The sequence below is a fragment of the Cygnus olor genome, chromosome 1, assembly GCF_009769625.2.
Source record: "Cygnus olor isolate bCygOlo1 chromosome 1, bCygOlo1.pri.v2, whole genome shotgun sequence".
Taxonomy (NCBI): Eukaryota; Metazoa; Chordata; class Aves; order Anseriformes; family Anatidae; genus Cygnus; species Cygnus olor.
The window spans coordinates 73,013,962-73,302,319 of NC_049169.1; the positions used below are offsets into that span (position 1 = coordinate 73,013,962).

The 288,358-nt window shown below is 40.0% G+C and overlaps 6 protein-coding genes and 2 long non-coding RNA genes across 35 annotated transcripts; 3 read left to right on the plus strand and 5 right to left on the minus strand.

Annotated features, from left to right (window-relative positions):
• Positions 1 to 367: 367 nt before the first annotated feature.
• On the minus strand, positions 368 to 14,752 carry RIBC2 (RIB43A domain with coiled-coils 2). 2 transcript variants are annotated; one of them, XM_040564805.1, is made up of 7 exons: positions 14,532 to 14,752; positions 11,300 to 11,381; positions 10,414 to 10,614; positions 9,521 to 9,639; positions 3,253 to 3,480; positions 1,467 to 1,633; positions 368 to 519 (listed from the first exon to the last, which is right to left on the minus strand). In XM_040564805.1, exons 1-6 carry the CDS (start codon positions 14,658 to 14,660, stop codon positions 1,514 to 1,516), a joined length of 879 nt encoding a protein of 292 aa, XP_040420739.1. In that variant the 5' UTR covers positions 14,661 to 14,752; the 3' UTR covers positions 368 to 519; positions 1,467 to 1,513. The 2 variants fall into 2 exon arrangements, with proteins under 2 accessions (XP_040420739.1, XP_040420730.1); XM_040564796.1 differs by having other exon boundaries at positions 10,270 to 10,614.
• An 8-nt stretch (positions 14,753 to 14,760) lies between these two features.
• On the plus strand, positions 14,761 to 56,655 carry SMC1B (structural maintenance of chromosomes 1B). Of its 4 annotated transcripts, none has more exons than XM_040564752.1 (25): positions 14,764 to 15,021; positions 16,641 to 16,829; positions 17,404 to 17,516; positions 18,664 to 18,867; positions 19,211 to 19,449; positions 19,830 to 20,088; positions 21,494 to 21,634; positions 23,064 to 23,146; positions 24,085 to 24,292; positions 27,330 to 27,515; positions 32,583 to 32,762; positions 33,780 to 33,926; positions 34,544 to 34,681; positions 35,181 to 35,297; positions 39,111 to 39,217; positions 40,866 to 41,007; positions 42,471 to 42,616; positions 43,462 to 43,615; positions 44,931 to 45,026; positions 45,918 to 46,074; positions 46,840 to 46,994; positions 48,328 to 48,479; positions 48,715 to 48,784; positions 51,803 to 51,913; positions 52,178 to 56,655. In XM_040564752.1, exons 1-25 carry the CDS (start codon positions 14,910 to 14,912, stop codon positions 52,274 to 52,276), a joined length of 3,705 nt encoding a protein of 1,234 aa, XP_040420686.1. In that variant the 5' UTR covers positions 14,764 to 14,909; the 3' UTR covers positions 52,277 to 56,655. The 4 variants fall into 4 exon arrangements, with proteins under 4 accessions (XP_040420715.1, XP_040420686.1, XP_040420704.1 ...); XM_040564761.1 differs by having other exon boundaries at positions 14,779 to 15,018; XM_040564770.1 differs by lacking the exons at positions 19,211 to 19,449; positions 19,830 to 20,088 and having other exon boundaries at positions 14,765 to 15,021.
• Positions 56,656 to 56,815: 160 nt separating this feature from the next.
• On the minus strand, positions 56,816 to 75,206 carry FAM118A (family with sequence similarity 118 member A). Of its 10 annotated transcripts, none has more exons than XM_040564834.1 (9): positions 74,419 to 74,646; positions 73,439 to 73,658; positions 72,219 to 72,274; positions 70,628 to 70,880; positions 69,130 to 69,351; positions 68,447 to 68,575; positions 67,397 to 67,682; positions 58,798 to 58,830; positions 56,816 to 57,186 (listed from the first exon to the last, which is right to left on the minus strand). In XM_040564834.1, exons 3-8 carry the CDS (start codon positions 72,263 to 72,265, stop codon positions 58,820 to 58,822), a joined length of 948 nt encoding a protein of 315 aa, XP_040420768.1. In that variant the 5' UTR covers positions 72,266 to 72,274; positions 73,439 to 73,658; positions 74,419 to 74,646; the 3' UTR covers positions 56,816 to 57,186; positions 58,798 to 58,819. The 10 variants fall into 10 exon arrangements, with proteins under 10 accessions (XP_040420768.1, XP_040420778.1, XP_040420786.1 ...); XM_040564844.1 differs by having other exon boundaries at positions 74,387 to 74,600; XM_040564852.1 differs by lacking the exons at positions 73,439 to 73,658; positions 74,419 to 74,646 and adding an exon at positions 75,175 to 75,206.
• A 17,308-nt stretch (positions 75,207 to 92,514) lies between these two features.
• UPK3A (uroplakin 3A) lies at positions 92,515 to 162,095 on the minus strand. Of its 5 annotated transcripts, none has more exons than XM_040565273.1 (13): positions 161,978 to 162,095; positions 148,862 to 149,001; positions 141,669 to 141,770; positions 141,515 to 141,575; positions 102,109 to 102,285; positions 101,109 to 101,163; positions 100,898 to 100,991; positions 99,532 to 99,595; positions 99,210 to 99,365; positions 96,250 to 96,529; positions 94,970 to 95,052; positions 94,377 to 94,509; positions 92,515 to 93,540 (listed from the first exon to the last, which is right to left on the minus strand). In XM_040565273.1, exons 8-13 carry the CDS (start codon positions 99,584 to 99,586, stop codon positions 93,453 to 93,455), a joined length of 795 nt encoding a protein of 264 aa, XP_040421207.1. In that variant the 5' UTR covers positions 99,587 to 99,595; positions 100,898 to 100,991; positions 101,109 to 101,163; positions 102,109 to 102,285; positions 141,515 to 141,575; positions 141,669 to 141,770; positions 148,862 to 149,001; positions 161,978 to 162,095; the 3' UTR covers positions 92,515 to 93,452. The 5 variants fall into 5 exon arrangements, with proteins under 5 accessions (XP_040421207.1, XP_040421221.1, XP_040421216.1 ...); XM_040565287.1 differs by having other exon boundaries at positions 101,962 to 102,285; XM_040565282.1 differs by lacking the exon at positions 141,515 to 141,575.
• Positions 162,096 to 162,139: 44 nt separating this feature from the next.
• Positions 162,140 to 226,048, plus strand: KIAA0930 (KIAA0930 ortholog). 11 transcript variants are annotated; one of them, XM_040565167.1, is made up of 11 exons: positions 162,196 to 162,328; positions 171,732 to 171,845; positions 191,065 to 191,213; positions 211,237 to 211,344; positions 212,659 to 212,736; positions 215,236 to 215,337; positions 215,785 to 215,925; positions 217,634 to 217,828; positions 220,023 to 220,185; positions 222,247 to 222,402; positions 225,594 to 226,048. In XM_040565167.1, the coding sequence occupies exons 1-11, from the start codon at positions 162,196 to 162,198 to the stop codon at positions 225,632 to 225,634; spliced, it is 1,380 nt and encodes a 459-aa protein (XP_040421101.1). In that variant the 3' UTR covers positions 225,635 to 226,048. The 11 variants fall into 11 exon arrangements, with proteins under 11 accessions (XP_040421133.1, XP_040421141.1, XP_040421177.1 ...); XM_040565177.1 differs by having other exon boundaries at positions 211,240 to 211,344; XM_040565237.1 differs by lacking the exons at positions 162,196 to 162,328; positions 171,732 to 171,845 and adding exons at positions 183,376 to 183,419; positions 184,327 to 184,471.
• Positions 202,080 to 206,905, plus strand: LOC121073952. The gene is made up of 2 exons (XR_005822026.1): positions 202,080 to 205,121; positions 206,215 to 206,905. It is a non-coding gene; the product is annotated as an uncharacterized LOC121073952 (long non-coding RNA).
• Positions 226,049 to 238,998: 12,950 nt separating the features above from the next.
• Positions 238,999 to 251,655, minus strand: NUP50 (nucleoporin 50). The gene is made up of 8 exons (XM_040565147.1): positions 251,391 to 251,655; positions 248,607 to 248,685; positions 247,371 to 247,454; positions 245,073 to 245,268; positions 243,955 to 244,614; positions 242,921 to 242,999; positions 241,164 to 241,282; positions 238,999 to 239,381 (listed from the first exon to the last, which is right to left on the minus strand). Exons 2-8 carry the CDS (start codon positions 248,673 to 248,675, stop codon positions 239,179 to 239,181), a joined length of 1,410 nt encoding a protein of 469 aa, XP_040421081.1. The 5' UTR covers positions 248,676 to 248,685; positions 251,391 to 251,655; the 3' UTR covers positions 238,999 to 239,178.
• A 5,935-nt stretch (positions 251,656 to 257,590) lies between these two features.
• LOC121073944 lies at positions 257,591 to 261,579 on the minus strand. Its single transcript, XR_005822024.1, has 3 exons — positions 261,219 to 261,579; positions 258,153 to 258,156; positions 257,591 to 257,603 (listed from the first exon to the last, which is right to left on the minus strand). It is a non-coding gene; the product is annotated as an uncharacterized LOC121073944 (long non-coding RNA).
• Positions 261,580 to 288,358: the final 26,779 nt, after the last annotated feature.

Here is a 288,358-nt window from a genome sequence, read left to right on the forward strand (position 1 = left end):
CCTCCCACAGAATGTGGCTAAGTTTCTGTCACCTGTGATCTATATGATCTATGTCAGGCACCATTCTTTCTGACCAAGCTGCCTCAAGTAACATTACATTTTAAATTGTGATTTCTTTCCAGAAATTGATTTCTAAACACATAGATATAGCAAGTATTACAGTTAAGCCTCAGACACGATGGTCAAAAAACCTAACTACAGAATCAACTAGAACTTTTTAGAAAAACAATAATGTTTAAAAATTATTAGTGTTTTCCTCTTCCTAGCACAAATGTAGCCTAACAGGCTGTCCTTTAGTTCAAGTGCACTGTTTAAGCAGCATAGGGAATACATAAAAATAATGAAGAGCAGCAGCAACATGAAGAAGGACTGCTCAGTTAAAAAAATTTAATAAGCCTACATACTTCTACGTATTTCAGATTGATGCATCTAGGATGTCATCGACTGGTTGTATTAAACTGTGCAAAGTACTGGCTTGTTGGGACATTTGAATATTCTTCTTCTTTAAGATAAATGTTCCTAGCAATAAACAAAAACAAAATATGCAGTTAGTATATGTTTTCTCATTATGTGGAAGAGAAACATAAAGATGTAAAGTACAAACTCAGAAATGCTCATAAAATCCAGAATTATTAGAAATGGAATTAAACATAAGTCTATCTCTATCTTCAAAATGTATATCATATCTCGATAGAGCAGATTTTATTTCTCATCCTAAAATAACCTTCCAAAAGTCTCATAGTGAAAAACTAAATTAACACAATTCAGAATGTTTTGCTTGTATAACAAGAAAGCTCCAGGTACTGGATATTCTTTTGCAAGATGCATGCATGCATTCATGGAAAAGGAGAAGAAAAAAAATCAGACTGGAAGATTAGAACACTGAATTATTTGGCTTGATTGTTGGTTTTCCTTCACATATTATCTTCCCACTTTCTCAGCACAGCAGAAACACCTACACACCATGTCCCCTGGTTAGCTAAAGAATTACTTAGTTTTGTCATACATAATGGAAAAGCTTCATATGCGCTGTTAGCCCTGACGTATCAGAAACTAACAGTTCTTACTGAAGGCAGTTGATACCTACCCTTGTTGTTTCAGAAAACTAAGGTAAATTACAGAAACGGATATTGTTTCAGAAGCAATAATATAATTTACTGTCCAACTGTATTTATTTGCTACTTTGTTATTGATATGAACTTAATCTGTTGTCAGTGGAACGCTTAAGAATTCCAGCTATTATTCCATATATGCAAGTCAGTAACCATCATAACCTACACTTTGAAGGTTTTTTTCAACAGTTCTGAAAAACTTTCTTAAGCTGAACTGTTGACTTTTTAAAAAGTATAAATTTGCAGTACGTTTATTAGAAAAACAACAAACTTAATTAAAGCAGAAATGCTCTTTGAAGCAATTGTGTTAATAACAGTTTTATTCGAAAAGAAGAAAACACTTTTGGCACTTACTTTGATTTTTGCTCCTGGGATAGCTCTGCATTTATGCTATCCAGAGCTCAGCAGCGTTCCCAACTCTGTCGTTGCTGATGCCGCTCTAAAATCAACTGCGCTCTTGCAGCCTGTATACTTTGCCTATCCCATTCAGCATATCTTCTGCATTCTTCCTCTTTTAGTCTCTACAGGAGGGAAAAGAAGAATTTTGTTTTGTCTTTACTCAAAGACGAAAAAGTCTATATAATGTTTTATTGGTAAATTCACTCCAACAACAAACTTGCTTGTCTTTACTGAATGTTAGGGGTAGCGCACGAAATAGGGAAGAAAAAAAATACACACTTCCAAATGAGGTAGGAGCCCATGCACTAGGCAGAAGTAAAATACTTCAGATTAGGAAGCCGTTTTTTTCCAGGAAGCAAGACAGACAGACTCCTACCTCTGCACAAGGTAAGAAATTTAGGCCTGCTGCCTGGCAAAAATACAATAGTGTCAGTAAGTTCATCAGTAGACTACTATTTCTCTCCAACACATTAGCTCTGCCCAAACCAAGATCAGCACAATGGACTTTTCTTTCTTTAAAGAAGTTGTTGGCAGGAGTTAACAGAACTTCCTGACTTCAGAAGTTAGCAATCATCAGTATGGCTTACAATATTGCTGACTCAGTGCAATAACTGAGCTATCAACACCAGATGATAGATGCAAACCATTTTCTTCTCTGCCATCTCTCTGTTATACCGTCACTTCCACACTTTGTGTCTGACATCACAGCAAACTGATTCAAGAAACCAGGCCTGCGAAAACCTTCTCACCGTTCTTGGAAGGGCTAATGTTCTGCCACCTTAGCTATTTTAATGGGTTTATTGTAGGATCAGAGGAGAGCCAGTGCAAGTATTTTTATCATGACTCTCATAAATACACCCTTAGAGAAATGGCAACTCTATTTTCAGCTTTAATAATAGAGTAGACAAGACATAACATAACATAGGACATTGCAGGGATTCAAAAATAAAAAATTGAACACCTATTCAATTCATTAAGCTTATTAAACCCCTGCACTAAATGAGTTTAGCAGCTTCTTACATTACAGTAACTACACCAATACACTCATCACTGCAAAGGAAATACAGATTTCTTCATTTTGAATGCCTGCTTCCATCCACCTGTAAAGCAGCAGTTATCATCAATATTTAGTTTTTCTGTTGTAACCCCATCCCAAACTGTGACTCATAGTTGTGCAGGATGGTAGAAAGGAAGGTCTACTGCATTCAGAAACATCTAAGACTATGAAATATGCACAAGTAGCTTCACTGGACCTACTCTCTTTGCCTTGCTCAAGTAAACTTGTCCATGAGGCTCTGTTACAGCCTGTTCTGCTGTCATCCTCAGCTCCTGGCTCCTTTTCCCCTATGGAGCAGACCATACCTGCTCATCCCTTGCAGGCAGCTCATACTGTCTCAAGTCCTAAACCAAGCACCGTGAAGCCTGGCCTTCAGGCTGTGCAGAACCTTGCTCCCCTGCTGGGCCACCATGGACGATGCCCCAAGATTCCCCAGGCCCCTTAGCCCTAGGCTCCACAGCAACCTACTTCCCAGTCCACTCTTGCTGCTCCCTGCCATTTCCCAACTGCTTTAGAGACATTGTGTTAAGTTTGAATCATTAAAGTATCTCTGATTTTTCCATTGTTCTGAATTTCAGTCTCAAAATGGGATGTGCATAGTAAACAAATGTATTTTCTTCTACACATATCGCTTATAACGCTATCATAACCAAGAATACAGAATATGCACATAAGCTTAAATACCAGCTTCTCCAGAACTTGTTGCTGTTGAGATGAACGGATTGCCATCAGCTGATCCTGATTCATTCCCTTCCACTGATCTGTAATCACACGATGCCTACCAAAGGAACTGATGGCTTGCTCAGGGTTTTCAGAAAGTAAGTCTCCCTGAAGGAGGCTGGAAATCTCATCTATGTCATCTTCCATTTTTTGATGTTTTTCCAGCTTCTTTCTCTCAGCTAGTTCAGCAGCCTGAAGGCAACAGAAGGAGAGGACTAATAGTTTTTCCAAGAAAAAATATTAACTAAAGGGATACAATAAAGTTAGCAGATCATAACAGTTTTCTTTTCAACTTGCATACAGTTGTCAACAGCATCACATGTGAATATTATGATCACGGCCCTACTGGCTAAAAAACTGAAAATCTAAATGGTATACATTTCTTTAATGTTAACGTATCTTCTTCTGGCAAGGGAACAGAGCACAGGCTGTCAGACCTGTCTCTTGCATATGCAGCTTTGCACATGTATCTCGACTGCAACAGACTAATACTCATCTCTCTATTTTGTCCAAGATTGTTTCATACTCTTGTTTAAAATCACTGGCTTGAGAATATTCACTTTGAAAGTGAAAAGGTGAAAAATGGGAGACAAAATAGCTAGAAGTTATCAACAACAGAGAATGACAGGCCTATCTATACCTAAATGTGGGAATCTGTTCCTTTGCAAACGTTACGGAAAAGAATCCTAACTCAGCAACCACAGAGACTCATCCCACTAGAGGCGACTGCTAACCTGGCTGGGTTTATCCCTACGTTTGTATTTATGGACTTTAAGTTTGTATGACAGCAGTTCTCCCAAGTATCAGGCCTGTAGAGTATCAAATGGTGGCTTTTATTTGATACAGGCAAACATAGACAATGACCCATCAGAGACTGGACAGAAGAAGAAATAGCAAACAATACTAAGAATTTATCGATCTAGGATATGGTACTATGGCTGAAAACAGCCTTATGGTTTCTATTAAAATAACAAAAGTATTTCATGTGCAAACAAACTAACAGAAGATGAATTCTCTTTTTCTTGAATGATAAATTAGTTAAGCTTCAATTTAACTTAGACTATGAAGAAAATTTTTATTTATTAGATGGCTGATAAGTAATTTTAAGACTGAACACTAGAATAAGGAAAGTCTACATTTAAACAAATGAAAAAAAAATAATAAAATGAAGCAAACTAAACTTCAAGTGCCAAAATGTAACTTGAGATCTAGCTGTTACCAGCTCTGCCATCTCAACATGGAATAATAAATTAGAAACTAAATGTCACTTATTAATCTCACAGAAGTTAGTATAATTTTTACCAGAAGCTTAAGCAATTTTTTAATCCAAACATATTTCACTGAAGTTTTCTTTTTCTCCAGAAGAGTCAATAACAATTTGAGGGGAAGATTGTAATTACCAAGAAAAAAAAAAAGAAAACAAGAACACCAAAGATTTTTAATGTTATGACATTTTTCAGTATCATGATATATACCAGAATATCATGGTATGTAATTTTAGATTATTGATACTACAAATTGAGCAATTATTGTTAGTTCTGAAAACGCTCCAAAGTAAATTACATTTAACCAAAATCGTTTTGGATGGACCTCACATAAATAAATACTAGACTATGATGAAGACTTATTGAAGCTTTAAATGTCTAATTTTTATTTAGAGCACTTTATTAATGTAATTCTACTGTGATCTAGCAACAGATCCAAAACCCTTGTAATCCTAACCTTCTCAGTAAGGGGTAGAGCCTACATTTTCTAAGCTGCCTGGAATCTTAGTGGAAGAAACTCCTAGCTCTGTGCATAGGCATGCATGTAGCACTACAAAAAATAAATAAATCAATAAAATAATGACATTGCAAAAGAAATACTTTAAACTGGGTAAAATCTGATACATTTTCCATCAAGTCAAATCCCCAACAAAATGTAATTCATTGGTGTAGCATGAAAAAAAAAAAAAAAAAAAAAAAAGACAGATGCACATATACATGCTCTTTCATCTATTTTAATTTGTGGTCCAACATTCATAGGGTATCTTCTCTACTACTATAATGCTTCCACTCTGTTGATTCAAGTCATAAACCAAAAGAAATTTCCATAGAAGCACTGCAAGGCCAAGAGTTCACGTGCTTAGAATAATGCCAAGTTCTGAGTGCACAAGCAACTAACTGCTGCCAACACAGCGCTAAAAGAATGCACCACAGCTTCTGAAGTGCTTATCACAAGTCACAAAGCTCACAAATGACCAGAGCGACCTATCCAGGGTCTTAGGAACCTGCGAAAGAAGTATAGATGAATAATGCAATTCCTTTGGCTATATTACGCAGATACTTATGTCATAGTAGAGAACCGCACACCCAGTACATTCAAGCTGGGAGCTTCTGCTTAGCAAGTACATGCAATATGTTTCCTCACGCATGAAGATATGGTAAAAATGTAGAAACACTGATTGTTCTAGACACTGAATACCAAGAATAGGATGTGAGTGATAAAAGACACTTCAAAGAATGCTTAAAAACAGATCTACCATTCTTCTGTGTTCAGGCACACAAATACTTAATTTCAGGTAAATAAATAAGTAAATAAAGGTTCCATGGTAAACATAAATACATTATTTACTCAGAGCCTGAATAGGTATTTCTCTGAAGTGGCTACTGGCTCTGGATGTGTTAGTAATGTCAAGTGAATAAGGAACCAGAATAACTCCATCCTACCCTTCAAATGTGCATAACAACAACATTGTCAGGAAAACTGTTGAGCTATTGAGCTATTGTGATGTTCCCAGGAATAAATTCTATCTATATGAAGTCTGCAAGACTGTTTAGAAGTCTATAAATATGAGGTAATTAAAGATCCTCTGTTATCATGTCCTCTTATTTTCTTAGCATAATCTCCAAAATATCTTGGAAAAGATTCAAGTCCTGTGTCAAAGTAAGAGGACTGTCTGATTTCAGGAGCACAATCAGTATATCTATCACTGCAATGCTAAACTGGGCATTCCCAAGTCTTCTTGTTCTTAGAGAGAAATCTCTTTGTGATTCCACAGCATAATTTTATTCTTGCACAATCACATGTCAAAAGAATTGTAAATATATACTCTAGTCAGAACTCAAAGTAGTTTTAATTCCTGCTACCTTGCTTTCCAAATTGAAGTGTTTACTACTTATGTATGAATGATGTCAGCAGGAATAACTGACAGTTTAAGCTTGTAGTAATAGTTATATCAAGGACAAAAGCACCATTGGCGTTTCTGGTAAACACATGCTTATTGTGAGAGAAAATCTGACAGGAAAGGTAGCATTAATCTTATAGCCATAACACACAATTAAATTGTTTACAGTACAGGATCCTTCAGCGCGAGAAAAATGGTACCAGATACACTATCAATTCATTGTTCTGCTAATTAATTCCAGAATAAAATGAATCATGAGCAATTAGCTTGTCAGCAATAAAGTCACTGTTAATAGTAGTACTGTAAGCATAGGAAGCTGAACCACTGTCACAGGGGCAGCACATCAAATTCACTCACGAAGACAGGCTTTACTAAACTGAGATACCCTATTTTCAGTCAGATGCTAAGATTCTTTACTTATTGACTAGAAAAATAACAAAGGAAAAAAAATCCTGGAGTACATGACTTGTGGGTTTTTTTGCCCCATTCCTTCCCCTGTCCCTTTTTAAAATTTCCCTACAGATACCAGCAACCTTAAAGACTACAGATGATGCGCATGGAGATAATGATTGATCAAAAGCCAAATTCTAGGGCATTTCATCCTCTCTCAGGATGCATTGTCATATTACACTTGATCTAAATTACAGTAATCAAAAATTGCCTTACAGAGTGGCTTTGTACCACCTCAGACTGTGCACTCACTCCTAAGTCAGATCTAGCAGTCACATATTCTAGAACCGAGTTTGTTTTCTGTGAGTTTTGAGAAATGATCTAACACATCCTGAAGCTTCATGACCATTAGATCCACTGCAAGAGACAGCCGAAACAAGTGCATGCAGCTTTGGTAACAGGAAAAGGGGTTCTTGTTTTGGAAGTCACCCACAGGCAGAGCAAATTATATGCAGTATGAGACCACACCCTCAAGTGGTGAAGGTCTTCAAACTGGCTACTCAAAACACTAGAACTGATGGAGGCTGCTGATCAATATATTTGAGGTCAGATATAGTTATTCCTTCTGTAAAATTCATTCTCAGGCTGCATGCCCTAGTTTTCTCTCTCAGGAAAAAGATGTATAGAAAATCCCTCTGTAACACAGCTTTCTTTAATAAACAAAGAAATAGAAAAACAGAGGCCTGGCAACCTGAAACTTCTGGCTTGCATGTTTAAAAAAGAAAAGCAGCAATTGTGTCAGCACACCATTTTAGGGAAAATGAACAGCTGTTCTCAACTATTCTGAGAAGAAAAAAAAAAAAGAAACCAAAAGGCTGAAAAGTGTGCCATGGTACTAAAAAAAAAAAAGTAAACATAATTACCTACCTCAGAAGGAAAGAAAAAGAGATATCAAGACAACTCTGATCTGTACAACATAGCAAGGGACAGTAAAAACCAACTAAATAGAGATTGTTGCCCCTATCTCCATTATTATACCTTTATTTGGAAAAACAAAACAACAAATGAACAAAAAAAAGAATCAAAGAACATGTCTTCATCTACATTTAATATGAACAAAAGCAAAGTAGAATGTATAAATCTAAACTTTAAAAAAAAAATAAATAAAAATCACACCACACGCGAACTTCTGCCCACTCCACTCCATTTCCCTAGCCCTGTCACAAATTCAGAAACTATTAAATGAAACAAATGGATATGACAACAATTATTTTGGATACTACTGTAAACCTAAGTGCACCACCCACTTCAGGTACTTTTGTGGCTACTGATGTAAAATACTATTCAGTAATCCTGATTTAAAGCAGTAAAACCTTTTTTAATTACCTTGGTCTAGCTATATATACATACACACATATATATATATACACACACACACACATATATATGTGTGTGTGTGTATATATATACACACACACACACATATATATATATATATATATATATATATATAAAATCATGATATGCCATGAAGGGCTCAAGCAACACTTACACAAAGGCATGTATACTTATATTCTTTAATCCCCAAATGCCATACTTTACGTAGGTAATGTAAATGTGCCTTATTTTGATGTGACTAAATAAAGTTAATTCAGACCAAATATAGTCTAACCAAAGTAATAGTTTCCAACTAGCCCTTTGAGCTGTACGTAGAAGCTGAATGCAGTAAGAGAACCTCTATGGTAAGATGAAGAACTGGACCATGACAGATAATGGTACTAAGATAGACTAGAATAGAATAGTTCAGTTGGAAGAGACCTTCAAAGATCATCCAGTCCACTGACCACTGACCATGTAGTCCTGACCACTTCAGGGCTAAGAAAAAGTTAAAGACTATTATTAAAAAGGGTATTACCTAAATGCCTCTTGAGTACTGACAGGCCTGGGGCATCAAACAACTGTCTATGAAGCCTGTTCCGGGGTCTGACCATTTTCATGATAAAGAAATTTTTCCTAATGTCCAGTCTGAACCTCCCCTGCTGCAGCTTTTTGCCATTCCCTCATACTCTATGATTCTATCATCAATTGCCTTGACAGAGAAAGGTTTTTGTTATGTTTCAGTAAGTTCCAAAGCATGCTTCGAAAACAACCAAGAGACACAGGTACACAGATATCAAGGAAGTACTAAAAACAACACTCTCAGGGCACTAATGTAAGCAATAAAGACTAAAAGCTACTGGTAGTAACATTTCCATTCAAGCAAAAAGAAAAGCAGGCAGAGAGCTAAAATTATCAGATGACTGAGATAAAACCAGAAGGAAAGCATGAAAGGCTTTTGTTGTAGCCCACTTTACAGACTAGAAGTCCCAGAAAGACTGGGGAGTTGTGGCTGCCTGCTAGTCAGCAAGCTGAGAACCAGAAGGTAGAATTTTGATAGCAGATAACTAGACAGAGGATAGCTAGATCCTTGCAGAGGACAAAGAAGTGAATAAGTCATGCCTTCTGAATCAACATTGAAAGTCAGCTTCTAGGAAACCTCTGTGAAAACATCACTACTCACTGTACTTGTACACTGGTCGTCTGACTTTCCCTTTGTCTCTCCCCCTCACCCACCCTTAAAAAAAAAAAAGAAAAAGAAACAAACAGCAATAACAGAGACCACCAACACAAATTTACTTGGCTTCTGTTGAATTCTTTAGTAGCTGCACAAACAGCACGATGGGTTTCTTCTTCTGTTCGCTGTTGCTCCATAGTCTTTCGGTCAAGTTCAATCGTATTCTTGTCATGAAGATCATCTAAATTACATTAAAATGAAATTTAGTCAGTTTTTATGGAAATGATGTGCCATATGACTAAGCCACTGGGAAGGGTGGGACTACAGCTATAGTAAACTGAATTACACAGCTATTTCCAAATCCTACCACTGAAGCTTTCCATTTTGGAATTTCAGTGACTGATGAAATCAGTTTATTTTGAGATCAATCTTGTCTTAATAGCTAGACAAAAAGTTAAACTGAAAAAAAAAAGTATGTTAAGCACTGCAAAAAAATGTTTCATGACAGGCTAAGGAAAAGAAAAATAACAATTATTTTGTATGCTGTAGAAAAGCAAAGATTTGTCCTAGTATCATCTAGCATGTAAACTACAGATGTTTTTTCAGAATGCCCTGATAATTCATTTGAGGTGTAAACAGAAACGAAGTCTAGGTAATAATAAAATCACCATGTTATTAAATACAAATTTCTGAATTGATATATTGAATACATTAGAAGTTGAAACATAATAACTGCTGTATTTTTAAAACCTAAATATTGAATACACTAAAATACTGCTATGTCAGAATCTGATGTAATATGCACAGTTATGTCATATATACCTGAATTTCAGAAAAAGCAGATAAAAACCCTGTTATTTTCTGTTGTTACCTAAAAATTTTTTATCAGCTAGTGCATTCTTCCAGTCTCTCTGTTGCTGAAGAGACCACTCTCTTAACTGCTCCTTTTGAAATTTCATCCTAAGAGAATAGTTTAAGTCTTCACCCATAAACTTCTGCAAGCCAGATACCGTACATCGAGGATCACTGTCTGAAAGTCGAGCAGGTCTATCCTTCTTTAGGGCTTGGGGATCAGACAAGTCAAATTCACGTCTTGTTTCTGGCTTCTGAAAATTCTTCTGAAAGTCACTGACAGCCTTATTTATGTTTCTGATACCGTATTTCTGTCTTTCTTCTAACATACACATGATCTTGTCATTTTGCTTAATTTCATTAGCTAGAGAAAAAAAAGCACAATGAAAATACAATTCTTAGAAGTGTACATGTATCACTTAAGATGGAAAATCAAGCTTTGAAAAGGAATAAATAGAATACATATATTCCACAGTTAATACGTTATGAAAATGTATTTTATCTACAAAGAACTATACTAGCAAAAACTAGAAATTCTAGAAATCTTTGCTTATAAAATACTTTCAGCTTTTTAGGAATAAATTTTCTTATTAATGTTACAAACGAAATACATGTTTGTGAAAGGAGACAATAGTAAGTACTTCTGTAACTATGACATTAAATCCACCCATATCTTCAGGTGTCTAAACAATGCTATTTGTCTACATTTATTAAAAGAAAACATTGTAGATTACAACCTATTCAGAAATATATACCCGTTTAATCATGTCAATATGAAAGCGAGCTCCTACCTCAGATACGGAGGGAAACACATACTGCATCAATGTAAATGTATAAACATGAATAGAAATACACAGAGGATTCAGTTTGTATGCCTGAATTTAAACAAAAGCCTACAATTGCACACGCACCTATAAACACATAGATAAATTCAAGATTCAAAGAGAAATACTCTATTTGGAAATTAATACTAGTACTCGAAAGACATGGACGGCAAATCTGTTTACATTTAACTCTTCATAGAAATATCAGACTATCTACAAGCATACCAAGTTCTTCATTTCGTGCTTTTTTAGCTGCTTCTTGAATTTTCCTATCCTTGACTTGGGCATCCAATGCATCTTTATCAACCTATTAAAATGAAGAAAAACAAAACAAAACAAAACAGCTCTGTAGGAGATACTGTTTGAAGGATTAAAGGCAGGTATTGTTGAGCTATGTTGCTTTACAGTTGTTTTAGATAAAATTTGCTACCAGCAGAATAAATATACATCACTATTTAATACATATAAAGGAAAATCCAGGAACAGCAACATTCTTACTTGCTTTGTTTTAATACTGACAGGTCTATCTAATCAGAGCAAAACAGTACATTTATTTAATATAAGTACATATATACTTTAGCTGCATAACACAGACTATAAATCCCCATTATAGTAATTATTTTGACAGTCAAGATGACAAGAAGTTGAAATAGTTCAGATTTGAAAAAAATACAGTTGGTTGCCTAAAAGTACATTGAAGAATTAAGGGGGAATGGGAAGCAATATTCCAGTCGTATCAGAGAGAGAAGGGATGTCGGGGGCTTGATGTAGTCCCCAAAATGCAATATTGGGTGCCACTTGAGAAACACCCAGACAACTACAATGAGCTGACATGGTAAAGGATATTCAGGATAGCCCTGGAGAGTACTTGCTGAGCAAGGCAGTGTACCCTATTTAGCCAAAAGAATTGTCACGTTTGTTGACAGAAGTGACAAATTCATATGCAGAAATCAGGATTTTATTTTATTTTTTTACTGGCCAAGTCACTTGATGTATTTTAAGACCTTATAAAAAAACAATGATACAATTATTTAAGAGCCTGGTATTCTGATAGTCCTTGCCTAAAAACTATTCAGATCAAGACAGAGTGACTTAACAGGTAACAGGTGAAAATACACATTTTTAATGCTGTAAAAGCCTTACTGCCTACACCAATCAGGCAGAGAGGCAAATTTATTAACTAATAAGGGTGAAACCATGAAGAATTCTACAGTATATCATTGTCAAATAATAATAATAATGCAATTTTTAAAAATGTAATTTTATGTAGTGTAGTAGACTTCAAACATCAACTCATTTAGAGGTCTCATTTTATAAATCAAGCTTTCAATATAACTATGGGAAACACTGTTAGCAGAAATTCAATTCAACTCCATTAGCAGTTACTGGGAATAATACAGGTAAGTCAATGTTTTCAGCAGTGTGTCTGAATTCAGATTTACATTATCAGCTGTCTCCCATTTGAACACATTTCACTTGATGAGAATACATCCCTAAAAGGACCATTCCTAGTCACGTAAAGCTACAGATTGAACTTGTGCATTCCGGAACAGTAACCTGTCTAGCTGAAAAATTAGCAACTTTAAGACTGAGAGCTGCAAATGGGATTAAAATTATAAATTCCGTACTATGAACAGTTGAAAGCAGTTGATTTCTCATATACTTGGATTTATGCATAACAGTTCATATACAAATGGAAGGTAATGTGCTATTTTTCATTAGAACTATTCATTTGAACTCTTTTAGAAAATTACTCATTTACTGAGGATAAATTCTTAAACCTGTAAATGAAGAGAGATGTATCTTACTTTTCCATTTCTCAGATGAGGAAACATACAGAAGTGAAAGTCACTTGTAATAATCAAGGAAAAAATATCTCAGTTCCCATTCTGCTTTCCAGTCAGTATTATTTCCACACTTTTAAGTTACTCATACACCACTTAAATATTTTCGCATCTATGCCAAACATTGCCTTGATTTTTAATTGAGTCATAGACAGCCACTCAGCTAAATTAGCAAGGGAATGAGAAAACAAAGGATTGAAACCCACACTGGAAATACTGATAATACAGTATCTCTGGACTGCTTTGTTGACTCCTTGTGTTTTGAACTTGGCTTAATTTCAAACCACAGGAACAGCCCCTTCTGTCAGCAGTCATTGCTCAGCCAGCGAATACTGAATGAAATTCATTATAATATGTACAGAATTCCTCCAATTCCTCTTTCACTTTAGATGTTTGTCTCATGTAAATGGATCTATCAAAACCTGTATGAGAAGTTAGTTCTACAACAGAATTTTTGGGAAAGACCTTCAGATGGTATAAAGAAGTATTGCTCAACAAACTACACTGTGATACAAATTCTCAGCTAGTGAAGGTGAGCATATTTCACATTTAATTTTTAAGGCTCTAGAAAAGCCTTACAGAGGAAAAAAAAAAAAGTTATTAGCCCCTGTCATTTACTTGTAGTGCTGGCTACCAGGCATGGCAGGATGCTGTGTCAAAGGGACAACCTGTCCAGTCTGTTAAGTGGTAACTGCTACTTTACCATGCAGGTGACTGTTGCATAAAAGTCACAAGAATAAATCGAAGGTGCTGACAGAAATAAGGTAAATTTATCCTTCCACTGACATAGGAAACATGTTTCAGTACTAGAGAGAATTTAGATCAAATCATTGCAACTCTACCAGCGCAATGAAGTTAGCAGATTGGATTTATTTCCACCAGTTCTAAATTTGGTTCTGCGCTCATTAACGCTACAGCATTTACTCATGATGTATGTATGCATCAGCAAAGAGTACTCTAGAATAACTTACAAGCAAAACTTAAATTTATTTTCCCTTTTGGCATTCTTCTTTCCTGCACACACACACACAGAATCTTAATGTGAGCCTTTGGCCACATCGTGGGAAAAATAATTTAAGTGTTGTAAACCCTTACATGGACTCTTAAAATATCCTGAGTTGGAAGGGACCCACAAGGATCATGGAGGCCAACTCCCAGGTCCCCAAATAACACCTAAAAACTCAGACCATGTGTCTGAGTGCATTGTCCAAATGCTTTTTGAGCTCTACCAGGCTCAGTGCTGTGACCACTACCCTAGGGAGCCTGTCCCAGTGCCTGACCACCCTCTGGGTGCAGACCCTTTCCCTAACACCCAGCCAGACCCTCCCCTGTCCCAGCTCCATGCTGTTCCATCGACTCCTGTCGCTGTCCCCAGAACAGAGCTCAGCGCCTGCCCCTCCGCTCCCCTCGTGAGGGAGCTGCTCTTGCATCCAGAATTTAAACAGCTATAATATACAACTTAACCTCCTGACACTCAGATTGCAAGCAGCATAGCCGACCGAAGACAAAACCCACTAGGGCAAAGCTCTCGCCACCACAGACTCAAGGGCGTTCGTCTCCTGGCGCGGTCAGACACGGATTCCCCTCACCCCGTGCTTCGGCCTCACCCTCACCCCTATGGTCCGGAGCCGCGCGTTGAAGACGCGGCTCTGCCGCTGCAGCTCCCGCTGCCGTCGCCGCTCCAAGGCGGCCGCCACCGCCCCCGCCTCCTGCGCCTCCCAACCCAGCCCCAGGCCGCTCATGGCGCCAGGCACAGGCAACGGCAGCAACACAGCGGGTCGCTAGGGGAACCGAAGCCCCACCCGTTAATGGCGGCCGCTGATAGGGCCCTTTACCGGCGGCGCTGCTCGACGCCTGCTGAGGGGCGAGGCTGGGCCAGGGGGCGTGGGCTTTTCTCCCCCTCTTGGCCCCGGGACATAACCTAATTTAAAAAGCCCCGATTATTTAAATCTTGTGTGGGCAGTTTGCAGGCTGTGTGTGTCCCTGCAGGGATGGGATACCTGAAGCTGCTGGTGATGAAGGACTTCAAGTCCTGGCGGGGGGAGCAGGTCATCGGCCCCTTCATGAGGTTCAACTGCATCATTGGGCCCAACGGAGCAGGTAGTGGTGGGTTGCAGGGATTGGGGGCAGCCAGGCTTCTTCACTGTAGATAATAGAGGTTTTGGTTGCTCTGCTTGCCCACGTTTAGCTCTGGGGGCCTAATGGGGAGAAAGTGGTAGGTGCGCTGGTGGAGTAATAGGGGCTGAGTGGATAAGGATGGCAACAGCAGGTTGTTGGAGGAGTTGAGTTGCAAGGTTTGGCACAGGGCAAGTAAACCTCATGGGCCTGCTTCAAATCTCTTTATGTACACCTTCTTCTGGAAGCTCCTGAGCTGCCATTTCTTCTTTAATTGGAGGGGTGGATTTCTAGTTTTCTCTATTTTTTTCCTGAAGTAAAGGTGTCTTTTAATGCTTAGGGTTGTAAAGGGTAGTAATGCAAAGCCGCTTCTTGGTTTGAATGTGTAGTCTTTGCCTTATGAGTAAACACTTGTGGAGGGGAGAGAGCAGCCCTTTGGGATGGCAGCTACTTTGGTTATGGTATTTTAGTCCACAGGAGCCTTTTCTTGTAGATGTGACTCAGCGTTGTTATGCACTGGGTGGTGGAACTTTTTAAAATTTGATTCGCTTCTGCTGAAAGTTCCATTTGAAAAATGGGATTTAATCTTTTATTTGACTGAGAGCAATGCGATGCGCAGGGCAAGATGTCCTAATATAGAATCACAAAGATGGGAATAGGTTTTGATCTTAGTTCCCCAGGCTATTAGTGATTTAGTTTATGATTTAACTTTTAGATCCTGATGCTCCTTTTCTTTTAATTGGAGTGTGTTCCATGAATGTAAATAGCTAGCTATTGTCAGTTAAATTTTATTATCATATCCTGAATCATCCTATCCCACCCCCACTCTTAAATATTTGCAAGTCTCAAAACTGTGCGTATTTTTTTCCAGGCATTGTTTGAGGTAAATTTAAGTAAATTTTATAGATGAGTCAGGAAAAAATAATGGGAAAGTTGTGTGATATATGAATTACATTTTATTCCTTCTATTTTCACTCTAATATTCTTCCCTTTCTGATACTCTGGTAAATGAGTCAAATTATTGCTAAAGTAGCAAGGTTGAGGACAGAAACTAATTAAACTGTCCATAAAAATGATCAATACTAAAGGAAGAGGATTCAATTAAGAGATTTCTTTTTTAGTCTAAGGAGTATTTTCAGAAAAATTTATTGTTGCTGTGAATGGATCTGGGAAAGTACTTGTGTTCTCCAGAACACCACTGTCCTAGGGCAAAGGCTGTAATTATGTGAAAGAGTCCTTACGCAGCAAAACTCTATGACAGCATTATATAAAGGAAACCGTGAGGATTATGATGCTGCTAGTTCAGTTTAATGACCTCTAGAAATGCCTGTGTAAAATTGGTTCTACTGGTTCTAGCAGGCTGGACATAACAAATGAGTTTAGTTGTGATATTTATTACAGATAGGCTTATCTGCTGCCAGTATGTTGCATCTTAGGAATGTATTTCTTTATTCTGTATATTTTTTCCTCAATGGAATGCAGAATTAGAATTAATAAAGACTTGTGTATCTACATTTATTTTTTAAGTTACTTGTTAATCAAATCTCTAACTTCTGCCATGTTAAACTCATTTATATATATATATATATATATTTTTTTTTCTTTAGGAAAATCTAACATAATGGATGCTGTTAGTTTTGTGATGTGTGAAAAGATATCTAACTTGCGAGTTAAAAGTGTTCGAGAACTTATTCATGGAGCACATGTTGGAAAACCAGTTTCTTCTACAGCAAGCGTAAAGATAGTATATTGTGAAGAAGATGGGGAAGAAAAAACATTTTCAAGAGTTATCCGTGGTACGTATTAGATTCTTTTGGAGTTACATTCTGTACCTGACTGATAAATAAAAAAATGGAGACCAAGAATTTTAACTTTGAATTTCAAATGCCTAATACTCTTTCATGTTTGGTTAAATTGAGCCCATGAGTCTTGAAATACTTCTTACAGTCCATCAGCAGCATCTTGATAGCATTGAAAAGTGCATTGAAAAAGTGCATGGAAAAAATGTAGTAAGGGCAAAGTTAAAAATTAACCAAACCACGAATACATGTGCTTTGCTCTGTACTTTTGATCTGTAGATTTTCATTAGGAATATGTACATGGTGTAGAAACTCCATGGTCTAGAAACTGGAGTGTGATGCCTTGCTGGAAGTACAAGTCCTTAAGCATCTGTTACCCTTTTGTAAGCATGCAGCTAGAATTTTAATACAAAAGAGTGAAGTTACTGAAATGACTAAGGAAATAGTTGAAATCCACTTTCTTCTTTGAGGAAGTTGCTCAGTTAGGGGGGAAATATAAGCGGAATAATTTTACCTGTGTGTTTTGTGTTATAGCCATTTTATAGTGATTATTTCTTCTTTCCTCCTTTAGATAGTTGTTCTGAATTTATTTTCAATGATAAAACAGTCACCCGATCTACTTACATATCTGAGCTTGAAAAAATAGGCATACTTGTCAAAGCTAGGAATTGTCTTATTTTTCAGGTGAGCATTTAAGGTATTTTGTAAAGCAAAGAAGTTTCTGAGATTATTTTATATCTGTAACAGTTACCTATTCACTAGTCAAGCTAGTTTTCGAATTTGATAGACTTAGTTTAAATCCAATAAACTTTATCCTGATCTCATTTAAGAATTGTAAGACTGTGAAATTATGGATTTTTGTGTACATGAGTGTATTACTAAGAAAGTATTTTGGAAGAAATTCAGGACTTGGATTCTTCCACATATTCTTAGATTTTTGGTCTTTAGTTTTAAATGCTTATTTTATTAATTTAGAATTTAGTGCTAGAAAAAGATTATTGCATCACATAACTTCCTTATTAGTCAAGATAAATGAAAATTTATAAGTCTATGTTAAGATTTAGGGATTGAAAATGCTATTGATTTATTGTTTCAGAAGTATTTAGTGATACAGGTCAGAAGTGTCATGTGCTTATGATGAATATATTTCATGGGATTGTCTTCCTTATATTTACTGAACTATGAATGTAAAATTCCAAAGGAAGAACTAATTTTTTCCCTTTTATAGAAACAGTAGGTATAGATTCTTCTTGTGATAATACCCTCTATGGTGAGGGCATTTGCCCACCAATAAAAAAAAAAAAAGTAAATCATACAGTTTACTGAAATTCCTTCAGGTCAGCGAAGATTTGAGTAGCTAATGTATGGATAAAAATTGTGCACCCATTAACTTTGGGAGTTACAGAATTTTCTAGTGCACTGACTTCAGCTGTTAAGCTTTTGAAACTGTTTTTATTTAAAATCTTTCTTGTTACCTTATTTTTCATTAAAAATTACTTTCAGTTCCTTTAAAGAGACTGATGAGATTTAATTTTGTCTTTCTGATACTGCTCACTGATTTGTTTAGGTAGATTTTGTTAGAAGGTGTTTTTCCTCTGTCAATTTCTGGTATTATAAAATTATGTAATCGGATGAGGTGGCTAGGTCATAGTCCTTTTGTTTCTATACTTTTCTTTGGGTTTGAATCTAAAAGTACATACTTATAATTATGCTAACCAGTAAAGTATCAGGAGATAAATCATTATATACTTACAGAGAAGAAATTCATATTATACAGCATAATAATCTACAGGTTGTTTGGTTATTTGTTTGTTTTGCAATTTTGTTGTAGGGAACAGTAGAATTGATTGCAATGAAGAAGCCAAAGGAAAGAACTCAACTTTTTGAACAAATCAGTAATTCATGGCAATATGCTGAGGAATATGAAAGAAAAAAGAAAAAAATGGAGCAAGCAGAAGAGGATGCACACTTTAATTATAACAAGAAAAAAAGTGTTGCAGCAGAACGCAAACAAGCAAAGATGGAAAAAGAGGAGGTAACTCAAATTTCCTACTTTTTTGTGCGTAATTTTGCATCATTTAGGAATTTAGATATGTTTTTTAAAATGCACTTATTCATAAAGTATTTTTTCAGTATGCTATAATATGTATTTTTCTGTACTTGCAAGTATATTCTTATAAAAATTTGATAATTTAAAGGGTAGATTTGCCAGGATAATTAACTTAAGGGTTGACTTAGGTATCTGAGTTTTGATTAGTGCACATTACTGGAGTTATAGCTGTTGGTATGTCAGCCGATACCACTTTGGACTTGAAATCAGACTCCTAGTTACTTTAAAATCTTGTTTTAAACTAAAAATAAAATTTTTATGTTGGTAGGCAGATCATTACCAGATGCTCATCAAGGAAATACATGAAAACAGGATACAGCTACAGCTTTTCCAGCTTTATCACAATGAAAAAAACATCGACTTTCTGAAAAAAAGTTTGGATGAAAAGAATATGGAGGCTAGTATCAAGAAAGATTCCCTTGCTACAGGAGAAGACGAATTTAGAGCCAAGAAAAAAGTGCTTGGTGTACTAAATAGAGATCAACAACACATGGAAGGAGAAATTAAGTAAGTTTTCCAATCAAGTTCTCTGATAGTTAAAGCATAGTCTTTAAGGGAATTGCTTGGAAGGCAGACATTTCCTGCTGAAGCAGGTAGTGTGATATCCCCATGCTATTATGGAAGTCAGTTTGTAGCAGTTAAAGCAATAACTAGCTATTGGGCTCATACCATCCTTCCCAATGTTTTCAGTAATTTCATTATAGAAATAGTTTAATGTGTTTGCCATGATATTTTAGACTGTTATACTTCTTCTTACACTTTTATTTTCCATGGATATTAAAATAAATTAAAAAAAAAAAATCTGTGGGTATGTAGCCTTGCAGCTGGCAACCGTTGTTGATTTGTATGTTTGTTTGAGGGGGTGGTTTTGTTTTTTGTTCCTTTAGGACTCTTCAAGTGTCACTGGTTCAGCATAGAGCCCTCTATATAAAAGCAAAAGAAAACACTTCCTACCAAATCAAGAAAGTAGAAATGTCTAAAAAATCTCTGAGGGACAAGGAGAAATACTGTGATAAGGAAAAGCAGAATATGAAAGACCTGGAGATAGAACTGTATGAAACTGAGAAGGCATGGAGAGAATTTGAGAAGAAAACTAAAGAGGAGATACTGCAGAGAGCAGCAGATATTGAGCTGAGAGAAAGTCAGGTGAATTGGGAGAACAAAAGCCAAAGTATTGTTTACTAGTGAAGTCTGAAATCCACACTGAATCTGTGATTTCTAATGCTCTTGCTGTTGAGTTCAAGCAAAAAACAAGATTTTAGCTTTTATTCAGGGACTCTTTAATCAGATAAATAGAAGTGATGCTGCAGCCTTTTGGGATAATGGGCTGTCCCCTTTCTGGGAGAAGGGGAAAAAACAGGCAGATTTCCCAGAAGTTCCAAGCAGGGAACAGTTCTAGGAAATAAATCTAAATTTTAGAAATGTACTGTTCTGAGATTAGACGTGGTACACATCTCAGGGTGTGTAGTCCATCTTCTAAGAAATACGAGAAGGTATTTTATTGGAAGAAGCAATGAATTTCAAGTGAACAAGAAGTTGAGAAGAGTGTGATGGAAACTTTCAGAAGGGTTGTAGGCAGGGACTTGCCTCTGTGGGTTAGGGTTATAGCTGCATGTAATTATCCATAGTTAGGTTATTTTATCTGTTTGGGGTTGGTTGGTTGGCGTTGGTGTTCATCCTTCTTCATGGAAGTCCAGAAAGTACAGTATGGGAGGGTAGAAGAGAAAATATTTTGTAGGGTCTTGGGCTGAGGGGATCCATTTTGAGAAATTAAGTATTGCTGAAATCTGTTTTCATTTCCCAAATTGAAAACAGAAATACAAACAAGATCATAATGTAATCCCATTTACTGTGGGTCAGAATCTAAAACTGAGATACTCACAAGTGAGCTTATTTCAAGTTTTAGAAGCAAAGTACTGTATCATTTTACAGTAAATTCACATTTTAAAAAACTATCCTTGCAACCATTTGTTGACAAAACCCTTCTAAAACCAAGTACTAGCTTCTCTTCTCCACTGTCTCTTCCTTAAAATGTTTTCTGATCAATTAATGGAGAACCTGAGGGATTGCTTATTTAGCATGTGAATCTTCTTATTCTGCACTTTAGACACACTTGTCAAATTAGTTGTAACTTTGCAGCACTGCTTAAAGTGTTGTTTCATATGTTAACCTTTAAAAGTATATATTTGATAATGTAGAAATCTTGTAATAAGAATGGTGTTATAATAAATCTGCACAAATTTTGGACCATGCAAAGACTTTTGTCTTAACATTTACTGTAAAGTACTGTCAACTTTATAAACTTTCCTGGAAGACAAGAATTGTTTTAAGTTTAAATATTTCTTGTCTGTGGTCTTATTTAAGTGTAAGCTTTGTATTGAATCTTCCTTTAATATAATATAATTGGCTGATGGAATTAATAGCTGGAATGACTAAAAATTGTGTGGCTTTTGTAATTCTTTTTATAAGGTAGGTAATTACTAACTGAGGATATAAAACCATGAGCCATCCTATTTTCAGTGGTGTGATTTTTTTTTTTTTATTTGCCCAGTTGGAGCACTATAAAGAGCTAAAGGAAATAGCAAGAAGGAAAGTGGCTACACTAACCCAGCAGCTAGAAAAACTTCGGTGGGAGCAAAAAGCGGATCAAGAAAGGATGAAACTTAATAGGAGAAAGAAAAAAGAAGTTGAGGTACTTGTATCAAGCTAAAATTATGTTTAAAGAGAAAAATGTTCTGGCTTCTGTACCTGTGCCTCTGGTTTAAATGTCTATATAAATGTGTAAAGTGCTTTAATGCAAATCCTTAGCAAAAGTGATCGATTGTGAGTGTTCGTCTAGTTTTCATATTGCAGCAAGTTTAGCAAAATGACTTGTATATATGTTCAGAGAATAGTTGCATAGACCCATGCTGAGGATTTGTTTTTGTGAACACTGGCTTTAGCATTTTACAGTTACTCAGAATTTAGAAAACTCAAAAATCGATCAGATGGGATGTTAGCATTTCTAGAGGTCCTTATATCTAATTGTTCTAAACGTAAATTTGCTTGTATAGAAAAGTCTACATTTTACATGATAACTGTGAGTGTGTAAAGTCATTCTTGCCATCATAGTTAATGCTTGTACATCTATCTGCTGTTGATAGGATGCTTTTTTCATTGAAGCACTAGGTACCAGAAGAAACTATTTACTAACTAAAAGTGAAACAAATTCCATTCCTTGTGCTTTTGAAACACCACAAATTCCATTTTAGTGTTGAGAAGGAGATAAGGGATGCTGAGAGGTCATAAAATGTATGTCTTATCATTCAGAGTTGGTATTACTCATCTGTATGTATATGAAATTCCAATTAAAATAAATTGGAACTTTGTGCTTTTCTATTTTTGCATAACAATCCTCTTACCTCCTTTAAATATAGATATTAAAATATCATTAGTGTGCATTGCTAGAAAATGTTACATGTCCTTAAAAGATAAAAAGGAGCAGAAGGAAACCAATAGATTTAAAATTAGAGATGATAGAGATACATAATGTGCTTTGAAACAAAACAATAGGTCGCAAGGATTTTGGAAGTTAAGACTTAATAAAATGTGTAAGTATTTTTTTTTTTTTCTTTCACTTCATGCAGTTTGTGTTTTTATTCAGTTTGAGAAGTTGAAAAGGCTTGTTTCATTGTTGGTTTGGCTTTGCTAGTACAATGTTTTTGTTTTGGCTTGGAATCTCCATGTCAACTTTATTTGTCCTTCTTAGGAAAAAGCATCTATTAATCTTTTGCAAAGCACCTTTTTTGCTTTAACACCTGTAATTTAGTAACACTCAGTGTAAAATTATTTCACTGATGGTGTCGTGATTCTTTGTGCTGAAGAGGCTTTCTCTGAACTATTGCCAAACATGAAAAATACAGTAATGTCCTCCGCAAGGTAAAAGTATTTTTGCTATTCATGGTGCAGCTTAATCTGCTATTGAAAAGAGATGCTGTTGCGTCAGCATGAAATACTTACAAGGACGAAAAGATGCTTCTCAGTACTTCCTTGGAATTAAGAGCTTTATATATTGCTGTAGGAAAAAAAAATAATAAAAAAAATCATTTGGTTCTTAACACATCCTATTTGTGATTTCTTAGGAAAACATTAAACAGACTGTGGAACGGATAGGAGAGCATAAAAGACGAATAGAGAAGTTGGAAGAGTATACCAAGATATGCACGTATGTTTAAAAAAGTAAAAGCTAATTAGATTACTTGTACGTTATGTATTTTCAAATTCTTCTGCTGTGGTATTGATATTTCTGTAACTTTAGCTGTCAAATTAAGTAGGAAATAGGATGACACCCATATGTTGTTTGAAACGTTATTATAATCACTTCTAATTTCTTGTATGTGTGCAAATTACATCACTACATCTATGGTTGGGGCTATTAGTGTACAAATTCTGAGAGAAGAGAATAGGGCAGTGTTGTAGTTGTGCTGCTCTAGAAACAAGTTAATATTGACACTGTGTATTAGGAGCACAGCTCAGTTCTTGTTCTCTTTGTTTTCCACCTGATTTTCACTCTTTGTGAAATAAAGTACATAAGCCCTACATTGAGCAACCTGATCTAGCTTTGATGTTAGCCCTGTTTTCTGCAGGAGGTCAGAATAGATACCTTCAGAGACTTCTTCTAACCTGTCTTCTTCTTATGCATCTGTATTGTGTACTTTGGCTTAGCAGTGCTGTGTGTGCACTGAACAAAGTTCTGCTACGGACAGAGAGCAGCAAACCCATTGTGAGTGTGATGCAAAATTATTCTAGTGTAGTGGAGTTTAGCAAAGCCTTAATGATCTTGCAAGGGCATGAAGTGAGTCACAGTTTTGAATGAGAATTTTCAGTCCTTCATAGTTTTACAATATCAGACCTTTTATTAATGGTGGATACAATAATGGGGTTTCATATTACAGTCATAAATTCACACTGGAACTCAATTTGGAAACCTTAGCAATAGCTTGTGCTATAGAATGCAACTCTGTAAGTGACTTCTTACAGATTCTAAAAGACTTTAATGATTGTTTTATAGTCTGTGGCCGTAGAATGATTTTAATTTTATAAGCCAAAAGCTTGTATAAACGAAACAGTAAATTGCTTTCCTCTCTTTGCTTTGGTTCAAAGTGAGTCATTGGCAGAGAAAAAACACCAGAAAGAAATGCTTACTAAGGAAATAGAAAATTCAACAATACGAATGGCTGAAGTGAATGAAGAATTGAACAAAATAGTTGGTGAACTGCAAAATGCCAAGATTGATTACCACGAAGGAAAGCGTCAGCAAATGAGAGCAGAGATCCTGGAAAGTCTCAGAAGACTGTATCCAGATTCTGTGGTAATTGAATGACCTCACTTAAATGCCTTATTTCATAATTCGGAACTGAGAGTTCTGCTGTAGACTGTGTAAGCAGCAAGAGTAAAGTGGACTCTGTTGTATGTTATGTTAAGCTTCAGGCCTGCTTAAGTGCATGTGGCAAAATAGTACTACTGAAAGAATAGTAGTGTTTGCTGTCATTATTTTTCACAGATTCCAGTAACAGACTACTACTTGCATCAAAAAAAAAGTTTTGATTGCTTGTGTGCTTTTTATGGAGTGCGATTTATTCTTTTTTTTTCCTATTCTAAACTGTAACTGTCTATACTAAAACATTTTTGACTTGCTTACTTTGAACAAATGAATGGGAAGATCAGCTGTAAGCGCATTTATCCCAGGAAGAATACTCCAGGTGCTTACTCCATTTTTCCCCAGATTGTTCCCAATACTCCAGACTTCTGTTCCCAAATGGTTTGTCTTTGCTTATCAAATACCATGCTTTACTTAAATCACCCACCAATAATGTCAGTGTTTTGTGTATTAATTCTGAGTTATTGCAAGATCTCAAGATATTTACCAAAATTGATTGAATGTTTTATGAGGTATGTCTACACCACTTTTATAGGTACTTTTAAAGATAATTATTCTGACACTGTAAACAACTCCAAGTAAGAACTCTTTAATAAATCTAATCAACTGAAGTTGCTCCCTGAGTATACCTTAGTATAGTCAGTCCTTTTTGGTATGCATACTCATTTGAGATTAACAAGCTGGGAATTCCATTTTGAAAAAAAAAAAATAAAAAATGTTTAGAAGTTGACGTCTCTGCTTCCTAGTGCAGCCATAAGAAGATAAGTATTTTATTTTTTTCTCAGTTATGCTCTGCTTCTTTGTCTTTGACAGAACCTCAGCATGTGGCAAGTATCTGATGCTTCAGATTTTTATAATACATGCTCACAAGATGTTCAAAAAGAATCAGAATGATTGCATATCTCCTTTTGCTTTCTCTTTGCACTGTATCCCTATATGACAAGAATTGGACCATACTGGTGATACCTTGCTGGCCTAGGGGAGAGCTGGTGTCCTGGGTGTTCTGTCATTCTCCTTCAGGAGCTGCAGACTTAAAGAGTACTCACCAATGCGATGGCTTTGGAAATAAAAAAAGTAGATAACTTAAAACAGCAGCATGTGAGGCAGCAGAGTTGTTTTGAGCTGCTTCTTCTGATGTATTAATTCTAGATTACTGAACGCAGTCCAAATTAAAGTCTCAGGATGAAAGGTCGTGACAGGTTTCATCTGATAGTCCACTAAGTCCTCAGTCAGAACTAGAGGAAATTTTGTTGTTGGTCTTTTGGATTTCATAGGAAAAAAATTGGAAATGCCTTACTGCTTCAAAACATTTAGTTCTTAAATCCATGTTAAAGTTTCTGTTCTGGAAATAGTTTTTTAATGGTCTGTGAACCTTCCAGGTACTGGAATAGCCACCCAGCAATCTGAGTCCTGCTGTGTAAATGCCACGTGGCACTTCTCATAGTTTTGTCTGATTAACATAGAGAATTTTGCAGCTTACTACAGTTTTTACAATTTAATGTTCAGAATGTCATTCCTACACTGGTAGTTCTAATTGGCAAGGTTACTGTTTTTACAGATTGTTAGGCTACCGTTACTTATTCCCATAGAAATCTGGCATTACACCTGGACTCAAATGCCTCTGTATAGTTTTGAGTGTCTGAAACTCACAGGTCTGAGTTGCAGACAGAAACATCCAAGTTGATGAAACCGCGAGGAAAATGAGGAAACTAAACAAATACGTTTATGGTGTTGGGTGTTATCCTTGCAATTATTCTTTTTGTTTCAGAAAATTGAAAGGATTTACCAGGAGAAGGGTAAAAGAGCAGATCATAGTAGGCTACAATTTGATCTGCTGTAATTTGTTATTTATACTATGGCATCAGATAATGCTGTGGATGACCTATCACATACAGCTCCTTACCAGTCTTCCTGTTCTCATTTGCTGATAGGCATAAAATCATGGAAATGCAGAAGACCAGTAGCTGTATGTGAACAAGCAGGAAAATTGTTCTTCAATAAAACTAGAGATTATAATGTTCAGAATGTGCATTAGTGAGTGGCTTTAATTTTTCAGGGAAAGTTCAACTGTAACTAAAATTACAGGAACAGAACTAAAGATATTTAGGGAACATACACAGCAGAGAACTGAAGTTCTTGTAGTTGAGAGTTCTCATGGGTGGGAACAGCTGTTGAAAGAGAGCAAAAGTGAGTGTATTGCAGAACTTGAAAGAATAGTTAGAATTTGTAACTGCTTTTTGGTGGTAGGTGGTTGTTTATTGCATCACAGTGATAATCTGATAATACCTGTATCTGATCATACTTTTTTTAATATGTTTTGATCTGTGGCAAATAATCTGGTTATTGTCATTCAGATTTACTGTCATTCTGCGGAGTTAGTATGCACTTGGAATTAATTTTGTCTCTGGAGGTGATACCTCAATATAAGGCAAAATAGGCTTAATTATTTGGACGACACAGTACAAGAAAAGCAGTTTTGACTCTTTTTCATGCTACTAATATAAGCAGTTACTTCTTTTTTCAGTTGAAACTGCAGTAGGCAGTTTAGTCTTTCTTGCTGTCATTTTCCAGTTAGCCGTTCTATTTATTTAGGATCTTATCAGTCAAAGATCTTACTGTATTAGGCACTTTCATTCCAGCCACAAAAGATGCTTAGCCAATTTTACTATTGTCACTCTGTTGTACTTCTAAAAGTACATGCTAAAGATTGCAAGTAATGCAATAGGACGTATGTAACTGTCACCTTAGGGGAAGAAATTAAACGTCTTCAGATTTTGAAGTCATACTTTGCCATTTGGACTGATGACTAATACAATTATTATTTTTCTGACATACAGCAGTTGTAAAAGAATGCAGCTGTTAAACATGTAACACTTTGCTCTTGCTACTTCTGCATACTTCTTGTATGCAGAAATGTTACTAGATATCTAAAGTTACATTTTTATTTCTCCATATTTTTTATCTTCAGTTTGGAAGACTGCTTGACTTGTGCCACCCTATTCATAAAAAATACCAGCTTGCTGTTACCAAAGTGTTCAGCAAATACATGACTGCTATTGTTGTTGCCACGGAAAAAACAGCAAGAGATTGCATTCGGTTCCTAAAACAAGAACGAGCTGAACCCGAAACTTTTCTTGCTTTGGATTACCTTGATGTAAGTACAGTTTTCTTTCCTGTCACCAGTAACTTAATACACTTGTAAATCTTGATACTGTCTCCTTTAAGCTAACTAAAACAGGCTTAAGTGCTACAGCAAAGCAAACATGGTTTCAGAACGACTGTAAAGCTCAGAACATTACATGCTCTTGTTGAGATTCAGACCCTTTTTCTGTCTGTATATTTAGCTGTTTTATGCCTTTAGAAATAGTATCACCGACCAGTTGAGGTTGGAACAGACCTCTGGAGGTGTTCTTGTCACAGAATCACAGAATCGTCTAGGTTGGAAGAGACCTCCAAGATCACCTAGTCCAACCTCTGACCTAACACTAACAAGTCCTCCACTAACCCATATCACTAAGTGCTACATCTAAATGTCTTTTAAAGACCTCCAGGGATGGTGACTCAACCACTTCCCTGGGCAGCCCATTCCAATGCCTAACAACCCTTTCAGTAAAGAAGTTCTTCCTAATATCCAACCTAAACCTCCCCTGGCACACCTTTAGCCCATTCCCCCTCGTCCTGTCACCAGGCATGTGGGAGAATAGACCAACGCCTACCTCTCTACAGCCTCCTTTAAGGTACCTGTAGAGAGCGATGAGGTCGCCCCTGAGCCTCCTCTTCTCCAGGCTGAACAATCCTAGCTCCCTCAGCCGCTCCTCATAAGACTTGTTCTCCAGACCCCTCACCAGCTTCGTTGCCCTTCTCTGGACATGATCGAGCACCTTGATGTCCTTCCTGTAGAGAGAGGCCCAAAACTGAACACAGTACTCGAGGTGCGGCCTCACCAGAGCCAAGTAGAGGGGGACAATCACTTCCCTAGACCTGCTGGCCACACTGCTTCTTATACAAGCCAGGATGCTGTTGGCCTTCTTGGCCACCTGAGCACACTGCTGGCTCATATTGAACCGACTATCAACCAATACTCCCAGGTCCTTCTCTGCCAGGCAGCTTTCCAGCCACTCATCTCCCAGGCTGTAGCCCTGCTTGGGGTTGTTGTGCCCCAGGTGCAGGACTTGGCACTTGGCCTTGTTGAACTTCATACAGTTGACCTCAGCCCATCGGTCCAGCCTATCCAGATCCTCCTGCAGAGCCTTCCTACCCTCGAGCAGATCGACACACGCACCTAACTTGGTGTCATCTGCAAAATTACTGAGGGTGCACTCGATCCCCTCATCCAGATCATTGATAAAGATATTGAAGAGGACTGGCCCTAGTACTGAGCCCTGGGGGACTCCACTAGTGACCGGCCTCCAACTGGATTTGACTCCATTCACCATAACTCTTTGGGCCCGGCTATCCAGCCAGTTTTTAACCTAACGAAGCGTATGCCACTCCAAGCCATGAGCAGCCAGTTTCTTGAGGAGAATGTTGTGGGAAATGGTATCAAAAGCCTTACTGAAGTCAAGGTAGACCACATCCACAGCCTTTCCCTCATCCACTAAGCGTGTCACTTTGCCATAGAAGGAGATCAGGTTCGTCAAGCAGGACCTGCCTTTCATAAACCCATGCTGACTGGTCCTGATTGCCTGGTTGCCCTGTAAGTGCCGCGTGATGACACTCAAGATAATCTGCTCCATGAGCTTCCCTGGCACTGAGGTCAAACTAACAGGCCTATAGTTCCCCGGGGTCTACACTCCAGCCCTTCTTGTAGATGGGCGTCACATTTGCTAGCTGCCAGTCGACTGGGACCTCCTCTGATAGCCAGGACTGCTGATAAATGATGGAAAGTGGCTTGGCCAGCTCTTCCACCAGTTCTCTCAGTACCCTCAGGTGGATCCCATCCGGCCCCATCGACTTGCGCACATCCAAGTGCTGTAGCAGGTCTCCAACCATTTCCTCGTGGATAGCGAGGGCCACATCCTGCTCCCCATCCCCTTCCACCAGCTTAGGGTACTGGGTATCCAGAGAACAACTGGTCTTGCTGCTAAAGACTGAGGCAAAGAAGGCATTGAGCACCTCAGCCTTTTCCTCATCTTTTGTAACTATGTTTCCCCCCGCATCCAGTAAAGCATGGAGATTCTCCTTAGTCGTCCTTTTTGTGTTGATGTATTTGTAAAAATGTTTTTTATCATCTTTAACGGCAGTAGCCAGATTGAGCTCCAGATGAGCTTTGGCCTTTCTAATTTTATCCCTGCACAGCCTCGCAACATCCTTATAGTCCTCCTGAGTGGCCCGCCCTTTTCTCCAAAGATTATAAACCCTCCTTTTTCTCCTAAGCTCGAGCCACAACTCTCTGTTCAGCCAGGCCGGTCTTCTTCCGTGCCGGCTTGTCTTTGGGCACGTGGGGACAGACCGCTCCTGAGCCATTAAGATTTCCTTCTTGAGGAGCGCCCAGCCTTCCTGGACTCCTCTGCCCTTCAGAACCACCTCCCAAGGGACTCTGCCAACCAGTGTCCTGAACAGCTCAAAGTCTGCCCTCCAGAAGTCCGATACAGTGGTTTTACTGGTCCCCTTCCTGACTTTGCCAAGAATAGAGGACTCTACCATTTCGTGGTCACTCTGCCCAAGACAGCTCCTGACCACCACATCTCCCACCAGTCCGTCACTGTTTGTGAACAGACACTGTGAACAACAGGTTGTTGTCCAACCGCTCTGCCAAAGCAGGGCAATGTAGGGCACGTTGCCCAGGACTATGTGCAGACAGCTCTTGAATGCCTCCAAGGAGGGAGACTCCACAACCTCTCTGGGCAGCTTAGTCCATTGCTCTGTGACCCATAGCACAGAAAGGCTTCCTAATGTTCAGGTGAAACCTTCTGTGTTCCAGTTTGTGCTTGTTGTTTCTTGTCCTGGCACTGGGCACCTTAGTGCAGAAACCTGTCTCTGTGTTTTTTGTACTGTCTCTTCAGGTATTCGTACATGCTGTTGAGATTCCCTTGAGCCTTCTCTTTTCCAGGCTAAACAGATCCACGTATCTCAGCCTTTCCTCACAGGAGAAATGTTCCAGTCCCTTTAATCATCTTAGCAGTCCTTTGCTGCACTCCAGTAGCTCCATGTCTTTCTTGTCCTGGGGAGACCAGGCCTGGACACAGTACTTCCCACAGCGCTGCTGAGGGGAGGAGAAGGATCATCTCCCTTGACCTGCTGGCCACAGTGCTGTCAGTTGAGTCTGGGATACCATTAGCCTTCTTTGTTGCAAAGGCACTTTGCTGGCTCATATTAAACTTGGTGTCTACAAGGACCCCATGGTCCTTTTCTGCTGGGCTGCTTTCCGGTTTGTCAGCCTTCAGTGTGTCATGGAGCATGGGATTATTCCTTCCCAGGGGCAGGACTTAGCATTTCCCTTAGCTGAATGTCATGAAGATCTTCACTGCCTAGTTCTCCAGCCTGTCCAGCTCTGGGTGGCAGCGTGACGCTCTGGTCTATCAGCCACTCCTCCCAGTTCTGTGCCATTTGCAGACGTGCTGAGGGTGCACCCTGCCCCATCGTCCAGGTCACTAATGAAGATGTTCAGCGGGACTGGACCCAGTACTGACTCCTGGGATACATACCTTGTTACTGGCCTCTAGCTGGACTCCTGCCACGTTGAGCCTGGCAGTTCAGCCAGTTTTCAGGGCACCTCACTGAATGCTCATCCAGCTCATACGTCAACAGCTCCTCTGTGAGGATCGTGTCGAGGACAGGGTCAAAAGCCTTTATTGAAGTCCCAGGAGACAGTATCCACTGCTCTTCCCTCATCCACCAGACTGGTCGTTTCATTGTGGAGGGCTATTTGGTGAGTCTGTGCTGACTGCTCCTGGTTACTTTCTTGTTCATATGCCTGGAAATGGATGCCAGAATTAGTTGCTCCATCACCTTCGCAGGGCTGTAGATGAAGCTGTTTGGCCTGTAGTTTTGTGGGTCCTCCTTCTTGGCCCCTTTTGAAGATGAGAAAGATGTTTGTTCTCCTGCAGTCCTCAGGCATCTCTCCCAGTTATCATGATTGTTCAAACGTTATTGAAAGTGGCCTTGCAATTACATTAGCCAGTTCCCTCAGCTCTTGTGTATTCATCCCATCAGAGCCCATGGACTTCTGTATTTCTGGTTTGCTTTAGCATTCACTGACCTGATCTTTCACCAAGGGCACGTCTTCCTTGTTTTAGCCTTCCCCTGGTGTCTGGGACCTGGTGTTCCTGAAGGTTGGTCTTGCTAGTATAGACTGAGGTGAAGGAGATCTTTTATCATACCTTTTGTCACCAGGTCCTCTGCCTCATTCAGCAGAAAGCATGTGTTTTCCCTCATCTTTCTTTTGTCATCTATGCACTTACAGAAGCTCCTCCTTTGGCATCCCTGGCCATATTCAATTCTGTTTGGAATTTGGCTTCCTTAACTGTAATCTGCGTGCTTGCACAGTGCCTCTGTTTTCCTACCAGGTCTTGTGTCCATGCTTCCATCTTCTGTATACTTCTTTTGTTTGTTTGTTTTTTGTTTTTCTTCCTTGTAGCCTTCCTGCCATTTTTACTTCCTGCATGTTGGTATAGACCTCTCCTGGAGGAAGGGGATCCTTGAAATTAACCAGCATTTGTGGGCCACTCTTCCATTCAAGGCCTTGTCCCATGGGACTCTTCCAAGCAGATCCTTAAAGAGACCAAAGTCTGCTCTCTTGACATCCAGTGTCATCATCTTGCTTTTTGCCCTACTCTCTCCTCTTAGGAGAACTCTCCTATCGCAGGGTCACTGCAGTCGACGTTGCCTTCATCCTTCACATCTCCAGCGAGCCTCTCCTTATTGGTGAGTATGAGGTCCAGCAGAGCACCTCTCCTCACAGACTCCTCCGTCACTTGGGTGAGGAAGTTGTCAGTGATTTGCAGGAGCCTCCTACATTGCTTATGTCCTGCTGTGTTGTCTCTTGAGAAGACAGCTGCCTGGTTGAATTCCCCCATGAGGACCAGGGCCTGTTGAAAGTGAGGCTTTACAGGTTTCAGGACTGTTTTGTACACAGAACATGAAAAACAGATGTTTCTACTTTTGTAGCGACTGAGTGACCCATTCTTTTGATTTATACATCCTGTCCCCAGACCACTGAGATTCGGATATGGTTTGCTATTACAACGTGAATTTTAAACACTGCATATTTGCTTTACAGGTTAAGCCAATTAATGAGAAGTTAAGAGAGATAAAAGGAGCTAAAATGCTGGTGGATGTTGTACAAACTCCCTTTGCTCCACTGAAAAAAGTAATTCAGTTTGTGAGTGGGAATGGCTTGGTCTGTGAAACAGTTAAAGAAGCAAGACAAATAGCATTTGATGGACCAGTGAGGTTGAAAGTAAGAAGTCGAATTTTGTTCTATATGTTGGGTATTTAATGCCATTTAAATATTTATTCTGTAAACATCCTACAAAATACTGCAGATAAACATAAAATGATGCTGTGCTCTCTAGTCTATTCCCACATAAACAAATAGCCAGGTATTTTACATGCTTGTATTTTTCTCTCTACAGTAGTACATTTAAATGATTTCCTAGGTAAAGGAGACAAATTAGAAAAGATTGTTAGCGTTCAGACTTATTTCTTGACATAGTCTTCTGTTGATGAAAGGAAAGATGAGGAAAAATGGATAATCCTGTTCTTAAAATAGTTGATTTTAAAAATACAAATATCTTGATAGCTTTTCCGTGAATAAATGCTTTCAAAAATTATTTTAAAAATCTGATAGTTGCAGATGTAGACTGTAGACAGATGAAACAGCTTCTCTGTCTCTTGCAGTTTTTTTTCTTTTTAGCCATATCTCTATTTCTGTCACTGTCTGTGGAGCACTTTTATACACTTACTAAAGCTTTTAAAAATCTTGGTTAGAACAGCTTTAAGTTGAAGGTGAGCGTGGCATCTGGGTTGCTTGAAATTGAGATGACTTACAAAAAAAAAAAAAAACACGTTCTTTACTAAGACTGAAATTTTCTGTTTGTAAATGAGGTGTTCACTCTTCCAGCTGTAGAGTTTTCCTTCCATTATCACCTTGCTTGTTTTGCTCTACTGACCTGGCCACAACCTAAATTACTAACATACAGGAATGTCTCCTATAAACTTCTAAATACAAGGAAATCACAGGATTTCATTTCCTTTTCTGATCTGTTGTAATAATAACAAAATGTGACCCGTGCCATAAACAGTAGGCTTTTTTTGTGGCTTAGTAATTTCATAATAGCGGGTTTGGAATACAGAGTCCAACAAGAATATGTTTATCACTTGTTTAACTACGATATTTTGATGCACTAGTTCACAGTGTATTTTGGCTGCTTTGTGTTAAGAATTTATTTAGTTACTTACTAATTTTTACTTGCAGACAGTGGCACTTGATGGAACTTTATTTTTGAAATCTGGAGTGATTTCTGGAGGATCAAGTGATTTAAGATTTAAAGCCAGATGTTGGGATGATAAAGAAATAAATAAAATGAAAGAAAGAAGAGATAGCTTGATTAATGAACTAAAGGTAGGCCTCTTAAAGAGCACTCAACTGCAAAAGGTATAAAGTCTAATTTAATTTAATTTAAGAGTGGGAGAGATGAAGGTGATTCTCTAAACTTCCATAAGCAGTAAACAGGACATAATAGTTGTTTATACTCTTCTAGTTTTTAGTAATGTACTGTGGGTCCCTGTCTTCAGCTGATGGGCTGGTTCATGTACCACAGAGGTGGAGAACAAGGACAGTGTTGTTAATATATATTCCTTCAAGGAAAAAAAAATGCGGTTTAAAGTACCCTACAACTTGTAGCAAAAAAGTCAATACATTCTGCTAACATGAAAATATTTGCGCAGACCAAAACATGTCAATATAAAATGATTCTCCAAACCTCTAGTTATTGGAGGGGGAATGAGGGGTCAGGGCGGAGAGTAGCAATTTGCAAGTCTGTGCTTTCTTTTAAGAAATAAATCTATGTAAAATGATGCTTGAGTATGACCAATGCTATCAGCATTTACTTTGAACATGGCCATTGTCAGCGAGGCTAGCCTTAAATAGTTAACAAACCTGAAAAACAAATAATTTCCAAATACATCGAATTTCATTTTAAATGTTTTTTCTCTTCTCCTATTGTAATATTTTTCTAGGACTTAATGAAGATCAAACGTAAGGAGACTGATTTGAAGCAGTTGCATGCTCAGTCTCATGGAACTCAGACACGGCTTAAATATTCACAGACTGAATTAGACCTTATTAAAAAGAAACATCTTGCTAATCTCTACATGGTGTAGTACTAAGCCTTTATAATTTTCATGCTTTTAATCATTGTATTTTCGTACATATCTTTATAAATTATAATTACCAGCAGTGAAGTATTACTTCCTAATATAGGTTTTTTACCTTAATTTGTTTTACATACAGCAGTTATGACTAAAGAATTACTAAAATATATATTTTTTAAATGACAAAATAATCTAAACGAGGCTTTTTCTAAATTAGTTTTTAAATTAATATGAATTTCTGCTAAGTTTGGCCTATCATTTAGTAACTTTCCAATGTCTGGTTTAAGTCAACAGACGCTTAAATGATACTTATGTAATTTGCTTCTCTACTGTAACTATTGCATGTAAATCAGCAACAAGTGTGAGTAAGTAGCATTTGAGAAGAAAATACTTAGTATTTTTAATCAGTAAAGTACAGTTCATCTGGATCAGAAAGGTGTTAGTTTCTAGGAAGTTGACCATCCTGTTAAGAAAAATTAGCATCTTTTTCCCTTCTATGTAGGAGAAATCAAAGCTGGAAAGTGAACTAGTAAATACTGAGTCTCAGCATGATATGATAAATGAAGGAGTGCTACAGAGAGAATTAAAAATAGAAGAATTTCAGAAGAAAATCAATGAGGTAGGTCCTTCTGTCATAGTCAGCACAGTTTATGTTGTTATTCTACAGAAACTTCTTTCTGTACCAGGTGGTATTAGAGCTTGGAAAACTTCTAACTTTATAACCTACTTTGTAGACTAGGTTTATAAATTACTCCAGTAATCATCTCACCTTTTCTACCTTTCTTACCAAGGTCACTGTGAACTGAAATGTACTTACTTTACATTTGGGCATTAGTATGTATGAAGCATAGCTTTGCAAATCAGTTTCATTAAAATCAAAATTCTGTGACTGATATGTGCCAAACACAAACCCAACCAAGGGAATGCATATACTTTGAATACTAGATGATGCTTTGCCTAATATATATGCTATAATTTCAGTTGATACAGGAGAAAATTAATTTTGAGTTTGAAGAATAGGGGTTTTCTTATCTTTCCTCTTCCTCCTCTGCTATTAAATATGATTTGCTCTTTGTAGTATTGAGCATGGACAGTCCGTCAAATTTCACAGCTTTAAAGAGGTACAGTACAAACTTCCAGTGTGGATCAAATCACAGAAAAATACTCCAGCTTTTCCATGTCTGAGGGTATAATCTCAAAAGTCTTATCTTACTTGTTCTGAGACTCCAATGTCTAAGTTTTTGGTAAGAAAATATTTACAGGATTTTTTCTTTTTAATGTGGAAAGATAATTACGGAGTGTGACTGCATGACTAAACCATAACCACCTTTTGCCGTGAAGTCTTCCTGGCTCATATGGGTCTGTGACAACATATACATACATGAAGCCCAATTTTAAACTCTCTGTATACCTATACACCCACAAGATTTACAGATCTCTTGGTAATCAGCACTAAGCAGATGTCTGTACAGGTGACTGCCCTTCTGAAAATCATTCTTTTTGCAGTCATGGCTGAACCCATTCAGTGTCTACATGAAAACACACTATTGGTATCTCTTCTTCTGGAAAAGACGATCCACACTTCTGGAACCCGGAGACAGATTAGGCATGCACATGCCATCAGGAATAGAGCTCTATCAGTTCTCTAGAGCTGAGAACAGATCTCAATGCTGCTAGAATACTTTATTTTGGACTCTGCAGGTCTTGTGTCTAGGTGATGACATTACACCACTATATACTTGAAAAGCAAATAAAGAGCAACAGTGTAAAGATTCCTTTTTTTTTTTTTTTGTTGGAAAGTGACAAATATCTGTGTTTTCTGTTTGCTTTGATTGTGCTGGGGGAATGAATAGAGTAGTTCAGTTGGAAGGGACCTACAGCGATGTAGTCTAATTGCCTGACCTCTTCAGGGCTAGCCAGAAGTTAAAGCCTAGTAATGGGGGCATTGTCCACCCTCTTGAGTGCTGACAGGCATGGGGCATCAACCACTCCTCTAAGAAGCCCATTCCAGTGTTGGGCCACCCTCAGAGTAAAGAATTTTTTCCTAATGCCCAGTCTGACCCTCCCCTGGCACAGCTTTGTGTTGTTCCCTCACATCCTGTCATCGGTGACCAGGAGCAGAGACCAGCACCTCCCTGTGCACTCCCCTCCTCAGGGAGCTGCAGGGAGCAGGGAGGTCGCCTCTTGGCTCCTTTTCTCCAGACTGGGCAACCCAAGTGTCATCAGCCTCTCCTCACAGAACAAGCCTGCTAGCCCTCTTACCAGCTTTGTTGCCCTCGTCTGGATGCTTTCAAGGGCCTTAATGTCCTTTTCATATTGTGGAGCCCAGACTGCACGCAATATTAAAGATAAGGCTGCGCCAACATTAATATAGCAGGAGAATCACCTCTTTTGATTGTCTAGCTGTGCTGTGTTTAATGCACCCCAAAATGCAGTTTGCCCCATGGCTGCCAGGGCACGCTGCTGCCTTATGCTGAGCCTGCTGCCAACCAGCGCCCCCAGGTCCCTGTCTGCTGAGCTGCTCCCCGGCCACTTGCCTCCCAGTCTGTGCTTGTGTCCAGGTGCAGCACCCAGCATTTACCCTTGGTGAACTTCATGCCAGTGATGATTGCCCAGTGTTTCTGTCTATCTAGAGTCCTCTGCAGTGCCTGTTGTTCCTCCAGGGATTTAACAGCATTGCATCTCCCAGTTTAGTATCATCAAACTTGCTGAGGATGCACTTAGCTTCTGCATCCAGATCATCAATAAAAGTGTTGATCGGGACTGGCCCTAGATCTGAGCCTCTGGAAATGCTGCTTTTGACCAGCTGCCAGCCAGATGCAGCCCCAGTCACTACGATGCTTTGGGCTCTGCTGTTCAGCCTGTTCATCACCCAGCATAGTGGCTGAGTCAGCAAATTCCTCGTTGCAATTATTTTTTTTTTGTTTGTTTCATTTTGTGGTTTTGTTTGTTTTTTAAGATTGTTGTATGCCTAATGACTATTGTCATTGAAGCCTAGTCCTCCTCCCTTTTTATCAGCAACAGAAGTTCTCGAAGATGTTATGTGATCTAACAGGTTAGATTTCCAGGCTGTCTTTTCTGTAGACAGTTCTGCCACCTCATAGCCTCAGCTCCCTCTCATTCCCTTCAGATGGTCTCCAAAATAGTTCATGCTGATAGCTGCCAAATTCAAAAGGTTGGTTATTGTGAAGAGATAGAAGGCATTCAGTGAAGTGAATAGAATTAAAGCCCAATATAGTACCAAAAGGGGTTTCATACTGTGTTCTGCTAGAATTCAGATAACAGCTCTGGTCTCTCTGAGAAATAAATACGTTATTCTCTACTGCTCTCTGAAAGCCACCTTTGTCATAGGTCTTGCCAAACAGTAAGGAATCTGGTACGTCCTGTGGAAGAGTGGTGTTGCAGTTTAATCTGGAAAATTCACAGCCCTGCACCCCAATGCTTATGTTCCTCACACATATTCCTCACCACTATTAGGAGTTACGTGAGGTGCATAGTACATTATATAGCTTAGACTGATAAGAATGGGTCAGAGGCTAGAAACTTTCTTGAATTAATCTATGACTGAAATTCTGCATGTGGAGAAACCAGAACTACAGCATATTGTCTTGGCTGTGGTATGGGCATGGGGGAGTGCAGATGTGTGTCATCAGCAGACACTGAGGAAGTCATTAGTGTTTGCACCATAAGAATCACAAATCCGGGTAAATTTTCTTTTGCTTGTATTGGGGGAAAACAAACCAAAAAAAAACAATCTCCCCTCCCCCCCCCCCAGAAAAAACAAAACCAGACTGCCTGTCAGTTTCCTGTGAATAATATTATTTGGTTAGGTACAGCATTTGATATCTGGTTAAACAGGCCTACAGACCAAAACAATGTAAACAGTCGTTTTTTGGTCTGTAAAGTTGTCTTAAAATGTTGTTCAGTCCATTGCTTTTGTTAGTATGTACTGTATAATTAGGAAACGGGAGATTCTGTAGCAACTCTTTTGCTGTGGCTCTGCTTTAAGTGGGATGTAGCAATTAATATTTATGGATCGCTTGAAAGGGTTAAAGTGAAGAAACGAACTACATTGAGAAGCCTGTAGCTCATTAGTATCTTGTATACCATTTAGTTTTCTTTCCTTCAGGTGAGTGGGAACCACAGACAAAACTAAGGAAGTTGGTTATACTGTAATGACCTTTATAATGACCAGGTGCTGTCAAGAAGAGCTTAGATGGGAGTTACATTTTGCAGATAATACACCTTCTATTGGGCATTTGTACTGAAGGTGTTATTTGAAAATGTCACGTACAGATTCTTAGTTCCATTTGTTGTTTCCTTGAAGTGCCTTGAAAATCTAGTCTGTAGCATGAGATGATTATTTAAGTGTTGTCCTTTCTTGAGCTGCAAAACAGCATAAACATTGTGCTCCTTCTCTACTTATCCAAAGGCTGAAGATGCTGTTTTCAGGGAATTCTGTGAAGAAATTGGCATAGAAAATATACGTGTGTATGAACAAGAACACGTGAGACAGCAAGAGGAGATCGATAGAAGAAGGTTGTATTTGTAATTGAAATGTTAAAAAAAAAAATATATCAGATTGTGCACATCAGTAAACAAGTAACTCCATCACAGGAAATACCCCAAAAGCCTATAAGACTGAAGGAGGTGTATTACCATGGCAAGAATTAGCAGTGCCACTGCCATGGTTTGGGTTTATTAGACAGTTACAGCCAGAGGTGTTTTGCAACAAACTTGAAGGTAAAATGTAGCATAGTTGCTAAGGCATAGTTATCTAAAATCCACATTGAGAAATGACAATTGAGGATGATGTGAAGGCTTCGTCATGGTCATAAATCTTAAAGAAGAACTGGATGTAAAATGCAGTGATTCAGTATAGGAACGTACTATTGAAGGAAAATGGCATCTTAATTTTCTTAAAGGCAGCTTTCAACTGGTATTCCACTCAAAAAGGTTGAATGTCGCAGGATCACAAATTTGTATCTTAAGGAATGAGTGTTAAAATGAAATGTCTGCTTGTGGAGCAGGCATTTTCTGGCAGATAACAATGCATTTCCTGACATACTTTATAGAAAGTATGCTTTTTTTTTTTTTTAACATGACTACTGTGATGTCTAGTGCTGAACTCCGTTTTCTTTTCAGCAGCATTTACAAAGAGACCCTCTGGCTGGCTTCCAGAAATTTGGCTAAATGTGCATCTTTGGCTAGAGTTGCAGTGAGATAGTGCAGTACGTTCTGTTGAAATTAAAAGCACCTGACAGAAGTGATTCGATCATTTATTTATGTTGGTGAGAACAGAAGTATGGTGATGTGTAGAAAGCTGTTAATATAATAATGGAAAGAGCAGCTTTTTGCATGGCTGTATGCTACCCTGCACATATGGCTTTGGTCTTGCTTGTGCCCTAACTTGCTATCATTAGTCCTGTAAGCCTGTGCTAGAGTGCATTCTTACCTTGGTCTAAAGAGCCTGAAGCTGATGTTGTCAGCCCTTTCGCCTGAACAACAGATGCAGTGCTGGCGGTATGTTATCCAGGAGCTTAAAGCTGAGAGACAGATAGTAACAGCTGAGAGGGAACCTTTCTGTGAGCAGCCACTTGGTTTTATTTTGTTCCTTTCTCACAGCAGAAAGTGAGGAAGCTTCTGCTGTTGTACCCCTATAAACAAATACAGGTCTCAATTAAGAGAGGATGAGCATGGCTGAAGATGGCCTAAAAAGCTCTGGTCTCATGTTACTTAATTACTACCTCCCAGCTGAGCTTTTTATAATCAGATATACGTATATGTCTGCTGATGAGGAGGCTTACTCCTAAGGCTGAGCAGGGAGTGCAGGCACTGGACACAGCACTAGGGTAGCTTTTGCCCAGCTCATCTCTCTATCACTTATCTTCATCCCTTACACTGAGATACAGGAACCTTTAGCGTTAAATTTGATGTTGAATGTGACCCTATTAGATCCTTATATTCTATTTGTGCAAAGATTACCACTGTCTTTTTATAAATTCCAGTATATCTGCATGATTTGGTGTAGTGAAATCTATGTATGCAAATTTCTGTGATCCAGTAGAAGATTCAAAAAAATATATATCTAAATAGTAGAAGTTGAAAATGTATCTTTTAATAATGTAAAATGACAGTTACTATCCTGGTTTGTAAGTGTTGGCTTGAAATACTGTACTTTCACTAGACTGGAGTTTGAAAGTCAGAAGACACGACTAAATGTTCAGCTGGAATATAATCGTGATCATCTACAGAAATTAATAGACACAGTCAGCAAGTTGAGGGAAACAATTCAAAAAGATGAATTGGAGATTACTGGGCTACTTAAGGTAATGCACATATATAATATATCTGGGGCTGAGAGGACAGAATGTGCTGAATTACGATTTTAAACATCACAAAATCTGTTGAGTAATTCTTCTAGTGCCTAATTTGGTCCTGACTTTGTAAGTTAAGAAGCAAAAAAAAAATGCAGCTGCACGTTATTCTTTTAACCTTGGAATAGCCTGTCATATTAGAATATTTATTAATTATTTAAAATAAATTCACTAAAAATAAAATTGGGACTACTGTTTGTACAGGGTTGTGTTCAGTTTATATGAAATGGCAGCATATGACTACAGATAAAACTAATAGTATGTAGCTGAGACTCCAGCATATTTTATGATTAATAGTAAATAATGCTGGTGCTTTGCATCTTTCATCTTTATGGTGCTTCACAAATACAAATAGGCATAAAATAATTTAGTATGAAAGCCAATTTAGATTTTTAATGGAAATAATATGCATGAACTCTTCTTTCATAGCATTTTTTGTTTTTTTTTAATTACTTCAGCAAGATCATGTTGGTAATACGGAAAAAAAAAATCATAATTTTCATAGTATTTTGCTTGTTAAATAAACTGTGCTTATGGTGCACTAGAACAGTGCTTTGAATAAAGTAAAAACTGCTCCAAAGTGGGGGGGGGGGAATGCATCATTTGACATATGCATTCTAGGAACTTTTAAAGAAACAAATAATACGTAAGAAGATACGTACTTCTGATACTGAGAAAAACAATAGACCGTGACTCAGTCATGCACAAAACCCTCTGACTTGATGGCCCATGTGTGTAATTCTGTTGAAATACATTAAGTTAAATTCTGAAGATACTTTGTTCTGATACTGTAATGGCAGCAGGTCTTGATCAAGTTGCCATAGTGCCGGATTCTTAAGCAGTATGTCTTCATGTATGTAACATTAGGTTTGCTATATTCTGGCACCTCATTTCTAGCAATTTAGCAGTTGTATGGGTTATATAGGGGTAGACTTATCTAAAGTACTTCAACTGTGTTTTGCTCTTTGCAGATACTTTTCAGAGATTCTTTATTTTATGCAGATTGCCTCAGGATTTATCTTTTAATGAACAATACTTTTAAAATGATTTCAGGTACCTAAGGTGTTGCTAAATATGTCATACAAGTGCAGCAGATGGGATCCTTTTAGTAGGGCTATGGGAATAACCGAGGAAAAGAGTAGTCCGTGGATTGTAGGAAACCTAGGATCCATGCTGTGTTTGGTGGCATTATCATCTAGTCTGGTACAGTCACAAATCTGGAGCTGGCCATGCCTAAGTATACAAAACAGCTGGATCTTCTAATGTGTAAGATGGGCTTTTTTCACCGTGCCCTTCAGACTTTGTGCTGCAACACGTTTTGAAGTATTGTAATGGGTTTAAACATCAACTTTATGTATAGCTGTATACTAAAGGTTTTTTGGTAAAAGGTTAAAAATGAAAATATTTCGATGCAGGATGGGGAAAAGCATCTAAAAAGGGTGAACGAAATTGTGGAGGAGGAGCAATGTCTTAAGGATACATTAAGTGCTCATAAATCTGAGATTATGAAAACCCAAAGTGAAGTTGAAGAGTTCAGAAAGAAGTTGTTAACTCTTAATAGGTAATTACTAATTATACTCCTGAGAAAAATGATACATGTTATAATCTTTAGAGGAGTTCTTGTGATGTCTGAATTTCTCATGTTCTGTTTTCATGTGAAAGATCATTAGAGACACGGTAACTGGCATTTACAGTATGCATGAGGTAAAAACGGCTTCCACTTCCATATGTGGTTCCCCAAAGTAATGTGGATGAGATTACCTCATGAGAGCATCCCATAATGAGAAATGTTATTCTATATAGCTTATATACCTAGTGATAGTTCTTATTGTAATTTCTGATAAATATATATTGATTTCTACTAGCTACATACTAGCTTACAACTTGATTTGAGGGGAGCATGTTAAAAGATGTTAAACAGTTCTTGAAGTGTTTTACTGCACGTTTGCTGGTAGTTTCATATATTCACTTGGGTTGTACAGCTAGTTTACTTAATGAGATTTTTTTTTCTGATTTTAGCGTTCCAATTTTCTCCAGTCCTTTCAAGTGTTGGATACCTTAAACTAATGTTAATTTTGGGTCACTGTTTTGTCCTTATCCTTCTTTTAAGTCAACTGCTTTAGAGACAGTCTACATTTCAGTTTTCTCATGCTTGTTTATTACTAATGTGTTTAATGTACTGTCTCTTAATCATTAGGTTTATGATGTTTAAAAAATATATGTTGACACAGACTTGTAGGATCTTGGTGCTTTCAGGTCACAAAGGGGATGGAGAAATTTAAGTACCCATTTTCTTTATTTTTGATGGCGATTGCAAAGGTAACTGGTTTTCGTGCTGTTTGACTGTAGATGTTATTGGCAGTGATGCTGCTGCTCTTAATGGTTTTGTGCCATTTGTTTATGTAGGGAAGCTGCAAAATTACAAAAGGAAGCTGCAGCTATAGAAACCTCATTGGAAGATAAAAGATTAAGGAGACATAATATGCTTCTTGAGTGCAAGGTGCAGGACTTGAAAATAAATCTCCTATTTGGATCACTGGATGATATCAGTGAAGTAGAGGTACTTAAAATGTTTATGTAAGATAGATACCATGCAGGTGTCTATTATTAGGTGTCTATTATTTTTGTCTACCAAAATGTTGTTTGCAAGTGTTTTTGCCTGTGCTTGAAAAGTATTCCTGCATGATACCTAAAATCAGTGGTACAAATTGGCCTGAAGGAGTATTCTAGATAGACATAAGAGGACATACGAGGTTCAAGTCAAACATAAGTAAATGTGGCATGTACATGGGTCGAGATAATACTTGGTTAATCATATATTCATAACATAAATACGGTCTAAAATCTTCCTTTTGTCTTCAGTAGATACAGGTACTTACAGAAATCAGGGATAGGCTAAAATAGAAATATTTCTGCTAGCAGGGGATTGAACCTTACTATTTTTCTCAGTCTTCTCTCTTTCTCCAGCCAATCCCTTGTGAGGAGAAATTATACTTTCTCCACTATTGAAAAAAAAAAAAAAAAGGCACTATTGCTTTTGAGGGAGTTGTGTCTGCAAATTTGGAAGGAATCTTGTTGAGCTCATTCCTTAGAAAGGTGCTTTTGTTGGAGGATAGGTATAAATGGGTGGGTCAGAAGCAAAAAATGAAGACAGTGAAATAGGCACTCATCTGAAGGGGATAGAGATGAATTGATAATCATCAGAGTATGTAGGTAGCTCAGTTATCAGTTCATGAATATGGAAGACAGAAAATAAGGAGGTAGGCAGTAGGAGTAACAAATTTGATTGCTGGGTAATAACATTGAGAGGACATTATTATTGTATTAGTTCTGAGAAAGAAGCATGGTGGGAAAGGAACTGATAATGATACATGTTTCATTCAAGGGCAGGTAGCTGTTTGAAATTGAGACTTACAGAGTACAGAAGATGCTCTGCCTGTGTTAAACAGAATTGATTTTTTTCTGAGGCCAACTGAATAGAAGAAATGCCTTGACTTACACACTGCAGAGCCTTTTCTTGAAAGGGGAATGAATTATTATAGAAAAGTAAATTATTTCCCATCAGGAGAGAATGGTAGATTTTCATTGCGCAAATTGTTCTAAATAGATTTCAAATCTATTACTGCTGCTTTCATCTTAGCTTTAAACTGAAATTGGCAGATATTTTCATCGTTATATAAAAGGTGCATTGATTTCCTTAGATCTGTAGGATCTTAAGTTACTTAAGTTTTGGATGAGGGAGGAGCAGTGAAAAGTTTAGCTCATACCCTGTTACAACTGTCTCATCTTTTCCTGTCCTTTCAATGTATTGTTTAAAGAGTTTAAAACTTTACTGTTTTCATATTTCTGAACTGGAATGTCCACTGTATTTATAGCTAGGAACTGAAACAGAAGGCACTCAGACTACAACTATCTATGACAGGGAAGAGGCAATTAAGATAGACTACAGTGGCCTAGCAAATGACCTGAAGGTAATCTCTTGTTTAAAATAAACACAGTTTTATTTTTATTTGAAATATTTTGTTGACATTTATTTAGTCCTCACCTTAGCCTTCAATTGAAAGTTTTTTAAAACACTGGTAAGCCAAAGTGTGTGCATATGCGTTTGTTTTGGTTTTGCAATCGTACATAGCAATATGTGGGATTTTTAGATAGCTCAGTTAACTATGTTACTAAATTTAATTTAAAGCTTACTTAAACCATAAGAATAGAATAGAGAAGTAGTAAATATAACTGATTTTTTTTCCTTCCTCTTTACCTTCTGCCTTTAATTTCCACCACAATAGATTACAACACAAAACTCTAGAAACTAGGGATTGGCTGCAAGAGGTGATGTGAGGGAGCTGCACCGTCTTTCTGTAGTATTTTCGGAAACTGAGACTTAGAATATTTCCCTCTGTAACAGTCACATATTCTTAGCAGGATTTTGTGTATATATTTCTTTTTAATCAGGAAAATAATTAAATACCAGAGGTTAGGTGCAGAACAAGGAGGAATCTGTCATTTTAACTTACCTCAAAAAAAATCTTCAGGAACGTGTCTTGAAAGCTTTTCTCAGAAATCAGGTAATGATTTCTGCTAGTCTCCATCCTGTGTTGTATTTAAACATGGACTTCTATGCTGAAGGGAATTTGTCTGTTTTTACAGGTCTTGTAGAACAATACTTAGGACCTGGTAAATTGATTTGGAGAGCTAAGATCCTGGGTTGAGTTTTTTGTTTAGTTGTGTTTCCGGATAAAACTATTAGATGAGTGGGTGCTTCTCCAGAAACCATGACTGTTTGTTGTATATGTTGAAATGTCTTGGCCTAAAAGCAAATTTTATGTCTCTGTTTTTTTTGTTGGTGTTGTTTATTTCTTTAGGACCTGGAGTCTGATGAAGAGATAGAGGCTCATCTGAACCAGATGCAGCAGGAAATAAAATCTAAAGAGAGTACTTTAATGAAGACAGCTGCTCCAAACCTGAGAGCATTGGAGAAATTACAGATAGCTCGGGACAAGTTCCAAGAATCAATGGATGGTAACACTGAGTCTTATTCATCTCTTCAGTGGCTGTGAGAGTTCTCACCCTAATTAAAATTATCTTTTTTTCTGGGGTCGATCTTGCTGGTTTTGCTTCTTTTGGGTATTGAGGTATTTCTTGTGCTTAAGTGTTTATCCTCAGTTGTCTTTCTAATTATATGTAAGTAGTGTTTAAAATATACTTTGCAGTATTTTATTAAAATACAGTTTGTATGGGTAGCAAAGAATCACTTTGCACAAGCAATCACAAGCGATTTCTTGGCCAAATGGCATTATAAAGTATTTTTACTGATTTTCTAAAAATGACTGACTTTAACAGTAAAATTCTTTTATTTTTTCATAATTAAAAGTTTGCCCAGAATCACAGACACGAGCATCACTACAAAATTATTGGTGTCCTCAAAGAACATTGCAGACATTAAAATGCTACCAAAACCAAGGAGTTCTGAAGCTGTAATCAGTAAACACTGGTGCTGCTTAGACCACCCAGTGTAAAGAAACAATTAGGAGGCAAAATTTTGTTGCTTAGTCCAGAGCAATGTGGCATAGAGCAGACTGAATACATCCCAGCTTTCTAGTTTTGGGGGCCTCCAGTTGAAGTCTGGAACGAAACTCATAGTGTTGATATGCTGCTTGCATGTGCATTGGAACCTTTTTCTGTAGTACGTATTTTCTTTGATGCTTGTTATGGGGTACAATACATATTTGTTCTGTGTATTTTCTTAGAGGCTTATTATGGAATAATTTTAGTGTTTTTTCGTAGCTTTTGAGACCAGCAGAAAGGAGGCCAGAATATCCAAGCAAGAATTTGAACAGGTGAAAAAAAGGAGATACGAGCTTTTTAGCCAGTGCTTTGAGCATGCCTCCATAGCTATTGATCAGATCTACAAAAAACTTTGCAGAAACAGTAGTGCTCAGGTGTGTCACGTTCTCTGGTACTTGGCTTAAAATGGTACTTGAAACTTTGTTATGCAGAATAAGAAAACTTATTAATGTTTTTAGTATCCTTAAGACAGTTTCAGTTCTGAAGGAGAAACTTACACAAATAATGACTTGAGAATTTTAAGATCGGAGGAGAATAATACACCAGACCGTGTTTGACATCAGACAGATATGTGAGCTTGAAGTGTTACCAGTAACAAATAATTCAAAATACTTAATCATTAGTATTGATAATTATAAAAATAATCAATTAGCTGTTTTTTTTGTATGATGTTCTGAAACTTCTTATGCCCCTCTTAAGTATCTTTTTAAAATGATAGACTTAATATGTTGGTAACTTTTAAGGGATCTGTGGAAAAATTATGTCACAATTAATCTTTGCTACAGTTTCAGTATTAATGCTGAAAGTAAAGAGGAAACACCCAAACACTTCGGTCACATCAGATTCAGTAGGTGGTTGAATGTTTAGAGTGCAGGCTTGAAGTTTTGTCATCTTAAACGACAGATTTTGTGTTTTCCTTCAGAGTCAGATACTCAGTAAATGCTTTATTTAAATTTATTTAATTTAAATTCAGTAAATGCTAAAATATCTTTAAACATATCCTTTCTGCTTCTAGGTTGGACTGTATAGTCAAGTATTTCTTTCTTTATGATTACTGGTCCCATACCTTTTACCCTAGACTAAATAATAGACAGGTCTTGACTTTGTGTCATAAACCATGTACCATTTAGTTTATCTGTCATACTTTCTAATGTTTTAGTAAAATAGCCATTACTTTAAAATAATAGTTGTAATTTTTAAATGTGGGAACTGACATACAAAGTATAGGGGAAGGCCTACCTTTATTAAAATCTTTCTTCAGATAGCATGAACTGTAGTAGCAACTCAAAGCTAGATTTTATAAACTAATGTTTCACAAAAAGAAAATGTAGTTTTTGAACTATCTTTACTTTCAAGCCATAAAGAAAACTGTTTTCATAGTCTAGTTTCCATTAGAAAAAAAAAATTACATAAAAGGTCGAAAAAAAAAAAACAAATTTATTTAGTAGTTAAAAGTTTGTAAATAACAAATATGCGGAACCTTTTCAAAATAGTTTTGTTAATTAGCCTCCTTGCTTGTTCTTAATTAAGAGGAATGTTCACTGGGAAGTTTTATAGCGCTGCTCTTCAGTATGGATGAACAAGTGTTTTCAACAAATGAAGCTGATTTATCAGCTTCAAACCTAGCTCACTCAGTATTTAATCTAAAAAATACCCATCGTAATAATTTTATAAATGTCATTAATATTAAAATGTATGCATTTCCAGGCATTCCTTAGTCCTGAAAATCCTGAGGAGCCTTATCTGGAAGGCATTGGCTTTAACTGCGTGGCTCCAGGAAAGCGCTTTATGCCAATGGACAGTTTGTCAGGAGGAGAAAAAACTGTGGCAGCTCTGGCTCTTATATTTGCTATACACAGGTAGAAAAATTCTGGTATTATCCAAGTATTTGTTGCTTAAGTGGCAAGAAGAAAGCATACTTATATGCTTATATACTTATATACAAACCTGCTAATACAGTATGCAGTCACTTACTAAAATCCTTTACCTGTCATTACTTTTTATGAGAATTTTATGATAGTGACTTGCAAAGTAATAGGAATGTTTATTAATATTTTTGCACCTAAATGCAAAATAGTGTATTTTCTTTTACAGTTTTCGGCCAGCACCTTTTTTTATTTTAGATGAGATAGATGCTGCCCTGGATAACACAAACATTGATAAAGTAAGTTGTTCCCTTTTACCTTATCCTTTTATTTGCAATATAATGGTATGTTTTGCAGAAGGATGACTACTTATTGTTAGAGGTTATAGGGATAAAGAGATTGATTATGCTGCGTTAACCCATTTCAAAATATGTTTAGAACAGAAATAATGGTTGTATATGAGGTGTTTGACTAAGGCTAGGTTTAAATTCATAAATCTAATAGTATTTTAATCGTTCTCAAAACTGAATTTGAAAAAATAGATCAGGACTGTGAAAGTATGCAGCGTGAACGGGTGTGATACAATCGAACATAAAGGTCATCTGTGACTGGGTTTGTTTAGTTGGAATTTTTAAGCACTTTGTGTTCCCTTAATACTAAGAAGCAGAAGGGAGTCTATCTGGGTGTTCAAAATCAAGTCATTCTATTAGTGAAGTATTAATTTTATATATTTAATTTGATTGTCTTACTAAATATTTTCATCCTCATTAGCACCAATTAAGAGCTATCACTCCAGTCTTTTTAGAATTCTTGCTTGATTGAAGAAAAGCTTCCAGTTGGTCTTGCTTCATTTTTTTCCTTTTGGTAGCAGTTAGTCACTAGAAAGAAAATTATGACAGAATACAAAGAAAGATTGCCAACTGTAGATGTCAGTCTCTGGGAAGAGAAGACTTGGTACAAGAAGACCTTGTTTAGGAGAGGAATAAAAAGATCTCCACATGTACATGGATTTTTTTAATTATGGAAATATTCCTTTCTACTAAAAGTAAGAGATATATTTCTACCAGTATTAACAGTGATGTCAGTCTTGGTAGAACCTAATAAATGAGAGCAATTTTATGAACACCAAACAGTTTTGGTTTGTTTTCGTACTGGATCTAACTGTGTTGTGTCAAGTACACTGCAGAGGTTGCTTGGAGGGTACCTCTGTAGTAAACAGCTTAGGAAGATCCATTAGTTGTGCCTGCTGGATAGAAGAATTCCTTCTCAGAGGTTACTCACCCCTCAAGCTTTGGGAGATGCCTTTTCCAGAACCTAAGTTCCTTAAACGTTTCGCAGGATCCATGTCCATGAGGGGTACCCATCATCCACTACTTTTGAGGAGATGATGTACACTGCATGTGTTTTAACAGTCTACCATGTTTCAGCAATACTATATTAGATGTAATAGAACTGTAATGAAAATAACTAAGCAAGCATTAGAGTTAGCCTGTCAATTACATGATTGTTAATGAGATTACAAATGAAGTGATCACAAAACACCTTCATAATCCAAGCTTTTTAACAGGATACTTTTCTAGTTATTAGCCTTTCACTCAGGACCACTATGGCTTATCACAGCAGTTGAAGATGATCTGTTTTAGTTAAATACTAGTAATGTGTTTTCTGGATGTTATTCTTAATTCTGGAGTCAGATGTATCCTGGCTGATGAAGATTGCTACAGAGTTAACCAGACTGCCTCCAAGTTCTCCTGTCTTACCTTTCTCGTCAATTATGTATGCATTCATTGAAGTTCGTGGCTTCATTGGTAACGTTCTGACTTTGCATAGAGACTACAAATTGTGCCTTAACACAACTGATGATACACACAGCAGTGAGTTTTCTGCAATTCGCCTCTCCAAGTAGGCTTATTCTGATACCTCTGACAGAAGAAATGTCCACTTTATATCTTAGAATATGCTAAGCAATATTCCTTCTCAGAATGCTGTAAGCAATGACTAGCCTGGTTTCTTAATTAAAACATATTTCTGATCTGATTGATTTACTTCTCTTTAGATTAAAAAACACATTCATAGCTCACTAAGTATTTCCAAAAGAGTCACATTAACAGTTGCTAACCAAACAGTTCCTGTCTGCTGCTCCTGCCACTAGATGTGGCATGGAAGGGGCTGGGGGAGTTTACCAAAATGGCTGCTCTTTTCACATACGCAACATAAAGCAGGCAGCCTGTGATGGAGGCTGTAACCGATAGCTACTTGCAGAGTAGCTGCGCATGTGATGCAGAACAAGGGTAACAAAATAGTGGTTTCCTAAATAAATAATTGTTTCATTAGCTTGAATATATATCTAGGTCTGCCTGTAGGGAGAGTTAGACTACGCTCTAAGAATGTATGAAGTGTCTTAAACTGCAGAATGAGCAAAATCAAAATGGCAGTGATCTGAACGTATAACTTAAATGCTTCCGGCTCCCAGGGTCTTCCTTACCTCTTTCCTTATCAGTAAGATGCAGTTTTTATCAGCCTGATACTAGAAAGCACCAAAATCTTCATAGGCATTTAATACAGCAAGTGAGCAAAAATGATACGTGGAAATGTTATGTTGCTGGTACTCTGTGGTATCTAGTTTTTATGCTTTGAATGAAGAAATCTTTGTTTTTCTGGTTTAAAGATTTGCTAAAGCAGATGTTCAATAATCTTCTTGTAATTATATCATAAATTGAATGTTAATGATGTAATTCACTACAGGCTGTTCCTCAAATAGTATCTTCCACCACACATGGATAAAACTGTACGGATTGACTAAAAAAGTACTTGTTTTCCTTTACTATGTAATTTATATTGCGGGGTGCTGCCTTATTCAGTCTCCAGTTTATAGCTTAATATTTGTACCTTTCATTTTGCAGATCATTGGAAAAAAAAATTGTCACCTACAATGTGGACTAACATTAAATGCATACTAGTAAACAACCAGTAACAGCTTTTTCACTTGTTTTTTTTCAGATTTGGGAATTTCAACCTCCCTTCTAAATTGTAATACATAAAATAATTTTCATTGGCACTGATGTTCTTCTGTAGCTTTATTCATTGGAGTGAATGATTGTTATCATAAAGCAGCAAATCAGAGGGAGGGTCTTAAGAATATGCAGTGTATGTCTTAAGACAGTTTTCTATTTTTTATCTTGCTTATTTCACAACTGAATCATTTAATTCTGTTGCTAATGTAGTTCAGTTCTTTCCTCACCATTCCCTGATTATAGTAATTACAGTGTGGTTTCAGTTGGCCAGAACTAACTATATCATTTGGCTTCTTTCCAAAGGTATCAAGTTTCATTAGGGAGCAGGCACGTGAACAGTTTCAAATGATAGTTATTTCTCTGAAGGAAGAGTTTTATTCCAAAGCAGATGCATTGATTGGAGTGTGTCCAGAGGTAAAAATTATTACTTAAGTTTTGTTAACTAACACAAGCTGGTTCTGTTGAAGTACCGATTTACACCTGAAGAATTACTAGTGAATTATGTATGAAGTTGTTGTTGGGTTTGAACTATTTTGTTTTCAGAAGTAACTGCATGTACTGACTTGATGAAAAGATCACTTTGGTAACTCAAGCTCATTATTGTATTGCAGTCATTTATGAAGTGTTTACTTCAAGTAACAGAAATGTTTTAAATTCTGTGATCCTTCCTCTTTTCAGCATGATAACGGTATGTTCAGTCAGGTACTGACTTTGGATCTTACCGAGTATCCAGATGACCAAGAAGAAATGGAGAAATACATACAAAGTTCTTTATAAAAATAAAACATGGATAACTTCAGGGCCAGGCGACAAGGAGAAGCATGTTTACAGCTGACTGTTAAAATCTGAAAGTGGGTATTAGAGGTCAATAGATAAACGTTTATATTTAAAAAAAAAAAGTATTCTAAAATTTGGAGGGAGTTACTCATTGATACAGTTTGTTAACAAGAGAGAGACAGTTTTTTTATTAAGTGTGTATTATTCTGGTAAGCAAAGTCTTTTCCTCAAAGGTATTTTTTATGTTTTTTCTGTCTTAAGATGAAGGATTATGGGTTCACATAACCACACTGCATTACAGAGAAGTAAGACTTTTTTTTTTATAAGAAATGTGTTTAGATTTATTTCCAGTGCATGTTAACACTGGTCTTGTCAGGACCTTTACAGGTCTTTGTGTTGCAGGTGCATATTTGCTTTGAGATAGGATTATTTCCAGTATCTTGATACTTTAAAAAACAGGAATATAGCCATTGTCTTGTATGACTTGTGTGATGCCTTTGATACTTCAGCTGTCCACTGATACCTTACGAAAACAGTGAGCTTTACAAAAGCTTACCTTACATCTCTAGGGATTTAATGTGACCCGGAAAAAAATTCCAATGTATTGTACCCTATACACAACAGGGAAGAATAAAACAGGTGTGAGGCAGCAGCCATACAGGTAGCAGCCTTAGAAAAAAGTATCTGCTATTATTTTGCAATTGAGTTGACAGCTACCTGTTATATAGCTGTCCCACTCCCATCAATCTTGCTGGCTGTGCTTCATCTAAGAAACACCAATAATAAAGTTGGTTACAGAACACTATTTGAGAGCTAGAATCAATTAATCTGGCCTGTGTTTTACCTTGGTGCATACGGAAGACCTTTATTTGGCTTATGCTGCTCCTAATTACATCTTGTGTTCATATATTAACTTCCTGTAGTCCACCATGCTTATTACACACTTACACCTTGTAATGTCTTGCTTCTACAGTGCTTGTTGCACACAGTTGAACACTGGAAAGTTGAGGTTACTGCATAAGGAAGGAATGACCTATGTGAACGTTAGATAGTGTGTTCCTATGGAAAGCATTTCAGTCACCTAAGTGAACACATTTAACTGTAGAGAAATGTTTATCGAATAGTTAATGTTGCTGCTACACTCCATTAAATGATTTACTCTGAACATAATCCATAAATTTGTAATCCTTATTTAAATGTCTAATAACAAGCATGACAGTGCTTTTATTGGTGTGAAGGATGAATAGAAGAGCAACTGCTGATGTTTTTCAAAGATCTTTGATCCACATCCATCCGTATATTGCAAATACATAAGCTTGGGGTTTTAACCATTTATGCAGAACACATGGTTGAAATAAAAAAATACAGTAAAGAACTAAACAACGTGTAAAGAAAGGTAAAAACTACATATATTAGCTACTATACAAGACTGGCCTGGTTGATTTTAAATATTAAAGCATGTATTAAATGTCCTATCAACTTTATTATACAACATAAACAAAACAGGATAATAAATGGTCAACAAGACTGTTTCAGTCAGTAAATATCTTAGACCCATTTTAAAAAAGTACAAAAAGAACCATCTAGAGTAGACTCAGCAAACATTTAACATGTCCAGTTGTAGGGTTAGTTTCTTCACTGTACTCAGGTAGTGATTTCAATGAGGCTTTAAACAAGTTACTCTTTCACGTAACTCATAAATCAAATGCAACAGACCGCACGTTCTGTCCTTTTTGACTGTTTTAAATCCTGAGGTAGCTTTAAGGCAACCCTGTCCATACAGTGGCTAAAATGTAAATGGATGACAGTAGTTACATGATAGGGGTATAACCCACAAAATAACCCATTAATTACTTATCTGCTTTTCCAGATTCAAATGCAAAGCACTTGAGTAAGGAAAGGCTGTTGTACAAGTCACCAGTGTCTACAAAACCGAAGAATCACTAACGTTTAGTTGCAAGTTGATCCTCACAAGAGGGAGGGAATGTGGTTTTTTAATGTGGATCTGCTTTGAGGCACAGGATAAAGTGCTACGTGACTTTAGGGTACAGCTTAAACTGACCTCTTAAGGACTATTTATCTGTAAATTATGCTGCGGTTTGAAGCATCAGTTTAAGTGTTCTAATCTGATACATCATAGTCCAAACCAGCATACCTAACCACTGAAACTACCCAGTCATGCTGACTGGAGAGGCAAGTTCCATAGGTTAGTCTTACCAGTAATGGTACACGATGCTAAAAGACAATTTTCAAAAGTGATGTGTGCAGAAATGCAATGTCTCAAAGGGAAGAGATGCATTTGGCCACCTTTCAGGCTGGTTTTACTTTAACTTTGAAAACATGGTTGGGTTCTTTGGGTTTTAGTGGATGATAGAATTCCTAAGTATGGTTTCTAAATATGGAGTATTTTCATCTGAGATTGGAGGATGAATGCACATGTATTGTTTAGATTGCTTTTCTATGCAAAGTGGCTTCAGAAATTTCATTTGCCTACTTCAGAACAGGGACAAGGACATCCCCCACCAAAAGAACTCTAACCATCTCAGCAGTGATTAGTCTAAAAAGAAGCATGTGTCTTAGTTTCAAGCTTTTCATTTTGTGAACATGCAGAAGTTGTTTTCCATATAATCATTTAGGTTGGAAAAGACCTTTAAGATCATCAAGGCCAACCATTAACGTAGCAATGCCAAGTCTACCACTAACCCATAGTCCTAAGCACCACATCTACACATCTTTTAAATACCTCCAGTGATGGTGACTCAACCACTTCCTTGGGCAGCCTTTTCCAATGCTTCACAATGCTTCCAGTGAAGAAGTTTTTCCTAATACCAACCCTAGGCCTCCACTGGCACAACTTGAGGCCTATTGCTTCTCAGTCAGAGAAGAGGCCAATCACCGTCTCTCTACAGCCTCCTTTCAGGTAGCAGTAGAGAGCAATAAGGTCTCCCCTGAGCCTTCTCTTCTCCAAACTAAACCACCCCAGTTCCCTCAGCCGCTCCTCATAGAACTTGTGTTCCCAGCCCTTCACCAGCTTCATAGCCCTTCTCTGGGCATGCTCCAGGACCTTGATGTCCTTCTTGTAGTGAGGGGCCCAAAACTGAACACAGTATTTGAGGTGCAGCTTCATGAGAGCAGAGTACAAGGGGATGATCACCTCCCTGGTCCTGCTGGCTACACTATTCCTGGTAGAAGCCAGAATGCCGTTGGCCTTGACCACCTGAGCACGCTGCTAGCTCATGTTCAGCCAGCTATCGACCAATACCCCCAGGTCCCTTTCTGCCAGGCAGCTTTCCAGCCAACCACTCTTCCCCCAGCCTGTAGCACTGCATGAGGTTGTGCCCCAGGTGCAGGACCCAGCACTTAGCCTTGTTGAACCTCATGCAGTTGGCCTTGGCCCATCGGTCCAGCCTATCCAGATCTCTCTGCAAAGCCCTCCTACCCTCAAGCAGATCAACACTACAAGCTTACTGACAGTGCACTCAATCCCCTTGTCCAGATCATTGATAAAGATACTGAAGAGAACTGACCCCATTACTGAGCGCTGGGGGACACCGCTGGTGACTGGGCTCCAGCTGGATTTAACTCCATTTACCACAAACTCTGTGGACCCAGCCCTATCACTTTCACTTCCCCATACAACCTCATTTGCGCTATGTGCTCTCACAAGGCATTACAGATCAGCTCCACAAGGAACCTCAGAGAAACCTGCCTGAAGCAACCTCCAGGACCCCCAAATACAAGTGGGCTCGTATCAGCACAAGAATGACCCTGAATATGCTCTCCTGCAGACACTGAGGTGAGAGGCAGCTGACTAGAAAATTCCAGAAGATCAGCAGTGTTAACAACTGAAGCAGTGATTCTGTCAGTCTAGTGCTGGAACAATTCAGTGCAAGGTGAAGTGACAGTACCTCAGGAAAGAAGTGAATGTACTGCCTAACTTTAGTCATTTGAGTAGTTCAACTGACAAAGTTACACATTAGAAAATGTCAGATACATAATTAGATACTACCCTGTTTTATTTCCACTACATTAAGACTGTCCATTGTCTGCTGAGATAACTGGCAGCATACTCTGTTTAAACAACCACTAGAATATTTCCATGGAAATATACTGCAAAAGGGTCAGTAAGCCCCCACATATGCCGCTGTATTTTTCATGCTTTATTTTCCCCCCCTGTAAACTCATGCCTTAGTAGGCTGACAAATGAAAATGAATGCTTGTGCTAAAAGCGTAAAATAGGGAAGTTATTGTGATGTAGGTTCCATAAATGCAAAATATTTCCGGCTCAAAGCAGCTTAGAGGTCTGAATCTTGCAAACATGTACTGACAGACCCCCTGAAGAGATCAACCTCCTGCAGCCTAATTGCAGATCAGTTGATGAGAAAAAGAATTTTAAGAAATCCTTCATTTTAAAGGCAACTAACAGGTAGTTTCATGGTATGCCAACAGTTATTGACAAATATGAACAGCACCTCCATTGTGGTTCAGATCACCATACTCAGGCCAAAATGTTAAGAACTTAGTCCATCTGACTTCAAGAACAGGCAGGTAAAACTTGTATCTATATGCTTCTAAATGACCTTACAGATACAGTTTCAGTAGTACAGAAGTGCCTGCAGAGTGACTAATATTACTCTCAAAATTTCACATGCATTACACATTTACATCCCTAGAAAAGAAAATGCTAAGATAGATACACAATTTTTATTCCACTTGAAACCATGGAAATACTTAGCTCAAAACCTTCAATGCAGAAATAAGACATCTGCTGTTAAAAACCTTTGGGTTTTGTGTTTTTCTCCCCTCTCATTCAATAGTGGGTATACCGTTATCTGATTGCTTGATTCTCTTGGGAGAGTCAGTACCATTTTCTCCTAATTTCCTTTTAGCACTGTCCACACATGAAGTTCCTGTGGAAAGAGAGGGAAAGAAAAACAGTAAAAAATATTTTAATCGTGCTACATACATGTTTTGTATATGTGCATAAATATATATATATTTTTTTTTTTTACAAGCACTAAATATTAAAACACAATACTGGTCCACTAAGGGTCTTGTATTTGGATTCTAACACCTAGTAAACATCTGCAGCAATTCAGTGACCCCAAGGTTTCTCCCAACACTGAACTGTGGTACTAAGATATAAAACAGTAACTAGCTAACTATACAGCTGCCTTTTGAAGAAAATGAGTTTTCTGGTTGTGTGTGATAATGCCTGTGGAGTTCACAGGCAAGAAGCTTCTGTAAAAAGTCTGGATCTCTTATTCAAAAAGAACAGTTTTTGATATGAGCTACTGCTGAAGCAGAAACAGGAAAGGTGAACAGTAAAAATGAATGGAAGGGAAAGGCCCCCAAAATTATGACATCTATCACCTAAAACTAGTTTTGAATTTTTACTATGCAAAGCTGTATTAGGAAATTTTAACGTGGTACACATTCCAAAATGCAAGTATAACAGGTGCTAAATTTACTTGTAAGGAAGGTGGTAACTAAAAGCTCCTTACTAACTTACTAAGTTGAACTGCATTAAATTGATCTGGTTTCTTCTCCATTGGTGCCTGGTTGTGCTTTCCTGAAAAAGGGGATTTATGATCTCATCTCAAAGACAGATATGCTTAAAATCAAATTCCAAAATTAATCTGTTATTACACCTACCCATAAGTATCTTGGACCTTGCATACTTTTTGATTGTGGAAGAGTGGGGTTTTTAATCTCCTGTAATGCAGAAGACCCTTAACATACAATAAAGAAGTGATACTTCTATACAATTCTGATCCATTGTAATCCTGACATTTGCTGCAGCAGCACAAAAATCTTAGAAGTGCTATGTTTTTAAGTTGAAGTGTTGCTTCAAAGGGATACTTTGCTATTTTATACAAAAAAGTGTATTATTGCTCTGCTTCAGAAGGATCACAGAACCACAGAATTGTAGGGGTTGGAAAGGACCTCAAGAGATCATCAAGTCCTACTCCCCTGCCAAAGTAGGCTCCCTAGAGCAGGCTGCCCAGGTAGGCATCCAGATGGGCCTTGAATATCTCCAGAGAAGGAGACTCCACAACCTCCCTGGGCAGCCTGTTCCAGTGCTCCATCACCCTTACCATGAAGTTCTTTCGCATGTTGGTGCAGAACTTCCTGTGATCCATTTTCACAAAGGATCACAAAGATAATTGTACAACACTTCAAAAATTCACCTTTAGTATTACATACCTTACATAAATGTCTTTAAAAAGAGAGAATCTATGTTTGGAAATTTAAGCCAGAACTCATGGATGTTAATATCTTAATTTAATCAGCACTAATATTTTTGATATATGTTTGCTGGAGTTTGTCATTTTACTGACTGATGACACCCAGCAGTTACATGCTACTATATGGAAAGAAGAGAAAGAATCTGTTAAGTAGACTTTTGCAGCTAAATCAGAGAATTGCACAATTGTCATTTGATTACTTTGTAAGTTACAGACTTATTTTTGTATCTCTGGTAGATAATGAAACTTTGTGAAAATAAGAACATTGTTTACCCAACAGCGTTGTGCTGTCCACTCAGTCAGCATCTAGAGAAGGGTGAGACACAGCAACACCACAAGTTAGCATCCAGTTATTGCACCTTTAAGGTAATGCCCCAAAATACCAAAGTTATATTTCTTTCATATAGCCTGACAGGCTTCTTGTGCTATTTTTAAAGATAGATTTTGCATATGAGCACCAGTTTAAAACAAAAAAAACGGAAGAAGTACTTTTATGGGCAGTAAGAAATCACTGAAAGTTCATGAGTAGGGGTAAGAAAAGAGTTCCCTGCAGGATAAGCCCAGAAACAAACACAAAATAATATAATGTCAATGTCTGTTATAAAGCAAACGTGAAAATAATGAAACCTGGCAGTTGGGTACCACAGAGAGCAGTTACCCACATCTGAAATCAGTTTTCTTTGGGATCCTGACTTGTAAATAAGAACAACAAGAGTTAGAAGTCAGAGGTCCCTCTTCTTGGAAGTAGTATGCCAATCAGTAATCCCTTTGAATGAAAAGGGCAGCATTATGGTCTGATCTTGCAGTCATTTCCAACAAGAATCACCCTTTTTATTTCATATTTAAAGTTCAGTTAAATGTATTTCCCACCCTGTTTTGAGCTCAATGGCTGCTGTGCAATATATTGGATAGTCTGGATTCAACATGCTCTAGATGCTTCTCAGACTATGAAAGTATATGCATAACAATCAACATTAGTATGGCAAAGACTAAAAAAACTAGTAGGCTGAGGCTATTTCAGTGTCTGACATTCCACCCCAATGTATTTTTCAGTGTCTGCACTGCAGACAGACCTTCCAAAATCTAGATGCTATAATACTTTTTTTCTAGCTTTCATGGTCAGAAAAATCTAAGCCAGTCTAAATGGACTATTAACCCACTTACAGAAACAATTACATAATTTGGGCATTTACCTGTGATCATCTTTTGTAGAGAGCAAGGGCAAGATACCTGCTATGCACCACTTTGCAATAACTGTAGACAAAGCAGTTTCACTGACATGATAAATAAGATTTTTGAAATGAGAATCTTCCCAAGGTTATTTTCCCCAGCTCTCTGAATAAGCCATAGTAGAACTGTCCTTGTTTGGAAAATGTTAAAGAAATCTCCCTCCTTTCCTTCAAACTGTTCTTTTTCTACTGTTTTATATTAAAGGCTTTCTATTGTTATGGCTAAGAGATTTTAAGAGTTGAGAGACCACAGATGCAAGGGGGAAAAAAAAAGTGGGTAAAAGGATCTACTTGGTAAAACTTATCTTGTCCATGCACAACTGTTACCTTCTGCAAAGGTATTGAATTATTTCCCATTCTAGCATAAAATGCACTCTACAGAACGTCATTTACTGTCAAAAAGTGGAGTTTTATTCCACAGCTCCTACTTTTCTTTCACAAAAGACTATCCTTACACTCAGGTACTCTAACACAGTCCTAACTTAATTAGTTAAGCTAAATGCTACTGGGTGTACCGTATACATCCTTTTCTGATTTAGTTTCCCACTTTAAGCCTAATCATGAATTTTGGCTCAGTTTATCCCACCAATTATTATATTTTTTTTTAATTCTCTTTTACTATCATGACACATTTTATATAATACTCAATATACCAGAATAGTCCAGACCAATAAACAAACATAAGAGTGAGTATCTTAACCAAATACTACAAAAAGACAAATTCAGAATTAAATTTTAAAGAATCCAAGGAACTTACAGAAATAAATGTGGTTACAATTTTGGCATGTGTTTCAGTTCTACAAGTCAATAATAACTGGAGATGTTCCACAGGCCTAGTGCTAGCGACACACAGTCATCATTTCAGCCCAACTACTAACTGTTCAGATGCAGCATCCTGCTATGTACCTACTCTAAGTTTTCTGAATTAAGAGAATACGTTACTGTTGTGGTTTAGCCCGGCTGGCAGTCAAACACCACACAGCCGTTCGCTCACCCTCCCCCCTCCCTCTCTGGGATGGGGGAGAGAAACGGGAAAGTGAAGTCTGTGAGTTGAGATAAAGACAGTTTATTAAGACAGGGAAAAGAATAACAACAACAACAACAATAATAATAGTATTAATAGTAATAATGTGTACGAAATAAGTGATGCACAATGCAATTGCTCACCACCCGTTGACCGATGCCCAGCCTATCCCCGAGCAGCCGGCCCCCCCTCCACCCCGGCTAGCCACCCCTATATATTGTTCAGCATGACGTCAGATGGTATGGAATACCCCTTTGGCCAGTGTGGGTCAGCTGTCCTGGGTCTGTCCCCTCCCAGCTCCTGCTGCATCCCTAGCCTGCTCGCTAGCAGGACAGAGCGAAAAGCTGAAACGTCCTTGGCTTGGTGTAAGCACTGCTCTACAACAATTAAAACATCAGCATGTTATCAGCGCTCTTCTCATTCTAATCCAAAACATAGCACCCTGCCAGCTACTAGGAGGAAAATTAACTCTGTCCTAACTGAAACCAGGACAGATATCCACCCCTTATTCCATACCATTTATGTCATGCTCAGGTTACACTCTTTCCAATACCTTCTAATTAATCACCATTTTCATCTATGATATATAGCAACCATGGTAGCGATGACATACAGTGTTATATGATAATTAACATACTACAATTCAACTCATAGGCTATTCTCACCCAGTATTAGGTCCCCTTGAGGTACACACCGGACCTCCCCATTCTCTTGCATTACCCACCAAGTGCATCCAGGTCCCTGAGCAAAAGCAATCCCACGAATGGGCTTGCCTTTTCCTGAGGCAGGAGTAGCCCAGACTGTCTTACCCAGCATGTTTCTTACGTGCACTACAGGAACTTTATCCCCTTCTACAGTGCGTAACAGGTTTGATTGGGCAGGTCCAGCTCGGTTGGCAGATCCTCTAGTATTGACTAACCAGGTGGCCTTTGCCAAATGTGTTTCCCAATTTTTGAATGTCCCAGCACCCATTGCTTTCAGTGTAGTCTTTAACAGTCCATTGTATCGTTCAACTTTCCCGGAGGCTGGTGCATGATAAGGGATGTGATACACCCACTCAATACCATGTTCTTTGGCCCAAGTGTCTATAAGGTTGTTTCGGAAATGAGTCCCATTGTCTGACTCAATTCTTTCTGGGGTGCCATGTCGCCATAGGACTTGCTTTTCAAGGCCCAGGATAGTGTTCCGGGCGGTGGCATGGGGCACAGGATATGTTTCCAGCCATCCGGTGGTTGCTTCCACCATTGTAAATACGTGGCGCTTGCCGTTGCGGGTTTGGGGGAGTGTGATGTAATCAATCTGCCAGGCCTCTCCATATTTGTATTTCAGCCATCGTCCTCCACACCAGAGAGGCTTTGACCATTTGGCTTGTTTAATTGCAGCACCTGTTTCACAATCATGAATAACCTGTGCTATAGTGTCCATGGTCAGGTCCACCCCTCGGTCACGAGCCCATCTGTATGTTGCATCTCTACCTTGATGGCCTGAGGTGTCATGGGCCCATCGGGCTATAAATAATTCACCTTTATGTTGCCAGTCCAGGTCCACCTGAGCCACTTCAATCTTAGCAGCCTGATCCACCTGCTGGTTGTTTTGATGTTCTTCAGTAGCCTGATTCTTGGGCACATGAGCATCTACATGGCGTACCTTTACAACCAGGTTCTCTACCCGGGCAGCAATATCTTGCCACAATGCAGCAGCCCAGATGGGTTTGCCCCGGCGCTCCCAGTTGTTCTGCTTCCATTGCTGTAACCACCCCCACAGGGCATTTGCTACCATCCATGAATCAGTATAGAGATAGAGAACTGGCCACTTTTCTCGTTCAGCAATATCTAAGGCCAGCTGAACGGCTTTCACTTCTGCAAACTGACTCGATTCACCTTCTCCCTCAGCAGCTTCTGCAACTCGTCGTGTAGGACTCCATACAGCAGCTTTCCATCTCTGATGCTTTCCCACAATACGACAGGACCCATCGGTGAACAGGGCATATTTCTTCTCATTTTCTGGTAGCTTGTTGTACAGTGGGGCTTCTTCAGCACGGACCACCTCCTCCTCTGACGATATCCCAAAGTACTTGCCTTCTGGCCAGTCCATAATCACTTCCAGGATTCCTGGGCGACTGGGGTTTCCTATTCGAGCCCGCTGAGTAATCAGTGCAACCCACTTGCTCCATGTAGCATCAGTTGCATGATGTGTAGAGGGGACCCTTCCTTTGAACATCCAACCTAGTACCGGCAGTCGGGGTGCCAGGAGGAGCTGCGCTTCAGTACCGACCACTTCCGAAGCAGATCGAACTCCCTCATATGCTGCCAATATCTCCTTTTCGGTTGGAGTATAGCGGGCCTCAGATCCTCTGTATCCCCGACTCCAAAACCCCAGGGGTCGACCTCGAGTTTCCCCAGGTTCTTTCTGCCAGAGGCTCCAGGTGGGACCATTCTCCCCGGCTGCGGTGTAGAGCACATTCTTTACATCTGGTCCTGTTCGGACTGGCCCAAGGGCTACTGCATGAACTATTTCCTGTTTAATTTGTTCAAAGGCTTGTCGTTGCTCAGGGCCCCATTCAAAAGCATTCTTCTTACGGGTTACTTGGTAGAGCGGGTTTAGAATCAGACTGTAATTTGGAATATGCATTCTCCAAAACCCCACGACACCTAGGAAAGTTTGTGTTTCCTTCTTGCTAGTTGGTGGAGACATAGCTGTTATTTTGTTGATCACATCCATTGGGATTTGACGACGTCCATCTTGCCACTTTATTCCTAAAAACTGGATCTCTCGTGCAGGTCCTTTAACTTTATTTTGTTTTATGGCAAAACCGGCCTTCAGAAGGATTTGGACTATTTTCTTCCCTTTCTCGAAAACTTCCTCTGCAGTGTCACCCCACACAATGATGTCATCGATGTACTGCAGGTGTTCAGGAGCCTCCCCCTGCTCCAGCGCAGACTGGATCAGACCATGGCAAATGGTAGGGCTATGTTTCCACCCCTGGGGCAGCCGATTCCAAGTATATTGGACTCCCCTCCAAGTGAAAGCAAACTGTGGCCTGCACTCTGCTGCTAGAGGGATGGAGAAAAATGCATTAGCAATATCAATTGTGGCATACCACTTGGCTGCCTTTGATTCCAGTTCGTACTGGAGTTCTAGCATGTCCGGCACTGCAGCACTCAGTGGTGGCGTGACTTCGTTCAGGCCACGATAGTCCACTGTTAGTCTCCACTCACCATTAGACTTTCGCACTGGCCATATGGGACTATTAAAAGGTGAATGGGTCTTGCTGATCACTCCTTGGCTCTCCAGTTGACGAATTAGCTCGTGGATGGGAATCAGGGAGTCTCGGTTGGTGCGATATTGCCGCCGGTGCACAGTTGTGGTAGCGATTGGCACTTGCTGTTCTTCAACCCTCAGCAACCCCACAACAGAAGGGTCCTCTGAGAGACCGGGCAAGGTAGACAACTGTTTAATGTCCTCTGTCTCTAAGGCAGCTATGCCAAAAGCCCAGCGGAACCCTTTTGGGTCCTTGAAATATCCTCTTCTAAGATAGTCTATGCCAAGGATGCACGGAGCATCCGGGCCAGTCACAATACGGTGCTTTTGCCACTCATTTCCGGTTAGACTCACTTCAGCCTCCAATACAGTTAACTCCTGGGATCCCCCTGTCACGCCATAAATACAGATGGGCTCTGGCTCTTTACAGCTTGATGGCATTAGAGTACATTGTGCACCGGTGTCTACTAGAGCCTTATACTTCTGTGCGTCAGACGTGCCAGGCCATCGAATCCACACAGTCCAATAAACTCGGTTGTCCCTTTCCTCCCCCTGGCTGGAGGCAGGGCCCCTCTAGTCCTGGTCAGAATCTTCGTTTCTGTGTTTAAAGGACTGCCTGCTAGAAGTTGGAGCAGCAAACTTTTCAGAGAACCCCTTTCTCCCGATTGTTTTCTTTTGCAACTCACGTACCCGTGCCTCTAGGGTCTCAGTAGATTTTCCATCCCATTTTCTCATGTCCTCTCCATGGTCACGTAGGTAAAACCACAGGGTGGTGCGGGGTGTGTACCCACCATATTGTCTTCTTTGCACGGATGCATGTTTACCCCTAATAGCCGAGACGCTGGTTTGTACAGGTGGGGAAGAAAATACACTCTCTTTAAGTTGCTGGACCTCTTCAAAAAGTTTCTCCAAAGTATTCTCTTTTAGTTGGTGGCCACTGGTTTGTTCAGGTGGGGGGGAGGATAAATCCTCTTTAAGTTGGTGGAACTCTTCAGAGAGTTTCTCCACAGCCGAGACGCAGGCCTGTAGGGAAGAGGAGAGATTTCCTTCGTACTCCCGGAGTTGTTTAGCCATGTCACCCACTGTGGGATCTTCACCGTTTTTCCAGGTTATTATTGCCAATGTGCTGGCCCATGTTGATGGTGCATTCCGTACAAACTTCCGCCATATGGGTCGAGTACACTGGACTTCATCTGGATCTGTGGATGTTTGTGCATCGTCTAAGTCCTTATAAATTACTTCCCGTAAGGCTAATTCCCTCAGGTACTGAATTCCCTTCTCCATGGTGGTCCACTTGACTGGTACACATACAAGTTCTTCCCTGTAGGGATACCTTCCCTTCACAGCTAACAGGAGACGCCTCCAGAGGCTGTGAGATCATGCTCCATCTCCAATTGCTTTGTCAATGCTTGCATCTCTAGCAAGGGATCCCAACCGCTTGGCTTCCCTGCCCTCTAATTTCACACCATTGGCTCCAGTGTCCCAGCACCGGAGCAGCCAGGTAACAAGCTGTTCACCTATACAGCGACCAAAATCTTTTCGCACATCTCGTAGCTCACGCTGGTATAGGGTTCGGGTAGTTACTGTTGACTTACTGACATCCTCATTCTCATCTTCATCCTCCTGCACACTTGATGGCCCAGCCTCGTCTTCTCCACACCCAGACTTAGCAGAAGACTTTCTGCGTTCTAAACGACCTGAGTCTCTATACCATTTTTTCACCTTTTCTACAGGGGCAACTTGCACTGCTACAGCTCGCCTCTCCGACCCAGCCACAGGGTCTGCCACAGGGGTTGGAGTACCCTCTGCAGGGGCAACTTGCACTGCTACAGTTCGTTTCTCTGACCCAGCCACAGGAGTGGGAACGGCTGCGGGAGCTGGAGCCGGGATGGCTGCGGGAGCTGTCACTAGGTTGATAGTAGCATCAATTGCAGCTCGATAGGCACAAGCCAGACCCCAGCACGCCACAGTGATTTGTGTCACTTTGGAACTGCCAGAGTCATGACACCTTTTTTTCAAGCATTCTACCAGTTTTTTAGGATTTTGCAGTTGTTCAGGGGTGAATGTCCAAAACACTGGAGGTGCCCACTGCCCTAGAAACCTGCCCATATCCTCCCACACTCCCTGCCACTCGCAAATATCCCGCCTCAAGACAGATCTCCGGATGAGATTCCTAAGTAGTTGTTTAACCTTAAACAAAACCTGAAGCGCATTCAGGAGACATAACAACAAGAACATGCTGGTCTGAGTATCCCAAGGATATTCAACATCTTGGAGAGCTACCGTAACTAGCTCGGGGGATAAGAGGGTGGTGAAGGAGGAAGGGAGAGTGAGCAGGTAGGAAAAAATATCTTCCCCTGTCCCCTCCACAGATTGACTCCCTGATGAAAAAAGGCAATAGATGTAATTGCTAATAGTTTCTGAGATATGGTTTCCGAAGTATAGAGTCGACGACAGTGCTGAGAACAAATACCAGGTTAGAGTCATGACCAGATACCTCATCATTTCATAAGCCATCGTTACACCACACAGTACCATAACAATCTTAAACCAGGGCCCAGAAAGGATAAACAGCATGACAGGGAGCACATACAGGAAGTAACTTGCTATAAAACTCAATTTGGGAAACAGGCACAGCAGACTTGAGATTAAGGCAATCAACATTGTGACTAGCAACTATTAAGCAGGTCGAATACTTATACCAATTTTAGTTTAACACACTCTGGTCAAATCTGTCGATATCTCAACCCTTCGTGCCCCACGTTGGGTGCCAAATGGACTGTTGTGGTTTAGCCCGGCTGGCAGTCAAACACCACACAGCCGTTCGCTCACCCTCCCCCCTCCCTCTCCGGGATGGGGGAGAGAAACGGGAAAGTGAAGTCTGTGAGTTGAGATAAAGACAGTTTATTAAGACAGGGAAAAGAATAACAACAACAACAACAATAATAATAGTATTAATAGTAATAATGTGTACGAAATAAGTGATGCACAATGCAATTGCTCACCACCCGTTGACCGATGCCCAGCCTATCCCCGAGCAGCCGGCCCCCCCTCCACCCCGGCTAGCCACCCCTATATATTGTTCAACATGACGTCAGATGGTATGGAATACCCCTTTGGCCAGTTTGGGTCAGCTGTCCTGGGTCTGTCCCCTCCCAGCTCCTGCTGCATCCCTAGCCTGCTCGCTAGCAGGACAGAGAGAGGCTGAAAAGTCCTTGGCTTGGTGTAAGCACTGCTCTACAACAATTAAAACATCAGCATGTTATCAGCGCTCTTCTCATTCTAATCCAAAACATAGCACCCTGCCAGCTACTAGGAGGAAAATTAACTCTGTCCTAACTGAAACCAGGACAATTACCTGGACTTCTGTGCTTGCAGATTTGAGCAGTCAGATCTTGTACATACTCTGGGAATTGTTTAAAGCAGTCCCCATAAGATACTACTTTTATCCCATGCAGAAGCATATCTGCCTGGAGCTTTAAAAAGTGGTCTTCGTTTTCTTTAAGCACCAACATATAATGTTCTAAATCCACCTTATTCTTTACAGTATAAAGAAAAAGAGCTTGGAATATCTGATCACGTAGAGTCTCTCCACAGCCCAAAACAAAAAAAGACTTTGTTTGATACAAATTTTGAAGAACTTCCTGTTCAGAAATATAAAAACAGAAGAGCTACATTTACTTTGACAGTCAAAAGATCAAAGTAAGAGCTTTTAAAATGCATCAGGCATAAAAGGAGAAGCAGAGCATCCATCACTACTGAACTGAATTAAGCATATATTTTAGGATTGCGGCAAACTGACATTTCATAAGCACTGTTTCTACAAAAAAAATATATCTTCAAAATCAAAAGTTACCATAGAAAATTAAGTACATGTAAATATTTCCAGTAAGGACATTTTAAACAGAAAGAATAATGATTATAGAATGTTAGACTCCTGATAGGTCAATCACTAAGTAAGGAAAATTAATATTCTTTACCAAATGTTTGACTTCTCCATACATGTAACACAACATTAAGGATCCAAGATCTGGAGCTAGTTATAGCTTATGCCCCTAAAAAATGAACCCAAGCAATCAGATAGTAAAGAATCACTGCAATGGTGTTTAACATTTGCAATGGTGTCTAACATTCTAGGTCTGGTGTTCTTCCTTAAGATAAATTCAAAGAGCTTTAGAACTATGACATACAACTGGGGTTTTTAATTGTGACTTGCAAAGAAGCAGTATACAGGGGCATACACTGCCCTAGGAACATAACTTGCTTTCTGAATAATGTCATTTTTCTGTGTCCCAATTATTTAAGCTAGGGTTTTGTTGGATCATATAGGCTAAGGTAATGTGTATAAAGTGACAAAAAAACAAAATAGTTTGGAAACACGCAGTAAGAATTTTAAAGATCACAAAACCATGACTTCAGGATCTTGAGTAACATCTTTATATCCTGAAGGATCTAGCACCATTCCACAAGGATCTGTATACAAGCCATGAATATGAAGAACTCCATATTTTATATGACCTCTTGCCCACTGAAGAACCTAAAGAAAATTAAACATTACATCTACTATAGTGAAATATTGCAAAAATATACAGCTGTCCTAACATATAAAACCACTTAAAGCAGAAGTAACTTCTGCATTTTTCTGCAGCAAGAGTTTAATTTAATTACTAAGCTTATTTTAAATTACAAGGAGGTGATTGCTGATACTGAAGATGATTGCAGCTTTTCAGTCCAAATAAGCATTCAACCAACAAGCAAATTCCAGCAATGCTGACAGAAAATACATGAAAAGCAAATTACCAGCTAGGTGAAGTCTTATTTGTGATTGTTACAATTATTTCATGAAAGTTTTATCAGTTTTTATTTTTCCAGGGAATGTAGGGAGTGGTTAATAAATGTGCCGCTGAAATGTCATTTGGTGAACTGTTATCAGATTACTCAGAATAAACACACTGAAAATAAACGTTAGTGCATCAGCTGTTAACTTATAAGTATGCTTTAACAATTAAAAAGTTTTAGCCTTAACAGACTTTACACAGGAAAACAATCAGTCAATGAAGACTAAGAGCTGCCTTCTCTTTTAAGTCATACCTTATCCTTATCTTTCAAGTCCAAAGACTCCATAGGTTTACCCTGTTGATGACCAAATATTTCAAGTAAATTGTCATAATTTGTAGTCAGAACCATTGTGCCTCTCTCCATTAGTCTCAGGATTGATTGCAGAACAACAGGGTTCTGAATGGGTTGTTCTAAGTTATCAAACACCTCCATTAAGCAATCCTGGAAGAAGTTGGGCTTAGTATCCCCAGTACGCTGAAGAACGAAAAAAAAATATGAACACTTCATAAGTATGAAGCGCGACATTATGAATACCTCTAACAGAAAACCCATATTTACTTAATGCTAAAGCATTTCTTTAAAAGAGAAATAGGTGTAATAACCTAGGAACTCACACAGTATATAAAGCATAAATGTCTGAATGTACAAAAAAATCAGAAATAATCTCCACTTTATATCACTTAAAGTAATACTGTAGTTTGCTCAAGGAAGCTTGTGAGGTAGGTACAGTAAAACCAAATTGTTTTGCTACAGTTAAATCCTCACTGTAAAAAAAAATAAAATGAAGGTCTGCTGTCCTAAAAGCACAGGTGACATTTGCCCAGAGTACCTGCTGGGACAGACACAACCACATATCAATTCTGTAAAACATACAGACTTCTTATTCAATAAACACAGAACAAATGTCTAAGCCTCAAGCAGTTACTGCCCTACCTACATGGAAACCTCACCTTTCTCAATATACTTTTACTGCTTTGAAGATCAGTTAGTGTACTAAAATTATCATTCCCTAGATTTGAAGTTTGTTATATACTACTAGAGAGTGTGGATTGTTTTGTGATTTTGTTTATATTTTCGCTTCCTAATTGTGAAAGAATTTCTTAATCATTAAATCTGCTGCAAAGCCTAACAGACTCCTCCCAAAAGGGAGAGGTTACTATTATACTTCACCTGTAGAGAAGCTTGTAACCCTCACCACCTGCTGCAGAACATTGAGCATATCCTACAACTTAGCAGTATTTACATCACTCTGATTGTATGTGTATGTCACTAATTGGCGAAGACTTGGCAAACCTATTAATGCACAATTTGAAAATCTCTGGGGCCTAGAATCAAAAGGCTAAGAAACTGGGCATGTATGGACTGACTTCAGTGAAGCGTAAGCTACAGCAGTTCAGTTTGTGTGATCTAAAGCTATCAGTGGGGTCAAAGTCCACCTGTATTTTCAGTCTCACTACCTTTAGCGAGCAGAGCTATAAGTTCCTCTTTCAGTGGCATGCAACATTATGTAGAATATTTAATAGTCAAGACTCTTGCTTGCATTAATTATGATGAAAGCTTACTTGCACTAAAATAGTTTGTGTTTTTTTTAAGCCTCTCCACATGTTCAGTGTACTATATGAGTATGAGCAAAATTTCAATTTTAAACAGTAAAATTTGAGTTTTGGCAAACAGGCAAAAATTTTAGTTGGTAACAAAGTAAAAATGTATAATAATTCCAGAAGTCAGCATATGTTATAAACACACTCACTGGTGACATTTTCCTGATGAGATCATGTGCAACCACAAGCAGGTCTCTATCTTTGATCACTTTTTTACGAAATTCAGCAACATCTCCTGGATGCAGCACCTCCAACTGTTCAGCTGCTTCAATTACAGCCTCAATGCAGCTTCTCCAGGAGCACAGCGCTGGGATTCCTGGTGCAACAGCAGCACTTACTCCAGTTCCAATTACAAGAAAAAGGACCCGAGGCTGCTTTCTTATCAGGCTTTTTAAGAATTTTCTCAAAAGAAGAAAACAAAGAACACAGATCATTTTCTGCAGTTTAGTACATTTTCTACTTCTAATTTGTCTGAAGATTTCATGTCACTCAAGAAGCCTGTATGAGATATTAACACTTGTGCAAAATACCGAACACCCAGAAGGAAATGAGTCCTCCTTTTCTGTGCAGAAGGATGGCAGCAGTTAACAATCCTCCCCAAAGCTAAAATGGACTTTTCCCCCCATGTTAACATGCATAATAAAAGCCATAAGATGACAGCAACTTTAAATCACTAACACTTTTGAGATCCAAAATGGTTGACTACCAATTTTCAGTTCACTGGGCTAGCCAAACACCATTTCAAAAGAAATTTTGAAAAAGCAGTCAAAGGACTGCCCAATCATTTATTTAATGCACAAGACAGAAAGTAATTAGAACTATTACAAATGGGAAGGTTCTGCTATTTCAAACGAAACTTGGTTTTATCTGGAAAAAAAAGCAGTGTATTTATTCCCACTTATTCTCACTTTAGGACACACAAACATAAGAACAGTCATGCTTGTACAGACCAAGGGTTTATCTAGCCCCCTGTTCTGATGCTACTTATCCACAGGTTACAGCCAAATGCACTTTTGAGAGTATCCCAGTATTCATTGAACAAGACAGCACAAGAAACTACCATGAGAGTCTGGCTGTGTTTCAGTAATAATCCTGATGCTTATACAAAATAATTCCATTTAACCCCTTATTCCAAATACGTATTTTAGCACCAAGCCAGTGTAAAAGAACTGATGTTTCCTCACCAATTATTCTTTCCACCATTACTTTGCAAAGATGCGTAAAGACACATCACACAGAGAAGTCACTGTAGATAAACAAGGATTTCAGTAATAAAAAACCTCAACATTCCCTTGACTTTCAAACCTACCTTTACAGTTAATTACTGTTAATCCAGCATCACAGTTCTTCAATACCTCTTATTTCACAATAACCTGAAACTATCTAGCTAAAACTGAAACATTTAACTTGAAATGGCCTCAGACAAAGAAATTAATAAACCTGTTGATAATGGTAATGCTTGTAGCTAAAGCCTACAAAGAAAATGTTGTTGATAATCCCCTTGTCTTCCTACTACATTCAGCACAAATTACTTCTACTCAGCAAGCATGTTATTCATGCCCCAAGAACAAATTAAGCAAATATGAAGCACATGGTTAGAGGAGAAACTAGTTTTTGAAGATCACTTCAAGTTGTCAAGTATGATGTTGTTCTCATATCTGACTTTCAATAATGTATTTCCATTATGTTTTCAGATTTTCATCAACAGTTTTGCAGAATAGCCTCTGCAACACTAGTTACCTGGATTTTTGCTCACTTCTAATTGTTGACCTTTCCAACAAATCCATCTCTGGGCCCTAAGTAAAAGAAAAAGTAAAATAATTCTTAATGCATCTACCTTAGAAAAGCATTAGTCAGCATTTCTGTTTATTTTTTATCAAGTATTTAAAATTAAAAAAAAAAAAAAAAAAAATCAATCTCTGTATCATGTCCCAGTTAAACAAGAGACTGATAGAAAGCAAGCTGACAAAGTATGAGCGTGAACTGCCACAGTTCCACGTCAGCTCAGCCAGTCAGTATTTTGAAGCTAATGGAGGTGGGGCTATTCACACATAGTGAATTTAGACACAGGTGTATTTCAGTTAAAGTTTATCATAACCACAAAAATGTTAATTCATTTCAAGTAAATGAATGCTTTTCTTAAAAATAAAGAAACGCACATACGGATTCTTGACCATAGAAGACTTACCTGCTAAAAAAAAAAAGAAAAAGCAATGATTGAATAATCAAGACTTAATTTGAAATTAAGTTATTATTAATTACCCTACCACACCATATTATAAAGAATATTTTTCCCCCCCTCAGAAGGATTTTAAATAGAAACTTCTTTCTGTATCTTCTACATCATCACTTGAACTGGCATCCAGTCAAGATCCTTGTCCCAGAATTGTCAGATAATTGTTCCAGATTTTTTTTTTTTTAGCCTAACTTCTATGAAACTTAGGCATCATTTCTGTTTGCAAACAACCCTTTAAGTTTCCAAAAATCGAAACAAACAACAGGAATTCATTCACCTTTCTTACAGGTTCAGCAGATTATGGAATTCAGAGCAGAAAACTGCACTTTTTAGACAATATAAGCCAAAGAAAGAACAAAATGTAAAGAGGATTATACTTTCAAAATCATTAACACAAATCTTATACCAAAAAGCATACTACTACTAAATCACTAATTCTACCTTCTAGTTCATTGAAGCTCTATGATACGCTTCAAAGGTGGAACCAGTTTGAGCTCTTTATTCAAAATGCATGGTTAAAATGAAGAGAAACTCTGCTACCAACTGTAAATCTAGAATTAAGACACCCTGGAGTTATTCTAGGCTTTTACTGTTATCATCAACATTGCAATTGTGTCTCATACTCTGAAGTCCATAAAACCACAGAAACATTTGCTCAGGGCTTCACGTTATAAACATGATACATCAAATAGAGAGAGAAAAAAAAAAAAAAGAAAAACAGTACCTAAATAATCAGGAATCTGATCTCATTTGTTTCACAAGTTAATAGCATTTATGCAGATAACCCTGCATCTCTCCCCATCCTGACATTCATAGTCGACAGATCCTTATTTGTCTCTGTTGTTTCCAACACATGATTAGTGAGCTGCTATAAAACTCCTCCTCCTCGCAAGAAGCTCATTCATCGGGGTAAGGTCCAAGATGTCATCTTTCTATAACAATCTCTAAGTATAGAAAACTTTCTTTTAGTCTGTCTCTCTCCAACAATCTTCTCAAGCCAATTTAAATCTAAAGCATAAGAATAATGTTGACAAGAGACTTTGGCTACAGTATCAACACTTAGAAATCACCAAGTTTTATTATATTAATTCTTCGGTTTGTTTTTATAAGGACATATTTTTGTTTGGCTTTGAAACCCATCTTAGTTTGTGGCTGTGGAGACTGCAGACCCTAATTCCTCAGAAAAGCATCCTGCCAGACCCTCTGCTTCCAAAGGCTACTTGCCAACTCCAAAGCTCACCTGATGAAAGCTAATTTGGAAGCAGAAGGCCTAAGCCTGGAGATCATCTGACACACAGTCATCAGCATTTCTGAGGAAAACACCCAAGAATTCTTTTCAAGTAGAAAAATCTTTTCTTGGGGCAGTATTTTCTCCACACTCCATTTGCAAACAGCATCCTATAAAAGCACTATACTGTCAGCTAAAGAACACTAGCATGCTTAGTATGTAGAATAAGCAATTTTGAGCAAAACACTCAAAAATCTGGATAACAAAATACCTTTTTGTACAGAAAAACTATGAGTTCCCAATGTAAGAACCCCTCATGAAGGAAACAGGACTCATTTGCTTAGAAAAGAGACTGTTTCATTAAAGCATTTGGGGGACAAAAAAAGAAAACACTTTAACAACTACGCAATTAACTTGCTCAAACGAACAAAACGATGTCACCACCTGGTGCTTTAGACCTTAGTAGTTGCTTTTACCCGCCTACGGCTTCCTGAAGCAGCTCGGGCGTGAGCTAGCGGCCGCAGTCCCCCCCCGCCGTGTAAGCAACCGCAGCTGAAGGGACGCGGCTCCGGCTCCTGCCGCCACCGCCCCTCAGCCAGCCCCACGGCCAGAGGCGGAGCCAAATACGGAGCTGAGCGCGGAGCGACGGTTTTAACGGCCGGGCCGTTAGGAGTTGTTACCAGCACCCTGCCGCCATAATGGCCGTGGCGCCGCCCCGCCCGGCGCCGTGCTCTCAAGGCCGGGCTCTGCCGAAGCTTTCCCCGCCGGTCGGGAAACAGCCGCCGCGGCAGCGAGGGGCCGCCCCTGCGCGGTTCCTGCCCTGAGGGAGCTGCGCTCCCATGAAATCAGGCACCCAGATCTGACAGGTCTGCATCCCCGCCTTCAGCCAGGGGATGCTGGCAAGGTGTCGCACAGCCGCGCGCCTCTCCTCATTCATAAAGTGGGGCTGGGTAATGCTTACACGCCTCTAAAAATCCTTCCAACTCTTCACAGGCAAAAAAGTATGGGTTAGCTGTCGGTATGAAAAAGAAGAATCGATGATCATTTACAGAAGAAAGGGAACTGATTGTTGGTTGCAGAAGAAAGGAAATGGGTAACCATGAAGATTAACAGAGTTAGTACTACCGAAACTTATAGAGGACACCCCTACTAACAATGAAATGTATTAGGGTGATGAGAAAGCAAAACAGAATAAATAAAAAAAAAAAAGCACAAAGACACTTTAGAATTACCTTCAGCGGATCTAATCAGGGATAAGCTTGATTCTGTTGATTGTGTTTTGCTGTAATGTATCATCTCATTCCAATAAAGATTAAGGTCTTTATCTGTTAAAAGACAGATACAGGCCTATGATTCAGGGATATTTGGATGCTCATCTCGATTCTTTCATTTGAGAATCTGGGCCTTCACACAGAAACCTGTAGATACTATAACACAGAAACAGGACATTCAGGCAGGATTATCACAGCAAAGTCTTCAGGCCTTAGTTTTATCCATATGAATTCTATGTAACTAATAAATTCTTGGAAAGGTATAATATGAAAGTCCTGCTTCGTACAGAACTAAAACAGCTATTAAGTTACTTCTGAGTTTTAAAATTTTACTTGAGTTTACTTACTACTGTAAGAAATTTCCGTAATCAATTTTCAGTCTTTTATTTTGCTAACTGTCTCCAAGCCTCCAATGAGGCATCAAATAATATTTATTAATTTTGGTGCCTAGTTTTAGGTGACTAGAATTTGTTTTCTTCTACTTCCTTGCATTTTATAGTGCCTTAAATATTCAAAGTACAGTTTCCACTGACTTCAGTGGTAGCTGGGAACATTAAGTATTTCTCCAAATCAGATTTGGATCCTCAAACTTTGTACCCTGATAACAAACAACAAAATACTACTCATTATACCAAACTTTTTTGTTGAAGTGGTTTGTTGAGATTAGCACAGGAAGACTAAGATAGCTGAAAAGACTAAACCTACCTCCTGAGTAGGGGTGACTGCCTTAACTTTGATATCATAATTTTTCTTTCCCTGTTTGATGCAAAGCAGTGTTGTCATCTGGCATACAGACCTGACTCATCTGCAGGGGCTGCAAGCATGTGGAAGAAATAATAACTGATTGTGTAATTCAGGACGGTACCATAATATCTATAAAAAAGAGGCTAAATTAATTTTGGAGAAATGTCCATAATACTGATTTCCACTCTTTTAACTAACCTGACTTTGCAGCCTTAGCATTCTTTTAACACTGTTTTGAGTGTAACTTTAGTGAAAGACAAACAAAATTCCATTATGTGACTTCAGGACTGGCAACTTTAGAAGCAATTCAAGGACCTTTGTCACTTAAGTGAACAAAGCAACTGATAAAGGAAAATTTAACGTGCTCTGAATACACAGACAGTTGTAATGGGTGGAGCTCTTTCCCCATGGGTTTCACAGATACCAGGGGACAGCAGAGGAATGCTGAGATTCAGGAAACCTGGGCTCTCTTTGAGCTTTTTAGCAAAACTGTATTTCCAGTTTCAGCCACACCATACAACTTCTGTCTCAACCCATCTGTTGGAGTCCTGTCTCTATGCACGTTGATCTTTCATGCTTAGTTCCTTCCATGTTCCTCATTCTTCCTAGTCCAGTCTGTTTCTTTACCCAGCCAGCCTGCCTTTCATTTTGACGGAGAGCCATTGATTGCTAATACATTCAATACAGTTTCTTTGCCAGATCACATTTAATTTCCTCTTTCCTTATTCCTCAGCACCTGGCCTGCTCTTTTCTCACCCTTGCACAGTAAGATGCTGTCCTACTTTGTCCCTTTTCTGGCTCCTTGTGCCCTACAAACCCCTTTTCCTTGAGCGTCTTGGCTCCCTGTCAGACTTGTCATTGCTAAACCAGGCTCACTGCCCAACCACTCAGTCACAGAGTCCCTGTCCGGGCTGTCCCAGGGACAGTTCTTCACCTTCCCTGCAGCAGGACAGCTACCTTCTCAGCCCAGCTGCTGGCACTGTTGCTAATTAAGGTGAATAGTAGTTTTCTTGGTGCCACCAGGGCCTGGCTGCAGAGTCTGGACCTGCAAGGTCTCACTGTCCCGGGATTGCCTGTTGTTGCTGAGGAAAACTCAGTCTTCAATCAGGAGGAAAGCCAGAGATTGTTAAGTAGCTGGGAGCGGGGTTTTTTTGCTTTTTTTTTTTTTTTTTTTTTTTTTTTTTTTTTTTCCCTCAGTGGAGATGTTTTAGGAGATTAATCCCCTCTCCATTTCTGTGTCAGTCTGCCTGAGAACCAGTACCCATTCCCCAGCTCAGTGCCCAGGCAGCCATGGTCCCAGGAGCCACCCTTCTCCCCTGCACTATCATGGCTCTGCCGCCCCTTCCTCCCTGGGAGCCAGGGGCCCTGCTGCTCACCTGCCTCCCCTGTGGCCCCCAAGCGCTACTTCACCCCCAGTTCTCCAAGAGATACCTGTAGATTTGGTCCTGTTTTGTCTCAAACACCAGAAAAAGAGAACCTACGCCCCACCCCCCTCGCCATTTTGTCAAGTGGAAGCTGGCTACATGGCAGCCAGGCCACCTCCACACAGGGCCCATAGAGGAGGGCAGGGCCACACATCTTCGCCATCCTCCATATCCTCCCTTTGGCCTTCTGTGTGGCCAAATTTGTTGGGCCTGGTGCTGTAGGTGACAGCCATACTACCCCTGTCCCTCTGGTGTCCCCAGCTGGTACATCCAGTTTTGGAGAGGCGGCACTTGAGAGGTGAGAGCAAGGTCGAAAGGCAGGAGGGGAGATTGCTAGGGCTCACCGGGGCCTTGCTTAGTCTTCCCCACATAGAAATATGTATTAAATATGCTTTAGCTTGTTAAGGTTGGCCTTTATGAGGAGAAGATGGTAAGGCAGTTTCTATTCTGAACACATGCTATGTCTTTCCTCTCCCATTCATGAAACCGCACACTCTTGCCAGAAGACACCAAACTGCTACAGGCACTCTTTTTCTCTCCTTCTCCTTCTCTCTTGCCTATTTAACAGGGATGAAATGAATGATTTTCCTTAGCCTTGCTCTTAGAAAGTGCTGAATTGTTTAAGTCCATTTTCTGGAGTATTTCCTGCCTTCTTGCAAAATGTCAGACAGATTGGTTAGACATTGGGTAGATCATAAAATAGCTAAAGATTAGGCCCCTTAATGGATAGGAAAACTTCACTATTGGTGCTATTATAAAAAGATATCCCATAGAATAGAGACATGATAGAAATGCGAGATTATTTGTGAAGAAACTTCTGCCAGAAAACGCAATGAAATATTTTACCTGATGCCTATTTTCAGGTGGTCATTAATAATATATAGATAATATGCAGTACATACTGAAAATGCATGAGCTTCTGGTGTAGGTGAGCATGCTTGGTACAGGTAATGCATGAAGCTGATGTGGAATATAACTTACCAAATCAAACTAGTACACTACCAGTAAAGAAATGCAAATGTTTCCTGGATATTTTCTTCTTAACTAAATGTAGTTAAAAACTTTATTTTGTTGTCTGTCATCCAACAGTTCAAAAGTGGTTTTAAAATTCTCCCAGAACCCACTGCTTCTGGGCATGGATCCAGGACCTGTGGGATGAGTGCCCAGGGCGCATTGTATCTGAAACAATATACACTGGTTCAGCTACAGATGATTCAATTCTGAGTATAGATAAGGCTTTGGAAGTAATGATGCAAATATTCCATCTCTTAGAAAACGATGCATAACATTGGGAGCATGCCAGGCGAATGCACTGCCCCAGGTTTCAAATACAGTGGGGGAATAAAAAAAGGAATATATGGGCTTGAAGTATCAAATGTATGATACAAATGTTTACCTTCAAGCAATTATACTTTTCATCCTCAGTGGAAGTATCTTGAATAAGGGTAACCCTGCATTCCATTTATGATTTTTTTTTTCTGATGGATTAGTTCTGTACTAATAACCTGGTTATATAAGTACATCTGTTTGCAAAAATCAGTCTTTTTCAGGTATGGAATCTGGGGCTTGCCTCAGTTGCGTGGAAGTTTCTCTGGTACCAAAGGAAGCAGTGTTGGGCTGCTTCACCCAGCTACGCTCTGGGCCAGGTTTGCTCTCTGTTTCTAGATCAGATAGCACAGTGAGGTCGTGTTTTTACGAGAGGAGCTCTTAAATGTTGCACAACGCAAATAAGGGCACAAGTGTTTACACAAGTAGTTCAACTCTCAGTGCCCTGTGTATCTTAATGGTTCCTATGAACCAGAACTGCACAGTCAGGCAGAAATAACTCTCTTTAGAGATGAACTCTGCATAGTGCTTTATGACTTGTAGGACATTTTAAACATTGTTTGGCATAATGCCCTGCAGCTGATGCATCTGTCAAAAGGAATTTAGAGAAGAGTAACCTAACATGTATTATGATAATAATTCTTTGAAGGATACCCTCTTTATTACAGTTCATATGTGTGGCAACTCTACTGTATAGTTTATGTACTCTATTCATATCATACTTATTTTTAACTGTATAATTGTGCATTTGTGGATAGTTTATTTCTGTGTTACAAGACAGATACACACTTGGTTCCTGATGCATACAAATGAGTATGTAAACTGTGTAATATCATAAAATTATACAATAATTTATGTTGGAAGGGACCTCTGGGGATCATCTAGTTCACCTTTTAAAGCAGAACCAACGTCTGCTTGCTCATGGTCTTGTCCAATCAAGTTTTGAATATCTCCAGGGATGGAGAATCCACAAATTCTCTGAGCACCTGTCCCACTGTTTGACCTCACGGAGAAGTTTTTCTTTATGTTGAGCCAGAATTTCCTGTGTTCTAGCTTTTCTCCATTTCTTCTCCTAACACTTTTACTTACAGTAAAAGTCTGCCTGTCTTTGCTACACTTTTCCATTAGGTGACTAAAGACCTTCCCCTCAGCCTATTTGTCTCAAGGCTGAAAAAAAAAACAATTCTCTCAACCTCTCCTTTTATACAATGCATACAACCTCTCCCCGGCCCTTCTGATTTGCTGTTCCTTCTCCCAGTGGGGGATCCAGAACTGAATGCAGTGGTCCAGATGTGGTCTCACAGGTGCCAAATGCTGCTCCTCTCAACCAGCAGGCTGCATCACTGCCCAGGACGTGGTTGGCAAAATGCTGGCTCATGCTCAACTTGTCCATTGACAGTATATATATTTTTTATTTTATTTTTGCAAAGCTGCCTAATTATAGTTCATATCAGGCTGGATTGTTGTGTTGGGTTATTCCATCTCAGGCTCAAGACCTGGTATTTGTCTTTGCTGAACTTCATGAGGTTCGTGCCAGCCACTTTTTCCAGCCTGTTGAGGTCCTGCTGAATAGCAGTCCTGCACCTCAGTGTATCAATTGCTCACTCCAATTTGGTGTGGTCCACAAGTTTGCTGAGAGCATACTGCATCCTATCATCCAGGTTATTGATAAATATTTGGGGTTTGATGCTCTTGTGTAATTCATTCGCAGCATACTCTCCTAAAGCTATTGAAATAAGCCCTGGATTGAGGTAACTCAGTGATAAGAAGGACTGGTGCTTTTCTCTCACCTTGCATAGTAGTAAAACATTCCAAACATTAACAACAAAAATTTCCCGTGACTTTTCACAAACAGGAAAGAAAATCTGGAAGTAAGACAGAGTGAAAACTTTAATCCATGGAAGCTGATGGACATTGTACCAGTAATTAGAGATGTTATGTTTTATATCTTTAAAAGTACCAAGTAGTTAAAAGTACTTTGTCCCAGGTGAAGAGAAAGGGACACCATAGTGCATCTAAGGGACACCCACAGTTTGTCTATGGGTGTCTCTTTTGTCTTTGGCTGGGACTCCCTGCCTTTCGCCACCGAGGAAGTGAGTTATCTGGGTCCTGCAGGGTTCATCCTCTGCTTTTGTTTATCGAGTAGAAGACAATACCAGGACTGCCTGGGGCTTAGCTGCTTTGTGGGAGAGTTTGGGCACCTCTGTGCTGTGTTAAGACTGTCTCTCTCTCTAAGATTTGTAACGATAGCCAACTTCTGCTTCACCCACCCTTTTGCTGAGCTTTTTGCTGTGCCAGATGCTACCAGACAGGATACAGGACTTGTCAAAGTTTCTTTTAAATCACTGGTTCACTAAATATACGTAACAAGTATGATTCATAAGTGACCAGAGTCACCAACAGTGTGAATATGCAGTTATGCCTATACAAGGGATTTTGCTTGCAAGTATACTTTCATAGGATTTTAAAAATTCACAGTCCAGTTTCAAGTAGATGGACAGGTGCAATTCCCAAGTATTGAGCAGGTTTAGTTGAATTTGGAAAGCACATAGAAAATGCTAAGAAAAATCTTATTAATTCTTATTAAATCTTATTAAATCTTATTAAATCTTAAATCTTATTAAATATTTTATGATGTGGTTTTGGCATCTTTAATAATTCACCTTTACAAGGAAATTATTTGAATCTCTTTCTCTTTTAACTAAAGAATACCTTTCCTTTAAACCAAAGTTCAGAGGTATTTCAGTTTGAATCAGGGCATATTTGTGGTTATCTTTAACTTATGAACATCACTCATTTTTATTTAACTCTATAAATAATGGCCAGAATAGGGGGAAAAAAGAAAAACAAGTGAGAGAGGTAGGGGAAGAATTCTTGTTTGTTGAAAGTCCAAATATAATTTATCAAGGCCAAAAAATATAGACTACTGTGTATTTTTTCAGCTAAAAGATGCAAATGCCTAATCAGAAAGTAAGAGCAGTGAAATTACAACTAATGGTAACGGTAGACACAAGACAACTTTGCAAACATCATATCATTGTTAACTTTGTTGGCAGTAACTTTGTTAATATCATATTTCAGGTATATAGCTTGTGTGTTTGTTTTTAATTTCAGCAACAGTACAAGGTAAATTTGGATTATATTTATTGTTTTTGTAACAGTCAGTAAATTCCATGGAGTGTCACAGAGCTTTTTTCCCTGGCATGGGCTGGACAAGCATCCTTTTCCTCAGTATGGGTTATCTGAGTACTGCAGCTACATTTCCATTATTATCGTTCCCTTCAGTTTCTTGTTGTGGGTTGCCAAGAACTTTGATATGCCATTGCCATTTTATGCAAGTAATCACCAGTCACTGTCTTTAGCAAATTCTTAGGTATTAAAAACATTCATTTCCTGAAAGATAAACAACCAAGAGAGGTTAATTTTAAGTCCACTGCATGTGTATGGAATGTTCTCTGTATGAATTTAATGGTCTTTGGATCAAGCCCAAAGAAATAGTCTGTTTGTGCTTAAACATGCAAGTTCCCATTGAACTCAATGGACCTTCCATGGGTTGGATTGAAAATAGAATTCAATTGAGAATGGTCAATTGAAGTTGATATTTATACTTAATTAAGGACCATGCGTTATGTGAAAGTTACTACAGAATTCTGCATTCTTGCTGTATTGCTATTTTAGTCACTCTGGCATCACAGTAACATTTTTCAACATTATTTTGCAAAAATGACTTGGCATCTTTCTTCCTTGAGATCACAGCAGCAGCTTTTTAGATGCAAGTGTGACTGTTACAAGATCAAAATAAGTTCTGGTCACTGAAATCAGATATACAACCAGTAAAAACTATTCCAGGTGAAAACTATCAGTTATTCAAGAAGCCTAAGTAATGTCAGCCAAAATATTTCAAGTGATAATGGATGCCTGAAACATTTAGGAGATTAAATGATACAGTAATTTGGCACATGAAGCAGGCAATTTCTCAAGTCATCCACAGCACAGCTTTAAGACTGGATTTGAAGATGCACTGAGACCTTCAGCTTTCAAATATTTGTAAGGAGCCTGTAGAACTGAATCAACAGAATAACATGTTCAGCTACTCTGAAGATCAGGTACCTGAGACAACTACACCAGACTGTAAATTTTCCTACTGATTTGAAATATCAGACTTGAATCTTAGGCAGAAGATGATGATTTCTGACTGAAGGCTATAAGCAGAATATCAACGAATACATATGTTCCCAGGTTCATATGTCCATAGTCATTCTCTTCGATGAATTGGGGTGAACACTGTCACTGCACACACTTGATAAATTACACATCATCACTACCCAGTTTGCACTGTTTCATGTTCTTCATAGTAGCTCAGAAGAACACTACTCTTCATATAATACTGTTTTCAAAGCCAGTTCCTTTCTATTAGTGGTGCTTAGGGTCACAGTTTAGAGATAGACTTGGCAGTGCCAGGTTAACGGTTGGACTTGTTGATCGTAGAGGTCTCTGTATTGAAAAGTCATTTTCCTTATTCATGCTTAAAAACTAGGTTCAGGCTTAAACTTCTAATTGAATTGGGTTTAAAAGGCATACAAGAATACACAGAATCATTCCCATCATATCCTCTTGTAATTGCCTTGTATGCTATCAGCGATGCACGAATCTTTACTGACATTTAAGCTGAGAATTCCTTCCCTTAAGCCAAATTTGAGATAACCCCTAGGATTCTCCTGTGCCTGCCAAGAGCAGATCCACCATTTCAGCGAGCCTGCAGACTGATGTTCTTCAACGGGTCTGGTCCTGTGTGGTCTAGCTGGGCTCTTGCCAGCTGTGCTAATGCCAGGAGGTGGAAGGAGACATGGGAGAAACCGTGTATTGATAAACTGATTCCAACTGTGCAGAATCTTTCAAACCTTCAGCAAATCTCAGCGGGATGTTGCCTGAGAACAGGCTGCAGTCCTAGAGTGCATTCTGCTGCTAAGCTCTGCTTGTATAAATGCAGAGAAAATGGACAGGCTGCAGTGGATTTGGCTTGTATTACACTGGCAAGTGTGGAACAGTCTATCCCAAAGTTACTCATACCATTAAGGAAATGATAACAATCCATTGTGTTTAAATAACTCCTATCATCCAGAAGGAATTTACAGTGTTTTGAAGAATATATATATATATATCATTCCCCAAAGTCATGATACAAGAGCTATTTTAAACAAAATCAGTGGTAAGACTAACTGAATTCAGCTGGTGCTTCATTTTTGGCCATAGAGCACCAAATGACTAAGTGCAATAATGAAATGTCACAACAGTTGAAGATTCTGGACACCTACAGATCGTGTCTATAAATACTAGCTTACAGATAAACCAGGAAATTAGGCATTGCCCTCAGAAACATCAGTCTCATAGCAATCCCTCATGTTGCACCTGTATACTTCTGTATCCACTTTTAGTCCTGAACCTGTTGATGTAGAACTAGATATTGTAAACAACTATCCTTTTTGCCTTCTTTTGTCAGGGAAATATAGGGAAAATTATTCCAAGTGCTTTTAAGCCTTCATATATATGCTGCTGAAATCTGCCTGAACTGGGCAAAATGGTTATACCGCAGCACAAGCTTCTCCCATACTCTTGCAAGCTACTTTGGAAGAAAGAAATTCCTGTACTGAGGCTAAATTCAAGCACCGTTATTAGTAAAGAACCAGATTTTAAAGGATATCTTTTCAGTTGCATACAATAGCATTTCTGTCCTTTCTCATTCTTTGGTAGGTGTGCTATTGTTATGCAGTTTGAAAGATCAATATACCTTATAGATGGATGTATCCAGAGTAGTATTATTAATATGTTTTTCATATGTATAATCAGAAGCAACAGACACACAGAACTATGTATTTAAGAATTGCTACATAAAATTAGCAGCCCCCAAACAGCAATTTGGTATATATTGTGGTATAAAACCCAAATACTGAAATGACCAAAGGGCTCTTGTAGACACTGTCTGAACTGAACAGCCCTTCCAATTCCAAGGCACAGTACAGAAAGTAGCCCAGCTTGTCGACCTGGTGAGAGGCTGTTCTGGGGCTGTTGAGTTTGCATCATTGGAAAGAGGGACAGATTTACTTTCATTAAATAGAAGCAAAGGAGAAACATATGGAAAAAGGAAAAGAGAAGATGCTGATGCACGTAATCTTTAAAACAACACTTTTTATCATGTGGCCTTTAATAAAAAACTTTGATTTGATATTATATACTAAAGATGGTTGATGCTCTCAGAAATTAATAGGCATTTGTTTGATAATTCACAGCAAATTATATTCAGCTAAAAGATCCATATCCTAGCAGAAGCCAAAACCCCTTTTCTTTTTAAAATGAAACAGGTTCTGTTCAACAGAAAGCATTTCCCTTACAATGCTACAGGCAGTTTCAAGAGTAAGACGATCCAAAAATCTCAAGTCAAGAATCTCTTCAGAAAATGTGTTCACAGAAAAGAAAAGACAAATAGAACTAGAAGATTCTGAAATTCTCTGGTTACTGCTTTTTGAATGGAGAAAGCTTGAGCTGAGTTTGTACAATTTGTACAACTGTAGAACTGTAACATTCTGCTAGAAGTGTTGCATCCATTTTCTCTTTTCCAAATATTGCGCACTATTTAAATAAAGAATGGATTGAGAAAATTATCTGGAATGAACCAAGGCATGAAGGCTAATATAATGATGTCCTTAACGATTAGATATGAGAAAACAATACATTACCCTCTGATCAGATTTGTATCCTTTCAGTTTTCTTTAGCACATGTGGAAGATTGTTAACATTCAGTGGATCAGCCAAAGATGTGGCAAAATGCATCCAGTATTCAAAAAGTTTTTTCTAGGTATGAGACATTAAAGTTTCTAGGGAGGCTTACTATGTTTTTTAATGTACAGTTTTAGATTATAGTGATAATGCAGAAAATGTAACCAACTTTGTTTAGAGAATATAAGTAATCTTTCCTGGAATCTTTGGCTGCTGTTCTATTAGAAGGCTTGAGGAAGAATAGACAGCAAATAAGCAGTCAGCAAATAGTCAGTCTTCTATTACTGTCTGAGGCATAGACTTCTCCAGTAGAGCTCTGGGTAGGCAAAATGGAAAAAGAGGTCTGAAATGTCTGATTTTTATCAACATTACTGAAACTTGGCTAGGACTAGAAGTGTGCAGACAAAGCATTATATGAATATATTGATGTTGGATGTTGAGGAGGTGAATGATGGTAGATGACGTGCTATCAATTGCAGTCAATTGAAACACTGAAAGCGTTCAGGGCCAGGTATGATGGGGGCTTTGAGCAACCTGATCTCATGAAAGATGTCCCTGCCCACAGCAGAGGGGGTGGTGTAGATCTTTAAGGTCCCTTGCAACTAAAACCATTCCATGACGGGAATGTCGCGGGATAAAAGTAGTACCCTCACCAAGTAACTCCTAGATACATATATTCTGCAAAGGCAAATGCATCCTGCAGCATTGATACCTTTTGACAATATTAACAACATTATAGCTGTACATCAAAATATGTCCAGTTGTGAAACAGCAATGCAGTCTTAATCTGGAGGAATTTACAGGCTGTTATAGGATGAAACAACAAACCCACAAAGAAATGAACACAAAGTAATGCCTGGATTCTTTTGATATTTGATAAACATCACAACATCTAATTTAAGTTTGATGGTCTTTAGTTGCAAAGTGTTTTGTAGTCTCCCAGTATAGGCTTTTCATGCCTGCAAAACTGTTGTACAATGCATTATAATGATACCAATGACATATGTCATATGTCTACCTCACTGCACCCCAGTTCTGGCTGCACTTCACTCTACAGTAGCCTTTAAAGTGCCTCTGTAAAGAAATAACTTTTTTTTTTTTTCTTCCCTCCTGTTTTGCAACACAAAGTCTCCCACTCAGCACATTTGGGTGTATAAACACAGAAAGCCTCCCACTCAGTACATTTGGGTGCATAAACACAGTTAGCCAGCAACTAACCCAAGTCACAGATCCAGATGTCCAGAGTTTATTCTGATTGTTCTCCTTTACAGGTAGGTAGACTATCATCCTCCCAGATACACATAAGTTTTAATTGCACAGTTCACATAATGTCTCACAGGAAAGCAAAAAACATTTGTGCAAACACAACAGCTAAAATATCTGTGATATTGGCAAAGTTTTTGTATTTTAACTTCATGCCACTAAACTCTACCTAGCATTCAGCACACACAAAACTGTTGTATTTTAATCCAAACAATTTCAATTCTTTACACTTGGCCTTCCCTACTGTGAAACCTGAATCCCTCAGCCAGCCATATGCATGCATGAGGCAATCAGTACTCAGTTATTTTGCGTAGGTTAGCACGTAGCCCCTGCAAGCAAAGATGCAAAAGGTCGGAGCATTTCTTCAAGCAGCACTGTCAATGCTCAGATTGAAAGTTGGCGTACTTTATTGCATCAGGGTCAGAACTTGCAATAAACCATATACAGAGGATGGTGTAGTTTACCAAGTGTAGCCAAAGGAGGATTAAATGCCATTTAAAAGCCATTTGCAACTAGTTCATTCTGCTGTGACTTTGCCAGTGAAAGATGGCACTAATTACAGTAGAGGATTTGCAATATACACACACTTGTTCAAATGAGAATGGCTCAAAACTCACAAACTAGTCTCCCATAAAAGCAGACAACTTATTGTAATAATTTTTGGCCACAATAAGCTTCAGCTATACATGAAAGAATTGCCAGCCTGTTACTATTTTTCACAGTCAGATAATGTTTAGCTGTTCTGTATAGAAAAGCATACTAAACATTAAGCTTAACCAGGCAGATGTTATAAGATGGGACAAGATGCAGGAAGGAGTGAGAACAAAGCCGCCTACTTAAGGCCAAGAGCTCATTACTAGTTCCTTAGGATTTAGATTTGAGAGGTGTTCAGTGCCATGTTATTACAGCTTCTCTGAATTGCTAAATGTCTTGATTGCTCATTGGATTGTGACCTCCCAAAACCAGGGTAAGAACTGTACTTTAACCAAGTAGAATAGCAGCTGCCAGCAGTTGTAATGCAGTAGCACTCAGATTTTTCCCCCCAAGTAGGCACATGCTTCTAAGTAAAGCAGAAATACGCTAGGGCCTCTCTGAAACAACAGTCAATGTACATAATTACAGCCAGCATTCCAAAACCATTTCCAAATTTGAAAACTAGTAAAAACACTTTCAGTAAATTCAAAGAACAGAAACATAGTAATAAGGCTGTATATATTGTTGAGACCAATGTCTTCCATCTTAGTCCTGTTTCCAAGCGTTAGGGGTAGGCTCAAAATGGGAGGGAGTTCACTGCTGACTGATGGACCGTCGCATTGTGTATGCATTACTGCATTGGCTGTTGCAGTGACATAAGCCAAGACATAAACAATGTCTATTACTAATGTACAATCAATTAAATAATTTGCAGAATTGCTTACAATAAGAAAAAGTAGGTTTGGAGACAATGACCTCTTCCCTCACCCTGGCCACATATTTTTCTTGATTAATTATGCATTTGTTTTGTGAAAGTAAAGCAGAGAAGACTTGTTGTTTGAAGCAGCAGAAGGCCTTGTCTTCTGAACACACCTCGTTCAAGAAACACAACGTACTGTCTCTCCTTTTTCATGTCTTTGCCATATTTATGCTCATTTATGTCCCATTAAAAATTTATTTTTATTTGATATGCTACTATTTAGCAATCTGCTTCTGTATGCCTCACAAAAATCATTACAGTTGGCACAGAAAAGAGTCTCTTAGTTAACCCAAGACTCACATGATTCACTGTTATTAAAGCCATGTTTTAGCAACTGACAGCCCCAGGATCAGCAAAACCACACAATCAAGGGAGTGCTTGAAACCAGACATATTGTCTAGCTCTTACCCTGTCCCACTTTTCTTCCACATCCAAATTCCACAAACAAGTTGGGTCACGTAGCTGCTAGGGGCAAACTTCAGCTTTCAGCTGTACTGAATCTCAGTGCAGTCAGTCCTTCTGCTAATGAACCTGAGGCAACTTTCTGCTGGGGCCTCAGCTGAGAGCATGCTGGGGTGAGGGATGTGGACACATTTTAATGTAGTTTTCCAATCAGTCCTGAAGACCGGCATTAGAATCTCAACCTAGTGTATAGGTGAAAATACGTATCACAGCTGCATCCTAGCACTAGTTTTTCCACAGCACAGTTTGCTTTATTCATTACAGCATCCAGAGAAATACCAGATCCAAATAAAAAATACCAGAAGCGGAGTTCACAACTACAGGCAAGTTAATGCCATTAGGATTACATTTCCCTCTGTGCAGAACAGCAGGCATGGGTCAAAGTCTCAGAGCTGCTCTTGAAAAGGGATCTCAAGTTCAGCTTGTTCATCATCACTGTGTGTAACATTGAAAAACCTGAGCACAACATAAAAGTGTTAAGTGCAAGCAGAACTGCAGTTCCTGGACTCTCTCCATAGATGACATTTTTCTTTTCCACCACATAACAGCACTTGCAATCAGCATTTTCAATACATTTTGTGGGGTCATCTACAATACCTAGAAAACATCTAGCAAGTATCATAGTTCAGTTTGTCTCGTTTCTGTTGGTGTTGTAATGGAAACCCATGTAAGGGTCAGAAAATATCCTTTTGTTTTATCTATATCATATTTGAACAAAAATGCAGATAGACTTGGCAACAACTCATGAAAAAATTTGATGTAGTCTTTTAGCATCCGCACTCTTTCAAAAATTAGGCAGTGCCCTCCAAACTTTCCATATCTTAAACCTGTGTACTGAAGAAATGTTATTAATCACTGATACCTTATGTTTCTTCTGTGTGACTAGGATGAAAGTCAGGAGCCTCTGAGAGGCTCCAAACAGGAATTTCCATACCATTTCTTCAGAGAGGAGTCAGAAGCAGAGGAGAAAAGTCAGTATTTAAGTCAATGAAAATACCATATGGAGAGGCAAAAGTAGTTGTGAACATGTTCTGGTATTTATCATGGCTGCTGTTTTATCCGTATAGAGTCCTGTTGGTTCACAGCATAACAAACAGGCACTGACATGCAAGATCTTGCAAAAATCCAAAGCTGCTCCATCCACAGCTCCCCCTGCTTAAGAACAGGACTGCCTAGAAAGAGTATTTTTAGAATTGTCATCTTCAGCAAAATATTTCAACAGGAAGTTTTGATAAAATTGTACCATGTTAGTTTCTCTTCCTTCCTGTTTTCTTTGAGGAGGAAGCAGTATCCTAAGGTCTGAAGCTAAAGAAAGGCAGAATTCTTTTGCCACACACTTTCTGAACATGGGGGAAGTTTTGAAATGCTGAAGTGAAAATAACCCAAAGCTTGTATGCGTGCCAATATATGAGTGACTGAGACAGAGTTAATTCTACTGAAGTTTGGGGGGAACTAAAAATAATCCATTTTGAAAATTTCCATAGAGAAATAAGGTAAAGTGAAAATCTTTCAAGTGAAAGGTGCAAGAGAAGCGCAAGAACAAAAGCAAGCTATTCCACTACACCCATTGACAGGATTAAACTGACCAAAATGAGTGAAGTGTTGGGTGAGAGAAACTGCTTGATTTGAATGTCTGAGTAGATACTGGCAGAAAACAAAGACTAGGTTATGCCAGCGCTACGTTTTCTGTGTGATAGCTGTAGGTGCTGACATACAATCTCTTAAGCAACTCTTCTAAACAAAATGAAGTTATTTCTTAAATAAAGGTAACTGACATAGAATCCAATATAATGTATTTACTGTCTGCAACTGAAAGGAAACTTATTTGTCGTTGTTAATTTTAATGACCCTACTGTTATCCCGTTCTTCCATGGGGTCCAGAGCAAGGAGTTGGAGCCCTCTAACAAAGAAGTACTTGTTTGGTTTTATAAGGGAGCCAAAAAGGACAAGGATCTCTTATGTACTCTGATGCTCAGCATTGCACGCCTACAACTCGTGCTGCCTTTTCCTCCAGATATCCCTTGCTTCCAGGTTACCCAATAGATGGATGGGAAAGCACCTCAGAACAGTGTTTGAAGCAGCCTCTAGGCAGAAAAGAGCAGGGAAGGTGCGGTGGTTTTACTCGGGTGGGCGGCCGAGCTCCACCACAACCGCTTTCTCACTCCCGCTCCTCAAAGAGGAACAGGGAGAAAATACAATGAAAAGGGCTCAAGGGTTGAGATAAGGACAGGGAGATTGCTCAACAATTATCGTGACGGGCAAAACAGACTCAGCATAGGGAGATGGTAAGATTTATTGCCTATTACTAACAAGCTAGAGAAGCGAGAAACAAAGGAAAGAAACCAAAAGCACCTTCCCCTCCATCCACCCTCTTCCACCTCCTCCCCTCGAGCAGCGCAGGGGAACGGGGGAACGGGGGTTATGGTCAGTCTATAGCGCTTCTTCTCTGCCACTCCTTCTCGGTCACTCTCGTCCCCTGTGCTGTGGGGTCCCTCCCACGGGATGCAGTCCTTGCTGAACTGATCTGGCGTGGGCTGCCCACAGGCAGCAGCTCTTCAAGAACTGCTCCAGATATGGGTCCGTACCACAGGGTCCATCCCTCAGAAGCAAACAGCTCCAACCTGGGTCCCCCACAGGCAGCAGCTCCTGCCAGGTCACCTGCTCCTGCGTGGGCTCCTCTCCATGGGCTACAGGTCCGGCCCGGAATCTGCTCTGGCAGGGGTCTTCCACAGGCTGCAGCCTCTGTCGGTGCAGGTCCACCTGCTCCACCGTGGTCTCCTCCACAGGCTGCAGGGTGGAACCCTGCTCCACCGTGGTACTCCATGGGCTGCAGGGGGACAGCCTGCTTCACCATGGTCCTCACCACAGGCCGCAGGGGACTTCTGCTCCAGTGCCTGGAGCACCTCTCCCCCTCCTTCTTCACTGACCTTGGTGCCTGCAAGGCTGTTCCTCACTCCTCTCACTCTCCCAGCTGCTGTGTGTGTCGCAATGTGTTTTGTTTTTTTTTCCCTGTCTTAAATATTCTCTCACAGAGGCGCAAAACAACATCACTTATTGGCTCAGCTCTGGTCAGCAGTGGGGCCCTTACCAAACATGGGGCAACTTCTAGATCCTTCTCACAGAAGCCATCCCTATGGCCCCCTGCTACCAAAACCTTGCCACGTAAATCCACTACAGAAGGCAAGGCACCAATTCAAAAACAAACACACACGTGCAAAACAAACATCAACAGAAAACCACCCACAGCATTCCTGGTACTTTGTCATCCATTATTTCCCATCAGCAGGCACAGCAACCATCTCTCCCTTAAAGTGCTTTCTCCCACCTCCCCGTCAGCCCAGCCTGAAACCCAGGCAGCAAGCAGGCAAGCCTTAACACGCTGCACTTCAGGACAACTGAACTGAGGGACCTCACATACAAATCTCTTGGGCCTTTGGGCCTAAGTTTTGCAGTCACCAGAAGCTGCAGTCTCAGCACTCCATCCTGACAGTATTTCACTTTACACAAAAATTGTTAATTTTCATGCTCTGAGGAGAATAAGTCCCACTTCCTGAAATAAGTTGCGCTACAAGAATTGTCTAGTTGTATTAGCGACAGTGAACTACCTGTGTTGAAAGAGTTGTTACTCACTTATAAACTGAGACAACTAATTTAAGGATAATCTAGAAGAACATCAATAATAACCAGTTATAGCTCTCTGCTTATCACCAGGAAACACTTGCTACAGTGGGACAGTTGCTTATACCTACTGAAGAGGGCTTTGAAGGTGAATCCTCATAAGTCATTTATAGAGACAAAACAGTGTATAAAGAAACTGGCATCAATGGAAAAAAAGAGCAGCACATAACTTAAATCTGATGCAAAACTTTATTTCTACTCTCCAACTGATCATAAAATGAAGAAACAAAGAATTAGCTCAAAAGACCCTCCAACCCCCCCCAGCCCAGATACAGATACTAAGATGCGAGGAGTGCTGGCTTGCTGCTGCCTAAGGTAAAGGTCAGGAATGAGGCCAACCCTGAGTGCAGTGGATATACTCATGTTTTTTCCACTGAAGCAGTATCTCCCCGTTACTAGCCCATCAGCAGATTATACTGAGCTCTGAAAGAACACACCTTCATTGAAGTAATTTTGTTTGCTATTATCCCTGTAAAGCTGTTTGAGGGTATTTAAGTATTGGAGATTAAAATTACTCTGCTACATACAGGGCAATTGGAACTTGGTTGCTTCTTTTTAAGGAAAGAGAGGAAAGAATGGAAGACTTATGACAAATGGTCACCAAAATCCTGAGGAAGCAGCAGCTCCCTGTTGTCTACCTTTTAATCCTTAGTTTTCTCTAAGAACATCTTTTAATAAAGCAGCCCGTATTTCTTTAATTCCTCAGCAGTCACTACAGAGAAAGGTTGAGACACAAATGGCTACATCATGTTCTTCTGATCATGAGAAGCGCATCAGAAGTCTGCAGGCTCAACATGAGAACATGTACAAGACAACCTGTCATTGCACCACTGAAGTTGAAGGATCTCATTAATCTTCTTACTTCAGACCAGGTACCTGATGGGTGCTATAAAAGCCAGTTAGCTAAATGAAATCTCATTAGGGCAAGACAGGATATCACATACTGCATTATTATTTTTTAAAGTTGTCCTTATTTTATCTGTGTTATTCATGTGCATTTGCCTGTTTGCATACTGTAGCAGTGGACCAGTGTTGAGTCCAGTAGGAGACAGTCCTGTAGGTCTAGCACCTGTAACAATTCAGTTGTGTTTCCAGCTTGACATGAACCAGGTTTTTCACTCAGAGCTCAGCTGTGGTCTCAGTTCACTTTGCTGAACAGTTGGAGACATGCCCTTTGTCTCTGCAGAAGCATCTTCTGATCCCCTAACGTGGAAGTGAATGGCTTTGTTAAGTTCCAGCAGAGACCGAGTGGAGCCTACTGTCAGAACATTTTGCAAAGGCCAATTGCTACTTAAATCACTTAGTATCAGGGAAGCCTATGGATTTTATTATTATTTTTAAGATGATCATTTGCAGTATTTGCTTTCCACATCTGAATACAGAGTACTTGCATCATTTTCAAGTGAAAGAATTAGATGTCATTATCCCTGAAACCCACTGTTTCTGAAATTCAGGTAATTCTCCCAGCTTAGGGATCAACCAGGCTGCCTTAATTTCCTGAGGCAGGGGACATAGAAGTTGGGAACATGCATAGACTAATTCAGTTATATGGCATCAGGAAGACCTCAGTTATTAATTCAAAGTGGTAACTTCTTTCTTGTGTGGAAGAGGCAAAACAGTTAAGCAGGCACTAATTAGCACAGTATGTGATCTCTATGAAGACCTGAACTCCTTAAGACTGTTTCCAAACTCATTAATAAATGGAAAGCTGTCGTATGTAAAAGAATACATAAACTTTAAGTATGTACAGCTCTACTTTCCCCCCACCCCACCCCCCAGCTGTCCTTACTGAAGTCTGACAGCCAGTGAGTTTTAGTCTATGTAATAAATATGAGAGGCATCGATCTTAGCCTTGGTAGGGAAGACTATGACAGAAGTAGCCTTTTTCCTCTGTTACCAGGTCCAAAATTAAAAGGACATCCTCTGGTACATCATCTTAAACATCGCTAGCAACAGCAGCTTGGAACTAGGGGCAACAAGTCTGATTACCAATTGGTTAGGTACTCTGACTAGAAGTTGCAAGGTGTAGCAGTACTTACATAACAACAGAAAACACAGAAGCAAGAAAGCCAGTAAGCAAAAGGAACACCAAAACACTTAGGATTGATGTGATGACAGTCATGCCTCCACTCCTTCGACCAGGCCAGGTATCAATTTTCATGGGAAGTTTGGCTAGAAAAGCATGGAAAGAATGCTGCTATGATCTGTTTTTCCACCATGTGCGCCCTTACCAAATGAGGGAAAGCTAGTTGTTTTGGAAAGGAAAACTGATGACTAAGTGACTTATAGGAAAAAGGTTTAAGACAATGTCAGCATTTAGAGGTTATTAGCTTGGCTCAGCAGGTTAGCCAGGGTGGCAAGTACCTGCATTACCTAGAAATTTCATCAGCGCAAGACACCATGACAAACACCAAATCATGAACTGTGCATACAGCCTTTATCAGAGAACTGCTCTGAAGTACACAAAAGAAGCAGATCAGTATTCCATATTGAAGTCTGCTACTCCAGTGCTGGACAGCTAACAAAATTGCTAAAACTGTAGGAAAGGACTAGACATTGCTTACTAGCAGAGCAACATTGTCCTAAGGCAAGCACAGCTACGCAGAAGACCTGAGAAAAGCCACAGACTTACATCTTCTGGTTTTGATTGGATCAGACCAAAGAGTTTGGTCTTTCACGATACCTTCAGAGTTATCTACCAACACGTATTTAAACCTGTGGGGGGAAAAAAGCATTAAATTAGGTATTTCAAAGTTTGAGTTGCCTTACTATCATTTTGTAAGCTACCAGATTAGCAGCCAGTTAGACTCCAGTTTTTGGAGAAGCATTCCACAGAAACAATCAAAGGTAACCAGCTTTTTCCAGAGACCTTATAGGGAAAAAAAACAGAATTAATAATAGAAAAAGTATTCTGTGCTATGTCATGCAGAGCTTGCGCTCCATTCTTGTAAGCCTTGACAGATGATAGCTTTCCAACAACAGTTTTTCCCAGCTTGCTATTCCCTGTTGTGAAGGGCCTTGTTATTTAGAACAGCAAGTGGTTTTGATTTCCATATGGAAGTCAAAGATTTTGTCCAACAATAGAGATCTTTGGCACTTTCCCTGTTAGAGAAAGCATTGAAAAGACAGGCTAACAACAGATTTGGCAAAGGAATTAAGTTTCCATCCCACGATAGTTTGAGTTTGCAGAATTGTCCCAAGGAGGTAGAGGAGGCAAGACAGTTTTGAAAACCTGCCCATAGTATTTTGTTTCAGAAGCATGCTCAGTCTCCACAGCTTCATGTGACTGCTGCCTTTAATATGGCTTTTAAATAGCGGGCAGCAGCAAACCAAGTGTCACAGGTGACAGCTGTCAGGGCACCCAGACTCCCCCTGAGGGCCAGCTTCCCCAGACAACAGGGGTCAGATGAGCCTGCAAGTCACCTGGCCCTCACTGTGAAGTCTCCAATCACATCAGGGACTTCCTGGGTGGAGCTGGAGGCCAATGAGAGCTCTGGCTCCCCAGAGCTGCATCAAAACAAAGCAAGCAGGGCCAAGCCCGTGTCTGCGGTTTGGTAGACTCATCTAACACAGTACACAATGATTCATCCTGACATCATTTTCCAGTCCAATCCTTTTCTTCCAGCAGTTTCTGATCAGATGCTCCAGCTTCAGTATAGAGCCAGCAGTTCACACGTGAATTTTATTACTGATCCATGAATTTAACCTGATAGAGCTCACCCCTGCAAGAGCACCACAGAGCACCATCTGCAGGGTGCTGGACCAAAGCTAAGCCAGCCTCACAACTGCCCTTGCAATAGAGAAGTTCTGGCAGAGACAGGTAATTCACATCATACTATTACAAAGGTACACGACAGCGTAAATTTTGCTTCCTATTGAGTATTCTTACCATTTCAGAAACAAGAATTATACCTGTATGTCGTGTCTGGGGCAAGTGGTGGGTTACAGACCCCTAGGAAGTTTGGGTCATACAGACAAGTCCCATCGTCCCCAACTCTGAAGAGGTATTGCTTCAGGACATCAGGAGCTTTGTTCATGTCTCCTACATCAGGAAGCCTGGGGGGCACTGCACAGTCAGGTACATCGAAGAAGGCAGCATTGTAAGGTCCGAGCCGTCCCCCGCTTGTTTGCTGGAACGTGCTGCCCAGGGGTTTGCTGCTTTCGTCAGTCACGAGGGAGCTCATCACACTTGCTGCAGGAGAGGTGGTTTTTAACAACGCTGTTAGAACTAGATCAGCCCTTTCCATTCATCCTGTGTTTGGCTGCTTGCTCTTCTACCCAAAAAAGCTTAAGCAGGAAGCCAGAAATCTGCTGCTAGTCTGTGTAATGATCCTACCCCTTCCTCTTGTTTTTGAAGCTTTCTACACTTGTCCCTCAGAAGCCATAAAGAATGTATGTAGAAGGTCTCTCAGAGCAATACTTTTTGTTAGCCACCCTCCCCAAATTCCTCTTTTCCAAGAAGAATCTGATAGAGCATGGTGGCAAAGCCTGCTCTTCCACCACAGCCTACATGCCTCCAGTAAGTCCTCCCATGTCAGATTTGACACTATAACCAAGTGTGAGTTTCTATAGGACCACAACTCCCCTATCCCCTGGAGCAGAAGCCCTGAGACCTTTGGTCATACAGCAGCTGCACCTCCCAGAACACCACAGTATGCAGACCAGCATGCGGGGCTGCGAGAGCAGATGCAGTATCTACACTTCTGACCAGCCAGGTATGCCCATGCTTCCAGACAGCACAACACCAAGCCTGAAAGTCTTCACAGCATCAAGGAAAACATACATCTGCATCCAGCTCTACAGCATCGTTTGGAAAGCTCAGTTTCAACTCTCAAACTTTTCCTAATACAAAGCCAAGGCACAAGTCTCAAGAGATGCTCCCAAGTTCTGGAACTGTGAGTTAGTTTATTTTGGGAGCTCCCTCCAGCTGTTCAGTGCTGTCAGTAGTGAAAGACGGCCAGTTTTTCCAAAGTTGCAGTATATTGGGAACTTCTTAAGTTTGTAAGCAGTCTGCTGTGCTCCTGGAGCAGCAACTGCTTGGTCACGTGAAGTTTTTAGTTATGATCCAATGCAAAATTAAATCTGTTTTGAAAGAGAATTCTTTCTAGCACAGGTTCAAAATCTAACTTCAGGGTCAGTGCTCAAGCTAGTCAAGCAGAGAGGTGCCAGAGCTCAGAAGCCAATAATGTGAAAGCGAAGACTAGCAAAAACATGCTGTACTGGGGCTAGCTTCCTCTAATTATAAGATTTCTTACAACTAGGCCTCCTCACTCTCCCAATCTCCACATCATCTTAGCCTGGCTGTGGTGAGCAAGCAAGTGCTATTGTCTAAACAAGTTCAGGTTTTTGTTTGTTTTTAAATTCTTTAGGTAGATCAAGTTTGATAGTGACGTTAACAAGAAAAGACCTAAAGATTACATTAGTTGTTCAGAAATTTGCTAGACCCTCAGCTTTTTGAATGCTGATGCATTTCCTTACTAGCAGAGCTGAACTTAAGATTTAATTTTCTTAACACCCTAAGTTTTCCCTCTCCCTGCTCCAAAAGCCATCCAAGGGTGAGCAAATGTGTTTCTCTGCAGACCAGAGACAAATCCAAACAAAATTCCTCCCAATCTGCCAAGTAACAAGTTTGCATCTGCTTGTTTTAAAAGCAGCAGCAGAGATTTCTCTCTGTCTATACCCCCTTTTGCAGAGAGATTCATCCTTCTGTGTAGAAAGCTGTTGCCACAGAACCCATGGAAGACAGGGTAGCTGATATAGTTTCTAACAAAAACATCAGATACAGTTGCATATTTGCAGGTAAGACTGGTATCAGGTCATTGTAGCCTTTTATATCCATACAATTCACTTGTATAATCTGCTTCAGACGTACAAAAATGCACACTTCATTCATGGGAGGCATCTCAGAAGGCAGTGCCCTCACATCCGTATCTTGTTAAGTCTGGCTAAGTCTTCTACTAGTCCGACGCAATAAGGAAGCCTCTTCCATTCTTTTTTTTTTTTTTTTTTTTTTTTTTTCCAAAAGAGCAACACTCAGCAGTGGAGGTTTTAGACTGCTTTGGCTCTTGACCAGTTTTTCCCTCCTGCCCCCCAAGATCTCTTCTCTGTGCCCCTCAGAACAGGAGGTTGCATACAGCCTTTAGGGACAGTGGTATGGTACAAGGAAATCATTTGTCTCTGTCAGCTTACAGAGGAGCTCTACTTGGTGTGCAAAGCAGTCTGCCAGAACAGCAGAGATCAGTGAAGGCAGCTTCTTGGGCACTGCCAGCAGTGTTTCATTGCCAAGCAGTCATGAAATTCATTTTATGAATGAACCCATGGGCCAGGCATCTTTGACCACAAGCCTAGCATGACTTTTTTTTTTTCCCCAAAAAACTAAGACAAGTCCCTATAAGGGCTGGCAACCTTAACTACGAAGCAAACAGCAGCAGAGCAGTTACCTAGCTTTTCTCAGCAGATTTACGTGGGGGAGTTCAGGCTTTTATACAAGACATTCATGTTTAGACAAAGGTATCAGACAATGGACCACTTGGCTTCGTTAGCAAGATCTGTTCAGACCATTTATAGTTGATAATACTGCTCTGCACCTACTGGGAGTCAGCTAACACCAATGCTAACTGTTGTTATCTTTAATCAGTCCCATTGAATCAGTAATTTATTTTTTATACATTTATTTTACACTTATAATACACTTTTTTTAAAAAGGTCTTATTATAAACTTAGACCAGGCATTCAGCCTGCACATAGCTTTCAGCTGTGTATTTTTCTCTTTCCCCTCATTCAGACTCACTCCCACCAGATCCTGAAGAATCACATGCAACGGCTGCATGAAGTAATTATTTTCCAGAGAAAAAGCAATGCTGGATACTTACCTGATTCCTTCATTACATACAAGTAGATGGCATAAGATCTGTTTGGATACAGTGAGCTATCAAACATACAGAAAGGTTTCTCTAGAGCAACTGTGGTAAGAGTGGGATTATTTGTTGCAAGCTGAAAGTCTCCAAGCTGAGGTTTCAGGCTCTGATCTGGAAGAGAAATTTACCAAAAAAGCACTTCAAAACCTTTCTCTACACAGGTCCTAAAACAGAGTTAACACCCAAAAAGAAGCAAAAACAGCCAAGTGAGACAGAAAGATAAGAGATGCAAAGAGGAGCACCAAAAGAGAAGAGACTGCGGAGAGGTGCCACTTACCTGCAGACAGCAGTCCCAAGCAGCAAAGGACTAACACAACACAACAGCTACACATGCTAGAGCCCTGCAGGGACCAGTCACAAAAAGAAAACAAAGGCTTGTGAATCTTTTAGTTCCTGCTAAAGATCTCCCATGTCAACTCCCTCCCTGAAGTCAAGCACACCTGCTCCTTTCTACAAGCTACCTAGGATAAGGAACTCAGCACCTCCCTGTGTGCTTATCGCCCTCCTTCTCAGGTGATGCCAACCACCCCAGCTGTTATCTGCTCCCAGGTGAGGAAGGGCGTTACAAGATTTTTATCTCTCAGCAGCGCTATGGGTGTCAAGAGAGGTTTCTTTTCATGTGCACGGATGATGGGTGTCTTTTTTCTTTACCTTCTTCTCCCTAAAAACTTCTGAAATCTCTCGTGTAGGGAAAGTTTAGGACTGAATATCTGCACCCTGCATTCAATCTGTATCATGGATGATTCTGATTCATAACTCTGCCTTCTCTATTTTGTTTCCTGGGTTGCATCTTGAAAAACATAAGCCTTCCCATTCTGTTTCTGGATAACCTCAGTGGGATTCAGAACATCTACATGAATAATAATCCACTGGGAAAGCTGAATTGCACCTGTTGTGCTGAATTGTTCATCCATTCCTGATGAGTGTTGCTATTATGGATGGTCTATTATATAAGAGCTCAGATTACAAAATTAATAATTACCTGCTAAAAATAGGCCAAGGGGAAAAATACCAGCAAGGTTTTACAGAATAAATGGAGCTACCTTGATGCCACTGAACCAACTCCAGATTTACATTAATATCACTATTGTTACGTTAACAAATCCATCTCCTTTATGAATATGCCATGGGCCCCTGAAATCTGTTTGAAATATGTAATCAAATGATTATAATGTAATTTCCTCTCCATATGTGTCTCATTTTGTTTAAAATTCTGCACATCAACTTTGTTGTGTTTGGTTTGACTTTTTCTTGCATCACTTCTGAGGGAGAATATTGAACACAGGAGTTAGCCCATATTTGCACTGCTATAGGGTAAGGTTGAATATTATTATTATTCATTCTCACTTTGCAATGAACTCTGAGTCTGTGCTGGCATAAATACTCAGGTAAATCAGATTAAAAATACTCATGTAAATCAGAAAAAAAAAATCTTACCCCTTCACCTTTAATTCCTAGGAATTTGATTTTTAACATTTGCACTAGGAGGGTTAGTTGTACAAACTTGGCATTCATCTGCTCAAGAGTGTTTTTGTCTCTTAAAGCACTAACAATGGTGCACAAAACCTGGGAAGCTTCTGACTCTGAAATAAAAGCATGGCTTAAAAACTGTGGAATCTCTTTCTCCATCACAAAATCAATACCTTCTCCAAACAGTGATTCCTGTAAAATCAGATTCTGAATTCCTTAGATGGTAACTTTTCTGGAGCAATCAGCAGTAGTCTTTTCTTTTCCCTTCTTAAGACAGAAAAGACACACATTATTTGTCTAAGTTAAATAAATAAATCGACACCAGGATATATTGAATGTCAGAGAAAAAGAAATATTCTATTTCATGGCATGCAAGCTACTTACATGTGGTACAGAATACTCTTCCATGCTTTATATCAAAGTGCTGCTCCCTCATTCACTTTCAAAAGGGTCAAAACAGATGGACAACAGAAAGAATATCAGTTTTAAAAATCAGCAAGTTAAGGCCAGAATCACAATATAAAATGTGGTTCAAAGGTATTTTTTTTTCTTTTTTTCTTTTTTTTAGATTCACAGCCATCAAGCAATAAATTCATCACTCAGGCAAATCTCTGCATGACCTTCTTGGAGTTTTGCCCAGATGAAGACTGTGGTACACTACTCCTTGGGCTGGTCATACAAATTGTTACTCGTGATTAATTTTACAACTGTCGGAAGTATGTCCACAGAATTACTCATCATAGAAAAGTTAATCAGGGGTAAAAGGGGTTACAAGATGACAATTTTAGCCATTATTTTTCATGAGGCTATTTTCTCAAGCCATCATGGTTTAGCTGAGTGAGTACAAGGCCATCCTGTGCTGTGGTGGAATTCACCAGCCACACGTAAGGGGATGGATAACACTGCCCTTGTCCTGAGATTTTAAAATTGTTGGGTTTGGTCTATGTTCAAAAGAATCTCAAAGGTAGGAAAATAACATGACAATAAGTTCTCTCAGCTCCATCTGTGCCAACAGATGTGGACTAAATTAGGACCAGATTCCATCCTTGCTTACACTCATGCAAATCCATTTTAACTCCACTGTAGTCAGGGGGCCTGGTCTGGATTTACAGGATGTTACCATGAACTTAATCTCAATATAATTATAATGTTCCCTAAAGCAAGCATAAGAGAAGGAAAAAATGTATATTTCTGTGTCTGTTTAAGTAGCAATGCCAATTTCCTTTCTCTTTGTTACCTTTTGGACAATTCTGTAGTAATTCACAGAAGCCTCCAGAGCCAGTTTTGAATTGGTGGAGATATGAGAAAAAAAAAGTGTATAACCCTGGCTTCCTAGGGCTGTGTGATGCCCATGAGGAGCTGGGGAGGATAGCATCCCAAATACCTTGAAGTGTATGGAGTCCACCAGGATCTGAAGTCCAAACCTTCTTTACATGTTCAGCTGTGGACATAGTGGAGATAACCCTCCATACTCTGCTGTGCTCCACCTCTCTGGTCCACTACACAGGCTAAAATTCATGCACAACTTGCAAGCAGAGCTCCATGTAGAGAAATGACAGTGCTTAACAAAGAGATTAAAAAACTTGGTGGTGACATCTACCAGTCAAGAGATAATCTAATCCAAAAGGTGAGAAAGACAAATAAAACCGAATCCATTTCAAAGACATTTGACCGTCATCACTGGTTGTCTGCAAAGCTATTATTAGCTTGCAATTTCCTGCAAATATTCTGGTGGGTGTAAATCTTGAGGAAGGAGCTGAAAGAGGAGAGGAGTATAGCCTTTGTGAATTCGTTTTTAAAAAGCTTTCCATCAATAAGGGAGATCTGAAAGGGAGTGCAGAGATGGTTAAAAAAATGTTGATAAAACAGGTGATCAGGGTTTGGGAGAGTGGTGGAGCGCCAATATATAAAAAATGGGGAAGTACAGAGGTACAACAAAAAAAGTCTTGAAAGTGAGGAAAGGCTGGAATGTGGAACAGTGGAAGAGTTTCTCCTTCTGCCCAACCTCTCCACTTCAGACCATCTGGCAGATCCGTAACCACCTCTGCTGCTCAGTCTTGTGCATCACTGGGCCTGCAGAGGCTAACTGCAAGGAGAGCAGCTGTAGTGCTGCAGGTCTGAGAAGGACATCTGTCCATTTGAGAGTCATGCTGAAACCAAAACATCAGTTCTCTGAGGTTATTAGGCTGCCACCACGGACTTCAGAAGTGGTTGTTCTGGGGGCTAGTATTAACATTGTCACAGGCAGTATCTGGAAATCCTGGCAATGGAAACTTTCATTTATTGCTATATAACTTTCAGTCACTAGCACACTGTATTTATATCATAGGGCTGTAGATAAAAAGGTGAAATTTCCCATCTACCCAAAGCAAAAAACTTCTCACTGAAGCAGGAGGCGAAATAGCTTTTATGACATTTCTCTCTCTCAGTCATCCCAGAATATTTTGAGAATAGGAGATTCATATCTCAAGCTCTGCTGCACAAAGGCCACATGGATGCCTGGTACCCTTGTGCAGTTCTGTAATTTCTCTGATATTTCTTTGGCTTCCTGGAGAAGTATTTCTGTCCTTTGTTGTCGCCACAAGGGACATACACTTCCGATCTTGAAATCTACACACCTAGCAACACAGACTCAGGATTCATTTTCAGGGGCTCTCTTCCTCCTTTCCTAATAAAGTCCCTTAGCATTTATGGATCTCAGGATGAGCCCTGCAATGCTAAAAAGGGACCAAAGTGATGGAGATAAGCCCCATCCTACATTTGCTCTGCACAGGAACAGACTTACGTGCTGAGTGGGGGTCCCCATCTGTGCAAAGATCTGAGCAATATGACTCACTGAGCCATTGATCTCCTTAAATCAAACATCTTTAATGTGTCCATAAGGAAATAGAAAGGTTCAGTTATAAAGATGAGATCGTGGAACTTATTTTATCATCTGGTGACAATTAATTCTGTGCAAACCTGAAAGATGAAGCAGTGGAAACATCAGGACTGGGAAAGCAGCTTTCTACACAGGGAATCAGGGCCACACCATTGTCAAATATAAATTGGCATGGCTCCATTGAGATGAATTTCTTACTAACAGAACTGGTCCCCTCAGAAATCATGTACAAGACCTTATTGCTGCAGCAAACCCCAGCCAATCTCAGACTAGTGGAACATCTGCAGCTCGGAGGAGCCAGGGGTTAAAATGGAAGGCCCCTTTGTTACACAGAAGTTAGTGTTTTCTTTGCTGAGGAAATGTCTTACCATCTACAGATATCTGCTTGAACTTTAATCTCATACTGCTGAGAACCACTAAGTACTTCTGTTTAAGAAATTCCTGGGCTTATGTGATGGTAGAGATGTCCCTAATAAAAAGCAAGCACCCTTTGTTTGCTGCACCCTTCTCAGAACTGCCCCTTGTGAGGGATTGTTCATGCCAGGCAGGTCCATATAGGTCAGTCCCACATTTCTGCACTTACAAATGGTGATAATAATAGTCTCCTGCTCCACTGTTGGTTGAGGAGCTTGTTCTAAGCAGCAGTTACAATGAGGAGTCACTGATGTAGAAGAAAGGGAAGATAAAATGTCATCGGCAATTCAGAGGAACTGGATAATTGTGTTATATCTATGACCAAGTGATATGTTTTTTGATGAAGAACTAAGCAAAGATGACAGAGGACGGAGCTGCAAAAGTAACTTTACTGTGTTGGCACGACATTGGTGAATGCGATGGCCCTTTCCCTGGCTGGTGAAAGGAAGCAGCCCTTTCCAAGTGGTGAGTGTAATCTCTCACCTTTGTCCTCAGAATGGCCCAGAGTATTTGTATGATGGAGTACTTTTAATTTAAATTAAATTAAAAACTTAGCTTTCTGGATTTGCATCCAAGAGTGAATTTTAATGACATGGAACTTAGTTAATAGTTGAGGTTTAGGAGGGATCTCTGTGTCATGGCTGGAGTGTAGGCTCTTTACTCACAGAGATTGTATTAGTGCTTGGAACACCCCTCTAAATCTAGAGTCCTGAAATATCCCTTCATGGAACCATTTGAGTACCTTTGAGACTCGGCTGAACTTCAGCGCAGTGGCTGTGGTTTTAAATGAATGTGAAGTACAACACAACCAGGCTCCTGTGCTGAGCATTGTGCCAAATTCCACGGCACTCACACCCATGTAAAATTTTTCTAACAAAATGATGAATTAGGGCCATAATATCATAATTGTACACTGAAAAAGCCTTACATTAGGACTTCCTTTACTCACTGAATTGTAACCCCACCAGTTTATTAATTGTTCCCAGGAGGAAAAAAATTATACACTGTTCTGACTGCAGTCTACAGGTTGTAGCTGAAATACTTTAAGCTGAATTCTGATAGATGCTGTTTGAAGATTACAGCCAGATAAATGCTAAAACAGAACTACCTGTAAGAAAGAGGTGTATGAATTAGACGTTGCCTAGTCTGGATCTTCATTCTTCAGACAATATCACAGAAATACCCCATTCAGTTGCTTCCCAAGAAGAGTAAAATTGTTTTGTGAAACAATTCTGGTATACAGGTCCCTGGTCTTCGTATCTGTGGTTCCAGTGCAGATTATGCAAGGAGATGGAGTAAGCTACAAGGGGGGCACTGAATGTCCATCTGCTGCTAGTCAGAATTTGTTCTATACAGTGCTCATATGCCTGGTTACTTGTAGTTCTCTGTAAAATTTACATATAGGTTCCTACTGATAAAGTTTGAATGATCCAGTTTCAGCTCTGTTCCTCTTTATATATTATACAAACTGTTCTTCTGAGTAGTGACTTCTTGTTCAGCTCTTGACTTGAATGAAAGCTGTAAGAACTTGTCAAGCAGGAATGCTGCCAGTCCTGTATTGAATAATCTGTAAGCCAATGAACAGCATCAGAAGATCGCTTATTTAAAGAGCTCATTCTCATGTTCTAATAACAGGATATACAGCAACTTCTCAAAGCCATCCTCCTTTAAAGAATTGTCCCAAATGTATCATGATGCACAAATACAGCTGGAATATGACTAGAACAAGAAATTTGTGGAAAATTTGCATTTGGGGAAATCTTGCATTTGGGAAGAAGTGTCGTGATGCAGTCAACTATTGTGAATCACAATTGCCTTTAGAGAAACACTTGACCCAACGGTGTTTTTATGGTTTCTAGTTTAACATGGTGTTTATAGTTTCAATTTAACATAAATTGAGGTGCTTCACTGTTTTTCTACAGTTCCTTTAGGATTATCTGTATGTTGGATGTGCTTGGCTGTAAATAGCTTTGGTCAGTGACTGAAGGCTGAAGAAAAGCCAATCTTATACTACAAAACATTTGCAAAAATCCATCCCAGGATAATTTCTGACATTGAAAAGTGAAGCAGCCACTCAAGAAACAATACTAAAAAAAATGAAGAAACTTCTCCTGATTCATGTGCTTCTGATGATCTGAAGTTTCAGCTGATTTTACTGGCAAATATAAGTTAATAATTGATCACAGGTAGGATTCAGTGTAAATAGTTGCTGGAGGAGCGATGCAATAGATAAAGCAGTATTAGAATTTCAGCTATGCTGGTGTGAGTTCCTTTGCCATCAACAGGGATAAACCCACAGTCCTGTAAAGAGAGGAGAAGTTAAATTCCAATTTTATTTATCAAAAAAAAAAAAAGATTATCTGAAAAAAGCAAGCATTGCTTGCTTTAGACCGATATCTAAATGTGAAAACTGAGGCATGTAAACTACAAGGACTTGACTTGTGTTACAGTAGTAAAGAAAACCCAGGTCTCTACTCTCATGGCTCCTAATCCAATACCTAATAGACTGAGCTAAGTTTTTTTACTTAACTTGGTAGGCAGAAGCTTGTTTTTCTTATATAAAGCTACTTAAACCTTCTCTTTCTCCTTTCAAGGTGCTCTAAGCGGGACTGAGTAAGAGACGTTTTGTTGTAATCTGCTTTCTAAACTTCATTTCTAATTGCCTATCTTGTCCTCATCTCCAGTCTGCCCACCGCTGCAGTCCACTTGTCTCAGCTCTCAGTTGTTAATTACTCCCTCAAAGAAGAGTTGTTTTGTGGCTAGGACCTGGGTTGAGGATCCAAAAGATTATGTGGGGTTAGGGACTCCCTCTGAAAACAACCTACTGAATTTCCGTTTTTCAGCTGCCCACTTATAAAGTAGGAATAAAGTTATTCCTCCCACAGCTTTTGGTGTTCCTGTCTATTCAGACTATATGTGTTTGTGGGGAAAGATTACTCTCTATTATATATATGTATTGGCTATTTTAGCTTTTCAAAGAAGAATTAGGCTTCAGTGTAATACAGTTCACTAGTCAGCTCTGGGTAGGCAGAGAATGCAATCTTCAAGCTCACTTTCAGTTTCCAAGTGTGTATACAGAACCTCTGGAAAAAAAGCCCTCAATGAACAGCTTGTCATACATACAAGCTATGAAAATAATTTAAATACATCTAGCTTGCAAGAATGAACTTTACATGAACACAGCCTAAACAGATATTCCTGCTCAGGAGCTGAGACCCAACTATTTTATTTCTGTGCACACACCATTTTGTAGCGTGACAGGGCTTGGTACTTGAGCAAGCTATTTTCATTATTGCGACATACCATGAGCTCAAATTCTAGAGCTCAATGTTTAATCTATGCATATAACAATATGCACGTCTTCATAGACCAGCTGATGAAGTACAGACTAGATAAGTGGACAGTGAGGTGGACTGAAATCTGGACAAGTGGAGGGTTGTGACTGGCAGCATTAAATCCATTTGGAGGCCAGTCACTAATGGTGAACCCCAGGAGAGGAAACTAGGGCCAATGCTATCTAATATCTTCATTAATGACCCAGGTGATGGGGCAGAGCACACCCTCAGCACATCTGCAGATGGTACAAAACTGGAAGGAGCTGCTAACATGCCAGGGCTGTGCTGCCTTTCACAGGGGGCTGGACGAGAAATGGACCAACAGGAATCTCATGAGGTTGAACAAAGGAAAGTGCAAAGTCCTGCACCTGGGAAGGAATAACCTTACATACCAGTACACAGGATACCAACAGGCTGGGAAGCAGCACTACAGAAGAGGAGCTGTGGCCCTGATGGACAAAAAGCTAACCGAGGCAGGACATGCCCTGGTGGCAAAGGTGGCCAGCAACACCATGGGCTGCATTAAGATCATTGACAGATGATTGACAGCAGGTCAAGGGAGGTGATCCTTCCTCTCTGCTCAGCACTGGTGAGACGTCAGCATCACTGGGCTCAGTTCTGAGCTCCCCAGTACAGGAGAGAGACGGAGCAACAGACATGAGTCCAGGGAAGGGCCACTAAGAGGGATAAAGGACTGGAGCACCTGGCATAGGAGGCTTACTGAGTGCTGCAGTTGTTTAGCCTTGAGAAGGGAAAGCTTGGGGGACCTGGTCAATGTGTATAAATATGTGATGGGAGAGCACCTATAGCAAGAAGGGAGACAAAGAAAGAAGCATGTGGAAAAATAGCACCAAATGAAGATACTGGATGCTGTACTAAGGGGTGTACATCAGCAATATAAACAATAGGCAATGAAAAAATGGCTTGCTCTAAAACTCATTCAAATCTTTAAGAAAAGCTATGTCAGGAAGCCTATAAACCAAGCATGATGTGAGTTCTATTTCTAAGTATATTGCAGTCAGGATAATCAGCAACCACGTCAGATTAGAAGATGACCATGTGGAACTATGTGGACTGAAACTGCTGTAATCTAGACCACAGACCAAGCAGACTGCCTGGATCCCAAAACCATGAACAAAGTGTGTAAAACTTCATTTGCAGACAAAAACATCATTCATCTTTTGACCCCCTGTGTGGTAAAACTAAAGCAGATGATATTGAGAGCATGGATTCACCAAGGGAAAATTGTGTTCAACCAACCTTGTAGCCTTCTATGATGGCATCACCAGCTGTGTAGATGGGGGGAGAGCAGTGGATGTCATCTACCTTGACTTTAGCAAGGCTTTTGACACTGTCTCCCACAACATCCTGCTAGCAAAGCTGAGAAAGTGTGGGATAGATGAATGGACAGTAAAGTGGGTTGAGAACTGGCTGAGTGGCCGAGCTCAGAGGGTGGTGATCGGTGGCGCAGAGTCCGGCTGGAGACCTGTGGCTAGCAGTGTTCCCCAGGGGTCGGTGCTGGGTCTGGTCTTGTTCAATATCTTCGTCGACGACCTTGATGAGGGAATAGTGTCCACCCTCAGCAAGTACGCCGATGATACAAAGCTGGGAGGAGTGGCCGACATGCCAGAAGGCTGTGCTGCCATTCAGCGAGACCTGGACAGGCTGGAGAGCTGGGCAGGAAGAAACCAGATGAGGTTTAACAAGAGCAAGTGTAGAGTCCTACACCTGGGAAGGAACAACTGCATGTATCAGTACAGGCTGTGGGATGACCTGCTGGAGAGGAGCTCTGTGGAGAAGGACCCTGGGGGTCCTGGTAGACGACAGGTTGACCATGAGCCAGCAGTGTGCCCTGGTGGCCAAGAAGGCCAATGGGATCCTGGTGTGCATTAAAAGGAGCGTGGCCAGCAGGTCAAGGGAGGTGATCTACTCTGTTCTGGTCAGGCCTCACCTGGAGTACTGTGTCTAGTTCTGGGCTCCCCAGTACAAAAAAGGCGGGGACCTTCTGGAAAGAGTCCAGCGGAGGTCCATAAAAATGATATAGGGCCTGGAGCACCTCCCCTATGAGGAAAGGCTGAGAGACCTGGGTGTGTTCAGCCTTGAGAAGACAAGACTGAGCGGGGATCTTATCAATGTTTACAAATATCTTAAGTGTGGGAGACAGTGGGATTTGGCCAACCTCTTTTCAGGGGTTTGTGGGGATAGGACAAGGGGCAATGGTCAAAAAATGGAGCACAGGAAGTTCTGCACCAACATGCAAAAAAACTTCTTCACAGTGAGGGTGACAGAGCACTGGAACAGGCTGCCCAGGGAGGTTGTCAGTCTCCTTCTCTGGAGATATTCAAGGCCCGTCTGGACGCCTACCTGGGCAACCTGCTCTAGGGAACCTGCTTTGGCAGGGGGATTGGACCCGATGATCTCTTGAGGTCTCTTCCAACCCCTACAGTTCTGTGATTCTGTGATATCTGCACCTCATTTTCTATGCTGCTTTGGGGATTAATAGCAAACATCCACATACAGTGCCTGCTAGAGTGTATTCTGATACACTAATCTTGAAAATGAGGATGAAAATGTATTAAATAGACTTTGTCAAATGCATATGAGCTTTTCACCTTTTTCAATATAGCTGTAATTCTTGTTCTACTGGACGGACCAGAATTGTTCATTGCTGTCTTTTGCCTTTTACATTTTCAAGACATTTTCCCCTGTCTTTGTTGTTAAATACTCAAGAGCAAATCACAGCTTCAACAGGCCATTCCTGTTTGGTGGAATTATTCTATTTCAGCAGAGGTAATTCTGGAAGTTCAGCATCCCAGGTCATTATAAATATTAAGGAACCATGTGCTCCTCTAGCCTCATACTTTTAAAACTGGGCATGAAATTTAACCCAATTCTTCTTTCACAGTAACTAGCACAACGAATGTATCATTGGTGACTGGATAGAGATAATCACAGGTAATCAGTAAGTTGCTGGGATTTACCAGCTTCCAGCTTGTCAGCTGAGCCATGAGAGATGGATGTTGTGGTCTCCCAGCCATTGTGGAGGAAAATGAGTTAACTTAAACCACTTAAGCTGCCATGTTTCATTACACAGCTGCAACAGTGTAAAAGCACATTACGCTGCCAGTCAACACATCTCATTTGATGAATAATAGAACATTAAAACAGGGGAACTTGAGCATTTATACATATGGATCACACATCAGTCACACTGGTAACTTGAAGAGGAAGGTTTGAGCAAGCTTAATTCATCTAGTCTTCAAGCTTAAAAAAGGATTACGTTTAGTTTAGCACTTATCCAACCCAAAGACTTCCTATCAGTAGCTCTGCTTTTCCAGTATCCTGTCTGGTAGTGGCAAGACTTAGGCAGATACAAAATCAAATTAACCAACCAACCAAACAAAAAGCTCCAAACTCATACTCAGAGATTTCCTTCAGGAGAGCTTAATTTTTATCCTTGCTTAACTTCATATAACAATTCTTCTGTTAACAAAGAATTGCACATCCCAAGGACGATTGCTTATTGTAGATCTTTATTCCACCAAGCTTTCTGCAAGTGGATTTATAACCGTATAGGCCTAAAGTTTCCTCTTTAGAGTCAGTTCTACAAAATACACAGGATGTATGGGATACAACACAGATATTTAATAAGAACCATCCAGCAGCTCAGGCATCTACAGCTGTGTTACACAGACACAATCCTGCTTAGTCAAAGCAATTTTTCTACTAAAAACCTTCTCTAGTGATACTCACACTGACATGCTGGAATTTGTACAGCATGTTTAATACAGGTCTAACATTATCATGCGTGGCTTTCTACATTAAATACTGAAGTACCTCACTAATCAGAGCAGCAAAAATGCATTTTAAAGTATGTTATCTAACTAGTTTTATAAAAAGTCACTGCCACCATTCCAGCTGTGCTACAGAATAGCAACAGATGGCTATCATCTAGAAGGATAGCATCATAAATCCAGTGTCATAAATATGATTATAGAGCTAATATGATAAGCTGAACCCAATGGAGCTACCCAAGTTTATACCAAGTGTTACATTTGTACTATCCTCCAAATAGTAATCCTTCTTAATAGACAGTAGGCTCCTTAAATGTTCTGCAAACAATGAGAGGAAAAGATGCAGGGAAGGGGACGGCAAATCTCTATTTTCTCCAAAGAGAAAGGTTTGATGAAAGACATTGTACAGCACACGTGAAGGAGACAGATTTCTCAGCACGCATAAGGAACTTCCGTGAAAACTAACAACTGCCAGAAAACGAAACTCCTTCCATCCAAGAACACAGCAGATATATATATATATATATATGTAACACGCCATACAGAAAAAAGTGCAAACAAAGCCTTCCTGAGATGAAGTGTTACTCTGCATACACAAACCTTTCCTTGAGAAAGGAGTGAAAAAGCAAATAAACCCCACATGCCAGATGTGCATTGTATTCCTTAGTGCCACTAGTAATTCTTTCAAAAGGACTCTTGAATAGGACAAAAGGGAACAGAGCCAAAGTTGCTGAAGAGACCTGAGGGGAAAAAAATGGTAGTGGAAATGTTTGAAATCATAAGCATTAGACCCAAGCAAAAAGGTCTGTTATGCCAGAAACAGAAACAAAGTGCTCCATGACCAATGTGAAGAGAAAGACAGCACATACCAAGTCAAGCAGGTTTTTCTATATTTTGTCAAAGTACCTTACACATCCCAAACATGGGGACCTGCTCCTTTTAAGCAACAAGAAGAAAACAGAGAAGCAGCAAAAGCCTCCTAAGCTGCACTTCCGTGAGCACTGTCTGGCACTGAGGTTCCCTCTGTGTCCCTTTTTGCTGTCAGGGTGACGCTGAAGCGGTGCTGAGCCTTCAGCCAGGCTCTGGGAATGCCACCCATCCCAGTCAGTGCTGAATACAAGCAGTGCTACTGTTGGTCTCATTTCAAAATTATAAGCAAGTCAGTCTGGTGGTGGGAGAGAAAAAGGAGAAAGGGCTTTTTTTTTTTGAAAAAAAAAAAAAAGAAAGCTGCAACAGTAATTAGAACTAAAACCCCCCACAAAAGCATTGAGTTGCGAATGCATTCATAGCCAAGGACAAGAGTTTGTAATTATATCACGTTCCCCTGAAACCACAATCAGTATCAGAATAGAAACAAAAGAATGCAAAAATTATTTGAAATTTTATTCTCTGTATACTATTCCCAGGTGTTGTACACCATCCAGAGACACTGCCTGCCCCCTCCTGCCACATTTCAGAGGTGGCTCCTCGGTGCCTCATGGCCACCCTTTCCTCTCTGCTCCACCACATCTCAGCACCTCTCTGCCTGCTGGCACTGCAAGCCTGAGGCTCAGCTGTGTCCGAAGAGCTGTGGCAGGAGCTCCTGGGGTAGGATGAACACAATGCTCCTGTTTCTCTCCATGTCCTCAGCTTTGAGACGGGCTTTAGTTCATTTTTCCCCTATAGGCTTATCTGATATATAAGCTATATATCAGAATTTGACCTTTTGCTTTTGTGTCTCAGCCTGCTTAGAAACAGCCCTTTTTTAATACTCTTCTGTCTTAGAGGCATCTGGGAATATCAAACTAACAAAGCATTGCATGTTGGAACTTACACTGCAATGACAGAATAGGTTAATACATCCCAGGAAAATCCCATATTTTTTTTCCAGAATAGTTTTTTTTGATTGAAGCAATGAGGGCTTAATCTGAAGTCTTCTAAAATGAAAAAATCATGCATCTTTAAAAATATTAGAATCTATAATTATTTGAAAAAAATGCACCATAACAGGTAGACTGTAATTCATCTTACCAGCATTGTGAAAGTCCTCAGCTAAATAAAAAACTGTCTCTAAGGAAACATATATACTTGTTTTTATAGGCCATATTATCTGCACTGATTCTTTTAAACATTTTTTTTTTTGTTCACTGAAATATTTATGAGCAAAGTTGGCATTCACATTAGCTTTTCATATTCTCCCCTCCCCACATTGCACCAAAATACCAGATGATGGAGAGGAGAAAACCTGAGCACTGATGACCCAGGTCTTAGTGATAACGGTCTCTCACCTTTATACAGCACTTTCTCATCCAGATGAAACGGGGCACTAGCCAACTTGCTTGACAAGCTAGTTTGGAATTCTTGAAAATGATCAAGGTTACAACAACTCGAAGGGAATTGTTTGTCAGTCCTAATTTAAGAGTGCATTTGTGTGTGACCAGGTGCATGCACTTATTTGATCTTATACTTCAGCCTGACCTGCAAAAACAGTTCTCCTGCCTGTCTTTGCGGCTCCTTTCAATCTTCCAGCTCTTCAGCTGAGATCTAAATTCATTGAAACTTGGGCTTCTAAATCTTTATATACAGAACTTTAATGAAATACAATTCTTGTTTTTGCAGTATGAGTCAAAGGGGTAAAAATAAATCACATATGAGGCTTATTTATCCAAGCCAAAGTATTTTTAATCTGTTTTACTACCAGTTGATTTTGGATATTGAGCTAGACAGGCATTGCATTTTAGGATAAAAAGTCTTCCTGAAGTGAAATAATGTTTATGAATAGGTATATTACACAATACAAATAGTCAAATAACATGGGGAGAAAAAAGCACATTGAATAAAAAAGTGCACGCACTCCATTGTTTATATTTTAAGTTGCTGCTATTTGTATTTATCTTTTTATTATATTTCAGCTGGACATAGAAATTCCATGAGGGATGCTGTCTTCACTGCACCAGAATCTATGTAAACAGAGAATACCAACCTCCACCCTGAAAAGCTTGCAATAAAAATAGGTAAGGAAGAATAGACAAGCAGAGTCTAGGTGTTACCAAACTGAATACCATTTTCTGAAATACCGTTGTCCCCTTGGTGACATTGTCAGAAAAGCCTTGGATGTCAAAGTGAGATTTGCTTTCCAAATGATCCCTGGGAATTAAGCTTTCTTTTATATACTGATTTATGAACAGTTTGACCCAGGCTCCTTCTTCCCCATGATAGTATGGTCTGTGGGTAAACTGTGCAGGCAGCACGCCTCTCCTTTCATGCAGTCTAACTCCATTACACCCTACAAGAAGACAAGGTGGTTTCTTTTCACCCAAAATTCCTTTCCTCCAGCTAAAGCTTATGAGTTACTCAGAATAGCACAGGACGGTTTTATACCATGCATGGAGAGAAACACATAATGCTCATTATCCATTGTCTGTGCACAAGGGAAATATTTTTATTGATACATCCCCTGATTTCAGTCTTGACCTCATTAATCTGCCTTTTCCTGAGGGCCCATTTCTCCTGTCTTTCTGAATAAACCCTGAAGATGGCAGTGATCTAACTTGGAAGGCAGTACTTGCAATTGCTCTTATTGCTGGAATAAAAGCATAACAGAAGGAGATGAATTATGGCACAGGGATTCTGAGAACAAGTGCTCCTAAATTGCCATTTTCCCCTTGGTGGTGTCTTATGCATCTGCAGGTGCATACTTCAAGAAATATACACTGACTATGTGGTCACAGCTGATGAAAGGTCTGCTTGTTATTGTTGCACTTGGAGAAAATTAAGCACTTCAAGCTTCTTAGTGTTCCTTACAGAGTTTCAGACAATTAAGAGATGTGGAATAAAAGCTTAGAAGGGGAATTGTCTTCAGATAACGAATGCCTAGTTGAGAACTAGGAAGCAGGGCAATAAAAAAATATAATCAGAAGATCCTAACAACCAGGACTGTTATTGCATTGCTTAATCACTGCACTTAAGTGACTTAGTTCTGTCTTTCATTAAACATAAGCCCTGACATAGTACTATATTAGTAATACAGCAGAATATCAATTAGTAACTATTATTTTACTTGTACAACATTTTATATGATTTATGTCCACTGAAGTCAATGTGAAATTTTTTCCATGGCTGATGGATTTAGCCTCTCTGGATATCTTTCAAGATATCCTACAGAAAGGAAATGTCATTGTGCTTACTCGTGGTTGAAGTGAGAAATGCAGCACAGTCACCAGGTCAGAGAGAGAGCTGGGAGTGAAACCAATAAAATGTTTATCGACATCATAAGCACCTTGAGTAGGATGTCCATAACATTAATAGCACTGGCAATTTGAGATAGGGAGGACTAAATATTTATCAAGTGAAGATAGAGAAGAAATACAGATAAAGAGCACTGTTACTATCCCATTAAGAATTAAACCATCTTTCTCTGGCTTAGATTTAATCTAGCATGAGACACCAACCTGTACTGAATTTGCACTTTTAAATTGCAGTGCCCTTACCAAGTTTATGGTAAGGGAAGCTGACATTTTACAGTGGGGTTAGGTAATGATTGGCAAAATAAATGTTGTTTGCAGAACTGCATCTGAGAAAAAAAAAAAAAACATTTTGGTATACAGTTTTCATTATCACTCACCATATGAACTTGGTTGCTGATGCACCCAGCTACACAGTCCACAGAGGATATTACCTGAAAGTCCCATAGACAGTGTGGGTTTGTATCACAGCTGTATGAAGCTGAAAAGCGCTGTTCCCATTTTACAGCTGCAGAGTCAATGCACAGAGTAAATTGACAGGCATGCAGGAGGACGGCACAGGAACTGAGGGGATGGCAATGGAACCAAACATGTCTCTTCTTCCATCCCTCATCAGCTGTGAGATGAGTAGGCAAGAGGCTGACAGTGAAGGTGATGTACCAGAGATCTTTCTGCCTTGGATGCGTGGCACTGCACTGCTAGAAGCCCAGGGGACCTCTGAGATGCTCCCAAGCTGTTCAGCTGAGAGGTGACAGCTTGCCTCTGTAGGAGGTAGTAACCAGCCAAGTTGGAAAATAAGGGGGGACCAGGAGCTCACAGTCTCTAACTCACACTGCTGCCTCTTTCAAGATAGCGCAGGCACCTATTCCTGGGCACCAGCGGCCCTGTTGTGACATCCAAATATCAGCCACATGCCAAGCTTGGCACTGAGGCCAGAAGTGCCCCAGCCCTTCCCTGGAAAATTGGCATGCTTTCCCACTTTGAACCCACATAAGGGGGACAGCTGGAGAGAAGGCTGCAAGGTCGCTGTGAGACCCAGTGCTTGGAGTAGATTGCCATCAGCAGCAGGTTTCAGGAAAAGTGGTCCCCATCACCCAAATCTCTGCCTGCATTAGGGGCAGACAGTAGGTTGGATGAGTCACAGCATGAATAGAGGCTGTTGGTACTCATGTACACTGCTGTTTTATTCTTGCTTGCGTTCACAGCAAGATACTTTGCACCATCTCTAACTCCAGGCTACGTATCAGGGCCCAGCTGCTCCCTCAGGGTTGGGGGTACCATGGCCAGCAGGGAAGGTTCTTCACCAGCCAGGTCCCACCCCATGGCCCCAGGAAAGACAAGCAGCACAGGTCTGCAGCCAGGATCCCAGGGTCCAGGTCACTAGACAGGGTCACAGTCAGGGTCACAGGAGGTCCAGTATCCAGCCTGAAAATCAATCCCCATGGTTCAGATTGACAGGGTTGGTCCTCAAAAAAGGCCATAGCTAGGCTGAAGATCAACCACACAGCTCATAAAAAGATCAAAAACCCAGGGCTGAGCTTAAATAGACCAGGGTAAGGGGTGTGGTGGGGGGGTTCCAGGTGAGGCTTGCAAGGGATATTAAGGCCTATCAATGCCCTCAGGGCTTTGATGCTTCAGTAGAGCTGCCTCTGTTTACAGGGACAATGAAAAAGCATTAAGGTTGAAAGATGCTATGCTGGTATTATTATTTTTATTTTTTAATGTTTCTTAAATGTTTCAATTTAGAGGTTTACACAGAGACCAAAAACTGTATATTTTAAGTGAAAGAGAAATACACGCTTTAATCATGTACCACTTTGTTTACTTAAAGCTGCTATTACCCTAGGAGAATAAGGGAGGAGAAAGCCCATGCCTCTCTTGGAAACCCATATTCAGTAAAGTGCGAACATTTCAACACATGTGATTGATTTATACTTCAAGAAAATGAATGATTATTTTTTTTCCTCCCCACTCCTAAGCTGCTTGATTGGAAAGTAATTGCTCTGCTTTCAGGAGGCAAAGAGAGTTACAGATCCAAGGCTTACGTCAAAGCTGGTAGCCTCAATGCCACATCAAAGTCTCACAAAGGTGGCTGTGAGTGAAACCAGATAAATGCGATGATTGTCAGCATGAGCACTGGCCAACTGAGACAATATTTATACATCTGCAGGGAGTGTATTTTATTTAGTGTTTAGAAGGTGGTCATTTGATCAACCAGAACTTGAGTTTGTTTGGTGGGGATGAAGGGGTGGCAGAGCTGTGAAGATCCAACCAGATGTTCTGGTTGAAGACTCCAGTGCTATTTCTTACTCCCTGTTGCCACCTAGTGAATTCGAAGGTGATTCTTTGACTGCTGTGCATTTGTTTTGTTTGTTTGTTTCTCATTTGAGATTTTTGTTTATTAGCTTGTTTTCTGAAACAAAAACAAAACAAAGGGAAAGCTCAGGAGGTGTAACCATTGCAGGTAAGGAATGGAAAGAGGCTTTGCTGGCAGATTTTCAGGTATGATACTTTTATGTATGTCCAAGCAGGCAAACTCATGGAAGCTCTCCTGTGCTCCTGGACTGACAGACTTTTATTCATATTTTTCTGAGTCCAGACTAGTTGCCTGGTACCTCACCATTACACTAGGATATGTTATTGCTTCTTATTCTCCTAGTGCAACAAGCTTCCTTTCATCAGCCCTTGTACCTAGCTTATTTTGCCTTCTTTCTTCTTCGCCTCTGCTTCTATTCTCCTTCATCCTTTCAAATCTTGGTCTTCATGCTGTCTCCCTCCCACTCAGGACCTCTTCTCCAAGTTGTGTTTGGGAACTAAATATCTGCTTCAGTATCTGTGGTGTATTTTGGCAGTAAAAGTGAAACTCCCATATGATCGGTCCTAATCCTGACACTAGTCATGGTCCCTGAAACGTCAGAAAAGAGCCATGATACAAGGATAACTTCTGGCTAGGGTGAGAAACTGGGTCTTGGGAATTTAGTTCAGTTCCTGAATCTCTTCTAACTTTTTGTCTGACTCAAGCAAGTCACTAAATCGTCATGTGTTTCAGCTGCTCTCTCCTGACAATACCTCGTCTTAATACTTTGCATTGTTAGTCTGCTTTTATTATAAATAATGTGGCAATATGAATTAGATGTCACAGAACATGTCAACTGATAGAGTATCCTAGTATCTCATGTACAACGAACAACCCCCTACACTAAAACTAAGCTTAGTTGATTTCTCCATGCCTTTTTTTGCTACTGGCTCTCTTTCCCTTGTTTGTTCCGTTGTTTTCCTTATACTGTGAAGTTCACAAGGGTGACATGAAATACATGGTAGGTAAAAAAACCTTCATTTCTGCTCCTTAGTAAAATAAGAATCAATACTCTTCACTGTTTGGCAACATTTCTGTTGCAAATAGCAACCTTATTGATTTGCATTGACACCTTTGAGGTTCTTGGAGGTTTCTAAGATTGCATTTTACACGGTAGTAATTTGATCAACGAAAGAAAGATCTCAACAAGGTAATTCTTCCAATAAATACCCCTTGTTCAATTTAATACTAGATGAAGAAATTAATTACACGACTGAAATACTTGAAAATCTTAGAAGAAAAATAATCACCCCATCAAAAATGCAAACTGATTTAACTGTACCTTTGGAGGGGAGATTTAGTTGTAGAGGTGCTTCATTTACAAAGTGCAAAAGAACTGCTGATTAGAAAAAACAGTAGATTTAAAAGATCATTTTTCTCAAAGCACACATTTATTTTAGGAGAATAGTCTTTCTGGAATAGCACCTGAGGCCAAGAGAATTTTTAGCTAAGGTCAGAGTATTAATAGTGTAGTTCCAAGGCATTTTACAGATAAATATTTCCAAACTCAATATTTATATATGGTTGTGTCACTGTTACATATAAAAACATCCTGGAACACATTCAGCTTCATAAAAAGGTCTGTAAGGTAAGAACTTAGGCATTTTTGAGGCACACCGAGGACATCCTATCTACAGGCATGTTACATTTATGTGTAGGCATTTATTATCAAGAAGTATATAATAGTTCTCTAATTTGATTTGCACATAAGAATTTCTTCCCCAGTGTTACATACGTATTGTTGACAGTAGTATGAATGAGAGTAGCGGAAAGCTGTCATTTATGACAGGGAATGGACTCTGCTGATAAAATTGCAAGTGACACTAAAATTAACAAAAAGGTATAAAATGACAGAAGTAAAGCAACACACAAGCTGACCTTGAAGGCTTAGTAAAATGCATAGCCAGATGTAAATGTTATGCTTCTGAACAAGGAACACAAACCTTTGCTATGGATAGGGGAACACGAAGCTTCAGATCTCCCTCTGAGACGGACTGAAAAGTCACAGTGAGGAATAAACTGACCCAGAATGAGAAAAATGCTATTGGTATGGTGAGATAAAAATGACTAATGTCATCCTTCATGAGTGGAATGAGAGAGATATTTACTAAAAATTTAAGGCAACATGATGAAGATCACTGGAAGCAATGATGTCTGCAAAAAAAACGTATATTTCTTATGGCAAAGATTTCAGCTTGTCAAAACATAATGCCTGAAGAGAGCACTTGCTTACAGCGTGAAGTACCTCGGTAGGAAGCAAAGACTAAGTACTGTAATCTGTTACTTCCATTTAAGAGAAAGGCAGGAAGAAGCGAGGAAGGAAAATGAACCCTGGCAAACACAAATGAAAAACTTAGCATAACTTTCTAAACATAAGCAGGAACTAATTGAACAAGCCATAACAAGTGATGTACTAATTAATTATTAGTAAATTCAAGTCATTATTGGATAACTGCAAGGTACTAAGCAGAAGTTACTTGGGTAATGCGGTAGTGGTTGAAAAGTCATGTCCCGTGACACAGAGTGAGACTGAATCATTTAATGCTTCCTTCTGGTCTCAAACTTTAAGATATCGAGTTTAAACCGCACATTCTGAACATAAATAATTTTCAGATTATCTGAGAACAGTGATGTTTAACCAGTGTCACCCCTTTTCCAGACCCTTTCCTGTGTTCCAGGTTTTATAAACTAGAATTTATACTGCTATAGATATTATTCTTCAGACTTTAACCTTTAATATTCAGAATTAATTCCTCCATAATGTAGATTCTATTTTTACTTAGGGGATTTATTTCACTGCAATTTGCCTCCATCAGTATAACTGAGTTTCTTTTGAATTAGGCAATAGCTGTCCTATAACTACCGTCATTTTTATTTTCCACTAATTAAGATTATTAGATGTATAGATATTTCCTAACAAAGCAAGGAAACCTAGCCTCAGTTTTCAAGAGAAAACCTTTGATTGTAGGAGAGTGGATAAGGTTGTATTGTACCTTTATAGGAAGAATCTTGAATATGTTGCATATAAAAATGGACTTAAATTAGATGGAAAGATAATGAAAGAGTAGACTCTCAAATGGGAGTGAGGTGAGGTACTTACTGTCACATTACGACTCTTGTATCCAGTATTCTCTCTCTGCCTTTTATCCTATCTTTCTGTCAGAAGCGGGGAAACATGTCTAAGTCGTACAGAAGAAAATTATTCACTGATGTGACATCAACAGAAAGTTGCTATTTTGTACTCGATTTTTTTTCTCCTCTGGTTCTTTAGTTTTGGTGAAGGAGCTCCTAACTGGAATGAAATGGCAATGGCTCCCTCTAGTGAATTGAGCTCCAACACACACGCAGGTGTGTAGCCACCGGGACTCTCCTTTTCTCCTTTTTTTTTTTTTTCCTGGAGCATCTCTAAAATTCAGATCCAGTACTATCAAATAGGAATTGCAAAATAAAACACTCAGTTCTAAATCATTAGAAAAATTACTAGAAAAGCTTAAAATTCATCTGTATCTAACCATATGAAGCTGTATTCTTTATGTTGTGCCAGCATGGCTTTGGGCCAGTGAACCAAGCCATTCTCCTACAGCCAATATGCGAAACCATCCAGCTTCGTGATCCGGCACTGATAAGAACTGGCTTGAGGAGGAGTCTGCAGGTGCTCCAGTTAGGCTCATATTTTGCCCTCCCTCACAAACAACAGAGGGTCAGGCCCAAGGGACCTCAGTTCCAATTTTCCTGCTCTGGAAAGAAGGAAAAGAGTCCAAAAAGTAATAAAGGAAAAGATTTTTAGCAGAGGCTGTTAAACTGTGATGCCTAACCATCAGCATCTTAAGGACTCCCTCTGCCATTCAGATTGTTCAAGTGCACAACCTGTTCTCTTCTCTCATGTCAGCTAATCTTGCCTCTCTTTTTCCTGTCTTTACAGGCCTTGAGCCTTCCTTTCGCTCAATTTCTGCAAATAACATGTACGACAGTAACTAAAGAGAACTGGTGTTTCTGTTTGTCTTTCAAGATTAAGTCCTGAAAGAAAGCACCAGTTACTCTGAACACAGGGATATGAATTGTGTCTTCATGACTATTACCATTTGTGCTGCTTTTAACTCCTTTGGAAATCTTATAATGTGGCTATAAATACAGAAAGCTTTCAAGTTATTTTATTGGTTTTCCCTTCTGAATTGATATTAGTAATTAATATTACTTCCTGCAAGGTACTGAATGACACATTCCTTGTAAAGCAGTCATGGAAAGCTAATTTTCCCCTGATTCTGGAGCAGAAGACAGTAGCTAATCTAGAAATAATATTGCCCACACTTAACTGCCGTGATCTCTAAGGCTAACAAAGTAATTCTGAGCTTTGTCCCAGAGAGAGGTATAAATGTCTTTACCACCCACCAGCACCATTCAACAAATGATTCTGTGGCATCTTTGGTAAGTGATGCACAATTTGAGTGTGAATGTGACTATGGATATAGCAAGACTCACCCATCCTTCTTGTGTGGTATTGGATAAAATTAAGCACACTGAAACTTAAAATTTCTTGGGCCGCCTTGCCCACTGCAGGGAGGGGAAGACACGTGGGAGAGGTGGAAGAGAATCTGAGGGCTGAGATTCCAGAAAATGCTGAGCCGAGTTATGCAGTTAATGTTGAATGAGGAGTAAATTAAATACAACATAAACTTGGTCTTTTTCTTAACATATGTGTACAGTAACATTTTTCACCTTGAATTAGGTAGTGAAGTAGCTTCTATTAAAGCCAGTGAGGAAGGAAGGAAATCACATGAGCAGTGTTGTTGTCAACTTCAAAGAGATTACGGAGTCTGCAAAGAAAAGACTGAATTATAAATCTTCAACTGAAAGGTTATTTTTCCCTTTATCTATGACTATGAATCTTGGAAATCCAGTTTTCTGAAAAATCTTGGAATACCTTTTGAAGGCAAGTACTTCAGGAAAAGTGAAGTATTTTCTGTGAATATAATGAATTCCTAGTAAATATTGAGATTGTCACATCAGCTTTACCCAGAGAAGACCTGAGACACAAAGGAAGAGAAACTGAAGTATCTACTGTGACAAGTATGCCTTTGGGCAGTCCAAGAATAGAAGGAAAGAGGTCAGTCAAGAGTTCTTCCCTTGAACAATACTGAGGAAGGGAAAGTGTATTGATTTCAGTCCCCTAGAAAACTGTAGTGGGTTTACGTGGCAAGGTTTTGGTAGCAGGGGCCATAGGGATGGCTTCTGTGAGAAGAATCCAGAAGCTGCCCCATGTTGGGTAAGGGCCCCACTGCTGACCAGAGCTGAGCCAATAAGTGATGTTGTTTGTGCCTCTGTGAGAGCATATTTAAGACAGGGGAAAAAAAAAAAAAAACACGCTGCTACACAGAAGCTGGGAGAGTGAGAGGAGTGAGGAACAGCCTTGCAGGCACCAAAGTCAGTGAAGAAGGAGGGGGAGAGGTGCGCCAGGCACTGGAGCAGAAGTCCCCTGCGGCCTGTGGTGAGGACCATGGTGAAGCAGGCTGTCCCCCTGCAGCCCATGGAGTACCACGGTGGAGCAGGGTTCTACCCTGCAGCCTGTGGAGGAGACCATGGTGGAGCAGGTGGACCTGCACCGATGGAGGCTGTGGCCTGTGGAAGACCCCTGCCAGAGCGGATTCCGGGCCGGACCTGTAGCCCGTGGAGAGGAGCCCACGCAGGAGCAGGTGACCTGGCAGGAGCTGCTGCCCGTGAGGGATCCAGGTTGGAGCAGTTTGCTTCTGAGGGATGGACCCCGTGGTACGGACCCATATCTGGAGCAGTTCTTGAAGAGCTGCTGCCTGTGGGCAGCCCACACCAGATCAGTTCAGCAAGGACTGCATCCCATTGAAGGGACTCCACAGCACAGGGGACAAGAGTGATCAAGAAGGAGTGGCAGAGAAGAAGCGCTATTGACTGACCATAACCCCCATTCTCCCATTCCCCTGCGCTGCTCAGGGGGAGGAGATGGAAGAGGGTGGATAAGGGGAAGGCGTTTTTGTTTGTTTGTTTCCTTTGTTTCTTACTTCTCTAACTTATTAGTAATAGGCAATAAATCTTACTATCTCCCTATGCTGAATCTGTTTTGCCCGTCACAATAATTGTTGAGCAATCTCCCTGTCCTTATCTCAACTCTCGAGCCCTTTTCATCGTATTTTCTCCCTGTTCCTCTTTGAGGAGGGGGAGTGAGAGAGCAGTTGTGGTGAAGCTCGGCCAGAGAGAAGTGAAGTAAAAGTGTCCTTCTAGTTTTACTGACCACATTTCAAGAAGCAGAGCTCTTCAATAGCTTTGATTTTGATTTTGATTAAGAAGGCATTAACTGGGGAAATTATTTCAGATGAGAATCATTAACGATGGCAGTGTTTGAGAAAAACTACTCGACCATCCAGATTCAGGTTCAAAGTCATTCTGAATGCTTTCTCTACAGCTTCCTGTAGCAGTCTGTCCTGCCTGAGCACAGCTTACTTGCTACTGTGTGTTTAGTTACGAGTATGGGTGCTTTGCACATCACAAAACACTCATTCCTTGCAGCCTAACCAGATGCACCTTTGGACTGGTACTTTAGCTGATATTTCTAAATAGGCAGCTTTTACACCTTAAAACTGTGTGTAATATGGATGACTTGTGGTTATGAATGAAACAATGTTGAAAATGAGTGGGCATTGTAGTCATGATTGTATTACTCTGCCTTTTATTTCTTTGTGATCATAAAAAAGACAAATATTTTCTTTTTCTATTTTTTCCTGTACTTGTGTTATCTCCCTCATGCTTTATTTTTATCCCTTTGTTTTAGCATGTTCTTACTCAGCTCTGACACTTCCCAAGCTGTTGCTCCCAGAAGCCACATGATAATGTAAAGCATCTGGGGTAGAACAAATCATACATTTTACTGTAGTTTGGCCTATTAAAATGATCAAGAATGTTTCCATGAAATGGAAGAGGACTTTGTAACAGAAGTCTGAAAAGTAACAGTCTGACTTCTGCCATGTAGAAATCTTTTAATAACAAAACACAGAAACAAAGGAACTAAGAGAAGTGAATACAGTGTCCAGATTTTCTAAAGGACAAGCTAAATGTATTAATGCAAGTCAAATTCTGTTGTTTTAGGAAGTAAAATCAAGTCATCCATTTCTGTGTGCCACAGGATCATGTGAGGGGGTGAGGAAGGAACATTACAGTCAGAAATAATTACATGAACTCTAAGTAGTGCCAGGGTAGATTTTATACGTTGGTGTTGCATAGTATTTTGTTGTATCCTACGTTTCAGTGCATGTAAAGCATGTTTTAGGCCTTTTGTGCTCATCACTTCCTGAGAACCTGTTTTTGATTACCACACACACACAGATTAAGAGTCTGTTTTAATGCACAGTCTGAAGTGAGATCCTGGAGAGAAGGTGGGAGGAGAAAGTGACCCAGTGAGACACAAAAAAGGAAAAAATCCCAACAGACAAAGGAGGTCAGTAGAAGAGTCAGACAACAGATTCAGGACTGCAGGTCTTCCAGCAAAGTATTTTCTGCAATGCATTGCACTGGATATCTCTTTAAAATGGGACTGTTTATCCTTAATAGAAAAAGCAAATATAAGTAAGTGAAAAATAGGGAAAAGCTTCTGATAAGTGATTTGCTCTAGGGAATTGTACTCAGGCATAGACACAGAGAAGCTTCGTCTTCCGTCTTGTACTTGCCACTTTCTAGTTTAAAGAGAATTTGGGAAGATATATTGGAGAACTATCAGAAAATGTAGACTGAGAGGTACTTTATCTATATTTGATAGTACTGTGCAATATCAGAGGGATGTTACTGATGGATTTGAAGCCTTGGAATGAATACATAAATAAAACTATCAGTGGAGACATAATATCTAATGCTTTGCAAGTTTCAAAAAAATAATATACATACTCCTTAAAAGACATCTGACAGCTTCTAGAGCAGGTAGACATGTGCCATAGCATGTCACAATTTCAGATGAGTGAAGAATAGTTGTTGAGTCATTGAACAATAAACTAATGCATGGCATCTCTAATCATTTCTCAAAGCTTAATTGGGGTGTATATGAATAAACGTGAAATACTTCTCAATGGTAATGGCACATTCAAAAGATTCAGTGTGTTTCTAGATAACATCAATTGGCTCAAAAAGTAAGCACAGATGCTAACCACAGGAATATATCAAAGATATCACTGGAAACACAATACACATTCTCTTAAGGTACAAACTCTCCATAGTAAGCAGCTAAGGGATATTTGGAAGAAGAGGATTTAGGTTATTTTAAGTACAAAGAGACTGATTTGTCTGCCTGCATTTATTATTATTATTATTATTAATAATAATTTCCCCTCTTTCAGCTGTAAAATGCACAATGAAACACCAACACCTGTGCTGGGAGGTGAAATACCCAAACCAATCACTAACTATTTCGATTAGAGAGAAAGTCTTCTGATAGACAGGTTATTTTGTAATTTTTCTCAATTGGATTATTCACAGTTTCTTTGGGCTTATCCAGTAAAGCCAGACTAAATGACAGACTAAGGAGAATAGTGATGTGGAATCAGTGGACAATTCCTAATGCATGTGCTGTCTTGCCTGAGGTGCTCCAAGTGCCTCACACACAAATGGAAAGAGTGGGAGTGTTTCCAGTTTGTGTTCAGTTTGTGTTCAGAACAAGGATATTGCCTGTCTTCTGCAAATGACTACTATACAAAGAAGTTCCTGTTAATGCACCATTGAGTCTAAGGAGAGGTTTGCAGAGAACCGGGCAGGTCAGCTCAGGCACTGCGTCATGCTAATACTGAAATCTGGCTGCCAGACTGGAGGTGGCTCGTCTTCTGGCTGACTTGGAGAGGAGGTTAAGAAACACAGCTATATGTATCCATAACCACAGCGAGATAGCTACAAAAATTAGGATAGAGGCCACATGCCCAGATTCTTTATGCCCTACTCTTACAGCCGAAATCAAAATAAAAAGGTTTTGCTATTGGTATTGTAAGAGTTTTGTATATCTTTCTATATGGTGGTGGCAGTTAATGTGTCAATGAGTACATCACTGTAAATTCTCAGCACAAAAATGATTGACTCAAAAGAGAGAAGCCAAAATAGAAATCGAATGATGTGTGTCAACCAGCTCTTGATAAGCTTCACCAGACGAATCTTCGCAATTGGCTCATCCTCAGGCTGTTGTGTTTGCATGACTGAGAACATGCTTGAAATGATTACTATTCTGGCTTTTAAATTTAAAGATGGCTTATTGTATCAGCTTAGTATTAACCAATTTTATCCCCATTTTATCTAATTGGAATCTCAGAAATGGAACATCCCAGCCCTTTCACATCTTGTTATAGAGACCTGTGTTTGTGGCACAGCTGGATGACTGAACTGTTACTCAAGAAAGCCCTTATGCTATTTCTGTCAGCTGCTCCCAAAGAATTCAGAGGGGGATTCTTTGCTTTATTTGCATGCCTGAGCCAGCATTTGATAATTATTCTGTACATGTGCCTTGCCAAACTGTTCTTGTCCTCTAATCCCTGAAGTAGCTGAGGAAATGGATTGTCATTCCAGAGAGATGCACCTGTCATGAAGGCCACCTTTTTCGATTACTTGATATACAGCAGTGTCAATAGTAATAACTGAGTTTATTTTGTAGTGAGGTTTCATTCAATTGTACAACTACTCTTCCTGGTCTGTGTTTTCCCGGATAAACTCCTATTTATGACTTCCTCCATAGCTACTTCTCAGCAAATCCATCTGAAACGGCCTGAGGGAAGATACCCATGAACAGATTGTTCTTTAATAAGCTGAGAAGTGTCTTAATGTTTTATGCAGCATAGGAGGGTTCACTGTGGAAATTAAAGAGTACTTCAGTTTCAAAAGCTCTCATAAACAGCCCTTTCTTGGACTTTTTCAATGCACTGTAACTTCAGACTAACTGCTGCTACTGTGTTTCTGCATTTTGTGTGTGAGATCAGCCTCTGTCTGACAGAAGAAGAAGAAGGGACAAGAGGGCATTGTACAGCCTTCTCAACCAAGCCTTGTTGCAGCCTTCCTACTTTCTGAAGCAAAGTGATTGTCAAGGTCAAGTGAGGCCCTCTCCCAAAGAGCAGGAGCCCCATGCTGTTCCCTTGCCTGTAAGTGCCCAGCCGTCATGTTCTGTGCTCCGAACAGTGCATAGCAGGCTCACACGCAAGCAGGCAGCAGATGAGGCAGTGGGCAGGAGGTGGGAGTTGTAACAAGAGAGCTTACCCAACAGCTGATGAAAATTTTCTGTCAAAACTTTTTTTTTTTTCATGGAAAACTCTTTGTTTGGTGCATTTTGCTTAAGATAAGTTACTTTTCTGTTGACAAGTTAGACAGCTTCTTAGATTGTCTGTTTTCAGGGCTGATGGAAAGTCATTTTTCTCCAAGACTTCCCAAACTATTTTTATGAGCAGCTCTGTTTTTCATATGTGACAAGGAATTTGAGCTTGCTGTATGAATTAAACGTATACATTTTCTAGGAATGAAATGTGCCAGAGTTTGTATCGTGGTGGAAGTTAGAAACTGTAGAATACATCACTGACTGTGAGAAGGGAGAGTGGGACATAGACGGAGGTGGGCTCATCTATACAAATACGTTTAATATTTCCAGTGCATCTCAGTAGGTCTGGGTCTGACTTGTCAAGCCTAACAATTGTTTTTAAGTTGCCCCAAATGTCTCAGCTAATTATAAAAGAGGAAAAAATAAGAATTTTGTTCCTTTACTCCAACAGATGGGATAGAGTGCTCAAAAAGGACTGTAACTTTCCCATTCCTTCTACTAGAGGAGTCCTACAGCTCAACAGTTACTACTCTTTCTCTAGAGTATGCACTATCATGGTGAAAATGCTTATCGGTTTCTCTGCTAGCAGGATGTATAGCTTGGACAGAGTCATACAAACTGGATAATTTGAGAGTAGGGACCAGAAGCACCCTGGTTGTCAAGGTCATATGCTCAACCATAAGCTCACAGACTATCCCAGTAGAAACAAATTAAGATGCAAGAACACAATAAGATAGCCATTCCGGCAAGCAGCCTGCTTAAATAATGTTTGTTTTTTTCTTGGCAGGCTGGATAAGTCTGCAAAAGCTGCTAAGTAATCACAGAGTTGAGAATCCCTCACTTTAAAGACAAAGCAAACCAGATTGAGGCATTTAGAAAACTGGGTACAACAGAGAAAGTTATGAGGTGGCAAAACTGTACAACTGTAGTTTCCAGACTGTTGGAGGAAGCTACCATCAGCATTCAGGAGCTGATAAAAGTCACTGCCAGGTGACAACAGAGTTGTAAATTTTAAAGGAAGAAAAACTCAGTAGGACTATCATTGATTATGATTTTCAGAACAGAGAAGTGCTTGCCACCTGGAAGCTAGCTACCAGCCCATGAGACCCGCGTGACTTACTGGCCATGACACAGGCAAAATGATTTGTGCCACAGTGAATGTAAATGCTCAGTTGTAGAGATGCCTTCAGGTCCTGACAGGTGACGCTGCTGAGAGGATCATCTCCTCATGCTGGAGCTCACTAACTGTTCAAGCTGGCATAAACTAGTGTTGCAGCTGTGTAGAGGTGTCCACCCTACCTGCTCTGCTGTCTGTGCCCATCACTGAGCGCCTGTTGTCTCTCGTGACTGCACAGGCATTCGTGAGGTGAATAGTGAATTGGTTCTTTGTTATAATCAACCCACTGAAAACAAATGGCTGTTATTAATCCAGACCACCTCCCTGAAAAGGTTCATTGCAGAAACACTCCAGGAATGTCTGAGGAAATGCAGACGCTGTCATGGAAAATGAAAGTAGTTAATGTGTGGTAAGATTTGAGATGAAATTTTAAAAAATATATAAATCCTCAAAGCTCTAACATTCTACAGAGGGCAAAAGGTTAACATAAAAGCATAACAATAAGAATATCAAATTGAACGGAAGAATGAGATACTAAGTTTTGAGGTTCTTAGACCAGTACCATTGCACCTTTGCTGTGACAATAGTGAGGAAGCCTTAATAATTACAATTATTTTCTAAACAAATCTGAAGTTCCATGAGTGAAGATACACTAAGCTGTGTGAAAGAAGAGCTTTAAGATGAAGCAAGCATCCATGTCTCAAAAACTGTTCCGGAGGAAGCAGCAAAAAATAAAAAATAAAAAAAAATCTATAACATACAGCCTGAAAAGGAAGCACTAGGAGAAACAAGAGCGAATGTGTGAATTAATATTGTCATAAAAGCTGAAACAGTTTCTGAAAGGGATCACTGTATAACAATTAAGGAAAGCAGTGTTCTGACTGACAAGTTTATACCGACTGGAAGACCTGTTACAAATAAACAGAGGAAAATGTTAGAAACAAATAGCAAAAATCAAATAGCAAAAGCCACTCAGACTTCATATATTTTAAGAAAGCATTTGTCAGACTTCAGCATCAATGTCATTCTGGAAGATCTTGAAATGTTATGGTATCCAATGAAAATTATATACATTATAAACGTTATAGCAAGGCTTAGCTTTATATTTCAACTAAGCATAGCTTCAGTGAATAGTGTAGCATAGAACTCAGCGTCAAATGAAAATGCCTTCCCATGTTTCAACTTTATGGAATTGCTTGCTTGCTTGCTTCATTATGCAAATGGGTAATTATACAGGAAAGAATTTAACATTTGTTTTATATAGTACCAGATAGCTTAACAACAGTTCACTTGAGATTTAGATTTTGCTGATGATACCATGACTACCCTACCAACATGGTTGTAAAAGAGCTTGTCCAACATTACAGAAAGTTAGCCTTAATAATTAACAGTGAAAAAAAATCTAGAGAGAACTCAACAACTTTCCATACAAATTTTCTGAAAGATGTAATTGACAGTAATAAAGGTCATTCAGAGGGGATTTAAGTAGGCAAGACAACAACAGCTTTCCCCACCTTAAATGCTTACAGCTTAACACTGCTTGGACTTACAAGCATATCAAAAGCAGTATCCATTCAGAGCTCTACCTGCTCAATAAAATATCTCCATCACTGGCTAACACCTATGATATGTGCATTGCGCAGTGAATGATGAATTTGCATTTCACAGTCATTACAGAGAAACTATATATTTACAGGCTTGAGAAGCACATTCCACATGAAGAGTCACGCATTGACTTCCTAGGTAATCTGAAAAAAATGAAATTGAAAAAGAGAGACAAAAGAGGACCTGGGAGCAAGATACTTTTGCATCCGAGTATCTTAGGAATGTCCCTTCATTTGATGAGCAAATAGTTAATTTGTTTAATAAAGTATTACATACACAGTGCCATAGCTAGGTCTATGGTGCACTTTAAAAGCACAACATCAAAAAATACTGTTAACTTAAGCAGCTGTTCCCTTGGTATTTACATGAACATAACTGTCAGGTCTGCATGGAGAAGTCAGGCTGCCAGAAGCTGCCGAACATGCTTGGACTCCCTGCAGGGTGCTCTTCAGCTAAGTCCAAATGTGTAGTTACAAGCAAACAGTGTGGGCAATTGCAGAGGTGGACTAAGAACAGCCTTGGACCCCATGCTTAACTGTCAGACCAGGCTGCCATTGGTACACCTCACTGCCTCTGATTTTAATGGAAGATAAAAAACCTTGAATGTGAAATGAAAGTGAACTAATATTTTTTCCCAATTAACATCACTGTAGACTTCCACTATGAAGTGATAGAAAATAAGCAAAAGACTCGATTTTGCCTTTCAGAAATGGTTGCCCCATAGCTTCTCCCTAGAAGACAAACTCAGAATGGCTTCTCCTAATGAGCTGGCTATCCAGGATGAACTCAGACAGCCCACGAACAGGGAATTGGTTCTATAGGATTTGTACGATTAACGACTGCCAGCCAGTGGGCTTGAAATGTGAAAATATTAAAACTTTCTGCCCAGCATTAACACAGATATGCTAGACTTTATACCATAGTAAATGCACTCTTCTACCCATCAAATTTCTGACAATAGTCTTCTTTCATGAACTCAAAACCAAGCTTTGTAAATATTATAACAGATTACTTTTGCTTACTTTTTATCAAAACTATATGACTAAGAACTAATTCTCAGCAGTGTGGGGTACCTACACTTCCAGTTAATATAAACAAGAGCTCATGACTACTAAAAACTCTTTCTCGTGGATTTAAACAAATCTTTCTCTTTACAACTCAGATGTATTTCATGCCTTCTCATACTCTTCCTACAACTGGCAATAGAACAGACTCATTTTGTACTCATATTTTTATGGTGTGACTCACACTTATTTTTAAAATCATTATTCAGGTAATGTAGCACAATGTATTCTGGAGATTCTGCAATTAGAGAAAACTGCTACCAATAAGATGTCATTTGAATAACTCTGTATTTGTGCCTTTTGCTTTAATTCATTGACCCTTAGTACTTCCAGCAGTCCCATCTGGGGATTCTAGCTCTCAAGGAAATAATGAGGTTGAAAACTGCATCATTAATGTCATTCTTCTTGGTGATAAAGGAGAAAAAGCTGTGAAGAAAGGGCGAAAAAAAAAAAAAAAAAAAAAACTTTTGTTGTTGTTGTTTGTTTTTTAATTTTGAATTTATTATGCAACAGCTTCAGTCACCTTCCGGTTTACTGACATTTTAGGCAGACCACACTTGCACAGTAAAGCATGATGCCAGTTTTAAGAGACATCTTGTTTCATGGTATCTGCATCTGGATTTTTAGCAATCCATAAAGGAGAAGTGCTCTGAATAGAGGTTTTGGCTGTAACATAAAAAGAGAGGACCCACTTGCAGATGAAATCCCAATTCTTTATAGGTCCAAGAATCTCTTGAGAAAGCAACACTCAGTGAGTGATATTTAAATAATACAGCATTCTAATTGGAAAGTTACTGTGTACTGGGTTTACGTGGCAAGGTTTTGGTAGCAGGGGGCCATAGGGATGGCTTCTGTGAGAAGAATCCAGAAGCTGCCCCATGTTGGGTAAGGGCCCCACTGCTGACCAGAGCTGAGCCAATAAGTGATGTTGTTTTGCGCCTCTGTGAGAGAATATTTAAGACAGAGAAAAAAAAACGTTGCGACACACAGCAGCTGGGAGAGTGAGAGGAGTGAGGAACAGCCTTGCAGGCACCAAAGTCAGTGAAGAAGGAGGGGGAGAGGTGCGCCAGGCACTGGAGCAGAAGTCCCCTGCGGCCTGTGGTGAGGACCATGGTGAAGCAGGCTGTCCCCCTGCAGCCCATGGAGTACCACGGTGGAGCAGGGTTCCACCCTGCAGCCTGTGGAGGAGACCACGGTGGAGCAGGTGGACCTGCACCGACAGAGGCTGCGGCCTGTGGAAGACCCCTGCCAGAGCAGATTCCGGGCCGGACCTGTAGCCCATGGAGAGGAGCCCACGCAGGAGCAGGTGACCTGGCAGGAGCTGCTGCCTGTGGGGGATCCAGGTTGGAGCAGTTCACTCCTGAGGGATGGACCCTGTGGTACGGACCCATATCTGGAGCAGTTCTTGAAGAGCTGCTGCCTGTGGGCAGCCCACGCCAGATCAGTTCAGCAAGGACTGCATCCCATGGGAGGGACCCCACAGCACAGGGGACGAGAGTGACCGAGAAGGAGTGGCAGAGAAGAAGAGCTATAGACTGACCATAACCCCCATTCTCCCATTCCCCTGTGCCGCTCCGGGGGGGGGGGGGGAGGAGGTGGAAGAGGGTGGATGGAGGGGAAGGTGCTTTTGGTTTCATTCCTTTGTTTCTCGCTTCTCCAGCTTGTTAGTAATAGGCAATAAATCTTACTATCTCCCTATGCTGAGTCTGTTTTGCCCGTCACAATAGTTACTGTGCGATCTCCTTGTCCTTATCTCAACCCTTGAGCCCTTTTCATCGTATTCTCCCCGTTCCTCTTTGAGGAGGGGAAGTGAGACAGCGGTTGTGGTGGAGCTCGGCCGCGCACCCGAGTAAAACCACCACATACTGCAAATTCAACTTTTGAATATTGTCCTTTTTTTTTTTTTTTTTTTTAAATTATTTCTGTAACTTTTTTCAAACTTGCAAAGAGTTTGATGCTTCAAAGTTTGTTCCTTAGTAAACTCTTCACCAGCTAGCCCCAAAGCAAACTATATAGGATCCACTATCTTGGTATTTGCAGAAGTCCGAACTTCCAGACTTCAAACCCAAAAGTAGGGTTAAAGGATGGGTTTATTCTCCATAAATGTAATTTTGTTGTAAGAGAAAACATCTAGCTCTATTTTAATAATGTATATGTTCTCTTCTGGTGATGGTATTGTTGGTAGAAAGGGATCAGTAGGGTCTCTTTACTCAAAATCTGAAGGCATCTATTGCTTGGTTGTAGCATTAGCCATGTCCATTAGTCCATTACAGCCATTAGGATGTAACACAGAACAATAATCTTGCCTGTTCACTGTTGTCAGTCATTGAAGACCTCACAGAACTGCAAATCCTGAAGTTCTGGCCAACTTGTACCTAAAAGCATTCTCTATTTTACCCCTATTAATTCACCCTGTGTTTTCAGTTGCACAGTCCTTACACCTCCATTTCTGAACTGTAAGGTGCAGTAAGTTATGTAGCTGTTTTTTTTTTCTGCATTGACAGCAGCTGTATTTTACCAGTAGACCGTGTACATACATCTTCCTTCAAGAGGTATTAGAGACTTCATTAATGCTTAAAAAGGTTTTTTGAAATGTCTTGTTGAAAGACATTATACAAACGCAAAGTATTATTTATATTTGTTATTATTTGAGACCCTTTTTATTCCTTTATGTATTTCTCTAGGATGTTAAATTCAGTCATTTATGGAGTGCTTGGAAAGCTTCTGAACTGTTTGTGACAGGACTGAGAAATGTGTAATGAGAAACCTAAGGGAAAATGGGCTTCATGCAAGAGCAATCCAATTTCCCCTCCAAATAAAATCTATGAGCATCATAACATCAGCTCAGCTACTGCTCACAGTGTAAAATAATTTCATTTGAAATAACCCTTTTCTTCAGTCCTTCCATGTGAGCTGTCTCTTCTGTCACAGTAATAGATTAACAATGATAATCCTAATGACAGGTGCCACCCATGGCAGCAAGACCTGAGCTTTGGCTTGTAGGCAGTAGAAAATGAATTTTGATACAGAACAACATCTGAGCATGGCACTGGCTGAGGTAAATTGAAGTGACTAAACTGTATCGATTAGAATCAGTCTGAAAGTTTCATGTTTTCCAGGGGAAAAACAAAGAAGAAAGACAGTTTGGGATATTGGAAACTTTCTTTCTTGTTAGTACACCTTTTGTGTTCAGGGCAGTTCAGCACCTGTTTGGCCCGTTTTAAAACTACTGGATGAAGTTCTTAAGGTGTCTCTCGAAGAAGCAGTGCAATTGAGGGAATTGAAATGTTAACATTGGGCTGGATTACATTCTGAGGTATATGCTCTCAGCTGTAGCATGGAACAAAATGGTGATAAAACATAAAGAGTTAAATATTTAGCTAGAAAATGCAATGAGTACAATACTGGTGACCATTTCTGCAGTACAGTCCATGTCCTCTTGGGTCGTGTTTTCATGGGAAACTACTGTGGAATACACAAAAGTCTGAATGTATGGTGCAAGAGATATGGTGCACAAATTTTTCTTCTCACAACAGTTACATGAACCTTCTGTGTGTTTTTTTTTCTTTCTTTCTTTGTTTAATTTCTGTTGGAGTAGGAATAAGTTTACCAAATTAACCTGCATAAAAGCACCCCTGTGATATGAAAATAAAAGCAGGGAGCTAAGGTGAAATGGCTACTCTGCAGCCACCCTTACTGCATACAGACAGGCCGAAACAACTTTACATTTTGAATTAGGTTCCTAAATCCTCCATTCAAATTCAGGTACCCTGCATCAAGATGTATTTAGGCAAAAGCCTAAGTATCTTAAACATTTCTCCCTGACATATATATGTCCTATAGGTTCTTCGATAATCGGATCATAGTCAGCGCACCATAATACAACTTCAGGGTTCAAACTGTATTTTCCTATTTCTTGAAAATGTTGATAAAATCCTGAAATATAAAATCTCTCTTCTGGGAGGCTGTCAGTCCCCTGACACTCCATCCAGGTACCACACCGAGCCTGTATCCTGACCTCTCTTTCTAGAGCAGAGCATGTTCCGTGCGATCTGAACCCAGGCATGGCCACAGGTCAGCAGCATGGTAGCTCAGAGGAGGAGGCAAAGGAGCAATGCACATCTGCAGCACACTGTACAAAACCTTGTGCCAGCCTCCACTCCTGGCTGCCTCAAGTGACTGTAGACGCTAGAAGTAGGGAAGGGGTTAAAGCTAATGCCTTTCTGTCATTCAGGTCAGTCCTTTTACAGTCAAGCCAGGCTTCAGGCTTCGTAAATTCAAATTTCCCTTCATACTAGGCAAGGGAAAAAGACAAGGTGATACATCTTTAAGAACTGAAGATGAGATCATCTTCTTTTTATAGAAAATGAAATCATCCAAAAGCTGCACAGCAGCAGGCTGAGTGCATTTCTCAAACTGCATGGAAAGGGCACTATCTGGGAGTTTCTTTCCAAATGAAAAGGGAGCACATATCCAGCCAGAACTTGTCTTGAAATATGACTCCTAGACACTGCCTTTATTTCTTAGAGAGATTTGACGTTTTGGCTGGTTTTATGTTATTTCTTCTGCAGTCATTTAATTCCGTCTGCGCAGTCATGACAGTGAAAAACAGGTCTTTCTTTTTCCACTGGGTATGACTGAGAAATCATGAGAGCACTTTGAATCTCATCTCGGAAAAGAAGCATCTGTTGCAGTTATAGAGCTATTCTTAGACATCAAAATAAAGCAATAAAACCCATGTAAGAAAGCACCCCACCCTAATATTTCCATGATCAAAGGTTCCATAAGAAAAAGGAGTGAACATTATGTGTAAAAAGACCTTGCCCCCATGCAAGCACATAGAAACTGATGTACAGACACAAACGCAGATGCACTGACACAGCCTGAGTCATTACTGGATCGAGCATGGCCAGGCAGAGGGCACAAGTGGGATTCCTGAAATACTGATGGAAATGTCACGGGTCACGTTTGCAGCTTTGGCTTGTCCCATACAAAAACTTGGAAAAGGTATTCTTAAATTAGTGTATCTATAAATCAAAGCGATGCCTATGTCTAACCTTGTGTTTTGAAAGCTGAGCGATGTCACATTTTCTTCTCAACTGTTCTGTGCCTTGCATTGCTCAGCGCAAGTCACACTAGGGTCAGCTTTTCTTGTGATTTCTAATTTTAGCAAAGACTTAATAGCTTCATGGAAGAAACAAATCTGTTGTGAGATTTGTCTTTGACTGGTTCTATACACTGTAGCTTTGTCTGGCAGAGAAGAAACAGTCCATAAAACTTTGTGAAAACTCACAAAGAGGTGATTTCACCAAAGTCATCGGTGCTGGCCTGGGGTCAGGCCTAGCTCCTCAGACTGTCAGTCTGGGTCACCAGCCTCTGGAGCTTCCATTGCCAGTTCAGAAAGCAGAGTTCAAATAGGATTTTAGCACAAAGTGTAAGCAGGACCTGAAGGGTGGGGAGGGGAATGAAAAATGCTGATGGTCTGTTGAGGGTCATTACTTGCAATAACAGGGCAAGGAGGCAAAGTATTGCTCTGGCACTTAATGTCTTGGGCTTGATCCCATCTTTCTCTGTCACAGATGGCGCAGAGAAAGTAAGATGTCAGTGTAGGGCAATGACTATCAGGAAATGTTTCTCTTGGTCATTAATGAGCTTAGACTGTGACAATAAAAAACACAGTACAAGGGTATACACCAGGCTGCTGGATTGTCTTACAGACAGCAAGGAAATCAGTACAGCTCCAGGCCAGAAGCCCCATTCTGCCATGACCTGTACCCTGTGGGAGAGAAGGAAGCACCACGAAGTGCAGCTGTCCTTGGCCACCCCGCAGCACTGTCGGCTGCCAGCCAGCCAGGAGGGGAGAGCTGCCTGCGACAAGTGCATCAGCAAGCAGGAAGGGAGAGTTGTACAAACCACTTTGTTGATCGGAAAGCGCTCCACAAACCAGGCCCTGCACAATCTTCTGGGGGAAATGGAAAGCAAGGGACTGGTTGACAGAAATAGAATGACTTGGGTTGGAAGGGACCTTAAAGATCATCTAGTTCCAACCTCCCTGCCTTGGGCAGGGATGCCACCCACTAGATCAGGTTTGCCAGGGACCCATCCAACCCGGTCTTGAACACCTCCAGGGATGGGGCATCCACAACTTCTCTGGGCAACCTGTTCCAGTGCCTCACCACCCTCAGAGTAAAGAACTTCTTCCTAACATCCAATCTAAATTTTCAGTTTAAAAACCTCTTTCAGTTTAAAACCATTCCACCTTTCAGTTTAAAACCATTCCACCTTGTCCTATCATTATCTACACGAGCAAAGAGTCCCTCTCCACCCTTTTTATAAGAACCCTTTATGTATTGAAAGGTTGCAATGAGGTCTCCCTGGAGCCTTCTCTTCTCCAGGCTGACAATCCCCAGCTCTTTCAGCCTTTCTTCATAGGAGAGGTGCTCCAGCCCTCTGATCATCTTTGTGGCCTCATCATCTTTGAAATGACCTCACCTAGCTTTCAAAAACAGTGTGCTTGCTTGTGCGGGTGCATACATACACACTCCGTGGTAGACGTTACTTTGAGTTATTGCTGAATTTTACTATGGTACCAAATGACAAACCATTGCAGTATAGTATTACTGCGTAGAGGGTCCTACTATGAATGACACAGGTCAGAAAACCACAAAAAGAAAATGGTAATTACAGTGCAACGCGAGCTTCATTTCTGAAATACTGTATTGCTTTATAACTGTCCTTTCAGTTTTGACTTTCACAAGACTCAGAAAATCAGCTGTGAAATTTCACTCCACCTTCATTTACAACCAAACCCAAGTACAATGCATGGTATAAAAACCAGATAGTCTATCCAAGATCATTATATTAAAGGTTTATGGTGTTTATTAACACATGGGCATACCCTTAGCAGTTTTAGACTGGCACAGCTCCATTGGTACACAGCCAACAAATCCCAGCTGAGAAGCCAGCCTTCAAAGTCCCGTCCCAAAGACAATCTTAGAAGTTACTATCAATTTAAACAAGGTTTTCTTTCTTCATTCTGTCACTTTTTCTCTATTTTTTATCAAAGGGAAGACCCTAATTTTATGTGTTTTTTTATGAAACAAATGTATGTGGTGTATGTATGTGATGTTCTTACATTTAGTTGCATTTTCTAAGTTTATGTATAACAGGAGAGTGTATTTTAATTGCAAATATATATATAATTTTTCAGATTGCAAAGTTTCACATTGCCATTTCTCCTTGGGCCCTAAAGTCATTCATAGAACAAGATGAATTATGACCAGTAAATGGAATGATTCTGATATCTTCTTGTATCTTCACTGATCATTTACTCACCCTCTGTCTTACCAGGATAAATTCAAACTCATTCTACATGGAAGGAGGGGGTTTAGCAGAACTGCCACCCTGGACTTCTGGAGGGCAGACTTCGGCCCGTTAAGGAGAATGGTTGGCGGAGTCCCTTGGGAGGCAGTCCTGAAGGGCAAGGGAGTCCAGGAAGGCTGGACACTCCTCAAGAAGTAAAGCGTAAAGGCACAGGAGCAGGCTGTCCCCATGTGCTGAAAGATGAGCTGTCGTGGAAGAAGTCTGGCCTGGCTGAACAGAAAGCTGTGCTTAGAGCTCAGGAAGAAAAAGAGGGTTTATGACCTTTGGAAGAAGGGGCGGTCCCCTCAGAAGGACTACAAAGATGTCATGAGGCTGTGCAGGGACAAAATTAGAAGGGCCAAAGCCCAGCTCGAGCTTAATCTGGCTGTTGCTGTTTGAGACACTAGAAAATGTTTTTATAAATGCATAAACAAGAAGAGGACTAAGGAGAATCTCCATCCTTTATTGTATGTGGGGAGCCACAAAGGATGAGGAAAAGGCTGAGGTACTGGATGCCTTCTTTGCCTCAGTCTTTAGCAGCAAGACAAGTTGTTCTCTGGGTACTCAGTTCCCTGAGCTAGTAGAAAGTGACAGGGAGAAGCATGAAGCCTGCATAAAAATATCGAATATCCGAGTTGGAAGGGACCCACAAGCATCATGAAGTCCAACTCCCAGGTCTCATAATTCACAAGGAAATGTTTAACAACCTGCTAAACCACTTAGATGTATGCAAGTCTATGAGACCAGATGGGATCCACCCAAGGGTACTGAGGGAGCTGGGTGAAGTGCTGACCAAGCCGCTCTCCATCATCTATCAGCAGTCCTGGCCATCACGCAAGGTCCCAGTCAACTGGCAGCTAGCAAATGTGACACCCATCTACAAGAAGGGCTGGAATGAGGACCTGGGGAACTACAGGCCTGTCAGTCTGGCCTCAGTGTCAGGAAAGCTTACGGAGCAGATCATCTTGAGTACCATTATGCAGCATGTAGAGGACAACCAGGTGATCAGGCCCAGTCAGCATGGATTTATCAAAGGCAGGTCCTGCCTGGTGAACCTGATCTCCTACAACAAGGTGACTCACCCAGTGGATGAGGGAAAGGCTGTGGACGTGGTCTACCTAGACTTCAGTGAAGCTTTAGACACCATTTTCCACAGCATTCTCCTGAAGAAGCTGGCTGCTCAAGGCTTGGACAGGTGTACGCTTCGTTGGGTTAAAAAACTGGCTGGGTGGCCAAGCTCGAAGAGGCGTGGTGCATGGAGTTGAGGCCAGTCACTAGTGGTGTCCCCCAGGGCTCAGTACTGAGACCAGTTCTCTACAATATTTTTATTAATGAGCTGGATGAGGGGATTGAGTGCACCCTCAGTAAGTTCACAGACAACACCAAGTTAGGCATGAGTGCTGATCTGCCTGAGGGTAGGAAGGATCTGGATAGGCTGGATCAATGGCAAAGGCCAACTGTATGAGGTTCAACAAGGCTAAGTGCTGGGTCCTGCACCTGGGGCACAACAACCCCATGCTGCTCTGCAGGGGGAAGAGTGTCTGGAAAGCTGCCCAGAGGAACGGTACTCAGGGTATTGGTTGATAGCCAACTGAACATGGCCAGAAGGGTGCTCAGGTGGCCAAGAAGGCCTACAGCATCCTGACTTGTATCAGAAATAGTATGGCCAGCACCACTAGGGAAGTGATCATTCCCTGTACTCTGCTCTGGTGAGGCTGCACCTTGAGTACTGTGTCTCAAGTACTGTGTTCAGTTTTGGGCCCCTCAGTACAAAAAGGACATCAAGGTGCTGGAGCGTGCCCAGAGAAGGGCAACAAAGCTGGTGAAGGGTCTAGAAAACAAGTCTTATGAGGAGTGACTGACAGAGCTGGGGTAGTTTAGCTTTGAGACAAGGAGGCTCAGAGGAGACATTGTACTTTACAATTACATATTAGCAAGGTGTATATCAGTCTCTTCTCCTAAGCACTAAGTGATAAGACAAAAGGAAATGGCCTCAAGCTGTGCCAGTGGAGATTTAGGTGGGATAATAGGAAAAATGTCTTCACTGGAAGGGTTTTGAAGCTTTGAAACAGGAAGTAGTTGAGTCACCATCCCTGGCAGTCTCCAAAAAAACACGTAGATGTAGTTCTTAATGACATGGCTTAAATGGTGGACTTGGCAGTGCTAGGTTAAAGGTTGGACCAGATGATCTAGAGGTCTTCTCCAATGTAAATGATTCTATGAATAAACAGCATTCTTACAGACATTCTGAAAGCTTTCATCATAACTGTATCTGATTATTTTAAAAGCAGTGACTGCATTTTCATTCAATTTTCATGTGAGATGGTGATAAATATTCATCTTACCATTGGAAGGCTGAGTCACAGAAAGAATTGGTTAAAAACAATTACACTCATCTTGGGGAACCTAGTGTGAGAGATCAAGAGCTATATATTTTTTTCTCTGCTATCGCATTTTGTGACATTTCATATGTTCCAGGCACAAACAGCATAGACTTACCTGAGTTGGTCTTCAGGATACCATGTAGCAGCTTCAACTGAGAAGTTTTCCTTCCTTGCACTGTAACTCCCCTGCTTCATTTACTACATGCATTACTAGTTTCTGCAACACACAAAGTACAGTGATTATAGACAAGCTAGTTCGCTACACAATCCTAAACCAATTCAAGAGCAGGTCCATGTTGGGGTCAAGTATTAAAGATAGATGTTTAAACTGAAAAAGACTGTTCTCAGGCTGTGCAAATTAAGTGAAGGTTAGCATTGCAGAACTTCTGAGCACTTGTGCTATTTTTTTCCACGCCTTTCTGCCATTCCCAACATTCTACAAGTGTTGACCAAGATGATTTAAAACCATGACCAAGACCCAACAACATGACTACATAGTATTTGTAATCACAAGTCATTATCAAGTTTAGAACATCTCAATATGCAGCAGAGCACTCTACCACTTCACCTGGAAGGATCACCACTGTAGTTGGTGGCCATCCCTCATACAGACATTCCATTGACAGGATAACACTGATCTTTGACAGTAGGTTCAACAGCATTTGTGGGCAGACGGGAACAAAAGGGCTGACAGGAGTGGGACCCGTCTGGAGGGCAATATTCAACTGCAGTCACAGACAGCCCACCTGCTCTCATTCATTCAGCAATCCTGATATAGCTCATTTTGTTCATCTAGCCACCTGACACCAGTACCTTATAATTTGCCATAACAGGCAAAGATAATGTCAATCGCTACATTTGTGATTTCTGTACCTTCCAGTCCAATTTGGTGGTTAGATGGCTCCCTGGCCAGCCTAAGGTCTGGAGCTACTCAAACTGCAATCCACTTTCCAAGGCTTAGAAAAATTGGTGTAGCCTTTTGTGGTGGTTTTACCGTGCTAGGCAGCTGAACACCACAACCACTCTCTCACTCCCCCTCCTTAGATGAGGAGGGGAAGAAGTAAAGGAAAGAACAACTCACGGGTTGAGATAAGGATGATTTAATTAAAGGAAAAAAAATAATTATTAAGAAAAGATTATTATTAATTAAACAATTTAACTAAACAATGTAACTAAACAATTAACAATTTAACTAAAGGGGAAAAAGGAAGGGGGAAAAGGGAGGGGGAAAGGGAAAACGAAACAAAACAAGTAAAGGCTATGTGGAAGTGCAGAGGAAAGAAATTACTCTCTACTTCCCACAAATGAGCGATGCTTGACAACGTCCCTGAAGCAGGGCCTCAACGCACGTAGCCGGTGTTCGGGAGGAGGACAGACGTTTTCACAACGAGAGCCCACCCCTCCCCTCTTCCTCCTTTTTCCACCTTTTATTGCTGAGTGTGACATCATATGGTATGGAATATCCCTTTGGTTGGTTTAGGTCAGCTGCCCTGGTGATGTTTCTTTTCTCACATCTTTGCCCACCCCTAGGGGAGTTAGAGAGAGTCCTGATGCTGTGCCAGCACTGCTCAGCAGCAGACACAACACTGGTGTGATACCATTGCTGTTTTAGCTACGAGTGCAGAGCACAGCACTGTATGGGCTGCTGCAGGGAAAGTTAACATCCCAGCCCGACCCAGTACACCTTTAAAAAAAAAGGCATCACCTTACCTTTGGTGTTATTACCCAAACTGAATAGCTAAAGTTTAAGAGTCATTTACCAGTAGAAAAACACATATATAAACAAGAAACCAGCAGAAGAAAGAAATCTTAAGTTGAATAACACGAAGACAATGAATGAGGATGTATGTGTGCATGTACATGCATGAGTGTTTGACAGATATTTATCTTTTCATTGACTTTTCCTAAAATCAGTCATTCTATAAATTACATTATAACTTTAAGCAACCATTTCAGAGACATTGTGGCACTGCATTAAATAATTGACATTTATTTCTGCTGTCCAACTAAGATAGTGACCGTTCTAAAATTAAAAACCAATATCAATAAAGATATGATACAGAAATGTATGTGGCATCTCACCATTGAACAATTTTAATTCTAAAATGAAAAGCTCTGGCTTTTTTTTCCAAGGTTCATTCTGTTGCACAGAAAAAAAAGAAAAGAAAAAAAAAAAGCCCAGCATGACTAATTTTCTGCCTTAATTATAACAGGCTAGCTGAACTGCTTCAGAGCTACGTACCGTAATTCCTTTAAAGCCATGCCTAGAATGCAGTATGGACGCTATTAGGCAATTATATACCACTCTGGGCTGCTTATCATACCAGTGATACCAGAGCAGGAAGAAAGCCCTTCCTGCACTGCCCACAGGCTAGTCTTACATTACAATATCCTGTTCAGATGCGAGACAAGCGCTGAACCATCACTGGAAGGCAGCCATGGCTTGAATCTGGATACAGATGACAGGGGAGGAGTTCTCACTTCAACCTCAGCACCAGAAGAGCACATTAAATTTCAGTTTTCTTTGAAACAGTATGAAAAGATGGACATTATCCCTTTCAAATGTATTTATTCAGAGAATGCTTGGTCAAGACCTGATCTCATTTGTTGTATATCTTGTCACATTTCAAGTTGTAATTTTATAAGCAGCTAATAAGAGAAAACATGCGGAGCTATCATCCTCTTTAATAAACTAAATGCTGAGTCTGGATTGCTCTTGGTTGTATAGGTCTGGCTACGTTTTTCAGAGAAATGCGTGGCAGAGCAATTTCCAACCTAGCATAAAGTTTGGGTGAACTTGCCCAGGCAGAGTTTCCTGCCAATGCAGCAAAGTCTGGATTAGCTTATTTCAGGCCACTTGTGGTATGTCTGTGCACCATTATACATTGAAGATATACCATGAAATTCTTGGAGCTAAGCCAGATTCAGCACTGCCTTTATATAGCTATGCATTTATTCTACATTGGTTAAATAACAGACATTTTGATTTGTTGCTATTTGTCAACCTTCCATAATGAAAAATTGTGCACAGAGCTGATAAATCATGTTTTGTTTTGTTTTGTTTTTTCAGCTGTATGTGAACCAGAAACCATCATGCTTTCTTTCTCAGCATATAGAAAATTAGTGTTTCCCAAAGAGACAAAATTCAGAGTTCCAGGTTTATTTCCATCAAGTGAATCAAGTATTGATGTCATAAGGAATGTATATTTGAGGAATCTTGTTTATGCACAATCTCAAAGTCTGTAACGGGATATTAGACTTAATGATTTCTTTGAGCAGGAAGAACAAAGGTGTTTCTCCATGTTTTTTTCATGCAGCTTTCTGCTGATTTTCATAGCATCTTTCACATACACTGTGCTATAAAATATGTTAACATTTACTACAATCCACACAACTCAGGACTACCTTCAGCAGACATTTCAGAGTTTGCAATTCTCTACCATGGGGAGGGAAATTTTTCTTCTGTCTTAGTGTATCCATTTATTTTGATCAGGTTTGCTATAACCTTTGCATCAGATTCATCTGTCAGCAGCTATTAGCATCTAATTTATTTCATTATAGTAAAGAAATACATGAATATATTACATCAGATTAAAGAAAAGCATATATCTACTGTACCATTTAAGAACCAAAAATGCATTATTCCATATTTTTGCACACAGGATATTTACTTCTGTAGAAAGTTTCTTGTTATGTCTATAAACCAATAAAAGTCTAAGGGCATATAAGCCCTTCAAAGTTCAACTAGATTTTCAAAAAGGCTGAGAATCAGAGCTTTAGCTGACCAACACCAGCAAATTCTTAAGCTTTTCAGAGTTCAGTGCCAACAAGTAACATGCTTGCCACTACTTCTTCCAGATGAAATTACTGCCAGATATATGGAATATGTATGTATATTTAAAAACTTAGCTTAGCTGTGGGCAGTTACTTTGAATGTCCTAGCCAAACAATAGTTTAAGCAGTGTGCTGGATCTCTGTACTGATGTTAACTTCATGCACTAGTCACAGCAAGTCAAATTTGATTTCCTTCCAAGTTTAGGATGTTGTTTGTCTTACTTGATTTTTCCTTCTCCTTCCACGCCTCTTATTTCTACAGAAATATACTGGAGAGGCACAGAAATCCATAACCCAGACTGACTGGAACAAAAATAATGTTTGTAGGTACAATGAGAATACGTGGTGAGGACATAGCCCTGAGTACTGGCACACAATTGTCCCTAAATTAAATCGTTAGTGCAGTCAATTACACACTTTCAGTGCAGGCCAGCAGTGGTCTCTCAGACATCACAAGCAAATCAACACAGCTCAGACCATTACTAGTAAGGGAATTTGGAAGTGCCCATATTTGAAAGGCAATTGTTTAGCTTTATTAATGCAGGCCATGACATAATGACCCTCCAGTCCAAAAAGTAGCCCCTGGCCCATATTCTTTGCCAGTATGGATGTAACCAGTAAGCCCTTCAAATCCATAGAACTTGGCTTATGAAAAAAATCAAGGGGACAATAAACTCAAAATTGTCAGAACCTAGGTTCTAAATCTGGGGCGTCTCAACTGTTAAACCATCCTGACCCATCACATTTGTTGTTTTTTTCCCCATACCTAAGTAGCTTCAGGCAATCTTTTTTGATGCTACATAGATCAGATAATTTTAGGAAGGAAGCACAGACAAATTCAGAACTTCACAAAATACTCTTGAATATAGACAAGTATTACATGTATGTCTGTTTTTCCTGATACAACACAAGTATTTGACATTAGAACCACCTGGGATTTTTGCTCACTTTCAACTGTTATGTTGAAACTGTTATGTTATGGCATTGCATATATTCTGTCCCTTTTCACAAGGAAGTCACGTGTGTGAATATGGGTAAATTCACAGGTGTCTTAATGGTAATTGAGCATTTGCTCATTAGTGGCTTTATTCAGATTCTATCACTTACTATGGGTTGGATCTACAGAAGATGAAAGCTCTGCTTTGCTTTTCTTTGGTTATAGCAAGGTGAGCTCTAGCCCTTGCTGTTCACTAAAAAATAGGTTAGTTATATCATGGTGTGTGGAGTTGGTGTTGTAGATAGCCCACTACATGCACCCTGGTAATAAAGTATATAACAATATTAAATATCCAGTGATGATTTGCTTAAAAAAGGTATCACATGCCCGTTCCCATAGGGGAGGAAATAAGTGGCTGCTCAGCATTGAGTTTGTCACTTTCTCCAAAAAATTCTTGTCTTCCTAGTCATGTATTCAAGCCACTCAGTTTTTATTTTCATATTCATAGAGCCAGTGAGCTCTCCTGCTCTTAGCCTGACCCTGTCCCTTGAACACATGTTCATGGAAAACACTACAGTGTCACCATCAAAAAGTCTTATCTAGCGCCATTCCACCAAAGCTAATCAATTAGAGCAAGGTAAGGTCTGGGGACCAGTTCTGCTATCTACAGAACTTCAAAAAGGGGAAACCTACTCAAGATCCATATGAAGTTCTCAGTTGTTTAATCTCACCTTTAAAGAAATACTATGACTGACTGACTTCCTTAAATACAGTAGATACTGTGGGATAAAGATGCAGCATCTTCATAAGCCTGCTAGGACAAATTAAGTTCATTATTGCTATGATTTCTGAATTTTACCACACCAGAACTCCCAATACTTTCTTTGCTCTAAAATAAGATGTGTTAGGTAGCAGGCCAACATGGGAAAACTGAATAGTCAAGCACAATGGATTGCCCTTGCATACCTGTCCCTATCATTCAGTAGTTATCACCACGAATGCTGTGCTCATTTCTTCTGTTTCTAAAGTCTCTTTTCTAAACTCTAAGGTCTTCAAGCTCAGAATGGCACTTCCTGTCAACTGTTTGGGTGTTTTGAAACCAAGCAGAAAAGATCATTATGTGATGCATTCTTGACTCCAAAAAACATAAGACATATGGATGCAGTTGCTTGACTAACATCAAGTGTCATTTTGATCACTTCATAAAGGCCAAATATAAGGCAGAACTACTTTCTATACAGTTTGGACGGTACAGTCTCAAATCATGCTCTTTCCGGCAATGGAAGGAGCTGGAAGCAGAGGCACATGGGTGCGAACTGACTCATGTAAGATTGCCCAACAGGTCAGCTTCACAGCCAGTAGTGGAGTCCAGAATTTCTGCATTCCTAGCTTGAGACAGTATCTTCTGATCTTTGCCACGTACAGACTGTTGAGCCTCATTAGTTGCTATAACGCAAAAATGATTACACGCCCAGCAGAACAGCAAATGCTGCTAGGTAGCCAGTAATACCTCGTGAAGACTAGAAAGTTCTCTATTGCTGCAACGAGCACCAACATCAGGAGCAGTTGCATAGAAGGTGAAATTTCTGTTCCTCATTAGATCTGTGAACAGATCTACCCTGAATGTTTGTTCAGCCTATGCTAATAACCAGGCTATTAGGCTACCTAATAGCAACTCCAAGTTCTAGTGTAGACACTTGTGGGTGGATTGCAAGTGTTTTGGAATGGCCATGCAATTGTTTTGTACATGTTCATTTTCTCTTCTGTTATGACTAGATTGCACATTCAGTGTGCTCAGGTGGCCAAGAAGGCCAAGAGCATCCTGACTTGTGTAATAAACAGTGTGGCCAGCAGGGCTAGGGAAGTGATTGTCCCCCTCTACTTGGCTCTGGTGAGGCCGCACCTCAAGTACTGTGTTCAGTTTTGGGCCCCTCGCTACAAGAAGGACATGAAGGTGCTCGATCATGTCCAGAGAAGGGCAACGAAGCTGGTGAGGGGTCTGGAGAACAAGTCTTATGAGGAGCGGCTGAGGGAGCTAGGATTGTTCAGCCTGGAGAAGAGGAGGCTCAGGGGCGACCTTATCGCTCTCTATAGGTACCTTAAAGGAGGCTGTAGCAAGGTAGGCATTGGTCTATTCTCCCATGTGCCTAGTGACAGGACGAGGGGGAATGGGCTAAGGTTGCGCCAGGGGAGGTTTAGGTTGGATATTAGGAAGAACTTCTTTACTGAAGGGTTGTTAGGCACTGGAATAGGCTGCCCAGGGAAGTGGTTGAGTCACCATCCCTGGAGGTCTTTAAAAGACGTTTAGATTTAGAGCTTAGTGATATGGTTTAGTGGAGGACTTGTTAGTGTTAGTTCAGAGGTTGGACTAGGTGATCTTGGAGGTCTCTTCCAAACTTGATGATTCTGTTATTCTTTGAGGAAGATATTGCATTGCTGTTCTATTTGTACAATACTTGGCAAAGAACATTTCTGTGAATAATCACCATTAATGGTAACAACTCCCCGCCCCCCCCCCATTACAGCCAGGGAATTACCTGGTATCTCTCAAAACCATCTCTTTGTCGTTCTTTTTCCTTTTCTTCACCATGTTGTTTTCCTTACATAGGCACCCACTTCAGTTGCTTATAAAAGACCTTAGGCACTCTCATCCAATTATTTCAAGAAGCATCTCAACCTGTGAGATGAGAGCACATTTTCAGAGCACTCCTCAATCCCTGGACACTTTCAGGGTGTGTCAAATACCATGTTATGGAGCTACCACCATGGCAGAAAGTGTTGAATGGTTCTCTGACAAAGTTGATTCTCATTATTAAGAGTGGAGAGTGATAAGGGATTTTCTGTGAAAGTGTCAGCTGTCCAGAACAGTCCACTGCAGCCATATTTAAAATCAACATCTCTTGGTAACTAAAAAGAAATATATTAATTTCAAACGAAGACTTTCTGAGGAATTAGTAACAAGTATTTCAACCAGGCCACACAGTCACAGCACCCCCTCAGTGCTGGACCGTTTGAGAATCAGACTCCTACACCTCTATACTACACTGTTAGTTCCAAACTAAAGTATGCTACTTTTAGGCTGATGTATTTTAGTGTGAGAAAAAACGACATTTACTGTGCAACCCCATGTCATTATCCATCCAGCAGTATTAGACTGTTACATATAACCACCACTTGCAATAATAGCTCTTATGATGCAAGATCATGACATGTTGCAATGACATCAGGCCCGTGTGCTCCTTAGGGCTCTAAGGGGACACTCCAGCATTGCATCAGAAATTTACATTGGCTGATGTTCTTCATAACTGAAAACATCTCCAGGGCCACATGCTGGTGAAAGACTCCCACAGGTAGCTCGTGTCACAGCTTTGAGAAGGCTGAATGCAAGAGGAAAGCCATGAGCTATGGGGAAACCCCATGGGGCTGTCAAGGCCAGGTCCTCACCAGCCAGAGCCTGTCCCACTAACCCCAAACAGGGAGCAGAACGGGTTGGGGGGTGCCCTGGGCCACCACCAACACAGGGTTTCAAGCAGATTTGTGGTGACAGGCTAGGAAGTCAAGACCGCATGCCTGGGCCCAGATCGGTACGGTATGTGCTCAGGCATAGCTGCCACAGGGTTGGGACAGAGCACTGGCCAAGTGCAACAGTCTCAGCTTAAAAGAAGCTCCCACCAAAAAAGGAGGGACAGCCCTTGCTAAGGCTACTTAGTGGAGATGTTCAGGGGAGCATCTCCTGAGGCTGCTTCCATCCCTTTCTTTCAAGGCTACCACCTACATTAGCTTTGAGCTCAGGCACCCAAAACACCTAGGCCCCAAGAGCTCTGGTGCAGCTTTTCAATACTTTTATGCCATGTCAGCTCTCTGACAAGAGATACTTTGGCTCCTTGTGGTCTTACGTCTGTCTACATTTTTGATTTTTTACTGTTTGCTGTGATACACAGTGCTTGAATCCAACTTCAGCGAGTTCCCCAGTCTAAAAGTGATCCCATGATATTTTCTTGATTATATTTCAGTGTTCTCCTGTCACTAGTTCTGTTGGTAGACATATTCAGTAAGTCTTACTGCTCACAACTTTGAACTTCCCCATTGAACTATTTACCCCAAATTCTTTCCGAACTCTTCTGCAGCTTCAGACATGCTAATGTATCAAACAGGACAGACATCCTGCTGTCCCCAAGACAAACAGGCAGAGCTGACATCCAGGCAGCTGAACTCCTTTATCCTCCAAGACAAGGTGCCACCACCACAAATCACCAGCCCATGCAATTACCCAGACCACAGCTGGGAATCATTTCCCTAGAGTAAAGCAGCACTGGGGACCACCACCAGCACAGAAGAGTTGTGGGCCACATTTCAGGACCAACCTTGTGTTTGGTTTGTTTGCTGGTACAGAGGTAATGAAAAATCCCAAAAGTGATTAGACAGAGCCGTAAAGGGGTTTCTTCTCTCCTGGACTGCAGGATTCAGCTAGGTTTGAGAAACAAGTTGGAGAATGGACAAAAAGGCAAAAATAAAATGGAAATGAGGCCTGTAGCCAGCTGTAGGGAAGGCAGACTTTGGTGGATGAAGTGTCAGGTCACATCCAAGTTACAGCAGAGCATCCCAAAGATGCTTTCATTATAATTTCTTTCTGATTTCTGCCAAGCCTAGTCTTTGAAAGCCTTCAAAAGACATCTGATATCTATTTCCAAAGCTTTATGCATAAGATATTACTGTTTAATCTCCCCAGGACAGGAACTCTTGTGTATGCATAATAAATAGACCCCAGCATCATTTAGAGCCTGTAGGTATTGCATGCAAGACTGGAACATTCAAAGCTATATACATGGTGTTTTTCCTTTAGTTTAATTTGGAAAAAAAAAATGTACTTTTTCCATAGAGCCTAACAAAAGAATATGGTCTTCCAGAGTGAAATAGCCTCTCTACCTATTGCAAACTTCTACAGATGCATTTACATTTCTGAACATATCAGCCATACAGTGGAAGTCTTTACCTGAGCTTGTCTACAAAGGTGCAGGCAAGCTACCAATACAGCAACTGACATCAGACCAGATCATCAAGAGAAACTCTGGCAGTTATCAATTACTGCTGAATGAAAACATTTATCAGAACTAATATACAACCAGGCATCCGTGAACAGACAATGAAGCATGAGCTAATTGCCTACCAAGTCTTTCCATTACTTGATTGAGTTTGGCAAGTAGATTCAGCATGCAAATTCACCATTCTGCAAGGACTTAATGCTTGCATTTAGAGACATTAGATCTTCCTGACAGGAAATTACTTTTCTCTCAATGTTTTCACAAAGAGTTAGGAAGATGCAGGAAATACTTCTGCACATTTGGCATCTGATGTTCATGAAACTTCAGTAACTATAAGCAGCTAGGACTCTATGTAACAGTGAGCAACGCACAGCAAAATCTTCCACTCAGCAGCCATAGCAGCACCCCTTGGCATTCCTGACCTGTAGCACTGATTAGATCAAGGATTTCCCAGGAGATAAGTTGACAACTACAGTATTTGTTGGATAGATTGAAAAGACATCCGTAACACACTTGCTTTTGGCCTTAGGAGCCAAATTTACTTTTCAAGAGCAAAAAGCTTCTGCCTAACTTCATGACCTCAAGTAACCACTCCACGCTCTATGAATAATTAGGACTGTGAAATGCATTTTTTTTTCTTCAGCTTGTGTTGATGCTATGAAATGCATTATTTCCTCCAGTGTAGAGAGACATCTCACTTCCTGTTTTTTCTGTTACAGTGCATCAGGAAAAAGAAATCCCATAACCTTCTGTCCAAGATAAGCACATAAGCTCCCTAAACCTAACAGATGTCATTGCATTTAAGCTGATTCAAAGAGCACTTTCGTCTAAAACATTTGGCTAAGGAAGAACAACACTTCATGGAGTTCTTTGCTGGGGGGAAGCCCCAGAAACTATGCCTTAGACTCTATGTAAGCCATCTCTTCCCCTTCTGACTCCTTCAGCCTGACATCAGCCTCACTCCTCAGCACCCACAGTAGGCAGAGATGGGCAAGTAGTCACAGCTGTGACAAAGCAGGTTACCTCAACTCAGTTATTTAACCTGTACTTATTTTGCTTTTACTATTAATCCCGGCAAGAAAAACCTTAACATGCAATTCATAGGCTAGGATAACTCATCAAAGCCCAGCATTCCCTGGTGTGTGGGAGGGCATACAACTGGATGGAAAACAACCTGCTGATGTGACCCAGTTTCCTTACAAAGGGAAATGTTGTCTATGAAAAAGAAAAGCTTATTTCTCTAGAATACCCTTTGGAAAGGAAGCTACAAGCCCAGTTAAGATTAACATGTGTAATTTAACTTATCCAGGAGACTGTCTAAACAACAAGACAAACCATATACACCCTTCAGAAATGAAGCCATAGTGTTCAACCACATAAAGATCTACTGTATTTCAAATAATTTTGGGTTATTTGAAACTGCATGAAGTGTAATGGCCTAAAATATATAGGCAATTAAACATGAACTATTGGCCTGTTTTCTCCTAAACTTCTATATATCACTAAACCTGTGACTACAGAACAACAAGGTGAACAAATAAAAGAGCAAACTGCTTGATCAGCAGATGCCAGTTGTTGTATATATTTCTAGTTTTAGCCTTTATCCTTCAAAGCATCCTTATGGTAAACGTATTCAATGAAATGAGCATGTTGATGTTCACCCTAAGTAGATGATGGTAAGCTGACACAAGCTAAACTGATACAAAAGATTGGTCCACTTAAACCTGGTCACTGTTTAATATTTGAAGATTAAAGCTGAACACCTGGGCAAGTGTATGCAGAACATGGGTCTAGGGCAAAAGGACTCAAGACAACTAAGTCCAGGAAGGGGGAGTGAGAAAAGAACAGTGACTTGGAAAGCAATAAGTGATTCATTGCTAGAGGACGTGGGTTTTCAGGAGTTGGAAGCAACTGGCATTCAAAAGAGGGAGCAACAATAAAGAGTAAAAGTGACAGGGTAAAAGGGGTAAAATGTAGATCATAAGATTGTTTCAACGAGGGCTTGAGAAGCACAGGGAGTGAGAGGAAGAAATTAAACCAGAGATATTATTTTAATATTTAAAAGTACTCTCCTACAGGTTCCCCAAGAAACATCAGTAGACAGGTGGCAAGATAAAGCAGCCATTAATTTGATTACTCATTTGCACAATTTACAGTAACAATTAAGTAGTCTTAATGTAGATATTTACTGAATGAAAATGTTGAAAAGCAGGTTTTGTAATAGACTAGTTCCACTCTTTCTCCAGCTTCCCCAAGAAGTGCAGCATACACTAAGCTGCTCCAGAAAAAAAAAAAGAAAATCAGATATTATCATCCCAAGCTGTAAATACAAGGCTGACAGGAAACACTAAGAACTTAGCTTAGCTCTGTTCATATCAATAGGCTGGGTAAAGGGAAAAGTTACAGGTGAGAACAGGTCATGAAAATCTAGTTCAGTTGATACTGACTGTGCTTCTGGGAAATCCAGAAACATTTTTTAAAAGCGTTTGAAATGTTTCCTTCCTCAATAGCCTGCTTCTGCTGAGAATTTGAAAATATCGGCAACCAGTAACAAAGTATTTGATTAGTAATAATACCACATAATTTTACATGGATGAGGAACCCAGAGCTCCCCAAAAGGCAGGCAGCACCAAATACCCTTGTTATTATGATTTATAAAGACATAGTCTATCAGTGTCAAAATGTAGAAGAGTTTATGCTTTGTTTGCCTATCAGTTCAGTGTTCTAGCGCTCTAAAAACATGTCCTTTGTTGTCACAGATTACAGATGTGTAATTCCAGATTCCTTTCATTGTATGCAGATGGTCTTCATGAAGGCTACCAACTTTATTCTATTTTTTTATAGTCATTACTAGAACTTCAGATTATTTTTTTCCAGCAAAATAAGTGATATGTGTCACAGCAAGCTAAACTGATAGGCACTTTGTGCCATTGATACAATGCTTTGTGCCATTGATACAATGCTTCTTGCATATCCACCTGAAGGATTTGGTGCCAACCACTGAAGTAAAATATTGGTCTAAAGCAATCCAGATTAAAGAGTGCAAGTGACATTCCAATGCCTGTGTCCTTGTCAAAAAAAGGAATTACACCAGCTAGAGACCTGTCCAGGTAAGAATTTCAGAACTAGGGCATGTTATCAGTACATTTGACAAAGGTACTGGTCTGGGAGGCTAGGTCCTAGCCTGGCAGAGATTTCTTGGTTCTTGACTTTCCCCTACCTCAAGGTCACTGTCCTTCCCTTTGCCTCATTAAGGATTGCATAGCAAGGACCAATTTTTTGCTAGTGAGTACTCTGCTTGAGCAAATAAGGTCCCAGGCTTCTTGAATCATCCAGCTGTTATATTTTTCATCTATCTTATATTTCACTTACTGAGGATGAGCTTGCTTTATTTTATAGATATTCATTTTCATGGAGATAAAATTTAAATAAACATTTTCCAGTCGCTGATGGCTGCACATAAAATATTGTGCTTCTTTTATATTATGCAGTAAAACTGCCATAAAATATTGTCTGAAGCTTATGAAGCAACTGTTTATAAACAAACTGGTTGAACAAAAGTTGTTTTGAAATTATCATACGTTGTTATTGAGCTCACTAGAAGAATCCCAGTTAGGAAATTATACCTGTATTTCTGAAGTGGTAAGTTTCTCCAAGAATTGCCAATTCCATGACTTATAAAAACTTATTAAAAAGAGTATTGGTAAGAGTTCTCAGAAGTCACTTGGCACTAAACACTGTACAAACCACTGAATAACAATTGAGATCATTTTTACAGCTTACGTCTATAGCTACGCTAGCTAATCACATCTTCAGTTTACCGCTGGTATCAACAAAGTCTCATGTAGCCAACTGTGTGGGCTTTATACCTTAACTTCTAAGCTTTAAGTGTGGACAAAATGCATACCATCATGAATACAATGCTCAAAAGCATCAGCCTAGCATAACGGTTGATGCCCTGTCTTCATAAAGTTCCTAATGTTTAACAGGTTTCCTTCCCTCCCTCACCCTGTTGACCAAAAGAGATTGTTGCCTTTTCTCTCAAATAATTCACATGCTTTCCTCTAAGCATGTTTATGCTCAACTAAAGTGAGCCTTCAGTTTGTTTTGCTTTACAACTTAACAGAAAATTAGATTGAGCTCTTCTTATATATGTGACTTCATCTTCATAAAAGACATTAATTTCTCTATGCCTCTGCAGAGCTTTGATAGTAAAGTACTGAATAATTTTCAATATCACGAGATTAAGTCCTGACCTCACTGGCACCTTTCTGCTAGAAACTTGAGTCAGTAAGGCCAAGTTTCACCCAAGATCACCTAGTCACATACAGTCTCCTGACTCTGAAGTTCTCTTCTAAGATGGAGAGAATTCCTCTAAACTTGAAGCATGATTGCCATTATCCATGTAGTATATAAATTTTAGATTATACATATTTGTATGAGTACCAGCATATTTCACAAAGGTGAAGAAATACCCTGATTAGATGTCATTGAAAGAAAATCTGAGCAGAGTTCAGCCATGCGATCTAGGGAAAACTTTTGTCCTAGAGGTAAAAATTAGAGAAAATTAACTGAATTTTCTTGAATGTAGTTGAATCAATCTGAATGGTTACTTAAATATGAATCCAAAGGAAACTCACTGTAATGAGTTCTTTATCTACAGATGCCGTTTATGACATTTGTTAGAGCAGCCCAGCCTATAACAGTCTTTTGCAGATTATATTTTGTTCTCCACTCACACATTTTACTTATTTTAAATATTAACTAATGTTATTAAATACTGAAATACTAATATAACTACACAATGTAGCATATTTAACATAACTCATTGAAATAAAACTAAAATGACATTACAAAAGAGTTATGCTTAAGATATCCTGCAATGGAATTTTAAAAATAAAATTAAGTATTCAACCATTACTAAATGTATTCATACAATTATTATCCATTTTGCTCCTACATTTCTAGAAGTCTTGAATATCTGTGTGTATACTTCAAAATCACATTTCCAAATTCCTATATATTTTGGAATTTACTGCTGAAATACTGCTGAAAGTTCAGTTTAGAAGCTTATTGCAACATTTCTCAAGAAAACTTAACCATTATATCCTTTATAAACTGTTCATGATTTGTAAGCAAGTCATTTCTTTTACACCCTCTATTACTGTCTGCTAGGATTTAGCTTTCTTCTTAAAGCTGGCTGAAACTTGTTCGGTTGTTATGAACAGACTTCACAGGTCTTAAACATCATTAAATGCCAACAGCAAGCACAAGATCCCGGCAGCAGTAACCAGATAGGTGCAACCCAGTGTTACACATGGGGTCCGTTCACAGCTCTGACTCATCTTCTCAAACTACTACAGACTTACCATCCAGTTCTGTCTAACCAGACCTGTCATCACACAGGACATAAGCAATACAATTCAGAAATCCTGTAAAGCACCATTGTATTATCTCTACAAGCTGGACAATTCCTTATCTATTACTGACCATATGGTCAGAGTCTACAATACAGTAATATAGGCTAAAAGAACACAGATTCATTGAAACAAGACAGATAATTTAAACACTTGAAGGAGCTTGACAGTACATTAACATCAATTAACACTACAGCGCTAAGCAATCCTAAATTTGTCACTGCTTTCGACAGACTTGTAAGCAGATAACATGGAGCTTGCACAGGCCACGTATCTCTGCTGTCTAAAGCAACTTCCCAGCTAGTTCAGCTCTTTCAGCAAAGCCCTGTAGTCTGACCACAAAGCCATCTTCAGACTGGCAGGAGTTACCTTCACTAAGGGAATGCCCATTTCCTCCTAGGAGATAGGAAGCTATATAACCCCAGAATTTACTATATAACCGCAAAATTTAATCGTTTCCTACTGGGACTTCAAATTTGCTGAACCGATGGAAGGTTTGAGAGGGTTTGTAAGTAGTGAGGTATTCCTGGATACAATACAAGTACAGTTCAGGGAGAACAATGAAAAAGGGATACTGTGCAAGTGGCTTATAAAACCCAGAAGCCTATTACCACAAAGTCTATGGTTCACACCTCAATCCAAGTAAGATAATTGCACTCTCACAAGCAGCACAGGAGCTACCTAGGATAAAAGGCTCAGGCACAGAAGACTCAGTTTTGGATGAAGAAGAGACAGATCAAACTTGTTTGAAATCTATTCATATGAGTTCAGACAAGTTTCCACTCCTACAGTGCAAGGCTGAACACCTCTGGCTTCCATTCAGCATATCCCAGGGCAGTTAACTAGTGAAAATAGAGACAGGTGTGACAACAATAGTACAAAGAGGACACAGAAGGTCACAAGAAAGCTGAACAGGTAGAACACCTCTAACTTCAGAAATACGATGGCCTTAATGCTCTGGTGTACATTCAGGGGACTATCTAGAGAGTATAATTTTAAGCTGGAAGTTTTGTAACATTCTATAGGTTTTTTTCAGAAGCTTTAATTGTAGGCTTGATCTTGGGAACAGAATTAATCTTGCACTTAACATTGGAAAGTTCCAAAGGTAATTTTGAAGCATCTTGCAAGCCGCCCAATTTAACGCATTTCATTGTGCCAGTCCCCAAACTGCTATGCTTCTTGAGTCTATATGCCTTGATGCAGTTAGGGAGGCAAGTAAAAGCTGCAGAAATCATACTTACACATAAACTCACCTAATGGCCCACTGAATCATGTGCATGCCTCTAGCAGAAGACAGCAAAATGTTAAGGATGAGGATATTGCTATATATGATTAAGATATCATCAGGATTTTCAAGCAAGTTATTTAATTTCTTCACAGTCTATTATCAATAATAACCAGTCCAGAAAGATAGTAATGAGAGAGGGAGTTAGGAGAATCTTATCAAGTAGAGATAGAGCCCTGACGGCATTAAACTAGGATGCTACTTAGTGTCTTTGCTAACTATGGTGCATTGTGCAAATCAACTAAAGCAAGAAGCCTTGGGCCCCTTACCAAGGTCAGTCTCCTAATAAGAGAGTGAGCCTATCTTAAGAAACTGGTAGAAACTGGTCCTGCGGATGGACAAGAGCCAAGGAGCAACTGAGTCTGCGCAAAGACAAGAGGTCAACTAGTGGTGACGAGGAAGAGTCATCAACCTTCATCCCCACAACCCCCGACGACCACCACCAGAATACATTGCGCAAGCGCGGATGGGAGGAGATTATGGAAATGACTTCTTGGAACTAATTTTAATACGAAGCGGGGACAGGTTATGAATATGTATAGGCATATTGTGAAACTTCATGCATATGTAATTCTTTACTGCATATAACCAAGGCAAGTTGCTGCGTCAGGCGCGCACAACTTTGGCGGGACTACCCCCCGTGCTGCCCAGCGCTGAATAAACATACCTACTTTACAATCTTACTGATTGTGAAGTCCGTTTTCCGCAAGTCAGTAAAATAAAGGCACTTTGCATGTTCATAACAGGTTAAGTAGTACTTTCAAAACTTCAGAGTTTCAAGGGAACATTCTTTTCCTGTGAAAGTGCTTGCACATGCATAGCTTGAAGTACATAAGGAACTCATCTCTTTGACAGGCTGCAAGTAGGTACACAAGTCTTGATAGAGTCAGCACTGCAAGGCATATATAGCATTGACTCACCCATTAGAAATACATTTAAGTGTTATTAGATAAGCCCATAATATCTACTAACTTCCAAGCCCATTTTAATTGTTTGTTTTTTTTTTAAACTCACACACCTTGCAAGCTTATTAACATACAGCATAGACTATCACTATTAGCTGCTGACTATCTCTATTAGTTGCTACTAAAATAAATACAGTAAGAAAAGCATAGCTGTGCACAGAACTGGAACAAGTTATTTATGCAAATGCAGCAAAACTTGACTGTTGACTGATTCAGAAGACATAACTCACAACGTTAAAACAGCTGATTACTTACAGCAAACTTGCCTATTATTTTATAGTTCTGCTGTATAACACATTATCTTAAGTCCAAGCAATTCATCCAGCCTACCCACCTTGTTGATCAGTACACAGTTTTTACATCAGGGCACAAAGTACATTGTAACACCATTAACCACAAGAACCCATTATTGAGGCATAGTGCAGGGAACAGGGAAGGCCAGAGTCCAGTTCATTAGGTACTTCCACAGTGATGCTGTTAGCATTAATGAAAACACATAATCCACAAAGTGATTATATGAAGGTGCTTTATTAGGCACCAGAAGTTAGGGGCATGCCTGCCCAAATCTAACTTCGTCCGATTTGTTCACTCAGTTCTCTTTTATCTCCTAAAATATTACATATGCATTAAGTTTCACAACACATCTATGCATATTCATTTCCTAGCTCCACCTAGCCCCGCTTCGTATGCTAATTATCTTATCAGTCCTTCTGCACTTGCGTATTACTCTCTAGTGGTCGTCCGGGTGGTCGTCGGGATGAAGTAAGATGTCTTCATCAGAGTTGAACTTTTTAACCTTTTCTTCTTACGCATGCTCTCTGAGCCCTCGGTCTCAGTCCAAACCACAAGGTTGGTTTGATCCAGTTCCCAGGGTCCAAGAGGCCCCAGTTATCTAGATGTCTTGCAAATTGAGCATTCTTTTAGTCCTCCTTACTCCTCATCATGAATGGGTGCATTCTCCCATGCTATCCTTGCACATATATTTTGTATCTTCCAAGCCCAGCCCCGGAACAGTACATCGCAAATGTAACACATATTAAGCAATATTGTATTATTTCATCTTCTATTACCAACAATGGGGGAGGTCTACAGCTAAGCTGAGAAATCAGCCTAGACCAGCAGCAGCAGCCATAGCCCAAAGCTCCTTGACTGTAAGTCAGAGCCCCCAGGACAGAGCTTAAATAGAGCCCCTGGCCCACGGGTGGAGGCTGCAGGTCAGCCTGGTCAGGGCCATCAAGGCCTGTTTATTAGTGCTCCACGGGCCTTTGTATCCTGTTGTAGGATACACAGCTTTTTGTTGTGTGTATAAGTGTTCTCAATAGGAGACTGTTATGGTAGGCTGGGGATCCTGATATGCATTAGAACAACAGCATAGTCCTAGGTGCTGATGAAGAAGACCTTTAGGAGTAATATACCAAGGTAGAACACAATCCTCTATATTCCCTTGGAGTTTAGTTAGATGGAGGCTTTGTTATTTTAAAATATTCTATGGGATCTTTAATAACTGAAATCAATCAACGCTTTAGATTTCTAGCGGGTCCTAAGGATACTTAACCAATAGCCCCTTTAAGAAAACAGCTTTTATCCCTGTATATTCAGATCAAAAATTGTGATCTACTAGGAGGTGCTTGTGGCTGGGAAAGACTACCAGAAGAAAAACAACTGAGGATTTTGTCCGTGGGCCTGTTTTGACAGAAGCCAGGAAAAGTTGAAGGTAGGGATATGAACTGTTTAGAGACAGGGACACCATTTCTTTATACAGAATGTCTAGCTGAGGCAGCAATAGGTTCACTTAATTGCTGTTTTTAAACTGGGTTGCTGGAACCATAGGATAAATGGCAAAGGCTCAGCAGAGGGGCTTAAGGGACCAGAGGAACAGCAGAAAAGTTGTCTGCTGGCTGGTGATACAACAACTAAAAAGTATTTCCATGCATCCCCAATTTGATATTGGTACCAGGATCAAGCAGTAATTTACTGAGGGAAAATACCTGATCCTTAGCTAGTACACCATGGCATGAGGTAAAGAAGACTGTAAATTCCTCTGGCAGCAGAGAGATTTCTTTTTCCTGTCTGAAGGGTCTCATCTTGGCCATGTCAGGAGCAACCTGGAGTCTAACAGCACAGGATAGTCTTCTACTCTTCTCTTTGTAAGCCCAGGGGATAAATAACTCTAAAGCATGCATTTGTGGAGCCAGCATGAGACTGCAAACCTTTGTTCTTGAAAAGCTGAGAAACAGAACAACCATATACAATAATGGCAGAGGTTTTTAAGTCCCTTAATTGTATGTCCATGCTGCCCATTGCATTGTAAAAACTAAATACTTTGCTGAAAAAATGCTGTGACTGCAAATTTCTCTCATGTCCTTTTCAGCATGTGGGCCTTCCACAGAAAGTATTCTTGTCTAGGCCCCTGTAATAGGAAATCACTATATAGTTGTAAAGAGCAATCATTGATAGCTTATTTGTGTCAGAAGCTGGCTTGAAATTGAAATTAGCAATGTGGCATAAATGTATGCTATTTTGGAGAGCAATCATTCATCATTTGGAAGCTTTTTCTTTTCTTATTAAGCTCTAGCAGAAAGACGAGCTCTAAAGTGATGTCTAGCTCAAGTCTTTAAGTTTTCTGACCTCTTTTCTCCTCCAAATTACCACCTTCAAGACTAAGTTTCAAATGGGACTTTGAGGGGGGGGGGGGGAAATGTTGCACAAGCCTCGTGATATTTTTAGGAAGTGAGGAGGGAATAAAACAATACCGTTCAGTGAATTGTTTGCAAAAGAAAGGCAACTGTGTTGCTCTCCAGCTGCAGCCGAGCTGCAGCCACAAACTGAGGAAGGCCTGGCTACAGCTGGGGAGGAGGACTTGACGTGGGGGTGCCAAGCTGCTTGTGGGGCAGGCTGGGGCCCAAAGCGCCCCGAACCCCCCTCCCCCGGGGCGCTTCTTTACCTCGATGGCCGCAGCGTCCGTAGGGTCGGGCGGCCAGAGGCGGAAGGGCGGAAGGGTTGGTGCTGCGGGGCTGAGCGGCTCCGCAGGGGGAGCCCGGGAGCCGCGGTGGGCCGGGCCGAGCCGAGCCGAGCCCTCCGCTCACTCACCGCCGCCACGGAGCGGCCCCAGCTCCGCCCGGCGGCGGCCCGGGGTGACATGAGAGCGTGGCCGGCGGCACCATGGCCTCTGCCGGCAGCGGGCCGCGGGACGAGCGGACGGGCGGCGAGCCGGACCGCTCCTTGCAGCACATGCTGCGGGCGATAGCGGAGGAGCGCAGCCGCGCCGGGCTCCGCCAGGAGATCAGCGGCCTCGGTGAGTGGTGGCACAGCACGACACGGCCCGGCTCGGCGGCGGTGGGAGCCCAAGCCCGGCCTGCGGACTCCGGGGGTGCCTGCGGGCGCAGCCCTGGGCGGCTCTATTGTCTGCGCTGTCCTTGCGGCCAACAGGCATCGTGTAACAACAATATATATATGTATATATATTTTTTTTCAGCGAAAAGTATTTTTTTTTCGAATACGGATGTTTTTGTTCTGCTAGCCTGGCTCTTTGTGGATCTCTTCCCCACCCGTGAGGCCCCTGGTTGAGTGGGTGGCTGCTCGCTGTGGGCTGGACCATGCAGTGGTCGTGGTCGGGGTGGCGGTGGCTTTCAGCCTGGTTGTTTACATCTCAGCCTGTGTTTTAGCGTGATGCTCCACCGTTTAGCTGGTGGCGAAAATGGAATTATGAAATGGGAGCTTGAAGCAGAGGTTCAGTTGGCTTTCGGTGAGTAGTACAACAGCTGCCTTAACTCAGGTCCTTCGCTAAGGGAAACTCTCCCAGACCGGGTAATGAGTGGAATGGCGCATTATTACATGCAACGGTAGAGATCATAACTCGGGAGACAAGAGACTTTGATGTGAGGACAGCTTTCTGCCTTATTCGGGACTTTTGTAAATCCTGTGTTGTGAGGGATGGATGCGCAGGAGTGTTTGAAGAGGCAGGGCTTTCAGTTAGGAGCGTGTCTGTGAAATCCTTCTGTTATTTCTTCCGTGTGGCCTTTGTTAATGGCTCAGCCTTCCTCAGCTCACTTTTCCCAAACATCTGTTTCCGAGTCTTTCTTTTCAACTCAGAATGAGTTTTTATTTGGGTTTTGCTGATCTCTGTAATGTGGGTTGGCGTGGGAAATCCTGCTGGTTCTCCTGGGGTCCCATAGGGAGGAATGGGCTCTCCCTTCTTTATTTACATGTCTTGCATGTAATGAAAGCTTGTGCAAATAGAAGAAATGATGAGTCTTTCTTGTTTCTTTGTGCTTTTCCTAATGGAATTGCATCTCCAGATTATATTGGAGTATAAAATGTTATAGGGCCAAATAAAGTGTTGTGGCAAAGACACTGTAAACAAAAGGGGGAAAAAATGACTGTGAGATCACATTCATTGAAAAGATGTTGTCAGCTCATGTTTGGCCATACCAAGTTTGAATGAGAATAAAAGCTCACTGGAATAGAAATACTGCCACTGATTTCTTTTACTGGAATTAGCTGGTAAGAACACAGAAATGCTTCCTCACCAGTTGTGTTTGAACATGTATCCACAGCTACTTATCCTGAGAAGTCCTACTGTGTTGCTTTGGGATGGCCGTGCAAGCCATGGGACAGTATTGCACTTCTGTTCTGCCAGTTGGAGACTTGTAAGGAAAAACCCTGGAGAACTGCTCAGCTTGTCATGCTGAGAGCCTTATCCCAGCTGTGCAGGATCTCTCCTGTGTCTGTGCTGTGTGAGCATAGGTTATACATCGCCACAGGAGTGTCTTGGGCGTTCAGTTTTTACAGTCAGGGAATGGAGCTGAACTTCCATCTGTAAGCACCGCTGCTTGACAGGCTGTAGCTGTCGTGCATTTCCCACTGTCATGGTGTCCTGCAGGCAGAGAAGCGCTGTTGATACGGAGTGGAACCTCTCTCGGGATCAGAAATGCAGGCTCAGATTGTCATGTGAACACTTAAATTGTTGCAACATCTCACCAGCTTTTTTTTTTTTTTTTTTGTTAAATTTGTACCTACTATTCCTTATGGTTTGGGAGGGATGTATTGGAAAGTTTTGGTAAGGCCTAGCAGGCAAAGAAGCTCTCAGTGCTATGAATTGCCACACTTGCATATCAAAGGATTTTCCAAGATTTCCATTTCATAGCATGTTGCACGTTACTTGGTACATAACACTGCCACTCCCTGTGAATTTGTGCTTTTTTTCTTACTCTATGGTTTGTGGTTTAAGTACTTCTCGTAGGTAAAAATACTGAGCTTTCGGAGTTGGGCTCAGCAGAAACTGCAAATGGAAAGGCCATCAGGTGAAACCGTATGGCTGAAATTTCAGGCACGTCTGGACTGCAATAGCAAATGCCGTTGCAGAGCATGAAAGGTAGCCAAAGTAGCCATAAGCTAGCTACATTAGGCCCTGGTAGCAGTGCAGGCATAAAGGCACAGGCTTTCCCTTGAGCTCAGTGCTCATGCAACTGGTTGTGGTCCCTTAAGGGTTCACACAGCTGACACAGAAGCTTTGCTCTGCATGCTTGAGTGTTATTATCCAAAACAGCCCTGATGGCTGTATGCTTACCTGGGCCAAGTCATGTGCAGGGCTGCAGGACCAGCACAGCTGCGGCTGATTTTATGTGGGTGGTTTGTCTTCTTATAATGGCCAAATCCTTTTCAGCTGTGTCCAGAATCATGGTAGGCCAAATCAGTTGTGAGTTCTACTCGCTCTTGAAATCATCTGGCAAAGGCCTTGATCCCTTTAAAAAAAATCTGGGTTTTCCTGAGTGTTGTTAACCCCCTTACTGTAAACGGGGACTCAGTGGTCAAATATGTGAAGCTTCTTCCTTTTTATGTGTTTCTTTTAAGTGATCCATTTCCTCAGTTTAAGGAGAAAACTTACTTTTGCTGATGCTGGGTTTTGGTGAAAATTGCTTTTTCTCAAGAATATCATGTGAGTGGTTAGAAAAATCTTGTCCAAAACTGTGTAAATCCCCTCATATGGGATTTTCCGTGTTTTGCTGTTTGTGCAATGTAGAAAGTACAGCAAATCCCCTGACATCATGCTTCAGAATAATGACTCATACATGACTGTACCAAGCTGCTTAGAGGGAAGGATGATGCCACTGTGAGAGGTCTGGGCTGCGTGTCAGTGTCATCCAGTTGTGCAGAGCATTATGCCAGCATTGCAGTCAAAGCTGGCTCTGAAATGCAGTTTGGTACAGCATTTAAAGTCGTTTTTATTCAGGGGGAATGATGGGCTTGCTTTGTCTTTCATCATAAAGCTTTAAATGCTGACAGGTTCATTGGCTGGCTGTGAGTACTGCACCCTTCCTTTTAGGGACCTGCTTGATAAGAACATAAATAATGTGAACTGTGGACTTTCCAGCTGCTGATTTTCTGTCTGGAATCCCTTCCCATGCTATATTTGCTCTCCTCAACCTCCTTGAAAATAAAGCTCTGAGGGTATTTTTGGCCAAAGCCCTGAACTGAGAGGGTTTTGGTTATGCCTGAAATGGCTGTGTAGTGTTCTAAGACGCTTAATTTCTTTGTGTCCTTCTGCCTTCCAGGGATGAATTGCCCTGTCTTCAGTGTGGCATAATGTGCTTGGTGGAGGTGTGACTTGCTACATACTGGAACTTATAATTAAAAAGGAGGAAAAAAAAGCAGTAGGTAGGTCTGAATAATGTCTTGAACTGTGGCTGATTGTTAATGGAGCTGTAGTGAGGCTCCTGGGAGGCAGCTGGTTCAGGAATAAGAGAGCTGTCAAAAACTGCTCTCACCACACACTGGGGATCTGCAATTCTAGTGTTTATAGGTGCCAGTCAAGAGGCCAGACCCTGCAGAAAGCCCAGCATTCCTATCAATAATGAAGTGCTTCTTCCCTTTGGCTTCCTGTCAGTAGAGGAGATGCTCTGTTTCTCTGGCCTGCTGTTGATAAGGGGAGGGCAGAAGGACATGTTGTTGGCAGAGGGACAGCAGAAAGAGGAACCTTTATCCTTAAAGCCTGAGGATTGCATGGACTTGTTTGTGCAGCAGTGCTCCTCAAAGCTTGTCATGTGAGTAAAGGCAGTGGGATGATTCATGTGCCAAATGATCTTGATGAGTAAATCCTGGAAATAAGTAGGTCGCTGGCCTTCTGGAGAGAAGGAAAGGACGGGGGCATATGCTAAGTGCTCGTGCACATGAGCGTTGTGAAAATATGACAGGAACGTGAAGACCTCAGTGGGAAAACGTAGGCAGAAGGATGAAGCACGGCAAAATAAATGTTTGGAAAGCCAACTGGGTTAAAACAAGAATTAAAAAGAATTACAAATAATTCAGACTTGAAAGTACTAAATTCAGGCCTTAACTTCATCATAGTGTGGTAACTATTTTAATTAAATTATAATATTCAAAAAGGATACATTTGTTTCTGGACCTCTGAAGAAAGTGCACCCGCTGAGTAGGTAGAAATATCTGCTGAGGATTTGCTGCACTACAGAACTAGTTTGACAGGAGTAACTTGGATGCAGAACAAAAATACATTCTTCATTCATGTTTGTAACTGGTGCTAGTTTGGTGACTTGTCCCCTCAAAGCTGAGAGACTACAAAAGCTGGGAAGCGTTGTTTTCTTTTGATGTGTGAATAACAAGAAGGTATGTAAATCGCTTCTGTTCTTCTGAAAGCTTGAGGGACACATGCAAACAGTCAAATTCACTAACTTACAGATAAGTTCCCCTGTAATGGGTTAATTTATTATACATATGTATTGCTAAACTTTATTTTTATTCAACACATTTAGAAGGTTTTTTCAGTTTAAAATATTCTTTTATTAATTGTACCTTAATATTTGTACAAGTGTTTTTGTCCTGTTGATAAAACCTTTTGCAGCTAAGAATGGGAAATGTTCAATGAGGATGAATATTCAAATTCTGAACAAGTATGTTACTGTAAGTAACTTAAAAATAGTAAAATTAAAAGAAAAATTAAAAAAAGAAGTGCATGGAGTAGCTTCCTAATAAGTAAAAATATCGCAGTGTTCCAGCCAGGAAGAATCTGTTTTTCCTTCTAGGAAAGGTTCTAGGAAGTACGAATGCAACACAAGATTAAAATAGATTATTTGAATCTGAGTTAAGTAAGTATATTTTGAAGTCAATGATGTAACCAGCTTACCCAGGGTATTGAACCTCAGATCCACTGGAAAAATTTGAGCAAACAGCAAGCATATTTCAATGAGAAAACATGTATAATTATTTTTTAAGGTAGAAGGGGAAGATACGTTTAAAGCTGCTTTCTTTTTTTTTTTTTTTTTTTTGCTTATATGGGAAAACTAGCTAGGAGAAAATTCTGAAGTCAAGCGTGCCTGTGTACATCTGACCTGACCTGTAGTACAGCTTGGACATGGATGCTGGTGGAAAAGCTGTAGACCATGCTGGAGCCCCTTCTGAGACCCCATCGTGTTGGTGCTGGGGTGGGAAGGGGTGTCTGTTTGTTCAGCAGCCCTGCGTGCAGGACCAATGAGGTGAGGGATGTGCTCTCTAGATCCTGTGAGGGATCCCCTCGCTCTCTATTGCAGCAAGGAGCAGGGCCAGCCACATAAGAGGAGCCAGCGGTGCTCATCTGCAATGGGCCTCAGCAACCAGCATCCATGCGAGGAATGCTGTTTATACTCCCAGTACATCAGGCGTGTGCAAATCTGGTGGAGGGTAGCTCTGTGTGCTTGCTTCAGGGCTGGAGTGAGTAATCTTATAAACCAGGGTGTAGCACTGGTCTTTAAGGTAGCATCTCTTGCTGTAATGCATCAGTGAGGACAAAGTGGGGGAAGGCGGATGCAGGGAAGTGTACTTTCACTGAAGGACAGGGTATTTAAGAATATTAACTTAGGATCAAGCCTGTAATGTCTGCTTCCTTCTCATCTACTTTTTAAAGTATCACCTTATGACAGCCATATAAGACAGCTTCTGGACTCTCAGGAAGCTGATTGCATCTGTTTCCTACTGACTACTGTGCTGTGGAGAATGGCAGTCTGGGGTACAACCTCAGGGCTGCAGCCCCCCAGAGTAAATAATCATTTTCTTAATTTTTTTTTTAGTTATTCATTTAAATTTCTATTTTGCTGGTTTATTAGAACCCTGCTGAAACTGTTGGAGCTAATGGCCTGTCAGGCTTTCCATTGCATGTCAGTGTTTTCAAGGAATTTGTAACTTGACTATGAAAGCTAGCTTCTGGCAGGAGCTTGACAGACATCATCCCAGATCAATAATATGATGTTATCTTTCTATTATGGGTTTTACATATTTTTGACCAGCTGGGTTATTAGTTTATTCTTTTTTTAATGGAGATGGTTTAGGGATTTCCATGTCCTGCTCAAGAATATAAATGTTCAATTTATAAGAGTCAGACTGGAGATGTTGCAGTAAGGAGGCAGATTGAAACAACAACAAAAAAAATCGACAGCTAAAACCAAAATACCCTTTAGATCTCTGTTGCCCCCAACTAAATAGGCAGTTTTTAAAACAAGGCATGCTGCTGTTTGTTGCTGGCTGCTCTCTCTTTCTCTCTCTTTTTTTTTTTTTTTTTTTTTTTAAGATGAGTCTTGTAGAGCTGAATTACCAGTCTGGAAGCCTGACAATGGGAGTAGTTTTAAAATCCCGATCTCTATGGATGTAGTTCTAGTTAATAACTCTTCAGTTTTGTTGTTCTAGCAGTATATTGCATTAATCTTTAAAGGGACTACTGGTTGCAAATCTATTTTGAAGTCTGGGTTCTGTTTTGACCTTTGAAATGGATGGGAGCTCTGGTTTTGGGATTGAAGTACAGTTTGCCATTACAGTTCAAGATGGATCTTCTAAGGATTTAACAGTATATGTTAGGATTCTTTCCAAAGAAATGAAAAACTGTATTTCCTGAAGGATGAAAGGATGAAACATGTGGGTCTCCCTCCTCATCTTCTGTGTTCAGAATGAACTGATCAATAGAAAAACTCAGAGGATGCAAACTTTGCAATAGTTCAAATACACCGTGTTAAATTTAGGCTACACCTGTGGAAAAGCAAACCCCTGCAACTAACTGATTGATTATTGCTGCATCTAGTTACCCTTGTGAATGGGATAAATAGGAGCAGGGTATCAGCACAATGATATTATTATCATGAAGTGAAAGTATGCAAAGAGTACCACTGTGCTGCTCTTTTACAGGAGTTGTGGTAACCTGAGCATGCTGCAGCAGTTCTGTTGACTGATGTTGCTAAGATGCAGCAACAGTCCTGAGTGGTTTTTCCTCTGAATTCTTACCATTTAAAGGATGACTACTGCATGTAAGGATTTATAGGGTTTTCTGCCAACCTGCTTTAGAAGGTTTTAAAACTGAGGTTTGTGTTGTTTGGTTTTGCTTGGTGTCTCAGTGTGCTGGTTCAACACAGAAGTTGAACCCTGAGAACAGTATTCTTTATTTTCCTTTTCAAACGTGAAGTTAAAGATTAAACGAGGGTAGGAGAACTGTAACTTTCCAGGTGTTCCAGAACTATGTTTGAGGCCACCCAATCTATTGTACTGTCTGGTATCCTTCATGGGAAGTTGCATCGTTGGACTCTGTCTTTCCCGCTTTAACCATAACATGCTCACTCAGCCTCGCTGAGGCTGCCCCTGGCTTTGATGTCAGTTTTTGGGTGATGAAAATCTTTACAGCTCAATTGTGACCTAGCTTTTCATGAGCTACCACACGGAGGAGAGAGGCCCTATATCGATAATTGCCAGAGGCCTCCTCCACAGCTGGATTCTCAGTTTCAGGAGGCTTGCATTAAGCATTGCTGCAGCTTTATCAGTCCATTTTGGCTATGGAGTGTCAGGTCTTCTGTAGAAAGATGAGCAGTGCTAAGCCTTTGTATGCTTGGGTGGTGCTTCTCTTGATAAGGTGGATGTGGAGAGTGCATTACTTCCAATTATCTGTATTTGGAAATAATACAGGTAGTTCTAGTTCCAGTCTCTGTATATCTAACTACCAAGTATGGGTAAACGAGGAAAAGTGTGTTGGGATGTGGCGTAATGACCACACGGACACCAGGGTTCTTTTAAGATCAATAACTTCAACTTACTTTATTGATGACAATAACTTCAACTTCTATTATTGAGGACATAACTTCAACTAACTACTTTACTGAGGACAGGCTCCCGTCTTATACCATTAGCTCTACAGCAGTACTTTTCCACTAACTATTCATTGGTTAACAACTTTGCCTGGCAACAGCAAACATTTAGAAACTTCCATGTCTTAAGGGTTGGAGAACAAGTAGTTTGAGACAGCAGGGTGTCTCCTGAATCACCCTTCCTTGTTCCTTCTAAACTCTTTACATTCTTCATGGCCTCATCGTTAAGAGTCCGATGTTATCACCAACCATGGGGCATGTTGACCCCCATGGCAGTACTCCCACATTGGGACTTCTGGGGTCTGTCCCACAGAGTTCCATCTAATCAGCTGGTACTTGAGAGGTGGATTAAAATACCAGTGAAGCTAGAGCTGGTTTTGTACTGTGAAGAGTTTGATTTAATGGCATGTAGATGCTGAAACACCCTCACGGTGAGGGAAATGTTTTGAAATGGATTTACAGTAGTCTAAGGGACGTGAAAGATTTCACCAGAAATGTGTTCGTTTGCTTGTCTGTCTGTTCAGAGAACAAATACAGCAGTTCTTGAATGCCTAACAATGTTATATTTATAGTAAAGAGCATGTTCACTAACCTGCTTTAAAGGGCCTTTGGAGGTGGTTTTAAATTTCTGTAAATGGCAGTGCTCTGCAATTCACAGGGTGTTTGGTGTGATTTTAAGTAATCAGTTTTAAGGAGATGAATTTTTTCCCTCCTGAGTGCCATTCCTGCTCAGTTGCTACCTGCACCCATCTTTCCCAAAACAAAGCAGCAAGCTCATCGTGGCGTGTCGTTGAGATAAAAGCTCTATGTAAACCCACGCGGCTTTCTAAATAATCATAATACAAAGCTTTATACACTTCATAGAAATGCTTAAATTCTTTTTTGCTTGGTTTTAATGGGAAGCTTAATTCTGTGTAAATAATGAAGATCTGAATGTGTGACCTGTGTTTTCATAACAAGGGTGATTAAACTCTGTAGTCAAAGCACCATGTGAATTGTTAACAGGCCATGTTTTATGTGAATAAATTGTCACGTTATGGGTCAGAGAAAAGGCTAGCAATAAATATGTGAACTAATTTCATCCTCTTTATCTTTCGATCCTATAAGTACAGATTACATTGTGCCGCATTCTTTTGTCTGACTAGTTAGATATTCATATGGGAATAGTTCATAGGCAGCATTTTTTTTGCTTTCAATTAAAAATGTAACGGATGGAAAGATGTGCATGAGGTGCTTGTGAATGAAGGTGTCTTTAAAATGTTGCAGAATCAGAATAACTGTTGTGAAATATTTTACTTCTATTCAACAACTGTCAGGCTAGTTCATTTGTTGAGATGTATGTGTATACATATGTATAATTCCACACATTGTTCCTATGACAAGATTTAAAAAAACAAATTGCAGAAGAAGGATGGATTTAGTACCTGTTCTGTGTTTCCTTGCTCCTGGCTGCTCCTAGAAGTCAGTGAAAAAGCAGTTGATCCTAACATTTAAAAAAAAAAAAAGACAATGTGAGATCCAAAGCACATTCTTTGCTGTTCCTTAAATTTTGTGGGTTTGTATTTATTTAAAAATTAACAATTCTAGGTGGCTCCAATATGAAGCAATTGAAAGCTTTGGCATTGCTTGGAATCCTGTCTGGTGGCTTACCGTGTTCTGCACTGAGGCCTCCTGGTTTGGCTCTGTCGGTGATACTGGAAGGTAGGCCTGGCGCCCAGAGCAGACATGTGTCCCTTCTCTGGAAGCTGTGCTCTGCTCTGTGCAGGGCAGTCCGTGCCACTGGCTAGGGTGGCCAGGAGCATTGTCTTCAGACAGCAATATTTTACAGCCAGAAATGTTTTTCCAGTGTCACTAGGGGTAGAAGGCTGTCATCTACCTGATGTTTGCTTGGGACTCTGAGTCCTCAAGCAACCTGAGGTTTTATCATTATCTTTGTTTTTACTGGATGTTTCTGACCCTACCTAAAGAGGGGGAGGAATGAGCCATTCTCTAGACTAGAACCCAACTGAGGTCTGTAACCCTGCATAGAACAAGGCTGCACCAAAAATTAACAGAGAACTTCAGAGATAGGGGTTTAGTTTCCATGCTTCTGTGGATTTTGCGTGTAGTTTTGGGGCACTCTCTGTGCTTGTGTTCCACATCTGTTATGGGGTGATAAGTCATTGCCTCAGAGGGAAAACTCTCCTGTGGTTGACAGTTCTTCCAGTATCTTAGGTTCAAAGCGTGGCTGGGATCTGAGAGCCCTCTCCATCAGCAGCGCCCTGGAGGAGGGGAATAGGGGTGGAGTGTGCTGTTTGTCTGGCATGGATGGTCCTCTGCAGCTCTGAGCTGCCTGGTGTGGCAGAAAGCAGAGGGCTAACAGGTTGTATACTGCAGCATTCAGGGATTTAAAGGCTTTATTTCCTGTCTGAGGAAGAACAATGCCTGTAAATAATACTTAATTTTGCTTTATTAACAAAACCCGTAAACATGAGGCTGTTGTTGTTTTTTTTTTTTTTTTTTTTTTTGGGGGGTGGGGGTCAAAACTTGAATTGTGAGTTTTCTGGCCTGAATTATTCCGTATTCCTGTGTACATGCCTGAGGTGAAGAAAACTACGGGCTCAAATTCCTGTCTTGGGGTGTTTTGAAACAGGCAAAAGGGAAGCATAGGCATGTTCCTCTTCCTAGTTTCTTGGCAAGAAACTTTAAAATGAGTCATAAATGTTTCTGCAGCAAAATGCTGTGAGAAACACAGCAATTAAAAATGTAACGCTGAGCTTGTACTTGGTTGTCACTGTCTCTTAAGCCTGAGGTTTAGGGTATTTTCTAAAACTTACAAAACACACAAGGGCTTGGGGGTGGAATCTGGATTTCTGTGACTGTCCGAAGCCTTTATGCATCTCTTCAAATGTACGGTCTATGCTGCAGTGCTATGATTGATTGGAAGAATATTAAGGTATATATTCTTTATTAGAGAACTGTTCTGACAGCATAGAAAGGCAGTGAACTCTGTGATCAAAATCCCATGGCAGGGTGTTTGTAAGGTAGCTATTGGCCAGTGGTAGGGAAAGGCAGAAAAAGACATTGCCCTCTTGTGCTTTTGCTCAGGAATTTTCTAAATCAGACCTTTCTTTCTCAACTCACATGCTCCTACTTGAGACCTTGTAACTGTCATGGGATAGAGGTAGTGATTTCTCAACAGATGAACGTTGCAACTGCTTTTTGTTTTATAAACCGTGTTTCTTAACTATTTTTAAATCCAGTGAGAGTGGCTGTGTGGGTGCTAAGGAGATGTGATGGCTGGGAGAGAGACCCAGGGTGGGAGAGAAGGCAGAAGAAACAGAGCAGAAGTGTCTAACCACAGTCACGTTATGGGTCAGAGAAAAAGCTAGGAAGTCTCTTAACTGTTTAGTCCAGTATCATATTCCCTGGACACCAGTTTTGTACGCTTGTGCAGGCCTGCCAGTTCCATAGGAATTAGTAGTTGTGCAAAGGCCTGGAGGAGAAATTAGAATGGTGATGCTAATAGAAAAGAGCAATGGAAAGAGATGGCATGTTTTCCGCAGCTAACTTGTTAATGGTAGGTTAAAATTCCATTAATTAAACCTAATAATTAAACCTAATAGCAGCTTTGTGGTAGTTGCTGTTTATCTGAGGTTGTAGGGTGCTGTACTCGGGGCTTTCAAGGAGTAATACCTTTCCTCACACTCACAAGTTGGCTGTAGCACAAAAGGCTGGTGTGCTGTAATGGGGATTGATGGTCCTCAGATATGCCCTTCTGCCAGTGTCGACAGGCCACCCAGAGGCTGATTTCTTGCCCCTTTGGGCAGTCTCACAGTGAGGTGATATGCTGGTGGAGGAAACCTTTTCCTTCTTTGTATGGATGTGGTGTGTTTAAAGAGAGGGGCCTACCTCTGCAGTCAGAGGAGGCTTCCTAGGGGCTGTAAGTGGCAGAGACTCTTCATTTTTAGCTGAACAGGTAAAAGTATTATCTGAGAAGTCTGTGTCAATGATAGGAAGGCTAAAGGTAGATCTGCCAAATGAACTAAAATATCTAGGCATTAGCAAAGGCATTCAATTTGTTGGGCATAACATTCAATACCACTTTGCTTTATTATGAAGACTTTAGGAAAGCCACCCTAAGGAGGCTTGATCTTTTTTTAATATTATTTTCCCCACTGGTTAAAGGGGACTGGCAGTGCGAGATGACTTCCTGAATTTGTAACTCCACAGGTTTGTAGCATAGTCACTAGGCATGGATTGCCTTGAAATCAATACTTGCTTGGCTGCATCTAGATTTCACGCCCTTTTTAATGGGTGTCTTGTCTTGCCTCTGTCTGTTTTCTGGATGAGCATTAAGCTGGAGATGCTGTGCTTGCTGGGAAAAAATCACGTCTAATTTATTAATTTAGTGCCTTTAATTGGTTGTCTTTCTTGTGAGCTCTAGAACACAGTTTTCTCCTGTAAGTACTACTAATCTATGTGATTCTAGGTTCAGGCTGTTAGGCAAGAACTATTTGGAATTTATGTGAAAAGACACATGGTAGGTGATTAGCAGACTCATGCTGAGAGGATTTGAGAGGCTTGTTTTTTGCATAAGATCAATTTTGCAATCTTGATAATTTTTCTGTGCCATGAGTGAGGGTCAGGCCTTTCTTCTAGTCCTGCATGAGCTCTGCACTGAGAAGATATAAAGAACAGGGTAGAAGAGGAGAAAGTTTTGTGGAAGGACATGCATGTGTCCAAAAACTAGTTGCATAGAATCTCTGCTTTTGAGTTTAGCTTGTGAAAAACACGTGTTCACAGAAGCTGGCATTACTTAGTTTTGGAGCTGTGATAGTTCTTGATAGTTCCTGTGCTTAATGCAGTCAAAAGAGCAAGTCAGATATTTGAAATGATAAGGGAACTGATACAAACTGGTGTTTTGCCACAGATCGGTTCCATTGCATGTGATCATTTTCAATGCTATAGACAGGAAGAGTTTCAAAGAAGGGCAGCAGAGTTCTTAAGATTGGAGTTGATGATCTTGAAGATCTTTTCCAACTGAAATGTTTCTCTGATTCTTATGGAGATGGTTCCATGCAAGGGATGTTTGAATTGGTAGACTAGGACTTCTCAACCTGCTAAAGGGATTCTTCAGGTCTTGTGCACAGAGCTGGTTCAGGAAGAGGTTAAATTATGAATTTTATTAATTATGAAGAGGTTAAATTATGAATTTTTTGATGTTCTCTCAGTACGTGCAAAGAGAACTCTAGACAGTCGATGAAAATTATGCTAATAACTGATGTCTGAATAGATCTCAAGTATCTTTTCCTATGTTTCCATTGATGCTCTTAGGCTTATCTATGCTTATGCTGCCTCATGATCTGCAAAAATGAGAACTCATTTAATCTAAGAATAGCTTAGGGCATTTTTTATTTAATTACAGATTAAGCATTTGGAGGATTTTTTTTTTTATGAACGGATCTGTCTAAATGAAAATATTGCCTCCATCCTGACAGATGGAGTAGAGTCAAGCAGGGCTGCTAAGTGACTTACTTGAACTACACAGAGTTGGTGGAAGGGGAGGAGACAAACCTCTTCTGGGTTTTTTTGACTTCATTTTTTCCTGGAATTCTAGCTTTTTGGATAAAATCCCTGATTCGTACAAAGGGCAACATACTGCGTTTGGTTTCTCTGTTAATATGCTTATGAGGATCACTTCAATCCATGGAGTTGTTTTTTTTGTCAGTCATTTCCTTTGCCAAAGGTGCATCTTCAGTAACGTTAGGCAAGCATTATTAAAAGTGAGCAAATCCCAGATTTCATGCATCCCGTACAAAACAGAATCCTTTGGGAACACTTAACTTGTTTACGAAGTGTGTAAACAAGCTCCTCAGGAATGGTCAGGTGCTATGGAAGTGCTGTCTTACTCTGCTCCCCATGATTTTATCTCCTTTTGACTGGAGGCTTTTCTGTCATGATTTAGTTGTGCAACAGTGTTGTGCCTTCTCCCTCCCACCTTTTGCTATCAGACCTAAATTAAACGTTGAAACAGAACCTTTGGTTCCTAAGCCATTAAACCCTGCTCTCTGCTTTTCCTTGTATGTTGTATTCTGGCCCTGTGGAGGTTTTCAAGGCCAGAACCTCTTTCGTTTGCTTCTTCCTTCCTGTCCTTTCTGTGAGCTCTAGAACACGTGTTTCTCCCATAGGTGCTACTTATCTATGCAATTCCTGATCCAGGCTTTTAGGGAAGAACTATTTGGAATAAATGTGGAAAGACATATGGTAGGTGATTAGCAGACTCATGCTGAGAGGATTTGAGAGGCTGTCATCCCCAGCTGTGTCCACCCCATTGTTTGCTGGAGGTGACTGCGTACACAACACAGGTTGCAGCATGGTCACTGGGTCTGTTCCTCAGGTGCTTACAGCCTGGCAGACTTACAGAAAGAAATCAATGTCAGTTCACATCAATACTCCAAGCCTACAGCTGTTTTGGTGCAAATCCAACATTGATTCTGTGTTCCCTTCTGCAAGGACAGTCATTTATGGTAGAATAAGGAACCATCAGCCACAGATGACAATCTCTGTTTTTTTTTTTGCCAACAGTAAGCATCTAAGTGTATTGGAGTCACCCTTTTGTGCACCCATGGTGAAAAGGTGATATGTACATGTGTTCTTTCCAATCCCAAGATTATCTGCACTGGTGCTTAGGAACTGAACCAGTTCAGAAGAAAATTTGTGATCCAGATACTGCACTAGGCTATTATCTGTAGGTGTTGTGCTAGAGGAAAGCTTCTCCCCCCCCCCCCCCCCCCCCAAGTTTTCTTCATTATATGTTTTAGTCAAGAGATTAACCTAGCTGTACAATTGTCTCTCAAATGGAAGTGTCTTCCTTATTGAAATTTATCTTCCTGATGCTTCAGGTTTATGAATAATTTTGTCTTTATTCCAGGTGTTATAATTATCCATAGTAATACTTGCAGGAGAGAGAATTTCATTTTGTTTATTTTTTGTTTCTCTAGCTGGGAATCCTCTTTCATGATTTCTCCTATTTTCTTTTCCATATTTTAATTTTACAGAAAATTTCTGACAAATGCTTCCAGTGCTTAAACAGGACAACAGTAATGATGTGGCAGTGATGTGAATGTTAGGCATCTTGACAGCTTGACAACTGATACACTATGAAGAAAGCTCAGCTTTTTACCTGCAGAAAAAAGATGCATATGTCAAAGGTATCGAGATGTCAGATTTCCTACACAAAAGAAAGCTGGGTGGGAGAGCAGATACGAATTGAGGTTTTTAATTTAAGAAGCACAAGTGTTGGGTCTCAGCGGTACCTCTTTTTCCACTTCCCCCTTTAAGGAGGGGAAGTGTTTATCCCTACTCTGTTATACTCCTTGTCTTTCTTCCAATTGCCCTACATGCCCAAGACACCAGCCACTTACTTAATTACATCTGCTCATGTGTATTTTCCAATGAAGTTCTTCTTTCACTAGAAGCTGGAAAGGTTTGGTTCCTTGTTGGTAAAAATAGAAGTACTTTATTTTTCTTGTCTGCTCATCATATGCCAAAAGGCTGTAGAGCAATTGTTATATGTATTTATGGCATTTAATGCTAGATTCCACCCTCTTTAAATTATTTTTCACGTTCTGATCTTTCAAGTGTTCTGAATCTTGGCTAAAAATGGTTGACTAAATAAATTGATTTGTTGCATGTAGCCAGAAGTATTTGTGTCAGAATAGGGTTCAAAGCCTGATGATAGATTCCACATTCTTCCAAAAACAAACAGGAACATCCATGGTTTGATCCATGGTCTCAGATGAAACTGGATGCTAATATACATGGAGGGTAAATGGATGCAGTTTTCACTTTGAGATAGTGCTGTAAATCTGGGCTTTATGGTGAGAAAGCCAACAAAAAGAAGTTAGAAAGCGTAAGATGAATCCTGTTGCTCTTTTTATTGTTTCTGTTGTACCCTATCCTACTTTCCCTGAGGGTGAGTTACAGTTGCTGTAATACAACTTACCAACAAATCGATGTCGCTGTGTGCTATGTAATCTGCAGTTTGGCTACTAGGCAAACAGCCTTATGTTGAGAGCTCTCCCATGTCAGTTCCCTGGTTGTGGACAGTGTCATCACAGTTTGTGTTTTATTCATATTCTGCTTTGTATTTTCAGAGTTGAAGTGTGTCCAGGTAACATTCAAGCTGTGTTCAATAAAAACTCAGTTGGATTTAGGTATTGGAGCATTTACAGACTAAGTCTGTAAAGGAAGTTTGTTTCTGGTACAGTCCCACAGCCAGAAAGCTAAAAAGAAAAAAAGAAAGTATATAGAAAAAAAAAAAAGCCAGAAAGGATATCCTTTCATATCTTATGCATCCTGAGCCTAAGGAATTTTACATAGGTTGTGTAGAGTAATTCTGACATGTAATTCTGGTATCAGTTATGCTGTGAATGGGAAACAGCATTTAGTGTGCCCCAGCAACCAGTGGCAGAACATGCAAGCATCCCCATGTTACACAAGCCTTTACTTGGCACGTTACTCAGTTACTGACATCTAGGCAAGTGTCAAATAGAAAGGGCTGAATAATGCCTTGAAATAGTATCTTAACACCTACAGAATGAGATGAAGGTAGGGATGGCATGCATTTCAGTTTTGTCTTGTTTTTTTCAGTCAATGTAGCTTCCGTTGCATGTGTTGTTATACTAATGGAGGTTTCAGAAACCAACAGAGAAGTACAAAGTCTTGAAAACGGAAAAACAATACAAAAGAACAACAACAACAAAACAGCTGGATACGTTTTTGCAGCTTAAACGAACAATGCAGGCCAAAAGAGAAAGTGCCCCTTATCTTGCTTCCCTGTCAGCAAACAGGGCAGCTTCCTGGGGTAGCTAAAGTAGCCCATAACCAAAAGCAAAGCATCAGTGGGCAATGCAGCCTTTGCTGTGATGTTAGCTCTGCTCTGTGCCATGTGGTGCTTTGAAGTGCTGCTGCTTCTTTCCTTTTCCATGGTTGGTTTTTGAAATTGAGTAAGATTTGAATGCTAGCATCTGAATCACAGAACCATCTAGGTTGGACTAGTTATGTTGGAGGTCTCTTCCAACCTCTGACCTAACACTAACAAGTCCTCCACTAACCCATATCACTAAGTGCTACATCTAAACGTCTCTTAAAGACCTCCAGGGATGGTGACTCAACCACTTCCCTGGGCAGCCCATTCCAATGCCTAACAACCCTTTCAGTAAAGAAGTTCTTCTTAATATCCAACCTAAACCTCCCCTGGCACAACTTTAGCCCATTCCCCCTCGTCCTGTCACCAGGCACGTGGGAGAACAGACCAACCCCCACCTCGCTACAGCCTCCTTTAAGGTACCTGTAGAGAGCGATAAGGTCGCCCCTGAGCCTCCTCTTCTCCAGGCTGAACAATCCTAGCTCCCACAGCCGCTCCTCATAAGACTTGTTCTCCAGACCCCTCATCAGCTTTGTTGCCCTTCTCTGGACATGATCGAGCACCTTGATGTCCTTCCTGTAGTGAGGGGCCCAAAACTGAACACAGTACTCGAGGTGCGGCCTCACCAGAGCCAAGTAGAGGGGGACAATCACTTCCCTAGTCCTGCTGGCCACGCTGTTTCTTATGCAAGCCAGGATGCTGTTGGCCTTCTTGGCCACCTGAGCACACTGCTGGCTCATATTCAGCTGACTATCAACCAATACTCCCAGGTCCTTCTCTGCCAGGCAGCTTTCCAACCACTCATCTCCCAGCCTGTAGCCCTGCTTGGGGTTGTTGTGCCCCAGGTGCAGGACCCGGCACTTGGCCTTGTTGAACTTCATACAGTTGACCTCAGTCCATCGGTCCAGTCTATCCAGATCCTCCTGCAGAGCCTTCCTACCCTCAAGCAGATCGACACACACACCTAACTTGGTGTCGTCTGCAAACTTACTGAGGGTGCACTCGATCCCCTCATCCAGATCATTGATAAAGATATTGAAGAGGACTGGCCCTAGTACTGAGCCCTGGGGGACTCCACTAGTGACCAGCCTCCAACTGGATTTAACTCCATTCACCATGACTCTTTGGGCCCAGCTACCCAGTCAGTTTTTAACCCAACGAAGCGTATGCCACTCCAAGCCATGAGCAGCCAGTTTCTTGAGGAGAATGTTGTGGGAAACGGTGTCCAAAGCCTTACTGAAGTCAAGGTAGACCACATCCACAGCCTTTCCCTCATCCACTAAGCGTGTCACTTTGTCATAGAAGGAGATCAGGTTCATCAAGCAGGACCTGCCTTTCATAAACCCATGCTGACTGGGCCTGATTGCCTGGTTGCCCTGTAAGTGCCACGTGATGACATTCAAGATAATCTGCTCCATGAGCTTCCCTGGCACCGAAGTCAAACTAACAGGCCTATAGTTCCACGGGTCCACCCTCCAGCCCTTCTTGTAGATGGGCATCACATTTGCTAGCTGTCAGTCGACTGGGACTTCCCCTGAGAGCCAGGACTGCTGATAAATGATGGAAAGCGGCTTGGCCAGTTCTTCTGCCAGTTCTCTCAGTACCCTCAGGTGGATCCCATCCGGCCCCATCGACTTGCATACATCCAAGTGCTGTAGCAGGTCACCAACCATTTCTTCATGGATTGTGAGGGCCACATTCTGCTCCCCTTCCACCAGCTCAGGGTACTGGGTATCCAGAGAACAACTGGTCTTGCCGCTCTTTAGTGGTAAAGCAGGCATTAAGTACCTCAGCCTTTTCCTCATCTCTCATCACTAAGCTTCCCCCCGCATCCAGTAAAGGATGGAGATTCTCCTTAGTCGTCCTTTGTGTTGATGGATTTATAAAAACATTTTCTGTTATCTTTAACAGCAGTAGCCAGATTGAGCTCCAGATGAGCTTTGGCCTTTCTAATTTTGTCCCTGCACAGCCTTACAACATCCTTACAGTCCTCCTGAGTGGCCTGCCCTCTTTTCCAAAGGTCATAAACCCTCTTTTTTTTCCTAAGGTGTAGTCATAACTCTCTGTTCAGCCAGGCCGGTCTTCTTCTGCGTCGGCTTGTCTTTGGGCACGTGGGGACAGACCACTCCTGAGCCATTAAGATTTCCTTCTTGAAGAGTGCCCAGCCTTCCTGGACTCCTCTGCCCTTCAGAACTGCTTCCCAAGGGACTCTGCCAACCAGTGTCCTGAACAGCTCAAAGTCTGCCCTCCAGAAGTCCGATACAGTGGTTTTACTGGTCCCCTTCCTGACTTTGCCAAGAGTAGAGGACTCTACCATTTCGTGGTCACTCTGCCCAAGACAGCTCTCAACCACCACATCTCCCACCAGTCCCTCTCTGTTTGTGAACAGAAGGTCTACTGGGGCACGTCCCCTGTTAAGCTCACTAACTAGCTGCATCAGGAAACTGTCTTCCACACTCTCCAGAAACCTCTTAGACTGCTTCCTCTGAGCTGTATTGTATTTCCAGGATATGTATGGGAAGTTGAAGTTCCCCACCTGAAACTAGATTGGTGTGGGCTTTCATTAACATCAGAGAACAAAGCTATGGTTGCTACCTTCAGTTAGCTCTTTGCTTCAAAACTAGCCTTTTTTTTTTCCCGGAAGTATATGAATGTAAGGATTCATAAACACCCTGATAGAAGAGGATTATGTTTTGCATCTCCTCATTTTCACTGCTTGCTACCTACAATTATTTTTTAAAGAAGAACATGTTTGCTGAAGGAGTTATTTCATAGATTTTTTTTTTTTTTGCATTGCATCTTATAAAATATTCAAGACTTCTTAACACTAGTTTGACCTTGTGATGTAGGTATTTACTGTTCGATTGCCACTCCCAGGCTCTGTGTGTGTTTATGACATATCACAGTCCATTTGAAATTCCTGTTTTGTAGCTGGAGGAAGCACATGAAATATGTAATCCATTCAAAGGGTTATTTTTTGCACATTGTTAATAGTCTGCTACTATAATGTGTTCTTAAGTGACATTTATTATAAATCCCTATCTATTGGAATGGGGCTAAAATGTAGACCAAGTCAGGTAGTGATGGCAGCTTACAAAATCTTTTATCATCTGTGGCTCTGTTTTGGCTCAGTAGATCTGTTAGCATTTCCAGTAACCTTTCCCTTACCATGATTTAGTCTTTCATTCCGGATGCTTTTGTTTGCATTTAAAACAAAAACAAAAAACTGTTCATTTCTTTTTTTGTGGACAAATCTTTAAAATAAATCATGTTTAATGGAGAAATGCAGGGCTTTGGAAGAAGGAGAAAGTATTTTCATATTTCATGCATGAATGTATTCAGAGTTCAAATGGTTCTTTCCACTTAGACTCTTAGCTGTTTTGATATCCTGATTTTATTCTGTTGTGTTTCTACTCAAAGAAAAAAAGAATGGGGAATCTGAAATAAAGCCAAGGAATGGAGCAGAGGAAAATGAGATGTGTATAACATTAATAATGATAATACATGTAACAAAGTGACACTTAAAAGGCGAAGTCCTTTGGCTTCCCATGAAACTTGCACTTCAAGTGGTTGCAGTTGTTTGGAAATTGGATCTGGATTTCTAAGTTAGATGTGTTTAAAAAAAAAAAATGTTACCGTTTCCTATGATAAGTGTATTTTGTTGCTTTTGAGTAGTCTAGTATGTACTTGTTTGTGTCAGTATGCAAATGGTTGTCTGTCACAAAACCATCTGGAGAATACTTTGGCTGTACTCTAAAGTTTGTTGTGTTTGTCCACAGTCATTGCCCTGGAAATTGTATATTTACCACCAGCTACAATAAACAGGGGCTGGTATTGCTAATCCATTTCTGTGACAATGCACAAGTTTCCTGTAAGCTGCAAGGGGAATTTTGACTTCTAGGAACATTTTTGCTCTAGATAGCTCTTTTGCAACGTGTTTTTCCAGAGCCAGCAAAGTTAGCTTTTGAAATGTGCAGTGTCACTCTTTCTAGTATTCCCTCATCAAGATCAGCTCACGTGTTATCAGCTTAAAGAAGGAGAGAAAAAACAAGGAACTTTTAACAAGTGATAGATAGGTAGTCTGAGTTTCATCTCTCTCAATTCTGCTGGGTATTTTGATAAGGTACATTTTGAGACATTATGGTTATTCATGGATGATTTTGAATTGGGAAGGATATGCGCTCCTGATAACCTAGGGAAATATTGTGAGAGTTTAATTTGCGTGAATTATTTTCTCTCCTAGGCAGAAAGGAAGAGCTTGTTTATGATGATCACAATGATGTTGCAATATGAATATGCCATTTCAAATTTTTTAGGGGGACATGGAGCTGGTTGTAGTTGACATGCACGCTGTGTTGAAGAAGGTACAAGATCATGATTACAAAGATAAACTCTCTGTGAAGTGTCTGCTGTTTGGGTGTTTGGAAATCATGCTATGTTGAAACCAAAGCCTTTTATCGTAACATTTATTGCACGAATCTACTCCACCCGGTGAAAGAGACAAAGGTTAGGTAACGGTATGGTTATGGTGCAGGGAATCTATACTTCCTAAAAACAATCTGCAACAGATGTCCCATGACACAGTGATGCATTACTCTGATTGTAGTACAGCTTCTGTGGGTAGAAGAGAAGGCTTCAGAATCTAGATGAAGTCTGTATCTAATTATATGAATAAAAGTGTTGTATTAGGGTTAGAGTGGGATCTAAGAGGGGAGGAGCAAATCAAGAGATCAAGATGTGCGAGGAGCAGCTGAGGACCCTTGACTTGTTCAGCGCAGAGCAGGCTGAGAGGAGGCCTCATGGCAGCCTGCAGCTTCCTCATGAGGGGAGCGGAGGAGCAGACGCTGAGTTCTGCTCTGTGGGGACAGCGACAGGACCTGAGGGAACAGCATGGAGATGGGACAGGGGAGGGTCAGGCTGGGTGTTAGGAAAAGGCTCTGCACCCAGAGGGTGTTTGGGCACTGGGACAGGCTCCCCAGGGCAGTGGTCACAGCACCGAGCCTGATGGAGTTCAACAAGCATTTGGACAATGCTCTCAGACATAGGGTCTGGCTTTTGGGTCCTGTGTGGAGCCAGGAGTTGGCCTCCATGATCCTTGTGGGTCCCTTCCCACTCGGGATATTCTGATTCTAAGCAGTCAGGAGGAGCATAGGCGCAGTGAAGGGTCATCACTGTTGAATGTCAAATATGCTTTAAGGTTGTATTTTGATGCTTAGAATAAAAAAGGGTTTTATTCTGACGTTTTCCTTCCTTTTTTTTTTTTTTTTCCAGGGTGAATTCCATCACTTTGCAAGCAGAGGATAGGATAGGCATGTGATGTGATTGGCAGACATTTTACCAATACAGACCATGAAGTTGTATTGCTACAACCATGGCTTGACTTCAAAGAGAGTTTTAAAGCTCTGTGGTGTAGGAAGTAAGCTGTCACTGGGAAGGGCAAACTGTGTTTGATTTTTATAATACAATTGCATTTGTCCACTGTCGTTTTTGTTCTGTGTAATTTATATGTAGTCAGCTCTGAGCCATTTCTGTGCTTTAGGAAATTGAAGTTATCAATTAAAAGTGAGCTCAGTTTCTCTCTATCTCAAGTGTTTTGGATCTATTATTCATGGAATTGTTCACAGACCTTCATGGAAGTTTTTGTAGTCTACTCCTGAGCATAGTAATGTGTTTCTTTCCTTCTCCTCTCAAAGGACTAGGTTTGTATTTGATAGAAGTAACAGCTTCTGGCTCATGTTATTTTGGGCCTGTCAGTTAATTATTTGGTGACAGCAAGCTTTGAATTTGAGGTGTGTACTGAAACCACGTAATGATTCTGGCGATCATAGTGATGCCTGTCCTTAAAGAAGGTTGAAAAATGAGAGAGATGTGCTATCATCTATTGGGAAATAAGTAAATATGGCACAGCAGCTGTAAAAATAATTGATCTGTTCTTTCATAACTTTTCAGTCTTGATGACCTAGTGCTCAAAGCTTAAGTTTTGTTGCCTCCTTTACAGATGCACTATGAAACCGAAGTTAAAACAAGTTTAATTGTAAGAAGTCTGTAATACATGTATATGTGTGTGTGAGTTGGAAAGCATGATAAGAGAATATATTCCTTAAAAAGTGCTGAAAAAGTAATGGAAGAGTAGCAACATTTCTGTTTGATTTAGACTATCTTCATTCGTTACTGAACTAGCTTCCATCTATCCTCCTTGTAAATTACTATCTGTTAGTAAAGAAGCATGGAGTATATTATTTGTTACAGCTTTTTTCTTGTCTCTAATTATGTTCTGCTTCTCCTCTTTGTATGACCTTAATGCATGTGGTGGGGTAGGGGAACGGTTACCTCCATTTTAGGGTAAGGAAAGAGGAAGGCTGTGTCCATGGCAGAGTAGGATGTTTAATCTGTGGTGTCTGGCTCATCCCTATCGCTGCTGTTATCACAACACCTTTTTCTAGCTAGAGGTCTGCCAAAAGAAACTTATGTTGAAAGTATATATTGTCTTTTCTGACAGATTGAGGACTTCTGTGCTTGCAAAAACATGCTTCTCACAGTGCTCTGTTATTACAGCTGGCATCAGTGGAAGTGCTCATTTCACGGCACAAGTATTTATGAGATATGAATGTGCTGCAAGGATTTGCTCTGGGGAGCTCTCAGTTGATAATGTGCACTCTGCAGTGCCTGGTTGGGAACAGTGGGGTGGTGCTAGTGAACTGCAAGTTTGGTGGAGTCCATGTTTAAATAAGGCCAAACTCAAGGGTTTAACTGTTGGCATTTTATGTATGCATGGGGAGAAGGCTGAACTCCTGATTTTGTAACGATCTGGCTAGCTGGAAACTGTCATGGGACAGGGAACACCCATCCTGATTTTATGCAGTTGTAACTACAACTTTTTAATATCTTTTAACTATGTAATTTAATCTATGTGAAGCACTTCTCATATTATCTTTGCAGAATACTTGGCTAAACTCAGAACAAAATTGAATTACGTACAATGTGGATTGCTCAGAACTCGTTTGCTTTCTATTCTAGGGTTGCAAAGATTGTCATGAGCATTTAATTAACCCCTAAACATCTAAGGATGCTCATTTTACAGACGATGGCACTGTGACAGAATTGAATGAAATGAGTTTTATGATGTTTCACAGATAAGAGTAGTTCATGGCAGACGAGAGGAATAAAGTGTAGGAAACCCTGTCTAGCTGAAATCATTGTTTCTCTAAGCTTTGAATGCTACATGATGAAAAAGATTAGCCACAGAATGTGATTTTTTTTTCCAATTCCTTCAAAGCAAAATAATATGCTGACACTTCTTTTTAATCCACTGATTTTTTTTGAAAGCATTAATTTAAAAAAAAAATAAATAAAATCTAACTTATTATCTGGATCTGGAGTCAGTTCCCTGAAATTAATGCTCAATATAAAAATCTAATAGGTAAAAAGAAAGATTTATTTATTTCATAGCAGCTGGCATAAATCTTGTTTGTAATGAGGATAAAATCCATGTAAATGAGTCATTACAGTAAATTGTTGTAATTAGGATTTATTCATTACAAAGGTCTCATATAATCAACTTTTAGTGTATTGAGATTTATACTCTTGACTCTTAATTCTATTTTATTAATTTAGAAGCAGAATTCGCTGGGGGAGGAGTGTTTACAGAAGCTGCCTGGCTACATGCTCTCAACTAGAGATGGAATTTGAATCCTGTGCAGATACTATCTAATTCTTGTGTTGCAGAAGGTTTGAATTCTCCTCTGGCAAAAATAAAACTGTTAGCATTTTGAAAAGACTCCCCAAATACTGAAGTCAAAGCCTTCAGGAATTTTAAGTGTCAGGTGTTTCATTAAGTGCCTGTCAGTTTAACAGTCCCGTGTGTGTGTACATGCACATCATCTGCTGAGAGCTGTGCAAACCAGTGATGGACTGATGTGATAGAAAGTTACTGCCAACACAGGATTGTCTGGGCTATTTAAAACTGGACTCTTTGATCTCAGCCCTTGCCAAGTGGTTAGTAGTATCAAGTATAACAGAGTTAAGGGCAGCAAACCAGCTGAGAGCTGAATATGCCCACTACTTTGGTGGATGTCCTGTAGGGTGGCCAGAATCCCTCTGAGCTCTACCATCTCAAGTGCAGTTGAGGCTTCTCAACAGGGTACTGTGACAAAGTCTGAAAAATTAAGTCCTGTGCTTTCTCCTCTGTATTGAAAAGGAGAATTTTGCCTGCCTGGCCACTTCATTACCCAGAACGATTTTAAAAGCAGTGTCTAAGCTTCTTCTTGGCAGAGTGGGAAGGCTTCAAGTGATACACTGTAAATAACCAAAATATCTGTAAGGGTATGCCTTGCTTTGAAGATCTAATAGTTGAAGACAAGATTGAATGGATCGATTGGATCTGTCAGTTTCTGGCTTCAAATTGAAATTGATTTTTGGTTTGTTGTTTTTTCTCCATTAAGCTTTAAGAAGTCTGGATTGCAATTACAAATTTTCTTGCTTCCTTCTCAAAGTTAATGCCATTTAATAGTAGATTGTAAAGGCTAATTCTTCTTATGTGCTGCTCCCCATCCTTCCTGCTTCTACTAAAATTTAATAAAAGCAGCTGTACTGCTGTGGTTTGGCTCTTTTTGGCTTCAAGAAAAGTCCTCTAGTCACCACAGTCAGAACTGCTAGAACATCCTCAGGTCATTCTTAGTTATAACAGTAGTTCTGAAAATATCTCTGAAGTTTGGAGGACAACTTCATTCTGATCTGTTGCAGGTAGGGTTTTGAACTGATGGCTGTCCAACATTGCTGTAAGGACTGTCAGTTTTTTCCCCTGCATTATGCTGCAGTGCAGAAGTAGCTTCATTACTGCAGCACTTCTGTCCCCCGGTTTTCTGTTCAGACTAATGATAGATAAATACATTGAATTAGTTTGTCCTGTGTTCTCCGTCAAGGGCGGGAGCGCATACAAAGTCCTGGTATCTTCCTCTGTTCTGCCATTCTCCTGCACATATTAATGGGCTGTTATAACCACCCATAAATCATTCAGAAAAAACATATTAACTCTTGTATGTTATTGTGAAAAGCACATCAGCAGCTTGTATGACAACTTCTCAGAATTTTGCAGGTACAACCAGAATCTGAAAATGATTTAGCCCTCATTTACAATGCTGGATTTAGTTAACTTGTTGATTTTTCTTCTCTTAAGGGAAAAATAAATACTTCCCACTGATTTAAAAAAAAAAAAAAAAAAAAAAAAACTTTTCTGTAAAAATTTAGGAGTGTCTTGCCTAGGCATATTTTGCTTGTCTGTGTCTGAAGCAAAACTAAAGTATGCCTCTGAACACTAGGACTTTTTCAGAGATGATTCTTAAAATCCATGCTTTTTTTTCTCTTTTCATGCTTTTTTTTTTTCTTTTGATTGTCTTAAAACTCCATGTGAGTTCAGGGCAAACATCTTTCCCCATTGCCTCATCTCACTGCCTCTGCCTCCCATCCCACTCATTTAAATAAGGCTGGGAATTCAGGTACTCGAAACCCTTGAGATTTAATAAATTTCTTTGAGACTGTTAATGAATCATGATGAATGCATGCCCTATTTCCTACTCTTTGCTAAATATAGAGGTAGGACTGGGTCATGATGTCCTCTGGTGTCACTAGTACAACCTTCTTAAACAAGTCAAGCTCTTCTGTTTCCAGCTGTAGGGATTTTTGCCTTCACTATTCCTACTTAAGAGGTTGTTCCTGAACCTTATGCCTTGAATGCTTTAGAATCTATTTCTCATTTCCAGCTTACATTTGGTGGGTGGGTACTGCAGACCAATTCATCCCTGTGTCAGCAGTAAATCTTTAAATCTGAGTAGCTCTTCTCTCTTCCTAGTGTTTATCAGTGAATATACTGAGTGATGATAATCTTGTCTTTTTTCAGCCTTGTTCTGGGAGTCTGAACACATTTGAGTCTCCTCTTGTGCTGTAGGCTTCCAAATACAACTGTTTGCCATACAGTCCTGTTCACTTGTGCCCAAGGGAGGGCTTCAGATGGAGAAGGAGCACAGCATCCTGGATCTGATCTCTCCAATGCTTGGGTCCCTTTCTCTGCTGGTAAAAATAGTTAGAACTTAAATACAGTGCAGATTTTATTCACAATTGCACATTATGTTCTGTGCTGGCTTAACTAATCACAATGACTTCAGCACAGCTATGCAAATAAAGCGATTGCAGCTTGGCCTGAAGTTAACGTGCACTGGAAACTCTCAATCTTGTCTTCTTCCTCTTCTCTCACAGCCTTTTCGTTACTGTTTTTTCCCAGATACAGTCAACTATATGCATATTTTCAAATACCATCCTTTTATTCTGTGTATGTTCCATTGGTGGAATTTCATTTTGTTTTCAATATTGCCTTTGGATTTAGCTGGAAAGACATAAAATTTTTATTTCAATTGCCCATTTGTCTGCTAAAAAAATTTGAAAGTCTAACTTCCTGCCCACCACAGTAATTAAAGATCAGAAGAAAGATTTGGCTTGCAAATATTGCACACATAATGAAGTAGGAAAATGTGCTGAGTTACACTTGTGGATTAAAACATTGATTGATTTCCTTCATAAAGCCCTGAAGTTGGCCACCATTATCTAAGAAAAATCATGTTCATTGTTATGGTATGTCAGCTTTCTTTGCAATTGACTGGGAAATCTTCTAAAGCTTAATTCAAATACCACCATAAATAAATGTCACTTATTCAAGACTTGTCTCCCTGCAGAAATACTTAATATGCTCAATGTACTGCTGAGAGGGAAACAGACAGGAATAGTAGCCAAGGGTTGGGGAGCGACATATGTGTACAAATCTGGCAGCCAACATATAGCTTTTAGGGAAATAAGCCACTGTAAAGGATATCTGGTCTGGAGGCTGTGCTGACAGCTGCACGTGTACACACACATGTGCTTGTCCTGTACATATCACTGCCATCCATCACCCATTTCAGGTTTTTACTGTTTCTCAGCAACGTAGTTTTTTTAGTGTCATTCTCCTCACAGATTTCAAAACAGGTAGCCAGCACCTAACAGCCATAGTTATCTCCCAGCAGGGCTCCAGGGGAGGGGGTCCAGTGACTCCATGAAGGAGCCTCCAGCACGACTGAGGAGCACTGGAGAATTTCAGCTCCCATGTCACCAGGAGCAGTACTGGCTTCTCTGCTTGTCTGTGTAACTTATGGACTTGAATTGGCATTTTAGCATGGAAAACATGCAGCATCTTTTCTGTTTCTATTATAGCTAACTATGCTGAAGAGTTTCACAAAATGTGATGTTGCCTCTACTGTGCTTCCTTTTCCTGGTGAGAGGCCAATGCCATGCTATTGCTGATGCTGTTGTACTTTGTCTCCCTCCTTGAGCAAGACTTCATTGCATCTTCCTTTCTCATTTTTCCCCTTCTCTTCTTTGATTGGGATTCATGACTGCAAAATGCTTTGCTTTGTTGAGGAAGATCTGGGTTTTGTTTCTAGTCAGAGGGTGAGTTACAGTAGCTCCTGCACAGGTACATTCTTGTTCATGTGTATTGGTTTAAGTAACAGCTGCTAGTTTCTGAAGGATTGTCAGTACTTCTCAGAGCGTACAACAAACCTGTTGGCAGCTGATGGGTTCATGTCATTAACTGGAGCCTATATTGGCACAACACGCCTTTGAGACCATTCCTTGAGTGCATCTCTGACAAATTCTGACTCAATTTACTGGTCCTATCTGAGTGACACAGGCATAAGCAGGATATACTCATTGGCCCTGGTCTGTTTTTGTTATGCAGGGGAGCAGATTGGTTGGAGGAGGGCAATTTTGGTTGACAGTGGCCAAAGATGGGTTCTGCATTCATGCCAAATGGTGGCTGTGCTATACAACTTAGAAGATCTTACCATGAGCTGTACAAGAACGTTTCTCCTGTGGTTGGGCTTGACTGCACTATGCAAAGACATTGGGCGTCATATTAGGCACAATCAAATGTGACATGGTAGTTCCATGACTCTTACTTCTCCTTTCTTTTATGCCTCTTAGGGTGTTTCAAAGATGACCGTATTGTGTTCTGGACTTGGATGTTTTCAACGTATTTTATGGAGAAATGGGCCCCCCGGCAAGATGATATGCTCTTCTATGTCCGTCGAAAACTGTCCTATGTCAGTGGGGATAGTACAGAGGGGAAAAAGGTGAGTGAGTAGTTATATTTTAATCTGGGAAATTTAAGGTAATGTGGGGTTTGGTGTTTTGGAGTACCTACCACATAGGAAGAATTGCAAACCGATGATGGGGAACCTCCAGATCTGCCCACCATGAGAAATCATGCAAAGTAGGCACATAGGGAAATACTGTGGTTAACACTGTGAACGTCTGCAGCAGTTTAAGTGAGTTTCACTATCACCGACTTGGCGAGATAAGCGAGTTTGCACATTTTTGGAAGCTTTTATGATGGTCTCCCTGCATTTAGGGGAAAAGGAGGACATCCACACTGATTTTTGTTTCCCTTTTCATTGATGATACTTTATAAATGGAGAGTTTAAATCTATAGAAAGGAGAGAAAAAGGAGGAGGAAGATGGTTACTAAAGTGTTTCTAGAAAAAAGCTTCCTAAGATACTAGAGTATTTGAAATAAACAGCTGCTAAGTACTCAGTAGCAGAATACAAGCAGACTCCTAGAACTGGGATGCAGCAGTGACAAACAGCGGAGAAAATACTGTACTTTCACATATATAATCTACATTTAAGACAGTTTGCGCTCCTATAGAAGTACTGTTTCCTGAAAGCATGTAATCAGGTAGCCTAATGCTGCTGCATGGGTATTTTTCAGTTAAAGATTAGAGAAACTTCTCAGCATGTTGTGGCAGTTTTCACCTTAGTTGGGGGAAACAGAAGCAAGAGAAATTATAATTTTATTGGGAATAAAGCAGATGACTGTAGAGGATTGAAAGAAGGAAGGTAATTGGGGGAAGAAGAGTCTGGGGTTAAGTTCCTGACGTATGTAAATAGTGCACACTGATGTTGAGTCACAGATGTATGTGTATGGTGTATGTGAGTTACTTGTTTTTTCTTAAACTGGGTATACCCAAGTTCTTCAGGTTAAAATTTGACCATACAAGGAACTGTAATTGTCAACTCCCCTGAAAATGGGATTCTAAAAGACTTTCCAAAGGTTTTGTTGGAGAGATGGGAAATAGACAGGACTATCTTCTCTTTACCCCACTTCCCCATGGTTGGTCATGGCAACCAGTAAGGAGAAGATGGTAAAATATCGATCTTTTGCTGTCAGATTGGTAGTTTAATAGTCTTTGGCTACAAATTCAGGATAGCACACTTGCACTTTTAAGACTTTTGGAGGAAACTTTGATCCTAAGTCATTTGAATGACTACAAATTCCTGTTTCACATCAAACAACATTGTGGCTTTATTTAGCCTAATAAAAGCATGGATCATTTAACCTCTTGTTCTTCCCAACAAGACAGGTGAACCTCAGAGGAAACGTGATTGCATAAAATTCATTCTCAGACCCCTGATCAATCTCTGTTTAACTTATTAATCAATTTAAAGTGTTTGAACCTCCCTTGGAGAGAAGAAAGTGAAATAACCCTTGCATTTGCTCTCAGAGCTTTATTTAAGCCTCATAAATAATTTTGATTTGTGAGTTTTTTCCTAAGTGGTAGTTATTACAAAATCAGCATTAGTGAATTGCTTGCCATAACAACTGACTTGGGGAGCATGCATTATAGCACATAGTGTTTTGTAAATCTCCCTTGACTGTTTGCATTTTGCTCAGCTTCCAAGAAATGAGCCTTTCCTGTGACTGAAGTACTTTACTTAAATCTGAAGTTCTGAAGTTTGTGAAACTTCAGTTTTGTGGTTCTTTGATATTTGTGTAGTTCTCCTTCTGTTTTATTTTAACTGATTGCTCTGCAGCTCCAGATGCTCTTGTATCTGATTTTTGTGCCTGTTCTGTGCAGTGAGACACTGGACTACCCCTACTCTTTGAATTATAACTAGACAGGTTTTGATTTCGCTTTGTAGTTTTGTCAGCTTTCTTGAAAGATGGGTATCAAAACACCAAAGTTTTATCATTAAAAGGGGGAAAAAGCCAGAGAACAATTGTTTTTTAGAATCTCAAAAAGAACTTCCAAGTATCCCTGCCACCCACCAAATTGTGTACTCTCATTTACATCCCCAGAGGTAGATTGGAAAAGTGGAGAATGGGAGAAGTTTGAGGTTGCTTGGAACCTTGAAGAGGTACAACAAGAGCTACACCATGGGCTACCCCTTGTGTTGAGATGGTGTTGAACTATTAGTGGTGATCACCATCAGTGGAAATGATTTCTCCACTGGTTGCACAGAAGCCTGACTGTTAGGTATTTGTAGAATTGGGTCTATGTAGCTTCAGCATAGAGTAAAGAAGGTTCATTTTATTTTTTTCTGTAGACATGTATTTGCTCTTTGTTTGCCTGGCTTCTGTAGATTTTAACTGAAGAATGCTGGCAGAGAGACATGTGAGGTGAATCATTGTCCTGTGATATCTCAGTATTCGTTTACATTCATAAAAATAAGACCTGCAGAGCTTTGAGCACAGTAGTCTCCTGTAGGACTAATAACAATGACGGTGAAAGCAGATTGAGAGGAGAAGGGCTGTTTGAACACCAATAGTGATGTTTGGTTTCTGACACGATAAGCTCACACAGCATGTTCATATTATACACTACGGTGTGATGATTCATGTCAACAAGAAACAAGTGTTGATTTATTACTCTCTTGATGGTTTTGATGTCTGTCCTGTGTGATTTAAAAGTCATTCCTGCTTATGTTTTTTTCCCCTATGCTTAGTGGAGCTGGAGAGTGTCAGCAATAACACTTGAATTAAAATGTAGCAGAGGTAAGCAGAGAAAAAATATTAGGAGCAAGATTAGTGAGAGGCTCGGTTCAATTTTAAGGCTGAATGAGAAGGGCTTTGAATTCAGCTTGAGTAATGAGAACAGCTTGAAGTAATACAATTCATAATCTTGTGCCAGTATTGGTAGATGATGATAAGCTTCCCTATCATCTGAAATTTCATTTTAAAGAGCCTTTTAAATGACCTACTTCATAGACTCCTTAGTGTAAGGGTCTTTACATTTGCTTCTGTTTTCCACTTCAATTTCTAAGTTGCATATATCCAGGTGAAACAGCAATTAAGCCCTTAATATGGTCTATGCCATATCTAATTCTAGGTTACATCCATTACAGACTCCTGGATCCCAGAGAAGTGTCCTTTTTTTCTTGGCATTTCCCAGTAACAGTCCAGCAGTTTTTCTTGCCAAGTTTAGAAGATAATTTTTCTCTCCGTCTTTAAGCAAAATCACAGACCCTATATGTCAGGATTGGTGAAGGCAGGGCAATGTGGAGCATAGTTCTTCTAAAGGTTAAGTGATTTAGTAGTTGTTTTTTAAGGTGGAATCCCTTTAACTTGTGGCTTTTTATGCACTATTAAGTAAAAATTAGAAAAATCCTTTTTGCTGCTGCCTCACACACTAGCTGATATGACTGACTGGAAAATTCAGGCCCTGATCCTCACTTACAAAGGGTTCTGTACGTTACCAAAAGCCACAGCTTTAAGAGGTTAAAGCAGTTGGACTTGGGATTCTGATTTTAAAATTGCATTAGATCAAGATTTAATATCTCTGCCTCTTCCATATGCAATAAAGGATTATGCATTGTTACAGTTGCAAACTTCTGATCTTTCTGTAGAAAGAAGCTTTACTTTCTCATGGGGATTAAGAAAAATACTAGTATGTTGTTAACAGAGACAACGGCTGAGTAAGGATTTTTCTCAAAGAGTGATGTATCAGCAAAGCTAGTTTGTATTAGTGCCTTCAGTCTGGCATCTTGCTTTGTCACCTGACAAGGGTACTGTACTTCCAGGGCAGAGTTATAAGAAGATGTATGCAGGACACTGTCAGTATATGTTCTGAGTGTGCCTGGATTTTGGAGTAGATCCTGTTTTATTCAGTGTCCTATAAATATGAAGGAGTGAATTTGCTGCAAAATGCATGTGGTAATCATTCAGGCTGTTAAATCTTCACAGAGCTTAAGCTACTGATGTTGTGGCTGCAGCTTCAGAAACAGAAGTGAACAGGAGCAATGGTTTACATGTTTGTGTGCATCTGGACCTCTGACACAACAAATACTGGCTGTGTTGGGAGACCAGTGAGTTTCTGAAACTAAATGACTTTAGGCACATGACTCCCACTGAAATTCACAGCATTTCTTAGCTGCATCTCTAATTCACTTTAACCATCTGTCTGGCTGGAAGATTCAACAATCTGAACTCAGCACCCAGCAGAAATGAAAGGTATTAAAAAATCTCCCATTCCTGTCCCTATTGTACCTCTCAGACCAGTGCTTTGTGAACACTGTAAGTAAATAGGATGTCCCCTGAAGAGCTACTTGGTACACTTTGTGGCTGGTCCACATCACCATTTGAATACAAAACAGGAAAGCAAATGGCCAAATTCTGTATCTTATTTGCCAATAAATTCTCTTCTTGTGCATGGATAGTATGCAGGTACAAACAATGATTATGACATGTGCAAGTCAATACAGAGAGACAACTGTTCTGCCTCAGCTCTTTGCTAAGCTCTTGGAGGTGTTGCAGTGAGTAGGAACAGTGGCTCCTGCAGAAAAGGAGAATGTAAACATATTACTCTCATTTTGAAACATGAAAGAGGAACGCTGGTGTTATCGGGTTGATACTACAATTTTCTGTAAGGGACTCAACGTCTGAAATGCAAAGATTTGGCTTTTCTTGTACAACTAACTCTCCCCAATCCCTGTGTTTTGCTAATGTTTGGTTGTATAAATACATTAACATAAAGGAGTTGTTATTTGCTAGCCTCTGCTCATATTACATTTTTTTGAAGACCATCTCCATGTCCTGTGTGTGATATGACAGGCTGCTTGGCAAAAAAACAAAAATAATACCACGATGAGCGTAATGACATTTTTCCTGTGCAATCTGGATCCAGCTGTCTGTGACCTAGGACATGCTTGTGACATATCTGGCAGGCTAATGAGCATTAGGCTTGGAGATGCTTTCACTTTCTGTCCTTTTCCCTGAGTCAATTTGTGTCTGAGACAAAGCAAGCATGCATCTGAAATACCTTCCTGGTATCACAGTCAGTAAACTCCTAACTCAGAAATGGGGTGTGGGCTGCAGGGGCATTTCTGGTGAATTGCTTTTCCATTGATTCGTGTATCCAAAGAACTCTTTGTAAGAATTTAAATTGGGTGACAAGAAAGCAAGGATCAGAGGTTAATTTAATATGAATTACACTGAAATGTGGCAATGCTGAGTCTTGTGGCTGAGAAGGTGCTCTCTGTGTGACGAAGAAATTTAATCAGGAAGAACAGAAGCCTAGACCCAGTTTCCCCAACTGATAATATTGTAATGAGTAATTCAGTGTCACAAAAGCAGCATATTTGAGGCACCAGGGGTCTGAGGGACAGATGAACACTGCTAGGCTGGGCTGCTCACCCTGAAAAAGGTGCAAGTGTCTGCGTGGAGCTCCCTGAAAGCCTCATCAGGCTACTACTTCAGCAGAGCACTTAGTGTGTTTGACTTAACTGTGTTTGTGGGTTACACAGTCTGTGTTGGCTTGCTCATGAGAGGTGTGAAAATGTCTGTTTTTCATGTTCAAACTTGTATTCATGTACAATTGAACTGAAGCTCTGGAATATCATAATCAAGTCTCTAATGACACTAGTAATTAGAACTTAAGAGCCTACTCTACCACTTTTTTTCATCTGTTTTCTCTTCAGTAACCCAGTTTATACATTTCCACATCCAGCTGAGATGGTTTGAAAATGCAATGATTTATTAACATTCTGTAATCTTCCTTCTCCTGCATCTTTGCTGCCTTAGTTAATGATGAAGCATGTCTCCTCTTGTTTTGCCAACTGTATTCTGCAGTTGGCACACCATGTGTTGCTTCAGGCACTCGTGCTTTTCTGTGGAGGACTTCAGAAAGGCTGGCAAATAGAGTAATAAGACGGCAATGAGCAAACTGTTGCATCTGAAAATATCAGTTACTCCGTAGTCTGGGGCCACAGTTGATAATGCTTAAATAGTCATGCTTGTATCTAGTCTTTCAGTTCTTGAATGTTGATTTAGCAGATTTATAAAACATTCAAGCCTGGGAATGAAAGTTGATGCAATTCACAGAGTATGAACGTCAGGTAGCAGCTAGGATTATTTTGTCATTATCTCAAATATAACGATATCTTGCCTTTCTGATTCTAGTCAGTGTGTTATAAATTCCAGCCTTGACTTGCTTAGGAACAGTTACAATGGCTTTCTTGGTGCCAAAGCTATGCTGGGGAAATACATTTTCCGCACTCCACATCTCATGATTTTCAGATTGTTGTTTTCCCCTCATGTGTTTGACAGACATAATCAAACATTCAGACTGTTCCGGTAATTTGAACACCTTGCAGTTTTTTATTTTTAGATCTATTATATATATTTTTAGTATATATAACAATATACATATGTGCTTAGTTCTATCTATACCTCTTTCAGATATATTTATAACGCTTTTGCTATTACTAGGATTGCAAAGACAGAAATGGACTTCGATTTTTTTACAGGAATCATGCTTGGTTGAAGTCAACTTTCAGGTGCGTGTGTCCCGTTAGCTGTGTTCAGTCTCATAATTTACTCATTCTTACTACTGCTTCAGATTAAGCTTCTTCATATACACTATGCAGATAACAGAAACACTAAGGTGTATAGGCTTGTTAAGTCCTTGTTTTCTGATTATGGCATGCCAATCTAGAATCTCTTGTGCTTATTGAAAATAAGAAAAACGAATACATTTGATAGGAATTTCTTGTGATTAAGAATTATTTGTTACAAGAGCTGTAATCAATTTTAAGGTGTTTTCTTTACTATCGAGATAAACTTATGTAAGAATCAAAAAAGAAAACAAGAATCTATTTAGAAAACATATGCTCTGTGCCTTTTGCTCTTGTCTCATCGGAAGTAAGTGGGATCTGACTTTAAGGTTTGCCGTTCAGTTCGGAAACAGTCGTAGAACAAATTCAGTTCTTCCCCCAGGAGCACAGTTACTTAGAAGGAGATGATGCCAACAAGTCAAAGTGGGGTGATGTTCACGACTGTGCATCATCCTTTCTGAAAGGGGTTGGAATAAAGAGCACTGTAATAAAACTTGAATTTCAGGGGTCAGGACTCCACAAATCAGAGCACTTCTCATTTTAAGATAAACTAAGATGTTGACTTTAGGGCAGTCTTGTGCCATTAAGCTGTCATCTGCAACCAGATCAATAAATGACGGGAGAACAATTAGGTTCTAGGGAATTACAGCAGCACTGAAACCCAAGTAAGTAGCAAGAACAGCTTTGCAGAACTGAGTATCAAGAAGAAAGGAAATGTGATGAGAATAAAGGCTGCATGTAAGTTGACTTTGCTGTTTTCAAGCTTGGACTGGCACTGAGGTTGCTCGGTGAAGAGTGACTGTGATGAGTCAACCAACCTGTAGGTACAGTTTCCTTTTTGTTATCCTCCAGCCTCAACCTTTCTGTGCCACTGCAGTTTAGTCAGTGGAAGGTACAAGAGGGTTGTGTAATGAGATGGTGCAAGAGCAGGTTTTAGCATATCTTGCTCAGAGCTTTGTTTGTGGAACCATTCTGAACAGAAATACTAGAAATCTTATTGTTCAGATGATTTCCAAGGCGACAAAATGGGAGGCAGAAGAAGCCTTTCCTTAGGAATCAAGATAAATGACCCATGATGGTTTTATACCCTGACTTCCCTTTATCCTGTGTCTTAAAAAGCGCTTCAGCACTATAATCAAAACACTAATGGGGTAGGGTGCAGAGCTCAGCTTTGCTGGCCATAACAGGTGTGTGAGGCTTTCTCCCTGAAAAAGTCTTGGTTAGCCCAAGAAAAGGTTCCCAAGCCATCTAGTTCATAGTCATGGTGTTCCTGGAAGGATTTAAGGAGGGATTTCCCAAATGCATCTGTCCAGTTTCCTAATTGCAAGTGGAACCTTTAAGTGACATCAAAATATAAATTCATTTTACCATGCAATATTTTACTGACCTTTATTTTTGTACCAAACAGAAACTTCTTATACAATCAAATGTTTTCTTTTTAGCTTCCCCAGCACTTATTACCTTCTTTGTAATCCTTACTGTTGCTTTATATATTCCTTATGTGAAGAGTAATAAATTTTGTGAGGTCTGCAGCTTTTAGTGACATGACTGCAAATAGGATGATAAATGTAGCAACTAAATTTGGTCCTAAAGAAAAGGGTATGTGTGGTGAATCTTCGTATTAATGAATGTTATATGTAGCTATTCCTCTTTGGAATCTGATCACAGTTACAGTGCCTTGCCTGTTTTTTTTAAACATTGCAATCTAAACTAATGTAGAGACACAGGTGTCAAATACACCCTGAAGCGTGTGGGTAGACATTACAAATACTGGGAAAATTTTGGGGTGAAGTCCCAGATCCTCTGAAGTTAATGAGAATTTTGGAGAATTTTTGCCTTTTTTTTCCTTGCTTTTTTTTTTTTTTTTTTTTTGCTTTTAACTTAAGTGGGTGAGAATTTCATTCCCATTAAATATAAAGTTCTAAAATAAACTGGTCGGTGAGCTGCAGAATAATATAGCCGGGTCACTATATATCTGGTCTCTCAAAAAAATCTCCCTCAGCTACACTTGATTCTCCTCTTGTCCCTTTCCTGGGCCCCTCCAGTCTCCAGAGTACGGTTGATCTCTGCCCCCAGTGTCCCACCAGCAATGTCCCATGCCTCTTACCTGTGTATGTCCTTTTTCTATATGTTTTTCTTGGTTGCTACTAGAGCAAAAGGTAGCCTTCACCTTTTCTTGGTGGTTCACAGCAAATGGCTGCTGAAAAGTTAGAAAAAGGCTGAGTTTCCCTGGCCCTTCTGCACCAATAGTAAAAACATGGGGTTGTCTCACTGCTGATTGTTGTGATGATATGATCCTTGAGACCTCCGTCAAATTTGTTTGAAGTTGGCCAATACATTCGAAAGATGGGTGGGAGTAGGAAGGAAGTTGATGTGTTCTGCAAGTCCCATTTCCTTAAACTAAATGTTGAATTTTTTCCACCCATTATATGCACTATTGTATCAGTAACCCTACACCTTTTTATGCATATAGCTAGTTTGCTCTAAGATAGAGTCTGCCTGGTGATCCCATGTTCACATGAGGTGATTGCTGTTATCCTGAAGTCCTAAATACATGCAAGAAAAGAAAAGGGAGAGGACATTCTACAACAAGTTCAACTGCTTATTCAAAGCAGCAAAGCTTATTCAGGACAGGAAATACAGGAGCTATTCTTGCAACATAGTCTGGATGACTTTGACATGAGTGGGTCTCCCATTTACAGATAAATGTGCCAAAACTTTGTTTGTTTACATTCCAATTTTAAAAGCATGTACATTGGTAGCCCTCTGTGAACCCTGTGCTCCTGATGAGTACAAGCTGGAGTAGGAACGGTGTCTGTTACAGCAGCACCTTTTGTCTGTCATCAGCCATTCTGCAACTTGGGTGATGGAAGAGGGGGTAATCCACTGCTGCTCTAAGGTTCTTATTCCATCTGCAAACACCCTCCCATGTCCTTGCCTACAAATTCATGTAGCATTTATTTGAGGTAAATCAACCAAGTTGATGATAAAGCTAAATGTAAATCTTGCCCTTTGAGATGATGTGGGCTGCAAAGTTTCTCACCTGCAGATCATGAGTGAGTAGGAGAGGTTAATCACCCAGCATTTCTCATGCCAACAAATGGAAGAGAGAGTCCAAAGCCATGAACAGATTCTTTGGGGTAATTACATTACGGAAAGATGAGAAACTGCTGTTGGCATACGACTTGTCCCATTTGGACATCTGAAGGAACTTCTGAAAGATACTGGAGACTGAAATACCTTTTTGCTGTTCTGATTTATCTAGAGACAGTGGAAAGTAAAGTCAGCTTTTTAGATCGTTTACTGTTACTTCTGTTGATATGGCTTTTGATTATACCGAAATGGTTATGGCAAGACATTTCAAAGTAATATTGCAACAAGTTTTATTTTGTTTCATTTTTTTAATTTGATTTTTTTCTGTCTGTAGCTGAACTTTGCCTCTTGCACAAAACTGTTCATAATCCCTTTATTGCAGTGGGCTTTGTTTCAGCTTTACAGCCATGGAGGGTGTCTAGTTGTCATAGGTACTGGACATTATGCTGCCTTTTACGTGGGCTTCAGAGTGTATTCCAGGAGTAGCAGGTACTAATTGTGAAAAATTAATAGTATCTGGGAAAAGGGAATTGGAATTTCATGTTGGAGGACTTTCTTACCATTGTCCTGTGGAGTTACTGCCAATGAAAATTACAGTAGCCAATAATCCTAAAGACCATATTATATCTGAAAAAAATCTTTTTCTTTTCAGTACAATTGCAGTGTTAAATACACTTGTCCCCTTTTAAATATTATTTTGGATATAAATATTTTAGGCAAGGCTAATAATGTAATCTGTTGCTAATGTCATTGTCCCTTCTGCAGCTTCTCTATATGACAGGACTAGGGATGCACCATTCCCACAGGGCTTCTCTGCATGCTCCAGAAAATACCTGACTTCTTTGATTTTCTTCCCATTTAACAGAGACAGGTCTGTCGGTGCTGAGCAGATGAGTGAGCAGATGGATTTTCACGGGTGACTTGTTCAGATCAGTTCATGCTGTCTTATTGGGTATATATTCCACAATGATGCTTGGCAGCCTGTTACAAAACGCATAAACTGCCTCATATACATGGCTGCATTGCTACAACTAATTGCCTGGTAAATAGATAGGAAGCCAAAGTCTTTGGAGATTGGAGTAGACCTCGCCACACTTGGAGATTTCTTGTTCTGCAAAAATCCCGTATTTCTGTGCCAGAGTCCTGGAAGCTCCCATCATTCTACTACTGTCATTTCCTAACGAATTGTACCTTGTTGTTGATTTGTTGTAGTGCATAGGCAAAGAAGCCCAGGAGTGACCTGCATCTTTGTGCTTTGAAGGTGTGCAGTTTTTGCCCAAAGAGGCAAACACTGCTGTAAAGGCAGCTCCAGATGCTAGGGAAAGTTTGCATACACTTTGACAGATTTTTGGCAGGTCAGCTTCTGTGCAGCCAGCCTTGGGTCTGATGAGGAAGAGCTAACGCCAGAGCCACTGCAAGATTTTGGCATTGTCACACGGATCTGTGTTGCCACTGGGTTTCAGGTAACAGTCTCATCTCCCATGTTGCTTTTATCTGTATGAATTACTTCCACTCCCTTCCTAAGAGTCAGATGGGCTGGACTCACAGCACACAAACCCTCTCTTCTGGTACTGTGTGACTTTGGTTCAGACTGAATTTACCTCCTGATATCTGCTAATCTCACACTGGACACCTTCTGGTAAAAATAGCATGGTATGTTCTGACCAGTGTACAATCTTCTGCACTGAATCAGGGTTATTGATTTTTGTTGTTGGTGTGTGTTTTTTAGATGCAGAAATCGATATAACCCCTTTATCTTCCCATCACCAGTATATTAAATGAACTTGAAACTTTTAATGAGGATGATTCAAAACTTAGGGTTGTTACATCTTTAAATTCGATAGTGTTCTGAAAGTTAAAGGATGTGTGCACATATTTTGTTCGTTTAGTTATAACTGTTAGGACCATGTCTACTGGGATTTGAAGTCTTTCAGAGGTACAGTGAAAGTCAAATAGAAAAGTGCATGCCCTTTATTTATGTTCTCATCGAAGTCCATGGGTTTTCCTTCTTGCATAAAGTCAGAGAACTTCTATCAGAGAACTTGTATTTGGCCCTTAATGCCTTTTCTGGACCCATCTAAGCATTCAAATACCTTATCACAGGTTGAGTGCTGCCTCCAAAGTGTATTTATATCTATGATAACCTTGTGTAAGTTAGTCATTGAGGTGATGTGGAAGTCTAAAACTGCATTGGTTTTTGAGAACACACTGAAGTAGTAGGAGTGAGAATTGATGTCTCTGAGTAAGTTGGGGAAAAATAGATTAAAAATAGATTTTTTGGTGGAAGGAGCCAAAGAGGACTGTTTATGCCCCAAACGTTGTTCTGACCAATCGGTTCTAATAAAAAGCTGCTGTAGTAATAAATTCTGTCTCTCTTGCATCCATAAACTGCTTTACTACAGTAGCAATATTGGTGCTATATGAAGTGTTTCAAGTTACTTTTAACATAGATGTTCAAAGGATCCAGAAGGAAAAGGAGTTTTAATGTTCTGCACAGCTTGGAAATATAACTGAATTTATAGTTAACCAACTGCACTAACTGCAACATTGATGTAATTTTTTTTTTCCTTGGCATTGCTTGATTTTATCATTTAGCACCACTTCTTTGTTGCGCTTTGTTTTCTCTGATTTTTTTTTTTAAGAGATCTTTCATTCTCCTAAATTAAAAAAATTGTTGTAGTTTGTTTACACTGGTAAAATTTATCCATCCTTCACAGTCTTGGAAGGTAGCACATAAGGGGAGAGCAGAACAAACTAGAAATGTGCTTGCGGGGTGGGGAGGAGGGCATCTGAGGCATGGGGCATCTGAGGCATTAGTTCCTTTGGTGAATTTAGAAAATTATTTAATTTGATTAATATTTTTAAGATATCACTTCGGAATTGTACCTGTTTATTAAAGGGAAAAATAGTAAAGAGACAAACTAGTAAAGGGATAAATGTGAGAAAGATGCTTGAGTGTTGAAAGCCGCTGGGCTTCACAATAGATGAATGCACCATGTGATGGACCTTTTAAAACTGTGCTCTAGTGAACATGCTGGTGAATAATACTGCGTTTGTAGAAGGAGGAGCAGTTTTTGAAATAAGCTTTTTTCTTTTGCTGTTTTTCCTGATCTTTTGAACCCCAAAGTTTGGTAGTGTAAAATCCTATAAATCAAGCTCCAGTCTCTGTGGGGCAGCTGGGTCTGAAGATGGTAGGAGGATTTCCTAGCTGAACTTTTAAGTTGTCCTGTAAAAAAAAATCTTGGGTGCTGTTCACTGTCTCATCCTCCTCTCTTCACACTTACCTCCCTCCCCTTTAACTGTTTTTTAGTGAATGTGGTCTAGGAAGCTGAAAAGTGGTACTATTACTAGCTAGGCTTGTAATCCTATTGGCTTTCTCTTAAAAGAAAACCAGAATCTACTCTTTTTTTTTTCGATGGCTTCTTAATACCAACAAAGTAGCTTCTTGTAAACCGCGTTCTTATTATCCCATTCTTTCCCTGCTGCCCAACTGACAGCCTGTGTTGATTACAGATTTCTTCTGAGGAGTTTTTCAAGGGCTTATGAGCTAAGCTGTGCAAACAGGGTGATTTTCAATTCACACAGGTGTCACCAAATAGCTCTAATGTATTGGGAACTACATGGAATTAATCCTGTCCTGTGGGAGGGTTTTTTTGGGGGGGGTAAAAGCAAGGGGGTTGCTTCATATCCTAGTGTTCATATTATTAATATCATTTTAAAAGATTGGTCATGTTCTTGTAAGCTTTGGGGAGCAAATGGTCATGATAGTGAAAAAGTAACCATTTTACCACAAATATTTTAAACCTAGACCAGAGTCTCAGTTTTATGATTAAATGTTTCAGCTGTCTGTAAGTGTATAACTAATGCATGCGGTATATTGGTTTCCAGTATAAAATCTGTGATTTTCTATCACTTGAGTTGTTCAGCAAACATAATCAGCCTGTAATACATCTCTCTGAAAGGCATATTTCTGTGAATAAAACTCGTCAGTGTTTATCTGCAATAGATGCTTTGTTCCTTCTCACTTAGGGTGTTACTTCTGTGCAGATGATCACTCCTGACAACAGCTCCAGTAATAACACGTGTCCTCTGCTGCAATAAGCTCATGCTGGCCCTGCCACACTCCCTCCAGTGCCTCTGGTGTCACACTGGTGCAGGCACAGGCATTGCAGTGCAGAAGGACGTGAAATCCTTGAGACAGACCATAGCTTGCCTAGTATGCAAGAGCTGTGCGAGAAGGTAGCCAGAATATTTGCCAGTCATGGAAAAGAAATGGGGTAAGGAATGGCAGGATGATGGAGGAGGGTGTCCTGGCTAGCTGAAGTGGCAAAATGGAGTGGGCAAAGTCAGGGAAATGACACCAGGTGGAGGTGTTTGTAAGGGGGCTCTGCAGGGACGAGTGGCTGGGATGGTAACATCACAGCAGATTCAGATTTGTGGGTGACACAGATTGGTGGCACATGAATTAACAGGGAGGGCAGCACCATCGGACTGCGCGATCTGATCCCTGAGAAGTGTGGATCTGTTTGTTAATGTTGTAGTTCAACACGTCAGTGTCAGAGTGCATGCAGGCTTTAGAAAAGATACACAAGCCGTGGAGCACAAGTTATTTAGCATGAGATCATTGATCCTCTGTGCAGAAAGGAAGCAATCCTGAGGTGTGTAAACAGGGGAGTAGTAGGAGTGTGTGCCAGTGCTGTGCCAGTACCAGGAAACTGCAGTACTGGGGAAATACTGAGGGTCAGAAAAAGAGCACAGTCTGCAGAGCTGCCCTGCTGTGGGAGGCACAGAGACCTCCTAACAGAATTCTGCACAGTTCAGAAAGGTTAATGAACAACAAATTTAAAGTATGCACGTTCCTTCATGGAAAAAAAAAAAAAAACACAAACATACATACATACATATATATATATACACACATTGAGTATTAAAAAACTTCCTAATATAGTGGAAATACACATGGCAAGAACCAGAGGCTGAAAAGTGAAAGCAGCTGAATTAAATGAAGTTGCACGTTTTTAGCCAAGAGGATGATTAATCATTGGAACAAATTCTCAAAACAAGGTATTTTCCTAGGCACTGTCTAGTCAATTGTCATTAACTTGGCTTTATAAAGAAAATGTCAGGGTAAAATGTCTGTGATGCATAGGAGGTCATCCTGGCTGATTTAATTCTCCTTCTTAGCCTTAGCTTGCGAACTCCGTGAAAACTGTATAACGGTGTCATAATGGATTTCAGCTTGCTGAAACTGTAGAAGGGTCATTATCTTGACTTGAATGGGGAAATCTAGGTTAGCTTTTGGATGTTGCTGGTAATAAATAATTAGTATTTATGCAATTATTTCTATTAATAATTTTTTCACACGTGCAGGAAGGTGCCTCTAATCTAAAGCCAGATGAACAGACATCAAGGTGAGATATGACCAAGTGAATCAGCAGCTGACCTGGAAAAAGACCCAGTCTGAGACAGGCATGTTTTCATGGGAGGACTCAGCTGTCCCTGAAATCCAGTGTGTTCTTCAGTCTGTATCATTTCTTAATTCTGGAAAGCCAAACATGACAATGTGAATAAAGCCCAGAAAATCACAAAACTGTGTACTGAAAAGCATGAGATCCTAATCAAATTGTATGCATATAAAATACATTTTTATATATTATATAGAGTAGTGTAATATTTTATATTTTTTGTTATATTTATGACATATATATATATAATGTATTATATATTTTTACATAGGTATAATGTTAAACCAAACAACAACAACAAAAGATTTACATTTACTGCATGATTTCTATGTAAATATAAGGCAACACTTCTGTGTGTATTTCTCTTCAGTCAGGAAACACTGTGCTCAGCATTGTCAGCATCAGCTTACCTAAATTTATATAATGGTTTCTGTTACTTGGAACCTGTTGAGATTTTTGGCAGCTCTCCTATTTATTGGTGTCTGAACACTTACAGGTCAGAACAGGGAATGTGTTAGTCTTCTGTTTTCCTGTACTGTCAATCCCAAGTGTCTTCTAGCAGTGCTGCAGGTACTTAAATAAAGAAGGTTAGTACTTACCCTTGATTTTTAGATTTTTGCAAGAAATTAAGAAAATCCCATGATGCCAGTTGAAAGATAGCTAATTGCACCGTATTTGAGATCTCATAACTGCTATTCTTTTGCACATAAGTGACCTGAGAAAGGAATAGGGGCTTCAGGTTTTGATTTTACATTCTTGGCATATATGCTGCTTCTATATAGTACCAGGAAGACAAGCATACAAATGCTGAATGAGCTTGCCAGGAAAGTGAACAAATTAGGTCAGCCTGCCAAAGAATTTAGATTGTTAATTACTACTGTTTAATATCAGCACGTATGAAACAGTTACTTTGAACAGAAATTGTGTTTAAAGTTCTTTGTGTATTTTTTTTAATGAACATTTTCTTGTGAATGATTGATTTAGATGCCTCCTTTAGTAGCTAATACTAAACAAATGGTTGCAGGCTCCACATGGGGTCAGCCCCAGTCTTCCTTACATCTTTGGCCCTGCCTGGGACTACACAGTGTGCCAGTGGCAGTGGGATCATTTACTACAAGTTGAACCAAGCCTGCTGATTTATTTCCTATAATATCAAATGGCCACCATCACATAGCACCATGGCAGAAGAGGGAGATTAAATTATTTTGGGAGCTATGGCACTTGCACGGGAAACCAAACCCCTGGAAGCTGCCGTTTGGGTTGGCCGATCCAGATCCAGCACTTTGTTCTATCCTGAGATGTCTTTTGGATATTTCTTGAAGGTAATTGTTTGGAAATGAATATGAGACAGATGTTGCAGATCCTGTGGTTATAGGATACCAGGTGAGATTTTCCAAAAGTGACTCGTAATTTGGGTGTCTTCATGATGTAGCATGTCAGCTGGTCGGTGGGGAGTGGTGGTGCTCTTTGTCATGAGGACAAGAGCTCGTTGCATTTTGCTCCTCAGATCCCTTTTACAGTGGTGCCTGAAACTACAGGCTGCCATGGCAGGTGATGGCTAGCCAGGCCCACATTGTGGAGAGCATTCAGAAGTCCATTTTCTGCCCTTCTCTGTTTGGATTAGCACTGCTTCTGTAGCCTCTGCCTGCTGATGCCTGCTTTCTCTCTGGGAAGAGACCGTCCGTGTCCTTGCTGGTGTGACCTGTCAAACCAAGGTGTGGTGCTTCTACTCGGGTGGGCGGCCGAGCTCCACCACAACCACTCTCTCACTCCCCCTTCCCAAAGAGAAATGGGGAGAAAATACAATGAAAAGGGGTCAAGGGTTGAGATAAGGACAAGGAGATCACACAGTAATTATTGTGATGGGCAAAACAAACTCAGCATAGGGAGATAGTAAGATTTATTACCTATTACTAACAAGTTAGAGAAGTGAGAAACAAAGGAAAGAAACCAAAAGCACCTTCCCCCCCCATCCACCCTCTTCCACCTCCTCCCCCCCCCGGAGCGGCACAGGGGAATGGGAGAATGGGGGTTATGGTCAGTCTATAGCTCTTCTTCTCTGCCACTCCTTCTCGGTCACTCTCGTCCCCTGTGCTGTGGGGTCCCTCCCATGGGATGCAGTCCTTGCTGAACTGATCTGGCGTGGGCTGCCCACAGGCAGCAGCTCTTCAAGAACTGCTCCAGATATGGGTCCGTACCACAGGGTCCATCCCTCAGGAGTGAACTGCTCCAACCTGGATCCCCCACAGGCAGCAGCTCCTGCCAGGTCACCTGCTCCTGCGTGGGCTCCTCTCCATGGGCTACAGGTCCGGCCCGGAATCTGCTCTGGCAGGGGTCTTCCACAGGCCGCAGCCTCTGTCGGTGCAGGTCCACCTGCTCCACCGTGGTCTCCTCCACGGGCTGCAGGGTGGAACCCTGCTCCACCGTGGTACTCCATGGGCTGGAGGGGGACAGCCTGCTTCACCATGGTCCTCACCACAGGCCGCAGGGGACTTCTGCTCCAGCGCCTGGCGCACCTCTTCCCCTCCTTCTTCACTGACCTTGGTGCCTGCAAGGCTGTTTCTCACACCTCTCACTCTCCCAGCTGCTGTGTGTGGCGCAGCTTTTTTTTTTTTTCCCTGTCTTAAATATTCTCTCACAGAGGTGCAAAACAACATCACTTGTTGGCTCAGCTCTGGTCAACAGTGAGGCTCTTACCAAACATGGGGCAGCTTCTGGATTCTTCTCACAGAAGCCATCCCTATGGCCCCCTGCTACCAAAACCTTGCCACGTAAACCCATTACACAAGGTCTGTGCCTCCTGCAGTTTCTAGCCTGGCAAAAAAATGATCCATCTCCTTTTGAATTACAGTAAAGCTTAAGTGCTTGGCACTTGAGGCAGAGATTTGCTGTGAGCCGCGGTGTCCTGACTTGCATGTTGTTCTGCCTGGGAATCAGACCCTAAGTTAGTGGAGAAACTTCCTTAACCTAGGGAAAAATGTCACAGTTGATTAGAGAGAGGCTGTTCCCTGTTGTTATCTGTAACGGGATGGGAGGGGTGTTAGGTGAAAAAGCTCTGATCCAACATTGTAGTTGCTGGGGAGAAGATCAGCATCTGAATTAACTTCATGGCCAGAAAACAGTAGTGGCCAAATTTTGCAAAGTGAGATTTGGAATTAAAGAGGTGATTAAATTCTGCCTGGGTTAAAATAGAGGCTTCATGGGCATGGAGGCAAAGTGGACTGAGGTGGTATCTGCTGTGTGCTTCATCTCATTTACCCTGGTATTAGCTAAACCTGGAGTTGTACCCTTTAACTGCTCAGTTAGGGTTGCCTCCATCCATCTTTCTAAAGAGCCTGACTTTGTCTCACAAGGTATTTCTGAAATCCTGTGACTATGTGTTTCTGTGCTGTTAGGCATGAAAATGCAAAAATCACCTTAAGTTTATTTGGAGATGAATTTAGATGAGATCATTGCCCTCAGCTGCCCCCAGCTTAGTCTTAGTTTTTTACAGTAACTCTCAATAATTTGTGCAATCATGCTGCCGGTAGAAAAACTCATGGTTAGGAGCTTTAGAAATACAGGAATGACATCTGTATGTGTCTGTAGTGTTTTAAAAAGATATTTGTAAGTGGAAAAAAATCATAACAAACAATGCATTCAGCTTTCATGTTATCCAGTGATGGTATCAGCCTGAAATGTTGCAGTGTTTTCTTCATCTTCACTGTACTTCAGCCTGGTGATTTTGTCCTTCCCAGAGGACTTGAAATAAAGATGCATTTACTATAGGACCTAATCCTACTCCGTTTGATTTCATTCATGTATTCAGGCTTCTATGACAATCTATTTTCTAATAAACTAGCTTTACCCTTTTTTCTCCGCCCTATCCAAAACAAAATAAAAGGTTCAGGAGTTGCCCTGTTTGCATCTATGTTAACTAGTCACAGTATTCCAGATATTTTAACATATATTTAAGAAATGTTAACGTTAACCAAAAAGATTTTTGACAAAGAGAAACAAATGTTTTTCCAGGTTTATCAAGACAGTACATAGCTTTGGCGTCTAAAAAGTGTACTACCTACCTATTCCCCTATTTTGTTTTACTCACTATTTCAGAGGGTAAGCTGTCCTGCAGATTTTTTTGTAAAGTGTCTTTAACTGCTTTAAAGCATCTTAAAACTGTTCTTTAACTCTGCGCACTACATTAAGTGTTAGTTATTGTTTCAGTTGCTTCAATTTATTAGCACTTATGGGGTTGTTCTTACTTTCTGAGATTACTTGGGCTTTTTGGTCTTTGCTTCTTTTTTAGTACAAATGAAAATTTCATACGTAGCTGGACAGTTAGTACTGTCAGTGTGTAACATGTAGAAGAGGGTTTACCAGAATGATTTCTGTGAACTTCATCATCCCAGAGTCTTCCATGGCACTTGTGAACAAGCTGAGTTCTTTCCTCCTGCTGCCACAGTGATGTGCAGATTTGTTTCATTTTCATTTTATCCCTGGTGGCATTCATCTGGCTTGGGGTAAAGGGGATTCTTCATCTGTAGGCTCTTTGGGATGAAGGTTTGTCACTGCTGATGAGATGGCTTTGAGTTCCACTTCCCTCTGCATTGTGTTTTTCTTCAAACAGCTACCAGCTGACAATGGTGAGTGTTACTCTGGTGACATGTTTGATTCCAAAGGATTATGTTAAGAGAAATCTGTGTGTGTGGAAGGCAAATTGTATTTATTTACTTATGCTAAAACATAGCCATCATAAGGAACAAATGAAACTTCACTTCTGTGCAAAGTCTTCCTCAAGGGCTGGCCTTGCATGGTCAGCAAAATCTGATCCTGACAGAAAAATATATCAGGAAGCTATGCAATGTGCAATTTCTGGTGTCAATATTATGTATGCATATAGGTACCTTCAGATAATATTTTTCAAGAAGATGTGATATTTTCTTAGCAGGTTGAAGTTGAAGTTTACCGAAGAGATTCTAAGAAGCTTCCTGGGCTGGGAGACCCTGACATTGACTGGGAAGAGAGCGTCTACTTGAACCTCATTCTACAGAAGGTAACAGTGATGCTTATTTAATTTTTATGAGCTATTTATGCTAGAGAGGTTTCAGGGAAGGCTTTGATCTGCCCTATTTCCTCTTTAGTTTTGGGGATTTGAACACTTCTGGAGAACAGAAACAAAGCATGTTTTTTATTTTGCCTTTCAGAGTCTAAATGAACAAAACCTGAGATAGTTTTTAGTAGAGTCCTGATAGTTTTCTTCAAAACCTTTAAATATACCCAGTGAAGCAGAGCTGAATTTTATTCTCTTAAAAGTTTTACAAAATGGCAGGCTTTGCTAAGTATAATAGTTTGAAAGTGAACGAGACTGTTAAACTAGCAATGTTTTCATTAGAGTTCACAATATTGGTACAGCTAAGAGAGGAAACTGTGAAGTGAAAATGCAGTAAAGGTGTTATGTATTGCACTGGGAGTTTGCTGTTCTTGACATCAGAGCTTTAGTAAGCCTTTTCTGTTTGTTGATGGGAAGATTAAACTAACATGTTATATTTATTTTTTAATTAACTTATGTGTTCTTCAGTTATTACATATGTTACATTGGTGCTTTGGGAAGGTGAACAATACTGTAGTCATTCTAGATCTTTGAAAAGTTTTGTCGATTATGATCCCAAAATGAGAGACTGCTGGCTCATTGCACACATCCTGGAGAATAACTTGTTTTTATTCTGTCCCCTTCCTCCCAAAATTCTCATTGCAAGCCTTCTCTGTAGAGAGCAGTTTCTGCGCTTATTTAATGATGAATTAAAACAGAATCTGTTTGCTACAGTCAGAATTCAGAAGATAACGTTACAGCTGGCATTGCAGTCCAGAGTTGTAATACATGCACCTTATAAGTTTTTTCAGGTTGTTTGGCAGGCTACGTTAATGGTTTCTGATCTCTCTAGTGTATTGCTTGTGTTCATTATTGCTTCCATTTCTTTCTTTTTGAAGGGGGGATATATTTTCCATTCCTACCTTAAAGTGTTCTTCTGTGTGGCATGCATATTCCACAGCTGACTAGTAAGCTTAATGGTAAACAATGCTGATAGGAGTTTATTTACCCATAGCTTGTGCGCTCCAGCACGTATATTTATAAAAGATTTCAGTACTGCTGATATAGTAAACAAACAAAAATATTGTGGGCTACCAAGAGAATTGCAGGAGTTTTGGGATAGTAAAGAGAATGAATGAAATAGCAATACCGAAACAGTTTACTTTTAGTTAGAGCCGAAAAAAATGAAGGCAGAATGTGTTCTGCTTCGTCCACATGAGTGTTTTTTATTTTTTCTAACTCTAAATCTTCATTTGTCTATCTGGTGTGCTGTTTTAGCTGGATTATGTGGTGACGTGTGCTGTGTGCACACGCTCCGATGGAGGAGACATTCACATTCACAAAAAGAAATCTCAGGTGAGACTAGCCTATGTTTAACCATGGATAAGAGCATCCAGTATTACCTGATCCTAAAAACTGTATCAACACCAGGACAGCAGTTCTCATGCTGTGTTCTGTCACAGATTCACCCTTGTCCAGCAGCTCAAGCCTGTCTGCTGACATTTCCTGCCAGTCAGCTAAATGTGCTTTATAGCCCATCTCAAAAAGCCATAAAGACCTCCCTGTGCTCTCAAGATTTATGTCATTGCTTACTGCATTTGGGGAGAGTGTGCTGGAGGGAGTATGTCTAAGTGTTAAAAATAATCTGAGGGTAAACCCAAAATTGTACAAGACATGAGTTACAAGAAACCTTCAGGGTTAATCTGTAATACAGGGATATTAAATGATAGATTATTTACTGATTACCAATTTCTTTTTATTGTTTTATGTGATTCTTGTTTTCTCCCTTCAACTGCTCTTTCCTTCCATCACTACACAGAAGGCTTTATCACTTATTTGTGTGCAGTATAAAGTTAATCCACGTTTTAGCATAGTGGAGGAGACTGAATAATTAAGCATGGGTAGGAATAAGAAATGCTAGAGTTCTTCAGTTTCCAGCAGATCTTGCAACAACTTTTCCTAGCTGGCAAAAATTCTACTTCAAAAGGCTTCTGTTGCATAAACTGTTTATCTCAGGCATTTCCATTCCTTTAGCTCACTCAGCTGCTTGTGTGGCTTTACCTAAAATAAGCCAATATTTTTTAATCCTTTAATATTGTTTTACCACATTGAACTCAGTTGTTGTTTTGCCTACAAAGAAAACCAGCAATGCTGATCATTTTATTTGTAATTAGTGTGTTGAGCACACAGTTCCCTTCGGCCGGTTCAGTTAAGATACCATGTTAGATCACTGACAACAATCCTTTTATTTCTCATTGCTGTTTCTGCCGTGTAAAAGTCCAAATTTCACTCAGAGTTAACTTCTGCAAAGTTCTTTTGAGAAAAAGAAATCTGTAAATATTGCATGCCTGTTTGAAAACTAGGAAAATGAGGATAAGAGGCCTGTGTGAAGCATGTGAGCAATATTCAGAATAAGGAGAAGGTTTTCTGTTCCTCATTTTTAGAGGCTTATGCTGTGAGGCTGCTTACAAATTTTTCTTTGTCTCCCCTTTTCTAGGAGAAACCCAGAACACATTATACAAATAACATTTCTAGCTGTTATATGAAGAGAGAGAAAAGGCAATTCTAGGTACTGTGGAAAGCATATTTGTGTTAGGGCATTTCATTGGAATATGCACCATTGAGGCCGTTCATCTTAAATGAACAAAAGCCAACATTTTAAGATCTTTATTACTCTGCTTATCTTGGTTTAGAAAGCATATATTACCCTCTCCGTGCACAACCAGATATTGAATAGGGAGAAATCCTGTGCAGGATTATGACATGCTATACTGCTCCAGAGCTGTGACAGAGCTACTGTGCTCATACCAGGAGAGTACCTAGGGCATGAAACCAGTGTAAAAAGAGGCTGACTTTCCCCTGAATTATTTTTCAGACTGTATCGTTTTTCTGTTGACTCGACAATAAGATCTCTAGAAACTATATTTTCCTTTGGTGTATGTGACTGGAGATGAGTTTGGGGTGGTTTTTTTGGCTTTACATTGGATGGCATAAGAACAAGGGTGCCTGGAAGATGTCCTTGTTTCAGGCAGTGCAAGCCTGATCATTGGCAAGTCACGTTACTTTCTAATGTAATTAAATTAGCCCGTGGTGAATGTGTTGAGATTCATCATGTTACTTTAATTCAAAGCTTTGTGAATGGAGGTAGAAGCAAAGAAAGCTAATCAGTATGAATTCTTCTGCTTTTTAACTGTTTTAATATTGTTGGAATGATAAAATCTAAAACCTTTAGCTTTTTATATGTTGATTGTTTTGAAGAGAGAAAAGAACAAAGGAGATGAGGAGTTGCTTCAGAGGGAGGAACGTGTAACAGGAAGCACAGTGGCTAGGGAAAGAAACAGAAGTAGAAGATGGGGGTGAGAAATCAAGTTCTTGTCCTCCTGAGAGCCTCACGTCTCATTACTGAGCAATATTGATCTTATTGTGAGACTAAGCAAACAATAATAACAAAAATCATTGTACAAACAAACAATGTTAGGTCAGCTATTCCACAGTAACTTTCTTGCTGTGTGCTTTTATATTGCAGCACATTGCAGCAACTTAGAAATAACTTGAGGGGGATGCCTTAGCATTACTATAGGTTGGTGAGAGGAACACACAGAGAAATTTACTATGCAGTAACTGATAACTTGCACATGAAAATTCAAGGATTTAATAGGTGGGAGGTTCTATCATTATTGCAAGCTCAGCTTTGCTTGAAGGATGTCCAGCATTCCTAGCAGAAGTGCAAGTGTTGGCTGATTGAGCAGTGCTGGACTGTGGTGTTTTGGTACTGCTTGCCTTGTATTCAGCGTGCCTATTCCTTGGCATGTTTAACTGAAAGGATATAATTTTCTTTTTCAATATTTTTCTCAGCAAGTGTTTGCATCTCCTAGCAAACACCCAATGGACAGCAAAGGAGAGGAGTCAAAGATCAGCTATCCCAACATATTTTTCATGATCGACAGTTTTGAAGAGGTGAGTTCCTTGCTGCAGCAGGGTTTTGTCCCATTCTAGTCTTATGTCCGGAGTGGTTGTTTTCTGGCACCTTTTGGACAAATGTTTTTGGAGGGTTATATTCCAGGGGGTTTTATGGGGCAAGTCCATGATGATTTATTTGATGTTCCTCATTCTTTAATATGTTTGAAATCAGGATTTAGAGCTGGATTTTGGCACATGTTTTTGTGATGGGCTGAAGCAAGAGAAGCTGATTGTAAGAGCTGCTTACCCAAACACATGACGTGCAGTGGACACTGCCTGGAGTCCATGGTTTTTGGAAAAGCTGTGATAAAGCCTACATCTCCATTACTTTTTCCCATTTACATTGAACCTACATTGGGCCTGAAGAGAATCACGGGAATCTCAATGTATTTGATCTTTACCAGCTGCAGTTTTCCCTGAAGTGTTTCGTCTTGCATTTTGCAGGTTTTCAGTGACATGACTGTAGGAGAAGGAGAAATGGTCTGTGTGGAGCTGGTTGCCAGTGACAAAAGCAACACCTTCCAAGGAGTGATTTTTCAGGGGTCCATCCGCTATGAAGCACTCAAGAAGGTCTATGACAACAGGGTAAGGTGGTTCTGAAAGACAATGTCTTTTGTAGCAATACTGACCACAGTTTTTCTGTGCTACTGTGAGGTTGTTGGCTTTTTGTCCTGTTAGATCATCTGCATCATGACCTATCCTTTTTAGTTTTGAAAACTGCTCCAAAGTTAGTGCTTTTGGGTGCGCTGAGGTTGCTCAGATCAGGTTTTGTTACTCTTGTGTTTGCCAAAAGGAGTGAAGCTGATGAAGATGCGAGAGTATGACATCAGAATGGATCTGAATAACAGAATTCTGGGAACCCTTTCATTTTTCTGAAAGCTCGTGGATTTTTCTAGTTACTTCAGTGAAGGCATGTTTTACATGGAGATCTTAAATTCTGATAACTATCTTGTTAAATGTAAAATGTGTTTTTGTTTAGTGTGTTCTCTTCTTGTGGATATTTTCAAAAGGCCACTGCAGTTTCACTGCATTGGAAGGAAGCTTTCATTGCTTTTCTATAGAAACATGAAATGCCTTCACTTGTAGCTTCAAATTCAGTACTTAGTCAAGATTGTGCGTGAGCCAATAAACTTCACAAAATATTTACTGTGAAGACAGTGCTGAAGGATTAAAAAAAGAAAAGGATGCCAGTCACTACCTACTGTGACTGTAAACTCCTTCATTTCCCTTTGTTCCTACCCTCTTCAATAGAGGGCCTGAATAATTTACCTTCTCCATGTTTTTAAATGTGAGTAGTTTATACTCTTATAGTCGTTTTTCCAAAGAACATGAGTATAAAAATTCTGCTTCATATTGTTTCATTAGATTGAACAGAATTGTTTGTTTAAACACTTCATTATAGCCGAAGGCAAAACTTGAAATCTGACCTGCTTGTATTTTCACTCTTCTTAAGAGAAGAGAAGCAAGCTCTCTGTACTTCTGAATGTTACTTGATTTCAGTTGTCTGTATTAATTCTTAGTGCAATATAAATTGTTATCTTATAAACAAACCAGGGCCTTTGATGGGATAAACTGCTGAAAGTTGTGATAAACCACTTAAGCTTATGCGTAAGTCCTCCTTATTTCACTTGTCAAAACCTCGACTGTTTTCACATTGGTCTGTTCCTTTTCCTAGTTCTCAGTTCAGTTCTCAGTTCAGTTGTGTTCACTGGAAATTGAGCCCTTTTCTCTGTTGAGAGGGTTCAAAAGATGACAGGGTTTTGTGGTGAGCAGTGTGATGCAGGTTAGTTGTGCATGGGAGCTCTGTCTTTTTGCTTTGGGTTTGACAATATGAACACAAATGTCTGAATTGTACTTGCCACACAGTAGTGCTGGAATTGGGCTGTGTGCCTTGCAGGTTTTTTTACGTGTCTGTTACTTTTTGGACTCAAACAATTGTCCCTGTGTGGGTTGTGCTGAGTTATGCATGTGCTTTCCTGTGCTTCAGTGTGCCACGTTGTGTGGGTCTGAAAAAATCTTTTGTTTTATCTCAGCTTGTCATTGGATAACTTTGCTTTTTGGATAGCTGAAGGAGTTGATTCTCCTCTGAGCATCTGTTTTTGTATCTGTAAAATTGCTTCCCCTTTGGAAATCACTTCAGACTTTGGCTTAAAATGTTTCCTAAGAATCAAGATAATGACCATTATCTGCTATGTTTTTGACTTATACTTAGCTAACTGCTTTCAGAGAACATTATGTTTTATATTTGAAGGTGATATTTTATGTATTTCTCTCCCATCTTGGTGCATTGTAGGTGAGTGTTGCAGCAAAGATGGCTCAAAAAATGTCTTTTGGCTTCTATAAATATAACAACATGGAGTTTGTCCGAATGAAAGGGCCACAAGGGAAAGGACACGCGGAAATGGCAGTGAGTAGAGTTTCTACTGGTGACACTTCACCATATGGTACAGAAGAGGACTCAAATCCAGATTCCCCAGTGCATGAGAGAGTAAGTAGTAGACAGAAATACTGACTTAAGGTTAAGCGTGGATATGTTTTGTTTAAAGCCAGTGGATGAACTGAAGCTGGAATTCACCCACATCATGGTTCTGAACTTAATTTTGCTTGTATAGATTTCAGATCTATTCAGTATATGCAGATGGATTTTTGTTGCAGTTTCCCTTGAGCAAATAATGAGTACAGAGATGAGTGCATGATTCATACTTATGGAGGAGTGTTTTGTTGAAACAACAGTGATGTTGATGCCAAGGAAAATCATGGTTCTGCCTATTTTTATGAAAATTAATAGATTCCATTTCTGTACAAGATGGGGTTTACCTAGAAACGTGGAATTTGTATGTGGTGTAGGTTGCTGACTAAACTTCACAGGAGATTTTGAGGAGTGAATACCAGCAGTGCAAAGCCTGTGTAATATTAAAGCAAAGACTGTGGATCAAGATGTACAACCATATTTATACATATGCTTAATTTTAGTACAAGTGCAGTAAAATACCAATAGAGTCTGTCCAAAGATCCTGATTTGGCCCTTTTTCAGTCTTGAGCATTGATTTCAGTTAAAGCATTTTACCTAGTTAATGGGAATTAGGCAGTGTGTCTTTAAAATATCTATACAGATGTGTCCTGACCTAGGCAGAGTGATTACCGATGGATTCCAGCCTGGTTTCCTGTGTAACATCAGTAACCCGTGGAGTTCAAAGGCCAGCAGGTCTGCTTCCAGTGGTGACCATGGAAGTCATGGGATTTCTCTTTCTGGCTTCCTAAAAGGCGAAATGAGCTGTCAGCACAGAGCTCATTAACTCTGCACAAGCTCTGTGCTGTAGAGGTACAGCCTGAAGAAACCAGGCCTGGAGGAACTTCCTGATCTTTTGGCTCCAAGACTTCCAGTGCCTCTGTTTGATAATGTATTATCATTGCTCTTTGCTAATGGCTTTAATGGTAATTTGTCTGTGTCTGGTTTTCCCTGCAGGTGTGATATGAAATGGCTACAGAATTAAAAATAAATTGAGACAAGCATAGGTTAGAGATCAAGTGCACTTAAGAGAGGATCAGTTGGGTGGTAGAATGCTTCTGATTTTTTTATGTTAATGACAGAGGGATGACATAGTGAGTGAGTTTCTGCAGTGCAGCATCAGCTTGGCTTGGCTGTCATCCTTACTCACACATCACCTCCTTCCTTATTTGTAAGGACAGATATGAGCAGTGATCTCGTCTCAGGAAGCATTATGGGATTGTTAAATTAACGGTGTGAAAAAATAAGAATGAGATAAAAGTTGATCACCTCTGTTAGCAGAGTAGTTATCCATATTTTTTTTAATTTGAAAGGAAACGGTTAAAATATTACTAGCAAAACCAGTACACAGTTACTGCAATTGAAATTCTTTCTGAAATAGGTATGGCTGACTATAATTGAGGTTTACCCAACAGCAACTGCTGCTCTGAAGGAACGGTGTCTCTGTAGTTCTGTGCCTAACCTGCATTTCACCATAGACAATTATATCCCTGTATTTGTCATCACTTGCTGTAACCAAATCATCACTGGCCTTTCAACTTGTTTTTCTCCATCCTATACAGAAATAATATACATAGAGTTGCTCATTGACTTGTCTTTTGCATCAGCATCTTGGGTTATTAATTGTCTTGTGACCCTGCTTCACAGGCACAGTGACCTTTTACAGTGATATCATGTGGCATCTGTTTAACCAGGCAAACAACTACCTCATCTTTACCAAAGAAATGAAGATGCAAAATTTTGTGTCTAGTACAGTACATTCTTAGCCTATTAAGTCTTCTGAATTTCAACATATAAAAATAACACTGACATTCTTGGTGCCTAAATAAATTATTAATCTGCTTTTTTATTCCTTTGTAACTATAAATCCCTTTGAAAAGTGATCACATGACGGCTCTGGAGTTCTTTTTATTATTTACATAACAGTTGAGGGTGCTGATGCATCAAAATACTTTCATCTTGATGAGTGTCTTGAAGTTGAGATGACTGTGCAGTTGACACAGTCAGTTTATCAGACCACTCTGATAAAACTTGCAGCTGGGCACCAGTTGTGATTCTAATTTTCACATGTGATTACCTTGTGGTGCATATTTGAAACTGTTTATTTCCTATTGGAAGCATAGAACTTCTTAAACAAAACTTTCCCTAGCATTTCCTTTATTTTTCCTTTCAGGTCACTTCTTTCAGCACACCACCAACCCCAGAACGCAACAATCGCCCATCCTTTTTCTCCCCATCCCTTAAGAGAAAAGTGCCTCGAAATCGAATTGCTGAGATGAAAAAATCCCACTCAGCAAATGACAGCGAGGAGTTCTTCAGAGACGATGATGGTGGAGGTGAGAGAAATAACACCAGCTAAGCAGACTTTCAGAGAGGAGGGGGAACACATCTGTGGAAAGGGATTCCAGTGCTGGATTTTCCAAAAGGTTTACAGTGTGAAAAATCTAGCTCCACAGAAACTGCTCTGATGGTGTGTCTCAACCAGTCCATCTCTGGTGCCACTCTGAAACTGGGGTTATTCTTTTCAAAGCGTCTCTCTGAAGGCTGGAGACCAGTGCCTCCAAGTTTAGTTATAAAAAGGCTAGAGCTTGGGTCAGTTACTATGCAGTGTAGTGAGAAGAACTGCTTTCCCAGATGGAGTCTTCTGTCTTTGATGTATTTCTCCTGGAGGCTGCACAGGATAGAATGGAGTTCTAAGCGTTTATCCAGAAGCCCTCATTGGTGGTGGTAGTGTCTACTCAGTATAGTTTTGCAATATCAGATCCTAGCATACTTAGTCATAATTATGAACATCCTTATTATTTTCCATTTTCTTTTCCAAATATTTAGGGGAGTGAACAAATTCCAGGTTTTCCAAATGTTTTATAGCATACATATAACATACATATAAAATACTGAGAAGCGTGGTTTTGTTTATGGTTATAAATGTTTTGACTTTATTGTTCCTGGACCTTATTTAAAAGAATAATACTATTTTTTAAAAAATATATATTTTAATAGCTTACACTAGGAAGTTTAATTTATTCAAGAATGAGCTTTCTAAAAGGGGAAGTAGCTAAATTCAATCTGATTACAAATTACAGAAATCTGAGTGTCCTACCAATGTTTGCTCAGGAGCTGCAGTAACGAAATTCTTTTTTTTTTTTTTTTTTTTTTCAGAAGGGAGAAAGCTGACAAAAATCTGGGTTTTTTGTAGAAGCAGGGAAATGGTGGTGTATATTGGCCTTGTGGTTGGAGAATAACTGGCTTGTCTGAAGGTCAGCAGTGTCCTGGATCTGGCCAGTGCTGCTGCAGATCCGACCCCAGTGCAGACAGAGCTGTTGTGGACAGGAACAGTCCATCAGGCTTTGCTTGCTTTTGCTGCAGGCAAGCATGACACAGCAGGAGAATTATGCTTATTCCAGCTACCAGAGTCAAGTCCTCTGACCTGATCACCACGGTGCTCTTGACATAGTGGTAAAGTGTGGAAGGAGGGAATAGACTGTTTGGCCATAAACACTTATAGGAAAGGAAGGAAAACAAGATATTTTTTTCCTCCATATTGTATGTACATTGCCAGAGTAGCTGCCACTTTTTTCCTCAGGACCTACTTTTAAACAAATGACTCCCAGAGTTTGGATTGCTCTGGTCCAGAATTACCTTCACTTCAGCATCTGCTTTAAGCACTGTGACACTGGGCTGAGTTTTACAGAGGAATGGAGAGAAAGCCTAGAAACACTCAACAGATGTAACATATGCATTCCTGTCTGCAGCTATAAAAATCTCCTCTAGTTTAGAGTGGATTCAGTGTCCTTTTGTTTTAAAATACATTTTGGATCTCTAAACTAATTTCAGGAAGAATAAATAACATGGCAGAATAATCCCAGGTTTGGCTTGGGGAATGCATGGAGATTTGCAGTGAACTTCCTTACTAATACTGACTCTTCCTGTGTCTTGTTGGATATTAATCTTCTTCACAGGATAGATTTTTCCTTCTGTTATACATTTCTGCATGAGTAACTACTTAATTGTAGGGATGTTATTTTGTATATAAGGGAAGGCTGGGTTAGGATTTTGCTTGTGCAAGTGCTTCATTTCCTCTCCTGGCTGGTCGATTAGTGGATGATGATTTGATGATTTACTACTACTGCCAGCTGTTGATATAACTCATTAGCTTCAATGTAAATGGTGAATTCTGTACTGGGCAAGATCCGACTGATTTAAAAAATAATAATAGTAGTAATAAGTGACCTGTGTGTAATTTTTCTCTAGAAAATTAATAGTTGGCTTTCCTTTATATATATATATTTTTATTATTATTATTATTTATTTATTTATTTTCAGAATCTTTCATTGAATCTTCCAATAAAATGCAGAAAGTACAATCGTTTTAAACTTACTGTCTTTTACCCTTACAGATCTACACAATGCAACAAATCTGAGGTCGCGGTCCTTATCTGGAACAGGACGGTCTCTGGTGGGCTCATGGCTGAAGCTGAACAGAACAGATGAAAATTTTCTACTCTATGCACACTTAACTTACATCACTTTGCCATTGCATCGAATTTTAACAGGTGGATTTTAATGTGCATTACCCATAAACAGAGAGTCATTTGGTTCCCAGGCAGCCTTCAGTGTTGTGGGATTTTGCTATTAAGATAGAGGAACAAGCCTTTCTCTGAAAGGGAACATGACTTCAAACCTTACTTGCTGACTGTAGCAGCAAATCAGTTTGAACAAGTGGAATGGTGTCTAACTGTTCTCTGGCTTTGCGCTAGTTTTGCTTGGTGAGAGTTCAAACAAGCTGGTAGGTTTTGTTTCTGGAGGAGTATTAGTGGCTTTAATACTGGAATATAAGGTTCATCCATCTCCTGAGTGCAGGGCAACTCATTGTGAGCCTGCCCACTGGCAGCAATAGTTGTAGCAGAGACCTGTGACTAAGAGGGTTATGTAAAGGTAGTTTTGGAATTTGGAATGATTTCCTTTGCCAATTTTGAGTTCTAGATTTGTTATCCACATGAATTGCTTGGATTGATCAAAGTGCCCATGCTAATAGCTATAAATCTCTCAGGTGCCCAATTTCTTTAATTAAACTAAGTAGTGGTTATGTCGCACCAGGAACAATCAGTCCCATGTTGTTGTCTAGCTATGCCAGTTACTACATTGATGATGGCCAGCTCTGCATTTGTTCAGCTGGGGTACAATATCACAATAAATTACATCTTACAGCAGGCAAGTACTGAAGTATCAAATACGACATCCATGTAACTCTTGTCTGCCTGCAAATATAGGTGGACTAGTTTGAACAGATGCCTGCATCAGTAAGCATGCTAGCCTTTCAGAGGAATAGTTCACAGTATGAGGTAGCTCATGGGACTCTGAGATACTTAAGAAAATTGAGAAAGAAGTAGTGGTTAAGGGTTCTCTTCTCTGTCTAAATGCAGTGGCAGTTTCTTTCATATAGCCATTGCTAGTGTTACTGTGCACTCTCTCTGTGCCTTCTAAGTGAGGTCCTGAAATGCATTCCCTCTGAAAATACATATTGATTGTCTCAGGTACAAAGAAAGTTTGGTCCAGGTGCATGATAGTATCTCAGGCAAAGCCGTTGCTAAACTCCAAATTCTATACTGGAATAAAGTTGTCATTCCCTGGAATAAAGTTATAATCGCAGAGCAATTTTTAAAGTCCTGTCTCTAACCTTTGAAGATCTTTTTAATTTACCTATCTAAGAACTTAATCTTTTTTCTTTTCATCCACCAGGTCAGATGACTTCTGAATAGGTTTGTCTGTACTGTGGACTTTTGATCAGTGCCAGCTTTTTCTTATCTGGGTCTGAAAAGAGAACTCAGTGGTTATTTCCAGATTGTTCCCAAAAAGTAGCTAAGAGGACAGGAATTGGGAAATCTGTTGTTAAACAGATTAATCTACTGCTAACAGAGATAGGAAGATAGCATGGGTGTGTTCTTCATGTCATTAGTTGTACTGTGCTAGTGTAATAGTAATAGCTACAGTTTTGTCCTCATTTGCAGGCTGCGATCTCAGACCATGTTGCAAAAGTAGGCTGGCTTCTTCCCTACAGATAAGGAAAACTGTAGCTGATAAGGTGGAAAATCATACTTAGCAAAGAGATGTTTCTACACCATTTGGCCCTTCACTGTATGTAGAAATTGATTTGAGTTTAGAAGAAATCACAAATTCCAGTCAGAATTGATCCTCTATAATTAAGGGAGGATTTTGAACAAAGTTCCAACAAAATACACAATTATTCCTTACAACAATTACGTTGATACCATTACAGCTGGTTAGTTAGAGTTATCAAGCTCACTCTCTCTCGCAACAGGCATTTTGGAGTTCACAGAAGATGCATTGTTCCTGCTGGCATTTAATACTTGCTCAAGTGGGTGGCATAAATGTCTCCATGCTCAGATATTTGCTTTTAGCTTGAATGCACTTTCTGAGACTTAATTTGTTTAACATACAGTTGCAGGAGTCAGTGTATATATTGAGACGCACTGAAAAGAGACATAAAGTGTCTGGGCTGTAAGGCAGAATTTTAATCTGCAGGTTTTTTTACTATCTGCTTTAGCTTGGTGCTTCGGATAGAGCCCATTTCCAGTGCCTTTTTGTAATTAATGCATTTGTGCCAGTGGCAGCTTTCCAGCAGGAGGGAGCATTACACATGGGGCAGGATGCAGTGGGAAAGACGTTCATCTCCTTTGAGTAGTTTAGGCAAGTCTGTACTACAAAATTAAAATGCTAGGGATAGTGATCAAAGTATATTCAAAAATATCTGGAGTTTGTACGTATTGATAAGACTTCCTCTGCTCTGAGTTTTCTCTCTCTCCATGCTAAATGACGCAGCTCTCAGCCTTTCCTTGCATGTCAGATGGTCCAATCCCTTAATCATCTTTGTGGCCCTTCACTGGATTCACTCTGCTATGTTTCATTCTTTACAAGCATGTCTAGAACCCTCTGAAGCTGTGGATCAGTTTTTACTCAGGTTATGCTCTTTGTGCAGCTATGTGTGACCTGCCAGTTAATTAAGCATGTGCTCCCTTTTCCGACATTCTTTATTCTCTGTTTAGCCTGGAAAAAGACCTAGCAGCCCAGTTTCCAGATACTTCTGCAGACTGCCGTGCCAGCATGCTAGTTTTATTATCCACATTTGGAAAGATGCCCATTATGACAGCTATCTTGCAGGTTCATATTCTGTCACATTTGGACAATATGGGGCTGAGGAGCCAACAAAATGAATGTTCTTATTGCAGCCTTTTGAGTGCAGAAATGTAGGCTTCAGGCTATGAAATAGATGATACTGTTGAATTGCTTGTGCCCACATCTTCTGAGCCAAAAACCTCTTTAAGGGACTTGGGGATGGTTCCCTTCAGGAAGGAAAAAACCTTTGGCATGTCCTATAATGCTTCTTACACTTGTTTCTCTGGAAGATTGCCACTGTCTCCATGTCTGACTCATGTTGTTTCATGCCACTATTAATGATACTTAAATCAGCTCTCATTTTTATATGATGGGTTATACTTGCAGTTTACCATCCTTCAACTAGGATGCACCTTGGGAGGGATTAGAATAGATTTCATTAATAGGCAATGTCTCATTGCTAGTTGTGATTTAAATTCCTTTAGTGTTGTAACCAGGGGTCTATGCGGCAGTCCAGAAATGAATCTTCAGTTCTTACTTCCTTGTGCAGTGGCTACTTTCAGGAGCCTCCTAAGTTTGCTGTTCCTTTTTGTTTCTTTCCCTTCCCCAGATATCCTGGAAGTGCGGCAGAAACCAATTCTGATGATATAGCAGAGAGCGGGCACAGCCTTGGAGCCTTGTTGCCAAGTGCCTAACCACAGCGGTTTTCTGTGCTAACACTACCATCTAGTGTCAGGAACATAAACCTCCACTGGAAAAAGGGAAGTCAAAGAATACCAGCCGATCAAAAGTGCCTCTTTCTTCCTTCCTCTGCTGTCATACACCGTATGCACATTTGCAGTACATCACTTGAGCGTTTCTGACTGGAAGAGGACTTTCAGCAAAATAAAACAAGAAGGGGCTGTGTTTAAACGGAGTCAATGCTTTATGAACAGTTTATTACTGTGTTTACTTTATAACTAAGAAACCAACAATATGTACAGAATGTGATAAACTTTATATTTGAGAGAAACAATTTGAGAATTTCATAATGATGTACTAATGAACGTCATTCCATAGACTCTCGCCCATACTCTCCTTGTTGGATTGATTTAATGCGTCTGTGTGTGTTGGGATTGAAGGGATGAGAAAATTTCCTGCTGAGGGAGGAAAAGGAAAATGATACTATAAAGATACATTGCCATTTGGGTATGTGCAGTCGGATAGGTCAGAGCGTAAAAGAGGCTGAAGATGTTCCCATTTGTTCATGTGTCAGTGTTAGGACAGGAGAACTCTGCTGACAAATTTCTGTATCTACCAAAGAACAGCAACATTTTCATCCTCAAGACCTGGCTAAGAAACTGAGCCAGTGAAAAGAAGGCTAAAATGTGCTGCTATAATAAAGCTGAGGTTCATATCCACTACTAATGCTGCTTATCTCTGTTAGTTGATTCAGTTTGAGGCTGAAATGGAAAAATAGGAGGCCACAAATGGACTCCAAAAACTAAAAACCTTACCAATAACCAACATCCTCCTGCATGCACTGGACCAAAGTAGGTAAAGTTGTCCTTTGTGGTAGTGTTCAAGGCCAAGGAGGGCATGAGAGCTGATTAATGTCTGGGCAGCTTTCCCAGATTCATCTTTTCCTGTTGTTTTGCTGTACTGTTACATGCTGAAGCACAACAAGTTTTCTTTCAAGACAAATGTTTTAAATGTAATTCTGCTCTGAAAAGTGACTAAAAATAGCATTAGTGGGAGGTTTGAAATTTGTGTTTCGGGAGGTCTCAAGAAAAAAAAGCCTTATGTTTACAGGTAAAATGCAGCTTTCTCAAAGCAGCAAAAGTTTGCTGTCCTTGACATGTGAAATCTAAATGATAAAATACTGAGACTACTGCAGTTTGATTCACTGCTTCGATGTGAGAGCTAGTCATACTTCACATTATTTACAGCTGCCTAACTGGCATAGCAAAGAGTGGGGTAGCTTGTCACTTATGGCAAGTGACACTGATATACACACAAAGAAATCTATAAAGAGTGAAGGGGTCTTTTTTGTCACTTTTCAGAGTCTGAGCACCTAAACTCTCTAATGCTGGTGCCACACTTACCAATCAGAGCATGTGCTCTGAGCCTGGACCTTTGTCTCCCTCACACCCAGCCCTTCCTAAAGTACTTTGTTATTTTCTCAATAGTGTCTGATGACTTAACCTCTCAAACAGGACTCTCTGCCCATGGGAATAGCTCCACTTCAATGTTAAAGGTAGACTAACTTTATCATTCAGCCCAACATGATGAATCCAGTATGGTAAGGAGGTCTTTTTTTTTTTTTTTTTTTTTTTTTTGAGGCTAGGCCTGGAAGCAGTCACCATAGTCCAGAGTGATGGCATTTCTAATGCTGGCAGCATGACTGCATAACAGGGACAGCTGACCAGTAGTTAGTTCACTTCAGATGTTTTGCAACAGCATTACAAAAAAGTTCACGTGGTCATTGCCAGCACAGCCACTTCTCATGTTGCAGACTTTCAAGTCTCATTCCATGGGAGCGTGTGCTTGTGTGTGTGTGAGGGTGTTCACACTGTCTAACCTGAGGCATGCAACTTGGGTGCCTAGGCTTCCTACCTAATCCCAGGGAGAGAGAGGGACTCCTAAATGAGCAGCTGAAAAGCTCTCTCTAGGAACTTCAAAGGCAGTCCAGGTGCTTACCTGAGATCCCTGGGTAGTGTGCCTAGTGCCAGACAGCGCAAAGATTCTCCCTCCCAATTTCCATGGCAAGAGTTAAACCACTCTTCACCTAAACGACCAGTCCTACTCTGAAGCCTCTGAAGATGGTTTTTTTTCTGTATTTTCATACTGGGCTGGGCAAAGCAGTGCTGTTTTCCTTCAATTATTCATCAGGGATGGAAGGGAGAGAGAGCTAATATTTGTCATACTAGTGACAATTGATACCTTTTAGTCAAACAGGAATAACAGACATGGAAAGGAAGCGGATCCAGATTGGAACCTGAGTTGTGGGTGCCTGAGTACTGCCTAGTTGACAGTAATTTTTAATGCTTTTTTGATATCGGTATATTAAGTTTAGGTAGCTTAATTTCTTGTGTTCTGAAAGACTTGAGCAGATCTTACATAAGATTGCAGAGGAAATGGCAAATGAAAGATTCTAAAGTAGTACAGTAGTAGAAAGGCAATGTTACAGAAAGGACAGCACAGATCTCTTGTCTATTATACGAGAAATATTGTCTGCTTTGTTATACGTACACAGATGAGTTCTGATGTCTGGTTTTTGAAGGGCTGAATGTGAAAGTCCTATAAAAAAAAGCTAATTGGTTTATTTTGTCCTGCTAGAAGGTATGCTATGTCTGTATTGAAGACTCAACTTTTTTAGTAGAAAAGGGCTACAGGTATGCCCAGATGGACATCCATGGAAAATTGAGATGAAAAAGTCTACTGAATGTCAATAGTGCTTTTTGGAAACAAGTTAGATGTACCAGATTCTCAGCTATTCCCTCTCTAAACAACTGATGTGCAGTTCTTATGTGTCGCACCTGTTTCCTTAGTTTTTTATCAGGTAGGAGGGAAAAAATGCTTATTTTGTTTTGCTTTTAAATAAACCCTTATAATTTATTGTCCTCATACAGACAGATTGACAGAGAAGGTGATCCAAGTTTTGCCTGGGTCAAGGTGGCACAGCTGGTTCCTTAGCTTGCTATTGCACTATACCAAAAAAAGAAAAGGGAATGTTAGATAGAAACCTCTCACCCTTTTAATTTGGAGGGTTTTTTAATTCTGTAGCTCTGAAGCAGTAAACCAGTAGATTTGAGCCTCTATTGACCATTTACATTGCTGAGGAATGAACTGGAATGTTCTGTGTACCTAAAGAGTGCAGGAAAGTGCAGCTGTCCACATCCTGACTGTTGGAGTGCAGCAGTTTTCATTAGTTATGTTGACGTTGATGTTTTACAACAGCTCTGTATGAGAAAGCAGCACTATTAACAGATTTGGGAAGCTTTGCAGAACCTTTTTATTTATTTACAGAATCCCACCATACCTCATTCCTGAGTTAACTTCTTCCCTCGTTCTACCCATTCGCTCCCTCTGGAGACCTGGGGCTTATCACTTCAACTCTTCACCGATGATATATGTTGACAGATGTCAAATGCAAGACTGTAAATTTTTTTTCACCCTACACAGGTTTTTCTCTGTTATCAATTTAGCAAGTAGAAAGCCTTCGTTTTTTAAAGAAAGCTCTTAAATCACTTATTTTGTATTAGCGTATTATTGCTTTGCCTTAGAGACCACAGTGTATGTGAAATTATGCTCTTATTGCCAAGCAGTGCAGGACGGGTTCCAAGTCTGCTTTTAAAAGAAGCCATTTTTAGAAATGTAACAAATCTTTCAGCTGTTTCGGCTAATGCAGGCAGCTGAAAATCCCAGTTTGTGTGGGTTCATGTTCCTTCTCTTTTTGTTCTCCCAGTCTTCATTGTTTACAAGGCTTGAACATGTTGGGGATGTGGATCACTTGGTTTTCCATTTCTCGGCACAGTCAGTGTGGTTGGTTTCCTAAAAAGAGAGTTGTTTGCAAGGATGAGTTTTCACAGTAAAATGGTTTGCCCAAAGTATGTTTTTTTTACCATGTTTTAATTTAAACAGTCAGGTCCCTGGCTCTGCAAACAGATTTTTCTGGCAGATCCTCGTGCACAGAATCCCATTCTAGTCACAGAGGTTCTCTGTGGACATGGAGACCACATAAATAGTCTACACTTTTAGACTGTTGAACTGCTTCTTGCCAATCATGTTTTTTTCACTTTCCAGATGATTACTTGTCCTGTATTTTGCAGTCTAAAGATTCCCCGTATTAAAGATAGATATAAGACACAGTCTTCAAAAGTGCCTAAGTCCTGTTGTTATCCAATGGGGTTTAAGAACAACTTTTTTTATTTAGGAAGTTAGTACTCTTAAATTCTGTGTGGTGAGTAGCAGTGTCAAGAAATGACAAGTTTATAGTTCTTGAAAGAACCGGCCATCTCCTACAGACTTGCCCTTCATGTTAGGTTCTCATGGTCTCCAAAGGTTATGGCTGAAAGCTCTGGAAATTGGATTTCTTCTGGTCATAGCAGTTAGTTATCTGCCAATGCCTTATCTTGTTTTTTGAGGTATAACTGAAAATGCACGGTGTTGATATATAGAAATTCTGTGTCAAAAATAGGTGCAGCAGAATCCAGTAAAAGGCATTGTTAAATAAGTAGCTTTTACACCAAACCCTAAATGAAACAGTATTTTACACCAGAATGTAGCTGTTTGGATCTTTGGTCAAGATAATACAAGACCGCAAGCAGGTTACAATGTTGAATGTTCTCTGTGTAAATATATAAATACTCTCAACCTAATTTTATCAAACTAACACTTGTTGCATGGTTTGTTTTTTTGCCTCATTGATGATCGGTGTTGATAAAACGATGATGGGTTGGAAACAATGCTGGCACTGTACTGAGCCCTTTGAACAAAGAGCAAGGAGAACCTTTGTGCACCAAAAATGGTGTTGATTTTGCATATGGCAGCAGTGAAGAAAGTGTTGGACCCTGCAGCCAATAAACGGACCTCTTAAACGACCATGAATTTTGTTAGTAGTTTTTACTCTCTGCTGTACCTGGTGGGATTTGAGTTTGAATGTATTCTTTACTGGTGGCAAGCATGAACAGTGGAATAACACTCTTTGGTACTCATAATAAGCATTGCCAAATAGACACTCATGAGAAAAAGTAGTCTGTTTAGTCGTCTTTTTTTTTTTCCACTTCGGGCAAAACCTAACTTTCTGACTGCTTGCTGAATCTTTCAATGAACAGCCTCTGGCAACTTCACATTGTATAACAGGGGAAGAAGGTAAAAGTCAGTGTACTTCTGAATTTGTTTTAAAAGGCTTTTTGATTTTTCCATTAGATGCTGGCATTAAAAAAAAAAAAAAAAAGTCCTAAACAGGTGTGTTTTCTTTCAAATGAAGTTATATAGCCATTAGTATTTAGGTTTGTGTAGAGTGGAATATTGAGAGACTGTTGGCTGTAATGATTTCTTCATGTTAAATTCAGGAAAAAACTTCAATGTGGATTTGTATAGTATTATTAAAATTTGATTACTCTTTAGCACTTAAATGTTTATACTACCATAAGTTGTACTTACAAACATTGAATCAGTTTTGGTTTAAAGACTTGCAAGGCACTACATCTTCCCTCTCCACTTGATTTGTGTGACTAACATTTCACAGTAGACTTCTTCAGGGGATTTTTCTATATAAAAATATATAAAAAGAAATACCAAACACACCAGTTATAAGTTGGACCTGGTGATGATTCCATCTCAAAGAAACACATACCAGGACTGTTTCATAAACTGTGTGGTGTAACATCTCTTCTAAGATATGCATGCTATCTTGGTAATCAGTGATAGGTGAGGCAAAATTTAAAAGTAGAGATTAGGGAGAAAGAGAACAGGGCATTTAGGTTCTTCACTGTAGATATTTGAGTAGACTGTTGGCAGTGTTATTCTGTGTGTGCACATGCAAGTGGAATCTTAACTGGTTAGAAAATGCTAAAATACATCTTGAAAACTAACAATGACTTTCCTTGAATGCTCTACACTGAAAGCTTTTGAAGGCAGCCAGACTGGAGAATGCATTAGGTGAAACAGTACAAAAGAGTAAGACAGCAGAAGCTTACAAATCATGGTAAGAAAGCTCACCTGTTTGTTTTAGTAGGTCTTCCAACATCAGTTAGTGGAAGGAAAAGGTGTGCCTTGTTTGTTTGTTTGCTTTTAATCAAAATGCAGGTAGGACAGAAGACTGATGCATGTGTCTTTGAAAAGCATTCATGACTTTCATTAATAACTTTCCTAAATGCTGAAAGAAAAAGATTGGTTTAACAATGTGGCAGTATATCTTGTTCAGCAGAGTCCCTGCTCTGGAGAGGCAAATTAACTTTCTTCCTTTCATCCTGATGTTGTTTCTGTTGTCTGCCCTCATCTGGAGCAATGCTCCCAAGAAATACCGTAATATTGCTTGGCATGCAAGTTTATCATCAAGGGCTGATGTCCTATAATATCAGATAAGTACAGAGTAAGATAAGTACAAAGTAAAATCACACATGGCAGACTGAAGAAAAATATGGATCTTTGCTAACAAATGGTTACCGTGCTTACTTACTCCTGTCAGAAATGTTTCTGAAACTTGTAATAAAAAGTTTGTAGAAAGCAAAGGAGTAAAATTTTCAAAAAGACCAAGTTACCCTGTGCAAATCAGGGTAGAGCTTCTACTTTAAAAAGAGCTTTTTCTTGAAGTGTTACTTCCAGCTGCTTTAATGTTTTCCCTGTCATCAGTTTATGCCAACATTCAGTTGGTTCTGGTGATTCATAACTTAGTATTTCACAATATGCAATTGCTTGATCCATTTTCTTCCCCTTCCATCTCCTCACAGCATAAAAGGATGTTTCTGTCTGTGGCTCTGCTTCTTCTGCTGGAGCAATATTGCTGGGGAAGTCCAGTGCAAGCAGTTCTACTGGTCTCCAAATTCTTCCAAATCTCATATGCACACTTTAATTCAGATGCAACCAATGTGTTCATCAAAACCTTATGTCACTTAGAAATAGACTGACTGCCTTATGCCTGCACTACATCTAGAGGCATTCCTTTGCTCTTGAAGGAAAAGGTTGGCAGAGCCCACTCTTCCATCCCTGCTTTTCCCTGCAAGTGTCAAATTAGATAATGCTTGGAAAATGGTTGAGTGACAGATGTTGTGTCAAGGAGCAAGAAGAGTTATTGTGTAAGCCTCGTTCCCAGCAAGAGGAATTCTGAATCACATGCTTCCTGGTAAGTACTCCCATAGTTAACCTGCCTCGTAGATAAGGTCATCATAGGTGATAATTCGCAGTGATCATTTCTGACTTTGTTTTAAAGGTAAGGAAACACTGATTTCATAAACTGTCAATATTGTTGAATTTGGTATATGACCTATGGTTTTCTCTTCAGTGTTAGGAACTTGCTTTTCATAATGGAGAAACTCCCTGCAAGTTTTTGCTGGGACTGCAGTCGACAGAATTACCATTTGCAGGTAAGAAGAATGCATCAAGTGCCCACCAGTTAGGGTGGGACTCCGAAGCTAGCATTGGCCGTAACTGAGAAAGAATTTTGTATTGTATTATGTCACTTATGATAGAAGATAGCAAACCAAAGTTAGAAACTTCTACACAGAAGTAACTGCCTGAGCAGACAAATTCTAATCATGTCTTTGAAGCCTATGCAGATTTCCAGAGATGATCAAATTAGTATGCTACCTCTCAGTAAAGGTTGTTATGTTCCTAACAGTAATACTCACAAAACTGGTGATGATGAATACTTACTTGGATTATAATGCTTACTAATAACATTCAGGATGTTTGGGTGCAAATAAGAAGAATTTCTAAATGAGTATATCTTTAAAGAATGACCAGTGTGCTACCCTAACAGAAGGCTGCCAGAACTTGGAAAAGTGTATCAATGACTACGTCAAGCAGTCTAATTTTCTTATAGCTCTTTACTCATCTTGTGTCGCACCACCATCCTTTCTGTGGATTCTTATGTGCCACTCCTGTGTTTCATGCAGCTCCGTACCATAACTTGTGGAGTAGTGCAGAGGTTTGTAACCCAGTCAGCAGCTACTGAATATTCAAGGAAGTTTGTTGCTTCTCTGTGCCTGAGCTTTACTTGTCTGTCTGCGTTATGACCGTTCTGTGAAGTAAGCGTTTTACCAAAGCAAGCAGCTTACTAAATTTTGAGTCTGAACTCATACACACAAGCCTTGTGTCATCTGGAAGGCTACGTTATGCAAAACTACTTGGCTGGCTGTTGCTCTTCACTTGGCCTTCAATTCCATCTTTAGCACTAGATCATTTAGAGCCAGTCATCTGGTGATGCATTGTTTGGATTGTGGTAGTTTTCTTCTCATCTTCACTTGTTTTTATAGCCTAGGTCATGTACATAGCATTTAGCTTATACTTAATGTGCTTTTTGGATGAATCGGACTTCTATATGTCTCAGTTGCTGCAACTAGTCTGCGAAGAGCGGCATTTTCCTGCTGGAGTAGGAAAGAGACTGATTTTGATTAATACGCGCTGTTCCTGAAGTGCTGCATTTGTAGTCTGAACATTCAGGAGTTACTGTCTTCTGGAAGATTATTTTTGCCTTTTCTGTTTTGCAAGTGGTAAAATCCTTGATTTGATTAAAGTTTCTGCAGTCACAAATTTTTTAAAAGATGTGAGGATACTGTCATCTTTCAACTTCTATTTCTTACATTTGTGAATATTATGTGTTAATACTACATTTACTATTTGTATTTTCATGCAACTGGTTTCTTCTAACATTACACACTTTCAACTGGAAAGGAAACAGTAGTAGAAACCTAATAATTTCACCTTGAGCAGATGCTATATAACTTCTGCTTTCTTATCACTAAATTATCTAAACGTTTGTGGGTTTTTGTTTTGTTTTTCCCATTGTGGCATGTTGCAATATTTCTGATTATATTTGGTGTCATATAATCTTGATTTGAGTTCTCAGCAACATCTGGGGTGGGAGGATCAGCAAAAAAAATAGGAAATTGTATTTTATGAATTTGTTAAAAGACTGGCATCAGATAACTTGGAAAAATTAGCATGAAATTCTGTGCTGGTTTAGGAAAATCATGCCACAGTATTAGTTCTAAAGATGTGTCACTTATACTTCATTATTTGCAATAAAAGCTAGTAAGCGCCTCATCTTTGCTCTTGAGAACTGGTGTTACCTTTCTTTATGGTTGCCCAAATCTAGGGATAATCTGTAAGCAGTGCTGTCTTCCTTTTTTAAGCAGAGGGTAGTAAGGTACGTCCAAGATGTGGACATAGCACGATAGTTGCTAACATGAGGAAGTACAGTTGGACGGCAGCTATTCTCTCGTGGTCTCAGCAGGTCAGAGTGCATTGGAAAGCTGATCATCCACTCTTGACTTTTCTTGACATATCTGTTGATTTTATTTATTTTTGCTATTTAGCATACTGTTACAAAACAAGAGAAGAATCACCTTATGGCCTAGCGTTTGGATAGTGCTTTTAGGCTAGATCTAAAAACCTCGTGTTCTCGATACTTTGTCAGGCAAACACAGGCAAACTACTTTTGATCTTGAGTCTTTTAATGTTCAAGTTGCAGGGATTTTTAGCTGTCAGCCCCCACAGTAATTCTCTTAATGTTCAAGAACCAGTTTTTCTCTGTCTAGTAAAAGGTCGCCCTAGCTATCCCCTTTGAGCCAATTCAGCTCATTCTCCTTGCAACAGGAAAGCGTTTTGCTGAACTGGCTCTTACTGATGTGCCAGCAGCAGTAAGACCATGTGCAGGATTTCCAAGGCTGGAGTTCACCTGCAAGCAACTGAATGTAAAATTCATTTTATTCATATAGTGTTTAAAGTCATAGTGAAAGGGATACACAAAAGACACTTCTCCCATTCGTTTATTCACATTTTCCATGGATTTTTGTACACTTCCTCAATGTGTTAGAACTAATGAAAACATTGTTACAAGTCGTGAAAAATATCCACTGAAAAATTCAGAGCAGTTTGAAATCTATTAAACTCTAACAGATCATCACATTCAACGTTTTCATTGAATTTATACTAGCTCATGCCACTTTAAGTTGTTTAATGTCAGTTATTTCTTGCACACAGGCACCAGTTACAAAGTTTTAGCAAATACAAATAAGGCATCAGAAAAAGTCTTTAAGGACATTTTAAGTGTTACGGTGCTGCAAAGGGAGCTGAACGGGAGTTGTTACTAAAGCCTACCTCTTAATTGTTTTATGTTCCACAACATATGGAACTATAAATTTCACTTGAACTTTCATGTCCATCAGCCAGAAGAGATTATTAGAAGACACTCACTGTTGTGTTCCCAAATAGACCATTTAAGTACATTACAAAAAAAAAACTACATATAGCAATGTGGTATTTTAAAATAAAATTCACACCAACTGTAATAATCTCCCTTAGTGATGACTCTGAAAAAAAGAAACTGAAATCTTGATTTTCTTTTTTGGGGGAGTAGAAAAATGGGAGGGAAAAGATTTCTAAGCTGCTGAAACTTCACAATCGCAGCAAAAGGAAGAATGCATGTTATCCATTAGATGTTCCAACACCTATGTACAGTTTTAGCAGTCAAGGCATTAACTCAAATTAGGGAGGACCCTTACATTTTTAAGATCAGGCATCTGATTTCCAGCTGTTAAGTATAATATGTGCCAACCAGGAATGCTTCATTGAGTTGAAATCCTGATCAAAATTCCTTCCCTGTATAGCATATGCCACTTTGTTATGAAGGCATTAATTGATTTCTGTGCTAATAACTTGCTTTTAACTCATTTTAGGCCTTTTTTTTCCCCTATGAAATAATCCCTGGCTTTTTGCAATAACAATGTATTTCAATATTTAAAAAAAAATCTTTGCTTTAGTTTCTAGTTAAACAGTCCTAGAGAAGGATTGTGCTTTATACCTGACCAAGTGCAGCTTGACTTCCTTCTCTTGCTTCGTAGTCCAGATAATTGCAGAGTCACTATGAATGGTGTTGATTCAATCTCTAATTTGCAGTAAAACTCTTTCCTACTCTTAGTGGCACCTTTCCCATGTAAAAGTTTTAAAACCATATGTTTATATGTATATCTGACATTCTCATTAACACAGGATTCCTATTACTTTCCCTTAGGCTTTACTGATAAATATGTAAATTGCTAAAGAACCCGGATTTCTCATCTCAATTAGTCTTTCCCACAGCTAATAGAAAATAGTACTTGCTGACATGGATATTGTTTTCCAACACATTTATTATTCTATTTATCTTTCTGTAATATTCTGTGCTCATGCTCAGAATGGCCACCCTTGAATACAATAAAGATGCACTTGCCAGTTTTAGAACCAGGCCAAAGATGTGCGTGCAAAACGCCAAGTCTGCCTCAATTTGGAGGCAAGTCATTAAGGACACATAGAAAGTTCAGTTTGTCTCTAAGTGGTTTAAGTTAATTGGTCCACACTTCAACAGATATATATTAAATCTATATAGCCATTGGATTTAGGAAGTAAACAAACACAAAACTAAGGCCCCTGAAACACTCTGTACTGAATTGTTCTTAAAGTGAGATGTATAAAAAAAATCTGCTTACCCCATCCAGCAATCTAATCTAAAGACACCTCTTCATGGAAACGTGTTTAAAACACTACAGTCAAAAGACAAATGGACTATTAACTGAGCCCTTGGACATTAAACCTGAGCCTATAATAAACTTTCAGGCAATATTCTGTTTTTCATTCATACACAATTAACATGCAAGATCTCAGCTTTTTGGCCTCCAATTAAGGTATCAGAAAGACAAAAAAAAAAGTAGCCTCACTTATTTTCAATGGTTAAACACTAAGCCAGATGAAAAGAAAAAAAAGGCACCAATTTCAAATAATACTTCAAACGGTATCTCAACTCCTTTTGCACTTGAATATTGAAAATGCAATTCCTGTGACCTCAGCATAGCTGAAAGGGGAATGAAGGCCTTTGTTTTTGAACTTTGGTCTAGCAGGCTATAGATCTACTTTAGTTAAGGGGGGGGAGGGAAAAGGCCTTAACCTGAAGCATGCAGTAAATTAGGAATCAAGGCTGCCATTTGTTCTCCGATGGAGAGCAGCAGAAAGCAGGTAAGATGTGCTGCATCTCATCAAGAGGTACTACTGTTTTTTCCCCACTGTTAGGCATTGCAGAGTCCCCTGTGAGAATTGCATCATGCTGCTGCTTTCACCTGCGTTCCCCATGCCCCATTAGCCAGAGGCAGGTTGGCATGTTTCTTTCATCTACCCAAAGCTGGTGAGACAAATACAAGGGCAGTTCAAGTTAAACATTAGCCTCTAGCTCTTTGATAGTTTCTAGAGCTGGAAATGAAGCAGAAAAAATATTTAATAGGGAAGGAGTTTCCAGCCAACTAGGACAAGGTTTGAAAAAGAAAAGGATTAAAAAAAAACACCAAGGTCTGATAAAGCTGAGATGGAAACTCAGAACACTGTTCTGATCTGTGAATTATTGCCACATGGTTTAACTCTACTGAACACAGTTACAGATTAAACTAGTGCTCCCTATTTGTGACAGAAAGCTTGTCCTAGAGCTGCAAACTACTGCTCTATGTTAGGTACTACAGTAACACACTCTATTTTTAGCACAGGGGAAGGGTAATTACTTAAACATACTTATGCACATGGTCTTGGTAGCAGCCCAAGACAAGATAAGGTTTTGTAAAAATCCTGAATTTTGTCTGTGAAAAGCTATCTTCAGTAAAGTATGAGTAAGTAGCACAACACATATACTTACAGCTCTGCCTCTGCTGTGTTTCAGTTTTAGCCCAAGGGATTGGGGAAGAATTCCTCTGAGTGACCATAATGGAAGCAGAAGCCTTTGCCTCTGATTTGTCAGATAAATGCCATCTGTGGTTGTGGTCCAAGATAAACAGTCCTCCAGTTGTCTACTTATAATATTGCACAGCGTTAGCTTGTTGCTACAGTAAGAACAGAACTGACAGTTCTTCTCTAAGAAACACTACTGTCAACAACACTATGCAAGCAAACTTTGTTTTAAATAGCTGGAGATGCAGTCTCCCAGTCCCCAAAAATCACACAAGTCTGTAAGAGTTAAAACAGTACAATATACATCATCATTATTGTTTGGGTACATTGTCATCATTGACAGTTTAAAAATTAGTCTCAACAGAATATGTTAAAATTAAAGTTAAAAATCAGAGTACAGAAACAGTTTAAACAGTTACATTTGAACATCCTCTCAGAACAGGAGGGTTTTGCATTGCACCGCAGTCTATGAAGAATCTCTGGTACCATAATTTTCTACTCTGATTTCAGTCCATTCAGTCAAGTTGGCCAGTGTTAAAAACATGCTTTAATTTAAATGGATGTGGTTTATCCAGAAGAGGTCCTGTATTTAGATGTTGAAAGAAGGGAGCACAGTCCAACACTTGTGTTCTATTAAAGCTTTTATTAGCTAGTTTAGATTTTCCTCACAGATTTTTCCACAGTTTCTATAACAGTTCTTAACATCAGAGTAAGATTTAAGTGTTCAAGTGAAGTTATGGATGAAAAAAAACAGAGCAGCAGCAGTTTGGCAATAATTTCTGAAATCACTGACTGCAATATACTTAAGCCTCCTTCTTCTCCAGTAAGATTTTGTGCAACTCATCTGCGTCCTCACTTGTTTTCACCCTTATTAACATAGTGACAGGAACAGCTGGATTGTTCTCATCAACTGGTGGATTAGGAACACAAACTATAAGAACATTGTTTTTTCCAGTTCTTGTACATGGCATCTTGGGTGGAATTAGAACATTCAACAGTATGTTTCCTGCATAGGACAGAAGAAAAAATTAAAGTTAGAAAATTTCCATCTTTTACTGTAGTATGGATGTTAGTATACTTACTAAATAGGGATTTAAGTTTGTTTTGAAGGAAGGCAATTGACAAGTGCCATATAAACTTGTCTTATTCTTCTCTAAACATCTGTGCATAGCCACTGTTCCTGATTTATCTCCTCAGTAGGAATGAGGAATCTCTATACTATATCCTCCCCTTTTTTAAAGGGAGGAATCTGAAGAATATCAAATTATAGTAGCAGGGCCACGCAAGGAAAAGGAAATGAAACAAAAGGAGAATCAGCAAATAAGGAATTAAGTCACAGTACTTAGTTTATGCTTACACAAGTTATTCATTCTTAAGCCCAGATCGTAAGCAGAAGCAAAAAGTTAGCTTTAACACACGTACAGACATAATTAAAAAAAAAACGACAAACCATTGTAGAATAAGTACTTTGTGTCCTCGAATCATACACCACAACTGATGTTGATACCACCAAGTTACTAATAACGGCTTTATGTCAACTTGTTAAATTCTGTCATGAGTATGAGATACTCAGTATTAGTGGTGTATTAAAACAATTGCAAACAAACTCAAAATCTGCTTCAACAGAAGATGCACCCATTTTGTAAACCTGGTAAATAGTTCAGAACACGGTAGTAGTATTTAGGGTAAAGTCAGTCTTCGCCTTCCTTTCCAGTTCAGTTTTTTCAAACACAGTGAGATTTTAGGAAAGGATTACAGCACTGTGTGAAGATAGCAAAAAAGGAAAGTGTGCATCACTATCACTGTAGCAGCTTGTACAAACCAATGCTTGAAAACACCAAACTAAAATGTCTTAAAAGTGTACGAGCTGAAAAGGGATTTCCTGATACATCACCTCAGATGAAAGTAGAGGGAATTAAATCAACATAATGAAAATTAGCATCAGCTGAGTAAAAACTAAGACTTCTGTTATAGGGCATGCAAGTTGGAAAAAGCAAGTTTTCACCTGCTCTACTCATTCAGACCCCTAAAGAAATGCTGAGAACAATGACAACTCTGCCATACATCTGCCTTCAGTTTTATGGCTAAGAACTGTCTTGATGGAGCCTCGTTTCCATCAAAACAAGTAAATGATGTAGAAGTGACTGACACAAGAATCCCAATCTCACCAGACATTTGAAAGCTTCACCTAATGGGTCTGCGGAAGGTTTTTACAGACTTACCAGAACACTTTATAAAGTGAAACTGAGATGAGATTTACCAGTGACCTATAGGTACACTATGGCTTAAGTTCTCACATCTTTTATATGCATAATTTATTCTGTTTTACTGAAGTTGTGAAGTACTAGTGAACTCCATATTCACATTTGCTGAAGCAAGGTACTAAGAGGTAGTAAAGTTTCTCAACAATTAATATCAAAACATGTGACAATTTGCCTGCATCTCAGCAGGAAATATGTTGATCTTCATTCTTCACACCTCTGATGCATTTATACATGATTGTGGCATTTTCAAGCTGAGCTTCGAAGCCATTAAACAAGTCAGGAATAGAGAACAGCTATTAAAACATAAAGGGGAAAAAAGTATCCAAACATAAGCCATAACCTATTGCTTCCTTGCACTGCTTAAAGTGTGTTATTTCAGAATACCTGTTAAAGGCATACAATTGCTTGAAATTATTCAGAAGAAAAAGTTTTTCATTAACCTTGTCAGTTATGCTGTGTAACAAAATCTAATGTTTTGCAGGGAATTTTACATCGAGACTTGTTACTAGATCAAATTTACTTACCTAAATTGGTATCTGCTCGGACTAGGAGCTGAGTTTTCTCATTTCCTGCTGGTTTCAAGTGTAATGTTCCTACACCTTTTTCTTTAAACTCATTATCCTTTTTGTAGAACAGTTTGCATCTGTGCACAGAAAAAAAAGCAAACCTAGTTTGCGCAGATATGCAGAGATAAAATACAAATATCTCCAAATATATACATGCGTAGATATATGCATGTATCTGACTCCCAGTAAGCTGTTTAATAATAATCAGTTAACATGCTGTGAGTAGCATAAATATTTATTCTTCCTGATCCTGTTTCATTCTCTAACAGATGCACTAGAACAGTTCAGTTGGAAGGGACTTTCAAAGATTCAATCCAACTGCCTGACCTCTTCAGAGCTAACCAAAAGTTAAAGCCTATTATAAGGGCATTATCCCAATGTCTCGAGCACTGACAGGCCTGGGGCACCAACCACCTCTCTAGGAAGCCTCTTCCAGTGTCTGACCACACTTGCAGTAAAGATTTTTCCTAATATCCAGTCTGAACCTGCCCTAGTGCAGCTGTATGACATTGCCTCCCATCCTGTCAGCAGCAATCAGCTCCACTTCCCCTCCTCAGGGAGCTGCAGAGAGCAGTGAGGTCACTTCTCGTCTCCTTTTCGCCAGACTGGGCAACTCAAGTGTCCTAAGCCTCTCACAGGACATGCCTGCCAGCCCTCGTACCAGCTTTGTTAACATCCCCTGGACACTTTCAAGGACCTTAACATCCTTTTTATATTGTGAAGCCCTGAACTGCACACAATATTCAAAATGAGGCCACACCAACAATATATATAGTGGGGGAATCACCTCTTTTGATCAGCTGACTATGCTGTGTTTAATGCACCCCAAGTTGTGGTACAATGGTACTTAACAGTTCAGAAAAAGGAAGGTCAGTCTTTCTTTCAGTACTGAAATGACAAACGTTACTTTCAGGGGGAAAAAAAAGACAACATATAGCAACTTGTATTCAGGATCTATAAGGAATAATGAAGGAGTAGCAGCTGTAATTACTGTAAGGCACTATTTTAAAACAGTGATTGCAAAACACTACAAACTTACTGTATCATTCTGGACTTATAATAGGACTTTTACATAAGATTTGAAAACCCTGGAGCTTGTCTTAAAACAACAAACCTAATACCATTCTTAATAAATTGGCTTGCAACTTCTCTTAGATGAAGTAAAATACTTTTGTACATGAAAATTCTCTGCCAAGTGTTAAGCAGACATACAATTACTTGGACTACTAAACATGATTTGAAAAACTGTTTCAGGTGGAGTTAATCTCACTTTGACATTAGAAGTACAACTTGTTCACTCCTTCATACAACAGTTTGTATTTTCCAGCTGAAGAGTCTTATTTTAGGCTACACAAATAACTAAGCATCCAACTGGTTTTGAAAGTACAGTAAGTTATTTCTGTAGTGCATGCCCTACAATTTAAGCTCACAAAACCTGGTGAAGGCAGAAATTTTTTCAATCATTTAAAAAAATGATCACAAATGGCCATCACAGCTGTGTCCAAGACACAATATTACTAAGATCCTACTTATCTTTGTAAGTACCTTTTTACAAGTGGAACTTCATGTTCTACACAGCTTCCTAAGAAGGAAGTCAAGATTAACTAGGAAGTCAAGAACATGTCATTAATTTTTTACACTGCAGTGGTTAAGAATAGCAAAACATAGGTATGAATTCTATTTTCAATTTGCTATTCTAAGGTAAAGTCACTTACTTCTTTGAGTAGAAAGCATCATCCTCTTTTATTTCATTAACAATGACTTTTGGTGGCTCTTCTTCCTTCTCTTCTCCATCTTTAAATAAGAAGTTGTAATACATCCCATATGTTAATGTTATAAGCATATAATCTGGAAGGTGTTTCGACTTGTTAACTAGAATTAGTTTATGCATGCTGTATGTTACATAAACATGCAGAGCCTGTCAGTAATTGCCAAAATACCTTTAAGTCAATGTGGGCTCTAAAGAAGCTTTACCTACAGAAAGAGTCTTTGTTTTCATTCAGCCACAGGCCTCAAACAACTTCATGCTCACCTTCAATTTAAACTGAATGAAAATACCCAACCATCAAACAATCAAAAAACAAATTAAAATACAAAGTTTAATGAGTAAAATTTAAGTTAAAGCCTTTTGATGGGGAAAAACAGTTGTAAAGTTTCCAAGAGTAGCCTTTACCAATTATACATACCCCCAGAGGACAAGTTTAATTTGGGGGAAGGGTAATCAGGAGCGACAGCCAAGAAACAGGGACAGGATTATGCCTTTCCAGTCCCTACAGCTGCTATAGCATTTCTATAGCTGACTATACCCAAATTAGCTAAAAACTTTCAAGTAGCATGCGATTTTATTGTCTCTTGTGGTCTGGTAAATAAGACGTATGAAATCACGATGGATCTTTTAATTAATCTATTGGGGAAAAGCACCAGGTATGAAGTGTACCACAGGCTCAAAGATGAACATACCAGTTGTTTTAAGTTTCATCATTTCAAGTCTTATATTCAGCTAAAAAAACATTCTATTACAGAGAGTATAAATTTGACAGACATGCATAGGTCTTGGTAATCTTATACTTTGAGTGTTACTTAAGCAGCATGCAATACTGAGAATTCCATATTGCTAGTAAAATTTTGCAGTTTTCAAATTCAGTAACTATGATTTAGTTCAACTTGGTGCTATTTCATCTTTGCAGTACTCTTCAGTCACAATCATTCACCGTTTACCATTAAAATGTTTTTTGAAAATAGAATTTACCTTTATCATCACTATTCCCACTTTCTGTCTGAGCTTCTAACACATTGGTGGATACTGCAGTGAGAGACTTTGTTGGGTTTGTGTCTTTTCCAAACAAACCTGAATTCCCAGGAGAGAATGAGAAACTACTAAGTGTTCCTGAGCCAAGGGAACCCAAAACAGAACTGTTGACACTCTTGCCAAAATTAAATGAGACAGTTGATGTAGCTCCTAACGATGGGCCTCTTTTTTCTGCTGTAACTTCAGGTTTTTTGTCCGAGGTATCCTCAGTTTTGTTGTTAAACAAAAATGTTGATCCTTGCTGTAGCTTTGAATTCCCAAATGTGGAAACAGACTGAGTGCCAGGTGTCTTGCTGCTTTCATTTTCAGACCCACTATCACTACTGCTTCCATGTTGTTGTTCAATAGTTGCTAAATACTTCTCATAGTCTCTGAAGATGGGTGTCAGATCACACAAGGGGTTTGTGTTTACATGCTTAACTATCCAGTCACGCACAGAACAGTTTAAAGCTGCTAACTGTTTGTGATAAACACTAGAGCTGCAGACTTTACTCTGAGTATAGCCAGAAGATGATGGTTGGCTGCCACCATTAGCTTTTGGACTTGCAGCTTTCTTTTCAGTAAATGCAGTAGTAGCCGGACCATTTGATATGGTGGATCCTATTAAAAGAAAAGCATGGTTTAGAGTTCTTTTTTTTTTCCTCCAAACTGCATTTCTCATAAAACCCTAAGCTAATATCTCCATTATTTCTGTATTAAATCCATTAGTTTTGTACAGTTATTACAGTGTAGTGTGTTGCATCACGACACTGTGTGCTAGATAGCACAGTTTCAAAGTGTCCGATAGCAAATGTGTTCCATTGCCTTTATCTCTAAAAGGTTTTATCTCCAGTATTACATCAAGAATGACTTCAGTTTCCACCTCTTAAAACTGCATGTATTTGATAACTTGTCTCTCCACCAGTATAAAAATCTTTATGAAATTTTACAAAGATCAAGTCTTAAAACCTTAAAGCAGAACTACAGGGTTAGTGAAAAAACAAATTCCATCATTACATTAACCTACAGAACTTATGGCTGAATTTTCTGATGAATATGCATGCTTATTTAAAACTTACCAAATACAGATTGTGTTTCAGAGGTTGTCTTCAAACTGCTGAACAAAGGAGTACTAGAGATACTACTGCTTCCGTTAGACAGGCCTTCTAAAGGCTTTATTCCTGCACCATTACCAAACCCACTGAAGCCACCGCTGCCTTTTCCAGAAGGCAACATAAAGCCTTTAAACCCTTTAAATGCTCCTCCACCTTCAGACTGGGGAGAAAAGAGAAAAAGACAACCAGTTACATACACCTCTATACTTCTATCCTCACTTGATATTCCATTTATTTTACCCTTGTTCACTGTGTCATTTCATGCCTTATTTCATGTCCCTTATTCTAAGTCAGCTATGTAAACAGAGTTAGCAGCTTCCTTATGACACATACTCCTGCTATTTTTAAAAGACTCAGATGTTTGGAATGAAAATAAACTAGTTAGAGGAAGTGGATACCTAGAAGCTGTTCAGAGCAGTGGATGTGTCTGACTACCTATTTAGAGATTCAAAGCATTTTGTTTTCTTTAAATAATTACGTAGCAATATGTAATTGTAGGCTTATTTTCAGGAACTTTTAGCATTTACAACCACAATTAGAGTCTAACACTTCAAACCACTCATCAAAACAGTCTATTTTGTAGTCACCTGTGTAACATTTCAGTGACTTACAAAAAAATATTCCTATGTCACTGACAGGAAAAACAAAGACAGACTGTACTTGGATAAAGTAACATGTATGCTCTTTTCGACTTCTTCATTACCTAGTTCTGAACATGATCTTTATGACCATAATATTTTATGGTGTAGTTTCTTACATGTTTTTAAAATACGGTCATACAGCACGATTTGCAACCAAACAGGCACTGCTACTTTTAGCTACTACATGTAACATCTTTTGAGGTAATGAGCATTTATTACTGGAGTAGAAATCCTCTACTTTCAGTGTCTCTGCACAGAAGTCAGAGGAAAAGGAGAATCATTTTCAAGTTTCATCTCCTTTTGCTACTGAGAAATAGCAGAACTCGGCAACTGTAGGTTCACTTCTGGTATCTGGCCTTACGGGTCTGGGCTCTTTCTGTTTCCCTTCGTGCTTTACTTTTTCCAATTAAGTCATTGATTCCTCATTTCTAGTTAGCTATTTTTATCCTGTCTTTGATCAGTCCTACCTCTCTCTCTGGACATTCCAGTTAAACAGCAGTCTCTGTCTTTGTAGCATTCTGCTTGCTCCATTTAGGAACTTCAGTAAACTTCAAGTTTGTTTTTGTAAATGTTTCACAGATTTATCATGCAGACTCAGCTGTTCTGCCATCTCTTCTGCTTTTTAGACTTTGTCTAGCCTATCCTACCTCTTCTTCCAGCTCTGATCCTTAACAGCTAACTCCCAGCCTTCTGACTATTTCTTCTGCAATCATCTAGTCCCCTTTCTCAACCGTTTTTCCATTTGCTTTTGTCTCTGAATCTCTCCTGTTCAAGTTCTGTTTGGTTTTTTTGTTTGTGTTTTTTTTTTTTTTTTTTTTTTTTTTTTTACTTACATCAGAGTCCTCTACCACCTCTATGGCTAAAACTACCATAGGCAAAAGTGGGATGGGACACGATTTATATTGCTAGAACAGAAGGAAAATAAAGAGCACAAGAGAAAATAACCTAACCTGTAACTGTGCCTAGTCCTGTTCTATCTAAAGGAAAGGTTGGACGTGGTGCTTACGGACATGGTTTAGTGGGTGATGTTGGTCGTAGGGTGATGGTTGGACCAGATGATCTTGGAGGTCTGTTCCAACCTTAATGATTCTATCTAAAAGCAAGTCGGATGATAGGTAAAATTTCTGCTCTGTTTCTGACACAGAGCATGCACTCTTGAGAGAGCACAGAAAGATATATATGACAAAGCATCTGTCGAAGATTTTTGAAAGGACTATAGTCTGGTTAGATTGGGTAAACCCACAACAAAGTCCAACTTCCTTTCTGTGTTCGTTATTGCAAAGAGTAGGAGGCACTAAAGCTCTTCAATGGGAAGGAACATTATCATTCTTTAAAAGAATGATCTCTCTCACTCTCACATCAACTTAACAATTTGGCTTTTACTTGTTTAATGCCTGCCTTGGACATCCCCCAGCCATCCAGTATGGTTAACTAATATCTTTTGATTTCCAGGCTTCTACCTCTGCAAAGATTGGAAGCGCAGGAGCTGACTAGTTGCATATACACTTTAAATGATAACTTTATGTAGTATTGTTACAGGCCCAACGTAAAAATTTGAACACTTATGTCATATTTTGCAACTGAGTCAAACTATGACAATCATGTTCAGTGATTACATTACCTCTGATCCAATGTTTCGGCGCTTTGCTTTTTTAATAGCTCTGTTCTTCAGGACTTCCTCACTAGCCACTGAGAAGGTTCCCACCTTTGAGAAGAAGTTATGAAATCATTAGTGAAATTCTCAGAATGCATAAAAGTATCATAGTCTGAAGAAATGGCTGAGATGCTGAGATAGTTTTTGAATACATCTGTAACACTTTTCCCTAACAACTAAGGAATGAAAAAAATTACAGTACTGTGATTAGTAAAATATAAAAATATTATAGTACTGTTGATACTGGCACAGTTCTGTCTTCCCTGTTCTACATTTAATTTCCTTTCATACAGACTGCAATCTCAATTTTTCTAGGACAAATAATTCAAGAAATTTTGTGGTTTTTTAAACAAGAAAATAGTATCTTTGCTGAAGGTAATCTGTCAGTATTGCACTGTTACGAACAATACTCAGCTTGGAGGAGGTATATTGAGATGTATTGACAATATTCCACAATCTTGGAAGTTCAGTTATCAGTGAAGGTAGATCATTATTAATTACTACCCCAAAATAAATGAGGAAATCAAGTTTGTTTATATTCATATTTCTGGAAGAGTACTATCAGTTTTCTTTCTTACAGTCTATAAGCCTAAACATTCAATATTTTTAGTAGCATAGAAGCTAGCATAATTTGTTTAGAGATAAAACACAAGCCTTAAATAAATATTAGACACTAACATGGAAGTCTCTTTTTACAACCAGATGAAGCGCCTCATTTGACTGTTTGTTTAGGTCCCCTGGCTGTGTATGGACATTCTGCTAAGCACTTCGAACTAATGTACTTCTGAAATTAACTACTACTGACCTATAAAACAGCTGGGAGTGATATGAAAAAAATATCCAGACTGTATTATGTCAGTGAAACTTACAATCAACTATTTCAAGAAATCAAAGCCACTTTTCCTGTGAACTGAATAAACATCCATCACACAGCTGAAGGGTTCAAAAGTATTATACATTCTAACATGCCTGGGTTTCTCTTTAAAAATGTAAAGTTGCTTTCCTCTAAGCCACTGATGTCATTTTAACTGTTAAAAGCTGTTTTGCCATGTGGTCTGCATATACTGGAAGCTTTATATAAAATAATCTTTAATATACTTTCAACTAATTTCACTGTAGATTTCACCCACAAGGTGAATGGCGCACGTAAATAACTATCCTGCTACCTGCTGGGGCGAAAAAAAAATCTAATGTATAGTTCACCTCCTCAGCTTCATCCTCCTGATCCCAGTTTCTGTCAGTCAGTTCCTTTTCTGCAATTCTCTTTGCCATTTTTTCACACCTGTGTATAAAAACAATCAGAAATGCAGAGAATCAAATACACGGGAATTAAATTCTAAGCAACCTTGATTTGTATTATTCAGAACAAGTAACGAGAATCAGAGTTCATACAGAAGTCAGTCAAAATTGGAATGACCGTTGAAAACCGAGTGTTTTTAAAAACAATGAACAGCACGTGAAACTGGAGTTGTGGTTATTAGCCAAACTTGATATTAAATTTAAACAACAATAGAAACATGCAGTTCAACTACAGGTTAACTGTTCTTTAGCAGCTGAGCTGGCTAAAAAATTCCTTTCAGTCCCATGATCCATTCCTCATCACTGCTTACTCTGAAGGGCTGAAAAAAAAAAAAAAAAAAAAACCAAAACCATTGAACACATGAAAAAGGATCTGGTTAAAAGATTCCATATCGCAGTCCATCTTGCTTCAGGATACCCAAGGTAAACACCAGGAGTCTTGCAAGAGTAAAGTTGCTTGACAGCACCTAAAATGAATACTGATAAGGACCTACTGAAGCAACTGGCCAGACAGCTTACTTTGGTTAAAGATGAACATACTCTGCTACAAAAACCAGGGTTGCTAGGACATTAATGAGAATGTTGAAAAAAATCTATTGCAAATAAATAGGTGACTTTTCCTCTAAAAGAGACCTAAGATGTATCATTGGTTTTAGATCAATTAATGTAAGCAGCTAATTGTTATTTTGCTAGTTACCTCTGCAATGTAAAGCAAAAGCAACTCCGGAGAAGTAATGCTTGTAGTTTTAACTTCCGACTTCCATTTTAGTAAAGTACAATTCATTAGCTGTGCTCAAAAACAAAGAATGAATCGAGCTATGTTATTTTATCTGAAAGACTTGGCAAACAATCACAGTACTAAAGTTTTATATGGAAAGAAGTTATTTTGACTATGATTTTATCATCCGACGTTAATATGAAAACTTTTCAGAGAAAAGATGTAGTTTTGTAGCAACACAGGTCTTAAGCAAGTGCTAGAGTTAAAAATTCCTCAAAAAAAAAAAAAAACAACTTAGGTTTCTGATTGAGACCTGAACAGAAGATAAATCCACAAATAGTTGAATTTCAGAGCCAAAAATGACAACACATGATTACAGAACATCTTGCTTAGCCAATTAAATATTTTTAAACAGAACAGTAAATCTAACTGCACAGCAGTCTTACAAAGGTCGTAAGTCAAAGCTGTGAGTTTTGGTCTGACACATATTTCACAAGCAGAGGCAAAGTTATTAGGATCTTTCAGAAGGGCAGTGACAAAGACTGGTTTATATAAATGCTTTAAAATGGCATAAACCACACCATACATAAAGCAGGTGTCCTACTATGCAACTCATGATTCTCTGCAGACTGGCTATTTAAATCTAAGCCAGTGAAAAAACTAAAGATACTTATTTTAAAATTGGCTCCCTGATATAGTTTTCCACAGGAGTATACAAACACTTGCCACCAGAGGAAGGCAAGATTGCATCTCTTTGGCAGCAGCCACAGCTCAAAGGCTTGTGAGACTATAACCTAGAATTACTCCATCAGATCCCACAGAAGATCAAATTACCACTCGACGCCAGCCACTAAAGCATTACAAGCACTACATTAACCAGAAAGCCTATTCTCCACTAAAAGGAAAAAGCAGTAACCAAATTGGCCTAGGCTCCAGGTTCTTTACACCTACCTCTGTTTACATGATTTCTCTAGATCAGTACTGAAAATAGGAGCAGACAAGAGTATCTAACATACACAAGCAGCAAGAGAATTCTAGACATTTCTAACCTGTGAAAGAAGCAATGCAAAGCCACCTCTATCTGATGTTTTCTATACATATACACAGGACAACCTTCAAGAAGTTTTTGTAGCAAGTGTTCTGAATAGGTATTGGAGTATTTTGAGAAACACCGTTTTATTTGAAAGGCACAACAGAGAGGTTTTGTTGAGCTACTGCAATCCACCTAGTAAGTTATTTACTACGCCTTACTTAATGTAACATGAGAACAGGTCTGAATTTTAACATTTGCATTCCACAGTACAGTTTACCTACTATAAAGCTTAAAAACTTGCCCTATTGGAACGCAAGACCTAATACTGGGGAGTGGAACAAGTCACTAGTCCTTCATCCATACTTAGGAGCCCTCAGCCCCACCGTGTGAAGATGTCATGTACACTGCAGCCACTTTTTACCCCCTGCTCCAAGGCAGGAAGCGTCCGGGGCTCCTGGCAGTAACAAAAGCCCCAGAACTGGGCGGGTGCATGGTGGTAGAGCCGGGTTTCTCCATTCCTGAGGCACTGCTCTATTTCACCGCAGACTCCTGCGGTAGCACGCACGGTCCCCCTACCTTCCTTGTCAGGAGCCCTGCAGCCGCCCCGAGGAAGTCCTAACTTTCCTCCCTTCCCCCCAGCCGTTAAACGCAGCTCGCACTCCCCCAAAACCGCCGGCACTCCTCTCCCCAAGGCGCCGTCCGTCCGCCCCTCACAACCCTGTGCGTATCCGTAAGGCTCCGGGGGGCTCCCCGGCCGCCCGGCAGCACCCTGCTTTGCGACCCCAAACGGCCTCGTTATTCCGCCGGGTGTTCGGGGGGCGGGGGGGAGGGTGGGGGTGGGGGCAGGCACGTTTTCAGGCCGATCCTGCCCTCCGCCCTGCGGGAAACCCGCGCCTTCTCTCACGGGCCGGGCACAGGGGACGGTGCTGCCACTTACCCCCGGAACACCTCCCCTCGCGAGGAGCGACGCTCGCTGCGGGGCCGAGGCTGCTGCGGGTGGGTGTCGGAGCCTGCTCGCGGCCTGCCGGGCTCCAGACCCCGCTCAGCATCTCCCTACCGGACTCCCCGACGCCGCCGCCATTTTGTGCCTGCGGGAAGGCGGCGAGCAGCGCACCAAGGCACCCGGCGGACACCGTCCCCCCCCCAGCCCTGCAGCAGCGCGCATGCGCCCTTTGCTCCGCCGCCGCCGCTCGGGCGGCGCATGCTCGGTGCGACAGGTGGGCGGCTGTTCGAATGGGGGGGCACGTGCGCGCGCGGGCGTTGCGGCCGTTGGCTGAGGCGTTGCTGGTGGGGGCGGCCCGCGGCGCACGGTGGCGGCCGGTTTGCGGCCAGACCCCGGCTTGTCGCCCTTCCTCCTCCCCGCGCGATTAAAGCGTGGGGTTATAGCTGGAAGCCACTGGGGAAAAGGCGATGCTCTCCCCTGTAGGATTGAAACAGTGGTCTCCAAGCGTTTTTGCATGATGTGCAGTGCTCGTGTGGCTGTAGGGCAGTAACGGTGACAATGACAGCAGTCAGAAGGACCTGAAAACTGTGGTCTGAAGTCTTAGGATGCTAAGCTAGCAGGTGGAAATACCCCGACCTAAAATTTAAACAACAAACTTTTCATAAAGAACACGCTCTTGTAAAGCTTACCAATTCAATATATGGGATGGCAAACCCACCCCCCCCCCCCAAAAAAAAAAAAAAAAAAAAACACCTTTGTATCACATAACAGACCGGTTTTCGTCCTATCCGGGCGCCTAGGATTCTAGCAGAGAGCCCTTCCTCAGTTGCGTTACTGACTTTCAGTCTTCAAACACTGTATTTTCACGTTACCGTTTTTCTTTATAAAATTGTAAAAATATTTTGAACCATTTTCAGGTAATAATTTGGAAAAGTCATTTTACCTGCTCTCTTGGGATTCTAGATATACTGTTTTAAAATGTGTCTCACTGCACAGTGATGGCATAAATGATCATTAATGCCTTGAATTTAAAGTTAAATATTTCTTAAGTACCTTGTTATCTTTCACTGTAGAAATAGGACTGTCGTGGTGCAAGTAAATTTTTTCTTTAGTTGGCACTCGGCTGATTATGCTTAGATATCATATATGTTTAGATCCCATCAGTGATGCCATATTTTAAATACTCACATAAATGCAGGAGCACATTAAACATTCTCCTTTTGCATTTTATAGTATTGTCTATGAGGTAGTCCTTTTGAAAAGTTCTCTCCTTTAAATAGTCAAATCAAAAGTGTGAAACGTTCCAACTTTATTTGCTTTCCTGCAGGTTCCTAGTAGTTTAAGGACATCCTTTCCCAGAGTTTGTGTGCACTCTGGTTTACCCCTTCATAGTTGCAAAGACAGTCAGAGATAATCTTTAAAAAAAATTTCTGAAATAACTGCACTTTGCTTCTGTTTGCACAGAAGATTCTCAAGGCTCTTATTAACAAACACTAAGACTCTATTGTCCAATTTTCACAGTTTTCAGATCTGTGTTCCTAGACTTTTGTCTGTAAACCATGGGGGTTTTTCCCTGAAGTTCGTGTTGTTTGTTTCGCTTGCTTAGCCCCAAAACCTCAAAGTTGCTTCCGTCTGCAGACAAGTTCTCTTGAGTTCCTCTTTAGTGAGCTTTTCCTCTCTATTTTAAAGACTGGTTTGGTGCTAATATTTTCTGTTTGCTTTCCACTCTGTCTCTGAAATGTGGAGAGCACTCATCTCATTTGGGCCGTAACAACTATTTTACTGAACCACTGCTTGACCTCTTCAGTTGCTGGTGACTTGCGGAAAATGGACTCCACAATCAGTAGGATTGTAAAGTAGGTATGTTTATTCAGCGCTGGGCAGCACGGGGCGGGGGGGGGGGTAGTCCTGCCAAAGTCATGCGCACCTGACGCGGCAATTTGCCATGGTTATATGCAGCAAGAAGTTACATATGCATGACGTTTCACAATACGCCTATACATATTCATAACCTGTCCCCGCTTCGTATTAAAATTAGTTCCAAGGAGTCATTTCCATAATCTCCTCCCATTTGCGCTTGCGCACTGTCTCCTGGTGGTGGTCGTCGGGGGTCATGGGGATGAAGGTTGATGACTCTTCCTCGTCACCACTAGTTGACCTGTTGTCTTTGCACAGACTCAGTTGCTCCTTGGCTTGTGTCCATCCACAGGACCAGTTTCTACCAGTTTCTTAGATAGGCTCACACTCTTATTAAGAGACTGACCTTGGTAAGGGGCCCAAGGCTTCTTGCTTTAGTTAATTTGCACAATGCACCATAGTTAGCAAAGACACTAAGTAGCATCCTAGTTTAATGCCATCAGGGCTCTATCTCTACTTGATAAGATTCTCCTAACTCCCTCTCTCAGTCCCCCCTTTTCTAAAAAGTTAGTAAATTCTTTTACTATTTCTACTTTCAATATCGTGTTTCTATATCTAACACTCTTTCAAAAGATCTGTTAGACTCCAGTTTCCATCTGAGTTGGTTCTTTTTCCACTCAGTGTAGGAGTTTCCTGTACTCTTAAAACACCATAAGGTACATCGGATCACTACGCAAAGAACCATGGACAAAACCACGACCACGATTATTGTGATAAACAACTGTTTCAGCCAGGTTAGGTTTGGCAATCAGGAAGTTAATTTTTCTACCAAGTCTGTAAATCCCCAGGATGTATCATCCCGAGCTGCTGCATGCAAAATTTTATTCTTTCCCAAATCTTCTCCAGGTCAGTCTCAATCTGTTTTTGTTTGTTAACATGTACACAGCAAGTTTGGTTTATGACTGTACACAATCCTCCCTCCTTGGCTAAAAGTATATCTAATCCCATCCTATTGACTTGCGGAAAGCTGACTCCACAATCAGTAAGATTGTAAAGTAGGTATGTTTATTCAGCGCTGGGCGGCACGGGGGGTAGTCCCACCAAAGTCGTGTGTGCCCTAACGCGGCAACTTGCTTTGGTTATATACAGTAAAGAGTTACATATGCATGAAGTTTCCCAGTACACCTATACATACGCATGACCTGTCCCCGCTTCGTATTAAAATTAGTTCCAAGAAGTCATTTTCATAAACTCCTCCCGTCTGTGCTTGCGCAGTGTATTCTGGTGGTGGGCGCTGAGGGTCGTGAGGATGAAGTAAGATGTCTTCATCAGGTTGAACTTTTCACCTCATCTCCTTGCGCGTGCTCTCTGAGGCCTTAGTCACAATCTGGGCCATAAGGTTGGTTTGGTCCAGTTCTCGGGGTTCGAGGGGCTCCTGTTATCTCGAGGCCTTGCATGTTTGACATTCTTTATCTTGTCCTTTTGTGAACAGTCCTCCTTATCTCTGAGCCCTTGGTCAAAGTGCGAACCATAAGGTTGGTTTGATCTGGTTCTTGGGGTCCTAGGGGCTCTATCTGGAGGCCTAAGTGCAGCACAGGCACAGTACATCGCAAATGTAGCACATATTAAGCAATGAGTGTTGCCTACATATTCATTCTTAATCAATCACTCTCTAATTTCTAATCTCATGTTTCACTATTCTGAAGCACGACTTTGTGTAGGGAGGAAATTTCTTCCTGTAATGCTGAAAGAGCATCAGCTGTGGCATTTTCAATAATTTCTAATGTGGCTGAGATGTTTATGACAGCTTTTTCTAATTCACTTATTCCCAGGGATGGAATCAACCGCCTTACAAAACCATGGAATCCCGTGGGTCTCACCACGAAGGGGTTATTTGAAACAGTACGTGTTTGTCTCCATAAGGTCTGGACTATTCCCGGAGTTGGTTCAGTGAAGAGGGGGTCCTCAAGGGCTAAGATAGCCCCCATACAATGACCTTCCAATTTAATGGTAAGCTTTTTCTAGCATGCCCATCTCCACATAGCCTGTGATATATGGAGTAATAATTCGTGTCAAGAAGATGGTTGATGTTAATAAAGAAGGGGGAGATGTGGGAGTGTGGCCGTGGGGGTCGACAAGCCCCATGGTTGGTGATAACATCGGACTCTTAACGATGAGGCCATCAGGAATGTAAAGAGTTTAGAGGGAACAAAGAAGGGTGATTCAGGAGACGCCATGCCATCTCGGGTTGCTTGTTCTCCAGCCGTTAAGGCATGGAAGTTGCTGGTGGTTTGCTAGTTGCCGGGCAAAGTTGTTTGACCAATGAAGAGTTAGCGGAAAAGGACTGCTGTGGGGCGAATAGTGTAAGAAGGGAGCCTGTCCTCAGTATGGGATGCAACACGATATGATGAAGTTCTGTCATCAATAAAGTAGTAGCAGTTACTGATCCTAAAAGAACCCTGGTGTGTGTGTGGTCGTTACGCCACAAATGGCACCCGAACAGGGACCTGAAGAAAACAAACAGCGACATGAACAGCAGGAACAGGGACAGGCTAACAGAACAGGGACCAGGACAGGAACAGGGACATTGATCGCCTCATGAAGACAGGTTCGGCCAAACTCAGCAAACCGCTCAAAGAAGCTCGTATAGAAGGTTGCTGGAAATAGGCGCACTGGAGCTGGAAGGAAGCTCAAGCTGAGAGAAGCGGACCCGTGCACACAACTGCCCCTCGCTGGCTGAAGGTAAGCAGTTGCGCATTATGGGGAATCACACGTCCTTAGAAACAAAGACTGTCCTGGTAACCTTACAGCTTATTCAGACAGTTTATGATCCTGAAACATGGGACCAAATTGAGGTCAAGGTGTGGGACTCTGTTACTAAAAACGACAAGGTTGCAGTGGGATTGCTTGGCCCCTGGCGAGCAATCTCTGAGGCCTTAAAGAGCCGTGTGCGACCACAATCAGAAACGTGTGCTTTGCCGGATCGTGAGGGAGCTGCGGGCTCGTCCACCGATCCTTCTGCTACATCATCGGCCCCCCCCCCGCCGCTACTGCCATCGCAGGCCTTTGCTGTTACGCCCCCTGGTGACCTGGACCTTCCTTTTGATCCAAGCCCTATAGGCCCTGAAAAGGAGCCAGATCTGTTTCCCTTAGATCCGGGAGGAATAGGATACATAAGGCCCGAAGGCCGAGTTGCTTAACAACTTAAAGCGAGACATATTGTACCCGCGACTAGCCCTGGAACTCTCCGGTGTTTGTAATCAAGAAAAGGAATGGAAAATGGAGACTTGTTATATGATCTGAGAAAAATTAATGAAGTCGTGGAAGATATGGGAGCACTTCAACCAGGATTACCAACTCCAACTATGTTCATGGACACCAATAGTAACAGACTTAAAGGATTGTTTGTTAAACACTTGCCAGAATTTGGAAAACTTTGCCATGTTTATGTTTCCATTGATACCTTTTCTGATTGTACATATGTATAGGCGTACTCGGGTTTCCTATGAATATGTAAAAGCAATGTTCTATATATTTAGAAAGTTCAACGGTTGTGTGTGCGTGTTGGTAGAGTGTAGACTCCCCGCGCACCCAGCACTGTTTACTTGCCTTTTATAAATATTACTAAATTCAGATTGAGTTGTATCTTCATTTATAACAGCCAATAGAATCCTTTTTGTAGCTTGCAGATTTGCGTGAGAGAGTTGAGGCCGTGAGATCCTGAGTTCATTGACACCTACACCATAATCTCTAATTTTAGTAAGATTAAAAGTTCCTACATATTCTGCCATACTACAGTTGTCAGGTTCCTGGGCTAAATAACTAAGTGGACCTGTACCTACGCATGGGGTTCTATCATTTAAGCATCTGGTGTATATGTTAACATTTTCATGTGGGAGTAGTTCAAATCTCTCCCCTAGATGTTCCTTGCCAAATGGACATGTTCCATTTCTTGGGTGCGCAAAGTTCAATGTCCAATTCATACTGGGTATGCCCCATACGGGGAATTCTAGGTTGCCTCTAGGCAGCACTGTGCACACCCAACAGTCAGAAAGGTTGAAACTATCACTCACTGCCTGGGTGAGTTTCACATAGGTATTGTGCACCCACTGTTCAGTTTCCTTGACCAATGATACCATTAAGACCGTGAGAAATGTAACCTTCCAGGTTGCACCTGAGTAACCTTCCATGGGGTCATGGGTGCCTTTTTCACTCTGTTGTGATAGATCCAGGTATTCTGCTCCTTGATTCTGATTTTTGTGACCTGGAACGGTCCTTCCCACTGTGGTTCCAAGGTCTTCTCTGCAAGAGACTTTACATACACACAATCTCCAGGTTGTATATTGTGCACTGGTCCATCTAACCCTCTACCCCGAGTCCCACTCATATGCTTTCCAATTTCATTGAGCTGTTTACCTAAGGCCACCATATAGGAGGTCATAATTTCATCCCCAGCTTGCATGGATATCCCTCTTTGTATTCTATAAGGTCGTCCATATAAGATTTCAAAGGGGCTTAGCCCTTCCTTTGCCCTTGTTCTAATTCGTATACGCAAAAGGGCTAAAGGAAGAGACTGAAGCCAGGCCAAATTTGCTTCCTGTCCCAATTTTACAATTTGCTGTTTGATTAAGTGGTTTATTTTTTCTACTTGGCCACTCGACTGAGGGCAATATTGGAGTATGAAGTTGCCAGTCTATACCCAAATGGCGGCTAATTTGTCGTACCACTCTTGAGATAAAGTGTGGTCCCCTGTCAGAGGATATAGTTGCTGGAACTCCAAAACGTGGTATTATGTCTTGTAGTAATATCTTCGTTACCTCCCAAGCCTTGGCTGGTCTGGTTGGAAATGCTTCTGGCCATCCTGAAAAGGTATCAGTTAATACCAATAAATACCGGTACCCCCCTTTTCTTGGGAGTTCGGTGAAATCAGTCTGCCATTGTTGTCCAGGCCCATTACCTTTTCCAATTTGGCCCATTTTTGGCTTGGGAGTGTTCTTGGGATTAGTCTGGAGACAAAGATCGCATTGCTGAGTTACCTGTCTTACTGTGGTATACAAATTAGGCCCTATCCATTTTCCATTAAAAAACTCTTATGCTACTTCAGCTCCCCAGCATGCTTTATTATGTTCTCCAGTTACCATTCAATTTAATATGGTATCACAATTCTCCCATCATTTATTTACGTTAAACCTGTAGGTAACGTTTTCTGTTTACATCTTAGAATATTCTACTTCATTTTCTAAAGCTTTTGTTAATGCCTGATTTTCTGTTCCTGGTACTAGTGCCAAAATTTGACTCTCAGATACCTGTTCAGCCACCCCTTTGGCTCCTGCATCAGCCAATCTATTTCCCCTTTCAATATCAGTATCCCCTGCCTGATGTCCTTTACAGTGCAAAATGGCAACTTTAGTAGGCAGGTATACTGCTTGGAGTAACTTCAGTATCTCTTCTGCATGTTTAATCGAGGAAGATAAAAGTCCTCTCTCCTTCCAAATTACCCGTGTGCATGCACCACACCAAAGGCATATTTCAAATCTGTCCAAATGTTTGCCAGTTCAGAAGCTCTTATCAAGGTGATGATTTCCACCTTTTGGGCTGATGTTTGTTACCGCATATCCTGTGAGGCGAAGTCCCTGGCAGACGAAGCTGCTGCCATCTATATACCAATCCTCCACATCTTCTAGGGATGTATCCTTTAAGTCTCGTCAGCTGGAGTATACCGTGTCCATGGTCTTGATGCCATCATGAATGGGTAATCTGGAAACTCTGTTACTAAGGAAAGAGGCTGGGTTCACAGTATTAGTGCTGAAAAAAATTAGTAAACTAATAGTCCATTATACACATTCCTTTTCTTCTTCAGTGGCTACCATTTGCGTATTGCTACAGTGTCCCCTTTTCCCAAAGAGGTATTTCAAGCTTCAAGATCACAGTTCCCGAAAATGGTGGGACTATTCTTGAATCCCTGTGGTAACACTGTCCATGTAAGCTGAGTTTTCCATCCTCTGTTAGGATATTCCCATTCAAAGGCAAAGAGTTTCTGGCTTTCAGTTGCCACGGGCAGGCAGAAAAAGGCGTCCTTTAAATCTAGTACCATGAACCAAACTTGACTGTTTTTCTCAGTTTGTAATTCCAATCATTTTTCCCGATTTAAATTTCAAGCATTGCAAAAAAAAACCCGCCTTTTCCTGTTGGCCAGTTGCTCCTATTACATTTACAGACTAATTAACACAGAGAAAGAAGCTCCTGTAACCAACAAAAAATTCAAGCCTCTCTCTTCGTTTCCTAGCTTCATTTCAACTAGTGGACCTGCTAGGGTAGATGCCCCAGGTCCCCATCATTCCTGACTGTTGTAAGTTTATCCTGCAGCCTAAGACAATTTATTTCTGATATCAGGGGCTGATTGCCCTAGGAAGAGGCTAGCCAATTGCCTCTGTTTGTTTTCTGAAGCCAGGTCCAAATTTTTTGTCTGTTTGTTTTTTGTTTTTTTTTTTCTACATTGCATTTCAAAGTTGGTCCAAAAATTCAAAAATTCCATAGGGGTTTCTTCTGGACCTTGTTGGAACAGATTCTCAATTCCCAATTTAAACAAATTTTGGTATTTACATAATTTCTGGGGTGATTAGGGTCTCAGTGGGGGGCGTCGGTCAGGGGAATGCAATCGTTGACAGTTCCCTGAGCGGTCCCATTGGCAATCTGAGCTCACACATGAACTCAGGTTGTTTTAAGAGTTAGCTGCTTTTCTGTTTCCATGACAACTCTCTCGGACCCATCATGGTCCCTCTGCCCCAGAGGGCTCGCACCCGTGATTTTGAGATCTCAGCCTCGGGTTGAGGCGGAACTATTAACATTCCTATATCCTCTTTCCCTGCTCATTCAACTTCAAACAGCTCTGCCAAATACTACATGCCACACAACCTTTAACACCTTCAACAACCCCTTTAACACTTCCTTTATCTTCCTCCAGCCTGTACTTTTCTAATGCCAACACCAAAGGCTCAGTCAGGGGCCAACTTAATTCCATACCTTTTCCCTCCAAGATGCTGAAACAACATATCAGTATACAACATTTCATCCTATTTTCCTTCTCTCCTCAAAAACAACATTAATTGCAAGACACTGTTATAGTCGACTGATCCATAAAGTGGATATTTAGTTTATATAGTGGCCACCACTGATTGCAATACTTAGTGGAAGTCCTCTTGCTTTCTGTGCACCCCATTTCCAACAATATCCTTCCAATGTGCCAATATGCACCCAAGGAGGCTTTCTTTAAAACGTCTTTGTTTTGGATATTACCCATTTCCTTGATTTCCCATTCCCTTTTATTTATTTATATTAGTTACTGTCCCTTGTTTCAATTTCCATGCAAACCTTTTTATTGCAGGATTTTACTGTATTTTCCTAATCTTCTTCCCAAATGTCCCAATTCTCTGGGATTAAACTCTTTTTTCCACATACAAACTTTACTATTTCAGAATATTAATGAGCCCTGTTCCAATCATAAATCCACAGGACTTCGGGAAAACACCTGAAGCATTCAGCCTTCCATCTTCTACACAAAAAATGCCACCTTTTTCACAAAATTTACATTTCAACAAGACCGAATTTCAAGCTGAATGCTAATTTTTCTCATGCCCTTTGTTAGTAAGCCCACACAAAACAAGGAATCACTCCTGCGTATCCATCAATATGTGGGTTTAAAAAAGTATTGAAGCCTAAACAAATTTGGTCTCCCCCTTCTTACCAAATTCCCAGGGTTCAAGCCCGAACCACCAAAGAAGTGACTCTCTGTGTTCTACTGCTCTGATAATCAGTCAGCCCCCCTCCCCCGACACTTGGGAAACTGACCAAACACCACCGCGAATATACCAAAACTTCTAAACTGTTACTTAGATAATGCTCCCACCTTCCTCCTTGTCACACTCAAAACATTTAAGAACAAAATAGGATTACACGATGCACCACCGGGCCCGTATATTGGGCACCACCAATCAACACTTGGATAAAACAGCACTTCTTTTCAGTCTGTCATGCGCTTTGTTCGTCTCCAGCCGTTCCCCTCACGGAGAATACGGAACCGCAGATCGGAACTTCTCACTCTCTTCGCAGCGATGCTGCGTCTCACTCACACAGCACAATTACGCAATCACACAGAGAGTCCCCTTGCACTTCTCGTTCATACCACAAGAATATATCACTTAAAACAATAACCAAACTTGTTTGTATCGTCTCTGGCCGTGTTCCTCCTGGAGTAACTCACTTCACAACAATACTTTGTCTCAAACACATACACTTACACAAATGCTTTCAACATGAGATACCCAGACATCCATAAATAAGACATACAATGATTAACACTCCAATTAATATCCCTCCAGCAGCTGCAAATATTACCCATATAACCTTGTCACAATTTTGAGAGGCCCGCTTACCCTTCTCCTGCTTCTTATACAGTCATTAGCAGGTCCGTCCTGGCTCCCAAAACTGGGATGCAGTGGTAACCTCAGATTTGCTTATCTGTTCCCAAGATCGCTAGCGGCCGCTCTATCGGTCAGCAAATACCCCTTGACTGCTCTATCGGTCTGCCTGTAGGGTACCTTCCTCCCATATGGGGACTATGCTGCATGCCAGATGTCTCTGTGAGATTTACCAGCTGCCCCGGCCATGCATACAACTTACAGGCCCTTCCTGTACTGTAAAACATACCGTTTGTCCGCGGCTTCAGGAGGTCTTTGTCTGCTCCCACAGTGAGCGGCTGAGAGTGGAGGCTTCTCCAAGGAAAATACTCGGGGTGCACCTAGGGGCGTCCGCTCCGCAGTCGATCCCACAGCCGAGCAGAGTGTCTCCTGGCTGGCTTGCCAAACTGACTTGCGGAAAATGGAATCCACAATCAGTACGATTGTAAAGTAGGTACGTTTATTCAGCGCTGGGCAGCACAGTGAGGTAGTCCCGCCAAAGTTGTGTGCACCTGACACGGCAATTTGCCATGGTTATATGCAGCAAGAAGTTACATATGCATGACGTTTCACAATACGCCTGTACATATTCATAACCTGTCCCCGCTTCACATTAAAGTTAGTTCCAAGGAGTCATTTCCATAATCTCCTCCCATCTGCGCTTGCGCACTGTCTCCTGGTGATGGTCGTCGGGGGTCATGGGGATGAAGGTTGATGACTCTTCCTCGTCACCACTAGTTGACCTGTTGTCTTTGCACAGACTCAGTTGCTCCTTGGCTCTTGTCCATCCACAGGACCAGTTTCTACCAGTTTCTTAAGATAGGCTCACACTCCTGTTATAAATGAAGATACAACTCAATCTGAATTTAGTAATATTTATAAAAGGCAAGTAAACAGTGCTGGGTGCGCGGGGAGTCTACACTCTACCAACACGCACACACAACCGTTGAACTTTCTAAATATATAGAACATTGCTTTTACATATTCATAGGAAACCCGAGTACGCCTATACATATGTACAATCAGAAAAGGTATCAATGGAAACATAAACATGGCAAAGTTTTCCAAATTCTGGCAAGTGTTTAACAAACAATCCTTTAAGTCTGTTACTATTGGTGTCCATGAACATAGTTGGAGTTGGTAATCCTGGTTGAAGTGCTCCCATATCTTCCACGACTTCATTAATTTTTCTCAGATCATATAACAAGTCTCCATTTTCCATTCCTTTTCTTGATTACAAACACCGGAGAGTTCCAGGGCTAGTCGCGGGTACAATATGTCTCGCTTTAAGTTGTTAAGCAACTCGGCCTTCGGGCCTTATGTATCCTATTCCTCCCGGATCTAAGGGAAACAGATCTGGCTCCTTTTCAGGGCCTATAGGGCTTGGATCAAAAGGAAGGTCCAGGTCACCAGGGGGCGTAACAGCAAAGGCCTGCGATGGCAGTAGCGGCGGGGGGGGGGCCGATGATGTAGCAGAAGGATCGGTGGACGAGCCCGCAGCTCCCTCACGATCCGGCAAAGCACACGTTTCTGATTGTGGTCGCACACGGCTCTTTAAGGCCTCAGAGATTGCTCGCCAGGGGCCAAGCAATCCCACTGCAACCTTGTCGTTTTTAGTAACAGAGTCCCACACCTTGACCTCAATTTGGTCCCATGTTTCAGGATCATAAACTGTCTGAATAAGCTGTAAGGTTACCAGGACAGTCTTTGTTTCTAAGGACGTGTGATTCCCCATAATGCGCAACTGCTTACCTTCAGCCAGCGAGGGGCAGTTGTGTGCACGGGTCCGCTTCTCTCAGCTTGAGCTTCCTTCCAGCTCCAGTGCGCCTATTTCCAGCAACCTTCTATACGAGCTTCTTTGAGCGGTTTGCTGAGTTTGGCCGAACCTGTCTTCATGAGGCGATCAATGTCCCTGTTCCTGTCCTGGTCCCTGTTCTGTTAGCCTGTCCCTGTTCCTGCTGTTCATGTCGCTGTTTGTTTTCTTCAGGTCCCTGTTCGGGTGCCATTTGTGGCGTAACGACCACACACACACCAGGGTTCTTTTAGGATCAGTAACTGCTACTACTTTATTGATGACAGAACTTCATCATATCGTGTTGCATCCCATACTGAGGACAGGCTCCCTTCTTACACTATTCGCCCCACAGCAGTCCTTTTCCGCTAACTCTTCATTGGTCAAACAACTTTGCCCGGCAACTAGCAAACCACCAGCAACTTCCATGCCTTAACGGCTGGAGAACAAGCAACCCGAGATGGCATGGCGTCTCCTGAATCACCCTTCTTTGTTCCCTCTAAACTCTTTACATTCCTGATGGCCTCATCGTTAAGAGTCCGATGTTATCACCAACCATGGGGCTTGTCGACCCCCACGGCCACACTCCCACATCTCCCCCTTCTTTATTAACATCAACCATCTTCTTGACACGAATTATTACTCCATATATCACACTCTTATTAAGAGACTGACCTTGGTAAGAGGCCCAAGGCTTCTTGCTTTAGTTAATTTGCACAATGCACCATAGTTAGCAAAGACACTAAGTAGCATCCTAGTTTAATGCCGTCAGGGCTCTATCTCTACTTGATAAGATTCTCCTACCTCCCTCTCTCACTGGGAATTGTTAAAAGCTGCTTCATTTATACCCCTCTAAGAAGCCTTAAAATCTTCACACAAGTTAGTTCTTTAAGGACAAGCAGATAACAGTGCAACTATGAGCAGATAAACCTAATCAAGATCAACTTTTGTAAAAATGCAGTATTCAGTGTTCTCCCTATGAGTTCTGGGTCAGGTGGCCAGTTCTTGTTGCTCTCAAAGAGCTTTCAGTTTTCAGATACTCTTCAGTTGTCCTTGCTACTAATTAGGCTCAGTGTAATACAAAACAAGATGGGCGTCTGTGGGTGAGGTCTGTTTGATTTACCATGTATTCTTGATTATATGCACTCAGAAATGCTGAGATGACAAAGAAACCATAGCAAGAGGCAATAATGTGGTCAAGAATATGATGGTCATGGTAGAATAGATAATCTTATTTTTATTTCATCCCATAATATAAAAACAGGTTCAACTTCATGAGATATTACAGTCTGTTGGTGTTCAGATGAAGTGCAATTGTCAGTGGAAATCCTACCTGGTAGAAGGCAGTGACTTAACAGATGCAGGTGAGAAAAGTTTTAAGTATGACCTGAGAAATAACAGGCCCTGAACAAATGGGAAGTGTGGAATAACTGGTACAATAGAAGCAGGCTGGGAAGGTTCAGGGTTAATAGCACAGCTATTGTTAGCAACAGCACTGTTATTTTAGAATGTTGTAAGAGGAATGCAATACTTAAGGCTTGGAAGTTTACTGTTGAGTAAAGTCAAACAATTACGAGCCCTCGGGTGAAACATTTAATCCAGATTTGGGCACTAACGTTTCAGATTGATGCAAAATATCCACATGATCATAAGAAATTATAAAATTGAAGAACAGATGACCGATGAAGCGAAGTCAAAATAATTGTTTGTTTGATGTAGAAAAGTAAAGAGTTGGGGGGCAAAGGATGATTTGTCCTCCAACATGTTGCCAGGAAAATAGTAAACCCTCCTGTATATCTGCTGAGGGATGAGTAAGTAGTAATAGGCTTTATTTATAGCAAGGGAAAGTAGAAGTTGACATAAGAAATTATGTAAGTATAATTAAGCACTATTATAGGCTACCAAGGAAAAATCACATCATCAGAAATTTTGATTATGTGTTAATGACAAGTATCTTCCTGTTACATTTTGTATAATTTCTGAAGATCTTGTCTGGCATTGCCCTTCTATTACATTTAGTTAAGATGTACTTTGAGCAAAGGCATGTGGAGGATACACAGATACAACTCCAGGCCAATCTGGTTGCAAAGCAAAACAACATGTGTGACAACATAATAACTGTCAAGCAAAATGCCTATGGAAACCTTAAAATGAACAAACTTACACCGAAATATATCTAATTCTGTTTCAGAAAGAATGTACTGATTAAGAAATGCCTGAGAACATACAACCTTTTTCTTACCAAACAACAAATTTCTACGAACAACTCCCACGTGATTTATACAAACACTGGCTTTGTTATGTTGTCTTCCTATTTGCTTCTGTTTTTCTGTTTGTTTTCTTCCGGGATGCTGTCAAAATGCTGTACTCTGTGTTCTCTGAGGTGGGGACCTGTACAGCTTATTTACATGTGCAGTTTCTCAGTGATGTCCGCAGTGAACATTATCAGTTCAGATCACAGTGCCTCTTAAACAGATAAAAACATTATCAGTTCAGATTAAAAGCTTTTAGCCTTATAAAACTCTGTTTTTCTTAGCTTTGTACAACACCCAGCACATTGGAATCCAAACAGAGGAAGTGCTCATCTCTACATAATAAATGCACATAAGAGTACTCACAATAGGAATATTCTCTGCCACACCTATTCTTTAGGACAGGTTTTTAACACAGCTAATATGATGCTATATAGGATGCCATTTGCTCATAAACGAGTTATGCTACAGGTTGAAGTGGGCCTTACAGAACTTGTTTGTCTTAAAGACTGGAGCACAAACTGGAGCTAAAGTAACATGGGAAAAGAAGAGCTGATATTTTGGCATAGATGCATAAATGTGTATTTTTCTGTTCCTGCGTATTGATCATTTTGACTAAATTTTCAGGAGTGGTTTTGCGTGAGTTGCTTGCTGGGTCCCAATTTCTGGTATACTGAACACTCAAACACTGGCAGAGATAGTGACGTGTCCGCAAGCAAGTCATCTGATGTCTCTAGCGTGAGAAACACTCCGTAGCCAATAACTTAGGCTCAGGCGAGGATCTCAGTGAAGTAGTAATTTATTCGCGATTGCAATGGCGGGCGCCCCACAAGCAGGAGAGCGCACCTACTAGTTCCAAAACACAGTTTATATACTTTTTGATGACAGGACCCTCCCCTGTTTCCCCACTGGAGTGGGTAATCCAGGTTCACAATCTATCTGACGCTTCACAGACAATGCCTGGCCTTCAGTTGCCGGCCTGTTTTTGAGGTGGTAATGTTTTCTCCCCTTATCTGGCTTGACTTAACATAGTGATTTTTACCTGGTTGCTCTAAGGAGTCTGGTTGTCTGCATTTACGAGGTCACCTGCTGAGCTTTCTTATCACTGTAAGCATATCTCAATACCACATTCCTTCCTTCTAAACAATGTAACACTGCAAAAACAACATTTCTATTCCCACACTAGTCATCTTGGAAACATTCATTTATGAATACATTTTGCCTGGTTTATATACTTACCTTGTAGTACATTGTGATAGAGAATTACATAAAATTATAAAGCTGTCTGTTTCTAAATAAATTTTACTGTAAATTGAGTCATCTCTGCTTTATGTAACTTTGCTATTGTTACAACACATGAAAGTTATATTCTGTTTTCTTCCCAGTGCTTTCTTGTACGAAGTCTTGAAATACTGCCACCTGATGCGTAATGCAATTTTCACTGAATGCAATAGCACTATTTTTAGGTCTTGAATCTGCAATGCTAGCACATCTGAGCAGTCTTAAACTCAGTAGGCCTTTTGACAGATGTGGGTGTTCAGAGGCTTGGGGTCTTACTTTGAGAGGTTCTGAACTGAAGTGAGCTGTGTTTGTAGTCCGCTATGTCCAGACAAACATCTACTAAAGTTATTGCTGTAGTTAGACATCAGGGCAGAGTTAGACCTGTGGATAGAGTTTATTTAGCTTTCAAGTGAAAGTAAAAACTGAAAGCTGAAGTACTTAATTTTTTTTAATTTTTTTATTATTATTATTATTATTTTTATTTTAACCATTAACATTGAAAGTAGGACTGAGCACCCCATTTGTTTATATGCTTCAAGAAATCACATACTTTTGAGAAAAGAGGTAAGTGTCTCAGAGACCTTGCAATCCTTTATGTAGTAAATTGAGCCTCTTTGATTTTCATGGGAGAGCAGACCTGTGTATCAGTTTGTAGAAGTCACAAAAGATTCCCACCCAGTGAAAGCAATCCTGTGCTTTTGTAATGACTGACTATTTTCCAGCATGGGAAATCAAAGTACAGTAAATGAAAATACTTTTTTGCTTGCTAAGTGAGCTGAATTGTCTCACTAACACCAACAGGAACTCCAATGTTTACAGTCCACGCAGTTCTCTTAAAATCAGCATATCCTGTTAGAAAAGCCTCAAAATCCTTCCTGTTCATTATTGTAACCTTCTGAGATCAGACTACCTCCAGCATAGCCCCACTGGGGCAATCCAACCTGTTCAAATAGAGATTGCATCCGATTGCTGTCTGGCAGGTAGGCGCTGGCACCAGTCTTCCACTGAGCAGAAAGTGAGAGAAAGGGTGTTTGGGGGTGCCTGCACCCCAGCCAGCCCTAGCTGCCAGCTGGCCCTCTGGGTCCCTGTGCCAGCTGTCACAGGCAAGAGCAACCCTGTGACTCCTGTGTGCACTGCAGACTCAGGGAACCGTAACCTGCCCTTAGCAGATTTTGGCACAATTCTGACCCACAAAGTGTTTGAACTAGCTCACCGAAAAGCACAAGTGGACAGATACAGTCCTAGTGATATGGGAAAATTTCCCTGGAGAGTTTGTTTGGGAAATATTCAGGATAGATCCAATTAAAACCCTAAATGCAAACTTGTGCTGGAGAAATATTAATTCACTCCAACATTTTTAGTTAAGCTTTTTCTTCAGCCAGGTTGAGCCAAGCCTCAGGACTGCAGCTACTCTAGAGCACTGTGAAAATGTAAGCCAGGTGTCAGTAGAAATGGTTGTGATTTAGGTCCCATTGTACAAAACACTATATAATGTCTTGTTCTAGCAGCAAAAATCATCAGAAATAATCTTATGAGACAAGAAAAATATCTGCAGGCAGGGCTTTGTGTCCAACTCTGTCTTCAGCCTGAATGCTGAAAATAAAGATTGTAATTTTGTCTCGGCAGGGGGCAGAGAGCACGTAAAGAGGAACTGAAAGACAAATCCAGCATTGCCCTTGCAAGACACTCTATTTAAACTGAAAAGGTCACTGCCCACATGATTGCGTCACTCACCATGCCATGTTCGCGTACGGTATGAGGCTTTGATAGGTCATCTGTTTTTACAGAGGGTGAGGCATTTCAGGTGTAGTTTGCTGAAAAAATGCCAAAATATTAAACACAGATATAATGTTGAAAAGTAATCAATGGGAAGGAAAGAAAAGGAAAAAAATGTTTTTAATACATTTTTATTAAAATAGATGTTTTCTCCACTGTTTACGCATTTTATTATTCCAGGAGTGTAGCTTTTTAAACTGCTTTGTCTGTCAACTCTCATTCATTGTAACTAAAGCACCCATAGTGCTTAAGGAAAGGTCCGTTTATAAAACGTTCTTTCAATGAGAATTTTTTTCTGGGGTCACTTAGTAGGATTCTAGGCATTTACTGCTTCTGGTTTTTATGCTTGTATGGTTGGACATTTTTCTCTGGAAGGTCTTTGAGAAATCACTAGCAAGTATTTTAATTGGAAATGTGTTTGTTATGCTGTATAAGGACTCCTGGTCTACACTATGTGAATGACTCTATGATTAGAAAATATTCAATGCTGTGTAGTTATACAGGGGTTAGAACCTACAGTTCTGTTGGCAGGTAACAAACTCGGTGTTGATCCAGGGTTAGAGTGTCATTCCAAATTTTCTTCTTGTCATTGTCTCTGTTTTGCAGTGTTTATCTGTTAAACCTCCAAGTACCTCAATAGAACTATCTATAAAATGGGTTTGCTTTCTTGACTGTTTCTTTCTAGTCCAAAAATGATAAAGAGGGAATTAAACAAATATGTTCCAGCAGTGAATTGGATTTGCTAAAATGTCACCATCAATCTCATAATTAGCCCCTCAGAATACCATGTTCTCTTGGTCTTCAGTAGGAAAGAATATGAATGGAAATGAAATGCAGCTCATATATAAACAACAGAAGAACACAATTACAAAGTCAGGGCCCATGTGAGAAATCTCTTACAGAAGCTGCATTTTAAAATATTGATTTATTTAGAAATATGAAAGTTGATGAAAAGAATGAGAAAGAAATATAATTCTTACAGAAAGATTAATGCTTGTGTTTAAAAATAAACGGCACTTGCATGTGAATACCCAAACTTTTTTTCCTGAGTATGGCTAAGAAACTGCAACATTTCTTCCAGTGGCCTGTAAGGTGTGTTGACTACAGCTGTTAGCCAGTAATCTATTTACATTTATTTACACTTAGGCCTGAAACCTCTTTCCTGTGTTTTCAAAATATTTTTTTTGCACTTCTGCTAAAACCAAAGTGTCTTGAACACAGCTGTTCTCACCAGTGAGGAAGACCTTAGAGAATGAATGAGAACTTACCTTTTTTTTTTTCAATGCTTTTGGAGGGAATGAGCACAACTGTCTTTCCTGTAGACTCCTGGTACGATTGTCCCTGCTATAAAATATTTCTAATGTGTTGTGTTCATCTTCAGTGCTACCAAGCACCAAAGAAGGCTGTGTAGACTAGTTAGCACATAATTTAGGTTTCTAAGGGAGTGTAAGTCACGTTCATCACTGCATCAGAGAGTTCTAGAAGATATAACACCCATTTCCCCAAGGATGCAGAGCTCTACATCTTGAAGAGGATCAGTACAGCAGAGGAGCTGTCTGAGTTATTAATAGTTCAGTCCCTAAAATATTCCGGTTGAAATGCCTTGTCTGAAATGAAAATAAATGTTTTTATTCATTTTTTGTGTGTGTTTTAACAGAGAGGGGAGGGGAGAGGAGGGAAGGAGGGAGGGGATTCTTTGCATTCTTCCTTATATTTTTGGGGGAAGCAATTGGCTTCTGCTACCTCAGCTAGAAAAATGCCTGTGGAAATCCCATCCTTGTTCATAAAGAGATTTCTTTGATGCCATTATCAAGATTCTTCTGTTATTAGAACTCTACTTTATCATCATCACTGTAATATTAATTACTTACTTCAAAGTGAGGTCATTAGCCCTAATTAATATTTACAAACACATCACTATTGAGGTGAAACATTATGAAGAGTGGAATATTTTGTCATAATAATATATCTCAGCACTCCAAGAGTGCTTACAACACTCTTCTGCTCAGTCTTAGCTGCAAAATTGTCCCAACTATCAAATTTTCTCATTCTCTGACTCTACAGTAAATTCTGCTCTACCAGACTTCAAACAAACGATTAGTTTGTACCAACTTTGCAGATCTTTGCAGCAGTAACTTTCTTAGTTAAAAAATACTAATTACTTGAACTAATTTTCACATGTAAGCTTTTTCTCATTTTACAAACAGATGTCATATTTTTCTCTGCATCTCCATAAACTTTCAGGAAACCATCAGGTTTATTAACATTTTCTATATTTATAGAAAACTATTTCTTTATGAATATCATATTACGTTATTATCTACATATGACAGTTTGTAGAAATACAGAGCCTAATTCTACCCACAGTGAGATTGTGGGCTAAGAGCCTAACTGTAGAGAAGCATTATTTCTGTATTTCAGTGTCCAGATGGCTAGAATGTTTGTATGGGATTTTTTTATTGTTGTTGCTGCTTTCCATCTTCTCAGTTAGAAATAAGAGTTGTTGTTTTAAGCCTATTCTAATCCTACAGTAATTGTTAGAAAAACGAAATTCCATCTGCTATTGACGGAAGGAAGATGGGGGAAATCAACAGAAAACCCCATTTGCTAGGGAGCATTCTATGCTGCCTAGTTCTGAGCCAAAAAACTCAAGCCACTCTGTGTGAAGAACTTTGTATAGCTGATGATTTAACCTGCTGAACAGACAGGCAGGTGCACATTTATTGAAGAATCTTTAGCTGTTCATATGTTTGGTTTTTTTTATGTCCTAGTTACTAGCCACAAAACTTCTAAAAGTTTTAGCAAAGTAAGAGCAAGTTTGCCATTCAACAAACTCAGACTTTGTATATTCATTTAGGTAAAGACATGCTAAATCAAGACAAGGCTTCTCACTGCATACAAATATCTTAGCTGTCATGTATGGGCAGACTTGCAAAAGCCCCAGGTATACTGCAATTAGTTCACTGGAAGTTGTACTGTTGGGTGTTTTTGTTTTCTTTCTTTGTTGTTGTTTGTTTGTTTATTTCCCATTAAATATGGCCTTGTTTCCAAGATTCTGAGTGCATATTTGTGTAGACTCACAAAACCCTGGGGACTGAGAATGTCAATGATACCTTTTGTCAGTAAATTTCCCCATGAATATCTTTCACGATCACTCTGGTATATTTTATGTCACATTGCTAGTCCTGGACTGAGCCCTGCTTGTCCTTTGTCAGTCTTTTCCTGACTTCCTGTGACTACAACAGTCTGTGATGTTGACCGCATAAAACTCTTATGTCAAATTTGTTGCTCTTGTGTGGCTTTTTGTGCATACCATAAATTCTATAAATCTTCCTTCATAATCATTACCCTCTAAATGATACCACTGTAAAATTGCATATTTATATATTTGGTGCTACTATAAATCCTTGAAGCCTTTTATAGAGGTCTTAGGGATATTTAAGCAATTGGGCACCTGAAGGGACTCAGTTATCAGTCCCACACCTTGACTTGTTTGGCAGAGCTCATACCTCCTCCCGTATTTCCCAGAACTCTAAAACTTTAACATAATCACCGAACAGTCTGACAACCTGTCTTCTTCATCTCTTTCCTCTTCTGCACCATTGTTCCTTGCTACCAATTCATCCTTCCCTAGCAAGATTCCTGTGAATCCAAGCGCAGAGAGGGCCACTTACATTGGTTCTGTGTTCCCTGCATAGATTGGTGTTAATGAAAGTTTGGAGGAAGATGTATGATCTTGACTGGACTGTTCAAGCAAACTTCACCCGAGTAGACTTCCTCAAAAATAACTGCGTATTGTGAGGCACGCACAAATATTGACTATCAGAGAGGTCCAGCCATAATATGTTGTATTTCCCTGTCCTTCATACCTAGTCCACATGGGGACCCTCTGCTGTGAGAAAGTTGTCTGTCTTCTGCTTTGCTCAGCAACGTGAAGGTCCCTTTGCTCCATCCCATGCCATAGGGGTTCCACCTGGTCTAAAACGTAATCCATTGATTGTGATGATGAACAGCTCTGTGGAAATGACTGCTGCCGCTGACTTAGGTTGCCAGAGTACGCCATTTCCCTCATGGTTGGAGTCTCTCTTTTATTGCAGTAAATACGATTAAGGCTCTCAGGTATTAGCAGCCTGGGCCTCTGCACATGCTGTAGGTGCATAAGCCCTTGTCAGCTCTAAGTGCTCACAGAGGCCAGACACTGACTTGGGTTGCTCTAAAGTAGTCATCTTATGGTCAGCTCAATAGTTTTTCTAGATGCTACTAGACAATATTGACTGTATCTCCATTTGATTATAATGCAACCTTATAGGCAAAGTGCATACTTAATTACCTGCATGCAGATACCTACATGTATGTGTCTTCATCTCAAAACTGAACCCTGCCTGTAGCCTCTCTGTTACAGCCTTTTATAGCTCGTTTTGTAGCAGGTATGGAATTTGACACAGTGAAAACTCTCATTCCTCCTCTCGTGATGGCAGAATGCAATTTATGGTCCTTCTGCAGCTTTCTATAGAATATCTTCCTTGAGACACCAAACGTGCCTGTCTGTTTAAAAAGCATGCACTTCTGTCTGCCTTTGTTCCACTGTAGATATAAGGTGCCTGCAAACACTCACAGCACCCACAAATCGTTGGCTTTTGTCTTGCTTGACTTGAATCTATGTTTCTCTCCCAAGGTAATAGAAGAGTCCATGGTAAGGGGCAATATAAGGCAGAAAGTGGTACCTACCCCTTGCAGAGGTAGTCTGAGTTTTTCAGTATTCCAGAAAATTTGTAGCCTTGTCTTTTTCTGGGGCTTTTTAACAAACTGGTTACAGACTGCCTTAAACTTTAGAGTGTTGGTGCACTATTGACCACAACAGTAAAGAGCCATGCAGCTTTTGAAATGTAATGAAACTCTAAGTTTGTTGTTGTTGTTGATGATGTTTTAATTCTTATCATTGTACTAATTCAAAATACCATTTACTCCAGGGGAAATAAGCAAAGGCAAGAGCAAGAAAAGTTAAAGTGCCAAGTAAGCTATATAAATATATTTTTTTTCTGATTTCTCTCTTAACTTCAATACTTTTTTTTTTTTTTTTAACTGAGCTTACAGGGTATCTTAGCGATTAATATGAGATTTTTCAGTCACTCCAGAGAAAAACCTCTTGCAAAGCTGAAACAGCAAGAATAGATAGCATAAGAGAAGTTATGAACTTTAAACTTTGAACTTTAAAAATTTGAGATATTAAGCTTCTTACAAATAAATGTTTATTTTTGTCCTCATTGGACTTAGCTTTGCAAAAGCAGTGATAAATATTTAGCAAGGTGTTTATGGATATCTTTAAGTCTCAAAAATAAATTTCTGTACAATAATCATCCAAGAATACCATCCAAGAATAATGTACAATACCATCCAAGAATAATGAATGTTTTCCCCATAGTAACCTACTTATCCTATCAATAGGATCCCCAAACCCAGAATCAAATCAAATACTTGTAAGACTCATTTACTAGGGTAGACAGCAAATTAGACATTTTTCTGGGGGAAGAAATGTCACTGAAAGAATTGGTGAAAGACTTAGGAGTTTGAGGAGTCTATAGGTAATGTTTCTGCTGGAGTACCTCAAGGTTCTCAACAACTGTCAGTACCATCCATAGTCTTTGCATTGGTGTACGGTCAGTCCACCTTATTTTATCCATGGGTGGATTATAGGGGTTCCTGGGTAATTCATGCTACAGATGTGCAATACTCCAGCTTATGAGGCACCTTGCATCTAAAAGCAATACACTTTCATATTTCATTTCACTGTCTGCTCCAATCATCTAATTTATATAGGTGTCATGTCATCTGTGTTGCTCTACTCTGTGCAAGGGTATGCTGTTTAACGACCAGTTCTGATGATGAGTTAAGAAACATGGAGTTGGAAGGAAGAGGAGAAGTGATTTGCTAAGAGAGACATCTTGAAACTCTGCTTTTAGTTTCTTTAGTTTTTAGTTTTTGGCTTGGTTTGGTTGGTCGGTTTTGTTTTTGTTTTTACAGCTATTAGCATTATTCAGTATTCATATATTTAGGCACAGTAATAATTGATTTAATTTACAGCCACAAGTGTGTCAGACATCTGCAAATCATAATCTTTGATCTGGCAATGCAAAAAGAGAAAGATGCTAATAGTGATCACTTGTAAAAAAAAATCTGCATTGAATACTTTTGAGTAAGATTTTACAATTTCAAATGGACTTAAAGCCTCAACATTTTTCGTATTTAAAATTCACTGATAAGTACTGCAGAGATACTTCAGAGTGCCAGAAATTGCAATTGGTCCCTAAAATCCAATACTACTAGAAAGATGCAGGGAGGCTGCCCAGTTCAACATTAACCTCTAGAAAGCACGTTCCACAAGTCATACTCCTTGCTAGTCTTGCCTCCTCTGTTGGATGCAATGCCTCAACTCAGCATTTAAAATGAGTGGATTCTTTTGATTTCAGGTCTCCAGCAGCCACTCTTCATATTTACTAGATATTTGTGAGAAGTTTGCTACTCAGGAGACAACCAGGCATGCTCTTGTTAAGAAATATTGAAGGAAAAAAAAAAGGCAAGGAGAAAATTAATTATTTTATTTTTAGAACAGGATTTGAATTGCTATGATTCTATGAATAGGCTTGAGTCTCTCACAGAATGAGGAAAAACCACAGATTTATGAGAGTATCATCCACCTTGTGTGTAGAATGAGGTGGGTTTCTGTTGGAAGCAAATCTAAAGATGATGTCAAAGGATACTACGAAATGTTTCCTAACATAGGGTATCCATAGTACACAGTAGCTGTCCTGTGATGCATGACAGCTGTTTTCTACAAGGCAGTGAACTTGAAGGTGGTATAGAGGATACTGGAATGCACGTGTTTTTGTGGATAGTGTCTGCTGTTATACAGATACACAGTATACCTCATAGACAAATATGGATATGTCCTTTCAGCTGATTTAAACCCCCCTCTATCTGTCAACAAATACCTGATAAAATATTTGTGTGCTGTTTCTTGACAATATTATTGTACCTGCAGCCCAACGTGAACAGTCTCCAATTCTGTTTTATAGTAAAATTATTTACACTCATCTTATCTTTGAGGCTGAACAATGTTTCATATGACACAGTTTCGCATGTCTGTTTTGCAGGGCTTTTTGTGCTATGTTTACAATGAGAACAATGTTTGTTCTGAATTCTGTAGCTATGGATGTTTTGTTATGATGAAACAGACATTCCTTTACACCTAGAAATAACAGTACATCTATGATGTAGGCAGCCTTAGATTTATAGTGTCCTTAAATACTCATTTTCTTGCTTTTAAGTACTTGGCTTTTCTAAAGGAGGTGGTGATAGATAACTATTTTTCACACAGATATAAGGGGAGGGATCTGGACCAGTGCTTTGCATTTCACTTTAGTATTTTTATCTGCATTTAATCTGACTGCAAAGATCTCCATGCATGTGAAAAATGTATATTTGTGTTGTTAACCTGTTTTATGATATGCCTGCAAAAATACAGAGATTTCAGCAAATGTAAATGCATCACATTATATATAACCTCTATACATTTGTTTCCAACAGATAATACCTTTTTGGCTTTGTTCTTTTTTAGCAAGTTGCTCAATCACCAAAGAGGGTGTGTGTGTGTGTCAAATTTCTCTTAGATCTTGATATTTCCTTTCTTCCTTTTTTTTTTTTAATTTTGAAAAAATTATTTATAAGTTTATGATAAAATGTTTTCTAATGAATTTCAAAGTGTAGAAAATGATTTAAAACATTTTTATCCATTCTTGGGAAACTAGCTCTTCTAGGCATCATTATCAAGATACAGTCCTGTTTTGTGGTATGATACACTGCAATATCAATGAATAGATAGAAAATCAGTGACATACAGGACACAACAGATTAATAATGGGAGAGGTATTGTAATATATTTTAAGCTTAGGAAGGTATTAAACTTTTAGAACACTCTCCAGTTGTCACAGTACTGAAAATACATGCTGGCTGTTTGGAGTTTTTGTTAGATCTTTGTGTGTGCTTGGGATACCCATACGATCCCCATAATAGCTCCCCTATGTATTAAATAAGGGAAAACTTATCACCCATGGGACTGTAAGTCCATTTTTTCACTTTTTTTTTTTTCTTCTCCCTTAAAAAGAGCAAGGGAAAATCTGTCTCTTTAGTCATAACATAAAGGAATATTTTTGTGTTTAAACAGTTGCAACTATACACACACTTAGCAGTAAATATTATATTAAACTAATGGGAGACTGTATTCTCATATCCATCCAGTATTCATCATTCTAAATGCTTTTCACTTACACCTGAGGATCTTGCTAGTAACATAAAATGCTACTTTAAATGAAGTCGCTGAAAAAAGGTGGTGAAAAAAACCCTGATATCACTGTGAGTTGAATTGGATCTCCAATTGTCCATAGAAAAATTCTTAATGGCTTTGTCTTACTCTATTGCCTTCAAATATAGCTGACAGGTAAGATTTTAAGGAGATTTAGTTGAGATGGGGTGCAGGGAAGAAAGGAGCATTAGCAAGATGCTTCTAAATTGATGGGAAAAAAAAAAAAGATTTTAGTATTTATAAGTGATGATTACTTTATTACTCAGTAGCGTTTTCAGACTTTGCAAAAGCACTGTCCTTTATCATCCCCAAAACTATGGTGTTTTTCTGTTCATGTCAATCTTTCAAGCCGAAGAGGCAAGGAATTTAAAACAGGACTTCATAAAAGAAGTTTGTAGCTGAGTCAGTGGTTACATATTATCACTGTTACCCTTTGTAACACCAGTTTTCCCTTGAGTCTCATCAACAAAGTGATGATTTAGCCTGGTGTGACTTCCTTTAGATCATTAGGTAGCAGACTGAAATGTTGCCCTTCTATTAAGGAAGAGAAAGAAAGTACAAAATGTTGGTCATAAAATAATGAGGAAAGATCATTTATCCTGATCTTTCTCTGATATAACTCTCTTCTGGGAGTTTATTGCAAGATGATATTTAGCATCTTGTACTTCTGCAGCTAGCTTCGCAAGTCTTAATGAATAGGGAAGGCTATAGTTTTTACAAGCACTTAAACTGGTACTGCTGCCAAAAAAAAAAAAAAGCAGTCCTACTACCCATTCCTAGTTCAAACTGTTCTTTCCTGTATGTTGGTAGATGTTCTTTTCTTTTTCCTCTATGTCTGTAGCTGAGGTTAGAGAACTGGTTTGGATTAATACTAACTGTTACATCTCTTTGCCAGGATGGTTTCAGTTTAGTTGAGTTTCCTGATCGGGTTCACCACCTGGCTGCAGAAACAATTCTGCCAGCTCAAGGGAACAGCAGCACAAAGACCAGAATAAAGCTCTAAATTGAAGCTATTTTAGTTTAGTGGCAACCCTGCTTTAATTGCTATGAGAGTTTATGAATCCACACATTACAGTTGGATGAATAAGAGATGAATAACAGAGGCTATGTGTAATTTGCTTTGCTTGATGCTGTAAAGATCACTCCATGGCTCTTAGGGCGAGCAGCACACCAACACACTGGTTTGGGATGGATAGGTCATGCCTGTTTTGCACACCGATCCCAGTCCCCTGCAGCTCTGCAGGGACCTCATAAATGCCTGTGTATTATTTGTTCAGGCTTCTCTAGCATGAACATGTCTGTCTCTGTCACTGTTTTCAGTGACCACATGTAAGCTGGAAGTTATATCAACATATAAAAACAGCTGGATTATTGGCCACTCTTAGCCCATTAAAACACCCTATAGGGTTTTCTGTGTCCTAGTGAACACAGGACAGTACAAATGGCCTCTCTGTGGGGGCAATGTCAGGCTCCTGGGGACATCAACAGGCCTTACTGGCCCTGTCCAGCCCCACCTGTGACCACCCCATGGCCCAGAACCCCATTTCAGCCCAGCCTAGGGCCATCAGTCCATGCCCCAGCCACCCTGCAGTAGTGCTAGTACACAGCTCTGCTGATGTCTCATCTCTGTCCCCACAGAGGTGCTGATGCCCAGGACTAGGTTGGACCCTGGCTCTCCCCTGGTAGCAGCCTGGCCTGCTCCCCCTTGGGAATCCCCCCTTGCTCCACGTGAGCCCCCAGCTGGCATGTTTCTATGGCACCTTTCAGGGCTCAGGTGCAGAGTATGAAGTGCACATCTCAAGTGACAAGGCAGATGATCAAGTTAAGAAGAAGGAGTAAATAAAACTGAAGTCACTAAGAGAAGTGAGAAAAGAGGCAACCCATTTTCTGGCAAGATTTGAAAAGATTGTAATGAGGCAAGGAATAAATGGTTCAGTGAGAAAGCTCAACACAGGGCAAACCTTAGTGGCTGCAACTCAGCTGTCAGTAAGAGGACAGAGCTGTAAGTGTTGCCTTGAAAGGAAAAGAAATTAGACAGAATCTCCATGGGCTGATGTCAGGCTCCCAGGATGTGAGAGGGTGGCAGTGAGCATGGCTGGTCAAGGGTCTTTCCTGCGTTCCTTGCACAATGGCCTACAATAGCTGAAGTGTTGATCTTAAGGATGGACCTGAAGATCCTGGAGTTTATCAGTGGCAGCTGATGAGACGGGGTTGTAAAGTTAAATGAAGTGTGAAGGCTACAGAAAGACTTTGAATTATATTTTAAGGAAAATACAGGTAATGTTGCAAGGGAAATACAGAAAAAAAAAATCACAAAAGTGATTTTTTTGATAGTGGTTATGTATTTATAACTGGATCCACTTTCAAAGCCAATAGAATACATGTTTAATATTAAGCTGTCATTCTTCAAAGCCTCCAGACAGTCTTTTGTTTCCTCCTTTAGGGAGCTAGAAAGATCTTGAACTCCATTGTCAATATTTTTTCCACCTTCCTGTGCTCAGGACAAGTGTCCTTGAAAGGGCAGAAGTTTTGGATTCGCTGGTTGTCATGTAGACAAGGATGTTTTCAAAATAAAGGCACACAATCCATTTGTAAATCTTCCTGAATATATGAAAGTCTAATCAGGCTGACTCAGACAGCCAAACAATGGCATATCTCATTTGAATTCTCTCTTCCCCCAGGCCTTGTCTACAAGAAATATGCATACGTTGTATTGTAAGTAGACAACATGAATGATAACAATACTCAGCCCTGGTGGAGTTCTGAATGTATTTTAGTTTTAAATGCATCTGAGCAGTTACCTTTTTCATATACTGCATGTAGCTGTAACAATGCCTTTTTTTGTAGCCAGACAATATAGTCCTGAAGCAACATAACTTTCCGTTGCCCTATTTTTCTTTACTGTTGCTAGCTGAAAGTATCTCCTGCAGTATTTCATGCAGTTACGTATTTATTGATTTGATAGAAGAACAGTGCCCTAGGCATGTGAGTAGTTCGTCCTTGCAGGAAAGATTCTGTTGAGTACAGCTGTATCAGTTTTATATGATTTGTGGGTCTTCTGTCCATTTTAAGACATCTGCTTTTTTATTCAAATAATCATTTGCTGGTTATTTTATATACTGGACTTCTGGCTGTTTTGGATTTTCAGTGTTACCTTTCATAGTCTGAATGTAAACCGTGACCACTTCTCACAACTTTGAAAACAGTGTTCTTCATGGCTGGTTTTCTTATATTACCTATTTTCAACGTCTTTCTTCACAGTGACAAGAAGCACTTGAGGAAAAAGTGATACACAAATAAGCAGCAAGTTCAATAATAGTTTGCTGCTCAGTACAGGCAAAATTAAGTCCTGCTGCTCTCAGGATGAGTTGCAAAGTAGTTTGTGTGATCCCATTGCTGGCAGAAGCAAAGGTCATTTTTGTGGCTGTGGCTGGGTGAGACCTGGACTAGGTTGCTTGTGCTTTGGAGAAGTAAGTGTAGGAAAATTCATCCTAGCAGGACTGTGAAAGTCTGTAGAAATAGATGTTTATTTATTTCTTCTGCTATAGTTTGAGGGTTGCAACTTGTTTCTGGAGGGACTTCATGGTAGCTATCATGATTATACCTCTCTGGTCCGTGTCCTTTGGTTGTATATTGCTATCCTCTGAAAAGCAGGTTGCAGATAGAATCACAGAATCACAGAATCATCTAGGTTGGAAGAGACCTCCAAGACCTGTTTCCTCCCAGTTCCTCCTCCTCAACTATCTCCATGATTTAGAAACCCTGCCATCTCTTCATGTCCTATTGTAGGATCTGAATGTGCATGTAGATTTCATTCTACCACCACTTCCATCTCGCTTGTGCTAAAAACCCTAATCTGTGTGAAGACTGGGAAGGAGGACAAAGATGAATTAGCACATATTGCATCTCTTGCCTCCCTCTCCTACCCCAGAAATGGGAGGAGCAGCTGGAGACAGACTGCTCTCCCCTTCATCTCCCCTGCTCTTCTTCAGTGAGCTCATGCTTTCCACACAGGCAGCAAGTCATGGCTGCCCTAAGCAGACACTTAGCTGCAAGTTACCTCCGTAGAAGGATCATTTGTATCTCTCTTATCATCCGTGCTGTGTGGTGTGATTATTGCATACAACCTGTTATCACTGTGGGCATTTTCCCCATTTATTGAACATTGCTTTTCTCTAAATTCATTAACATAAAATAGTTTCTTAATTTGGCATATTATGCGACAGCCCAAGGAGCCAGCAAATAGTCAAGAAAAAGTTAGTTTTATTTATTTATTTGTGAAATACATTACTATGGTTGGTATATTTTGTACTAGCACTGTTGGGTCATGGCTGAGGTGCATATTTTATATCTGTTTTTTATGATTGTTGTTAGTTTTCATTATGCTGACTTTAAAAGTTAGTCTCCTGCTCTTTCTTTTATTCAAAAGTCCTCCCTTTTGCCCTCATGAAAAGGGGGAGAGATCTGACATCTCTAAAATATTTATGGGATGGGAAAACATTGATTCTGAATTTAGTAAGATATCTGTTTTTACTCTTATCTTAGCAAGTAAAAGCCATTTGAATACTACTTTGCTAACATTTCTGCTTGTTTGTCTTTCTCAGCAAGTAGATACTATTGCAAACTTCCATTATAGAGAAGAGATGACAGAAAGTTTGACACACTATCATTATGTAAAAGAATACCAACTCATTACTGTACTCTTCAGAGTAACCTTTTCCTTACTATTAGATACGATTAAGCCAGATGCAAAATATGAGGGAGTTTATATCATGCACTCATAAAATGTGCTTTATCATGTCTCCTAAAAACATCATTGACTAACTGGATCTTTCTGCTGCAGTGAGCTCATTTAACACCAGCCAGGAAGAAAGTCTGATAATATGTCTTTGCTTTTCTCAGTTTGCAGCCATTCCATGTGTTTGTTTCTTGACAAACATGAGCTATACTACAAATAGACTTTGTCTGAATTAAAGATAATTAAGATAAGGTCAGCTGCAAAGTCTGTCAACTTTCATTCCATCCATCCTCCAGAGCAATGAGAGTACTTTTGCTGCACAATAGATATGATGCGATTCCATTGCCTCTCCCTGAGAGAAGACAGAGGCCTTTCTGGTAGCTGAGCTGGCTGAAGATTCATTCCAGTGTGTATAATTAATGACTGTCAGCAATGAAACAAATGATCAACTTCAGAGTTCTTGGAGAAGGAGAAAAAAAAAAGCATTTTTGAAAAAACAACTTTGAAATCAATGTTAAAATAAGGACTCTAAAGGGATCAACATTTAAGGGGGCCACACATAATACCTGAATTACTTGAGACTGCAATTCACTTTTGTTGGAATCAAATGTTCCAAGAAATTGTACTGAGAGCTATTGTACAAGATATTTTTAAAGTCCTTGTGATATAAGTATAGAAAAAAATGTCAGGAAACATTATGATTTGTTCTCATCTTTTCTTTTCTTTTTCAAAATCTGAGATAATAAAGCCCTCATTTCACATCTAGAAAGACTTGAAATAATATGCTCTTCAGGGGGGAAACAGTTTGAACAGCAGTTAAGCTATTATTTTCACTAAACCAAAAAATAGGCTTTAATAAAAAGCCTCTTCTTAGCTGTATTGTCCATTAGTAATAAAACTACATCAGACCTGTAATATTCTTATTTCTAAAGGACTCTTGATGCCGTTTTTTCTCAAGAGAGAGTGGTAATCTATACATTAGTAGCTGATGCATATGTCTGATTGTCCAACCAATTGTGCCTGCCTGCAAAAAGCTGTTTTCTATGTCCAGCTGCTTTTTGTGACACCAGGACAATGTCTCAATCAGCTGATGCACCTTGGTCACCTTAGTTAGTTGGGTCAGTCATTCCTGTTTAAAGAATATGGCAACTTTAATAACCTTTCTATAAAGTGGACAATTCACTTGAGATTGCAAATGCTTCAAATTCTCGATGTATTTGAGAGGCTTAAATGAGATTTTAATACTAAACCAAAGGGATTACTACTTCCGGGAGATGGGGTTGTCTGTGTTTAACCATAGCTGAAACATATACTGAATATTCTGAAGGCAAAATCTTTCATTTTGACTAACATTACTGTCTCCACACATCCCTGTAATGAGGAGGCCCAGGACTTTGCATGTTAAAGAGTAAAGCCCATTGATTCTCATCCTCTCTGAGTTCAGCATCCTGCAGATCAGAAAACTTCCACAGTTTGTGCTCAAGTGCCCAATGGCTTCTTTAAATCAACATACATTAATCTTTATAGCTGGAACCAAACAGAACACAAGAGAATGGCATTTTAATGCAATAAAAGAGCTATATGCGTATCTTTCTTACTCTAAGGCCTTTGCCCTGTGATACTGAGTCACAGAAGTTTTGCTTATCCAGATCCTCCAGTAGAATCAATGCACTTTATTCTCCGCAGAACTTCTTTGGGGGAGATTATTTTAGTCTATCTTCATTCTTAACTGTTACTATTCTTTTGGATCACTTTGCTCCCAGATTTGCAAAAACAGTTGTGTTAATGTCGCCTGTAATCTGTCAGAGGCTGGAGATTATTACATACTACTCCACTGTCAGGGCTTGATCTTATTTCAGCAGTTATTACTTTCTTCCTAGGAATTATTTTCAGCTAGATCTTTCTCCAGACCTGGCCTAAACTGCAGTCTCAAAACTATGGAAGTGTTAATAACCTCTAAAACTAGTGAAGACAGTGTTGGAAAGAATAAACAAATGTGAGAACAGGCATGGATACTAATCTCTTAGTCATCAGATCTACCATTTCCTGAAAAGAAATGTGTTTAGACATCCTGAAAGCAGCATCTTCTCAGGTAAGTGCAAAGACGTTTCATTGACCTTCCACTCTGTTTATGAGGACAATGCATATCTGAAGCTATTGAATAGTTTAAGTTGGCTTTCTAGTCAGTCCGTCATTAATTAAACCAACATACAGATATACTAAACATTCTGATTATCTGGTACAATAACTGATATTTTAAAATTAGCTTTATATCCTTTGCAGCCTATACAAGCTCAAAGGTTGTTGGCCAATCTGGTGCATACTCTATTACATGTAGCTTAGTGCCAGTAAGAAGGAGTACTCAAAAGTTCCATTGCGTTTTGATAAACACCCTGTATAGGCAAGGTGTTTCTTCCAGAATGTTATTTATGATATTTTTTCCCTTTAAAGAAATATCCCATTTTAAACTGCTGAAAAATATTATATTTTTGCATCAAATGTGAACATTTCGAAGTCATTGGCAGTGTGCCTCATCAGTCCACATGCAGGTTTGAAAGCCACAGGGAGTTTTGTGCAAGGAGTATGTTTTCTATCAATGCAAATTTCACCAAGAAGAAAGCTAAAAGCAGGAAAAATTTCCATAATTGCTATTTTTTTATTTTTAATTGCTTTTTTTTTTTTTTTTATGTCATACTGTACCACCATAGAGCTACATGAATGCAAGAAAAAAAAAATGTTGTTTTTCTTCTCATGGAATAACAGATCCAGCATGTTGAGGAAAATGGATGCAGGACTTGGATCTGAAGTCAGCAACAAACAACATGATCACAGTTTTTCAGCCCTCTTCTTAGAGGCCAAATCTTTAGGTGTATGGGCTGAGGCTTGTATTATTGTCAGTCACTAACCTATATCATGGCTTTTCCTGACTGATTTTGGCTAGCTTAAAGAGTGTGTTTCCAATATACACTATGCTATGATACTATGTGGGTACTAGCCAGATACTATGTGGGTTACTGGCTATTTAATGGTGGTCATTTTTCTATCTGGAGTCTGCTCCTGTGGGGGCTCTCCATGGGCCGCAGCCTCCTCCAGGCCACATCCACCTGCTCCACCAGGGGCTCCTCCATGGGCTGCAGCGTGGAGATCTGTTCCATGTGGGACCCACGGGCTGCAGGGGGACAGCCTGCTCCACCAGGGGCCTCTCCACAGGCCGCAGGGGAACTTCTGCTCCAGTGCCTGGAGCACCTCCTGCCCTCCTTCTGCACTGATCTTGGGGGCTGCAGAGCTGCTTCTCACTCCTCTCTCCCATCTGCTGTTTTGCAGCAGTTTTTTCCCTTTCTTCTATTTGCGTCCACAGATGCACAACCAACATTGCTCACTGGCTTGGCTCTGGCCAGCAGCAGGTCCCTTTGGCGTTATGTGGAACTGGCTCTGATCTGACATGGGGCAGCTACTGGGCTCTGCTCACAGAGGCCATCCCTGCAGCCTCCCTTCTACCAAAGGCTTACCTTGCCTTGTAATCCCAATAAAAGGTGCTGCTTTCTATTTGTCCTGCATGGCAAGACTTAAAGTAGATTTTTTTTTCAAGTTAGCATTGCTGCTCCTAACCTTAAGTTTAGAAGCCTAATGTTTCAGGGAAGGAATAGACCTCTAGTTATTCCTTCAAGATAATTTTCTGGATACTCTTTTGGTTGAATGTGACCATAGTCTAGCTCACAATTGAGTCTTCTGCTTGTATAGTAAAGCTAACAGATTTATGGGTTGACAGAGGAAAGTTATTTTTCCCTGCCTGAAAAAAACAAGCACATTTGTTTCAGATAGCCTAGAGTCACTTACTTCATATCTAGAGTATGAGTGTACTGTAAGTGTCCTTATGAAAATGGAAATTCCTCTCACATCTGAGGGAAGATCCTAAGTAAACTTTGAATTTAATTAATTAATGAAATAAAAGAAAATCCACTGGTCAAAGAAGAAGGCAGCAGAACAGAAACTGTGCCATTTTCTGCAACTTTTCCCACAATTGTTCTGTGAACAGATATAAAGGATGATTTATGCATCCCATTACTATAATTCAATTTTTTAATATTATTTATCATTTTTCTGGAATACTGTATACTAATAATCATGCTACTTTATTAAAGAGAGGTTCTTTAACTAATTCATTTCACAGAGTTGCTAAGATATTTAGAGCAACTCAGTTCTGTGCTCTTAGCACTTGAGTGGTAGGATTTGCTACGATGAGCAAATCTCTTGGCAACCCCTATACCAAAACATAAAGTATGTAGGCTAATCTCTAAAATACAAAACACTTCCTTCATGAAGGCTCGTAGCAACGAATGCAAGATACCCTTTTCATCCTTGCAGTTGGATGGTTATAAATTCCAGATGATATTATAATTGTAATGTGCTGTCCCAGACATCAAGGTCTTTCTCACTCCCAGGGGATGCTTTACTTAAAGGTGTTTCCTGTAGCACAGCAAAGTGAGTGCTACATGGTATGGATTTCTTTTCTTTAGGACCAGTTACCAGGGGTTCTTGCATATGGTGGCATATCTGTGACTGTGGCATGTCAGTCTTTCACACTGGAGAGACTTCTTCCAAACTTTCCCTGTCTAGGAGGCAAACATTTCAGATGTGCATGAGTATGTTACAAGAGTAACATTAGAGTTTGACTCTCTTTTTCTCCCCTGTAAGGAAGATAGACATGGAGTGATATCGTCTTTCCCGTATTATAGTCACATCTTCAATGCTAGCCCTATTTTACTGCATTTTTAAAGGAAATGTCAGAGGGATTACTTAACAAAGGGGCAGGTGGTAAAACTACCAGGAAGATAGTGACAACACACGCAGTTAGGTGCTACCAGGTTTAGAATGAAGCATCCACATGAAAACTGAAAATCAGAAGTGCAAACAGCGGCCAGAGCTTTACCAGGTCCTAGTGCAGGCAAGTGGACTTTGATGTTCAGTGGCAGTGGGTATTACTGAAGGGAGTTCCTGCCCACAGTATTTAAAATTTAATTAATTTGTTTACGAAGGAAATAAGGAGAGGATGTTGAGGTGAGAGAGAGAGGGAATGAACATGTTATTAATACCCTAAAGGTGAAGAAATGTATTAATTGCCTTGTTTCTTTTAGCATTCACTATTCTAGACTAACCACCAAGAGAGGATTATGTGCTAGATTCTGTTAACCTGAATTCTTGGCAGTTAGATACCTTCCAAGGCCATCCAAATTGTTCCATTCGGCCAGAAATTCTAATGTGGCCCATAAAGTTTATACAGTCTCTCCACCTATGCACTGATGGCACATCAAATTTTCATGAGATTAGAATGGCAGGCTTTATGTGGCTAATAGCCACTTTTAGTTGCAATGTTAGAGCTCTAAATTCTGTGAAACCTTAGGTACTATTCCGATCATACCAAATTCAAGTTTGCAAACCCTACTGAAAATATATTTTGAGTGTTATAAAACCTACAGATTCCATGGGTGTAGCCAGAAGAAGCTTTTATACTGATATTTGCCAAATAACTACTGTTCAGCTGAATACTGAAAAAATAAAAGCAATCTTCTGCCAAAGACGATTTGGAAGTCAACCGATCAATAAATGGTGCTCAGGTAAACACTTGTACATAGTCATTTATTCCCTTCAAGCATTAACAACAAGGGATGTTCTAACAATTAGCCAGTGTTATAGTCTCTAGGAAAAAAAACAAAACAATGGGCTGAGTTCATCCCTGTTGTAACCACAGTTAAATTCACCTTTTGCAATTATTTAAAACATCTTTTAAGGAACAGCAAATTGGGTCTGGCATTGTATTCATTCAAAGACTACATATAGGAAGCCTTTATTTATCTGTCCTCTAAAGCCTCCTGAAAAATTGGCGTATCAAGGGGTGTAAAATCATTAAATCTATTTCTAAACACACTACATCTATTTCTATAAACTTTCACCTGTTCCTTTTTTGTTTCTTTTTAATTTGAGTCCAAATTGCAAGAATTTAATTTCTGGATCTTTGTTTCTTTCAGCAAATAATGATGTTGAAGTTATGCTGGGAAACAAGTTGCAGTTTTATTAAAGCAATTTTGCCTGTATCTAAACTGTTAACTAGAGCTTTGAAAAATAATTCTGGCAGGTCATTTACTGTTAGTCTGTGAGAATTTTCTGTTCAAAACCATTTTGTGATGTTTTTACCTATTTACCAATTTGCTTGATTCCTTTTCTCAAATTCATGACAAACCGAAGGTCACTTGAAAGTTGCTTTTTTCAGTGTTATCTTTGACTGCCTTCTATGATATGTGTTAAGAAACCCAGGTCAGTGTTGCATTATTTTTTCTCTCTTATTGGACTACCAAAGATTTTATGGAAAAGTGTAAGAAAATGAGATTTCAAGGGAATAAAATGAATTCTGATTTCTGCATATGTTCCTGATAGCTGTGATATTTTTCACAAT

What these genes read in the sequence shown, in the direction of transcription:
- RIBC2 (XM_040564796.1), bottom strand. Translation starts at nt 14,660, where the DNA reads ATGAGCGGCCTGGGGCTGGGTTGGGAGGCGCAGGAGGCGGGGGCGGTG. An exon ending in CGCGGCTCCGGACCATAGGG is followed by an intron (nt 11,382 to 14,531) that starts GTGAGGGTGAGG and finishes TCATTTTAATAG; the next exon opens with GTTGATAAAGATGCATTGGA. An exon ending in AGCTGATAAAAAATTTTTAG is followed by an intron (nt 9,640 to 10,269) that starts GTAACAACAGAA and finishes AATGTAATTTAG; the next exon opens with ATGATCTTCATGACAAGAAT.
- SMC1B (XM_040564752.1), top strand. Translation starts at nt 14,910, where the DNA reads ATGGGATACCTGAAGCTGCTGGTGATGAAGGACTTCAAGTCCTGGCGG. An exon ending in GAAAGAAAAAAGAAGTTGAG is followed by an intron (nt 21,635 to 23,063) that starts GTACTTGTATCA and finishes GTGATTTCTTAG; the next exon opens with GAAAACATTAAACAGACTGT. An exon ending in AGATTACTGGGCTACTTAAG is followed by an intron (nt 41,008 to 42,470) that starts GTAATGCACATA and finishes ATTTCGATGCAG; the next exon opens with GATGGGGAAAAGCATCTAAA.
- FAM118A (XM_040564816.1), bottom strand. Translation starts at nt 72,265, where the DNA reads ATGGATTTGTTGGAAAGGTCAACAATTAGAAGTGAGCAAAAATCCAG. An exon ending in TCATCAGGAAAATGTCACCA is followed by an intron (nt 69,352 to 70,627) that starts GTGAGTGTGTTT and finishes TTCGTTCTTCAG; the next exon opens with CGTACTGGGGATACTAAGCC. An exon ending in ACTTGAAAGATAAGGATAAG is followed by an intron (nt 68,576 to 69,129) that starts GTATGACTTAAA and finishes AATTTTCTTTAG; the next exon opens with GTTCTTCAGTGGGCAAGAGG.
- UPK3A (XM_040565282.1), bottom strand. Translation starts at nt 99,586, where the DNA reads ATGTGTAGCTGTTGTGTTGTGTTAGTCCTTTGCTGCTTGGGACTGCTG. An exon ending in CTTGGGACTGCTGTCTGCAG is followed by an intron (nt 99,366 to 99,531) that starts GTAAGTGGCACC and finishes TTTCTCTTCCAG; the next exon opens with ATCAGAGCCTGAAACCTCAG. An exon ending in GTATGTAATGAAGGAATCAG is followed by an intron (nt 96,530 to 99,209) that starts GTAAGTATCCAG and finishes CCTCTCCTGCAG; the next exon opens with CAAGTGTGATGAGCTCCCTC.
- KIAA0930 (XM_040565167.1), top strand. Translation starts at nt 162,196, where the DNA reads ATGGCCTCTGCCGGCAGCGGGCCGCGGGACGAGCGGACGGGCGGCGAG. An exon ending in TGAACCTCATTCTACAGAAG is followed by an intron (nt 211,345 to 212,658) that starts GTAACAGTGATG and finishes GTGCTGTTTTAG; the next exon opens with CTGGATTATGTGGTGACGTG. An exon ending in ATTGCATCGAATTTTAACAG is followed by an intron (nt 222,403 to 225,593) that starts GTGGATTTTAAT and finishes TCCCTTCCCCAG; the next exon opens with ATATCCTGGAAGTGCGGCAG.
- NUP50 (XM_040565147.1), bottom strand. Translation starts at nt 248,675, where the DNA reads ATGGCAAAGAGAATTGCAGAAAAGGAACTGACTGACAGAAACTGGGAT. An exon ending in AGGAGGATGAAGCTGAGGAG is followed by an intron (nt 247,455 to 248,606) that starts GTGAACTATACA and finishes TTCTTCTCAAAG; the next exon opens with GTGGGAACCTTCTCAGTGGC. An exon ending in GCCGAAACATTGGATCAGAG is followed by an intron (nt 245,269 to 247,370) that starts GTAATGTAATCA and finishes TTTTCTCCCCAG; the next exon opens with TCTGAAGGTGGAGGAGCATT.